This window comes from Urocitellus parryii (genome assembly GCF_045843805.1).
Source record: "Urocitellus parryii isolate mUroPar1 chromosome 12 unlocalized genomic scaffold, mUroPar1.hap1 SUPER_12_unloc_3, whole genome shotgun sequence".
Lineage (NCBI taxonomy): Eukaryota > Metazoa > Chordata > Mammalia > Rodentia > Sciuridae > Urocitellus > Urocitellus parryii.
In genome coordinates this window covers 414,303-661,769 of record NW_027551760.1, presented here as the reverse complement: position 1 = coordinate 661,769, position 247,467 = coordinate 414,303, and the positions used below count along the sequence as shown (strand labels likewise).

At 51.7% G+C, this 247,467-nt stretch overlaps 8 protein-coding genes and 1 non-coding gene across 16 annotated transcripts; 3 read left to right on the top strand and 6 right to left on the bottom strand.

Annotated features, from left to right (window-relative positions):
* Nucleotides 1-22,141: 22,141 nt before the first annotated feature.
* Cnnm4 (cyclin and CBS domain divalent metal cation transport mediator 4) lies at nucleotides 22,142-61,289 on the top strand. Of its 2 annotated transcripts, XM_026414054.2 has the most exons (8): nucleotides 22,251-23,543; nucleotides 51,808-51,951; nucleotides 52,206-52,340; nucleotides 53,294-53,463; nucleotides 53,624-53,720; nucleotides 55,015-55,077; nucleotides 58,517-58,701; nucleotides 58,889-61,289. In XM_026414054.2, the coding sequence occupies exons 1-8, from the start codon at nucleotides 22,274-22,276 to the stop codon at nucleotides 59,084-59,086; spliced, it is 2,262 nt and encodes a 753-aa protein (XP_026269839.2). In that variant the 5' UTR covers nucleotides 22,251-22,273; the 3' UTR covers nucleotides 59,087-61,289. The 2 variants fall into 2 exon arrangements, with proteins under 2 accessions (XP_026269840.1, XP_026269839.2); XM_026414055.2 differs by lacking the exon at nucleotides 55,015-55,077 and having other exon boundaries at nucleotides 22,142-23,543.
* Nucleotides 61,290-64,726: 3,437 nt separating this feature from the next.
* Cnnm3 (cyclin and CBS domain divalent metal cation transport mediator 3) lies at nucleotides 64,727-81,834 on the top strand. 3 transcript variants are annotated; one of them, XM_026414056.2, is made up of 9 exons: nucleotides 64,727-66,039; nucleotides 72,570-72,713; nucleotides 75,351-75,500; nucleotides 75,898-76,067; nucleotides 76,198-76,294; nucleotides 76,532-76,665; nucleotides 77,052-77,190; nucleotides 78,977-79,074; nucleotides 79,514-81,834. In XM_026414056.2, the coding sequence occupies exons 1-8, from the start codon at nucleotides 64,806-64,808 to the stop codon at nucleotides 79,024-79,026; spliced, it is 2,118 nt and encodes a 705-aa protein (XP_026269841.2). In that variant the 5' UTR covers nucleotides 64,727-64,805; the 3' UTR covers nucleotides 79,027-79,074; nucleotides 79,514-81,834. The 3 variants fall into 3 exon arrangements, with proteins under 3 accessions (XP_026269841.2, XP_077650438.1, XP_026269842.2); XM_077794312.1 differs by lacking the exon at nucleotides 78,977-79,074; XM_026414057.2 differs by lacking the exons at nucleotides 76,198-76,294; nucleotides 78,977-79,074; nucleotides 79,514-81,834 and having other exon boundaries at nucleotides 77,052-77,139.
* Nucleotides 81,835-83,950: 2,116 nt separating this feature from the next.
* Nucleotides 83,951-89,695, bottom strand: Ankrd23 (ankyrin repeat domain 23). Of its 2 annotated transcripts, XM_077794287.1 has the most exons (10): nucleotides 89,599-89,694; nucleotides 88,072-88,218; nucleotides 87,752-87,886; nucleotides 86,675-86,800; nucleotides 86,344-86,442; nucleotides 86,159-86,257; nucleotides 85,970-86,068; nucleotides 85,749-85,847; nucleotides 85,111-85,672; nucleotides 83,951-85,045 (listed from the first exon to the last, which is right to left on the bottom strand). In XM_077794287.1, exons 1-9 carry the CDS (start codon nucleotides 89,623-89,625, stop codon nucleotides 85,577-85,579), a joined length of 927 nt encoding a protein of 308 aa, XP_077650413.1. In that variant the 5' UTR covers nucleotides 89,626-89,694; the 3' UTR covers nucleotides 83,951-85,045; nucleotides 85,111-85,576. The 2 variants fall into 2 exon arrangements, with proteins under 2 accessions (XP_077650413.1, XP_026269851.1); XM_026414066.2 differs by lacking the exons at nucleotides 83,951-85,045; nucleotides 86,344-86,442 and having other exon boundaries at nucleotides 85,350-85,672; nucleotides 89,599-89,695.
* Nucleotides 89,696-91,289: 1,594 nt separating this feature from the next.
* Nucleotides 91,290-100,797, bottom strand: Ankrd39 (ankyrin repeat domain 39). Its single transcript, XM_026414082.2, has 4 exons — nucleotides 100,694-100,797; nucleotides 96,453-96,556; nucleotides 95,282-95,485; nucleotides 91,290-92,840 (listed from the first exon to the last, which is right to left on the bottom strand). Exons 1-4 carry the CDS (start codon nucleotides 100,791-100,793, stop codon nucleotides 92,697-92,699), a joined length of 552 nt encoding a protein of 183 aa, XP_026269867.2. The 5' UTR covers nucleotides 100,794-100,797; the 3' UTR covers nucleotides 91,290-92,696.
* A 1,953-nt stretch (nucleotides 100,798-102,750) lies between these two features.
* Sema4c (semaphorin 4C) lies at nucleotides 102,751-112,577 on the bottom strand. 2 transcript variants are annotated; one of them, XM_026414068.2, is made up of 15 exons: nucleotides 112,462-112,577; nucleotides 109,930-110,075; nucleotides 108,401-108,549; nucleotides 107,855-107,917; nucleotides 107,612-107,710; nucleotides 107,417-107,513; nucleotides 107,199-107,315; nucleotides 106,958-107,109; nucleotides 106,696-106,871; nucleotides 106,032-106,176; nucleotides 105,714-105,936; nucleotides 105,512-105,624; nucleotides 104,386-104,543; nucleotides 104,227-104,297; nucleotides 102,751-104,105 (listed from the first exon to the last, which is right to left on the bottom strand). In XM_026414068.2, exons 2-15 carry the CDS (start codon nucleotides 110,036-110,038, stop codon nucleotides 103,282-103,284), a joined length of 2,496 nt encoding a protein of 831 aa, XP_026269853.2. In that variant the 5' UTR covers nucleotides 110,039-110,075; nucleotides 112,462-112,577; the 3' UTR covers nucleotides 102,751-103,281. The 2 variants fall into 2 exon arrangements, with proteins under 2 accessions (XP_026269853.2, XP_026269852.2); XM_026414067.2 differs by lacking the exon at nucleotides 112,462-112,577 and adding an exon at nucleotides 112,023-112,072.
* A 4,782-nt stretch (nucleotides 112,578-117,359) lies between these two features.
* Nucleotides 117,360-203,472, bottom strand: Fam178b (family with sequence similarity 178 member B). Of its 3 annotated transcripts, XM_077794311.1 has the most exons (16): nucleotides 203,354-203,457; nucleotides 203,194-203,320; nucleotides 201,979-202,040; nucleotides 198,647-198,751; nucleotides 190,342-190,494; nucleotides 182,641-182,746; nucleotides 179,369-179,453; nucleotides 160,790-160,904; nucleotides 154,213-154,306; nucleotides 153,703-153,879; nucleotides 153,406-153,503; nucleotides 142,041-142,125; nucleotides 134,786-134,911; nucleotides 119,423-119,500; nucleotides 119,012-119,164; nucleotides 117,360-117,484 (listed from the first exon to the last, which is right to left on the bottom strand). In XM_077794311.1, the coding sequence occupies exons 1-16, from the start codon at nucleotides 203,455-203,457 to the stop codon at nucleotides 117,452-117,454; spliced, it is 1,701 nt and encodes a 566-aa protein (XP_077650437.1). In that variant the 3' UTR covers nucleotides 117,360-117,451. The 3 variants fall into 3 exon arrangements, with proteins under 3 accessions (XP_077650437.1, XP_026269871.2, XP_026269870.2); XM_026414086.2 differs by having other exon boundaries at nucleotides 203,194-203,472; XM_026414085.2 differs by lacking the exon at nucleotides 198,647-198,751 and having other exon boundaries at nucleotides 203,194-203,457.
* LOC113200610 (small nucleolar RNA SNORA33) lies at nucleotides 165,345-165,484 on the bottom strand. Its single transcript, XR_003303071.1, has one exon. It is a non-coding gene; the product is annotated as a small nucleolar RNA SNORA33 (small nucleolar RNA).
* A 28,077-nt stretch (nucleotides 203,473-231,549) lies between the features above and the next one.
* On the top strand, nucleotides 231,550-233,306 carry Cox5b (cytochrome c oxidase subunit 5B). The gene is made up of 4 exons (XM_026414094.2): nucleotides 231,550-231,699; nucleotides 232,240-232,313; nucleotides 232,462-232,561; nucleotides 233,111-233,306. Exons 1-4 carry the CDS (start codon nucleotides 231,597-231,599, stop codon nucleotides 233,221-233,223), a joined length of 390 nt encoding a protein of 129 aa, XP_026269879.2. The 5' UTR covers nucleotides 231,550-231,596; the 3' UTR covers nucleotides 233,224-233,306.
* A 4,806-nt stretch (nucleotides 233,307-238,112) lies between these two features.
* On the bottom strand, nucleotides 238,113-245,961 carry Actr1b (actin related protein 1B). The gene is made up of 11 exons (XM_026414081.2): nucleotides 245,767-245,961; nucleotides 243,872-243,936; nucleotides 242,394-242,469; nucleotides 241,303-241,428; nucleotides 240,827-240,951; nucleotides 240,378-240,594; nucleotides 240,167-240,259; nucleotides 239,888-240,062; nucleotides 239,528-239,589; nucleotides 239,273-239,313; nucleotides 238,113-239,119 (listed from the first exon to the last, which is right to left on the bottom strand). Exons 1-11 carry the CDS (start codon nucleotides 245,812-245,814, stop codon nucleotides 239,017-239,019), a joined length of 1,131 nt encoding a protein of 376 aa, XP_026269866.1. The 5' UTR covers nucleotides 245,815-245,961; the 3' UTR covers nucleotides 238,113-239,016.
* Between the last annotated feature and the right edge of the window lie 1,506 nt (nucleotides 245,962-247,467).

Sequence of the window (247,467 nt, the reverse complement as noted above, 5' to 3'; positions counted from 1 at the left end):
AAGGAAAAGGGGAATAAAGGAGAAGAGAGTGAAAAAGATAAAAATAACAAAAAACGAAGGGAGTGGAAGGTGAACATCCGGACAATAAACCAGATGATTTCCCACCTGTTGCAAAAGGGAGAATAGAACATCATCAATGAGGAAGGAATAGGGTCAGGGGCTTTAGACAGGCAGGTAGCCACGGGTGTCATCAGGAGGAAGGATGGAGGGAGAAGGTCTTGTCTGAATTCCTGAGGAAGGGTAGAAGTGGGCATCATCCTGGAATATCCTAGAACAGGTTAGTCCTTTAAGAGTAGCTATTTCTTGGAATATAAACTTAGGAGGGAGCACAGAAGGATGGCGGAACGGCTTCACTGCAGCTACTTTTCAGAGCACAGGATTCAGACAAGTTCAACACTGTCAAGGGGTTGAGGGGCTATAGATGGAGAGAGAAAAAGGAATCATAGCCCCTCATACACAGGGAGGCTGGGTCGGGTCTCCACCTACCATCCCTTCTGCTGCCTCATAGGTTCACCTTTTCTCCGTGGTGGCATCACCACCCATGATCTAGGGCTGCACAGCTCGGGGCAAGGAGCGTTCCTGCATGATGCCAGCTGTGCATTCCAGCGGTTCTGGGTGACTCCTCCATGTGTCATCTTCAAGCAGAACAGGCACCTCCACTTGGATGCTCCTTGAAACCTGATGCCCCCCCCCACCCAGCACAGAGACTCCGAGGCAGCCTCCTGGTCCATCCTTTCTTTCCCTCCCACCCTTCACTTCTAAACCTTGCCATGTATTCAGATCTATCCCCACCCCAACCCCAGCACCCAAAGCAGATCCTCTCAAACCAGGTGCAACCATTCTTCCTCCTCAAGGGGCTGGTGGGGCCTTAGGGTCTGGTCCATTTTCAGCCCCATAGTAATGATGGATCAGAACCCAGCCCTTGTACTTCCAGAATGCCAAGCAGACCCTGAGACCTAGGAGAGAATACCTCTAACTCTACCTAGCCAGCCACTTCCCAGCAGTGACATTTCAATATTGGCCTCTGGACAAACCACCATCAAATATGCTGGAGTCATTTTGAAATACAAGAATGCCTGTCCCACCCGCTGACATTTGAGTCAATAGGTCTGGAATAGGCATCAGGAATTTGGTTTTGAAAATCTAATTTAATACAGAGCTCAATTTTACAGGCCATTCACATCCAGTATCTTATTTCAACCCTACCCCAAATTGCTTGGTGTATGGGCTTTGAATGCCATCTGTAGCTGGGTGTGGTGGTGCTTGCCTATAATCCCAAGCATTTAGGGGGCTGAGACAAGAGGATTGTAAGTTCAAAGCCAGCTTCAGCACCTTAGCCAGGCCTTTTCTCAAAATAAATAATAAAAAAAAAAAAACTAAAAGGGCTAAGGGTATAGCTCAGTGGTAAAGTGCCCCTGGGTTCAATTCCCAAGTTCAAATAATAATAATAATAATAATGACATTTGTACTCAATTCATAGAGTACATTCCAAAGAGGGAATGACACTTGAATTTAGATTTAGAGATAATATCAGAAACTTCACTTAAAATTCTCTGGGGGAAAACTGGGGGTGGGGTTAGGGGGAAGTAATGATAGATGGAAAAAAAAAAACCCAGCAGGATGTTGATAACTGCAGAAGCTGGGTTATGAGCACAGGGGGATTTCCTTCTAGCTTTATGTATGTATAGAAATCATCATTCGAAAGAGGTTTTATTTTGTTTTGGTACTGGAGATTAAGCTCAGTGGTGCTTAAATCCTCCATCTTTTTATTTTTTTTTATTTTGAGACTGTGTCTCACTAAGTCCTTAGAGTCTCACTAAGTCCTTAGGTTCTCACTAAGTTTCTGAGGCTGGCCTCAAACTTTCTATCCTCCTGCCTCAGCCTCCTGAGTTGCTATACCACCATGCCCAATTATAAAGAGCTTTTTAAGCTTCTCTTTGGTGATGATTAGAAAGTGTGCTAGGTATGCCTTTGTGATGTTTTCTAAATTTCATCCAGGGAATGAAAACGGTAATTTACTATGATCTAGGAAAATTCATTGTGATCCATCCAATGCAATGTTGTTGTAACTAAAGAGAGAGGAGTCTGCCATTTAGAAAAAGAACAGTTGAGCACGGAGAATATGTCAGAGTTGCATCTGTCCAGGGTAGAGAGCATTTCTAAGTATGTTGTGTTGGGCTCCGTAAAACTTGATCCGAATCCAGCCTATCCTTCCAACATATTCATAAAGACTTCTAATGCACTAGTTATCTGAGCAGTTTAATTTCCCATTATAACTTAAGAAATTAGTATTTCGGGGCTGGGGATGTGGCTCAAGCGGTAGCGAGCTCGCCTGGCATGCGTGCGGCCTGGGTTCAATCCTCAGCACCACATACAAACAAAGATGTTATGTCCACTGAAAACTAAAAAATAAATATTAAAATTCTCTTAAAAATTTATATAAAAAATATTCTTAAAGAAATTAGTATTTGACTTTATCACTTAGCTATGTGGTGGCTTAGTCAGGGTGACTCATCCTCTCCAATCTATTTATCTATTGGTGAGGATAAAGATCTATATCCTAAGGACCAGATCTCAGATCTTCAGTGGTTCCACAAAGAGGCAGAGCTCCCTTGACTGAGGATCGGTCTCCAGTAAACCCAGATGCCTGCTTGCCCGAGTTAGGGCATAAGATTCACCAAGAATTGCAGAATGGGACAGGGAGAGAGGGGAGAACTCTGGTATCTTCAATTTGAAATAAGATGTCTGCTTTGGGGCAGAAGTCCTCAGCACCACATAAAAATAAAATAAAAAGATATTGTGTCCAACTACAACTAAAAAAAAAAATGCTAAAAAAAGACTTCTGCCTTTTTGATACTCAGCTGTACTGTCTAACCCCGGGGGCAAATCACTTAATCTCTCTGAATGTCAAATTCTCTACCTGTAAAACAAGGGTGATAGAACCTATCACAAGGGATTTGCTAAAAATATGAAACAAAAGGATGAAGGACTGCCTATATACACACACGGTGACCCTGGAGTTCCAGAAGAACACATGTTGCTGGTGTTTCTATAAGCCACTGCTATGGCTTATCTACTCGTGTACTGAAATTGTTCTGGGAAAGTAGCTTTGGCCCTTTTATTTATTTTTAATTTTTCATAGTTGCAGATGGACAGAATGCCTTTATTTTATATGTTTATTTATTTATTTTTAATGTGGTGCTGAAGATCGAACCCAGTGCCTCATGCATTCTAGGCAAGCGCTCTGCCACTGAGCTACAGCCCCAGCCACTCGACCACTGAGCCACATCCCCAGCCCTATTTTGTATTTTATTTAGAGACAGGGTCTCCCTGAGTTGCTTAGCGCCTTGCTTTTGCTGAGGCTGGCTTTGAACTTGTGATCCTCCTGTCTCAGCCTCCCAAGCTGCTGGGATTACAGGTGGGCGCCACTGTGCCAGGCATGGCCCTTTTAAAAGAACGAACATGTGTCAGAAGTAGGCTTACAAATGGAGGAGAAGTCACTGGTCCATTTGAGGATATTGCTCAGAGCGCTGGGTGCCTGGTGGAAGTGAGTAATGTACATTTCCTATCACTTAGAAATATCATGAGCTGTAGCTTTGAACGTCAAACAGCTAAGAAACGGCTTTGGTGGATAGAATTTTTCTCGTTTGCCTTCTTCCTGTGGAAGGCTAACAAATGGGGTAATACTAAATTCCCCAGGACCTGGCTGATGGGGAAGTATGTGCATGAAGCTAAGTCACAGCTTATGACGAAAGTCCAGGGAGGGTACAGTAAGCCGGGGACACCCATTCTGAACCTCCACAGAGCACCTGGCTGCAAGGGGTGGCAGGCTTTTGAGGATATGGCTCTAGGGGGTAGTCATAAAGTCAAAGTTAAATTGAAAATTGATGGTTAAAAAACTAAAGATTAGGCTGGGCTGTGGCTCAGTGGTAGAGCACTTGCCTTGCATGTGTGAGGCACTGGGTTCAATCCTCAGCACCAGATATAAATAAATGAATAAAATAAAGGTCCATCAACAATTAAAAACAACAACAACAACTAAAGACTAAGGTAAAAGGAACCCAATTTCAAAAGCATGGTTGAATTTCCTTAAATTTACTTTTTTTTTTTTTTTGGCGAGGGGGTGGGGGACTGGGGATTGAACCCAGAGGCACTCAACCACTGAGCCACATCCCCAGTCCTTCTTATATTTTATTTAGAGACAGGGTCTTGCTGAGTTGCTTAGGGCCTTGCTGAATTGCTGAGACTGGGCTTAACTCACCATCCTCCTGCTTTAGCCTCCTGAGCTGCTGGGATTATAGATGTGAGCCACTGGTAACCGGCTAAATCATATTTTACTTGGTATTTTTTCCATTCTTTTTACTGGTGCACATTTTTTCCATTCTTTTTACTGGTTGTACATAATGGAAGGATCCATTGTTAAATATTCGTTCATAAACAATAAAGCAATAAAATTTGACCAAAATCATTCCTCAGCATTTCCCTTTTCCCTTTGTACTTTTGTTTTTCTTTAAACTAGGAACTGAACCCAGGGGGACTAATATGCCCCAGTCCTTTTTATTTTGAGACAGGATCTTGCTAAGTTACCTAGGGCCTCGATAAATTGCTGTGGCTGGCCTTGAACTTCCGATCCTCCTGCCTTACTGGGATTACAGGCCTGCACCACTGCACCTGGCTGTACTTGGTATTTTTAAACAACTAGACTCACATGCGGGTGGGTGGGCTTGGCTTGTTTTTGTTTTTGTTTTGGTGGTTGTTGTTGCTTGTGCTGAGGACCCAAGCCAGGGCCTTGCACATGCTATGCACACACTGTACCACTGAGCCATGCCCCAGCCCAAGGCTTTTTTAAAAAGAAAAGATTTTTATCTTTGGCCAGGTGTGGTGGCACACACCTGTAATCCCAGCGGCTTGGGAGGATTGATTTATTTGTTTGTTTATTTATGTATGTATGTGTGTGTGTGTGTGTGTTGCTGAGAATTGAATCCAGTGCCTCACACACCTGTAATCCCAGTGCCTCCCACAAGTTCAAAGCCAGCCTCAGCAATTTATCGAGGCCCTAAGCAACTTAATGAGGCCCTGTCTCTAAATTAAAAAATAAGAGCTGGGGATACAGCTCAGTTAGTAGAGTGCTTGCCTTGCATGCACAAGGCCCTGGGTTCAATGCCCATCACTACAAATAATAATAATAATAATAATAATAAGCTGGGTGGTGGCACAGTCTTGTAATTCCAGCAGCTCAGGAGGCTAAGGCAGGAGAATTGCAAGTGCAAAGCCAGCCTCAGCAACAGCGAGGTGTTAAGCAACTCAGTGAGGTCCTGTCTCTAAAGAAAATACAAAATAGGGCTGGGGATGTGGCTCAGTCGTTAAGTGTTCCTGGGTTCAATCCCTGGTAACAACAACAACAACAACTATGAAGACTTTTACAATATCCCTTAGCTTCAACATTTCTCAATGGAAAGAATTGGAAGTAGATGAGTTTGGCTTCAGTACCTCGCTCTGTTGGTCTTGCCAAACCGCATGATCTTGAGCAAGTTATTTAATCTGTTTGGGACCAGTTTTTCTCTCTGTAAAATGGGAATAATACTAATACCTACCTCACAGAATTGCTATAAAGATGGAAGTAAGGTAAGGAATGGGAAGAGCACAGCCTGACATGGGTAGTTAGCACTCCATAAGTGGGAGCTTCATATCCTTGTTGTTAACTGTTCTCAGTCCCCTGAATTACAATGGTGGCTCCTTAGCTGGATTTCTCCCTTCCCCATTCATCTGGTGGATGACCCACAAGAACCTTCCACACCTTTAGCTTCCACCCCCTCACTCAAAGAGGGTTCTGTCCCGCCCTAATTGGATTAAAGGCAGACCTGTTTGTAGGTCAATGTCAGGACTCTGGCTCTGACTTTTTAAAATTATTTATTTATTTATATGCGGTGCTGAGAATTGAACCCAGCGCCTCGCACCTGCTAGGCAAGTGCTCTACCCCTGAGCTATAGCCTCAGACCCCTGGCTATTACTTCAAAAGAAATGAAAAGTCTCTGGAAGCTTTTGATCTGAAGAAGCATGAAATCAAACTTGGGTTTTTAAAAGCTCACTTGGTCTGCTGACTTGAAAATAGACTGTAGGGGAACAGCATACCAGCAAGGCCTCCAGGTAGGAAGCAAGGTGGGCCGTCCAAACACGCAAGGACGGTGGCTGGGGCCTGAGTGGTGGCAGCAGAAGTGGGGAGAGCTACCTGGGTTTGTCTTGATTGATTGATTGATTGATTGATTGTGGTAATGGGATTGAACCCAGGGCCCAGTGCACGTTAGACAAGGTTCCACCACTGAGCTACACCCCAGCCCCAACTGGCTGGATGTTAGATATATAGTCAGCCCTTTGTATACACAAAGTTTCACATCTGTGGATTGAACCAACTGTATATCAAAAATATTTATTCAAACTGGTGGTGCATGCCTGTAATCCCAGGGATTTGGGAGGTTGAGGCAGGAGGATAGCAAGTTTGAGGCCAGCCTCAGCAACTCAGGGAGGCCCCGAGCAACTTAACAATCTGTGTCAAAATAAAAAATAAAAAGGACGGGGCATGGAACTGTGCCGCAGTCTGGCTGGGCACAAAATAACAGAGCCGCCACAAGGCACTTGTAGGTTCAAACAGGAACTCCTTTATTGCCCGAACTCCAGGAGCACTCCCCGGAACTCACCCAGCCCTCATCGGGGCTCCGCGAGAACTCCATGGGAACTCTTGAGAACTCAACGGCAGGCAACTCCGCAAGAACTCAAAAGTAGTGGGCACGGAGGCAGCAGGAGCCGCCCTATTGACGGACAGCAGGGGTCTATATACAACTGGATAAACAGCCTGTTTCAATCCAGCATCATCCAGTCACAGCAATTATACATAGCTTAACTTCATATCATCATCTTAATGGCTCGCTGGTGTCACCTCTCAACCATTCCTTCTGGCAAAATGCCAGGCGCCATCCCAACTCGGCTGTGGCTCTCAACAGGACTGGGGTTGTGGCTCAGTGTAGAGCACTTGCCTAGCATGTGTGAGGCACTGGGTTCAATTCTCAGCACCACATATAAATAAATAAAATAAAGATTCATTGACATGGGGGGGGTGCAAAAATAAGGAAAGGAAAGAAAAAGGGGCTGGGCATGTGGCTCCGTGATTAAGTGCTCCTGGTTCAATCCCCAGTACCCCCCCCAAAAAAAAATTATTAGAACATTTCGTCTGCACTTATAACAGAGATTTTTATCTTGTCACTATCCCTAAGCAACACATTATGACAATTATTTCCGTAGGATCTACATTGCATGTACCGCATGTAATCTAGAGATGATTTGAAGTCTATGGAATGGGGGTTGGGAATTTGGCTCAGTGGTAGAGTGCTTCCCTAGCACACATGAGGAGGCCCTGCCTTGATCCTGGCATTGCAAAAATAAAAAGGGAAAAAAAAATCTCTGGGCAGATGTGTATGTGTTATATGCAAATATGGTGCCATTTTACATGAGGGACTTGAGCATCAGATTTGGGCATTCTTGGGTGGTCCTTGAACCTATCCCCTTAGCATACTTAGGGAGGACTGTGTTTCCAGTGAGTGTATAGCCAACAGGATTTTTGAAGGGACACGTAGAGGTCGAGTCAAAGGGAGGAACACAGGATGACTCCAAGGGTTTTGGCCACAGCAACTGGAAAGATTGATAAATACGGATGGAAGGGAAATAATGGGAGGTACATGTTTTGGAGAAAAGACAAGCAGTTTCTTTTTGGCGACTCTTGGTTAATATGGGGACATCTAAGCGGAGAACAGAGTCCTTGGGTCCCAACTATTACTCTACTAAGATCAATTTCCAGTCTTTGAAAGATGTTAGGGGCCATAGTGGGGGAAAATCCTTCGGTTTAGCTGGGTGGTTCTGGCTGAGCCTGTGTTGGGTTGCAGTCACTGTCATCTGGGGCTACAACCATTGGAAGGCCTGACTGGGGCTGGAAGATCCACTTCCCAGTGCACACCCATGGCTGCAGGAAGCTTCAGTTTTGCTGTCAGTGTTCAGCAAAGAGGATGTTCCCTCTGGCTTCCCGATTCAGGCCCCCTGCTCTTCATGTCCTTGTGCGGTTCTTCTCCTTACGTCTGGCTCGGTCCACAGGACCAAGAGAATATGGAAGAAGTGGTATGTCCGCAGGCACGGTGGCGCACGCCTGTAATCCCAGCATCTCAGGAGGCCGAGACAGGAGAATCGCAGGTTCAAAGCCAGCCTCAGCAATGGCGAGGTTCAAAGCCAGCCTCAGCAATGGCGAGGTGCTAATCAACTCCGTGAGACCCTGTCTCTAAATGAAATACAAAATAGGGCTGGGGGTGTGGCTCAGTGGTGAGTGCCCCTGAGTTCAATCCCTGGTACCACAAAAAAAAAAAAAAAAAAAAAAAACCGGGGGCAGGTGCTGGGGATGTGGCTCAGTGGTGAAATGGTACCTCCCTTACTGGGCTCAATCACTGGTCACCCCTACTCCCAGGAAAAAAAGTGGTAAGTTATTTCAGAGGCTAGGTCACAAAAGATACTTGGATTCCACCTTAGGTTTTTGTTTTTTATTTTTTTTCCTTTCTTGGATCACATGCTCCAGGAAGTCAGCTGTCATGCTGTGAGCAGCCCAATATACAGATCCTCATGGTGAAAAACTGAGGCTTCCTGCCAACAGCCATGGGTGTGCACTGGGAAGTGGTTCTTCCAATCCCAATCAAGCCTTCCGATGGTTGTAGCCCCAGATGACAGTGACTGCAACTCAAGACACACTCAGCCAGAACCACCCAGCTAAACTGCTTCCTAATTCCTGGCCCACAGAAACTATGACATATCACAGGCTGACTGTCTTGAGCTACCAAGTTTGGGGATTAAACTTGTTATGTAGCAATAAATATGTAACATATCTCTCAAAAGTCAAGTGAAGGGGGTGACCCAGGAAAATTTAGAGGCTTCTGCAAGAAGAGAGGCTGGCACCTCAAGCCACCATAGATCTCTGCTTAGGTAATAGACTCGCTTCTTAGAGCAGAAATAGAACTGGAGAGACCTGAGTCAGGGGAGTGGTCTATATTATAATTCCTGGGTGCATCCATTCAAGACGGGTGTCTTCCAGGCCAGGGGACCCCAAAAGCAAGAAGTCAGGGCAAATCCCAGCAGCTGGGGAGGCTGAGACAGAGGATTGCAAGTTTAAAGCCAACCTCAGCAGCTTAGCAAGGCCCTAAGCAACTTAGTGAGTCCCTGACTCTAAATAAAATATATATATTAAAAAAAGGACTGGGGATGTAGTTCAGTGGTTAAGCACCTTGATTCAATCCCCAGTACCCCCTCCAAAAAAAAAAAAAAATCTAGGGCAAGTCTCCCAACAGAGACTGAGCCAAACCTACCACACCGAAGCAGTATCTGGACACAAGTCACAAGTCACACTCAGTTAGGCAGCAACAACTACTAAGGGGAGAGGGTTTAACAAGCAGGAGATGAAGAGAAACTTCTTTTCCCCTCTCACCCCTACCAGGACCTCCAAGCTGGAGAAATTATTTAGATCCTGAAAAGAAATAGGGAGTATCACAGAACCAACCCATGAGCCCTGTAACACGAGATGCATGCTCACATGCACACAGTCACCAACTAACTGCAGGGAGGAAGGAGAGGCCAAGCCGTTCCCATCTGCAGGTCCCTGCAGCAAAAACTGGTCCCCAGAGGTGGGGGTGTCTCTCAATAGTGGAGCATGCACTACGCTCTGGGTTCAACCCCCACCTCTGAGAGAAGGAGAAAGGAAGGGAGGGGTGGAGGAAAGGTATTGGTCCCTAGACACAGGTGACAGGGAGGGGACACAGGTTATATAATTCAGAAATGAGATGGTAGTTTCTTATTTTCTTTTTTCTTAAGTTATTATTTATTTATTTATCTTTTTAGAGAGGGCAGCTTTTAATGGACCAGACTGGACTTTCAATACTAAAATCCATCTTAAAGCTATGGGATCCTTCCAAGACCTCAAGAAGGGAATAGAGAGGGGGAAATTTGATAGAAACTGCTGAAAAGTCTTATATGGAAAAGAAACAGAACCAGGACATGTCAAGGCCCTGCTGAGTTGAGATTCTTCAGAAAAGTGGTAACCATTCTCTCCCTTTCACCTGAGTGCTGTGTAGGGGCTTTGAAGGGTTGGAGTCAAGACAAGACTGAACTTCATTTCTGGGTGATCCTGAGCAGATTTTTTTAAAGCTTTCCAAACCTCCATTTGAAAATGAAACTAATAATGGTACCTATTTTAGTCAGTTTCCCATTGCTATAACAACACACCTGAAGTTGGGTGATGTATAAAAAAAAAAGTTTGTTTTTTTTTTTTTAGCTCACTGTTTTGGAGGCTCAGAGTCCAAGATCAGACTGGCCCCATTCATTGACCTCTGGTGAGGCCCTTATGGTGAGGCTCTTATGGTGAGGCTCCTATTCAAGACAGGAAACCAGAGAGAAGGGAGAGTCCAGTAAAGACCTCTTACTAGGCTCCACTTCTTAAAGGTGCCAGCACCTCTCAATATTGCTACGCTGAAGACCAAGTTCCCCACACACGAACCCTTGGAGGACAAACCCAAACCCTTGCCCAAACCACAGCAGTATCCTTCCCACAACCCTTACAGGGCTGAAGCGAACGCAAACAGATGTATTGCATTCAGGTGGGAGAGGAGACCCAGCAGCAGACAGCTTGAGGCTCCTATAATCCCCGTTTAGGGATCTTCCTCCATATATAAAAGCCCAGATGGACCTTTCTTGGTCCCCTGCTCATCTTAGGTCAATTGCTATACACTGGGTCAGGTCTTACTAGAGTTCATGGAAAATGGAGGATCCCAGAAGAAGCAGAGGTACCATCTCAGGAAGGAAGGGGGCAGGAAGCTGGGTAGAGCAAAACAAGGCAAACCCACTCCATCTGATCTTGCCTGCACCTCATAGGAGCCAGGTGCAATTCTTTCTTTGGTTGACCAATATCTTCGTCTGTTTTTGTGACTATAACAAGATGCCCCCAAACCAGGAAATGTATAAATAATAAAAGTTCACTTGGTTTATGGTCCTGCAGGCTGGGAAGTCATGAGTACCAGCATCTGTTCTGCATCTGGTGAGGGCCTCTGTGCTATATCACAACATGGCGGAGGGCATCACCTGGTGAGATGGAGTGAGTGAGCCAGCTTGGGTCTCTCTCTCTCTCTCTCTCTCTCTCTCTTTAGTATTGGGGATTGAAACCAGGAGCACTTAACCACTGAGCCATATCCCCTTTCTTTTTTATTTTTTATTTTGAGATAGGGTCCTACCAAGTTGTTTAGGGCCTTGCTGAGGCAGACCTCAGACTTGTGATCCTCTTGCCTCAGCCTCCCAAATTGCTGGGATTACAGGCGTGCACACCATGCCAGCAGGTCTCCCTCTTCTTCTTCTTCTTCTCCTTCTCCTCCCTCTCCTCCTCTCCTCCTCCTCCTCCTCCTCCTCCTTCTTCTTTTTTTCTTCTTCTTATAAAATTACTAATGTCATCATTCTGATGACCAGATTTATCTCATTCCAATTACCTCCCCCAAGCCCCACTTTTAAACACTGTCAATATAGGACTTGAGGGATTAAAATTCCAGGGGACACTACCAAACTATAGCTTCCAGGGAGAATCAAACATCTGAAAATTAAGCTAGGAAGGAACCTGTGTATCTGATGGGGTCCTCTTGTGTTAAAGATAAAGGCACCAGTCTGATCTTGGACTCTGAGCCTCCAAAACAGTAAGCTAAATAAACTTTTTTTTCTTTTATATATCACCCAACTTCAGGCGAGTTGTTGTAGCAATGGGAAACTGACTAAAACAGGTACCATTATTAGTTTCATTTTCAAATGGAGATTTGGAAAGCTTTAAAAAATCTGCTCAGGATCACCCAGAAATGAAGTTCAGTCCTGTTCAAACCTGTCTTGACTCCAACCTTGAAACCCTTGGCCGGGCAAATTGAGCTAGCTGCTAAAGGTACTCCAAGGCTTTAGTGTGTTGATAACCATCTGGGACAATCCAGAGGAGATCTGGAATGAAGGTGTCAAAGGCTGTTCTCAATTTCTGGGTGGGGAAGGCCATAATCAGAGTGGGGAATCAGAAATTTGTCTCATTGATATGTTTGGGATGATTTATTACCACACGTGGATTGTGCCAGGAACTGTGGGTGTGTGTGGGTGCCCTTGGCATAGAGAGCATTCTAACTTCCATCTGTCCCTGCAGGGTTCCTCCAAGGGAAATTCCAAAAGGAGGCCCCAGTGCTTTGAGCTGTGGGTCAGTCAAGAAATCAATTTGATCAGGTCAAGACCAGATTGTGGGTTTTTTGTTTGTTTGTTTGTTTTTAATAATTTTTAGTTGTAGATGAGCATCATACCTTTATTTTACTTATTTTTAGATGGTGCTGAGGATAGAACCCAGTGCTTCACATGTGTTAGGCAAGTGTTCTATCACTGAGCCCCAGCCCCAGCCCTATGTTTCTTTGTTTTAATGGTCACACCTTCAATTTTCATATGAAAGCATAGAAAAATAAACATGTCAATGAAATGCAGTGTATTTGATGACAAAGTACTTAACTGAAATCTATAGCCCCTCTGAGGCTAGGCCAAGTGAAAGTTGAAAATTTAAGAACCTGGAAATTGGGGCTGGGGTTATGGCTCAGTGATAGAGCGCTCACCCTGCAGGTGCAAGGCCCTGGGTTCGATCCCCAGCACCACATAAAAATAAATAAATAAAATGAAGTTATATAAGAAATATGTCAGTCTGCTGGACTTCAAGGAATAGTATTAAAATTTAAAAAAAAAAGAACATGGAAATTGCTTTGATATCTTCCATAAAGATGCAGAGAAAGTTGTAGAACTGACTTTGACAATTAAAGCCAGATAATTTTAGAGGCATTTCCCAAAGGATTAGCTAGAGTAATGGTAAATGGAATCTATGGAGAATGTCAAAGTAACCAATGACAGGGAGTGACTAGTACATTGATATTAGATAAATAATCAGGTTTAAATACTGGAGATTGCTTTTTAAATTAAAAAAAAATTTTTGTTCTTTATAGTTATACGTGACAGTAGACTGTATTTTATATATATATATATATATATATATATATATATATATATATATATATATATATATGTAGTTGGACATAATACCTTCATTTTATTCGTTTATTTTGTGTGCTGCTGAGGATTGAACCCAGCGCTGCACATGCTAGGTGAGCGCTCTACCACTGAGCCACAACCCCAGCCCCAGTAGACTGTATTTTGACATATTATACTATATGGAGTATAACTTATTCTAATTAAGATCCCATTCTTGTGGTCGTTGTGATATGGAGTCACACTGGCCGTATCCATATGTAAACACAGGAAAGTCATATCTGACTTATTCTACTATCTTGCCTACTCTCATCCCTTCTCCCTTCCCCTTACCCCCTTTATCTGATCCAAGGAGCTTCTATTCTGCACCCATTATGTGTTGGCATCTGCATATCAGAGAGAACATTTGGCCTTTGTTTTTTGGGGGACTGGCTTGTTTTACTAGGCATGATAGTCTCCAGTTCCATCCATTTACAGGCAAATGCCATAATTTCGTTTTTCTTTATGGCTGAGTAACATTCCATTGTGTATATATATATCACATTTTCTTTATCCATTCATCTGTTGAGTAGCATCCAGGTTGGTTCCACAGCTAAGCTATTATGAATTGAGCTGCTATAAACACTAATGTGGTTGAGTCACTGTAGTATGCTGATTTTAAGTCCTTTGGGTTTATGCTGAGGAGTGGGATAACTGGATCAAATGGTGGTTCCATTCCAAGTTTTCTGAGGAATCTCCATACTACTTTCCAGAGTGGCTGCACCAATTTGCAAACCCACCAGCAATATATGAGCGTACCTTTTCCCCTGCATCCTCACCAACATTTATTGTTACTTATTTTGTTGATAGTTGCCATTCTGACTGGAGTGAGATGAAAGCTCAGTGTTGTTTTAATTTGCATTTCTCTAATTGCTAGAGACGTTCAGATTATATTTTCCTTTTAAGAAATTGAGGGCTGGTGCCAGGCCCAGCAATGCACACCTGTAATCCCAGTGACTCAGGAAACTGAGAAAGGAGGATCGCAAGTTCAAAGCCAGCCTCAGCAATTTACTAAGAACCTGTCTCAAAATAAAAAAATAAACAGGGCTGGAGATGCAGTTCAGTGGTTAAGCGCCCCTGGATTCAGTCCCTGGTACATTAAAAAAAAAAAATGAGGACTTGGGAATGTATGAATATGTAACAATGAATCCCACTATTATGTATAATTATAATGCATCAATAAAAATATGGGGAAAAGGTAGAAAATAGTAGTGCTGGGGATCTAGCTCAGTTGGTAGAGTGCTTGCCTCAAATGCTCAAGATCCTGGGTTTAATCCCCAGCACCACACAAAAAGAGAAAAGGTAGAAAATAGTAAAGAACAGAAATAATACCAAGGGGTAAATGTAGTCTCAGGAAACAGAGTTGTAATTTTATATCTAAAGCCACTTTCCAAGTGCTTCCTCCTATCTTCCTATCTCTGACCCTCAGCAGTATTATTCCTATCCTGTTTAAGAAAAGTCCGATTTGTCTTACAAATGCACATGGTTACTGTCCTGTATAACTAAAAAGAACAAATAAAAAAATTTTAAAATGCATATGGATCAGTGAACATTCTGGATACGGAGATGACTACTAGGATACATTTTTACACTTGAGGGACTCTCAACCCAGAGTGCAGAGAGAGGGTAATGAAGAAGACAGATGGGGACTACTTAGCAGAAAACTCGTCCCTGTGATGGTATCGGAGTGAGGGGACTTAGGTATTCTGCTTTATACACTCTGTGCAATGCGAACTTGTGTTGGAAAAGTGTAACTTGAAGCTCAATAAAAATACAAAAAAACACATGAATGAATAGATTAATAAAACATAATGTGAAAGTCATGATCTGGGGAAAGAGAAGAAAACAAACCTCACATTTATGAAGCAGTGATTTCAAACTCGGGCTCACTTAGTCTTTTTGATACATTCAGAAGGGTCTTGCAAATGGTGAAACCAAGGCCCTGGCGGGTGAGGCGCTCTGCCCCAGGGTGCCCACTGGCAAACAGTAGAAGGCTTGATGCTTCCCCTATGGCTTTTTTTTTCATTGCCAACTTGTAACCATGGAGGATCCAGTTCCACTGTCTGCCTGACCAAGCCACTAACTCAAGAGACAGGATGATCCAGGCGCAGTGGCGCGGGACTGTAATCCCAGCAATTTGGGAGGCTGAGGCAGGAGGATGGCGAGTTCAAAGACAGCCTCAGCAAAAAGCAAGGTGCTAAGCCACTCAGTGGGACCCTGTCTCTAAAGAAAATACAAAATAGGGCTAGGGATGGGGCTCAGTGGTGGAGTGTTCCTGAGTTCAATTCCTGGTACCCCCCCCCCACCGCAAAGAAAGAGAGAGAGAGAGAGAGAGAGAGAGAGAGAGAGAGAAGCAGGGGAAGGAAAAGCTTTACTGGCAACAAGTTGGAATTGGAGGGTTTTCATCCAATTCCATCTTGCCAGGGTCACAGGGTCAAACACTTAGATGGCTGGTTCTGGGAAATCTAATTTTAGGCATTGCCAGATGCGCACCAAAATGGTCACTAGGTCACTAATTCTTATGGTAATCAATTTTCCTCCTTCTCCTCCTCCTTCTTTCTTTATTTTTTTTTCCCCCCCAGGGCTGGGGGAAAAGGAACCCAGGGCCTTGCTTACACTAGGCAAGGGCTTTACCACTGAACTCCATCCCCAGCCCTCCTGAATGATTTAAAAAAATATATGTATTTTGTTGTAGACGGAGACATACCTTTATTTTATCAATTTATTTTTATGCGGTGCCGAGGATTAAACCCAGTGCCTCACCTGTGCTGGCCTGGGCTCCACCACTGAGCCCCAGACCAGCCCCTCTGGACATGATCTGGATGTCGCCCATAGGTCACCTAAAGAAAGATAACTGATTAGAAGGGCGCAGCCTGGGGCTGTTCTTGGATGTATTCCCTTATTCTTCTTTTCAGGCAAGCTTGACTGCGTTGGTTCATTATTTGGGGAGTGAGGAATAGAGGAGGAAGAGCCACTCAGGCTCAGGAAACCACCCATCACACAGTAAGGCAAAGACCACAAGCCCTTTGTTGTAAGCCTTCCTAAAAGCTCAGTGTTTATTATCTTGCTCTTCCTCGGCTTTCTCTAGTGTTTAATAGTTGATCTTTTAAAATAAAAAGGGTCTAGAAGGGGGGGGGGGAGAGAACGTGCTGGGGATTGAAAAGGAGCCAACTCTGTTAAGTGCATTTGTGAATAGGTCAAAAGGAACCCCACTGTTATGCATCATGCGCTAATTAAAAAATCAAAACTATTTTACCACAGATATAATAATGAAAGTTCTTTTAGGATCTTCAAAAAAAAAAAAAAAGAATAAAAGATCTAGGGCTAGGGATGTAGCTCAGTGGTACAGTGTGTGCTTAGTGTGCAAGAGGCACTGGGCTGGTTCCCCAGCATCGCCAAATAACAAAAACAGTGAAAAGATAATCCATAGAGTGGGAGAAATTATGTGCAAATCATTAGTCCCTTACCTGTGTCTGGAACATATGAAGAACTATCGGCTGGTAATGTAGCTCAGTGGTAGAGGACATGCTCAGCTTATGCAAAGCCCTAAGTTCAATACCTGGCATGCGAGCGCACGCGCACACACACACACACACACACACACACACGCACACGCACACATACAAAAGGCAGGAGGTCTGTTTTTTCAGAGGTGGAAGGAAAATCTTCCTGGGGTAGCCAGTCTGGGGAATAGTGGGTGCTCTGGTGTGCAGGAGGAGAGGGCTCTGGTATAGGCCCGGGCTTCTTTGGCAAGGGAAGTTCTTGCCTTGAGGATACTGAATGAGAGTTTTCCTTCTTCTGATGTTGCCCAGCCTTGTATAGCCCCTTTGTGCTGCCAAACCCCTCCTGAGTTCATCTCTGCCCAGCTCCACCTCCACCTGGCCTCCATTTTTAACTTCCCACGGAGGTCCAGGGATGGTGGCTAGAGAGACATGCTGAAGCTAAAAATATATGTGTGAGTCCTCCCTAAAAATCCTGGCCACATCATTTCCATCATCATCATGGTTACTGAGCCCATTTACCAAGCTCTTGCCACAGGCCAGGTATCTGGGGTATACTTATTGTCACATGATGCAGAACTCTAGAGCGGGTGACACATGTCTGTAATCCCAGTAACTGAGGAGGATGAGGCAGGAGGATGGCAAGTTCAAGGCCAGCCTCAGCAACTTAGTGAGGCCCTAAGCAATTTAGTGAGAACCTTTCTTTTTTTTTTTTTTTTTAAAGAGAGAGAGAGAGAGAGAGAGAGAGAGAGAATTTCAATATTTATTTTTCAGTTTTTGGTAGACACAACATCTTTGTTGGTATGTGGTGCTGAGGATCGAACCCAGGCCGCACGCATGCCAGGCGAGCGTGCTACCGCTTGAGCCACATCTCCAGCCCGAGAACTTTTCTTGAAATCAAAAAATAAAATAAAATTAAAAAATGAAGATGTGGCTTGGTGGTTAAGTGCCCCTGAGTTCACTTCCCAGTACAAAAAAAAAAAAAAAAAAAAAAAAATTCAAATCCCAGGTCTTAGAAGGAATCAGCCGCCAAGCAAGCCTCCAGCATACCTCCAGAACTGGGCTCTGACCTCCTGCCTGCGGTGGTACTGCCCCCAAAGGAGACATTTTGTCTCATGGCCAGGGGACCTCTGAAGCCCTCTTATGCAGTACATGCAACCTCTCCCTCAACTTGGAGCCTCTGGCTTGTGACTTCCTGCCAGAGGTAGATTCTTTCCTTGGCCTGGACCCGCTGACCTGATGTTTCCATTCCCTCCTCTGGCTCGATGAGGCCTGTGTCAGGTAGAAATCCTGACGCTCTCCCACCCAGGTCCTCAAGTCCCCACTTGCTGGGATGACCTGGGCTGGGATTTGGGCCAAGTCAGTACTCCTGCTAATTCCATGCTCTCTCTATGCCTCTGCAGAGGGACAACCTCCCTTCCCCCGCTGAGACAATTTAATGGGATGCTCATAACCTGCAAGTGCTCTGGGTTTGCAGAGAGAGCTGGTGTACAGGACAGTTTGTACTAATAATGGCCTGCGCCAAACCAGCCTCTCCACCCAGGGCCCCTGGCACCCTCTAAGGGACTTCCAGTGTGGAACCAGGGCACACCTCAGGCTCTGGGTACCACCAGAAGATGAGCAGCTTCTTTGCCCACAGTTCCCTCATCTTGGGGATCCAGAGGGTCAAGAGGGGCTAAGAATCCAGCCTGGAAGGATTAGATCCTAGGAGGCTGATTGCGAATCTCTTGTCATCATCCAATCCCCAGCATTAGCATGACGCCAGGTACAGACAAAGGGGCAGTAAACCTTTGAGCCTGATCCTCTGCCCAGGGCCAGGAGGGGGTGGTTTCCACTGAGGGAGGCACAGACCCATTGCCACAGGGTTTATGCCTAAAAGAATCAAAGACCTCACGAATGGAGTGCTTTGTCGTGCTCAGGGCCTGGGGAAGACCTTCCCCAAACTCCTTACTTGCTAAGGGAGGCATCTCAGGTGAGTAGGATTGAGAGAAACAAGTCTGACTATGTCCCCCCAAGCCTTCCTCTGTCCCCCAAGGGAGAAGGGCTTCTGCCATTCTCACAGCCTGATTCATGGGAGCCACCCATGGTTCAAACTTCCTGACTCTGCATTTTATTATCTCCTTTTCTCCATGTGGTCCCCTAACTCTGGGGGAGACGTATTTCAACAAGGCAGATGCAAAAGGTTAGATGCCCTTGTCATCAGTTAGGGTGTTGAAATGGCCCCCTGGAAGGGTGAAGGGGATCTCAGGTCAGCCCTGGTAGACTCTTTTTTGTTGTTGTTCTTTTTAGATATACATGAGAGCAGAGTGCCTGGCAGCTTCTTGACTTACGCCACATTAAGGAATTTCAGGATGCATCAAAAGAGGCATAGAGATTTATTTAGGAAAGTAAGTGATACAGCAGGATACACAGAGAGAAGGGCTGAGGGAGCCTAGAGCCAGGTGTGCGTTTGGGGTCCTGGGTTCTTCGTTTATAGGAAACTTTGAAAATAATGAACATGAGCAGTACGTGCAGGTGCCATAAGCCTGGTGAGCTCAAATCTCTTGATCATGGAGCACCTGCGGGTTATGGTGGGCTGGTTCTCTCAGGATCTCCAGGTTGATATCATCCAGTCAACAGATAATGTCTGGAACATGCCCACGTCATAAGCCTGTAACTTTGGTTTTGTATACAGTCTAAAGAAAATGCACAGGGGGGGGCTGGGGATGTGGCTCAAGCGGTAGCACGCTCGCCTGGCATGCGTGCGGCCCGGGTTCGATCCTCAGCACCACATACCAACAAAGATGTTGTGTCCGCCGAGAACTAAAAAATAAATATTAAAAATTCTCTCTCTCTCTCTCTCTCCCCTCTCTCACTCTCTCTTTAAAAAAAAAAGAAAATGCACAGTGGGTACAGGGGCACACACCTGTAATGCCAGTGACTTGGGAGGTTGACACAGGAGGATTGCAAGTTCAAAGCCAGCCTGGAGGAAACAGGTTTAAGGTTACAGTTTCTTTTCCCTTCCCTGTCAGTCTCCTTTCTACCTATCCTTTCTTCTATCCTTCCTCACCAGGGGTGCAAGCTGCTTAGTAACAGCAACTGAATCTCAAGTCCAACCTGGGCACCAACTGCCTCCTCTGTCATTTCTTCCATTACTTTGTTTTTTACAGAGCAACTCCTGGGCCAGATCATTGCAGGCGCTAAGAGGGGGAAGAGGAATTTCTTTACCTTGTTGAATCTGCCCTTGTTCTAATCACAGATACAACTGGGTGAATGTAACTGATTTTTTTTTTTCCTAGCAGACCCTCATCATTGTTCCCACTTTTTCCCCCCTTCTATTTATTTGTTTCCACTTTTAACCAAAGGGACTCAAAAAGTTATTTTCCCTCCTTTGTTGGCTTCTGTCATTAGACTCAGTGCATATCTTCTGAGTCAGACAGCATGGAAAGGGCAAAATAAAAATACCAATTGGTCGATAACAGAACAGGAGAGCTTCTAAGTGCAGAGGGAAGGACACTGGAAAGGCCAGCTGGAGATGAGGAGGGCTGGGTTTTGAGACAATGCAGGTGGCTGGCTTCTCCTGGTTGGTGGAGACCAGGAAGGAGCAGCAGGTCCAAGATTCTGCTTTTGTCCTGTCTTGGCCAGTGCCCATCCTGAGCCTTCTGTTCTTTAAGAAGCTGGCTTGCTGGACACACTGTGGATATAAGAGAGGCACTTGCAAGGAACTCCTCAGGCTGGCCATTTGCTGGTCCCTCAACCTCTGTGAACAAAGCTTGCTGAAAACAGGTCTTGGCAACCATATCTTATCCATGACACTGTACTGATTGATCCTCTCTCTTTAGGCTTTTTGTGGCTGGTATTGATTGTTGCTTTTATTGGCAAACAGTATATTAAAATAAAAATAAACACAAGTGTTGGTGCAAAGAAAAAAAAAAAAGTTAAGTGCTTTCTGTGTCTCCTCAGTGGAGAAAAGTCTTGCTCAGAGACCCTGTGGGTCATCTTGGTCTCCGATGCTCAGTGTACCTCTGCAATTAGGATGTTTGTCTGTCTGTCTCCCTCTTCTCACAGGGCGGGTGGCTGTGGTCTTCCCCACACACCCTGGGTGCTTGGCTCTCGATTCACCGCTGCAGGCGGACATTGAGGTAGACAATGTCCAGGAAGCAGTCATTTCAGGGCTAAGCCAGCAGCCACACCTCTCTGCACATTTCCACATGCAACTGCCCCAGCTGGCCAGTCACCACCATTTGGGGTTAGGGGTTTGGTTCCAGAAAGGCAGGCAGCAGCATCAACAACTATTACTACATAGCCAAAGAATATTTGCAGAGAGTTGTCCTGTCATGTTCAATGTCTAGGCCAACTGTTCCCACAAGCTTAGCCAAGTGGTGCTGTATTTATGTGTGTGTGTGTGTGTGTGTGTGTGTGTGTGTGTGTGGTGCTGGGGAGCTGGGGATGGAACCAAGGTCCTGAAGCAGGCTAGGCGAGCTGTCTACCACTGAGCTACATTCCCAGCCCCTGTATTATCATTCTTACTGCCATTAGCAGAAGGAGAAATTAGGGCTATCGATGGCAATCTGGAAGGACTAGGATTTGTGCCTGGGTTCAATTTCTGCATCTGCAAAATGGAAATAATACCTACCACTAAGCTTGTTGGGAGAATCAAATAAACATTACCTATGTATTTACTTGCTTATTGGGGGCAGGGACTTTGGCTCGTTCATCACTCAGAGTCTGAAACAGTGCCCTGTGCATAGTCCGGTTGTTCAATAAACATTTGTGAGCAAATGGAAGTGACAGAAGTCTAGGCCAGAGTCTTTCTATAACCTCGGTTTCCCAGATCTGTCTTCCACGCCAGGGAGACCCGGCTTATAGAAGCGTCAAGCTGGAAGTCGGGCGGGGGGGGGGACACTTACTTCTGGCCTTGGCACAAAGTCAGCAAAAACCCCATAAGTGAGGAGGCCAGAAAAGTCTCCAAGAGGCGGCTGAAATGCCAGCCTAAGCCCTCAGGTTCCCTTTTTCTAAACCAGGAAATGCACGTTTCTTGCCATGCCTGCAGAGAAGGGCCAACCGCCCAGAGCTCAGCTGCAGAGAGCTGGGGCCTGGGAAGAAGACGAGCATGCCCAACCCGGTGAGCGGCGCGGCCGGGAGAGCAGAGCTGGCTGGGGGACGGGTGACCTCCGCCAGCGCGAAGCGCAGGGACTGGCAGGGAGCGCCCGCAGGGAGCGGAGGCGGAGGGCGGGGCGGACGCCCGCCCGCGGCTCCCGCGCTCCCGCGAGGCTCCACCTTAAGCGCTCTGACCCCCCTAGAGGCGGGAGCTCGCGCGGCGTGCCCGGGGGCGGGGCCTCGAATGCAAACGAGGGGCGTGGTCGCGGGCGGGGCGGGCGGGGCGCTGACCTGACGTCAGGCCCGCGGCCCGGGCAGTTGGCTCGGCGGCGGCGGAGCGGCAGGAGCGGCGGCGCCGAGCGGGCCGCGCGGCGGGGCCCGGGGAGCGGCGTCGTCGGAGCCGGAGCAACATGGCGCCGGTGGGCGGGGGCGGGCGCCCGGGCGGCGGGCCGGCCCGAGGGCGCCTCCTCCTGGCGGCGCTGGTGCTGCCGGCGCTGCTCTGGGCGCGGGGGGCCCGGGGTCAGGGCAGCCCCCAGCCGGGCATGATCCTGGGCATGAGGCTGGCGAGCTGCAACAAGTCGTGTGGGATGAACCCGGATGGCATCATCTTCGTGTCCGAGGGCAGCACGGTGAACCTGAGGCTGTACGGCCAGAGGCTGGGCGAAATCTCCAGCAACCTGATCTCCTTCACCGAGGTGGACGACGCCAACACCGCCCACAACTCCACCAACTGCCTCGAGCTCACCAAGGACCTGGTCGTCCAGCAACTGGTCAACGTGAGCCGCGGGAACACGTCCGGGATGCTGGTGGTGTTCACCAAGTTCCTCCGGAGGAGCGAGAACATGAAGCTTTATGCGCTGTGCACCAGGACCCGGGATGACGGGCCCTGGCTCAAGTGGACGGACAAGGACTCGCTGCTCTTCATGATGGAGGAGCCCGGGAGGTTCCTGCCGCTCTGGCTGCACATCGTCCTCATTTTGGTGCTGCTGGTGCTGTCGGGCATATTTTCTGGCCTCAACCTGGGGCTTATGGCCCTGGACCCCATGGAGCTGCGCATCGTGCAGAACTGTGGCACTGAGAAGGAGAAGAGGTATGCCCGCAAGATAGAGCCCATTCGGCGCAAGGGCAACTACTTGCTCTGCTCCCTGCTCCTGGGTAACGTGCTGGTCAACACTTCCCTCACCATCCTCCTGGACAACCTCATTGGGTCTGGCATCATGGCTGTGGCCTCCTCCACCATTGGCATTGTCATTTTTGGGGAGATCTTACCTCAGGCCTTGTGCTCCCGACATGGGCTGGCAGTGGGTGCCAATACCATCGTTCTTACCAAATTCTTTATGCTGCTCACCTTCCCCCTCAGTTTCCCCATCAGCAAACTCCTGGACTTTTTCCTAGGCCAGGAGATTCGCACTGTTTACAATCGGGAGAAACTGATGGAGATGTTGAAGGTGACAGAGCCCTATAATGACCTCGTGAAAGAGGAGCTAAATATGATCCAGGGTGCCCTGGAACTACGGACCAAAACTGTGGAGGATATCATGACCCAGCTCCAAGACTGCTTCATGATCCGCAACGATGCCATCCTGGACTTCAACACGATGTCGGAGATTATGGAAAGCGGCTACACTCGCATTCCTGTGTATGAAGATGAGCAGTCCAACATCGTAGATATCCTGTATGTCAAAGACTTGGCCTTTGTGGACCCTGATGACTGCACCCCCCTCAAGACCATCACCCGCTTCTACAACCACCCGGTGCATTTTGTCTTCCATGACACCAAGTTGGATGCCATGCTGGAGGAGTTCAAGAAGGGTGAGGACTGGTGCAGCACCCAGCCCTGCTGCCTCTTCTCCTGTGTGTTTCGTGTCTGCTGATTTTAGTGTCCCCTTGGTGTGGCCCTGTGTCCCTTTGCCCATCACTTCCTATGTCTTTGAGGCAAGTGGTATTAGGCACAGTGGAAACAGTTCTCAAGGGTCTCGCGTCTGACAGGTACTGTGCTTTGGTGCTTTGGATGAATCAAAGTCAAAAAAGGCTTGCTCAGTTGTAAGGATAGAGCAAGGACAGAGTAAGACCGGGGCCCAAAAAGAGGCCAGCATCAGGCTGATGGAGGTTTAGATGGCGATGGAAGGGGCTGGGGAACTGCACAAACCTTCACAGGGGAAGGAGCATTTGAGGGGATCCTTAAAAGGTGGAGTGGCTTGGAGAGGGAATCCCACTAGCAGAGCTCTAGGATGTGCTTATAGCTGGGAAGGTGGGGGCATATTGGTCAGTGGGAGGAGAACTGGAGGAGTTGGGGTCTGAGGAAGATGGTAAGTTTGGAGCTTGGAGCTTGGAAGGTTTTTGAGCAGGGCAGGATGTCACCAGAGCTCTGCACCCTAGACTCAGCAATGGGAGGTCTCCAGTTGGCTCCCTGCTCAGAACAATGCCAAATAACGCTTTCCACTATTCAGCAGAAGCAGTCAGATTAAGTTTGGGTCATTGTCCCGTCTTTCCCAGGCGCCAAGCATAAGCTTGCCTCCTGCGGTCTGCTGGGAATCCCCAGCTGGCCTTGCTGCCTTGGGCTCTCACCCTCTCCCTGGCGTTCTTGGCCAGTGCTCAGGTAATTAGAGAGGCGCTGGGAGGGCTTCCTCCCCTGCCTCAGAACTCAGGGCGCACACCCCTTTCCTTACTTCCCACAGAACTTTCCTCCCACCTCTGTCTCCCAGAAACCCTCAGAGTGGCAGTAAACAAACCAATTATGGAATAAAACCCTAGGCCAGAGGGGGTGGGGAGGCAGAAAGCACTGGGCAAGGGGGCGGGTGTCATCCTAAACCGTGGGGTTTTGCTTCTTAAACTCAGTTCCAACTTTCTTCTCTAGGTAGAGCTGCTCCTGGCTGAGGCTCAGGCAGAACCACTTCTGAACTAGCTGCAGGCACGCCTGGGGTCATTTCTGGACCAGAGAGTAGACAGCCTTGGAGTGGATAAGGGAGGGAGGAGTTGGCCTTGCCAAGTTCTGAAAAGATGCTGGGTCAGGGTCATGGTCCAGGCCATGGGGCAGATTGGTACCCTCTCTTTTTAAGTTTGCCAGAGTGAATCTCAGTGTCAGAGCTGAGGAAAACTTGAGTAATATGAGCCAGTCTGGGAGACGGCTTGGGAGGAGGCTTCTCTGCAGAGAGACTGGAGGGACACAGATGCCTGGTGATGCAGGCAGAGCCAGGGAGGAGCTTTGCGGGTACAGACCCAGGAACCAGTTTCTTCCAGGAAAGAGCAGTGAGGAGTGTGTCCCTCCCTCACTGTGGGCCCACTACTTGGGGTCCTGAGGAGGACTCTCCTGTTACTTGGTCAGAAACCTGATGAGGACTGTCTAGCCCTCCGCTTCCTCCTCACTCACCTATAGTTTTTGAGGCTGTTGCTGGTGACATACCCACCAGCACCTCCCCATCAGGTCATCCAGATCTGGATCCAACCAGTATGGATTGGCCTCGCCAGGCTTCCAGCCCCTGATCTGCAGGGCCAGCCTCTTGAGTGGGAGCTTCCCCAGGTCTTGGGGAAAGAATGCCCTTTCATGAAGCTGGGGAAATTGAGCTGGCACCTCTGAGGCCATAGTTCTCCTGAGCTGCACTTTCCAGATTCATGGTTTTGGGCCACTGGACTCTTCTTAACACAGGCCTGGGACTTGAGCTGAGCCTTGGAGGGATGCCAGCACTGCCCAGGAAAAGCAGGCTCAGTCTGTATGCGCAGCAGGCCACCTGGAGCTATGTGTGAGTCCTGGTCCTGGGCCTCAAGATATCCCTTCGTGGTTCCCAGAGGCTTTGGAAGAAGGTTTCTCCCAGAGTGGCCTCTCCCAGATCTTTGCATCTGGCTTTTACCTCTTTATCCTGAGGCCACCTGGGAAGCGCAACTGAAAAGATATTTGTTATGCGCTTAGCGTTAGGGAGACTTCTTTTTTGGCTAAGAAAAATAAGTGAGCCAGATCTGCACCGCCTACTTGTCAGCAGCACTAAAATAAGCTGGGCTGGAGGGATTGCGGGTCTTTCCTGGACCCTATACCTCCATCATCTCTTTTAGGATCCTTTTTCCTCCAGCCCAACTTGATCAGCTCCTTGAGGGTAGGGGCTCTCTTGTATTAGCGTTTCCACCACTCAGTGCTTGGTGGAGAGGTGGTCTTCAGTAAATGTCTGTTGAAGAAATGAATGAACGAATGAGCTGGTTGACTGTCTGGCAAGCCCTCCTGCCCAGGGCCTTGCCCTAGCTGTTCTCTCAGATGGGACTGCTCTGCCCCAGAGGAGGGTGGCTTCTCTCCCCTCCCTCAGGCTGGCCTCATCTGCGCCTGTGTGAGGCCTCCTGCCTCCCTCCCTTAAGCTGCCTCTCTCCCTTAAGCCATATCCCCCAGGCCACTGGACCTGCCCAACCCCCCCTACCCTGTGCTGCTTTTCCTATTTCTCCTGGCACACCTCACACTCTAAGATCTATAGTTTATTGACTTTCTATTTGTCCATCTCCTCCACTAGATGGAAGTTCCACAGGGCAGGGCTCTTTTTTTTTTTTTTTTAATTTGCTTGCTCCACATATGGAGCAAACTCAACTTTTTTTTTTTTTTTTTTTTTTGGAGAGAGAGAGAGAATTTTCAATATTTATTTTTTAGTTCTCGGCGGACACAACATCTTTGTTGGTATGTGGTCCTGAGGATCGAACCTGGGCCGCACGCATGCTAGGCGAGCGCGCTACCGCTTGAGCCACATCCCCAGCCCCAGGGCAGGGCTCTTGATTCTCTTCATTTGTAGATCCATTGTCCCCAGGATGGCTCTTGGCACACAGTCTTAGTAAGGCCTCAGTACAACGTTGCTGAGTGACTAAAGATTGAAGAAGTGACCTGTCTAGTTTTGGGGAGACTTATTCCCATTTCAGAAGTGTTAGAATTATAAGGAGCTGATGAGGGGGGCTGGGGATGTGGCTCAAGCGGTAGCGTGCTCGCCTGGCATGCGTGCGGCCCGGGTTCGATCCTCAGCACCACATACCAACAAAGATGTTGTGTCCCGCCGAAAAAACTAAAAAATAAATAAATAAAATTCTCTCTCTCTCTCTCTCTCTCTCTCTCTCTCTCTCTCTCTCTCTATCTCTATCTCTCTCTCTCTCTTAAAAAAAAAAAAAAAAGGAGCTGAGGAGGGCTAAAGGAGATGACGCTGTGCATTACCAGGGGCTCGACTCCGGGCACCAGCAGAGATGGGAGGAGTCCCCTCAGTGATGCCTGTTAATGAATCAGGGCGAGGGCCAAGAGTGGGATGCCCGGGTCCCCTCCCCTGTGCTTCAGTTTCTCTGCCTGTTAGTGGTCTTTGGCCACTCAGTATTATACAGCCAACCTCAGGGTCTGCAGGGGAGCTGAGCTTCCCCTAGAACTTAGAACTAAGGCCAGAATGATTGTCTCCAGTTGCTTCTGACCCTAACTCCAGGCAGTTAGCATTTGAAGCTTTTGAACCCCATACCCGGGCCAGGCATGGTGCCAGGTGCTGCAGGACCTTCTAGTGGCAGGGAGACAGCCAGTCAGGCTGCCAAGGCTCCTGCATATGAACCTTGGCCTCCACTGAACCTCGCCTAGAACTGTTTGCAGTACTGGGTGTTAGGAGGTGGCTTGTCCCCTGCATGGAGTACTGAAATCGTGGTGCCTGGTTTCTCCTGGCCCAGTTTGCATTTTGCCTCCCACCTCAGATGCTTTTGCAGACCGTGAAACAAACTCACGAGGAACTTCCCATGTTGGGGGCTCGAGCCCCACATTGAAACCACCTTCCACCTTTTCCTGTACCCACCCTCTGGGACATTCCTGCCCCTCCCAGGGACTTGGCTCTTCTTTCTCCACCTTATCTTTCCACACCCACCTCATAACCCTCCAGACCACTGTACTGAGTTGGATGTGAACTCCACCCAGCCAGAGCTGGGTTTAAATTCCACTCTGCTGGGTCACTGACCTATGAAGTGACCTTGGACCTATTACTGCTTCTCTCAGCAAGTTAGTGGGGTGTAATTTGGAGGAGAAAGAAAGCTAGAAATATTTTCATTGAAAACCCCTCCCATATATTTCCATACTTCACGTCAATTTCCTACCTATCTAACTTTATTTCTGGAATATTTTAAGAAAAACACACTGCATGATTTTTGTGCTCACTCTGGGCTCCTATCTTCTGTCACATCCTCACTACCATACCCCCCCCACCTCCCACCCATCTGCTTGTTCATTAATTTGTTCAATAAGAGTGTAACTTTTTGCAGCCTATGTGGCAGACACTGTGCGGGCTGTTGGGAGTCAGGTGAATAGAAGTCCTATTCACGGAACTCACAGCCTCCCCAGAGACAGATGTAGCTAAGGTTTGGCTCTGCAGAATGCACAGATGGGGTGCAGGGAGTTGAGACAGGTGAGGCCTGTGAGATGCTCCTGAATCAGGACAACGGGACCCAGCACAGAGATACGGGAGTCTGGCCCAGGAAGTAGCTGTGACTGTGGAGGTTTCTAGCTTGAGATTTGGGTCAGTGGTGTCGTCATTTAACTGCAGTAGGGAGGAGGGAAAAGGCAGTTAGGTGAGGGTGGAAGGGGGAGGATGCTGCCTTCCCTGGGGCTCCTTCTCTGTGTCCAGCAGCGTCTTCACTAGAGCCTCTCTCACTTGACCCTACTCCAGGACCACCTGCAGACTTGAGATCCATGGATCTGGGGTGTGGCCTGGGAGTCGGCATTTCTGACAAGCTCTCAGGTGGCACTGCCTGGACCACACAGGGGTGCAGATCATTTGGGCAAGTGTGCAGGTGAAGATGCCTGTATGGGGCTTGGGAGGGAGGCCAGGACCAGGCTGGCAGGTGTCAGAGTCAGCTGAGAGTGTGCAGAACGTGAGAAGGTGTCAAGGATGGTGCTGGGGTTGCCAGCATGGCAAAGCCTGGCAGGCACAGATGATGGGATGGGACAGTTAAGCCCCAAGGTCTCAGTGACGAGTGGAGAGAGAAGGCAGTGTACATCTGGTGTCTCTCAGCTTCTCTTGGAACCAACCTCCAGTTGGTGATTTGATCTTGAGAAGCCGCCCAGGACAGGTGTATCTGAGAGAGTGACAGTTGCTGCCTGCTCCTGGATGACCCTCTGGCCCAGGGCAGAGGTCCCAGCGGGGCAGCTGATGAAGCGCCGGCCAGGCTGCTGCTCGCTTTCTCTTAGGTGTGTGCTGTGGGCAGAAGCGGGCCGGTGGAGTGGCCAGTGTTGTCTTTTGCGGCCTGTGTGCCGGTTCCCACCGAAGATCCCGGGTAGGTGCAGAGCCATCTCGTCAGGTGTTGACAGGCCTGTCCTAGAGCCCTTTCTTAATGGTGTGCTGCAAGGAGCCTGGGCCCTGATACCAGTGCTTACATCTCAAAAAGCCTTATATTTGTACTTAGGAAACTCAGCCTGTGTCTCCTGACTCCTCAGCTCAGGATACGATACTAACCAGATGTTCAGCCTTGAGAAGAGATGAGCGCTTGGGAGCATGGAATCACAGAACTGGGATCTACAGGAGCGGTGGTTAAGGGCTGGGGACCTGGAGAAGGAGGCCTGCCCTGTCAGCAGAGGTCTGGGAAGGCAATGAAAGGAGGGGACATCTGCTAGACCTTCGAGGGTGGCTAGACATGGCAGTTTCTACTTTGGACAAGAATTGTCAGAGGAAGAATGAGCTCATCAGTCCTTTGTGCCAGCTTTTGCCTGTTTTGGCTGGTTCTCAGCCCTTTCTGGGGGGCTTTGAGATACAGATCACAGTGCCTTCTCTCTGCACCCCTAACCCACCCTGATGCTGTCATTCAGACAAGCCTGGCACACGGAACAGCATGGGCATCTTTATTTGTTTTTTATTTGGGGGAGTATCAGGGGTTGAACCCAGGGGCACTTAACCATTGAACCACATCCCAGCTCTTTTGATTTTTTATTTTGAGATGGGGTCTCACTGAGTTGGTTAGGGCCTCGCTAAGTTGCTGAGTCTGGCTTTGAACTTGAGATCCTCCTGCCTCAGCTATTGGGATTACAGGCGTGTGCCACCATGCCAGATAGCAAGTGCATCTTAAAGTGGAAGGAAGCCCTTAGTACCACCTGCCAGCCTTGGTCTCCTGAGGACGGCTAGCAGCCTGTTTGTTGCTCATTGAGTGCTGGTTCCTGAAGGGCCACAAAGCCTGAGGATACACAGAAGGGAAGATGGGCCAGGCCCTGCTGTCCCTGTCCTGTGACTGCTTTTAAGATGGCATCCTGACTCCTTCACCCCAGCCAACTGGGAGGGGTGGGCTCCCTTGCTGTCCTTGCCAGGCTCTCCCTTACCTTCCTGTGGCCTTAGGGATTCTTTGAACTTCTCTCAGAACTTATCCTCTGGGTGTTAGGGTTATTCAATCTCCTGGTGCCCATGAAGTCCCGGGCTAAGAGATTGTCTGGGGCTGCTGCTTCAACCAGCTCTGTTCCTGTCATCTGCCATGGGACACAGCTGCCCCCAGGTGCTGCCCATTTGAGCCAGTCCATCCCACCTGTCCTGTGACTCGGTTGTATCTGTCCTTGCACTTGACTGGCCTAGACCTCCTGTTGTGAGAGGCTTTGAGAGAGTCTGCATTCCTTGCTTCTATTCCTGTTTTATTACTAGATGATTTTATTTTTTATCAGTTTTTATTACTGATAGCCAGAACTTTAGAAAGGACACAAACGTCTCAACTAAACCAAACCACGAGCCTGACACCAACAAGGAACTACTTCAAATATTTTGATGTATCGTGATAACTGCATTAGAAATTCACTTTCATTGTTTTAGTTGAACAGATCCTACGGTAGGGCTGGAGACGCAGCTCAGTGGTGGAGCATTGCCTAGCCGGCTGGGCCCTGGGTTCCACCCCAGCACAAACTAAAACCAAAAACCTTGCAACCTACAGCAGGATCAAAACCATTTTCAGCTAGATGTGGTGATACAGGCCTGTGATCCCAGTGATTTGGTAGGCTGAGGCAGGAAGATTGCAGGTTCAAGGTCAGCTTCAGCTATTTAATGAGACCCTGTCTCAGAAAAACAGGGTTGGGGATGTAGCTTAGAAGTAGAGTGTCCCTGGATTAAGTCCTTAGTACCACCAAAAAAATTTTTATATATTCACTTTCTAGCCACACTTGCAGGTGGCTGCCACTCATGAGTTGTTCCCCATGATATCATTACGCACAATTTTGTGTCCTGTTTTTTGGAATGTAGTCTACAATGGTTGTTCAGATTGCTCCTTGGATAAGAAATGAAATATTTTCTTGTGCCCCGACCCCTATCGTCCTCAGCAGAGCCTCTTGTTGGGGACTGCGGGGCTCAGCAGGAAGGTGAGCCCAGAGGCCAGGTGTGCAGCACCAGCCTGTTTGGCTGGGGGTTAAGCTGGCAGCCCTGGAGCATTCCCCCGGGGTTACAGTCAGAGTGGCTTCCATGCTGCAGGGCTGATTTACTGTGACCTGGCCAGGGTTCCCGAAAGACTGGTTCCCCAGGCTCTTTGGAACGCCTGGTCTCCAGCCAGCAGGCAGCCTGCAACCTCCTCAGGAGGAGGATCCCTCCCCCAGTCCAAACAGGCTCACTCCCACACTTGTCCACACCCGCACATGTACACACACATACACACACACACACACACACACACACCACCCATGTGCACAGGAGGCAAGACACATGAACCTACACATTTCCTCCCCAACATGGGCACAGGCAGGCAGACACACACACACAAACACATATACACTCTTGAACACCCTTCCCCGTGTGCACAGGCAGGGGTGCTGCACACTCAGCCCTTCGTACACATAGGCTCACACTCACCTGCATGCACACCTGCACTGTAACAGGCAGCACTACTTTAAGCTCAAGTCTACCTCTCATCAAACTCTGCTAAGAGTTAAAAGTGAGTAAGGGGGGGGCGCTGGGGATGTGGCTCAAGTGGTAGCACGCTCACCTGGCATGTGTGGGGTTCGTTTCTCAGCACCACATAAAAAATTAAATAAAGATATTGTGTCCACCTAAAACTAAAAAATAAATATTAAAAAAAAAAGTGAGTGGTGGTAGGGCTGGGGCTGTGGCTCAGTGGTAGAGCACTTGCCCAGTGCAGGTGGGGCACTGGGTATGATCCTCAGCACCACATAAATGTAAAATAAAGATATTGTGTCCACCGAAAACTAAAAAATAAATTTAAACAAATGAGTAAGTGGGGCGCCTTTAATCCTAGTTACTCAGAGGCTGAGGCAGAAGGATTGCAAATGAAAGGCCAGCTCAGGCAACTTAGGAGGACCAATCTCAAAAATAAAATAAAAAATGGCTGGAGTGTAGCTCAATGATAGAGTACTTGTCTCGTACCCTGGGTTCCATCCCCTACTTGGGTGGGGACTGGTTCTTAAACCCACAGACAGCTCTACGATTGACACGATTGTATAAAAGAGAACCTTATAAAGTGTGGAGGCTGGACAAGCCTTATCACACAGTAAGAAATACCAACCCTTGAGACAGCTGGATTGTGGCTCAGTGGCAGAGCACTTACCTCACATGTATGAGGCACTGGGTTTGATCCTCAGCACCACATAAAAATAAATAAATTAAATAAAGGTGCTGCATCCATCAAAACTAAAAAAATTTAAAAAATTAAAAAAAAAGAAATACCAACCCAATGACTTGGGAGGCTGAGGCAGGAGGATCTCAAATGAAGGCTAGCCTCAGCAATTTAGCAAGACTCTGTCCCAAAATAAAAAATAAAAAGGGCTGGGGATGTGGCTCAGTGGTTAAAATGCCCCTGTGTTCAATCCCTGCATCAAAAAAGAAAAAAAAAAAAGAGATTCCAGCTGCGGGCAGGGCTGGGGATATAGTGTAATGACAGGGCACTTTGCCAGAATGCCCAGGCCCTGGGTTTGATCCCCAACACAAATAAGAAAAAAAAGAGAAGAAATGCTTCTACAGTCACTTTATTTCATAAAATGCTCAAAATAATGACTGACTCTTGGGATCAGAAAAAATTTTCCACAGTAGCTAGTGATTTGGTCATTGACACTGATGACTGTCTGCTCCGAGGGTTGCAGGACTGAAGGAGGTCAGGCATGCCCGGTACCGTATAATCATGCACTAAATATTAACTATTTTAACAATGATCCCAAAGCTGCTCCAGTGGTGCTGACACCAGCTCGTGGCCGCAGTGGCTCTTACGCACTGGCTCAGGTGGCAGGATGCCCCAGTGTCCAGGGTGGTGCCTCACTGAGAATCATGAACGCATGGAGCTCCAGAGAGCCCGCTGTGTAATTATACGCTCAAAGTCTCTCTGGCTTGGACCACAGTGGCTGCTTGTAAGGGAAACAATGCAGACTTCAAGGGAAAAAGTGTAGGCAAGAGAAACATTAGACCCAGGAAATGCTCCTCATTTAGTATGTTTTTCCTGCAAAATGGAAAATGTTGCCTGCCATCCTGATTCCCAGCACAGTCCTGTCCCAGCCGCAGGAGTTTCATTTGATGGTGGCTGCTGGGGAGACCAGGGAAAGGAGCTCATGGGGCTTCAGGTGCCAGTCCCATCTTTACTTGTTTGTTTGTTTTTCCTTTCAGGATTCACCAGCTCCATTTCCCTCCCCCTATCCCACCAGGGGAGGCAAGAAGGAGACCTCAGGGCACAAACACTCCCCTGGGGGCCCAGTCTCACCCTCACACACAAGACCCAGAAATGTTTTTTGTTTTTGTTTTGTAGTACTGGGGATTGAACCCAGGGTGCTTTACCACTGAGCCACATTGTATGAAAGAGGCACATTGTATAAAAACCCCTTTTTGTTTTTAGTTTGAGACAGGGTCTCACTAAGTTGCTGAGATTGGCCTCCAACTTGAAGTCCTCCTGCCTTAGCCTTCCAAGTCACTGGGATCAAAGGCTTGTGCCACTGTACCTGGCCAGAAATGCTTTTTGAGCCCAAGGCCTCCTGGGTGCTAGGCAAGTGCTCTACCACTCAGCCCTCAAGAATGCCTTTCATAGGTGTCCAAGGCAAGAAGGATGAGGAGGAGCACAGGTCCTGCTGCTTGGGGAAGATACTGGATGAGAAGATAACACAGAGCTCGCTCCTTTGAGGGAAAGAGACTGAGTTCTAGAAGGGGTGGAAAGCAGAGAGCTTAAAGAAGGCGGTGTCTGCAGTCATGACATTTATGGCATACTTACAATCCTGAGCACTGCAGATGGGGACTGAGGCTCACAGAGGCTGAAAAGTTGTCCCAGTGGCGTAACAACCAGGTGACAACCCCAGGCTCTTTGGCTTCAAAAGCCACGCTCTTAACCACTGTGTGTGTCACCTCTAAGCAAGACTATAGCTATTAAGAGACCAACTCGGGGGGCTGGGACTGTAGTTCATTGCCGCTTGCCTAGCATGTGTGAGGCACTGAGTTTGATCCTTAGCACCACATAAAAAATAAACAAAGGCCTGCTGTCCATCAACAACTACAAAAAAAAAAGAAAAAAGAAAAAGGAAAGAAAAGAGACCAACTGGGTGCCATGGCATGTGCCTGTAATCCTAGATACTCAGGAGGCTGAAGCATGAGGATCACAAGTTCAATTCCAGCTGTGGGCATTTGTTTTTGTTTTTGTTTTTGTTTTTTACCACTGAGCTGCATCCTCAGCCCTTTTGCTTTTTTGAGACAGGGTCTCAATAAGTTGCTTAGGGCCTTGTTAAGTTGCTGAGGCTTGCCTTGAACTTGGGATCTTCCAGTCTCAGCCTCCCAGGACTTTGGGATTAGAGGCATGCACCACTGCATCCAAGCCTGGGCATTTTAACAAGATCCTGTCTCAAAAAGGGGTGGGGTGGGGGCTGGGGATGTGGCTCAAGCGGTAGCGCGCTCGCCTGACATACGTGCGGCCCGGGTTCGATCCTCAGCACCACATACCAACAAAGATGTTGTGTCCGCCGAGAACTAAAAAATAAATATTAAAAATTCTCTCTCTCTCTCTCTCTCTCTCTCTCTCCTCTCTCACTCTCTCTTTAAAAAAAAAAAAAAGAGGCAATCTGCTCATTTAAAAAAAAAAAGGGGTGGGGTGTAGCTTAGTGTTAGAGCACCTGTGGGTTCAGTCTCCAGTTGTAAAAGAGAGAGAGACAGTGACAGAGACACACACACACACACACACACAGAGATTGGGAAATTTCAATAACTCTAGCCTGGAAAATTTACTGTCAGTTCTAGATTCTTTTAGAAAAGATTATTATTGTTGTTGAAGCACAATGTAGAGAAAAGCACATAAATCATGGAAAGCACAGAACAAGCTGTCCTGTATACGTACCACGAAACCCAAGCAGTACCACATCAGTCACACCCTAGAGCCATCCACACACTGTCCCAGTCACTGCCCTGTTCCCCAAATCATCACACGTTAATTTTTTCTATGTATATAAATTAAGTTAAATCCCAGCATCTCAGGAGGCTGCGGCAGGAGGATTGCAAGTTCAAAGACAGCCTCAGCAACTTTGTGAGACCCTCTCTAAAAAAAAAAAAAAGATCTTGGGGAAGAAAAAGTAAATCGTACAGTGGGTCTGGTGTCCTCTTCTGTGCCTGAGAGGCAGGCCCTGTACCACTGAGCTGCATCCTCAGCACCCCCTGGTGGTGGTGGGTCTTCTTCTTGTTCTTTTAAAATTGTCTGTAGTTGTCAAGGGACCTTTATTTAATTTTTATTTGTTTATATGTGGTGCTGAGAATCGAACACAGTGCCTCCAACATGCTAGACAAGTGCTCTATCACTGAGCCACAACTCCAGTCCCCTCCTGGTTCTTGTTAAGGTTAAGGTTATGGGCGTTCTCCATGTTGAGCATCACTCCAGTTTATTCTTTTTGAGGATCACAGGTTCGAGGCTAGCTTCAGCAATTTAGCGTCTCAGAATAAAAAAATAAAAAGAGCTGGGGTTTTGTGGCTCACAGGCCCGTAGGTTCAATCCCCAGTACCAAAAAAAGAATATGGACAACTCACATGATAGGCACCTCGCAAAAGAACATAGCCAAATGGACAATAAGCACATGAGATATGCTAGAGTATTCTGTGACGTATGTTCACCATGGTGGCACTGCAGCGTTTGGATTATTTCCAATATGGGACTGTTACAGATGCTGCTGCTGCAAACAACCTTGGCATGTCCCTTGAGGAATCTGTGATGCATTTCTCTTGGGAATATGCCTCGGAGTGGAAGTGCTAGGGCTAGGATACGGTACAGGAGATAATTTTCCCTAGTGCTATATCAGTTTATACTCAAATTGCCACCAGTGCTGGTATTACCAGCTATTTATTTTATTTTTGCTTTTCGAGTCAGTGTGTGGTAGTGTCTCATGTTTTTAATTTGGATTGTCTTAGTGACTAAGAAGGCTGAGCACTGTTTTTGTTTGTCCGTTTTGTGGTGCTTGGGATGGGACCCAGGGCCTCATGCACATAAGGTTAAAAGACAGAAGCTCTGGTTCTGCCCCTGAGGACATCCCTGCTCTAGCATATCTCATGTGCTTATTGTCTGTCTGGCTGTTTTCTTTTGTAAGGTGCCTATCATGTGTGTGGTCCATGTTCTTTTTTTGGTACTGGGGATTGAACCCATGGGCCTGTGAGCCACAAAACCCCAGCCCTTTTTATTTTTTACTCTGAGACAGGGTCTCACTAAGTTGCTGAAGCTAGCCTTGAACCTGTGATCCTCTGTCTCCGAAGTCGCTGGGATAACAGGAGTGGGCTACCATGCTCGGCCACATTTAGTATTTTTTTGTAGAGAACAGTCTATTCTGAACAATTTTTGTATATATGATACATTGTTACTAAATATAGTCACCATGTTGTACAGTAGAATTTATTCTTATTTGAAATTTTGTATCCTTTGAACATCTCCCCAATCCCCTCTCCCCGTTGACCCTTCCTGACTCTTGACTTAAGGTTTTTGTTTTTTCACTGGGGATTAAACCTGGACCTACCATATACTAGACTAGTGCTGCCCTCTTGGCCACACCCCCAGCCCTTCTCATGACTCTTGATGGCTTGAAGCTTTAAATTTTGGTATAGTTCAATTTATCAGCTTTTTCTTTTATGGATGCTTAATGTTTGGATATCCTGTTCAAAATTCTTTGCTAATACATGAGTCCTATGTTATCTTCTAGAAACTTTTGTTTATCTTTCTCATTTAGAGAAGTTTATCTTTGTGGGGTTTTTGTTATTGTTGTTGTTGTTTTGGTACCATTTCTTTTCTAGTGGGTACCAGGGGTTGAACTCAGGGGCACTTGACTAATGAGCCACATCCCAGCCCTATTTTGTATTTTATTTAGACACAGGGTCTCACTGAGTTGCTTAGCACCTTGCTTTTGCTGAGGCTGGCTTTGAACTTTCAATCTTCCTGTCTCAGCCTCCCGGCCACTGGGATTATAGGTGTGTGCCACCATGCCCAGCTCAGTTTTATTTTTTTCTAGGGATCAAACCCAAGGGCCTTATGAAGCTAGGCAAGCGCTCTTCAACTGAGTCGCCATCCTCAGACCCTCTCGTTTGTGATGTGCGCTCAAGGTTAAGACCTCTTTTCTTCTTCTCTTCTCTTCTCTTCTCTTCTCTTCTCTTCTCTTCTCTTCTCTTCTCTTCTCTTCTCTTCTCTTTTCTTTCTGTAATCCTCATGGATATCCAGCTACTCAGGGACTGGATAATGAGAAGACTCCCTTCTCACTGAGCTGTGGTGTATGGGGGCAGCTGTCTCTGGACTCTCTATTCCCCTGGTCTATTTATCTTTCTGTGCTCCACATTGACATAATTGTAGTAGCTTTAAAATAAGTTGATCTCTGGAAATATTAAGCCCTTTGTTCTGCTTCCAAATTGTCTTGGCTGTTCTTAGGTTTTCACCTGGAAATTTTATGGAATTGTACTGAATCTAGAAATCAACTGGAGATTCGACTTTTTTCCTTGTTCCTTTTTAGTGCTGGGGATTGAACCCAGGACCCTGTGCATGCAAAGCACATAACCTACCATTGAGCTATACTCCCAGCCCCATGACTTGACATTTTATAATAATCTTCCAGCTGGCAAACATGTTATCTCTTTATTATGTCTTCTTAATTTCTTTCTTTCTTTTTTTTTTTTTTTTTTTTTTTGATACTGGGAATTGAACCCAGGGGTGCTTAATCACTGAGCCACATCCCCAGCTCTTTCTTTCTTTCTTTCTTTCTTTTTTTTTTTTTTTTTTTTGAGATAGGGTCTCACTAAGTTGATGAGACTGAGGCTGGCTTTGAACTTGTGATCCTCTTGCCTCATCCTCCTGAGCCAGGTGTGTGCTGCCAAGCTCAGTCCGTTTTTGTTTTTTATTTTGAGACGGGCTCTCATTAAGTTGCTAAGGGTCTGCCTAAGTTGCCCAGACTGGCCTTGACCTTTCAATCCTCCTGCCCCAGCTTCCCAACCTGAGTCTCTAGAATTATAGGTGTGCACCCCCACACCCAGCTCAATACTGTTTTATTGTTTTCTGGGTAGAATTCTTTACATATCTTATCTTAGATTTATTCCTTGGTATTGATTATTTATTTTAAATGGGGTATTTATTTCCCAGCCCCACCTCCCCAAAAAAGTTTTAAAATGGGGTGTTTAACATTTATTTTTCCAGATATTTGTTGCAGGTTGTTCCATTGGCACCTTACCTGAGATATACTGAGGTTAGTTCTGATACAAGCCATTTGGTTAGCGTGAGACTGCAGTTTTAAGGGCTTTGTCTTCTACAAGAGTGCCCTTATTTCAGAGACCAGCTGCAAGTGGGGTCCCCTTCACTTTGCACTTTTGCTCAACCAGTTATTAATACAGGGGTCCTGTGGCCCCCTCAGATTCAATTTGTGTGTGTGTGTGTGTGTGTGTGTGTGTGTGTGTGTGTGTGCATGTGCACGTGGTGCTGGGGATCAAGCGCAGGTCCTAGGCATGTGCTCAAACGTGGAGCTACAGCCCAGCCCCTGTAATTCACTGGAACAACTCCCAGAATTTAGGAAGTCTCTGCACTTGGGTTTATGGTGTTGCTTGGAGGGATGCACACGAGGAGGGTCCTGTACTCAGCTTGTGGGGTTGTGGTGCTGCACCTTCCTCCTATTTCAGGGTGCTCACTGAGCTCTGGGGTCCAGAGTTTCTCATCAGGACATCATTACATAGGCACGATTGATTGAGTCACTGGCTCAGGCTTGACCTTAATCTTTAGTTCTCCCTCTAGGGAGGCAGGGGAGCTTGAAGCCCTAACCCTGTGATCTAGTGCTTGTTTTTTGGTGACCAGCCCTCATACTGAAGTCCACCTGAGTCATGTCACTAGAATGATAGAGACACTCCTATCACCCAGGAAATACCAAGGGTTTTTGAAGCTCTTTGCCAGGAACCAGGGTCAAAGATGAGGACCCCCCCCCCCGCCAGCCCCCGTTAGAACCCAGGGATTCACATATGCTAGGCTTGCACTCTACCACTCAGCTACATCCCTAGCCCTTTGGTGTTTTATTTTGAGATAGGGCCTCTTACTAAGTTGCCCAGTCTGGCCTCAAACTTGCGATCTCCTGCCCCAGCTTCCCCACTAGCTGGGATTGTAGGTGTGTGCTACCACGCCTGGCTCAGTATATTCTTTATACCACACAAATATAGAGAAGTAGAATTGGTTTTCATATATTGACCTTGCTCTAAATTCACCCAGGAGTTCTAATAATTCTTGCTTTAGATTGTTTTGGATTTTGTAGCCTATGAATGATGGCAGTTTTATTGACTTACTGCTAACCCTCCCACATCCTGTCTTGCTATTGTGGTTGTGTCACCTGTTAGGACACCTGAGATTGTGCCAAGCTGGTGCTCGTGGGCATCCTCCCCTCACCTCAGCCTTGGGGAGGCTCTCAGCATGGCTCCTTGAGGGCTGGCTGCAGCTTCGTGGCAGAGCGGTGGCCTGGCGAGCTGGCAAGCTGTGACCCCAGAACCACAGGAAAATAAAACAAAATTTTAAAACCCCTTGTCATTATGAATGATTCTGCATCAGTTAAGGCAATTCCCTTCTCTCTCAAGTTTGCTAAGGGCTTTTTTTTTTTTTGGACTAGTGATTAAACCTCGGGGTGCTTAACCACTCACTGAGCCACATGCCCAGATCTTTTTTAAAATTTGTTATATATGACAGCAGAACCCCAGATCATCTTATATTTTTTTTTTACTAGAGGCAGGGTCTTGCTAAATTGCTGAGGCTGGTCTTGAGCTCGCCATCCTTCTGCCTCAGCCTCCGAGCCCCTAGGGGACAGGCGCCCGCCCTGCTATGGGCTGTTAGGTACTGAATTTACCACGATTTTGGTTTTGTTTTTTGTTACTCTTGATTGAATGATTAATCTCCTTTGTTCTGTGAAATGCACTGATTTTGGGGGAAAGTTTTCCATTAGTAATTCTCTTGCCTCGGGTAAACCTCTGTGGTGCCAAGCTGGAAGTGCACTGACTTTTGAATGTTCATCTACAGATTTTTTTTGCGTGGCTGGAGTAAACCTGTCTTACTTATGATTTATTATCCTTTTTACACATCACTAGGTTTAATTTGCTAATATCTTTATTTAAAATGTTGGCACCTCATTCATGAGAGAGATAGGTCTGTAATTGTTTTTCCTGCTATTATGAGATGTCATCAGTTTTTTTTTTAATAGCAGGAAAAATAATTGTTTAATAATTAAGTCTTTTCCCTTCTTGTAATTAAATCTCTAGGTGAGCAGGTTTGAACATGGCGCATAGTATTCTGGTCTCTTCTCTCCCCTGCTCCTATGTCTGACGACCAGCACAGCCTCTCCATCCCCTCTGCTGCTGCTCTTGTTTTTCTTCATCTTTAGGTTTTGACATCAAGATCTGGAGTGATCTGAATAGTTTGTAAGCATCTAGAAACTGTGTATGATTACCAGGAAGGAACTAGGGTTCACTAAGGGGAAAAAAATGCTAGTTTTCATTTCGTCTGTGTGTGTTGGTGGGGGTTGAGTTCCCAGATTAGTTCGGTGTGCAGGCTAATCCCAGGCTAGATATATCTGGATTTCAGCAAAGTCGATAGCGCAATTTCCTATTAAATCTTCATGACCAGCACGGCACATGTAGGCTCCTTAATGATGGTCCAACTTTTAGGTTGATTTGCCTGTAGATTATTAGCAGGTGGCACAAGCAGGTCCAAAGAATGGGTGCTCCACAAGGCAGCCAGGGAGCCAGGAGCCTGTAAGCAGTCAAGCCAAGTCCTGAGGAGGGGGCTGCTGCTGGCAGGGAGGTTTGGGTGGGAGGCGAGAGGGTTGGGTGGGAAGGGCGGAGCAGTTTGCTGGAATCATCCAAGCACTAAAGAAGCTGGTGGTGCTGGTGGATGTCTGGGGCCCTCTCCTGGCCTCCTGAACTTGTTCTATGACCCCTGCCCAAGAACAGGGAGATAGAGTCAAATATATTTATACATAAAAATTTCCATATGGTAAAAAAGGGGGGCAGACACAATCAGATTGGGATTGTGTGTGTATGAGTATAATGAAATGTTTTGAGGCCATTCAATATTTTAAAATACTATTTGGGCTCAGTGGTAGAGTATTTGCCTAACATGGGTGAGGCCCTGGGTTCAATCCTAGCACCACAAAAGGAAAAGAAACAAAAACTTTTTAATGACATGGGAAAATAAAAAGAACATAAAATATTTAAAAAGCAGGGTATAGCCTAATGGCATGCATCTGTAATCCAGGGACTGACTGTCTTAAAATATAAAAAGATCTGGGGCTGGGGATATGGCTCAAGTGGTAGCGCACTCGCCTGGCATGCACAAGGCACTGGGTTCGATCCTCAGCATCACATAAAAATAAAAAAAAGATATTGTGTCCACCTAAAACTATAGTAAATATTAAAAATATATATATATAAAAAGATCTGGGGATATAGCTCAGTGATAAAGTGTCTATGGGTCCAATCTCCAGTACAAAAAAAAAAAAAAAAGAAAGAAATGAAGGAATACTATATATATATATATACACACACACACACACACACACATACATACATATATATACACACACATGTATGTATATATGTTCAACAGTACTTATTTGTAAGTCATATATATATACAGTACTTATTTGTAAGTCATATAAATAGTACTTATTTGTAAGTCATATATATATATATATATATATATATATATATATATAGAGAGAGAGAGAGAGAGAGAGAGAGAGAGAGAGAGAGAAACAATATTACAATATTATGTATGTATGTATTTTTTGGTGCTTGGGGTTGAACCAGGGTCCCACCACTGAGTCACACCTGCAGTGTGGCAGAATTATAAATGATCTTAGTTTCCTTTTTTCCACTTTTGTTACCAATATCAGAAAAAGTAAAAATTAGTGAGGTGTGAAAATAAAATTGTAAGAAAATTGGAAATTAGCACACTGGATAGTTGAGGATTTAAATGTTTTTAAAAAGATTTGATAATACTATTGTTTTGCTTTTTAAAAAGAATCCTTTGAAATACCTACTGAAAAGTGAAATATTTGCAGGTATAATTTGCAGATTCTTAGATAAAATTAGGGCTTTGCTTCAAAATAAGCCAGTGGAGTGAGTGAGTGGGGGTAAATGGGAAACAAGACCAGTTGTTAATTATTTAAAATAGGTGAGGATGTAATTATGTTATTACTTCTACTTTTACATATGCTAGAATTGTCCATAATAAGAGGTTAAAAAACTAGAGACTGTTGACTAGATGAAAAGGCGTGAGGACCTGTCCCCACTGTGAGGGAGCAGTCTTAGGGTGTGTAATCTGTTTTCTTCAGCTTCGTGATCCCTGGGGTGCTAGAGTGGGCAGACTGTTTGGACTAGAAGTCCCAGTTCTGTACCCAGCCTGATCACCTGCCTGGCCCTGGACATGGCTTCTCTAGGCCTGTGAGGAGAGAGGTCCATATAGGGGCATCTCCTTGGCCCCTCCCGGGAGCATGTTCACCAGGACAGATTGGTAGGCAGGGAGAGGTGGGCAGGACTGGGCACCTACGAGGGTGTTACTAAGCACAGGAGCAGCTGAGACAGGACCATCTTTATGAGGCTGTTTGTTTTTTTTAAACAGGTCTCTCTACATTGGCCAGGCTGGCCCCAGACTCCTGAGCTCAAGAGACCCTCCTGCCTTAGTCTCTCAAGCAGGTGGAACCATGGGGCTCTTCTAAAGGGTGTTTTCCAAAGTTTTAATCATGTACCCCATTAGGAAAAAAATTTTAGTTTTTTTTATGTTATACCTGTACTATTAGACTACTGCATATTACAAAACAAGCCCACATTTTTTACACATTTTTTAAATATATATATTTTTAGTTGTAGTTGGACACAATATCTTCTTAATTTTTATGTGGTGCTGAGGATCGAACCCAGCGCCCCACACGTGTGAGGTGGTGCTCTACCACTGAGCCATGGCCCCAGCCCCACACACACACTCTTTAAAGTTAATGATGAAATACCCATGTTTAGGGGCTGGGGATGTGGCTCAAGCGGTAGCGCGCTCGCCTGGCATGCGTGTGGCCCGGGTTCGATCCTCAGCACCACATACCAACAAAGATGTTGTGTCCGCCGAAAACTGAAAAATAAATATTAAAAAAAAATTCTCTCTCTCTCTCTCTCTCTCTCTCTCTCTCTCTCTCTCTCTCTCTCTCTCTCCTCTCTCCCCCCACTCTCTTTAAAAAAAAAAAAAAAAGAAAGAAACACCCATGTTTAAATGTCTTGCTAATAGTTATCACTTCATGTCTGCAGCCTAAAGTCTGAACTCTCTCAGAGCACAAAACGCACTTACAATGGATTCATTATTCATGACAGTGGCTGTGAGCCTGTTTCAGACGGTTTCCTTAACAATTGTGGATTTGGGGCCTGCCAGCCACAGCCAGCCCCAACAGGATGGTTAATTGTGTTTCCCAGCTGGGGCTGACAAAGGCCTCCTCTCAACCTGACAAAGGCTTGGGGTTGCTTGATGGTGCCCCTCAGCCTGTTTCTGTGCAGGGGTCACATTAACCGCTGTCTGTCTGGCCAGGGTTCATTTGGCCAGCAGTGGAAGGCTTAGGGAGGGAGAGTGCAGGCCCCTTCTCCTGGGCCCTCTAGACCGGACAGGGCCCATTGTGCAAACAAAAGTAAAACTTGTTTATTTTGGATTAGGAAACAAGTGTAAACAGAGCCTGGGACAAGTGCCCCCTGGGAATCTGCTTTGACAGGTTCCAGGTGGTCCTCACATGTCACATGTGGTGTGGTGTCCTGTCCTGGTGTTTTGTCTTGCTCAGAGTGGCTGGGCAAATTCTTTAGGAGTCCTTATCATTCTGTGTTGATCTTATTTTTTTATTTTTATTTTTTAGGTACTGGGGTTTAACTTGGGTGTGATTACCTCAGAGCTACATCCCGAGTACATTTTATTTTTTTATTTTTAGACAGGGTTTTGCTCAGCTGCCAAGGTTGGATTTGAACATGTGATCCTTCTGCCTCAGTTTCCTGAATTGCTAGAATTACAGGTTTGCGCCTCTGCATACAACTGCCAGACAGGTGCCGCTCTGTGTTCCCGGGACATGGTAGGGGAAAAGACAAGGGCGGAAGATGCATATTACATTTCTTAATTAAAAAGTAAAAATAAAAGTTATATATACATATGTAGAGTACATAGATAAATTATTATTACTGTAATATTATTATTAGTAGTAGTCATAATAGTAGCAGAACCAGAGATTTAACCCAGGTGTGCTTAATCACTAAGCTACATCCCTAGCCCTTGATTAATTTTTATTTTGAGACAGGCTCTTGCTAAGTTGCTTGGGGCCTCCCTAAGTTGCTGAGGCTGGCCTTGAACTTGAGATCTTCCTGCCTCAGCCTCCTGAGCTGCTGGAATTATAAGCATGTGCCACCATGTCTGGCTTATTATTATTATTTGAAGTTGGGGGTCTTGCTGTGTTGCCCAAGCTGGTTCAAGTTTTCCTCCTGTGAAGCTGGGACTACAGGTTTGAGCCACCAGATCTAGCCAACAGTAATATATTTATCGTAAAAATGTAGAAATGTTTAGAAAAGTAGAAATGTGGCTCAGTAGTAGAGCACTTGCCTAGCAAGCATGAGGTGCTGGGTTTGATCCTCAGCGCCACATAAAAATAAACAATAAAGATATTGTGTCCACATAAAACTAAAAATTAAATATAAAAAAAGAAATGATTAAAAAATGAAAGTCACTGTTACCTCACTTCCCCAAACATGAATATTTTGTATTTTCTTTTAGTAAGTCAGCAGTAAATTATACTGTTTCCCACCCCATGAAAGTGGTATTTGTAATCCTCCCCACCCTCTGTAGGGGCATTGAACTCAGGTGCTCTGCCACTGAACTACATCCCCAACCCTTTTTATTTGGAGACAGGATCTTGCTAAGTTGTCCAGCCTGGCCTTGAACTTGGGATCCTCTGGCCTTAGACTTCCAGTAGCAGGATAACAGGTGTGTGCCATCATACCTGGCAGAAAGTAACATTTTTATCATCTCTTGATTATAAAAGTAAAAATAAAAAAAGAGTACATGTTGAGTGCATTAAACAAAAGTGAACAAGATTAGTGATCACTCCATCTGAACTGTTTTGTAACTTGCTTCATATATACCGTGAATCACTGTCTCTCAATAAATTCAGGTCTGAGTCAGCCTTTTTAGTGGCTGTAATATTGTGTTGTAAACTGCATTGGATGGACCCTCCTGGGCACTCCTTGCAAGCTGTTTTAGTGTTAAGGTCACTTCTTAGGAGTAGAAGAAAGAGCTGGGTCCAAGGTCATGTACATTCTACATTCTGACGCACATGGCATATGTATGCCTCAAGAAAAAAGTTAAGCTCCTAGCAGTAGAGACTAGTTCTTCCACCAACACAGTTTACCAATCTATTAAATTTTGGCTAGGGGCTGGGGATGTGGCTCAAGTGGTAGCGCGCTCGTCTGGCATGTGTGCGGCCCGGGTTCGATCCTCAGCACCACATACAAACAAAGATGTTGTGTCTGCCAAAAAATAAAACTAAAAAATAAATATTAAAAAAAAAAAAATTTGGCTAATGATAGGTTAAAAAACAACATTTTAGCGGGGCACGGTGGCGCACACCTGTAGTCCCAGCAGCTCAGGAGGCTGAGGTAGGAGGATTGTGAGTTCAAAGCCAGGCATTAAGCAACCCAATAAAATACAAAATAGGGCTGGGGATGCAGCTCAGTGGGTAAGTTCCCCTGAGTTTAATCCCTGGTACCCCGCAAAACAACAACAACAACAACAAAACAACAGTTCATTCGAAAAAAATTTATTTCCTTGTTTTTTAAAAATATTTATTTATTTTTTTAGTTGTAGTTGGACACAATAACTTCATTTTATTTATTTATTTTTATGTGGTGTTGGGAATCGAACCCAGGTCCTTGCACATGCTAGGTGAGCGCTCTACCCCTGAGCCACAACCTAGCCCTTCCTTGGTTTTAATTTATAATTATTTGTAATTAAGCTGGTAGCTTTCCTACTTCATTTATAGAGGCTTGTTTAAAACAGTGCTGCTACGCCACTTAGTCCATTGCCTTTCATTGAATAATCTCTTTATTTCCTCTAGACTCAAAATGCCAGATTTATTCCATACAGTATTCCCAGTATGATGGAGTTCATTTCTGAACGCTTTCATTGTTCTCTCCAGTATGCGCTGTTTAGTCACTGTGGTCTTATAATACATTTTACTTTGTATTAAAATCAAGGGGCCAGTGTGGTGGCATTCACCTGAGGTGCCAGCTATTCAGGAGGCTGAGGCAGGAAGAACACTTGAGCCCAGGGGTTGGAGGCCCACCTGGGCAACATAGACTCCACCTCAAAAGTAAATTAAGTGAAATAAAGTGAAAGTCCTCCTCAGTACTCTTTTAAGTTGCATCTTGACTCAATGGTCCCCGTCCTGGTCCTCCCAGGCACCCCTCCGGGGTAAGTGTCCCACCCCTGGGTGGCGGAGTGCTGCAGCCACAGGGAGGTCTGCAGCCCTGCTGTGCCCTTCCAGGCTTTGGGAACCTGTGACAGTCTGGGCCGCCTGCCGTGCCTTTGCGCCTCCTCTTCTCTGGAGCTCGGGTGTTGCTTGCCAGGCTGCTGCAGCCTCCCGGGCTCCAGGCCTTGGCCTAGTCTGACTGTCCTGACCAGCAGCTGCCTCCCGGGAGAGAGGGAGCCAGGGGGATGAGCTCTGCCAGGCGTTTGGGTGAACCTGCCCAAGGCCGGAAGCCAGGGGGCTGGTCTCACTTTCCTACCCTGGTTCTTGCTGGGATGGGCTGCTGCCCCCCTGCAGGTTGAGGTCAGCACTAATAATAGCCAGCTTAATCCTGCCCAGGTCTGGGTGAAGGCCAGGAAACCAGAGTGCCCCGCCATCTGTGGATGCCGACCATGGGGGGACCTGGGAGCCCAGGGCCTGTCCTGGGAACCTGGGACTGGAACTTGCTGGGAGACCCAGCGAGGAAGCCACCCAGGACACCCTCTCAGGTGCTAGGACCCTTGTCCTATCTGGACCCTGTTGTACCCCATGGGAAAGGCAGCTGGAGCTGGTGAGTGGAAACCCCTGTAGGGCCCTTGTGGACTTTGGAACCCAGCACATGGTGATGTGTTTCCTTATGGTCTTTGAGGAACTCTGAAAAACATTTTATGGGAGGGAGGAGGACATGGAGTTTGCTAAAATAAGCATCGCACAGGGTGGGGGCTGGGCTTTCTGGGCCTGGAGCCTTCCTTTCTGTCTCCAGCGAGGGTGGGGAGCCCCTGGACCCCCGTGAGCCTGAGGCACAAGTGCTGTGTGAGGAAGCCATGGGGTCAGGGTGGGCAGTGAGGGCTGGCAGGGGCACCCAGGGCAATGTGTGCGCCCAGGCAGGAGGATGAAGAGGTGACGTGGGAAGGCAGGAGCAGGAGGGGCTGCTGGGGACTCAGGGCAGCCGGTCACTCCTTGCCCTCATTCGTGACCTGACCCTGTGGGAAGAGGCTGCTGGCCGGCAGGTTTCTGGAGGCTTCACCTGTAGCTCTTGGACTAGGGAGGGAACAGTCCTATTTGGCTACTTCTGGACAAAGGACAGCAGAGGGTGGAGTGGGCGAGCATGCCAGGCGAGGCCTGGAGGAGACGCTGGGCAGCCAGGGCCGTGCCTCCTCTCTGGGGTCCCGCTGGCCCAGGCTCCCCTCTGGAGCAGTGCTTGCATGTAGGAAGGGCAGGAAGCCGAAGGCCCAGGGAAGCAGCATTAGAGTGGTTTTGAAATTGCTTGTAATGTATGGTTTCTTTCTGATTACAAAATCGTGTACTTGATTATGGAAAGTTTGGAATTTCTATATAGGAAAATATAAAAAAGGAAAAAGAATCAAAATGTCAACAATTGCCCAGTGTGGTGGTGCACACCTGTAATCCCAGTGGCTCAGGAGGCTGAGGCAGGAGGATCATGAGTTCAAGGCCAGCCTTAGCAAAAGTGAGGTACTAAGCAACTCAGTGAGACCCTGCCTCTAAATAAAATACAAGATTGGGCTGGGGATGTGGCTCAGTGGTTGAGGACCCCTGAGGTCAATCCCCAGAACCCCCCCATGCCCCCCAAAAGTCAACAATATCATATGGTTCAGCCAGATAACTATAAGTTTTGCTATGTTTCCTTAGTTTCTACTTTGGAAAAAAAAAAGTAGAATTTTGGCTCCAGAAGTGTTATTTAAATTTCCATGCTCCATTGGTCACCCCAGCCACCCCCAAAATCCGGTAATCCAGTGGAATGGACAGCACTAGTAAAATGAGGGAGCTCAATGAAATAAAATTTTGTGTAGGAATCTATAAATGACAATCATAAATCCAAGGTCTAAGTTGATTTACTTAAAAAAACCAACCAACCATGGGGAGGGGGCAGTGCCAGGGCTGGACATGCCCGTGAGCGCTCTACACCACGCTCCCTCGCCACCTCTCGCCGCCCCCTTGCTCCCCCGTAGTTTACATGCTAAGTCAGCAGTGGTTCCGAAGCAGAGACACTTCTAAATTGCTGAAATCCAGAGTATTTCTGTCTCCAGTCTGCACCCTTTGTCTTCCTTCACTGGCTGAAGAACATAGAGGGTGGCGGGCGGTGGTGGTGGGGCTGGGTGTCCCTGAGCTTTCTCCTGGTGGTGTTAGGTTCAAGGCTCAGTCCCCAGTTGCAATGAGGAGTCTGGGGACACAGGAGGAGCAGGCCTGTGCAGACTTATGGGGTGTCTTGACATAAGCTTGTATTTAAATCATGAGGCAAGAACGAGGTGCGAGGTCTGAGCCCCAGGACCCTTCGGCAGTAAGGGATCAGGGAGAAGGAGCCGCTCAGGAACCATGTGTCCTGGTTGCCAAGTGGGTGGGGAGGTTTACAGGAGGCGGGAGGTCACCTGAGAAGGAGACAGAGCCATTGGAGGTCATCGGTGACCTTGACAGGAGGTTCTCTGGCCAAGGAAGAGGAAGGTTCTTCCAGGACAAAAAAGATGTCCCTCTGGGTAGACAAATTAGAAAAGACAACCAGCTGAGGGCCTCCGGCTGGCCCAGGAGAAACTGACAGACTGGCCCCTTGCCCAGGAACTCTTGTGAGGGGCCCAGCTGACCAGCTACCAGTAGCACCAGTGCTGGAAGCACTGAGCACAGAGCAGGGCCAAACTGTGCCTGGTGCCCAGGGTGCACACTTAGGAGGTTCCTGTTACACGTGTGGCAGCCACCAGCAGGGGCCTGCTCATAGCGGCAGATCCAAAACCCAGGAAGGGCCCAGAGAAGGCAGGAGGGCTGGTGCGGCTGGCTGTGCCTGGAGTTAGCTCCTTCCACCCCAGTGGGCATTTATGTCCTTTAGGGAAACTGCCCGCCTTCCCCTGGGGCTCGGTGCAAGTGACTGTGTGTTGGTGAGACTTGGTGCCTGGAGGGCAGCTCTGTGTTTCAGGGAGGAAGGGCCTGCTCCTGCTATTCCTGACAGCAAAGTGTTGTCCCCTGACCATTGTCAGAAGCCGTACCCCATTCCCAGGGGCTGACACTGTGGCAGCCGGAGGCCCAGAGGGTCCTCATCCACCCTAAAGATGGCAGCACTTTCTCTTTGTCCCTTAAGTTTTTTTTTTTTTTGTCTTTGTGTGTGTGTGTGTGTGTGTGTGTGTGTGTGTGTGTGTGTGTGTGGTGCTGGGGATGAGCCCAGGGCCACTAGATTGCTAGGCACGTGCTCTCCATTGAGCTTTACCCGGCTCTGGTCTTTTTTCTTATTTTTTTAAAATATTTTTTATTTATTTATCGGTGGACATAACATCGTTGTTTGTATGTGGTGCTGGGGATCGAACCCGGGCCGCACACATGCCAGGCGAGCGCGCTACCGCTTGAGCCACATCCCCAGCCTGGCTCTGGTCTTTTTTCAATGATAAAAGTGAAGCTTGTTGCTGGGCGTGGTGGCGCACCCCTGTAATCCCAGCAGCTGTGGAGTCTGAGGCAGGAGGATTGCGAGTTCAAAGCCTGCCTGGCCAACTTAGTGAAGCCCTAAACAATTTAGGGAGACCCTGACTCAAAATTGAAAAAATTAAAGGGACTGGGGATGTGGCCCAGTGGTAAAGTCCCTCTGGGTTAAAGTCCTTGATACCACCAAAAAAAAAAAAAAAAAAAGTGAGGCATGGGCCTGTCAGATAGAATGGTACAGAAAGGGGTAATAGGGCTCTACCCACAGAGGTCCTCCAGAGGGCACCCTGTCACTGCCTCCAGGTGTCTCTGGTCCCGCTTAAGCCCCCTAGCTCCTTTGCTCCTGTGCAGCTGGGTGGTGCTGTGTCCCGAGACTTGTCCTCTGGGGGCACATCTGGGGTTTCTTCCATCCAGCTCCCGCACATTCGCCCTAAAGCAGGGCCCCTGCCAGGATGGGCCTCGTGGCTTTCGATTTAGGAGGTTTTGGTTTTGGAGAGGGGTTGCCGTGAGCCCCCTTTGGTGTCCTCGTGCTTTTGTGATAGTCATATCTCTGTGGGACAAATTCCTAAAAGGGGAATTCCAAAATCCAAGGGAGAGACCCTTAATTTTGAGGCGTGCTGCCCTGTTAGCCTCCTGTGCACTCCTGCCCCCTAGCTGGAGTGGGTGAGGGCCTGTTGTAGCCCACCCCCAACACTGGCATGACCAATAAGCTTTTGGGGGACTGCCATCCTAGAAGGTGCTAAAGCTATCTTCTTTAATTCGTTTCCATCTGGTGACATAGTTATCTGGCTGCCCAGGCGCCCTCCCTAGGGGACACTCCAGTGTCCTGCCTCCAGCAGGTGCAAAGACCCAGATGACGGATGCCGGAGTGTGGCCCTGCACTCTTGTGCTTGTTGGCTTATCTCTGGGAAGACACCAGGGACTTCATGATGCGTCCAGTCCTGATGGTTCTGTCCAGCACGGTACTGAAACCTCCGTGCATATCTTAGTGACGGTCATGTGTGGGTACAACTTCCAGAAGCAGCTTTCCCCTGTGGCATGCAGGGACCCGAGTTCACAGGTCCCTAGGGCTTTCCCTGGAGGCTATCAAAACACTTCCATGTCTAGAGTTGGGCCAAGCCCTTCTTGGTGTTCCCCTATAGTCACTTGCTGGGTCTGGGGACACAGAGCAGGACAGATGCTCCAGAAGAGCCCAGGAAGCCCTGACACCTCCAGAGCCTCCCCAGAGCTACCCCACCTGCTTCCCAGCTCCCTTGCTCCTGGTGGAAGGGAAGGCCTCGGGCTCCTGCTGGCTCACCTGCTAAGGAGCCAGAGGAGCGTCTTGGCGTGGGACAGTTTAACACCCTGTGTCCACGCAGGGCGAACAGCAGTGGGCCTCCAAGGCCCTGGGGCATGGGCAGCATCAGACCATCTGTCCAGCTGGCACACATGCCTCCACTGTCTCCCTGTGCCCTCCCAGTGTGGGTCTGTCCCCTCTGGAGACCCAGGAGCTCTGGGAAACGGCCCCAAGCAGCTTTGTCACTTTCAGCCCCTGTCAACACATGATCCTTAGTGCGAGGCCTGTAGGACACTTTGGGGCTTCCTTTTCATGAAAGCAGTATGCCTGCCACAGGAACGTCAGGAAATACAGAAAAGGAGGGGGCCACCAGTGACGCCTCCCAGCTACTCACGGCCCTGAGTGTTGACATTTTTGTTGGGGAAGTCTCATGCCTGGTCCCTGTGCTGGTCTGACTCAGTGCACTGTCCCCACAGGGAAGTCCCACCTGGCCATTGTGCAGAAGGTGAACAACGAGGGCGAGGGCGACCCCTTCTATGAGGTGCTGGGCCTGGTCACCCTGGAGGACGTCATCGAGGAGATCATCAAGTCCGAGATCCTGGACGAGTCGGACACGTACAGTGAGTCCAGCACTCTCCACAGGCCCTTTGCTTGAGTCTGGAATCATGCCCCAGGGGAAGGCGGAGTGCGGGTACAGGGTGGCCCTGGTCACCAGGCTCCCTGCTGGTGGGCTGAGCTGGGCGCGCCTGCCGAGCACATGGAGGAGGCCACCTTGGCTCCTTCTGGCCAGAGGGCGCGGGAGCTGGGGTCAGGCTCCAGTCTTTTCCAGGTCCTCAAGGGATAGCAACCTCAGTTCTAGATCTTTCCCTTGCAGCTGACAACCGAAGCCGGAAACGGGTGTCTGCAAAGAACAAGCGTGATTTCTCCGCCTTCAAGGATACTGACAATGAACTCAAAGTCAAGATCTCTCCTCAGCTGCTTCTGGCTGCCCATCGCTTCCTGGCCACAGGTAGGAGCAGGAGGCCCTTCCTTTGTCGGTGGAGTTAGTTACTGGAAGGGGGCTGTGGTGGGTGCAGGGTCAACACAGCTGCTTTGGGAGGGCCATCCCTGGGACTCTCCTGCAGTCTGCTTGCTGTCCCTGGGCTGCTACTGCAAACTTCTACAGAAGGCCTGGGGGAGTTTTGAAAATAAGTGGTGAGAAAGGAACTCCTTAGGCGCTCACCTGGGTGCCCCCAGCCCACTGAGGCTTGTGGAGAGGTAAGGAAAAGGGACCCTTGCACTGGCAGTGGGTCCTCTGGGTGCAGCCCACACCCCTGGCGCTGCTACTCTGCACTGAGAAGCCTGCTCTAGCTCTCTTCCCCTCTTCCCTGCCCTCACCTCTGTGTGTACTGGTTCCCACAGGAATTATCTCTAGATCAGTGACATTTCTCTCTTCTGACCCCTGATTCAAAGCTCCCATGGGGACCCAGGTGACAGTTTAGAAAAAACCTGCCTACTGCATCCCCTCTCCCCCAGTCCACCTTCCTTCCTAGCCCTCACTTGCTAAGAGTGCCATGAGTCCTTCTGCTTTGTTTTCATAGGAGCTCTTCCTAAGCACTGGCCACAGGCCAGGATTGTGTGAGAGTGGTCTATGCGTGTTAGCCCACTAACCTGCAGCACCCTGTGAAGTTTTTATCCCCATTTTACAGATGAGGAACCTGAGACTCGGGTTAAGTCATTTGCCCAAGGTCACAGGCTCTTAGTACAGAAACCTCACTTGGAGGCCCAGAAGCCTCACTTGGAGGCCCTGCAGGCTGACAGTCTTGGGGTCTCAGCAGGGAAGTCAGGTGCACACCCTTCCTGGGAGGTGTGGCCTGAAGGAAGAGCTCAGCAGGGCGGAGCCATCCCAGGCCAAGTAGCGGCTGCAGTGCAGCAGTGGCCCAGCCCCAAGCCTCCAGTGAAGTCTCTTCTCTTCTCCCACAGAGGTGCCCCAGTTCAGTCCCTCTCTGATATCAGAGAAGATTCTGCTGCGGTTGCTCAAGTACCCAGATGTCATCCAGGAGCTCAAGTTTGATGAGCACAACAAGTACTACGCCCGCCACTACTTGTATACCCGGAACAAGCCGGCCGACTACTTCATCCTCATCCTGCAGGTGAGCACTGCCGTCCTGGACCCAGGCTGCCTGCCCACACCACTCTGCCAAGATGCTGGGGATGCGCAGCCCTCCCTTGACTTCCACATGCCCCGCATTGTCCTCTGCCCCACCCAGTCCTCATTCCCCTCTGTTGTAACACTGACCCGTGTTCTTGCAGGGGAAGGTGGAGGTGGAGGCAGGCAAGGAGAACATGAAGTTTGAGACAGGCGCCTTCTCCTACTATGGGACCATGGCCCTGTCCTGGGTCCCCTCTGGTGAGTCACTGGGCTGGGGCTGGGTTGTCCTCCTGCTCACGGAAACCGAGTGCAGATGACTTGGGAGGGGAGGCTTCTGGGGCCTAGACAAGGTGGTCTGGGGAATAGAGTGGTGTGCGCCCTTGGAGGCCCGGGGAAGAGATGAGGGTTTGGAGCAAAGGCCTGGGGCAGCGGAGGGAGCCGTGCCGAGGTGTAAGACCAGCCTGCCTTGGGAGAGGGCCATGAGGATGCATCGGGAGCCCCTAGAGCTGCAGGTATTTGGCTCTGACAGGAAGTGGGAAGCAGTCAGTGGCCTTCGATGTGGGGAGCACGATGAAATTAGAGTGGACTGGCCCGGGCCCCCACTGACCATCACAGCAGGCACAGGGTGGGAGGCAAGTTGAAGTGAGGACGGGGATGGGGAGTGGGTGTCCAGAGTTCCTGTCAGTCACCAGATCAGCCTATTGTGAGGTGGGTGCTGGTGAACTTGGCTTTTCAGGGGCTCAGCCTCTGCCTTTTGGTCAGGGTTGGTTCTGATGGAATAAAGGGATTTAGGGACTGAGAAAAGGGGATGCACCCCCTCAAAGACAGTTACGATCTGAAGAAGAGCCTCTTCAGTGTCCTTAGCTTCTCTGATTCTGGGTGACTCAGACTTTTCTGCCTGAAGGCTGAGTGGCTCTGGTGGGTGCCTGGCGCTGTAGGTGAAGCCCGCATCTCACCCTGCTCCTCCACCCTCCTGCCATGGAGGCTCTTGCAGGCCGAGAGCAGTCCCTGTTGGTGCTGGAACAGGCAGGCTCCTGGAGAACTTCTGTGCTGGCCTGTCACTGTCCTTAGACATTCAGAACCCTGTGCGGGGGCCAGAGCACCCATGACTGCCAACATGCAGCTCAGCCCGTTTCCTCTGCCCCCCGCCGGGATGAGCCAGGGCACTGCAGGGTCCTGGGGGTGAGAGACAGGGGGCTCCTGAGCTGGGCTCTGGAGCAGGTGGGCTGCTCTCTGCAGCTCAGCTTGGCCGAGCAGCCGGGGCAGTGAGCAGGGCAGCAGGCCTGTGAGCCCTTCCCAATGCTGCTGGAGGCCACACAGCTCCCATTTGGAGTGACCAGGAGGAAGGGGAAATGGCCTCAGCACACTGGGCCAGCTCTGCCTCTGCACAGGGCTCCTTGGTCTGCCTAGAGCACCCCTCCTGTCAGAGCCCTCCCACCCTGCCCAGAGCAGACTGGCTCCTGTCGGGTCTGCCTCTCCGTCCTATTCCTGTGGCTCTGTGTCCTGCCTCCTGACCCTGCAAGGTCACTGACCTCCTCTTCTCTTGCTCCAGTTCCTTCCACCCAGGCCGGGTGTCCGCTTGGCAAGCGGAACTCGCTGCTGTCCTGGCTCTCAGGTAACACAGCATGCGAGGAGTTCACACTGCCACCTGTCGTCCAAGCTGCGCACTGCACCTACATTAACCCTGCCCCCAGGCACCTGGGCATTCCACCGGGACACACTTGGTGGCCAGCTGGGTCCTTCCTCTGGTTGGTCTAGTGTCCAGTTTCTAGATGGCTTTGTCTCAGTCCTGAAAGGGTCCCTTAGTCTTTGAGAAGGCACCCCCAAAAAACCCTTGGCCAAGCCAAGGTATACCTTCTGGAGGGGATGAGCCCAGCCGCTTGGCACCCTGCTCCAGGCTGCTCACAAGCCCCACAGGATGACGTTATCTTTTCACCTGAGACACTTCCGGCCCACCCTCACACCTGCCACTTGGTGCTCAGGTCTGTCACCTGCTGGCCATGCCCTCAGGCCAGGCAGCAGCAGGCATGCGGAGGAGGTCGGCAGGAGCCCCATTGTGCTAGTCCTTGACACTCAGGAGGTGGGAGCAACACTGCCCACTGTGAGGAGCTGCAGTTAGAGCTTGGTGGCTTCTGTTTTTTCTCTACTATAAACTGGGATATTTGAGTCAGAAGTACTTAGGGAAAGGCCTGGTGCTGTGTTGTGCCTGGCCTCAGCTCTGTCCCACCCAACACGTCCCCCAGGAACAGCGGGGCCTGACATGGTGAGGCCGAGGCTGCTGGGCCCCAGGTGCACCGGGGGCTGGGGGCACCTGAGGGTTCTATCGGGGCTGGAACCCATGGTCAGGGGCATGTTTGAGCTCCTTGGGCCCTGACATACTGAACCCCATTACCTGTAAGCTGTCCCCATCTGACAGGAGTACAGATGCGTTTTTCTCTTCAGTGCTTCAGCATGCGCTGCGCTGCTTTGACCCTTTGTTTGTCTAAAAATACAAAGGTGACCTGGAAGAAGCCACTTGCTAGCCCCCGTGTGACTCCAGCCCTCTCCCTCCTCACTTGCTGCTCCCCGAGTGTGCGGGTGCATGCAGGGTGTGACCCCGCATTGCTTCTGCCTCTGGGAGCAGGGGTGCCTTTCTGGAAGGTGCTTTGTCATGGAGCAGGGCTAGCATCACCCGTTCCTTCTCTGCTTTACGTGTATTTGCTGAAGGAGTCTTTGGGGGTGGGTTTTGGGGACTGAACTCAATGGCACCCAACCACTGACTCATATCCCCAGCACTATTTTGTATTTAGAGGCAGGGTCTCACTGAGTTGCTTAGTATCTTTGTACTCGTGATTCTCCTGCCTCAGCCTCCTGAGCTGCTGGGATTACAGGTGTGCGCCACCACACCTAGCTGGAGAAGTCATTATAGATAATACCATGATTTTTAAAAATTATGCAAAAACTTTTCAGAGTTTAAGATTATATTCTTAGGATATTCTTTCTTTTTTTTTTAATTTATTTTTAAGCTTTAGGTGGACACAATCTTTACTTTATTTGTATGTGGTGCTGAGAATCGAACCCAGTGCCTCATGCTTGCTAGGCGAGCACGCTACCACTTGAGCCACATCCCCAGTCCCTTAGGATATTCTTTCAGAAACAGGATTACCAGATCAAAGAACCCTAATATTTGCCATTTTTATTGGGTTTTTTTTGATCCCCAAATTAACAGTTTATTGGGAAAACAGAAAAAAAAGTTTTTGAGAAAATTAAAAAGTACCATAATTTCATTTCTCAGAGACAATACTCTGATATGTCCTTATAGGACCTCTATTTGTAAAAGATCATTTGCGCAGGTTTTAAATTCAATGGTTGAGCCTGCACTTTGCATGCACTAGGCCTTGGGTTCCATCCCCAGCCTAAATAAATAAATTCTGTTCCTGTTTCAAAAGGCATTCCATCATTCAGATGATTAATGTAAGATATTAAGTAATACTCCTGGTATTTCTAACTTTTTCCTGGAGGTGAATCAGAGGTACTGCTTAGCTACTTGCATGTGACCCTTTAGTGAGCCTGTTTCCTGTTCCTCGGTGGGCGTACCCAGTCACAGAATGGCCAGACTGTATTTTCCTAGATTTATTAGAGAAAATCTGGCTTTACTTAGGCAGAAAAATAGAGGAGCACTCTATTTGATCTCACTTGGTAAAAGCTGTGTGGGTCCTTGAATTGCTGGGTTCAGTGTTTGTTCTCTCTGCTGGCTATTTCTTGGCATAGCTAACTTAGTAGTTAGTAACTTCGTAGTTAACTAAAGCAAAGCCCCTTGATCCACTTCCTGTTTGTGTAAAACAAGTTGCAAGCACCAGGTGCCTGCCTGTAATCCTAGTGACTCTGGAGGCTGAGGCAAAAGGATTGCAAGTTTTGAGGCCAGCCTCAGCAATTTTGCAAGGCCCTCAGCAACTTAATGAGACTCTGTCTCAAAATAAGATAATTTTAAAACAGGGCTGGAGATGTGGGGATGTGGCTCAGTGATTAAACGCCCCTGGATTTGATTCCTGGTACCAAAAAAATAAAATAAAACAGACAAAAATAAAACAAGTTGCATTCACTAGTGACTTCTCTGAGTCTTTCCTTGTTCAATGGTGAGCTGTGCCATGTAGGGGCAGCTCCTTTCCCCCTTCCTCGGCTGGGTTGGGCTGGGCTGGAGTTGCCACCCCTTCCCGGGCGGAGAGGCCTGTGCTGCCTGGTGGCTGGGCTGTGCCACCCGCCATCCTAGTTAACCAGGACCCGGGGGTTCCTGTGAGGAACCTGCCACCCTCCTCCTCCTGACAGCTGGCTCTGACAGCTGACTAGGGTGGGGGCAGACCGTGGACTGACCCCGTCCTGAGCCGAGCACACCTCCGACTGTGTAGCAGTGACAGGCATCATGGGGTGGGGTTCCTCCTGAGAGAGTGAGGACTGTATGCTCTTCTTCTTAAGAAATGTTCTTTATTTTTATTTATTTTTTTAATGTGGTGCTGAGGATCAAACTCAGTGCCTCACAGGTGCTGGGCGAGCGCTCTACCACTGAGCCACCACCCCAGCCCTAAATGTTCTTTGTTTAAAAGTATGTAGTTTAAGTCACTTGACATAAGCTGGTATTGAGACAAAGGTAGTTGCTTGTCTGTCACGGGAGGGTGATCACTGTGTGTTGACTGGGACTGATGAATTTGGGGGGTTCACCAAGGGGTTCTGCAGCCGCACATTTCCTGATGACCAGTTTGCTTGGATGGACTGTTTAACACTTACTGCCTGACGCTCAGCTGGAGCTTCTGTGTGCTTTTATTTGTCCCTAAGAACTGTCCTGCTGGGCTGGGGCTGGGGCTCAGGGGCAGAGCGCTTGCCTAGCATGTGTGAGGCACTGGGTTCTATCCTCAGCACTGCAACTGTATATAAATACACAAATGAAAAAAAAAAAATAACATCAACAACTAGGGAAGAAAAAAAGAACTGTCTTGTTTTTGGAGAGGGACCATGTCCCTGTCTCCCCTGGGCTGAGCTCAGGGCATAGCCTGACCTGCCAGCCTCTGCTGTCCCCACAGACCGCTCCCCATCGCACCCCATGCCCCTCAGCCGCTCAGCCTCCCTCAGTTACCCGGACCGCAGCACAGATGCATCCACCACGTCCACCCTGGCGGCTGGCAGCAACCAGTTTGGCAGCTCCATCCTGGGCCAGTACATCTCGGACTTCAGTGTCCGGGCACTCATGGACCTGCAGTACATTAAGGTGAGTGCCCCTGCTGCAGCCCTCGTCCCTGCTCAGGACCAGCGGCCTCTTTCCCCACCCGCCAAACCCAGCATCCTTCTCCTCACCTTGCCCTGTGCCTGCTGGGAGCCCCGCGGCCGGCCTGGCCACGCCCTCTCTTCTGCCTGGGCCCCAGCTCTTGCCCACCGCACTCGCCTCCTGCCCACAGATCACGCGGCAGCAGTACCAGAACGGGCTGATGGCCTCCCGCATGGAGAACGGCCCACAGTTTCCGCTGGACGGGTGCACCACCTGCACGGAGAACTTCACCGAGAAGCCCGAGCTGCCCGTGGTGGACGAGACCACGACGCTGCTCAACGAGCGCAACTCCTTGCTGCACAGAGCCTCCCCGGACAGCGCCATCTGACAGCAGGGCCCGGGGCCCTGCCCGCCCCGCGGGGCCTCCCCAGTGGGCCACACCGAGAGAGGGGGCCTGTTAGGCCACAGGGGTGCGGATTGCCTGTGTGACTAAGCAGCCAGGGTGCTGCTGACAGGGACCTCTGAACAGGCTGCGGTGGCGCTGCCAGCCCTGGACTGGTGGGCGGTGGGTCAGCCACCTGAGCAAAGGCTGTTTCTTACTGAGGACTTCTAAACTAGGCTCGTTGCTCCTCTTTTTAAATATCATTTTGGGAAGGGAAGACAGGGTTAAAGAACTTTATGTTAAAAAAAAAGAATGTTTTTTCAAAAAAAAAAAAAAAAACCAAAACTTTAAAAGGGGGAGGGATCCCCACCCTGGAAGCAATAGCCATAATCTGCTCCCAGCCATGACCTTCCAGCCTCTGTCCCTGCCTGGGGAGCCCACCCTTTCCTGCAGAGTGGGGGCCAGTGCCTGCAGGAGTTGGCTTCTTCCAGAAGCAAGGAACCCAGGCCTGAGGTCAGCTGCTTGAACATGGGCTCACCCAGGGCCTGACTGAAGTTGCTACGGCCGACTGTGTCTGGGTGACCAGGGGCACGATGGCCCTGGCCACGGAGAAGAGCACGTCTTGTGTCATCGCTGGACCCAGGAACCTATCAGAACTCCTTGGATGGGCTCTCCCGGTGAGTTGGGGCTCGCTGAGGATTCTCCTCCTGCCCCCCAACTCCCACCTGGTACGGAGTGAGCAGTGTCAGGCGGGCCACAGGCGTCACGCTGCTCCCTGCTCCCCAGGCTTGTCTCCGCCTTGCCAAAGGCCCCCCTTGGTGGGCAGGGCATCTATGCCAGAGATTACTTGTCAGGTACCCCTTTTGGATCCAGGGGTGATTCTGGCCATAGGCTTCTGTGCCGTAGCAGCCATGACCACCCACCCATCCCCACCCTACAAGGGGAGCCAGGGCCCACCTGGCCCAGGAAGCCACCCTTCTAGATTCCTCCTCCTTTCCAAGCCCTAGTCCCTCTGGGGGGCTGGGGACAAGAGGGCATGTTGAAGCCACCAGGACGGTTCTTCATGCCCTTTCCCGTGGCTGGCCGAGGTCACCTGACCTTCTTCACCCCCTTATGGGATCCCATCAGTGGGGTTCACTAGGGAGAGGTCTGTGGGAGAGCAGAGGAGTAGCCCCGTTTCCTCACATCCTCATGACCCTGGCCCGTGCTGACGCTGGTACTGCGTGAGAGTCTCTCACACCTGCAGGAAGTCCTACCCCAGGGCCTGCTCCAGAGCTCCCGGCTCCCACCATGGGGGAGGCTGTGGGACCCAGGGCTGCCTTCTGTCAGGAAGCACAGGAGCTGGGGCACCAGATCCAGGTGAGGGAAGCTGCCCACCTTCCGCCTGCGTGGCAGGTGTTCCTGCCTTTCCTCAGCCAGGGCAGCCCTGTCACCAGTGCTCTGCTCTCCAGGTGCCTAGAGAATCCTAACTCCTGGCACTAGGGAGTGTCCTGCCCTGGCCAGTCTAAGGCCTCCCCAGGCACAGAATTTACTCCTAGAAGCCTGGGGAGCTGTCGATGCCTGTGGGCTCTCGACCATAAGGGAAAAGACAGCAGCTCTTTGAGCCCTTAGGAGACCCTTAGTTTTCTACAAGAGCAGCTTGCTTCTGAGTCCCCACAGGAGCTGGCAGAGTTGTGTTCCTGAGAGGCCAGGGTGCCGGCAGAGCAAAGCACGGTGGCCCAAACCTCGTGGGTGTGTGTAGAGCAGAAGGAGCAGGTGCACTCACTTCCACAGCTACCTCTTGCACACACAGTCACTACCAACGGGTGGTCCCCCTCCTCCTCTCCCTTCCCCATTGATAATCACTTCCTGAAGAGGGTCATAATTATTCCCAGATATCACCAGTCCAATGACTTCCTCCTCCCAGTGCAATTTCTCACTTCCTATTCCAACCTCTGGTTCCTGGGCTGAGCCATACCCTGGACCTGGCCTGTTCCGCTTGTCTTCCTGGGCCAGGGAGACCTTGGCAAATGGCATCCAAATGGGTAGGCAAGTCACAGCCACCGTAGCAGATGACTCCTATTTATTTTGCGTAAGATTTTAATTTGTATATTTTTGTGATTTATTTTGGCATTGTTATATGAGTTTGACTCTCGGGGAGTTTTGTTGTTATGACTCTTGTGTCTTTTGTCACAAAACAATGATAATATTTGCTAAACAATATACGGAATTTATTTTTGATTGGTAATAAAAAATGAAATATATGTAAGTCTTGGTGAGTCTGTGGCTTGCATTTGAGTTCTATGTTCAGCGTCTGTGACAGAGAGGGAAGTGACTGTGGCTGACTGCCACTGTGACAAGGCATGGAACATAAAGTGCCCTGGGGCTGTGGAGCAGTGAAATGCAAGCAGAATTGTAACTTACACACAGAATCAGGGCTGTTGTCACAAGTGCTGGAGAGTGGCAGCTGCTGGCAGACATTCAGAGCAAATGTGCTCAGCTGCCACCAGCATAGTCCTGCAAGCTGGAAGCCCCGTGGCTCCTGCCTGCAGGTCCTGGAGGGCGTGTTGGAGTGAGGGTGCTGTCCTTCCCGTTCTGGGGGCTGAGAGATTACCAAGCCTGATCCAAGAATGTGATTGTATGATTTCATAACACAGTTGCTGTCTGTCCACCCTGGTGGGCTCACATGGTTTCAGAGTTGGAGCGCTGGGGTCCCCTGAAGGGCCACTCCCAGAAAGGCAGCTGTGGAATCTTTTTTTTTTGGTACCAGGGATTAGGATTGAACCCAAGGGTGCTTAACCACTGAGCCACGTTCCCAGCCTTTTTTTATATTTTACTTAGAGACAGGGTCTCCCCGAGTCACTGAGGCTGGTTTTGAACTTGCTATCCTCTTGCCTCAGCCTCCTGAGCTGCTAGAATTAGTGGCATGTGCCACCATGCCTGCCATCAACTGTGGAATCTTGTGGCACACAAGAGTCCAAGGCCAGGGGCTGGAGCAGGCATGGCTTGACAGCAGACCAATTCCGGAGGTATCTGAAGGCAGGCAGGCACTTGGGTAGCAGCAAAGGGAAGTGGATACTTTAGATAAAAGGAGTAACACACACAGTGAGTGTGTGGTTGGGCAAGAGGGAATGACGTTGGTAGTCCCCCCACCTTGCCCGCCCCGTTCTCATGTGCTAGCTTCTGCTGCATGCCAGCTGCTACCAACCAACCCCTCAGGGAGTTGAGTGAGGAAGACCCCCAAGGGAGAGGCACACAGGGCCTATCTCCTCCTAGGACATGTCTCCCGAGAACTTTTTTTTTGGTGCTGGGTGTAGGACCCAAGGCCTTCCACATGCTGAGCATGTGCACTAGCACTGAGCTACTCCTCCAGCCCCTCTCCTAAGTCTTTGTGAGGCTCACTCATATTATTTACACCTGGTTCAAATATTACCTTCTTAGAGAAGCCTTCCCTGATTGTTCCATTTCAATCAGCATCACCCTCGACCCCTCTGTCTCCTTGTCTTGTCTTTTCTCCATAGCACTTATTAATAATAAAATACAGGTATTTCTTTTCTGTTGTCCCAGGACTCTCAGCCCAGGAAGGCAGGGACTTGATCTTATTCCCACAACACTCCAGCACTGGAACCATCCCCAGTACACTGCACACATCAGTGCTGGAAACACTTGTCAGGTGAATGAATGAGAATTAAGCCAAGTACTGGATTCTGTAAGGGGAGCACATAGCTCCCATGACCTTGATCTGACTTATCAAGGTGGAGCTCTTGGAGGAAGGGGCATTGGAGCCAAGACTTGAGAGATGAGCAGGAGTTAGCCAGTGGTCACACCCAATAGCTACAAATTTATTAAACAAAGTGGAAATGTCTTGATCCAAATGACCAGGAAGAAAAATGGCCCCGGGAAGGCCAAGGAGGTCCAGTGTCTCCAATAGAGCTGTGACTGACTAGAGTTTGGGCAAATGGCATTGAAAAAGGAAGAAGCCCCTCTAAGCTGCTTTTTTGCCCCATCCTGGGTTCTTTGAATCTTTGGATATTGAGAGTTTAAATGACCATTTGTGTTTTCCAAGTTTGAGCAAATTGTTCTTCCACCCAAAAGCACCCCCCTTCCCCAAGAATTAGTTATAGGTTGTTTTTTCAAGAGAGCCTGAGGCCAGGGAAGAAAGTTACTTGTGGAAAGTGAAAGTCCTGTCTCCTGTCTCAATCCATAACAAGTTATTTCCTCCTGTCCTTTGAACTCATTTTTTGCTAGTTAATGACTTCTCAGCCATTTCGAGCACATCATCTGTTCTAGCTCATTGTCAGCATTTTATCTTGACTTGAAGACAGAAGTGAGGGGGATGAATCCAGCATAAAGCTTGTACTTTTTCTTCTTCAAAAGAGACACGAAAATCCAGTGGAAAGGTGCACTAATGTCATTATTGCTTCTGCTAGTGGCTTGCTCCGTAATCTTCAAGAACGAAGCAGCCAGTGGAAGGACACAGCACCATCTGGATAATAAAAATGGAGAACAGAGAAGCATTTGGCCCAGTTGCTCTTCTGAGTTTACAATGTAGAAGAGACAAAGAGTTTTTCACAGATATTTTCCGGTTTGTCATTCACTGTGGGCTTACCTGGTTTTGCACACAATATGGTTCACTTATGGCCATAATACATATACTTTTTAGAATGATATTCTCAGGAGACAGCAAATTGTTTCTATAGACTCCTTTAAAGACCATTTAAAATGACGTTTGAGCTTTATCAACTGTCTACTTGTGCTAGAAAGCCTGAAGAACAAAAAAATTAGACAAAAATACAAAAAACCACTTAATCTGGGTGCTTATAGAGAAGACTTTTTAGCAGTTGGTCTGTTTCCTTCTGGTCACATACAGATCATTTAAAACGAGCCACACTGTCCACCGACCATACTGTCTTCTAATATACCAGCAGCAGGCACCCTCTTGAGTAGCTCTTGTTGGCCCTGGGGAATCTCCCAAGGATGAATTGTGGGAGTGGAGTCAGCAGATCCTTAAATTGCCGGCAGCTTCCGCCTCCTGTGGCTGGGATGGTGACCAGGGTGTTGGGCAGGTCGCCTTGGAACCCGGCATGCACGCTGTCCTCGCTTCACTTTTCTCTTGTAAGACATTAATTACATGCAGCGGATGTGTCAGGCTCCAATGAGGTTGTGACTTTGTGTTTCCCTGGTGGGACCGAGTTCCCTGAAGGAAGTGGCTGTGCCTTGATGTTCCCAGACCTGAAGCCACAGCCCCGCGCGACCATAAACATTTTCAAGAAACCTTAGCTTCCTGAATCCAGGCTCTGGTTCTTATTCAGCTCCCTTGGCCCTGAAGGGTTTCTGGGCCTTTTCTTAAGAAAACATCCCACTTTCCATGCACTTGAATCTCCGTGTGCAACTTCAGGAGCGTCTGGGCCCGTGGTTCGAGTGAGGCCCTGGGAGCTTCCCAGAGCGCTGTCGGGCCTTCGGGCGCTGGAGTCCGGAGCTCTGCCCAATACCCCGCGTCCTCCGGCGCTGGCGGCCGCTAGCCCTCGGTGCAGCGGCTAGCGGCAGGGCCGAGCACCCCACGCCCCCGGCCCGCCCCGCGCGGCTTGTTTACTCCCCGGCGCAGCCTAGTCCGACCCCGGGGCCCGCCCTCGCTCCGCCGCCCATTGGCTGAGGCGGCGCGAAGGCCGGCGATGATTGGCCGGGGAGGCGGGGGCGCGGGGCGAGCGGGGTAGGCTGCGCGAGAGGCCAAGAGGGGCTGCAGGCGATGGCGGCGGCTGCGGGTCGGCTAGGTTGGGTACTCGCCGCGCTCTGCCTGGGCAACGCCGCTGGGGAGACGGCGCCGGGCCCGCGAGTGCTGGGCTTCTGCCTGGAGGAGGACGGAGAGGCGGGCCCAGGGTGGGTGCACGGAGGGGCTGTGCGGGCCGCGCCGGAGGCCACCTTCCGCCTGCGCCTCCTGGGTTCGGGCTTCGCCAACAGCTCCTGGACCTGGGTGGCCCCCGAGGGGGCAGGCTGCCCCGAGGGTGGACCAGCCACGGCGCCCGAGGAGACGGCGGCTCCCGCGGGCCAGTGGCGCGCGCTGTTATGCCTGCGCGCCCAGGCCGTGCCCCCAAACTCGGCGCTGCTTGCAGTGCGCGTGGAGCCGGGCGGCGGGGCAGCTGAGGAGGCGGCGCCGCCCTGGGCGCTGGGCCTGGGGGCGGCCGGGCTGCTGGCGCTGGCGGCGCTGGCGCGGGGCCTGCAGCTGAGTGCGCTGGCGCTAGCGCCCGCCGAGGTGCAGGTGCTGCGCGAGAGCGGCTCGGAGGCGGAGCGTGCGGCGGCGCGGCGCCTGGAACCCGCGCGGCGCTGGGCGGGCTGCGCCCTGGGCGCGCTGCTGCTGCTGGCTAGCCTGGCGCAGGCGGCGCTGGCGGTGTTGCTGTACCGAGCGGCCGGCCAGCGAGCGGTGCCCGCGGTGCTGGGCTGCGCAGGGCTGGTTTTTCTGGTAGGAGAAGTGGTTCCGGCCGCTGTGAGCGGGCGCTGGGCGCTGGCGTTGGCACCGCGCGCTCTGAGCCTCAGCCGCCTGGCAGTGCTGCTCACCCTGCCCGTGGCGCTGCCAGTGGGGCAGCTGCTGGAGCTGGCGGCGCGGCCCGGGCGGCTGCGCGAGCGCGTGCTGGAGCTAGCGCGCGGAGGCGGCGACCCCTACAGCGACCTCAGCAAGGGAGTGCTGCGCTACCGGACAGTGGAGGACGTGCTCACGCCGCTCGAAGACTGCTTCATGCTGGATGCCAGTGCAGTTCTGGACTTCAGCGTCTTGGCCAGCATCATGCAGAGCGGCCACACGCGCATTCCGGTGTACGAGGAAGAGCGCTCCAACATCGTGGACATGCTCTACCTCAAGGACTTGGCCTTCGTGGACCCCGAGGACTGCACGCCGCTCAGTACCATTACCCGCTTCTACAACCACCCACTCCACTTCGTTTTCAATGACACCAAGCTAGACGCAGTCCTGGAGGAGTTCAAGCGAGGTAAAGGCCCGGGAATCCAGGAGGAGATGCACATGAGTGTCCTGTCCTAGAAAAGGGGTGGGGGATATGAGACCTCCCCTTTTCCAGAAGGTGATGGCCTTGAATCTGGCAGTGACTTTTTGAAAAATTTAGAGGTGGATGAAGTGTCCTAGAAATCCAACACCTTGGCACCTCCTTTGGTGAAACTTTCCATTTACTTCTAACACCCTGAGGCCACTTCTGTACACTTTGGGCTTTGTATGACCCAAACTCTTGGATAGAAACTAAAAGGACATGCAAAAGTAGATATCTGGGTGCTAGTATCTGCACAGGTTTAATATCAAATTAGATAGACCATGATATTCCTTGGGCCTTGCCGAGGTCCCTGTTGCTGCCTTCCTGGTTGCAGACAGGGAGTGACTCATAAATACTTTCTTGAAGGTGTGGAGAAAACTTTCACTTTGATTTCACCAAAACAACTTTATGGGTGCTGATTTAATCTCCCTTTCCCTTGTCTTTCCTTTGTTTTGTTTTCCCTTTTAATCCCCCTCCCCTTTTCTAACCCTAAGTGTGTTTCTCAAGTTCTCCCTTAACCCCACATCTTCACCCCCTCCTTTCATCTGATTTGCTGCTCACAAGGTTGGAGGTGGAGATTGTGGGGCCCTCCAGGTGAGAAGGCAAGGGCTCCCTTATAGTCCCCTCCACCATCCTCAGAGTGCTGCCCAGGGTCTGACAGGCTCCCTGGCCACCAGCCATGCTTCCCACACCTGAACTCCTGCAGGATAAGGGGAGGGGCAGCCCAGGGCTCTAGATGGACTTGACCCTAAAGGCTGCCTGATGGGAGGTGAAGTGAGTAACCCCCCTGCTATTTCTGGCAGCTGGGAAGTCTCCTGGCCCCAGGTCTGTGTGGGAGCTGCCTGGTGAGCTCCTGGACAGTCAGGGCAGGAAGATGCCTTTCTCATAATGACTCCCTTGTGGAGCCAGGCTCCCATATGGCCTCTCCATGCCTTATCTCCCTTCTTTTTGCTTTTTCTTTGGTACCAGGGGCACTTAACCACTGAGCCACATCCCCAGCCCTTTTTTATATTTCACCTAGAGACAGAGTCTCACTAAATTGTTTAGGCCCTTGGTTAATTGCTGAGGCTGCTGACTTTGAACTTGTGATCCTCCTGCCTCAGCCTCCCAAGCCGCTGGGATCATAGGTGTGCACCACTATGCCTGGCCCTCATGTCCTTTGATCCTTGCACCAGTCCTGCATGTAGCTCAGGGTTGGGTGAGAGGTTTGGATGGTCTGTTAAAGAGCATGGCAGTATTCCTGGCCATTTCCTGAGAAAGCCGCGCTGCCCACCTGTCTCTGGGAGGAACCCCGGGCAGACCCAGCTGGATCCTCCTGGTGGTGAGCATACTGTCTGGGCCTGCAAAGCCCTGAATCATGGTAGTGCCCAGCGAGGCAGCTCTAGAGGGGAGTGACAGTGGGTGGCCCTGAAGTGGGCCGGGTGGGTTCTATCCTGCCCCCGCCTGCTTTGAGCTCCTGCACCCAGCCTCTCTTGTTCAAGGTCCTCAGCTGTCAGTGACGAGCATAAAGGGACTGGGGATGACATATCCTGCATGCTGCTCGTGAGCTTGGTAGCAGAGCAGTGGTAGGTCCTGGGTGGGCTACGGGTAGATAGTGTTTGCTACTCAGGGAGAGGATTTAGCAGAGGGGGTGAACCCGGAAGTGCAGGTTCCACTTCCAGAAAGGCCCAGGGTAGAGACCATAGTTGTCCCTTTGATATTGTAAGCTCTGGTGTCTGGCTACAGCCGGATTTGTGATTTCTCTGCTTGTGAGATGGTGGGGGAAGGCGTGCCCCTCTCTGGAGCTAAAGGGAAGAGCTTCAGGAGCAAGACATAGTGTTTAGGGTAAGGCTGGTGAAGACCTTCGTTTCCCAAAGCCTTGGGGTCACGATTTGCATTGCCGTGGTCTTGCCTTTCAAATTTGGCAGATAAGCTTAGCCCAGAGCCATGAGGCACCCTAGATGGGAAGAATTAAAATGTTCATGGAGGCAAGACGGGTTGGGAGAGGTGTGTGTGGGACCAGGGCTTGATCCCTAGGGCCGTAAGCAGAGAGGAGTTTGGAATGTCCTGGAAGTAAGGGAAGGGACACTTTCCAAGGGAAGGAGAGTGGTCAGGAGAGGCACCTGGGATGGATGAAGTACCTTGGCAGGTGGCAATTGGGAGAACAAGTAGGATGTGACTCGTATTGTACACAGGCCTCCACCAGCATGGACCAAGGGGAGCCAGGGTCGTGACTGGCTGGGAGGGAGCTTCTGCTCTTAGTTTTTTTTTTTTGCAACTTTAGGATTATGCTTTTTATTACTGAATTACCATGGCTATCAAGAGACTATATATTATATGAGCTTTTGAAATTACAAATGAGATTTTTTTAAAAAATTTGCCCATTAAAGTTATAACTTTCTCAAGTTTCTTTTTTTTATTTATATATAACAGTGGAATGCATTACGACTCTTATTACACATATAGAGCCCAATTTTTTGCATCTCTGGTTGTATACATAGTATATTCACATCAATTTGTGTCTTTATACATGTACTTTGGATAATAATGATCATCACATTCAACCATCATTAATTACCCCATGCCCCCTCCCTCTCCTCCCACCCTCTGCCCTATCTAGAGTTCCTCTATACCTCCCATGCTCCCCCTCTCTCTCCCACTTCAGACTCCTTATATCAAAGAAAACATTCAGCATTTGGTTTTTTGGGATTGGCTAACTTCACTTAGCATTATCTTCTCTAACTCCATCCATTTACCTGCAAATGCCATGATTTTATCCTCTTTTATTGCTGAGTAATATTCCATTGTGTATATAAGCCACATTTTTTTTTTTATCCAGTCATTTATTGAAGGGCATCTAGGTTGGTTCCCTGCTCTTAGTTTTTAAGGTGGGGCAAGTGGAGCAGGTTCCGACGGACCTGCTGCCACAGTACAGGTGCTCCTGTCCAGGACGGGCGGTCGGAGCAGGTTGTCAAACTGCCTGGTCCCGGAGGGCTGGGGATTGATCCCTTCCTGGTTCAATCAGACTGTTCCAGAGCCATCTGACAACATGCTGGAAAGCCTCCTTCTAGAAGCCAGTGGTGGGGAGGAAGGACAGGGTGGGACCTGCAGTGGGGTCACTTTGGTCCTCCTTGGCTTCCTGGTTCCTGGTGGGTGAGGGCCATTCTTGGGGCAGAATGGCCCTGTCTTTCTGGTGCCGCCCTGGAGCTGCCTTGCCTTCTCTTTCTGTGGCCTTTTGGTGTCCTGTGTTTCTCCTTGTTAAAGTCCTCTCTGTCTTCGTCCTTCTATGATCCTCTGCTTATGAGCAAAGGGCACATTGCAGTCTTCCTGGTATTGGAGGTCTTACAGTCGATCCTTTCCCCGTCTCTCTGCCCCCTGATCTTCCTCTTGGCCAGTACGTTCTGCTCCTGTCACTCCTTCAGAGCACCATCTGCTTGGGAACTTTGTAAGCTGGGGGGAAGCACCCCTCTGTGCGGACTTGAGGTGACAGCAATGATCCCCAGGCAGAGTGAGTGCTTTGGGGCTGAAGTAGGTGACTTGCGTCTTCTCTATGGCCATTAACCCCTGCTGCCTTTGCTCAGCCCGTGATGAGAGTCGTGAAGTAAGTGAGGAGAAGATTAGGGCAATGAACTTTTCAGAGATGCTGCCGTCAGACAGCCAGTTTTGATTTACTGTCATGTTTTGCCACAATGCTGAGAAGAGTCAGACCTGCTCAGACATCTGGGAGGAGTGTTAGCCTGTGACTTTTCTCATAGCTTTGGTACACTTAGTTTTTCTACAGAACAACAAAGGGAGCCAGGATGCCTATAATTACAAGGTCTAGGGAGGCCAAGGCAGGAGGATTGCATGTTGGAGGCCAGCCTGGGTAGGTGAGTGAGACCCTGTCTCAAAATGAAATCAAAAGGGCTAGGAGCATAGCTCCATGATAAAGCAAGCACTTGCCTAGCATGTGCAAACCCCACCCCGTATCCCCAGCTCTGCAAAATAAAAGGGAGTTGGGGACAGAGGAAAGATGGAGAGATGAAACTCTTAACTGCATTTTTAAAGGTGACCTAGAAGTTGGGCATCATGCAGAGGTCTTCCAGCATCCAAATAACTGGAGTACTCCGGAGCCTTGGAACTCAAATTAAAACTAGAGTTTTCCCGTGGCCGTAGGTCATGCCATTCACACCCTTATGGACTCCGCAGAACTGGCCCCAAGAGCCTGCAGGTATCCCTGTGAGTGCTTGGGTCCTGTCAGCTGGCCATGAACGTTAATCGGCCAGCTGCCTTTTCTCAGTCCCCTGCTGCATTCTCAGGGCTGCCTGTTGGCCCTCGAGCATCCTCTGTTGAGAGCAAGTCACATGGGGGTCTTCCAGGAGCCCTGCTTTCCTCCCTTCCTTCTGGGGTCATCCCAGTGTGGCGGTCGTGGGGAGGCATGTTCCTACTCGGCACGTCTTTGACAGCCTGGGAGAAGTGAGTCGCTTCCTGTAGGCGCCCTGCAGAGGGTTCAGCTTCCTGAAAGGAGGAGTGGGCTCAGGCCTCTCTGCTCCAAGGTGGCCTTCCGACCCTGGGCTTTGGTTTCAGGAATTCAAAGGTGTTGATCAAAACTGCCTGTCACGTGCCCAGTGCCCCCTGCGGGCCTGTGGCTTTGCCTTCTGTGGCGCAGCAGCCGTGGCCCTTGCAGAAATGGTGCCTGTGCGCCAGCCTGAGCCCTTCCCGGCACAGTCACAGAGTGTGGGAAGAATGTAGAAATACCTGTCCCCTGACTCAGTGCCTCAGGCCTGGCAGGACGGGGCAGAGATCTCCAGGGACCCTGAGCCTTTTCCTCCTAGAAAGGGGAAGGTGGCCTCATGTGGTCATTTCCGTCTTGGCTCTTTGGTCAGGGGTACTAGAGCACCCTGAAGGAGGACGCTTTATTTCATTAAGCCCTGGGTGTGTGGAGTGTGAGTCAAAGATTTTTCTGCTTGCCTGAAGGATTCTTGGAGCAGACTCCCCCAGGAGTGCAGGTCTGTGCCCACACCAGCCTCCGCCCTCTCACCTGTAACAGAAGAGGGCGCACCCCAGGCTGTGGTCCTGCGGGTCCAGCTGCCACTCCCCTCCCACCTGTGGCTGCGCAGTGCTGGGAAGGGCACTAGACTGACTTGGGGTGTGCTGTAGGCATCAGGGACTCTGTGCAATCAGGGGAGGCTATCTATTGCTATTATTTTTGTGTGTGTGTGTGTGTGGGTTATATATTGAAATATCTTGGCTATACTGAATTACTTAAAACGTTATTAAACTTAATTCTGCCTATTTTTTTTCTTTTTCTTTGCAGCATTGGGGTTTGCACCTGAGGATGCTGCCCGCTGAGCTACATCTCCAGCCCTTTTTATGTTTTGAGTTTAGATTTTTTTAATGTGCCCACTCAAAAGATCTTAAATTACCCACATGACTTGCCTTTCTGTTTCTCTCGGATAGGTATCAAGTTTTATGGCTGAAAAGCACTTACCTACTGCAGAGTCAATTCCAGAAGTTCCCCAGTGTTCCCCGACATCCTGAGACATGGGTTGTTTTCAATCTGCCCCTTCTCACTAAGCAAACCAAGTAGGAAAATGACATGGGAAAGACCCAGGAGCCAGGTGGACCAGTCCTGGCCACCTGCTGTCCTCTGTGCACAGGTTGGGTTCTGAATGGCCACCTCCCACTATTGACCCCAGAGGACAGCCTTAAGAATTAGGAGGCCTTCCCAGAGTCAGGCAGGATGGGCTCGTGGGCTCTCCTGCTGAGACCGTCCAGGGCAGCCAGCATGTCTTGGTGTCCTGTTTGTAGACACCTGCAGTTGCTGTGTAAGACCCCTGTGTTCTAGTCAGGAGGTGCTTGGCTAGACCTCCGCATGGCTCGGAGTCACAGACCTGGGGCCAGTCCCAGCTCTGCTGTTGTCTGTGTGGGGACCTCCCGCCAATGAACACGCCTCTGAGATGTTGCCCAGCTTGTTGAGAACTTGGGAAGCCTCCATGCGTGCCTGTTCTCAGCTATTTGGGAGGGTGAGGCAGGAGGATCACAAGTTCAAGACCAGTCTGGGCAACTTAGTGAGGCCTGCCACAAAGTAAAAAGTATAAAGGGCTCGGGGAGTTGAGCGTGATGGATGGCGCACGCCTGTAATCCCCATGGCTCCAGAGGCTGAGGTAGAAAGATTGCAAGTTCAAAGCCAGCCTCAGCAAAAGTGAGGTGCTAAGCAACTCCGTGAGCCCCTGTCTCTAAATAAAATACAAAATAGGGCTGGGGATGTGGTTGAGTGCCTCTGAGTTCAATCCCCAGTACCAAAAAAGGGGGGGGGGGGCTGGGGATGTAGCTCAGTGGGAAAGGACCTCTGGGTTCAATCCTTAATATCAAAAACAAAACACAGAACTTAAGGTGTGTGGCCCAGTGTCCAGTACAGACATGGGCTTCTGTCCTTGCAGTGGGCTCATACCAGGAGAAACTGAGAAAAATGGGGTGCCCCCTGCTAGCTGTAAACGAGTGTCCCCTCCCCACAGGGAAGTCCCACCTGGCCATCGTGCAGAAGGTGAACAACGAGGGCGAGGGCGACCCCTTCTATGAGGTGCTGGGCCTGGTCACCGTGGAGGACGTCATCGAGGAGGTCATCAGGTCTGAGATCCTGGACGAGTCTGCAGACTACCGTGAGTGTGACTTCCACTGTCCTCCCTGCCCTGAGGCACACCGTGTGCACACACTGTGAGCCTCTGCTCCAGAGCCCGCTGCAACCCGCCAGGCCCCTCCCTGCCCCCGTGGCTCAGTAAGGCCCATGGCAGGGCTCCCTCCTGCCCGGGCCGTCGGTGCTCTCACAGCTCCTGTGCATGCCGGGCTCTGTCCCTCCTGGGCTCTGTCCCTCCTGGGCTCTGTCCCTCCTGGGCTCTGTCCCTCCTGGGCTCTGTCCCTCCTGGGCTCTGTCCTTCCTGGGCTCTGTCCCTCCTGGGCTCTGTCCCTCCTGGGCTCTGTCCTTCCTGGGCTCTGTCCTTCCTGGGCTCTGTCCTTCCTGGGCCCTGTCCTTCCTGGGCCCTGTCCTTCCTGGGCTCTCTGTCCCTCCTGGCTCTGTCCTTCCTGGGCTCTGTCCTTCCTGGGCTCTGTGTCCTTCCTGGGCTCTGTGTCCTTCCTGGGTTCTGTCCTTCCTGGGCTCTGTGTCCTTCCTGGGCTCTGTCCTTCCTGGGCTCTGTCCTTCCTGGGCTCTGTCCCTCCTGGGCTCTGTCCCTCCTGGCTCTGTCCCTCCTGGGCTCTGTCCCTCCTGGCTCTGTCCCTCCTGGGCTCTGTCCCTCCTGGGCTCTGTCCCTTCTGGGCTCTGTCCCTCCTGGGCTCTGTCCCTCCTGGGCTCTGTCCCTCCTGGCTCTGTCCCTCCTGGGCTCTGTCCTTCCTGGGCTCTGTCCTTCCTGGGCTCTGTCCTTCCTGGGCCCTGTCCTTCCTGGGCCCTGTCCTTCCTGGGCTCTCTGTCCCTCCTGGCTCTGTCCTTCCTGGGCTCTGTCCTTCCTGGCTCTATGTCCTTCCTGGGTTCTGTCCCTCCTGGGCTCTGTCCCTCCTGGGCTCTGTCCTTCCTGGGCTCTGTCCTTCCTGGGCTCTGTGTCCTTCCTGGGCTCTGTGTCCTTCCTGGGTTCTGTCCTTCCTGGGCTCTGTGTCCTTCCTGGGCTCTGTGTCCTTCCTGGGCTCTGTGTCCTTCCTGGGCTCTGTCCTTCCTGGGCTCTGTCCTTCCTGGGCTCTGTCCCTCCTGGGCTCTGTCCCTCCTGGCTCTGTCCCTTCTGGGCTCTGTCTCTCCTGGGCTCTGTCCCTCCTGGGCTCTGTCCCTCCTGGGCTCTGTCCCTTCTGGGCTCTGTCCCTCCTGGGCTCTGTCCCTCCTGGGCTCTGTCCCTCCTGGCTCTGTCCCTTCTGGGCTCTGTCCTTCCTGGGCTCTCTGTCCTTCCTGGGCTCTGTCCTTCCTGGGCTCTGTCCTTCCTGGGCTCTGTCCCTCCTGGCTCTGTCCCTTCTGGGCTCTGTCTCTCCTGGGCTCTGTCCCTCCTGGGCTCTGTCCCTTCTGGGCTCTGTCTCTCCTGGGCTCTGTCCCTCCTGGGCTCTGTCCCTCCTGGGCTCTGTCCCTCCTGGGCTCTGTCCTTCCTGGGCCCTGTCCTTCCTGGGCTCTCTGTCCCTCCTGGCTCTGTCCTTCCTGGGCTCTCTGTCCTTCCTGGGCTCTCTGTCCTTCCTGGGCTCTGTCCCTCCTGGGCTCTGTCCCTCCTGGCTCTGTCCTTCCTGGGCTCTGTCCCTCCTGGGCTCTGTCCCTCCTGGGCTCTGTCCTTCCTGGGCTCTGTCCTTCCTGGGCTCTGTCCTTCCTGGGCTCTGTCCTTCCTGGACTGTGTCCTTCCTGGGCTCTGTCCTTCCTGGGCTCTGTCCTTCCTGGGCTCTGTCCTTCCTGGACTGTGTCCTTCCTGGGCTCTGTCCTTCCTGGGCTCTGTCCTTCCTGGGCTCTGTCCTTCCTGGGCTCTGTCCTTCCTGGACTGTGTCCTTCCTGGGCTCTGTCCTTTCTGGGCTCTGTCCTTCCTGGGCCCTGTCCTTCCTGGGCTCTGTCCTTCCTGGGCTCTTCCAGTTTTCGTGTCTTCCGCTGCAGGTCGTTTTGTGCCGTTCTTTGGGCCGGGGATGAGGCCTCGTTGAAAGTGCTTGCCTGCTGGCATGCATGAGGCCCTGGGTTCCAGGCCCAGCACCACAGAAAGGGACAGGAACCCATTCTTGACCACCAAGAGCATCTTCCCGCAACAGCCCTGGGCCTTGGAGTGTGTCTTCCTCCTCAGGATGCTGGCTAGGGCCTGTGCTCCAGGGCTGTGGGCCTCATACGGGCACCTGGGACCCTGAGCTGCCCACTGCTCTGTGCTGCCAAGCACATGGCTTACCCCCACGTCTGTTCCCAAGCACAGCATTTTCAGTCCAGTTCCTGAGACTGACGGGGCATGAGGTCCCGAGGTCAGTGTCCACTGCCACTGCTGCTGCCGCCTGCCACCAGCAGTCCTCAGCAGGGCCCCGGGAGGCCTGTGTTGACGGACAGCTCTTCTCATCAGCATTCTCTCGACCCAACTCCAAGCAAGAGGGCGGTCCCCTCCTCACTTCCTTGGGAAGTGAGGGTCATTGCCCCCATCCTGGGCACCAGGCTCACTGGGGAGGAATGGCCGCCAGGCTCCATGGGGGAGCAGGACAGGGTTGCATCCCTGGGGAAGAAGGAGCGGGCAGCAGAGCCCCAGTGGGCCCAGGGTCTGCGTTCATGAGACTCTTGCTTGTGCCTGAGCTGCCATCTTCTTGCCCCTCAGGAGATGCTGCCGTGCGGAGGACAGCCACCTCCCTGAGTGCCCCGCTCAAGCGCAAGGAGGACTTCTCCTTGTTCAAGGTGTCTGACGAGGAATACAAAGTGAAAATCTCGCCTCAGCTGCTCCTGGCCACCCAGCGCTTCCTTTCCCGAGGTGAGAGAGCAGAGGTCCATGTCCCTGTTCCACTCACTGTCCATGGGTCAGGAGACCTCCCACGGTGGACACCAGCTGCTTCCTGATCCTAGTGAACAGGAGAGTCACGCGGAACAACATCTGTGCTTTCTCTGCAGCTCTGTCAGCCTCTTAGGTGACCCCAGGGCTGACCCAAGTGACCAAGAGCAGAACTGGGCTTTGCCCCTGGCCGGGGTGGCCAGGGAACCTCAGCTGGGCCCACATGTGCCCTGCCCTGCTCTCTGTGGAAGGTGGCAGCTCAGGCGCAGGGGAGCCTGGGGTGCGGGCACAGGGAGAGCCCTGGGTGCGGGCGCAGGAGCCAGGTGCGCGCAGGCTGCTCAGCCCCGTAGGCACTCTTCCTTTTCCGGTTTTGGGGCAGAGGTGGACGTGTTCAGCCCGCTGCGCGTCTCTGAGAAGGTCCTCCTGCACCTGCTGAGGCACCCGAGCGTCAACCAGGAGGTGAAGTTTGATGAGAGCGACCGCCTGGCTGCCCACCACTACCTGTACCAGCGCAGCCGGCCGGTGGACTACTTCATCCTCATCCTGCAGGTGACTGGAGCCGGCCGCAGGGGAGGACGGCCACAGGCCTGCCACCCAGGTCGCTGGGATTTCACCTGGTGCTCCTCCTGGGGACGCTAACCCGTGCCCGTGTCTGTCTGCCTGCCCTCCCTCCTCCCAGGGCAGGGTTGAGGTGGAGATCGGGAAGGAGGGCCTGAAGTTTGAGAACGGGGCCTTCACCTACTATGGAGTGTCTGCCCTGACCACGCCGTCCTCGGGTGAGCCGCAGCCCCTACCTCTGAGGGCTGGGTCCTGGCTTGCGGAACGGCCCCGGTCCCCGCAGGGCGTCTCTTGGCTCTGGAGCGAGGACAGGCTTCCTTCTTGCTCACCTGGTGCACCCCATCCCTGCAGAACCTCCCCCAAGTCCCCACCCTGTCCCCTCTCGGGGCGACTGGGGCAGGCCGCAGAGCCAGCAGTTGCCCAGCGGTGCCCTCACCGCCTGTTCCTCCTGACAGCTCACCAGTCCCCGGTGCCCTCACACCAGGCCACCCGCCACGACCTGCAGCCCGAGCCAGCTGAGGGCACCCGCGCCTCCACCTACTGTCCCGACTACACCGTGAGGGCCCTCTCTGACCTTCAGCTCATCAAGGTGACCGCCTGGGCTGCGTGTGGTGTTGGCACTAACTGGCTTTGTGACCCCAAGGGGCTAGGCCAGCTGGTCACCAGTGTGTGTGGAGGAGAGAGAGGTCTGAGCGGCCCTGAGGCCCAAGACCAGGCCCTGCGCTGCCCAAATGTGGGGCCTTGATTCCCTGGACACCTCACCACCCTGGCCTGGCTGTCCTGAGGCCTTGACTCCCTGGACACCCGGACCACGTGGCTTAGCGGTCTCAGGCCTGGTCTCTGGCCCCTCTGCCCGCTTGCCCTCTGCCCTTCCCTGTTCCTCTCCCTGCCTCCTCGCCCTGCCATCCAGTTCCGCCAGAGGTGCGAGCCCACACCACGCTGTGTCCCCCGCTGGGTGACACCTCTGTCCTCCAGGTCACGCGGCTGCAGTACCTCAATGCACTCCTGGCCACCCGAGCCCAGAGCCTGCCACCGTCCCCCGAAAACTCTGACCTCCAGGTCGTCCCAGGCAGTCAGACCAGGCTCCTCAGTAACAAGACCACGGCAGCCGCGGGTAAGCCTCGCGGCAGGTCCGGCCGCTTCCCTCAGACCTGCTGGCTGCGCCCCCCCCCGCCCTGGCCTCCTGGCTCTGCTCTCTCCCTGTCCTTGTCCCTTCTTGCTGTTTTGAGTGACTTGGGTGACAGCTGTAGCTCGGCTGGCGCTGGGTCTTTGAGGGCCTCTCAGAATGGTCAGCTTTATAGAGAGGAGCTGGCGGCCAGGTCCGTCCAGTCCAGAAACTTCTGGCCACTTAGACTTGGGGTGCCGCGGGCCTGGCTGGGAAGGGGTGTGGCAGAGGAGTGGGGTGGCGGGCAGTGAGAGCCTCCTTGGGGCTCCATGTCGAGCAGGAGCAGCTGGGGAACAGAGGTGGCCCTGTGAAGCGGCAGTGGAGAGGGCGGGGGCATGGGGCCCTGAGGCCCGTGGAGTCCTGGGGTAGAGTCCTGGCTGGGCTTCAGAGGCTGCAGAGGGGTGGGGTGCAGGTCCCACTTCCTCGCCCACCTGCCCTGGGGAGCCAGCTCTTGCTGAGACTCACCCTGGGCGCAGGCCTGAGCCTGTGGGGTCCTGAGAGCCACTCTGCCCGTCTTACAGAAGCAAAGTGGGGCCAAGGACCCTGGCCTGCGGGGCCTCAGGGGACCGCCGCTCTGGTCCTGAGACCTGTGCTCCAGAGTGCAGAGATGTTTTTACAAAAGGTGTTTCTGAATCGCGAGGTGGCGTGTGTGTGTGTAATGGGGACCACGGTGGTGGCCCAGCCTTTGTGGGCTCCAGGTCCGGGCGCTGGTGAGCCCAGGCTTTGGACTGAAGCAGGAGTGCCACTTGGCCACCCTCCCCGCTGGGCTCTGTGCCCCTTCACGTGGGGTGCCGGGTCCAGCTTCCCGCTCAAACCCAAGACTGATCTTTAACAAGCGAGCCATTTGTCTTGGGTTTCCCGCCAGCCCTCTCTGGCTCCACCTGCAGCCCTGGCGGGGTGCAGACCTCGTGTGCCACTGCCTTCAGAGCCCCTGCGCAGACGCAGCTTGTTTGGCTTTTTAAAGGCGCTGGGGGTGGAACCCAGGGCCCTGCACATGCTCAGCAAGCATCGCCCACTGAGCTTCACCCCATCCTCAAGAGGCTTGGTGAAAACCCTTCCAGCTGAGCACTGAGCCATCCCATGAGAGAGTCCTGGCGGTGGCTTTGGGTCATCCCCTCCCTGTGACAGATCACCCCGTGCTCTGTGACACGGTGTTGGTGGCTCTCACTTGCGTGCAGCCTGAATTGCCTCCCTGAGACTTGCTTGCTGTCTCTGCTCCTTGCCTGAACTCTCGGGGTTTCCCTGGGGCGTCCTGTTACCGTGGCCTTCACTTCCTAAAGAGCGCAGGGTGGTCTCGGTGGGGTGCTGCTGATTAAGTAGTGCAGGGTGAACTGTGCCCTGGAGCCTGGCACTAGATCCCTGCCAGAGATGGCCTTTATTGAAATGTTTGGAAAATGGTCGTTGCAGATTGCCTCCCGCAGGGGTCAGCAGACCACGGTGCAGGGACCAGGTCGGGCCAGCTGCCCGGGTGTAGACCCCATTTGTTTGTGGCTTGTATGTGGCTGCTTCTGAAAGATGACAGTGAAACTGAGTAGCTGTGACAGAGCCCAAATGGCCTGCAGAACTAGGAGATTGGCGCTTCACTGCTCTGCACGTGGCTCACAGGACTGCCCCGGGGGCCACTCTCACTGCCGCCCCCCCCCCCCCCCCCCCCCCCCCCGTGCCGCTGGAGCCCCGGCTCCGCCTCCACCGCCGCCCGACAGCCTGCCGTCTCTTCTCTCTCTGCTCTCTTTAGCCTTCCCAGTAGACCTTTCCCTCTTTGGCACATTTGGAAACTGCAGTTGATAGATGACTGGGACTAGTGAGCCCTTTTTGTTTTCAGAGAACACTGAGGTAAATATCTCCCTTCTTCCTCTTGGCTTGGCTTCCTGCGCGCTAGCAGAGAGCTCCCGGTGGGAGGGTCTCTCCCTGGCGGGGGCCAGGGGCGTACAGTCATCCTCTGGAACACAGGAGGGCTGAGAAATCCGCTTCTCCTTCCCGCACCGGGTGTGTGGTCCCTAGCAGGTTCTCCTGCCCAGTGTAGTGGCCTGGGCCTCTCTGGGCCAGAGATCGTGGCCCAGGTTCCTTGTCTTTCTCAATGGCCTCTGTCCTCCAAGTGGCTTTTCCCTTGTGATGTCAAAACAGGCTGACTGCATTCCCAACCGGCTACTCCACCTCTGCTCCAACGCCCTCTGCCTTTCCAGCTGCTCCCTGTCGTAGAGACTGGGCCTTGGTTTGGTAGGACGCTCCCCGCACCGGCGTGGGTATCCACTCTCCTTCCCTCTCTCCCCAGGGTCCAGCCACAGCAGGCCCTGCGTCCCAGTGGAGGAGAACCCTGGGCGGAATCCAGGAGTCTAACTGCTTGCCAGGCGCCGAGCTGGGGAATGGACACGCCTGTGGGGAGCTGGAGGGAGCCGCGGCAGCTTCGCAAGCCAGCCTGTCCCCACCACTCAGGCCACGTTTTAGATGGCCCTTAGAGACGCGGGTCCCAGGCTTCAGTGCCAGGAGCCTTCGGCAGGCCCCGCTGTCCTTCAGGAGGTGGGGTCAGCTGGCGCGGCCCCCCAGGCCTGCCTCTGGAAGAAACAAAGGAACAGAATCATCTCTGGTCCCCAGGGCCCAGCTTCCCCTTCCCCTCTGACGCTGTGACAGTGCAGCGTGTCTGTACCTCTTCAAGCCAGGCACTGCGGCCAGTGACCGCCTGGCGGAGGCCTGTGTCCGCTCTGCTTTCCATCGGCTGACCTCTGCTGCTGGCAGCACTTTCTGAGCAAATGGAGTTTTAGTTGGGGTTCATATCCGTGGCCTGGTCCACGATGTCCTTGGTCCTCGGTGGCTCCCCTCACCATGCCACATGCCAGTTCACGTGCCCAGGCCTTCTCCACGTGCCAGACCAGGAAGCGGGGCTCCCTGCAGGTGTGTTCCTCGCCCTGCTCCTTCCTATGGAGATGGCCTTTCGGAACCCTCCTGGAGTCCCGAGCAGCAGGTAGGGCCAGTGTGGCCCGGGGCCATCCCTCCACCCCGTGCTTGTTGCCCCCGACAGTATTGTCAGTTTCTGTGTGGAGAAGGGGTCAGGCATGGAGGAGGGGGCCGTCCTGCTGTGGCTGAGCCCCATCTCCACCCCCTCCACCTGGCTCGGCCTTTGGCGGAGGTGTCCAGGGAGGTGCCTGAGGCTGTGAGGTGCGGAGTGCAGCCGGGGACAGGAGGGCTGCTGTGACCAGCTGCACCGGCACCGCCCTTCTTTCTACAAAAACATCAGTTTCTCTCACATCCTTAGGACGTTTCAGGTTCTCCCCCCACCCCGTTTTCCCCTCGGGTCGCGGTTTCAGGGAGGAGTTTCTTCTTCCAGTTTACCTGAATCTTCCTCCCAGGGTGGGGCTGTGTGGAACGGGGCGCCACAGAGGTGCGGGGGCACAGACTGGGGAGGGGAGGAGGGGAGTCTCTGGAGCCCCTCTCAAGGAGATCTGGGTCCTTGTAAACGGGACTAAAGGACAAAAGAACAGGGGTGTGCGCACCTAGAAGTTGATCCTGAGGACCAGACCCAGGCAGGAAACAGACTCTAAGTCATCTCCCTCCACAGCAGGCTTCTGAGCCCTGGCTGCACGTCAGCATCACTTGACAGATTAAAAATCTGAGCTGGGCCCAGTGGTGCCCACCTGTCATCCCAGCTGCTCAGGAGGCTGAGGCAGGAGGATTGGGCTCAAGGCAGCCTCAGCAACTTAGTGAGACTCTTGTCTCAAAAAAGGGCTAGGGGCGTGCCTCCGTGGTGAAGCGCCCCTGGCTTCCATCCGTAGAGTTGAAAAAAAAAGACAATTTTTTTTTTTCCTACCTGAGCCACTCCTGAGACTTGCAGTTTAGTCATTCTGGGCTCGAGGGTGTATTTTTGAAATGGTTTCATATCCACAGGCAAGTTCCATACGCCCTTCACCCACCTGGCCTCCCCTGTTGACGTCCTAGGAAGCCTGGGTACATTGACGCACTGAACGTGGACATGGGTGCAGTCAGTGCTTGGAACTGAACCACAGGTTTTCTTTGGGTTTTCCTGGGGTGTTTTTTTTTCTTTTTTTTGGGCAATAACGCTCTTGCTGCATTCCAGGACCCAATCTAGGATACCAGGTTCCACACGGAGCTTTCTTTTCCCAATTTTTATTCTTACATAATTACTCATAGGAAGTTACAAAACTCGAGGTTCCCATGCACCCCTTACCTGGGTTCCCCCTACGGTTATTTGTTAGCTAATTACAACACAGTATCCGAATCAGGGCTTTGACACAGGTGCGGTGTGTCCTGGGCAGATTTGTGGAGCTGCGCCCGTGTCACCACAGAGATCTCCCTGGGCTGCCCCCGGAAAGCCCCCCCGTGCCATCCCCAGCCCCTGGCAGCCACTGACGTGTTCCTCTTGGCTCTCATGTTGCCTTTTCAAGACTGTTATATCAGTGGAGTCACAGTGACCACGTGGCACTCGGCACAATCCTCTGGAGACGCATCCAGGTTGTCGCTTGCCGGTGGTTGGGTCCTTTCTCTTGCCAAGGGGTGTTCCATAGTGTACTTACCACCCCGTCGAATGATATCCGGGTGGTTCCAGTTTTCAGCTATTCCAAATAAAGCTGCTATGGACATCATGTTCATGTGCACATGGGTCTGTGCGAAGATCAGCGTCCTGCTCTCAGATAAATGCCAGGGGTGCCATTGCTAGGTCATGGTGGTTGCGTGTTTAGTTCTTTTTTAGTGGGGGAAGGTACCAGGGATTGAATTCATGGGCACTCGACCACTGAGCCCCATTTTGTATTTTTTATTTAGAGACAGGGTCTCACTGAGTTGCTTAGCGCCTCACTTTTGCTGAGGCTGGTTTTGGACTTGTGATCCTCCTGTCTCAGCCTCCCAAGTCTCTGGGATGACCGGCAAGCGCCACTGCGCCCTGCTGTGTTTAGTTAGCAACCAACTTCAGGCACTCCAGAACAGAAACCCTCTCCGCCACTGGGTGATGCCGCTGTTCCCTCTGGCTCTTCTGGGTGTGAGCAGAACCGGTGACTTTCATCCCCTTTCCCGGATGGCTAGTGGCATTTTTTCATGCATTTTCGGTCACATCTCTGTCCGTGTCCTTGGCCCACTTTCTAATTGGGCTGTTTTTTGCTGTTCTGAGAGTTTCTCATCTATTCTAAATGCTCAAGTCTTTTGTGGGGTTTTTGGTTTGCAAGTACTTTATCCTAGTCTCTGCTGCTGCTGTTTGGATCTGGAATGTCAGGGCCACATGTTAGGGGCTCAGTCCTCAGCTCGCAGTGGCTCCTGGGAGGTGTGGACCCTGCAGGAGTATGAACTGGTGGGAAGAAGGTAGGTCACTGGGGAGTGCGTCCTTGACAGGGACACTGGGACCAAGGCTCTACGTCACTCTGCTGAATACTCTGTCATGATGCACAGGCCCCTCGAGAGGAAACTAGGCGGCAGGGCCAGGTGACCATGGGCTGAGCCCTCTGAAACCATGAGCTCAAGTCCGCCTTTCTTCCTGAAGTGGATTATTTCAGGTTGTTATGGAAACAAAAAGCTGACACACGTAGCTTAGATTTCATCCTCTCTGCAGAGACTTATTCAGAACAAATGGTTTTAATTTTGAGGAAGTCACTTATTTCTTTTTATGCATTGTGCTTTTAGTGTCAAAAATTCTTCACCTAGTCTGAGGCCCCAGAAATTGTCTTTTTTTTTCCATAAATGTGATGCATTTTGAATTAATCTTCATATAAGATTGAGGTCAAGGCTCTTTTTTTTTAAGCCTATAGATGATCAATTGTTCTGGTACCCTTTGTTAAAAAGGCATCTACCTAGCCCCTACATACCTGTCCCTCTGCCAATACCACGTCTGTCCCTTGGTTTTTTAAAATATTTTTTTAGTTGTATCTTTAATTAGCTGATTGATTGATTGATTGATATGTGGTGCTGAGAATTGAGCCTAGTGCCTCACACATGCTAGGCGAGTGCTCTGCCACTGAGCCCCAGCCCCTATGTAGTGAGTCTTAAAATCAATAGATTAGTTGTTCCTCCCACTTTGTTCTTTTTCTTAAGAATTTGAGAATAACCTTGTTTACATCTAAAAATATTGCCAAGATAAACCTGTACGTCAACTTGGGGAGAACTGACGTCTTGACTGTGTTGTATCTTTTGGTCCATGAACATGGTATATTTTTCCATTTATTTAACTTCTGTTTTGGAGATTTCAGCATCTTTCCCTGCATGTTTTATTAGCTTTAAACCCAAGTATTTAATTTTTCTAAACAGTGGTACTGTTTTTAATTTGTTTTCACAAGTTCATGGCTGTTATGCAGAAATAGGGGTTTGTAAGTTTGTGATGTTTCCTCAGATTTTGATGTACTCCCTCATCTTCTAGGTGGGTGTATCTGGTTAGGTAGACTCCTGGGGATTTCCAGTGTGTGCAGACAGGCTAGTCGTCTACTGATATGCAAGGTTTCTGACCTAATGATCTTTTAAAGCCTCCCCTGGTGATTTCTAATAAGCAGCCGAGGCTGAGAAACACTGCTCTTTGATCCGGTCCATCAATGAGCTGAGGTGCTCTGATAGCAAGACCCATGTGCATGGACCCCACACAAAGTCCACTCTGCACCTGGTGGCCTGTCTCAATGTCAGGCCTGCATTGTTACCAGGCTTGAGTTTGCTGCTAAGGTTGACAAGGCCTTGGGGCCCTGCCAGGCAGTCCCTGGTGCCCAAAAAAGACAAGTAGGCTACGGTAGGTCATCAACCAATTTAATGAACAAAAAAATACTGATGTGTATAAAAAGCCATTTTTGTCTGTCACTTAGTGTCCTCATTTTCTAGATGAGGAGTTGTCACTGCCATGGTCTACAGCGCCTGTCTGCCCATAGCCCCAGCATCTGGGCGTGCGCTGGCTGTCACCACGGGGCAGGAGCTGCCCGTGGAACGGGTGTGGCCCCGGGGGGCTCTAGTCAGCCTTTCACAAGTATCATAGTCTTGTTCTTGGCCTGAGAAGGCCACCAAAGTGAAAGTCAACATAACCGCTGCAGAATGAATGTCTGCCCTGTGAGGTCAGCCAGGACCGCGAGGAGGCCAGGCGTTGTCCCAGCCCTGCCCTCAGCCTGTGGTTCCCAGTTGAGGGCAGGGCTCTTTAGGACCCGCTTTCTGGCATTAAGGAGCCGGCCCTGCCAGCGCTCAGGCCCACCCTGGGGAACTTGGGAACAGAGCCCCGGGAGCCTGGGGGAAGGGGCCCTCGTGGCCACCAGCTGGCAGGTGGGAATGCAGTGGATGCTGGCTTCAGCATGCACCCCTGTGGGGATGAGTGGGGGGAGGGGGTGGGGGGGTGGATGCGGCTGCAGCTGCAGGCCTGGTCTGGCCTCTCTAGGACCAGGGGCGGGAGAGCCTCAGGCACGAGGGTTGCGGGCCACTGCCCCAAGAGTTGGGTGGGCCACCGCCCCAAGAGTTGAGTGGGCCACCGCCCCAAGAGTTGGGTGGGCCACAAACAAGCCCCAGCGCCCAGGCTCTCCAGCCCACATGGAGGGCCACCGGCCAGCCGCCAACGCTGCGCAGTCAGGCCCCAGGGGGCCCTGAGGTGGAGGGCACGGGTTCCCTGGACTGTGGCTCCAGCACCTCAGCCTTGGGCTTCTGAGCAACCCGGTGGGTGCTGGCGTCTGCTCTTCGGGGCGTCGCCCTGCAAGGGGCCCTGCAAACCACCAGAACCCGCCTCCAGAGTCCGGAAGACCCGAGGTGCCTAGAGCCACTTCGGACCCTACCAGGGTTGCGGCTGATAGGACCCAGGCCCCGGGAGACCCCGCCAGGGGCAGCTGGCAGCTGCACCAATGCCGGACGCCTGCAGGACCCAGGCCCCGGGAGACCCCGCCAGGGGCAGCTGGCAGCTGCACCAATGCCGGACGCCTGCCGGGCTGGCTCGGTGGCCTCTCCCGTGTCCTGGGTGCAGCTGCTGGCCACATCTGAATCACCACCTGCAGGAGACCGGCCCTGGAGGAAGGCGAGGGCCAGGCTCCTGCTCTGGGGACAGTGGACACTGAGGAGGCCTGAGGCCCAGTCCTGGTAGCTGGGCCAGGGCCCGTCAGCTTCTGCCCCACCCTGGGCTCCGCTGCCCTCCTGCCCTCGCCTGGACGGCAGCTAGCAGCTGTCTGTGGTCCTCTGCCTCAGTCCTTCCCAGCCCCAGCCCTAGTGGCCGACGCGGCTACCCTGCCACAAGCCGGGGTCTCTCCACTGCAGGGCTCTGACTGCCCCTCAGCTCTGACAGGAAGCAGAGCCCCGAGGGGGATTGCCACTGAAGGCGAGGCCCGCAGAGCACTGATGCAGGGAGAGGGGGACGGAATGGTGGCTGTGAGGGACCCACAGGTCGGGGGCCTCAGCAGCGGGTGCGGGGATGCCCCACGTGGGCCTGCAGCGCTTCCCGGATGCCCTGCTGCCAGTCTCGTGCCAGCTGCACCGGCGTCAGGGAGGCCTAGGGACAAGGACACCAGGTCAGTCCTCCCTTTCCCCCAGCCCCGGGCGCAGGCCGCCACCCCGAGGGGACTCACCGCGTTCTGCACGGCCAGCTTGGCCCCGTAGAGCAGCAGCAGTTTCATGGCCTTGTAGTGGCCGTGCCGCACGGCCTCATGGAGCGCGGTGTCCCCTTCCTGTGGGGAGACGGGAGGTCCCACTCGTGCCCTCACCCGAGGGCCCTCAGCAGGGTGGCAGGGGCTGTGACCGAGGGGACAGCGCCCTGGTCTGCCGCAGGCTGCCCAGCCGCTGTGCCTACCTTGTCCTGGGCGTCAACGAGGGCTCCACACTCGATGAGGTGCTCCAGGCAGTTGGAGTGGCCCGTGCGCACGGCGACGTGGAGGGGGGTGCTCCAGATCTAGGAGGAGAGGGGCTCAGTGCCACGGCTAACCTGGTGGCCTCCTAGCTTCTCTAACAGGCCACCCAGAGCAGGCCCCTGCTCTCTCACCTTGTCCCGCGCGTTGACCCGGGCGCCCTGGTTAAGCAGCAGTTTGAGGATGTCCAGGTGTCCTCCTCGGCAGGCCCAGAACACAGGAGTCCTGTCCAGCTGTAACACAGAGGCCCCGAAGCCCTCAGACCCGCGGGGACGCTGCGCAGAGCGTTGGCAGTGAGGAGCAGCCTCCCGGGACTCACCAGGTCCCGAGCATCCACGGTGGCACCGGCCGCCAGCAGCTTGCTCACCAGCTGGAGGTGACCCTTCAGACAGGCCCAGTGCAAGGCTGTGCGGTGCAGCTGGGGCAGAGATGGGGTTAGGAGGGTGCAGCCACCCGGAGCACCCACCTGTTGTCAGAGGAGGTCCCCAAACACTCGCCCATCCTGCCATCAGCAAGGGCTTCTCCCTCCCAGCTCAGGACGCCACTGGTTCACGCCCCGAGGACAAGCTCTGTGGTCCCAGGCCAGGGCTGGGACCACAGTGGGACCCTCCTGCTCGGACAGGTGCCACAAGCCCTCGCCCACTGCACACCTTGTCGTGGGCATTGGGGTCCCCTCCATCGGTCAGGAACTTGTCAATCAGGGCCTCCTGGTTCTCAGCAGCTGCCTTCAGGAACATCTCCAGGTCCACAGGCTCCAGCTGGGCCTGGGGCTGCGACTGGGTGAGGGGAAGGACGAGACCAAGTCACTCCCCAGACCTGTAGGCACCCGTGACCACAGTGTCACCAATGATTCCTGGACAGCTGAGGACCAGTCCACCAATGCCCTGTGCGAGTAGTTCTCTTCAGTCTCCCCCTGAAATTCACACGTTGCTGGCACGGTGGCACAGGCCACGATCCCAGCTGCTCCGGCTGGGGCGGGAGGGTCACAGGCCTGAGGCCAATAGAGACGGGATCTTCCAAAAATCCAGATTGCATTTAGCAAGATCCTGTCTCTAAGGATAGAGAGCGCTGGCCCAGCACACGTGAGGCCCTGGCTGCCAGCCCCAGCACTGGGCGGGGACAGGGGGACTGAAGTCCTAACCCTTGTACCTTGAAATGAGACTTTATTGGAAATAGGATCCTTGCAGATCTAACTAGCTAAGATGAGGCCCCTTCCAGTGTGACCCGTGGGAAGGGTAGCCCTGTTCCAGTATGGCTGGTGTCCCTCTTTATTTATGGGTCCCAGGGGTGCCACGTCCTCACTGAGCCACGTCCTCCGCTGTTTTCTTATTTTGAGACAAGGTGTCCCTGAGTCACTCAGGCTGGCTTTGAACTCACAATTCTGCCTCAACCTCCTGAGTCACTGGGATTATAAGGGTATGCCGCTGTGCCCAGCTCTTGGTGTCCCTTTAACAAGGGACGTTTGGACCCTGGGAGGAAGCCACCTGAGGGAGTGCCGGAGAGCCGGAGCAGGAGCTGGGGCAGAGCCTGCAGAGGAAGCGGCTTGAGTTCTGTGGCTTGAGTCCCCAGTCGCCCTAGAAAGCCATCACGGCTCCAGTGTGGAGTCCATGTGGCTCCTGGTGGCCCCAGTACTACTCTTCCCCAAGCACCCTCCACCCCGGGACAGGGCCCTTCGCTTCTGGACCTGAGCCCCGGGCCCTTGCGGCCTCCCAGCCTTGACTTCTCACCTTAGCCACGGGCTCAGGTTCCCTGGGGGGGACTCTGCGTCTCAGTCTCAGTCGCTTTTCTTTCCGTCTTTGAACTAAGTTTTCCAAGTCAGCCACGGTCTCCAGGTTCAGTCTGGAGCTGTTGAATCTTTCCAGCTGGGGTGGGAAGTGGCAGAAGGCCAGGCCAGGCCAGCCATCAGCCTGTGGCTGGGGCCCTGGGGCAGCCTCTTGGTTGGTGTGCTCCTGGGCTGCTCTGCCCAGAGACACAGCACCAGCCTGGCCCCCAGGCCCTCGCTGCCCTGCTGCCCAACCTGGACTGGCCACCCCCCAACAGCACTCACTTTCCTCTTCTTCTCTTCTTCCAATTTTCGCTTCTCCCGGGCCACAGCCTCTTGGAGTCCCAGCCTCCAGTCAGTAGGCCAGCCTCCAGGATCAGGAACTTCAGGCCCAAATCCCAACGTTTTCCCTTCAACCCTCTCTCCGCTCACCTGCAGGACAGGATGTGGGTGAGCAGCCCGGGAAACCCGAGGGAGGAACCCACAGGAAGCCTGGTGCAGGACCAGGGAGACCCTGACCAGCCGAGCAGGGAGTCAGCCTGACCCTCCCTTCCTGAAGCTCCCTGGAGCTCTGGAGCATGGCAGACTCTGAGCCCCGTGGTGGTCCACACCCACTGTGGCAACCACAGGCAGCGGAGGCCAGGGCCGCTGCCTCCCCTGCCCTGCTCAGCAGCCTGCAGGGTTCGGGGCATGTGGCCACCTCTATTTATAGTCCTGGGCCGTGTCCAGGAGCCTGGGGCAGATGACACCTTAGCTTCCCTCTTGGGCTATTGTCCCTAGATTCCTACCAGCTTGTGCTACACTGTCACCTGACTCCAAAATTCTAAACCCCTGGGCTCAGCTCTCTGCCTTTGGTGAAGCTATTTCTACCTCAGTGAAAGGGGCTCAGACCAGCACTTCCCAAGGGCACGGAGATGACCCGAGCTGCTGGGAGCTGGGCCGCGCTGAGGATCGCGTGGGGTGGGGAGAAGGGCAGGGTGACAGGCCAGCACCAACACATGCCCTTCTGCGGCACCTGCCAATGTCACCTTCCCTGGGCCCTCCAGGCCCCTCCTGGCAGGGGCTATGGCAGGCGGGGGCCCCTGGCCGACCACGGGCCTGCCGGACAGCATACCTCACACCCTCTAAAACTGACACCTGAAATGTCACTTCTCTCTGTCTAGAGCTCACACAGCACCCCTCCCCCATACCCTCTGGACATTCCCAGAGCCAAGGCCATCATGGTGCTTGTACTAAAGGATCGCCTCGCTACCCCTGTGTCCTCTGCAGCCACCTGGCACTTCCTGTTCTGCCACCCAGTTCAGGGCAAACTCACTAAACTCATGCTGAGGGTGCAATTCTGTCTAGGTGCTTGTGAGGCGTCACAAAACACCAAAAAGACTCAGGAGGATGAGGCAGGAGGGTCACAAAGTTTGAGGCCAGTTTGGGCAACTTAGCAAGACCCTGTCTCTAAGAAGAAAAGGGCTGAGGATGTAGCTCAATGGTAAATTGCTCAGGTTCAATCCCAGGACCAAACCCTCAAACCAACCAACCAACCGACTCACAAAAAGCCCCGACAAACAAAAAGCAAGAGAACAAACGTCAGCAAGCTCAAGGGTTTTCATGTCCACCATCGCCCAACTCCTGCCCGCTGTCTCCCTGCCCTGCCCTGAAGCCCCTCAGCACCTCGCATGAGAATCAGGCAGAGACCAGGAGAGAACCCGGGCCTCCTTGTCCTCCCCGCACCTCAGACTGTGACAAGAGCTGCCACCCTCCAGCCAGCAGGTGCCATTCTGCTGGGACAGTCTGCCCCCCACCCCACCTCGTCCTCACCAACTGCTGAATGCTGACAAAGTCCATGGTCCCCCCTGCTCTCCACACCCCCAGTGAGGGGAGTGCGCGGCTCAGCCCTTTTATAGGAGAGCCGAGGCCTGGGGGCGGGGAGGACAGGCTTGTGCCAGGACCAGATGACTCTGGAGGGCTGTCACACTCCCCAAAATACCAGCCTGGGACTGTGGCCCACGGAGGGCAAGAAAAGGTGCGGCCAGGAGCTGAGTCGGCCACCTCCTAGACAGCCACTGCCCTGCACCTGCCACACCCACGTCCCAGGGAGCCCAGGCCCCAGCTGGGGACGTTCCCCACTCTTCTGGTCCAGTGCCCACGTGTGAGGAGCCCAGCCCCAGCCTCCTGTTGTGTCTGGCTGCCTGGCACCAGCCCAGCTGCCCCCGCACAAGGCCAGAGTCCTCCCGAAACCTCAGGAGGGACAGGAGCAGAGGCTGACCTACTGCCTCAGGAATCCCCGTGGCCTCTCCAAGAGGGACCCAGGTCCCACGCGATGGCCCAGTCTCAAGGCCACCCTTCCTCCTCCGTCCCTCCCTCACCTCAGCTGACAGCCCCATCACCTGGAGGCGGTCATGGGTCCTCTGCCCTGTAGAAGTCCTCCGTGCCCCCAGGCAGGACCCACCAGATACTCTCGGGACATGGCGGGCCCCTCCAAAGGCACAAGGGACTGAGGCTGCAGGTTCCAGTTAGCGGGTGACCCCGAGACCCCTCTGCCTCGTCAAATGTCCTAAATCTCCTTCAGAAGCCACGTGTGCCCTCCGCCCAGCTGTGCTGAACTCTGCCTTGACCTTTGAAAGGAAACCAGATAGCTGGTAAATAAGGCTCCAGAATCGGAGCCACAGCATCAGAGGTGACCAAAACAGGAAGGGGGAGCTGTGGCCGAGGAGGCCCGTGGTCCCAAGGCTGCAGAGGCCTTGGGGAACTGGGGAAACCCAGAGCTTCTGAAGGACCCGATTCTGAGGCCTGGGGGTGTCTTCTTTCGACAAACTCTCCAGGGTCTGAGGAGGGAAGGGCTTCCCAGGGCAGAGCCAGGGCAGGCAGGAAGTCAGATGCCAGCTGTGCCCTCTGCTGTCCACTCGGCCTCCACCTCCTGCGACAGCAGGGGACAGGGCGTCCGAGCCAACAGGATTCATCTGAAGTCCTCAGCAGAAAGCCAGTCCACCCCCTGAAACTAACGGCTCTGTCATCAAGATCCCCAGCACTAACTTTAAACAAATTCTTCCTTACAGAAAATCCAAACATAAAGCCCAAGTCCCCCGGATGAGCCCCTCCTGCCTCGGTGGCCCAGGGAAGCCACAGTGCTGGCTCAGTGCACGCCTCTGCCTTCCTTTGTGTCTCGTGCCCTGTTGTTCCTAGAGACTCTGTGCCGTGGACACACCAGCACACGCCGCACTCCAGGAACATGCCCCTGCCCCACGGGCACCCTGGGTAGCACCCCTTCTCCTGAACACCCAGGTTCTCATGCCCCACTGCTGTTTGCTGCTGCTGTTGTGTTTTCTCTACAGTCTGGGACCGACCCCAGGGCCTTGTACGTGCAGGCCAGCGCCATGGCTCTCTGAAAAGGCCTCTGTAGACAGACATTTTTTTTTTTTAACTTTTATTTATTTTATGTGGTGCTCAGGATCAAACCCAGGGCCTTGCACATGCGAGGCAAGCGCTCTATCACTGAGCCACAACCCCAGACCGAAAGACATCTTTTATCCATGGAGGAATCTCTCTAGGTAGGCACAGAGAAATCAGATTACTGGCCCTGCTCATTTTATTTAAATAGATTTTGCAAAATTGCCATCCACAGTGACTGTACCAGTTCCTATGAACAGATACCAACAAAGACAAGTGATAATATGAAAGAAAATTAAAAAATTAATGTAAGCTGGGTGCAGTGGCGCACACCTGTAATCCTTGTGGTTCTGGAGGCTGAGGCAGGAAGACTGCGAGTTCAAAGCCAGCCTCAGCAACGGTGAGCCACTAAGCGAGACCCTGTCTAAATAAAATACAAAATAGGCTGGCTCAGTTAGTTGAGTGCCCTTGAGTTCAATTCCAGGACCCCCCTCCAAAAAAAAGGCATATCTGCAAAACAGTGTCGATACCAGAATATAAACAACTCCTACGAATATAAAGAAAAAAAAATTGAAGATGCTTGCCTATAATCTCAAAGACCCAGGAGGCTGAGGCAGGAGGGTCACAAGTTCAAGGCCAGCTTCAGCAAATTAGTGAGGCCCCAAGCAACTTAGTGAGACCCTATCTCAAAGTAAAAAAGGGCTGGGGGTGTAGCTCAGGGTAAAGCACCCCTGAGTTCAATCCGCCCCCCCCCCACCAAAAAAAAATTTTTAATGGGCACAGGCAGGCAGTTCAGAGACAGGTGTGCAAGTCTCGCCAGTAATTAGCAACGCAAAACAAAACAGAACCAAGGAGACTTCCTACTCCCTGGATTACCAGGGTCAGTGAAATTGTTTTATAAAAGCCAGTGTGGACAAAGCTTTGGAACTGGGCACTCTTGTAAGTTGTGGGCAGTGTGCCAGATCCTCAGATGCGTCCCCCAGATTCACCTGCTCAGTCCCCAGAGCCACCCTGAGTACGCTCTCCTCTGATCCTCACCTCACAGCCCTGGAAACTGGAGCCACACAGGTAACGTGGCTGGGCCAAGATCCTCAGTGGCTCCATCACCTCGTCAGGTTTTCCTCTAGTATTCACCTGGTTTGGGGGGTTTCATTTTTGAGACAGGGTCTTACCAAGTTGCTGAGGCTGGCCTCCAAGTTGTCCTGTCCCAGCGCCCACGTTGCTGAGGTCACAGGTGAGCAAGCCCCAGCTAGTTCTGTTTTTATATCAAGGTCTTTCATTCTTGGAATTCAGCTTGAATGAGGTAAGGACACGAGTTTATTTGTTTCCAGATGAGTGGCCGTTCATGTGACAGCAACGTAGAATATGCTCCTCTGTCCAGGCGTCCACACTTCTAGCCACACTTCCCCCTGCCACGCGGGCTCTCGGGGTCTCAGCCACAGCTTCCTGCCTGCAGCTGGGTGCTGGGCAAGGCAGGGGCCTGGACAGCTGTCAGTGTCCCTCCAAGGGCGGCCTGATGCAGGGGGGCCTCAGCTGGCCAGCAGGCCACGCAGGTCGCTGTTGCAGGGCAGCAGGTCGCAGGCCAGCCGTGCCTTCCCGTCGCGCACAGCCTTCAGAGCGGGGCTGTGCTGCAGCAGCAGGCAGCAAATGTCCACGTGCCCCTTCTCGGCTGCCTGTGGAGACAGGGGTTTCAGAAGGGCTCCTTGGGCCTGTGCCTGGCTCCACTTCCAGGAGTGTTCCTCACTCCTACAAGGCCTGGAAATGGAGGTGCTGCTGGCTGCAGAGGTCCCTAACTCCCACTACCCAAGGACCTGTATGCGCCCGGTGGGGTGCCCAGCCTGTTATTCTTGCTTCCTTTGCCAAGGCCACTCTTGTTTGGACAGACTTGCTCATTAAGAACAAGAACAGAACCTTGAACCTGCAGGCATCTCCAGCCAGGCGCTGGGAGCCTGGGCAGAGAACATGGACACAGCCCTGCCCAGGAACGGAAATGAGCAGAGAAACGGGGGCCCAGGCCCCACTTTGTCGCGTTCCTCACAACTAAAGCACACAGAGTCACTCCAGGGGAACTGGGCTGCACGAAATAACCACACAAGAGAGGAGATACCTTTTTCTTTGGGGTCCTGTAATGGCTCCTCTGACCTTATGGGTGGGGGGGAGAGAGAGAGAGAGAGAGAGAGGGAGAGGGAGGGGGAGGGAGAGGGAGGGGGAGGGAGAGGGAGGGCGCTGACCACTTTTATTGAGGAGAAGCCATTCAAATGAGGCCAGGGGTCGGTTTCAGGGGATTGAGTCCAGCTTCCTGATGTCTGCTGTCGGCAGGTTGACTGACATCTAGGAAGGCCCCACCCAAAGGCAGAGCAAGAGAAGGGACACACAGAGGGTGTTTCCCAAACAGGGCAAAGGGGTGATATCACAAAGGAGCAGCTGAGGGGAGCTTAATCCATGGGGTGACACACCACGTCTGAAGGTCACTGTGAGATGTCTAGGTCACTGTGAGATGTCATGACGGTCAAAGCCTCTGGCTCCAGGATGGAAGGTCAGAGTGGCTGTCCCCATTTCTCCTTCTTTTCTGAGACAGAAAACCCTGTTCTAAATATCGCTATCTAACCTACCTCCTCCAAAAGACAACAGAGGTCAGTGGTTCACATTAAAGATCTCATTTAGCCTTCACTGACCCTCAGGAACCATGTTCATCCCACTTCACAGAGGAAGAAACATAAGCTGATATAAACTAAGTAACTTGCCCAAGGTCACAGAGCAGCCTGGGACCCCAAGCGGTGGGTCTGGCTTTGGAGTCTGAGCTCTCCCCACTCTACCCCAGGCTGGGGGTGGAACCTGGGGCCTGGGGCCTGTCAGGCAAGTGCTCTGCCACTGAGCTAAATCCCCAACCCCAGTCCTTTTGGTATTTTATTTATAGACAGGGTCACAGTGAGTTGCTTAGGACATCATGAAGTAGCTGAGGCTGGGTGTGAACTTGTGATCCTCCCGTCTCAGCCTCCTGAGTGGTGGGGACTACAGGTGAGCGCCACTGCACCGGTGGGTGACGACAGGGGCTTTTGAGAGGTATCAGAATTAATACTAGCAGCGACCACCATTCCAAATTTGAATCCAAACCTCTGTCTGCAGATGCCCCTGGAGAGCACAGATTGAGGGCTCTGGGCTCTGCTGCCTCAATTTGGGTGGCGCTGTGCCGGGAGCAGCTGTGAGGGGTCCCACCTAACTTTTTTTTTTACGGAAAATGAAGTGCTAATGTTTGCAAAGTCCATTTAAAAAACCACACACCGAACAAAACCAAAAACGTATGTCCATCACCGTCTCTACATACCTACCCCCAGGTTCTCACTGTGGGCGAGGGAAGGGGCAGCGCCGCAGCTGAAGGCGGCCAGCCGTGGGCCACACAGCCAAGCACACCCCAGCAGCGTCCTGCCGAGATGCTCCCTGTGCGTGTGGCAGCAGAACACCTGGGCCACGGCAGCCAGCGCCCATGAGAGGGGCCGAGGCAGGCAGAGCTCAGGACAAGCGGCAGGGGTAGGCGACCCTGGCCAGCCTGGCGGTTTGGCTCTGGACTTGGGAAGAGAGCTTCTGGAGACTGCAAAGAGGGCAGGGCTTGATGAGACTCTTTGGAAACCATTGCTCTGGTGGGAAAACCAGGGTGGAGACAGGAGGTGAATGGGTTCACATCCACGGGCCTCTTGCTGAGACCCCTCTGCAAGACGCACGAGAACTGCCTGGAGGGGCACCCGGAGACCAGGGGCAGACCCTTGGCTTCAGGCTCTTCCCCACAAGAACAGGCGTTTCTGGTCAAAGGAGTTTAATGGCACCACCGTGGCTGTGAGCTGGAAGTGGGCTGCCAAGCAGGGAGGGGGGAGTGTCAGAAAAGCACCCCTCAGGGCTCCACAGGACAGAGAGCTGAGCACCTGGCTCACGTCCGTGGTGTGCACAGGAAAAAGGCTGGGAAATGGTGCTGATCCTTGGGAGTTGGCACACACTGAGGCTTCAGGTGCTCTTCACTTCCTCCTCTACACGTTCCCGTTCCCCATGTTTTCTACCATGAAGATGTCGTTAACCTTTATAATAAGAAAAAGCGAGTTCTACAAGTGGCAGAGGGACGCACCTTGTGAAGACTGGTCATGCCATCGTCGTCCACCAGCTGGGGGTTGGACCCGTGTGCGAGCAGCAGCCGGGCAACCTCAGTGTGCCCACAGTAGCTGGCCCGGTGCAGTGCAGTGGCGCCCCCGTGCGTCTGGGCATCGCACTTGGCCCCGCTCTCCAGCAGGAACTGACAGACAGCATAGTGCCCATTGCGGCTGGCGTAGTGCTGCAAGGACAGAGGCCGTGGCTAGACAGCAGGACCCAGGCAGGTGACAGGGTGGTGGGGGAGACATGGGCTCTGTAGCAACGGGGGCCCAGCTTAGGGACCACCTGCTACTGTGCATCCTAGCATCAGTTTCTCCTACTGGGATAAACATTCCCACCTCATAAGACGGTCATGAAAATAAAATGAAATACCTGATGTAAAGCTCTTATACTAATTAAAACATCCAGGTTCACATGATGCTTAAAAAAGAAACTTTGCAGCTAGATGTGGTGGTGTACACCTGTAATCCTAGTGACTCGGGAGGAGGAGGCAGGAGGATTGTACATTTGAGGCCAGCCTCAGCAATTTAGTGAGGCCCTAAGTGACTTAAGACCCTGGGTCTCAAAATAAAAAAAATTTAAAAAGAAAACTGGAGATATGCTCAGTAGTTAAGCATCCCCAAGTTCAATTCCCAGTACCAAAAAAAAAAAAACAAACAGGAAGCTTTGCTGAAATATAGGGAACATAAAATGTCAGTCACCTTTCCATCACCGTGACAAAGATAATCAGCTTAATAAGGGAAGTCTGGCCTGGGGCAGAGCTCAAGAGTAGAGCATAGGCCTAGCTTGTGTGAGGCCCTGGGTGTGACCCCTGGCCACACAAAAACAGTAACAATAATAATGACAATGACAATGAAACGATTCAGACCGTGGTTGGCTGGCCTGCTGCTTTTGGGCTGGTGGCAGTCAGCACACCATGGGGATGGGTGCAGGCAGGCGAAGACACTTACCTTGTGACCTCTGGAGAAGACAGACAGGAAGGGCACCCCCCATGACCTCACCTCCTTCCCTTGGGCGGCTTCCTACAGGGTCCCCCCCCCAGGAGCACTGAAGGCTGGCCTCTAGGGACACTTAACCACACTGGGGCTGTGAGGATACAAGGTGAACACTGCCCTCCTCTCCTCTGACCGTGCGCTCCTCAGGCTCACCAGGGCAGTGTAGCCAGCAGAGTCGGGCTGGCTGGGGTCTGTGGACTTCTGGATGAAGTGCTTCACTCGGTTCAGGTCTCCATTCAGGGCTGCCGACCAGATTCCTGCAGAAAGACAGCCACGGTCCTAAGCAGGGCAGATGACAGGATTTCTTAGCATTTCCGCTATTTTTTTTTTTTGTACTGGGGATTGAACCCAGAGACACTTAACCACTCAGCCACATCCCCAGCTCTTTTATTTTTATTTTGCTAAGTTTCTTAGGGCCTTGCTAAGTTGCTGAGGCTGGCCTCAAACTTGTGGTCTTCTTGCCTCAGGCTCTTGAGTCTCTGAGGTTACAGGTGTACATCATGATGCCTGGTTGAAACCTGAGACTTTTGAGTGCCGACAGGACATCACAAGTGGAAAATTCTACACATGATTTCACATAATGGTTTGCAGTGAAAACAGGCCTAATGAGAATATTGTATGAAATTACCTTCAGGCTAAAAAGAATACAATTTTTTAAAAAAATTACCTTCAGGGCTATGTGAATAAAGTTTATGTGAAAGAAACATAAGTGGATGTTGTGTTTAGACTTGGATCCCATTCCCCAAATATCTTAAATATTTGCAAATATTCCAAAATCAGAAAAAAAAATCTCAAATCTGCAACACTTCTGGTCCCAAGTATTTGGGATAAGGGATGCTCAACTTGTACTTAATATGTACCTAGTACTGTTGTAGGCACTAGGGGTCAGCTGACAAAATAACCCTAATCCCCCCGACACACAATGGCTTTATGGAACTTTTCTTTCTTCTTTTTTCTTTGGTGGTGGTACTGGAGATTGAACTCAGGGGTGCTCTACTACTGAGCCATACCCCCAGCCCTTTTTAAAATTTTGAAACAGGGCTTCACTATATTGCCCAGGCTAGCCTGGAACATGCAATCCTCCTGCCTCAGCCTCTGGAGTCAATGAGATTACAGGCATGCATGATACTACAGAGTAATTACACTCTAATTAAAGGAGAAAGATGAAAATAATATATGTATATGTATGTTTATATACCTTATATATAGGTATGCATAATCTGCTATACACCTATGTTCAAAAACTATCCATATAATCATGTATATACCTGTTTACCTAGTATTCTGTATACTTGGTAAGTCAGGTTGTGCTAAGTGCTCTGAAGAAGACAGGGAAGGGCTGTATGCAGTGGGTAGGGATGGCCTCTCTGACGAGGTAACACACGAACAAAACAAAGGAAATGAGAAAAGGCATCACTTGAATAGATGCATGAAGAAATAAAAGCAGAAGAAACTCCCTCCCAAAACCAGATACCCTGACCTGTGCAACTTGGAGGTACAGGACCTAAATCTTCATTATTCCCCAAGTTAATTATATTATATATGGGGCTGGGGCTGGGGCTCAGGGGTAGAGCACTTGCCTAGCATGTGTGAGGCACTAGGTTTGATTCTCAGCACTATGTATAAATAAATGAACAAAATAAAGGTACAGCAACAACTAAAGAAACTTTTTAAAAAAGAATATTATATACAGAGGTTTATCAAATTAGTGCACATACAAACGTGGCATATGAACCCCACTATTATGTATATTTATAACGCACCAATTTTAAAAAGTTATAATCTAAGTTGAGTGTGGTGGCACATACCTGTAATCCCAATAACTCAGGAGGCTGAGGCAGGAAGACCAGGAGTTCAAAGCCAGCCTCAGCAACTTCGTAAGGCCCTAAGCAACTTAGTAAGCCCCTGTCTCCACATAAAAATAAAAAGGGCCTGGGAATATAGCTCAGTTGGTAGAGGGCTTGCCTCGCATGCTCAAGGTCCTGGGTCCAAACCCAGCACCACAAAGTAAATAAATAAACAAAAAGGTCTGGAAATGTAGCTCAGTGGTAGAGTGCTCCTGGGTTCAATCTCCAGTATCAAAAAATAAAAATTAAAATAATTAAAATAGAAACAAAAAAATACAGAGAACATTTAAAAGTTATCAAAAAGAAAAGATCATGATGCATCAAAGACCAACAAACAGATTTACAGCAGTCTTAACAACTGTTGCAGATACAAACAGATAAATAATAATATTTCAAAGGACTAAGGGAAAAAACCTAACCTGTCAACCTCGAATTTTATGCATAGCTAAGCTATCACAAGTGCAGGGGAAGGAACAGACAGCATCTTCCCTGAAAAAACTATCAAGCAGCTATTAACTATGTACTTTTGGCGATGCATGGTGGCACACACCTGTAACCCCAGCAGCTCAGGAGGCTGAGACAGGAGGATTGCAAATTCAAAGCCAGCCTCAGCAACTGGGCCAGGCCCTAAGCAACTGAGCAAGACCCCGTCTCTAAATAAACTATAAAAAAGGGCTGGGGTGCTGGGGTTGTGGCTCTGCGATAGAGCGCTTGCCTAGCACGTGTGAGGCCCTGGGTTAGATCTTCAGTACCACATAAAAATAAATAAAATAAAGGTATTATGTCCAACTACAACTAAAAAAGTTTATTTATTTTTAAAAAAAGGGCTGTGGACGTGGCTTAGTAGTTAAGCACCCCTGGGTTCAATCCCCAGTACAAAAAAAAAAAAAAAAAAAAAAGTACTTTTGAAAGAAGAAAAATGAACCCAGGGCTGGGGATGTGGCTCAAGAGGTAGCGCGCTCGCCTAGCGTGGGTGCGGCCCGGGTTCGATCCTCAGCACCACATACCAACAAAGATGTTGTGTGCGCCGAGAACTAAGAAAAAATAAATAAATGTTAAAATTCTCTCTCTCTCTCTGTCCCCCTCTCTCTCACTCTCTCTTTAAAAAAAAAAAAAAAGAAAGAAAAAGAAAGAAAAATGAACCCAAAGAAAAGATACGATTTGAAGGGGGGAAAATTCACACAACAAAATTGATAAAGATTTTATCATTGTGGGAAATAGAAAACAAATGAATAAGCAAAATGATGTCAGGTATCAATAATGCTCTGAGGAGAGCAAGGTGACAGGTGTTTGTTTCAGAGCTACCTAGAGGGGAAGGGCCCTGCCTTGGACAGTACAAGTTTTCTTTCTCAATAGCAGCACTGACCTTCTGGTGGGGAACATTCCTTGTGGTGGGGAGTTGATGTGGGCATCAGGGGATGTATACAGCACCCTTCCATGTAACAACCAAAAAATGTATCAGGAGGTAGAACTGTCCTCTCTTGAGAACCCTAGAATAGAGTGTTCTGGGAGGGCCTCTATGAGGAGGTGACACGGAGCTGCCATAGGAAAACAAAGTACTAGATAGCCTAAATGTTGGAGAAGGTCACTCTAAGGAGATGGGACCGCAAGTGCAATGACCTTCATGGGAAAAGGTCTTGTATCTTTGAGAAACCAAAACAAGAATGGAGGAAAGCAAGGATGGGAACTGAGATGAGTGTGAGAAGTGGAGAAGGTGACATCAGCTCCAGACCTCTGTGGGCCACTATACGGAATCTGGATTTATTCTAAAAGCAACGGGAACTGCAATGATCTGGTTGAGTATTTTCAAAAAGTTTCTCCGCTGCTGGGTGGAGAGGAGAAAACGCTGAAGGAGCACGGGTGGCGGCAGGAGAGGTAGAGGATGCAGCAGGCGCAGGAGCCACTGCCTGGCCATGGGGAAGTATGAATGCATGAGCGGCGGCAGCACCCAGCCACCACCTGGCGACAACGTTATTATGACTGCAGAACCTGCCTCTTCCAGGTGACACAGCACGCAGCACAGTGGTTCTGAACAGAAGAGGGACCTCGGCTCCCAGCCTTCCTTACTAGCAGCATGATCTCTGGACCATCTGGGACCGGTAGGTGGGGACGTGGCCACCCGCCTCGCGCTCTTTGCCACGGCAGGAGCTTCTACACCGGCCGGCACGGCACGCTCGCCGGCTCAACAGGGCCAAATCCCCTCGCCGCGCGGCCCAGGCCTGATGCCCCATGCCCTCCAGGTGGGCACGATACCCCAGCAGAAGACTCTGGTCCTCTAACCCCTGAGCGACTGTCTCTCTCAGGTGAGGAGCCAGGCCTTGCCATGCCACTTGGGAAAGTTATGGAAACCAATGCCTCGGACTCCCCGGCTCCACGCGAGACCAGGTGTCCAGGGACGCGCCCGCGCCGGGGTCTGCAGTTCCCAGCAGCGCGGGGGCTGTGCGCCTGTCGCCCTGCAGCCCTTTGGCACCAGGCCCAGGAGCGCGGGGCTCGGTCCTTTGCCCCGTATCCGTGCCGGCGGACTCTGGGGCCGCGCGGCCGCCTCACCCCTCTCGAAGTCCATCTCCTCCAGCGTCTGCTGCACGCCGGGCACCGCCACCGGACGTGAGCAGCAGTGTGAGTCCGCGAAGGGCCGCGGTGCCGCCATCCCAGCCTCGCTGGTCGCCAGCCAGGCCTCAGTGAGCCAGGAGGGCGGACGCAGTGCCCACCCCGCCACCCCAATCTGACCAATCGGCGCCAGCGACTGTCTCCAGAGTCCCGTCCCTCTCCAGAGCTGACCAATGCAGTGTCTAGGCCTTTGCTCAAGAACCAATGCGGAGGCGGGGCGGGACTTGCTGCGCCGGGCCGCGCTCCGACGCCGCCGCGCGAGGGCGCGCGAGGCTAAGCGGTGGGCGGCGGAGTGGCGGTCTCGGGTCCGGGGCTGGACGCCAAGGGAGTGCCGGACGCCGCGGGGAGGGCGGGCAGTGCTGCCGCGCCTTGTAGGGTATGGGGACCAGGCAGCTGGCCCCCGCCAGCAGCTTTTGTCACGTTCTCCAGAACCCAGCCCTTTAGAGGCCTCGCCAGCTCTTTCCGTTACTGCCCTCCACCCACCCAGATCCCCACGGTAGCGGTCATCGGGAGCGCTCCGCGGTCCTTCACGCCTCCTTCCCCGCACCACCCAATGCAAGCCGACCATGGGCGGCGCAGTGGCCGCCCGAAAGGCCCCGGATTCCGCCCCCCTTCCTTAAAAGTCTATTAGGGAGCGGGTGACAACATGTTCTGCGCCTGGGTGCAGCCACGAGGGCAGGGCAGGGCAGGCCAGGGCCTCAGTTTCTTTCAGTCACCCCCACCTGAAGTGGAACCCGGCAGTGCTGTACCACCTAGCTGCACCTCCAGTCCTAAATATTTTTAAACAGGGTCTCCCGGGCTGGCCTACAACCTGCGAGAATGCCACCTGTCTTTTGAGTAGCTGGGATTGTGACCCTGAAATCAATCCTCGTGTGTCCCTCAAGAGATCCTCTGGGCTGTCATCGGCAGACCATGTGCTGAGTGTAGCACGCTTCTGATCTGGCCTTCTCAACCCACGCTCGAGGAGACCCAGGGCGCCAGCCTGATCAAGCAGTCAGGTGTGTAGGGAGACCTCGTTTGCACTGCCTTTCCACTGCCTCTGCTCCTGGGCGTGAGCTCGTGGTGTCTAAACCCGTCAGGAGCACTCAGAAATGAATCCAAGCTAGGGCCTGTTGTTTGTCTCATGGAACATCTGGACCCTGTACCACCCTCTCACCAAGAGAAGGGCTTGGAACACACTGGGTGGCAGGAGGGGAAGTTCCTTCCCTACATGGTTGGGGCACTGAAGACTTGGCATTCTTGCATCTCTCCTCCCTGATCCATCCTCTTGCAAGCAACCACTGTCCACACACCCTTAGGCTGCTTCTAGGACTCCTCCTTCAGCCCCCTGACTCCCACTCACCCTCCCCAGAGTTCTGGGAAGGCAGGCCCCTCCCCACCCCTGCCCTGACTTCTCCCTTTGGCCAGGAGCCAAGCCTGGCTCCCGAGGGGCTGTGGCCCTGGTCTCTTTCCCAGCCCTGTAGGCACCACTGTGGGAAAACACTGGAGTCTGGGCTGTCCCCTCTGGCAAAGGACACAGGCAAAAGGGCCCACGGAAAGGGCAGATGCCCTGGGACTGTGGTGGGAAGCCCCATCCAGCCTGGATCTTTCCCTCTTGGTACCCTGATAGATGGGCTTTGGCCCAAATGTCTTATCCCTGTCACAGCTTTATTTTCTCCATTTTATTTGTCAATATAAAAATATTCAAATATTTACAACAAATAAATACGTGGGGACACAATAAGTTACACTGTTAGGAGAGCCCTCTTCCCAGGGCTGGGAGAGGATATGCCAGTATCCACAGCATGCCCACCCTCTCCATTCCCTCCCTCATACCTTTCCCAGCCCTGTTTGGTAAGAAGACAAGTATAAAATACCACGGAACCCGCGGCCAAGTGGGAGGCCCCGCCCACCCTTCCCCCCAAACACACAGGAGGCTCCATCTCCCTCCCCCCACCCTGAAAACATTCACAGCCCTAGAAGCAGGACTAGGCCCACCCCTGAGCCCTGCACTCCCCCCAAAGGGGTACAGCACCCTGCCCACCCCACCCCAATATGTACATCACTGCCCACACTCGGGGCAGGTGGGGGTAGGAGAGGCAAAGTGATTCGACCCCTTCCCCTTCATAGCTCCAAAGACTCACCAGGAGGAACCCAGGCCAAGGGAAGACTGACAGAAACAGGAAGGCTACGCCACACACACACACACACACACACACACACACACACGCACACGCACACGCACACCACACAAATGCACACAAACGCACACACATCTTGAAACTTCTGCCTTGAAACATTTTGGCTGCTGGGGTCCCACGTGTCCAAGATTCACAGAAGAGGAGGAGCCTCCTGTGCGGCTGGTGCCCTGGTGAGCCACGCAAGTGGCAGTGCCCATGCTGAGCAGGTCCTCATGGCCGGGCGAGTGCTGGGCAGCGCCTGTCCCAGGCAGAGCAGGTGCCCGTGCCATGTCCCTGAGGTAGCTGGTGCCTGTGCAAATGTAGGCGTTTCGCCTCCCCCGCCCCCGCCGATGCGGTGGGCAGCTCCCCTCATACCGAGGACTCCTCGGGGTTGGAGTCGGGCAGCGGCTGGCGCTGCTGCAGTTTGCGCCGCAGTTCGTCAGCCAGCTCAGGCAGGGGATGCCCTCCCCGGTCCTCCCCTCCTAACTGCAAGCGCACATAACCGTTGGCATTTGAGTTCCGCCCGCCCCCCAGGTGAAGCCTGGTTGGAGAAGGCAGGGGCTGGCCTGGGATGCCAGGAGGTGGAGATGGGGGCCCCCCTCCGGGCTGGCACCGGGCGTGTCCAGGCACAATCTTGAGGGAGCCATCTGAGTAGTAGTAGCCAACGGGATCCCAAAGTTTCTCATCTGTTTCAGGGCCGGGCCGAAAAGGGGGACTGGTGGGTTCTTTGGGCAGCTCCAGGGGGTATACCAGGGTCCTCTCAGCTGCCTTGGCGCCTTTTTCCAGCTCTTCCCGCAGCCGCCGGCGCAGGGACAAAACCAGAAGCAGCAGCACCAGGCACACGGCCCCCAGGGCCACCACAGCCAGCCACACTAGCCCCAGGTTTTCCAAGGGAGCCCGGGCCTCCAGGGTCACTGCGGGGCCCGCCACCACAGCCACAAGGTAGCCTTCAGCAGCCAGCCGTGCCCCCTGCTCCTCTGAAAAGCAGTGGTAGGTCCCAGCATGGCGGGGCTGGGCGGCCATCACCACCAGGGCCTGGAGTCGGGCATCGTAGAGGAAGGAGCCGGGCTGTTCTGCAGGCAGGTCCCGGCCCGCAAAGGTCCAGCGGGCGTGGGCCAGGTTGGAGGAGAGGCGACAGGGCAGCACCAGGTCCGTGCCTGCTACCACTGTGATGTTCTTGGGTGTGAGCCTGGCTGCAGCAGCAGAGAGAGAAGGGAGCAGGGTCAGTGCAAGAGACCCAGGGCAGGGGGACGCAGAAACCCCAGCTGAGGTCCAGGGCCCATCCCAAGGGGACAGGGCCAGGAAAGAGCTCACCTTTCTTACTGCCACGAAGGTCACAAAAGGCCGAGGTGTCCGAGATGGTCATGTGCTGAACCAGCAGAGATCTGGCAGAAGCAGGGGGTGTCAGTAGCCTGGCTCCAACACTGTGCCCACCCACCTTCCTGATCCCAGCCCTCACAGAGCCCAACTCACCCAGAGTGGCTGGCTACAGACACACAGCGGCTGGTGTTGACGCTCCAGGCACAATAGGGGTCCCGGGCGAGGACACAGTCTGCACAGAAGCGGTACTTCACACAGTCTGCCAGGGGCAGCTGGACCAGCTGAGAGCGGGAGCCCGCAAAGAGCAGCTTCTGTAGGAGAAGAAGCATGAGAGGGTCCCCAGGGCCAGACACAGCATAGGGTGGCTCAGACCCCAAGAAGCATAAGCAGGAGAGGTGATCAGATGAGGATAAGGCAGAACGACAGCCCTCCAGAGAGGACCCAAGGCATAAAGAACACAGAGGTTTCCTGCCAGCCAGCACAATCCTAAGCACCTTATGGTGGACATGACCTTATTAGGGCCAACAGACACGTGAGCCTGAGAGGTGTGATATCTCCCTCTCTCTCTCTCTTGATTCTCTCTCTCTCTCTCTCTCACACACATACACACACACACACACACACACACTGCAAGAAACATGTTCCTCCAGCTCCATCAGCTCTTACAATAGCACCAGTGCAGCATAAGGTGTTTTCCTCTGTTTGAATGGTAACTGCCAATCTGAGTGTTTACACAACCCCACACTCTCTTTCTGCCATTATTCCATGTGCTGGGCACAATTTTAAGTCACAATAGCTGGCAAAAGGCAAACAAATCAGCATCGAGAGGGTGCTGCAAATGTGCCAGAAAGTTTTGCATGAGGGTTAAAGAAAAGGCCAACACTTTGGGGTACAGGGAGGGGAAGCAGAGGGTCAGGCCCACAGCATCACTGGAGACTGGGCGGAAAGCAACCCTGGGAGGCCGCTGTAAACATGTCAAAGCTGGGAGGCCTAGCCAGTCGGGAAGGATCAGAGGGGAGGTTGTAGGCAAAGCCACAGCCCAACATGGAGGCACCTGAAGAAAATTCGAGCACAGGTGTCAGGCCTGGTCCCGGGAATTCAGCCCTGCAGGGACCCTGCATACATAATGCCCCTGCAGAGCACCAGAACCATTCACACGTGCCCTGACTTCCTGGGCTTGCCGGGGTTGACTGGGCTGTGCTGCGCTGGCCAACCATGCCAACCTGACTAGGGATGGTGGAGTGGTGCGATGACAGTGGCGTGAGGCCTGACTTGCTACCTTGCTTGGTGACAGCACCAGACTTTCCACTGGCTCCTGGTCAAACACTTGCAGCTCCTCAATTAGGTGGACCCAGGTCCCCAGGTTCACAGCCTTGAGCAGCCAGCCATCTCCTGCGGAAGTTTGGAGGACAAGAGGTCAATGACAGGGAATGAGGCTCTTGGGCGTCTCCCTGCCCCAGGCACGCCCGGCATCTGCCTACCTGTGCCAATGAACAGCACTGTATAGGTGGCTCCGTCAAGTCCTGTAATGCGGTCAGCCACCAAGTGGGTGAAGTTGGTGTTCTTCTTCACGAGCAGGGGCCGGCCCCACCGAGGTGCCACCTGGTCCTCCATCAGTGGGTGCTTCTTGATGAAGTTGAGGGTGTTGTCAGGCAGCTCCAGAGAACTAGTGTAGCCATGGCGACGGTGCCAGTTGTTGATGCACTGGTGGAGGCAGGGGTGTGGGCAGGGGAGCGATCAGCTGGGTGGGAGGCCATTGGAACTGACAGAGGGAGTGCATCTCCACCCTGGGGACTCACCGAGCCAGGCCGGGGGCTGGGTATTGGGTCAGTGTAGCGACCCCACTTCTGTGCTTGCTCACGGTACTCCTTGTAGGGACCCTCAAACACCCGTTGGATCTCTTCCAACTGGTACTCACAGACTGCAGACACGTCCATATCACCCCTATTGCAGTGAGAGAGGGACCGCAAGGGTCAGGTCCAGTGCCTGCCTTACTATCTCCCCCCAGCTATGAGGATAGCAGGAAAGCAGGCGTTAGCACAAAGTGCTCTTGGGAACAAGAATATACCAGCAGTCCACTCTAAAGTGCCACCAGGCCAGGGCCTTGCTCACCTCACCCAGAGGACTCTAAAAAGGGGCAAGTATGAGCCAGGCTCAGTGGCGCACGCCTGCATCAAAGCCAGCTTCAGCAAAAGCGAGGCCCTAAGCAACTCAGTGAGACCCTGTCTCTAAATAAAATACAAAATAGGGCTGGGGATGTGGCTCAGTGGTCGAATGCCCCTGAGTCCAATCCCCAGTACAAAAAAAAGCGGGGGAGGGGGGACCAGGCAAGTACTCAGTGTTCCAGACACTGACCACCTGGATGTTCCCCAGAGGACAGCCTGGTGTAGGCCCTCCCACCCACACAGTCCCTAACCTGAACACCTAGTACTCCCAACTCCACAGGATTCCCAGCCAACTCACCATCGTGCTCGAAAAACACCGAAGAAGGTAGTATTGTGCCAGGAGGCGCCCTGCAGGGTGTGCACAGCCCACAGCTGGTTGAAATAGAGCTGCCAGTCGGGCGCCAAGCACCCCAGCCGCGCCTTCAGGAACGTGGTCCACTTCTTCTGCAGTGTGCGCGCGCCCCCCATGTCGCCCTGGCAGATGGCAAGGGGACGCAGTGGGTCAGCCCCTGCAGCGCCAGCAGGGCTCCCGGGGCCCATGCCGAGGGGCTACTGAGTACCTTGCAAACGCGGGCAACTCGGGCCACCACCTGCTCGGCATAGCAGTCGTACTCCACAGCCCGCTCGCTGAAGAAGAAGTACACCTTGTCGTCATCCCCGGTGAAGCTCCCCACGCTCTCAGGGACGTAGGCAGAGGCGACAAAGTGGGGCTCTGTGGCAAGGCAAGGAGGGTCAGCCGTGGGGTGCTGGGGCCCTCACAGGCCTCCGGCCCTGGGCTTCCCCAGCCCACACCCTGCTCACCGTTGAGCCAAAAGGCCAGGTATTCTGTCTTCATGGGATGGTGGGGCCCCATGTTCCGTAGGATGACAGGCTCGGTGCCCAGGAAGTTGTTGAGGGTGGCTGAGTACAGCTCGCCATCTGCAGAAGATGGAGGATCAGCCACACCAGAAACAAGCCGGAGACACTCCAGAGTGTGCCAAGTCCCAGGGGACTCACCCAGTATGGGGGCAGCCACTCACCCACAAGGAGGCCAGTGTGGCCCTTAGCTGGGTCATAGGGACACTTCCCCTTCCCATCATCAAACTCTCCACGCTCCAAAGTGAAGGTGAGAATGTCCTAGGGATAGAGGGATCCAGTCAGGAGGACAGGCAACAAGGGCAGGGCCTTCTACTGGAGGCCAGGGCAGAGGGCAGCCAGGGAGGGGCAGCACTCACAATGTAGGCGCACTTGGGCTGAAAGGCGTAGGTACCACAGACGTACAGGTGGGAGGCGTTGTAGGGCTGCAGGAAGCGGATGAAGTTGAAGCACTCCGTCTGCGGGGGAGAGGGGTCAGTCAGTGACAGTTGGGGGTGTGGGGCCACTAGTGCCAGGGTGGAGAGACGTCACCCTGGTGCAACAGAAGCGCAAGAAACAGTGCCCTGTGAGGTCCAGCAGGTGGGCTGTGCCTGAGCACCCACCTGGTTGCTCTTGCCTTTCTGGGTACACTCGATCTTCTTCTCAGCTGGTGCCTCCCAAGAGATCTAGGGAACAGGGGGGGCAATGTCACAGGCACAGGCTGAGCATGAGGATACGCTGTGTGAAAACTTGGTTCCCATTCTCTGGGGGCTTCTTTCAGTAGAGGAGAAGCTCCTACCCACCAGCCAGGGGCCCTGGCACTTATCATCCCAGTCACTCAGGAGGCTAAGGCAGGAGTATTGCAAGTTCAAGGCCAGCCCCAGAAACTTAGTAAGACCCTGTCTCTAAATAAACTTTAAAAAGGGACCGGGGATATAGCTCAGAGTTGTGCCTCTGGGTTTAATCTCAAGTACGTGTGTGTTGAGAGGGGAGTCCCAAACCACCCCACTATGGCAGAACCCAATAAGTGCCACAGAAAGGAGCAGAGAACTTGCTGATTCTAAAGGAGGATGGGCAGGCCTGGGGGCTGAGGGGCAGCCTGCAATGCAAGCTCCTCCGCATCCTGTCCTGTCACCCCACCCGCGTGCCTCCCCTGCCCCACCTCTCACCACGCCTTGCAGCTCCAGAGCCTCCATGCTGAAGGCAAACAGGGCCTCTCGGGCCCCCACATACAGGAGTCCGGAATGCTCAGTCAGAGTCAGCGTCAGAAAGTCCTGGATGCCCGTTTGGGAGAACCGCCTTACCACTGTGGCCAGATCTGCAGGGACAAGGACAAGGCCAGAGTGAGCAGGATGCTCACTGGGGTTCCAGTCTTGCCTTGTCCAATGGTCTTTTGGGCCCAACCACCCTGGTTCCCCACATGAGAGACACATGCAGATGGCAGCCACGCCCCTGGCTAGCAATAAAGGACATTTTCTGAATAGCCTTTGGCTTTGACGGCTCCACCCAGGCCTCCCCGGCCTTCCTCAGCCCGGGAAGAGGCAAATCTGGGCTGGTAAGGAGGAAGGAAGGACACTTCAGCCACAGCTTCCGGCCAGAGGAAGCCATCAGACTGATGGTTCTCCCTGTCAGGGTCAGCGGCACCTCCAGCTGCAGAGCTGGGCACCCCCCTCCGTTTCCTTGTCTTCTGCTTCCTCCTTTGTTCTGATGCCTGCACCAGGGTCCAGCCAGGCCCTGCAGCCAGTCTAGCAGGGCAAGAGATATAGAAGAGTCGTGGGCTGTATCAGGAAACCCTTCACTCCAGGCTGCCAGAGATGCAAGCATAGCTGGCCTGGGACAGGCAGGGCTGGCAGGAGGGGAAGGGGAAGGAGTTGGCACTGGGAGGTCAGAGATGACACTGAGGCTTGAGCCTGGGAACCTCTGCTGCCATTCAGCATGCACAGGGTATGTCACCATTTATCCAGTATACGACCCCTACAGCAGTCCCCTAAATAGCTGGCCCCCTGCCCTGAAGGTCCCCCCAAACCAGCCCGAGTCTTTGGCTGACACAGGTTGGCAAAGGAGGGCTTCTTTAGTAGTGGAGTGCAGCCTGTGGGAGGTGAGCTCATCCCAGGTCCCCAGAGTGCAGGGATGATACAAACACCTGACATCACCTCTTCACACAGGTGTGTGTGCACAAGGAGACTGCCAGGTCTGCCCTGTCCTCCCTGAATGTGAGCACATGCACTTATGCATACCCATCAAGGTGCCACCAGACAGTATGCGTGTGGGCAGCAGGAGGGTCTATAGGGGTGGATAAGGGGCTTCTGGGTACAGAGAACTAGAAAGGCTGGGGGGACAGCCTCTGGCTAACTCCTGTCCTGGTTCTGATTCCTCCCTAGGCTTCCAGCAGCAGTGATTCACGAGGCAAGCATAGAGAGCAGACATTGCTCTCACTTGCACACCAGGCCAGCAAAATCTGGGTTGGGGGGCTGGTAAAAATTCTCCCAGCGCCATCCTAAGTGTCAGAAAGGGGCACCTAGGATGCATCCCAGGTCCAGACCAATACTTAGTTCTGGGTCGCTGGGTCCAGTTACATTTCTGAGAAACTGGCACCAAACACATCAGAATAAACCAACCACAGGCTTAGAGGCAATTCCTAGGCAGCCTGTCCCCTGCCTCCCTCCCCCAGTCTTTCTGTCCGACTTGAAGCACTCACCCCCAGAAGGCACTGTCTTCCTGGGCACGAGATTCCACCACACCTCAGCCCCAATGCCCAGGCCCCACAGCCCTGCTGCCAGCAGCCAGACAGCCCAGTGTGGGGCCATGGTGCACGCCCCAGCTCTAAGCTCCAGACCAGCAGCCCTGCCGAGGGAAAAGAAATGGTCAGCATGGCCAGAGAAAACAACTTGGAAGGGGGCCACACCAAGAACACACAGGACACCTGACAGGAACTCCCGGCCCCTCTCTTATGAGGGGAACCTAGCTCCCCACAGCTGGCCTCTAACCCCTCAGTGACCCAGCAGTCTCCCTGGGGGAGACAGGGGGGAGGTGAATCAGCTGGAGGCATGGACAAATATCAAAAAGCCCCCTAAGGCTTCCAGGCCCTCCCTAGCCCTCTCAAAAGGAAGTTAGTTTAGAAAAATAAAAAAAGAGGGACACCCACCACACACATACAGACCTAAGAGGTTTGAGAGTTTCTTAAAATAGCCTCAAGGAGCAGGACCTGCATCCACTGAGCTCCAGCCAGCCCCAACCCAATTCTGGGAGGCAAACCCCTTGGCGGAGTGAGGGGACAAGTGGTGGGGCAGGGGGTTGGCAAACCTTCCCACCCAGGGGACTAGGTGCAGCAGGCTGCGTGCCTAGGTCCTGGACATGGCCTGTCCCCTCCCCCAGCGCAGACAATAGCCGGGCAGAGCCCAAAACCCCGTTCCACATCGACAGGGACAGAGTGGGAGTGGGGCCGGGAGCCGCAGGGGCCCAGCTTCCCGAGGCCCCTTTGTTGCCCAAGAGGGAGGCAGGAAGTGGGTGGGATGGGCGTGGAAATGACCAGGGCCTCATCCTGTTCCTTGCTTGGCCTCCTAGGAGACACTAGCCCTCGGGCTGAGGGACGACAGGGGTACAGTGCCAGTTCTGGTCAAAGCCTGGATCTCCCCGCAGCGCTGGCAGGCGGGGGCGGGGAAGCATAAAGGAGCTGGGGAGCCCAAGAGGGTTCCTCCAGGACCAAGGGGGATGCACGCCTCCGGCCGGCGCCCCGGCGCCCCGGCGCTCCCTGGGGTGTGACGAACCTCTCCAACTCGGGGATTGCGCCCAGGGGTCCCTGCTCTAAGCAGACCATCGGTACTTATTTCCACTGCTTCTGTTCCCCCTACCCCGTACCGGGTACAGAGACAGAAGCTGGGGACTCGCTCACCCCAAAACAAAGGGTCCCCGCCAAGACCCCGTCCCGGGTCCCCCGGTTCTCCCCTCCCCCAGCTCGGGGGATTTGAATGCAAACAAAGCGGCAGCGCTGGGAGCATGGTGGAGCCTGGCCTACGGACGCCCTCTGTCGGCCCAGATCCCCAGCGCGGGAAGGGCGGGGGGGGGGAATAGGGCTGCGTTCGCCCCCGACAGTTCCTCCAACACACCCCCAGCCTCTGTGCCCCTTACCCAGGCTCGGGCAGGACCCAGTGACGTGCCCCGAAAATCTACGCGCGCAGCGGAGCCCCCACCCCAGGCTCCTCCCAGGGCAAGACACCCACCGCCCAGGGGTGGAGGGGCGTGGGGTCCGGGCTGTGCGCTCGACACCCTTGCCCACCCCGAGCGGCCGGCCGGGACGGCGGCGCCCCAGCCGGGAACAGAGCGGCCGCGCTGGAGACGGGGGCCTGGCTTTCCAGGGCAACCCGCCTCCTCGGCGGGGCGGGCGGGCAGGCAGGGGGCCGCGGCAGGGAAATCCGATCCCACAACATCGGCCACGGTCCAAGCCCGCCCCAAACTTTCCGTCGGGGGTGGAGGAGCCGGGAGCAGCTGGGGAGCCTGGCGGGGATCCCGGCCCCGCGCGGACAGCCCGAGGGTCTCCCACTCCCCTGCCCGGCCCGCCCCTCCTGCCCCTGAGGCAGCGGGCACTGCTCGCCCCGCTCCTCAGCGCCGGCGAAGCAGCCTGCGGGAGCCGAGGGAAGGACCCCGGGCGGACAGCTGTCTCGGCCGCCGCCCCTCCCTGCGCCCCCAGACGCTGTCCCTCGCGCGCGCGGCAGCCCAAGTCCGAGAAGGGGGACAAAGCGACGGCTCCGGGGCCCCACGGCTCCGGCTCCGCGCAAGCCCGGCCTCACTCACCTCTCGCACGCAGCTCGAATCCCTGGGCGCCGCCCTCGCGTTCGGCTCCGACCGCGGCCCGCCCCTAACCCCGCGCGCTCCCGCCGCCCGCCTCCGCGGCCCCTCTGCCACCGCCCCGAGTCCGGGCTCCGCTCCGCGCCCCTGGGCTCGGGCTCGGGCTCGGCGCTCCGCCGCCGGGGCCGGCTCTTTCTCCGCCGCGGCCGCCGCTCTCCGCCCCCTCCCCTGACGTCAGGCGGGGGGGTCGGGCGGGGGCGGGACGCCGAGGCCGGCGCGGGAGGGGGCTGCGACCCGCCGGCCCAGCTGCCCTGGGCTCCAGGGCTCGGACCCCTGCGCGTCAGGGTGCTCAGCCGCCCCAGGCCTGGGAGTCGTGATCTGCGCCACGGCGCCTGGAGGTGGCGGGGAGGGACTCCGGGCATTGCCACTGGAGAATCGGACTCACCTGGCCTTTCCCAAGTGTCCCCCGAAGACCTGCGGCGGGTTGGGCTCGGGAATGGGGCTGAGGTGCGCCTCACTCTCCAGTTACCAACTCAGGAGAGCCACTTCAGGGCGCGAATTCCAGGAACGCGCGCCGGAGGAAACCCAGGGCTTCTCTTGGGGGAGGACCAGAGCGGTCTGGTTTTTGGCCCCCAATTCTTCCTGGTTTCTGGTCCCAACGCCCACTGGCCCCTGCCCTCGGACTGGAATGATCCTCACAGACCCAGTCCGTCCCTTGTTTCTTAGCCTCCCGGCAGAGCCTACCCCCAGGAAATGACTCCTTCTGGTGCCACTGGAAGGCAGATTAACAAGTGGCACGAGCCCTGATGTTCAGATGAAAGGGGCTGAGGAGCCACGCTGAGCAGCACCACCACCTTCAGAACCGCCAACCCCCGCCCACAGCCGCTCACTCCTCCAAGTAACTTGTAGCTCCGGCCTCCTGGGCGGTGCTGCCTGGCAAGTCCTCCTTCCTGCCAGCTGGTCCTCGGAGTTGGGCAGGTGGACAGAGGAACTTCTGGGAGGCCACCCCCTGACTAGAACCAAAGGGCAAGAGTGGAGGGACTTCAAGCCCTGAGGTTTCCACCGTAACTCTGAGCCAGGGGGAGTCCTGGAGGGAAGAAACACTGTTAGGCTGTCTGATCTAGAGTGTAAATGGGTGGGACAGAAGCTTTTGTTCTGGGTTAAAACTTCGCATTTGAAAAGTGGAGACCAGAAAAGCAGTGGAGATAATTCAGAAAAGCCGCCCAGTTTGGTTTCAGTAACAATTGGGTCTTTGCTGGTATACAAAAAGGCCCCATTCTCTCTCTCTCTGGCCAAACCACATTTCCCAGCTCCTTTCCACTAGGAAAATAGCTGTGGCCTTGGAGATGCTGGAGATTGGTGGCAAGCCAGATTACAGTTACCTTGGGGTGGGCAGGGCAGGTGCCCTGCTGCAGCTGCCAGGGAGGGAAAAGATGCACTACCTCCTCTGATTATGGATTTTATTTTATTTTTTTAGTACTAGAAATCAAACCCAGGCCCTCAAGCACACTAGCCAAGTCAAATGCTCTACCATGATCTACATCCCCAGCCCTCTAGTCTTGATTAGACCCTGGTTCCATTTAAGTGGGGATTAACTGATATGCAGATGCTCTCTCCCATTCTTTTTATGCTTTAGATGGTCCAATTTGCCTTCATATACATTTCCCCACTCTACCCTCATGACCACCCTGTAAAAACTGGTAATGACTGAGCATGACAGTGTACACTTGTAATCCCAGCAACTCAGGAGGCTGAGGCAGGAGGATCCCAAGTTCAAGACCAGCCTCAGCAACTTAAGGAGGTCCTAAGCAACTTAACAAGACCCTGTCTCAAAAAACAAATAAACCAAAAATACCTGCAGATGCAGTGCTCAGTACTAGAGCGCCTGGGTTCAATTGCCGGGGCCGGTGGGGGTGTTAAATTAAATCAGATCTTGGTATTCTCATTTCTGTCTTCCAACAAGTCAACATGTACCCTGACAATGTCCACTTTCTGCTTTTCCTTGCATTCAAGCCTCACCACCAGCCTCTAGGTGCAAGGGTTACCAGTCAGAGACCTGAGCTCCCTGGCTCTACCTCCAAGGTGGCCCCAGTGGAAAGTTTCAAAAGGTGGTTTGGTTTCACTGGCAGGGACAGTCTCCTTCTGTACCTCAGTGGCAGGCATCAGGGTCCCCTATGCCAGGGATGTGGGCAGAAAGAAGCCTCCAGTAACAGACCCATGAGCCCCTCCTTCACAAAGACTCCTCAATAACAAGGCTCCAGAAGGGCCAGGGGCACAGGCCTATAATCCTGATGAGAGGAGAGGATGGAAAGTTCAAGGCCAGCCTGGGCAATTTGGAGAGACCCTGTATCAAAATAAAATACAAAGGGCTGGGGATGTAGTTCAGTGGTAGAGCATTTGCCTAGCATATGCAATGCCCTGAGTTTGATCTCCAGGAGGTATAAATAAGTAAAATATAAATACCAGGCTCCAGTTCCCCCTTCCACCTCCCTGCATTTCCTGCTGTATTCTGTTCATTCCCAGCACTGACCTTTTCTGTAGGTGGGTGGGCAGAGGATAAAGTTTCTTCGTATGACTATTTGTTCATGATTCATGCCTTTGAATAAAAGAACAACTGGTAGAAAACTAAGGATACTTGGGTCTTTCATTAAGAAAAAGTACTGCCAGGAGTGGTGGTTACATGCCTGCAATTCCAGCTACTTGGGAGGCTGAGGCAGGAGGATTGCAAGTTCCAGGCTAGCCTGGACATTTCAGCAAGACCTGGACTCACAGTAAATAAAAATTAAAGGCAGCTGGGTATGTAGTTCACTGGTGAACACTCCCTGAAAATAAAAATTACTAAAATGGGGGTGGGGTCAGTCATCTGTCACATACCTGTCTAGTCTCTCGGACTGGCCTGGTGTCTGCTATGGAAGGCATACACCCTTCAGGTCCTAAGCCCTGACAGACCCTCCTCCTACTTGCCCCCATTTGTTCTTGTGGCCAAGTAAGGGAAATACAAAGATGTGCTAAATGTCCGCTGAGGCTCTCCAAAGATCTCTGGCAGCTCTGGCCAGTCTCTAGAGATGGCCCAGGAGTCTCACCTGAAAAGCAAATTCCCTTCCCCCACCCCCCACCACTGGTTGTGAACCCTGGTGCCCTTGACTTGTGCTCCTCACTTGCTACTCCCCTGAGGCATCTCTCCAGGAGGAAGGACGAGGGTCAACCCACAGATGGGAAGTGAAAAAGCTTGGGTCAGCCACCCTTCAGGGACCCTGGGAGTGGAGACATGGAAAAGAGACTTCCTCCCTCTACTTCCTCTAAAAGGAGGGTTATCAAAGCCATCCACCTGGGAAGCCTTTCCCTTTCCAGCCCCTCCCTGCCACCATCACCAAAAGGAAGCAGGAAAACATCCGTCATCACTGCTTTTCCAGTGGCTTCTACCAGGATATCCCCCGCCTTTTCCCAGGGGCTTCAAAGACCTGAAGGGCAAGTGGTAAAATTGCCAGCATCATTATGGAATTCGTGGCCTTTAGGAGGCTAGGATCTCTAACTGATCCCAGCACATTTGGGGACATCTATCTACTCAGCTTCCAGCCAGTCCCAGCAAGGGCCCATTATAGGGCCCAGGGGATAGCATCCGCCCTTGGGTGACCTCCAGTGCACACCTCTCCTCAGGTTTCAGCCAGGTATCTGGAGGGACTGAGTTGTCACCAACACCTCCTCTCCCCTTGATATCTATTTCCCTCTTGGTGATGAGTAGGTTTAGGGAGCAGGGAGCCAGGGCTGGGGAGAAGGGTTCCATCTATCTATGCTGATGGACAGACCCTCCCTTTCCCCAAGCCAGGTAGGGGTAGCTTCAAGAACTGGAAACTCCCAGTTCAGCCACTCGGGACTCCCTACCTGTCTCTGCTATTGGCAGTAAGAACAAAGAAGGGAAATTTCAAAGGTGATTTCCAGGTTTCCAGAGCACGCCAAGTAACTGAGGATCCACTGTCAGGATGTGCAGTGTCAGCAGCAGAGGCAGTCTGGAGGGAGGCCCTGTCCTCTTACCCAAAGACCTGGGCGGGCTGCTGCTGGGCAGCCCCCGGGCTGCCAGGGCCCATGCAGCATCTGTTGCAGCCAGAGAGAAACCAGAACTCATGCGGCCCAGGCATCCAAGTCACCCTGGCTCTGGAAGGGTTTCTTCCACCTCACTTGGCAAATACTTTGAAGCAGAAAAGATGTCCTGTGTGGCACCTGGCACTGTGCTATGTCTGTGCCCTCTGAATAATAGATCCCCCGGCTCCAGGCACTCTGGGGACCCCAAGAGGGAAGCAGCTATGTCTGAAACAGGCCCAGGAAGGGATGTGCCCCACTTTGGGTCTGCACACGGAGCCACTGAAGTTCCTCTATTTATTTACTTTGGTGGTGGTGGGGGGGTCCTGTTCTTTGAGTTGAGTGGCCACAGAGGTAATTCTCTGCTACCTCCTGACTACCTCTTATATCTCCTGCAAAATCTCATCCCAACCCAGGAATCAGGAGGGGCCAGCCATGGATTGCCAGTATTAGGGAGTGGACAGACAAGAGAAAATGGATACTCAGGGACCTGTGGGGGAAGAGAGGGCCCACTCAACTCTCAAAGGGTGCAGGTCAAAGATATCCAGTACCCCACTAAGGATCAGAACCCATGAAACTTACCTGGGGCAAGGCAAGGGAAAGCAAGAGCAAGATCCGGAACTGTCTTTTGGACCCGCCCCCACTCCTAAGTCTGGGAAGTTGATTTCAGAGCTAAACAATAAATTGAATTAAGCGTAATTACAGCCCTGATACACCATCTCCCTCTGTGTAGCCTCCCTGGCGTGGGCGGGAAGTGGTCCCAGACTGGATCCAAACAAATGTTCCTCATCCCAGCTCCCAGTTTCCATGGCTCTTGGGCTGTAGGGGTAACTGCTCCCCCCTGCACGTCTGCAGAGAGCCCTCAGGTGCAGGAGTAAGGCCTGCACCCGCCCCCCTTCCTGTCACATGACTGCTGGAGGTGAGAATTTTGTAGCAGGGAAGCCACAGGCATCCGGAGGCTGGACATTGGGCATGTGCCCTTGGGATCAGATGGAAAGGAGCCTCCTAAGCCACTGATGCTGAAATAAACTTTAATGTCACAAAGGAACCTCACATTAGAGGCAAGGAGAGAGGGGAAGACTCCTAGGAGGGCCCAGGAGGCCCCAGGAAATCAGAGCCATGAGGCGAAGGCCTTGGGGAGGAATTGCTGCTGGGAAGGGCTGGGAGCAGAAGGGTGGGCTGGACAGGGAGTGGCCGAGCCTTGCGGGCAGCTGACCGTGGTGGAGAGGGCTCCTGCTTCATCAGGCCGCTCAGTCTGGGACCTCCTTTGGCCTCCATTCTTTGCCTCCTGCAGTTCCTGGAGTTCTGTTCACTTCCTGCTGGAGTCAAGAGCCCTGGGCTGCCCTGCCCTTGCTCCTTTAGATGTCTTTCCAGGGGCTAAAGTACTGGGCCTGTGGCAAGGAGAAAAACAGGCTGCAGTAACCTGGCCCAGGTGCTGCCCTCTCCTGAGACTCTCTGGATAAACAGCAAACACTCAACGTCTGCTCCAGGCCTCCTCTGAGCCATGCAATGCCCTCAAGGCTCACCGTCCAGACAAGGACACAGCAGTCAACAGGCTACCTGACCACAATGTCACAAGGAAAGCACTGCTCGGGTCTTCTCTCCCTCCGAACGGCTACAGGCCCAGGAGTGTGAACAGAGGTGGTCCTGCACCCTGGCTCTGCCAGGCCGCCGCTCGCTCTTCCTTCCTTTCTGGACAAACACACTGCTTCCCACCAGACTAGTGTGGTCCAGTTCCAGGGTGAAGTCTGCTCTCTAGCTTTCTCAGGGACTTGTGAAATCTGAGACACAAGCTACAGCCTGTGGTCAGCGTGTCAGTCCCAAGTCAGAGGTTATGGGGAAAGCACAAGAGACAGAGGCGAGCTGGGTGTCAGGGAGCCCTGAGAGGAAGGTGTGGACAGGGATCTCTTTGGCCCAGCAGTCTCCAGCAAGGCCTGGGGACTCCTGGACAGCAGAGCCTCAAGCCAGCCTAGCAGGGTGCTGCTTGTTGGAGAAATGGAGGTCAGAGGGGAGGGTGCCAAGCAGAGGTTGCACAGGCTCCTGTATCAGGCTAAGCTGCCTCTGATATTCGCAGAACTGCCTACGTGACTGGATGAGCTCTCTCACCTGTCAGCACCTCTGGTCAGTTTGCTCATCTGTAAAATGGGCTTCCAACAACACCTGCCTCATGAGGGTTAGGTACATGCATGCAAAAACAGGTCCTCAGGGGCTGGGGATATAGCTCAGTTGGTAGAGTGTGTGCCTCATATGCACAAGGCCCTGGATTCAGTCCCCAGCACCACACAACCACAACAAACAGGTCTTCAGGAAGTTTTAACTATGAACATTATTATCTAGAGGGTCTGTGACAATCTGGGTATTAAAGTTTGCTGCTATTGAAAACAGAAGGGATCAGGTTAGCCCAGGATCACTCTTGTTTATAGAGTGGGAGGCCAGCCCCAGGTCTTCAGGGAAAGTGGACAGGGCGATGAGAGCTGGTACCACTGGTACCCCTTCAGGCACTACTCATGACAAACTGGTACTGTCTCCCCAGGGCTGAGTTACTCTTCACTTTTATTTATTTATTTATTTTTGGGTATTTTTAGACAGGGTCTCACTGAATTGCTGAGGCTGGCCTCTACCCGCCATCCTTCTGGGGGTTGAATTCAGGGCCTTGAGCACACTAGAGGAATGTTTCAGCAAAAACACACACACACACACACACACACACACACACATCCAGGCACTGGATTCTTGATAAGAATGATGAGGGTCCCTCAGGGCATCTCCGCCCTCCCCCACCAACTGCCCTCTCCACCCTTGTCCTAGCCAGGAACTCAGCAGCTGCTGTGGAGTGGACATGTGGCTAGTTAGCTCTGGCCAGCCCAGTCTGACCACTTCCCTCCCATCCCAGGTCTGGGGGCTGGAGCGGGCACCACCTGGGGCTGGCAGTGGGCCAGCAGCTCCTGCCAACGGATATAGGTCTGGGTGGCCAGGTCCTTGAGCTTGGTCCGGTGCATGGCCTGGGGGCTCTCCCGGATATGGGTGCTGATGTGGCGGTCCAACTGCATGCAGAGCAGCTGCAGCTCACCCTGTGGAGACGGATACATGGGGGAGGGGCAGGAGGGAGGGCCAGCCAGAGGGAGGGAGGAAAGCCTCTGAGAGCCTGCAGGCAAGTGGGGCAGGAAAGGCACAGGGCAAGGGTCAGGACCACTTGAGAATGGGTCGTGGGACCTGATGGGAGGAAGAGGCCCTGGCACCCTACCCTGGCTGGGCCTCTCTCTGCAGCTCCTGGCAGAGGACTGGACTGCACCCCAGCTAACCCTGTCCCATCCTCTTAGGACACTTACCCACTGGTCTGAAGTAATATCCTGGCTGCTGACCACCACTCCAGCCAGTGTCAGGAGGCTGTGGCACATGTAGCAGACCTGGAGAGAGCGCAGAGAGGGGATGCTCTAATGTGGCCCCTGCCTCTGCGGGTTCCTGGCCCTCAAGACCAGCGGGCCAAGGGTGGAGTCTCCCCACTACAGGGGTCCAGCAACAATCTCCAAGAGGATGGATGGCCTGTGTGAGCTGGCTTGGAGCCACACCCACTCAGACCTCTGACCACCAGCAGGCTCTACCAGCATCCCCCCCTAGATGAACTGTCCCCTCTTCCTTCAGACAAAGAAGGAGTCCAGGACGGGGATGTACCTCAATAGGGAGTTTGAGACCCCAGGCTCATCCCCAGCACTGCAAAAACAAAACAAAGAGAACAAATAAAAAAGGAATCCCTTCCATCCAGAAACCACCCAAGCCTGTGCTGGGGCCTCCAGCAGAGAGGCCAGAGGCACCTCTTCACTTTGATGTCTGCCCGTCAGCTGAAGCACACACACCTGTGGACAGGGTGACCCAAAGTGCCACTAACCCTAAGCAGCTTTGTGCACACAGTGAAGGGGCGCCCTTTGCAGGATGATGCACCTGCACACAGTTTCTGACCAGCACAAACCCGGATGAGGAGCGGGAGCAGGCAGAGGCAGTTTGAGTGGAGCATGTGCACACTTTCCCCACCAGCTCCACCCTCGTTCCTGCTGCTGAACCCTTCAAACTGACCAGAGGACAGTTCGACCCCAAGGCAGTCTGACCCCATGGCACCTTGGACTCTCTTGGCACCATCCTCTACAAAATGTCTTCCAGGGAGCATCCCAAAACCAAGTCAGGCCCCAGGTGAGAGGCAACCTGCTCCTGGCATTCTGAGCTCTTGTCTGTGGGTATGTGCCACCCCCACCCAGAGCTTCCTGCTGCCTTGTCCCCTTCTGCTTCTTACCTCTAAGATAAGCAGGGTGGTTAGAAACCTGTCACCATGCCTATGGCAGATAAACAGCCCCATGACAAGCTGGGATGGGAGAGGAGGGTGGGGGGTGGCCGGCAGGGCTCCATCCTGGTGACAGTCTGGCCCTGGCTCCCCTGCCCTCATCAGCCTGCCCAGGTGGTGCCCGAGAAACGGCAGCAGCCTCCTCACACTGACCTAGGAACGTCCCCATAACAGAAGCCAGGAACATTACTGAAGGCACCAACTTGGCACTATGAACAGACTTCCTGAAACTGAATACATGGTACAAAATCCTGAGGATAGAGGCCACTGCAGGGCTCCCACAGCAATACCCGCCCAAGACCCAGCCTGGTCAGCTCCGTGGCTAAGGCTCCCGGGAACCTGACTCAAGCTGACTAGCCCTGGGGGCCCTGCACCTGGCTGGCCCAGAGACACAGTGGGAAGCCACTGCCCCAGTGGGTAGTACCAAAGCTCCTCAACTCTGCTCCCACCTGCCAACCCCTGACCTTCCTGTGTGCTAGGTGCCCTAGTGCCCAGGCCAGCTGATCACCGGCGAGGTGCCCTTTTGGTGCGCTGGGCCCCGAGGCTCCCTGGGTCCCCTGTGTTCCAGCCTGGACTTGAGAGAGAGGGTTCACTCCATCTAGCCTTTGCAATCCTGGCAAACAGCTCAGGGCTCAGACCTGTGCATCTGAATTGTCCCTTGACTAAGGCACAGCCTCATCCACTTGGGGAGGAGGAAACTGCTCCAGAAAGGTAATCCTTTGGTCAACCACCACCAAACCTCAGCTTTCCCGTGGACCAGGACAAAGTCCTTCCAGGGTTGTTTTTTTTTTTTTTTTTTTTTTTTGTGTGTGTGTGTGTGTATGTGTGTGGTGGTGGGGGGGATACCCTGGGGATGCAGCTCAGGGGCTTCAGGGAGGAAGTGACTAAGCTCAGGTGGGCCTCCATGTAACAGTAGGATTTGAGGCAAAGATGGCCCTGTGGGGGTGGAGGTGGGCAGATGACAACACCAGACAGATCCTGGGGCTGATGCAAGACACAGAGGGGCACTGGGGACACGTGGCCAGGGCTGAGGGAGGGCCTGGGGTCGTGGCCTTGGAAGGTGGCTGTGCAGGTGGGATGGAAGGGGGACCCAGGGCCCTCTCTGGAGCAGGGATCGCAGGACGAGGGCTTTCATCTGCCTTTTTCCTTTGTCCTTTCTTTTCTCTTCAGGGTGTTGTGTGGGCGAGCACTCCACCCCCAGTTCGCGTCTTCCCTTAAGAGTATTTCTCTACCACGTGTGTGCTTTACTCATGGAGTCAAAATATAACACAAACTGGTTGTTTTTCTAAAAATTACAAGACACTGCCCATGATAATGTGACTGAAACTCACTGGTCTTGGGGTGGGTGTGGGTAAGGGAGAGACACATGACCTTGAAAAGAAGCTGAGGCCTTTCCCTTTTTTGTTGTTGAAACCCAGGATTGAATCCACAGATGTTTAACCACTAAGGCACATCCCCAGCTCCTTTTCATTTTTTATTTAGAGGCAAGGTCTCACTGAGTTGCTGAGGACATTGCTAAATTGCAGAGGCTGGCCTTGAAATTTTGATCCTCCTATCTCAGTCTCCCAAGTCACTGGGATTACAGGTGTGTACCACTATGCCTGGCTGAGGCCTTTCAAGAAAGCAAAACACTTGGCATTGAGCAAGCTGCTGGTGAGGTGGCAGGGAATGACAAAACATCATTGCCCATGGAGCCTTTGGCTAGGGGGATGGCTGTGGGGAAGGGTGTGAAGGCCAAGGACAGATACTGAGTGAGGGGGGGAAAAGGGGTCTGGAGATCCCAAGTCCTTCAGACCTTTCACTTGTAAACACCTTTCACTATCCACAGTGCTGGAAGGCCTGCCCCTGAGTCAGGGGAGGCGGGTGGTTTTGCATTAAAAGAGGCGGGGCTGCGGGTTTGGCGAGGGAGGGCGGGCCTCAGGATCTGAGGAACCCCCTGGAGGAACTCGGGAGGGAAATCTGTCAGCCTGTTAACCCTGTGCAGAGGGAATTTACTGGGAGGAAAAAAGCCAGCGCACGCTGCTCCGGGTTTCACAACTTTGTTTTTATACTGATTCCCATAATCGAATCTGCAGGGAAAGTCCCAGAAAAATGATTCTGTTTTTTTTTTTTTTTTTTTGGGGGGGGGATGGGGATTGGGGAGCAAGTCCCAGAGAAAAGCCATATCAAACCACATTTTATAAGGTTTCTTCCCCAAGGTGGGGTACCCTGCCTCAGCTTGGAGGCTGGGGCGTGCCCTCCAGGTGCGCCTGGAGTTGGGCCTAAGCCAGGGGAGGCTGCAGTCAGACTCAGTCCCTATTTAATAAAGGGGAAAGTTCCACTGAGGCCAGAAATCATGGCCAAAGCTGAGATCCTCAGGAGTGTTTTGGAAAAAAGGCCTTGGGCTTAAGATAGAGCACTTGCCTAGCACGGATGAGGCCCTAGGTCCATCCCCAGCACTGCAACAAAAAACACAACAGTGGGCATGGTGGTTCTGAACATCTGTAATCTCAGCTACTCTGGAGGCTGAGACAGGAAATCTCAAGTTCAAGAACAGCCTGGACAATTTAGGGAGACCCTGTCACAAAACTGAAAGAGGGGCTGGGGCTCAGCAGTTTACGCACTTGCCTGGAATGTGTGAGGCAGGCACTAGGTTCGATTCTCAGCACCACATATAAATAAATAAATGTCTATCAACAACTAAAAAAAAAAAAATTAAAAGAGGGTGGGTGCTAGGGAGGTGGCTCAGTGGCAGAGTGCTTACCTAGCATGCCCAAGGGCCTGGGTTCCACCCCTAGCATTGTCCCTCTCTCAACCTTGAAAGGGGTCTGAGTCCATCCAGATAACCTCCCACTCCTGTGTGAAGGTCAGGGAGGCAAACTTTAGCAGGAACTCGGGGCACAGAGCAGGCAGAATCTGAGTCTCCTTCTCAAATGCCATTGCTTGGGTGACTGAGGCAGGCCAGGAGCACAGGGCAGCCATGGTGGCCCTCCTGCCAGGGCAGGACAGAATAAGCAGCCAGATGCGAGCGCAGAGCCAGGCTTCCTGCTTTGTCACAGTGTGACCAATTCCTGAACTTAGCAAGCCCGCACCTGTCTTGACTGGCACCACAGAGACACCAGGCTTTGTTTTTCTCTTCAAGAACAAGAAGGGGTGGCCAAGGCAGCCCGCCCCCTGCTTTGCCACGATCTCTAGCACTGGGAACACAGGGGTCCCTTCCATGGCTCTGTGAGAGAAGTCAGTGTGGCTTGGGGCAGCCCCCCAGAGGGAGGCTAGGCCTGTCCCTGCTCCAGGGCTTGTCTGGAGCTGGCCCTGACTGGCTCAGGAACCCAGCTCCTCCCACAGGGGCAGGAGTACAGGCTGGGAAGCCCCAACGGGAAAATGGGACCCAGGAAACCTCAGCCAACTCCGTGGGGAGAGACAGAGTCTGGAGAAGCCAGGAACAGGACTAATGGACGTGCCTAGACCCAGTGCTGACTGGACGAGGCGGACTGTCCTGCCCATGAGGCCAGGCTTCCTTCCTGGGCTTCTCCCTGGAGCCTGGGCGGGTTCCTCTCAGAGGTTTAGTGCACAGGCCTCTCCTGCCCCCAAGCAGGCCCTGCCCTCCCCCTGGGGAAGGAGGCCCAGTGAGTGATGGCCCACAGCCACCAGCCTCGTCACCCAGCAGGGGAAGGGTGACGTCTCTGTTCTGCTCCAGCTGGTCTGAGAGTCTCCCAGGTCAAGCGAGGTTCTTCTCTTGCACTTTTGTCTTAATACATGAGGGAAACAGGGTGGACATTTCCCAGGAACTTCATCTTGCAGGAAAGTCCCCTCTAGCTGATGCCAAGGGAGCAGGCTGTGGCCCGTTACTTGCACAGAGCAGGGTGGGTGGGTGGTGCTCTCAGGAGGATGCCTGCTCTAGCCCCGGCAGCATGGTTTCTCCCACCTCAGTTCAAGACCGAGTCTTACCCTGGGCAGGTCTTACCCAGCCTGATCCCTAGAGGTGCCAGGACAGGAGGCCTCTGGGAGCAGGTTCCGCCAGGCGCTGGGGTAGCTGCCGAGGACAGGGGAGCCCTAAAGCTGACCCAGGAACACCTGCAGGGAAGATGTGGTAATGCACAGGCTGTGACTCTCCCTGCTATGCTGCGGGGACCTGGGGTCCACCCTGCAGGTATCCCTGTTCTGACTAATGAGAGTTGGCCCTGGCTCCACCACAGGCTCTGGGTGGTGGCCATCCCAGGGGGATGTGCATCCAGCCGAAGGCCTGGAGATCCAGCCAAGCCTGACCTGCCACCAGCAGATTTCTGCCCTGGGAGCCACTGCGACCATGGCTGGGTATGGGGGGCTCTGAGGGATCGAATGTGACCCTGTGTGCTGAAGATCAGCTCTAGAATCAACTACTCCTCTGTGAGCCATTTAGACCTAAGGAGAGACCAGGCCATGATTCCATCTCCTTTTTTATTAAATCGAAGCCTACAGCATCGATTCACACCCTGACTCAAGGGAACATGCAAAGAGAGCCTGGTGACCCCTACTTCTCAGCAGATGTGGAAGCTGAGGCTTGGAGAGGTCCCCAACATGAACCACCCTAACTCTGTCTAGTAAGACACAGCTGAGCAGACTCCCCCAGCTGCTGGATGGAGCTGTGTGTGTGTGTGTGTGTGTGTGTGTGTGTGTGTGTGTGAGACAGAGAGAGACAGAGACAGAGAGAGAGAGAGAGAGAGAGACAGAGAGAGAGAGAGATAGATATCTAAAGGGTACGGACTCTGTGGACATTACCCTCAAGAGACAGCAAGGCTCTGCACTCTGCAGCAAAGGTCCAAGGGCCTCACAGAGGCAGGACAGACAGGCCAAGGCTGCTGCTGGGCAGATGGGGCTGTCCTTTCCAGCCTGAGCCCCAAGGGCATGGTCTAGGTACTCTACCTTGGCTTAGGCCAACAACAACAATCATTATTAGTGGTGAGCAATCCTGAGGCAGGGCTACTTGCAGGCCCCAGGCCAAGAGCCTCAGCCAGAGGAGCGAGCTAGGTCTTATCTGGCTGGCCTGGACATAAGATCAAAGGACACACATTTTTCTGGGCATACACCTGAACTGGTCCTAGCATGTGGCACCTGCCACATTGATTGCTAGGACACCATTTCTTCCCTGTCCCTGCAAGCAAACAGTATGACCCTTGTCTAGGTAGCTCCCTCTAAGATTATACTCTCCGATTGTGGCCTCTGTAGGCACTGAAAGGAGTATAGGGCTGCACCCAAAGTTCTGTTCCCAAAGGAAAGCTGACTTTGGAAGTGACTCTGCCCAGGACCCGGTCATCAGTCATAAATCCTAGCAAGAAGGAAATGACAAGGACACATGACCAACTAATAGGAAATGAGACATGTGACATAATACTTCTTCCTACCCAGGATCCCTGAAGACAGGGTCGAGAGGCCAAAGAACAGGCGTCACAGGCAGGGGCTGCCCCCATTCACCACAGGGCTTGCCAGGCAGGACACCCAGTTCTGCACATCAAAGTGACCTGGTGCGGGGGGGTGGGGGGGGGGGTGGAGCCCTGGGCACAGACTAGGGACAAGGCCACTTTAGGGTGATGGGAGACAGGCGGGGAGCATCTGCACAGGAACAAGACTTCCGGCTCAGCTGCTGGGAGGAGAGTCGCTCTAGGACTCCAGCTGGGAGGAGTGGCAGAGGTCTCTTCCCAGGCTTTGGAGGACTTAGGAGACCAGCACACACCCACACCCTCCATTTCCTTAGAACAGGGCTGAGCGCCTCACCTGCTTTCCCTGCTTCCCAGAGAGGAAGTGCAAAGGCCTACACTCCTCACAGTGGTACTCTCTTTCTCTCCTTCTCTTTGGTACCAGAGATTAAACCCAGGGGCACTTAACCACTGAGCCACCTCCCCAGCCCTGTTTAGTATTTTATTTAGAACAGGGTCTTGCTAAGTTGTTTAGGGCCCTGATAAATTAGGGAGGCTGGTCTTGAACTTGTGATCCTTCTGCCTCAGCCTCTGGAGTCCCTGGGATTACAGACATGTGCCACCACGCCAGGCTTTCTTTTTTAGTACTGGAAATTGAATTTAGATATTCATGAATGCTAGGCAAAAACACTCTACTACAGAGCTACATTCTCAGCCATTTTTATGTTTTCGTTTGAGACAAGGTTCTCCTTAAATTGCCCAGGCTGGTCTTGAACTTGCAATCCTCTTGCCTCAGCCTCCGGAACAGCAGGGATTATGAGGACGTGCCACCACTATGGCCTAGGCAATCCTTTTTATTGATTGATTTATTTTTTGGAACTAGGGATTGAACCCACGGGTGCTCAATAACTGAGCCACATCCCCACCCCTTTTTATTTTGAGACAGTGTCTCGCTGAGTTGCTTAGGACAGTTCTCTTTTAAGCTCTATCCTGACATGGAGATTGGACCCTGAGCAGCCCTGGCTCCTGCTCTTGGTACTGAGGGCAGGGTGGGAACCAGGAGGCCTTGGCACCGCAGGCTGGGTGGAGGGTGGGTGTAGACAGGGGCTGGGACAAAAGCAAGAAGGTAGAGGGCCTTTTACTCCTGTCTGTGCTTCAGGGAGGTCATCTAGACAGTGTGGCCCAGTCCACCTCTGGGGGTGGAGAACCTAGGGGCTGTAGGCAAATGCTCGCTGGAGAGGGCTCCTACATAGCCCACCCTTCCTCCCCGGCTTCCTGCTGGCAGTGGGGTGAGGGAGACCACAGGCAGGGCCTGGCAAGGGGCTCTTCCTGCTCCTCCAGCTGGGACTACAGACCCTGACCTCAGGCAGATCTGGACAGGAAAGCCCAGCTCTGCCAGTGGCCTAGAGAGCAGCAGGAATCTCAGTGCGCATGTGAGTCTAACTGTATGCACAAGCACATCAGCATGTGGGGGTGAGTGTGAGAATGAGCGTGTGGAGCCATGTGAGGGGGCAATGGAAACTGGGCCAGGCATCCACATAGCCGCCTTCATAGAGCAGTGGCTTCCGCCAAAGCCAATATCTGCTGGGCACACTGGTGCACGCTGCCTGTAATCCCAGTGGCTCAGGAGGCTGAGGCAATAGGGCTGTGAGTTCAAATCCAGCCTCAGCAACTTAGTGAGGCCCTAAGCAATTTAATGAGACCCTGTCTCAAAATAAAAAATAAAAAGGGTTAGGGATATGATTTAGTGGCTAAGTGTCCTTGGGTTCAATCCCTGGTACAACAAAAGGAAAACAACAACAACAAAAAACAGTAATCCAAGCAGTTTGGGAGGCTAAGGCAGGAGGATCACAAGTTCAAAGACAGCCTCAGGAAAAGTGAGATGCTAAGCAACTCAGTGAGACCCTGTCTCTAAATGAAATACAAAACAGGGCTGGGATGTGGCTCAGTGGCTGAGTGCCCCTGTGTTCAAACCCAGGTTCCAAAAAAAAGGAAACAAACCTAATCCCAGCTCCCAGTGGGTCCTCCTTCTCACTGAATTGGCTCCTGGAGTGTTGGCATGGCAAGAACCTGGGAAGCAGGGCCCTCCTTGAGCTTCCTGGGAAGATCAGAGTATAGGGCTCTTACCCATGACGGAAGAACAGGGGGTGCTGTGGAATCCAAGGTTTATGGGCATCCAGGATCCACCCCCTTCCTCTGTAAGAGCATCCAGCACTTGGGCCAGATTGTTCTCTGGTGGTGTCTTCAGTGCTGACACCAGGGGAGTTCATGTGACCTGGACCAGCCAATCATATGCCAGCCTGGCCAAGCCAATGAGACTCGACTCTGGGACTGTGGTTGGGCCTCCAGGATAGGGGCTCTTTCTTTCCCCCTGGCTCATGTGGCTAAGGAAAGGAGGTCAGCCTGGAGTCTCACACCACCAGGAGGAGAGAGCCTGTCTGGGAATGTGCCAAGGGGTAGAGCCGAGAGGTGGAGAGAGCAAGGCCAAGGCTTCATGGCAGTGTGTCCAGCTAAGCCTGATGAGCTGATCTGCAGCTATGGGACTGATGCTCCTATCACTAAAGATGGTTGGCAGAGTAGAAGACACAGAAGAGCTGAAAAGGCAGGGGGCACCTGAGAAGGCTCTTGCCTATCTGGTATGGGCCGGGCCTTCCCCGCCCATTCCCAGTCTTCTGCAAGGCCTGAGCTGCCTGGTCACCCCACTTAGAAAGTCCTGCTCCTCCACCTGCTCTGAGCTGGTGCCAGCCTGGAAGGAAGAAGAGGCAGCTGGCAGGGCTGGGGGCATGGGGGCAGGCAGGGTCTCTCACGTCACAGCACCTGCTCAGGCCAGGCTTTCAATGGGAGCCTGGGAAGGAGGTGGAGGTGGAATCTGACCTGGCCTCACACATACCTCAGTTCAGGTGTGTGAAGCAACAAGTGCACAAGCCACAGCCTGAGTGGACAGGCTGGGATGGGCCACAGGGATCCAAGGACAGGAGAGGAGGCTGTGCACTGCAGGGAGGAGGACCAGAAGGAGCAAAGTCATAGGCACTGGAATGGAGGGTTTCTGGGAAAGAGTCCACTGCTTTGGTCAAAGCGGGGTGATATGATTGGCAGGGCTAAATCTACGTGGATGAGGTAGGACTAGCTGGTGGAGACTTGGATGGCAGGGTTTGGGGTATAATGTGACAGGTCGGAATGGGAGGAAGACCATCCATAGAGCCACCCAGGGGGGCTGAAAGGGCCAACAAACCTGGGTAGAGAGACTCTAAGGGGTTGCCTGGAGGACTGGCCCAGCTGGGGTGAGGCAGAGAGGACCTAGATGCTGCACAGCCTCCAGCTGCCCGGGCTTGAAGAAAAGAAGAAGCCCAGCCTGCCCTTCCAGCGTGGCCCTGTCACTTCAAGACCTCATGTGCTTGCAAAGAAGTCAGAACTCCTAGGAGCCAAAGCTGGCCTGGGCCACCAGTCCCCAGACCTGCAGCCATCTCCTCTGCCCCAGGAGGGCCGGCTTTTCAGAGGCTGCCTCTTTGAGGTCTGATGCTCCTCATTCTGGAGGAATTAACCAACCACCAGCGGGGGAGGAACTCAGGAGTCCTGAGTGTGTACTTTCTGTTCCTCAGCTCCTGCTTCCTCCCAGACCTCCTAGCCCTGCCTAACCTAGGTTCCCAACCCTGTGGGTGAGGGGCAGGAGGGAAGGACAGGTGTTTGCATGTGACAAGGCAGAGAGCACAGATGGGGGTTGAGGGTTGGGGGTTGGGGGTTGGCGGTGGCAGAGGCTCCGGGCCCCACTTGTGTGTTTGAGGGTGACACAGGACCAGAAGTCTGTGCTCAAGGCAAGCCTGAGGGAACACACATTCCCTTGCTGGGGTTGAGAGTGCAGAGAGAGGGCAGAGGCTAGCTGAGAGCTGCCACAGGGCAGCACACCACCCTGCCCTACCTCTGCAGGGAGCTGAGCCTCTCCCCACCACCACCTCCCACTAAGACGGCTCCTGGCACAGGGACAGACAGCTGCAGTCTGCAGTCGCAGCAGCCTGAGCAAAAGCAGCAAAACTTGTTTGCCAGCTCCCTTGACACACGCTGCACACCACAGGATTCACAAAGATGCACAGGATGCACTCACACAAATGCACAGCGGCCCACGCCCTGCGTAGAGGCTGGGCAGAGCCACGGATGTGCAAGTGAGTCTGTGCGGGTAGGAGGGCTTACCCCAGCCAGCATCACCCACCTCAGAAGCTGCCTGATGCTGTTACCCCCAATATCACCTCTTGACTATCTCCACAAACAAGCCCTCTCCAGGCCCCAGGAGACAGAGCCGGGGACCCTCCAGGCACGCACCTGGAGGAAGCTGCCAGGCAGATGCTGAGGGAGGCCCAGGCTGTCATCCTCTGAGGACTTCATCAGGCAGGGAAGAGACACTTATGGAGACTGGAGCCAGGTTGAGATCCCGCCTTTTATTTTCCTTTACTTTTCAGGTACCAGGGCTTCCCACGCACTAGGCAAGCACTTGACCACTGAGCTGCACCCTCAGCCCTTTAAAAAGTCTGTCTCACTAAGTTGCCCAAGCTGGGCTTGAACTTGAGATCTTCCCACTTCAGCCTCTGAGGAGCTGGGATTTCGGATGCCCAGCACTAGCTTGGGGCCTCACGCCTGCCAGGCTCCCCACCCCCTACTTCCCTCCTCCCTTAGTTTTCTTCCCATACAACAGGAGACAGTGGGGGCTGGAGTTGTGGCTTGGTGGTAGAGCACTTGCCTAGCATGTGTGAGGCCCTGGGTTCGATTCTCAGCACCACATATAAATAAATGAATAAAATAAAGGTCCATCAACACCTAAAAAAAAAATTAAAAAAAAAAAAACAGGAGACAGTGACTTCCTTCCAGGCCTCAAATTTAACCAACTGGGGAAAAACTTCCATCCCACCATCAAGATCCTGGTTCCTTTTACCTCCCAAATCTCTATGGGGGAAAAAAAAACCAAAAAAACAGAACCAAAAACTCCCATCAAATATAGCATCTGGCTGGAGTGTGGCTCAGTAATAAAGAACGTGCTTACCACGCACAAGGCCCTGGGTTTGATTCCTAGCACCACCAAAAAATAAATAAAAAAGTATGTATACACAAAACATATAAAATGTGTGCATGTTTATATATGCATGTGTGTATACACATATATGCGTGTATACACACACACATGCATGCAAATATGTGTGCGCACGTGTATACACACACACACACACACACGCACACGCACTAGACATGGTGAAAAGCAAAAAACAAAAGGGAAGTTGGTAAACTGGAGCATGGTGTGTGATGGCAGACTTAACAAGAGCAGAGAGCAACAATTTCAATAAACACACACCTATGACCCGGGGACTGGACAGAACACAAACAGACCAACTCTGGCCACATTCAGCTCACACCGTCAGTTAAAAGCAAGCCAACCAGGAAACCCTGGTTCTGGGTTGGAAGGCTGAGCTGGGTGCCCCGAGGAGACGGTGGTGATGGAGTTGGGTTAGGCAATGTTTGTCTGCCTGGGGCTAACAGGCTAGTCTCTCAGAGGGCCCAGGAGGACACCTGTCTCTTGCAGAATTGAATTGTGGGCCAAAGGGAAACAGTGGGGGACCAGCCCCAGAGCACAACAGTCTCCACTCTGCAAAGGTCCTTTCTCTCCTGTTCTGCCAGTCAGGGCACTTAACTCTTGCCAGGCTGTGCCCGACTGCAAGCATCTTCTGCCCAGATGTTTATTCTCCTTTGAGTGAGCCCAGCTCCAACCAAGAAAGCACAGGGCCACTGACAACTGTCAGAGGGCTCGGGACTTCATTTTATTTACTTTTTGGATTGGTCTCACTAAGTTGCCCAGGCTGGCCTTCAACTCAAGTGATCCCCCTGCCTCAGGCTCCCAAGCAGCTGGGATACAGGTGGGCAGGTGTCAGGGCAGGCGGGCACACTTAAAAATGCCAGAAGAAAGCATTCTAGTTAGCCCTTTCTTCTGTCCTCGTCCTCTTTTTTTGGTTTTGGGAACTGAACCCAGGGGTGCTCTACCACTGAACTACGTCCCCAGCACACCCTGCCTTTAAAAAAATTTTTTTTACTTTTATTTTTATTTTTTGGTACCAGGGATTGAACCCAGGGGCACTTAACTACCAAGCCACATTCCCAGCCCTTTTTATTTTTTGCTTAGGGCCTTGCTAATTGATGAAGCTGGTTTTGAACTTGTGATCCTCCTGCCTCAGCCTCCTGAGCTGCTGGGATTACAGGCCTGTGCCACCACACCCTGCTAATCAATTCCTTAAGCAGGATATTCCATGGAAGCATTTTCTTCTCCTTTACAAGCTCTGTTGTGATTTGCTAAGTTACTTTGACCTAGCTAGGACAAAGAATTCAGGAACCCAGGCCGCCCACCTCCCCTTGAGCTCCCTCTCCTCCTGGCCCCCATGCAGAGGAGCAACTGTAAGAGCCATTTTGTTCAAGTACTTGGTGTCTAGCTTTCCCTGGCACGAGCTTCCTAATTACCAACAATTCCCTGCAGCTGGTTCTCTCATTACAAAGGTGTCACTTCTGAAGCCCAGAGCTCCATCAGGCCTTAGGGACCCAAAGACATTAAGAGACCCGGAGCCTGCCACTGGTTGGAAGGTGTGCAGAGGGCGCTTTCCAGAATACAGGCAGGAGAGCAGATGACTAGAACAGAGTGGAAGAAAGTCCAGGAAGGGAGAGATGGATGATAACACAATCCATTTGTTTGTCCATCCTTCCGTCTGTCCATCTAGTGGCAAAGTGGAATGCGCTGTACAGAGATGTGGCTGTGCCCTGGTCCAGCCAGACAGCTCATGCACACAGGGACAATGCTAGGTGAAGCCACATCATGCCCTGGGCCTCCTCCCAGAAGGAGGGAAGAGGCCGGGCCAGTGCCTGAGAGAGAGGAGGTGGGAAGAGCTGGGCAGAAGTGTTTATTTGTAGGGCTGGGGGAGGGCTATGACCCGCAGAGCAGGGCAGGAAATCTCCCAGACAGAGTAGGAGCTGGGCTGGGGGGATGGGCGGGCAGCCCAGCATGGTAGCCCCAAGGGCCTGGAAAAGCAGCCACTTCCTGCACCACAGGTCACCTCAGGATGACCTGACTCTGGCCTCAGTTTCCCCAGTGCACTCAAGGGGCCAGAAGACAAAGACTTTGAGCTCTGGGGATAAAAGGCTGAGCCCCCACCCAGACCACCACTCCTGTAAAACAGGGCGGATGACGCCAGCGGCTCTCTTTGGCTGGTAAGTAGCCCCATCTTTGCTTTGAAGATGAAACACGCTGGGGCCTAATGAGGAGTCAGCCAGCTGGGGTGGGAGCCTGCCCAGTCATCGCCCCACCTCGCCCCTCCCAGTCAGAACAGCGCTTAGGCAGGGGACACAGCTCAGCCCACTTCACACTCTTCTTCACCTGGAGCCCCACCTGTGTCGCCCTTGCCCTCCTCTCCCTCACCCTGAGAGCCTGCAGTGGTCCTGGGTTGCATCCAGGGTCCTAAGTGCTGTAGTGACCTTGCCTGCCCCTTCTGCTGCCCCCTCTCCAGCACACTCTGCTTCTGGGCTCCTCTGCCAAGATGTGCAGCCCCTCTGAGCTTCTAGGCCAAACCAGCCATCCCCAATATGGCAGTCAACCAGGGGACGCGGGGACGCTTCTCACAAGTCCTCTACCTGTGTGGCAGCATCCCTTAACACAGAGGATGCCTCAGCCGGCTCATTCCCTCCCCCCCTCCCAAGGCTATGGGACAGCTGTGCCACCAGGCAGACTCAGAAACAAGGGGAACCAAATGGAAAGCTGGGCCTGGCAGGGCCCTGCCTCTGTGGCATGAGGTTGTGGGGCTGACCCCCAAGAGCCAGGCCAGACCAGCCTCTTCTTTTCTCTCTCATCACTCCCCCCAGCCTAGGCCTCCCAGGTCCTGGGGTCCTGCTCAGGCCACCCCAGAGACTGGTCCTGCCCCCTTTCTATAGGCCCCATAACCAGCCTCTGCAACCAGCTCCTGTGTCCTGGCAGTGCTTGGCAGAGGAGAAGGGGCATGCGGGCGGCTCACACTCTCCAGGGAGGCTGCAGTCTCGTAAACGCACTCATATTAGGCACAACGGAAAGATCACCTTGCCTGCGTGTCCTGGAAGGGGAGTGCACTGGGACTGTCTTGATGGTTCATTTGTGTTCATTAAGTAATTAATTTGTTTATCTGATTTGCAGAGCAGTGCCCAAAGGCTGGACTTGTGGATCCTCAACATCCACCTCTGAGCAGGGTTTTGGAATTACTGCCTTGCTGAATTAGAAGATCCCTATCTCCATTCATCACCCCAGTACCCAGGGACAGGGAGCTGGGCCTGCAGCGCCTCCTCAGAAGCCTACCCACCACTGTCTCTGCTCTGACATTCACCTTAGTCTCCTCGCCCCGCAACCTCCAGGCCCTGGGGTACCTTGTTGCCCTTGGCTTCCAAACCTAAAAGCCAAACTGTGGCTTTTAGGAAAGCTGGGTGATGTCTGGAAAGTTAATTGGGAAGAACTGTGGGGAGGTCAAGGACGCAGCCTCGGTAAAATCACTGAAAATGAGCAGGGAGGCTGGCCCCAGCCCTGCCCTGCAAAAAGGAAAAGGAGGATGCCCTTCCCATAACGACACCTCCTCCTCCTCCTAAGGTGCTCCCATCGCCCACCCCACCCACCCCAGCATCTCCCCATCCCCCATCCTGGTCCTCTAAAGCTAACCCAGAGCCCCAGGGCTAAGGAAGCCAGGCTACAGCGGGTGCAGCAGACACACAGCGGCCCTCTGGCCTGCAAGCCTGTGCCCACACCCTATACCTACGTGTGCCGTGTGGGCAAGGGCTCTAATTACAGGCTCTTGAGCTGAGGAGCGCCTCCCCTCAACACAGGAGGAAGCCTGCTGGTCTCTGCTCTGGCGTAGCCCAGGGCTCTAGGAGGATGGGCAGCTGTAGACCCCACAGGTGGTGCAAAGCAGACAAGACAGCCCTGGCAGAAGCAGACAGAGCAGGGTGCTCACCTTGTGGTCCAGTGCAGCACTGGCCTTTGGCTGTTGCTCCTGGCAGGGTGGCAAGGGCTCAGAGCCCAGGTATTGCCCCAGGGATGATGGCCTCATGAGGCTCAGGAGTTGACTGAGCAAGGACAGCTGGGGAAGACAAGGAGGCTGTCACATACTGAGGGTAGCAGCAGCCAAGCAACTGTGTGGGGACACACTCAGCTGGCAGCAATGGGTTAGAGGACCCGAGACCACAGATAAGCTGTGTGGCCTCTCAGACCCTGAGTGACTCTACCCCCCCCCCCCCACACACACACAAACGTGTCTTGCACAGGGCAAGCCCTTCCTTAACCAGATGAACTAGGAAGGCCCCCTGAGAAGGGCTTCACTCACTGCCCTGGAGAACCGAGAGCCGGAGCTCGGTCCTCTACCACTGGGCAGAACCCTGCCCAGCTGAGCTGCTCCTTTTGTGCCAGCCCACTAGGCAGAGAGGGTGCTGTCCCTTTCTTTTCATTGAATTTGTCACTGTGGCATTTCCCACACACATGGAGAGAACATGAGCCCTGCCTGTCCCGTCACTGTGAGTGTTGACCACCATCATCGTCATCTTCTCTACCTGGTTCATCATCTCCACCCCAGCACAGCCTCTTCCTTTTGGACACATGTTACACATGTTACACATGTTATGTACATATTTTGTGTGTGTGTGTGTGTGTGTTTGTCTTTTTTGGTGGTATTGGGGATTGAACCCAGGGGTGCTTAACCACTGAGCCACATGCTCAATTCTTTGTATTTCATTTACAGACAGGGTCTCACTAAGTTGCTGAGGCTGGCTTTGAATTTATGATCCTCCTGTGTCAGCCTCCCAAGTTGCTGGGATCACAGATGTGGGCCACCACAACTGGCCCCAGTCCTTTTTTGTGCGTGTGTGGTACTGGGGAGCATTCTACCTCTGAGCTACATTCCCAGCCCTTTTTATTTTTATTTTCAGACAGGGTCTTGCTAAGTTGTCCAGGCTGGTCTTGAACTTGTGATCTTCCTGCTTTCGCCTCTGGAGTAGCTGGGATTACAGGCATGCACCATCAAGCCCAGCTCCTCCCATTGTGTTTTTGAAGAAACTGTCCATCTCCTCTGAACAAACAGGCTCTGAACGCCTCAGGCAGAATGTGACCTGTCTAAATCCTCAGTCTGCAGCCAGCCCCTCATTGGCCACGCCCACCCCAGGGTTCAGGGCCTCAGTGGGGCCCAACAAGGCCCGTCCAGATGCCCTGGAGCTCATCTGTGGTGTGGCGGGGCAAAGGCCGGCAAGCCCAGTGCCTGGCCTCTCTGCGGTGGGTCAGGGTGCCAGGTGCAGAATCAGAGCCGTGGTGGTCTGCAGAGGCGCCTCTCCTCAGATCTAGCAGGTGCAGTGTGGCCATGGGCTAGAACTGAGCCCTGGCCCAGCTCCTTGCTTGGGCCTGGCCAGCGGGCACACCTGGCTCCCTCCTCTGACTCACTCCCTGACACCTGCTCAGCACCTGGCAGGCTGCGGTGCTGAGGGCTCACAGGAACAGCTGGGCTGGGGTCTAGGACTAGGGAGGGCCTTGGCTCCTGGAAGAGGGCCAGGGCTTCTCTGCCCTGTCTGAACCCCTTTGGAGGGGTGAGGAGGCGGCAGGAAAGAGGAGGAAGGTTCTGGTGAAGACAGGCTCCCCCGGGGCTGCACCAACACCAGAGCTGCACTGCCTGGCTCACCTGCCTACTTTGGGGACAGCTTCCAGGGAGAGCTCAGAGCTGTGCAGGCGCAGGGGGCGGGGCCCTGTGGCCCACGCTCCCAGCTCAGCCTTCTGGCTGGCTAGCCTCCCACTTGGGAGCCTGGGCGGGGCGGGGCAGGGCAAGGATACCACGGTTGCGCGATCACTGGCTCACTGCTGGGTTTTCCTTGCACTCCATAAAAACAGCTCTGGGTGCTGGCACAGCGAGCTGCCCCCTGCAGATCTGACCGCTCATTTCCTTCCGTTTCCCCTCAGGCCGCTCCAGCCAGCCTCTCCTGCTAACACACGTATCTGCAGGGTCCGAGCTGGTTGGGACCCCATGAGTCCTACTGGGGCTGGGGTGGACCAGTGCCCTCCCCACCCCCACCCACCCCCCTGCTGGGAGCCATCTCAGCAAACACTTAGCCCATTAGGGCAGACACCTGGGGCAAGAAGCAAGGGCTCACCCAAGACGGGCCTCAACTGGCCTTGTCAATTGCCTGGCAAGAGGAGGAGGACACTTATCCCAGCCAGTGGCTCTTAGCTTAAACACTGGCAGAGGACCTAGTTTGTACATGAAGGCTGCCCAAGTCTTAGGTGTCTGAAAGACCCCAGGTGGTCCCATGTGACCTGCTGCTGCTCCCAGCAGCCTGGGCCCCCTTCAGGGGCTTCTGACCAGACCCAGCACAGCTGCCCCTCCTTCCAGCCTTGGCTCCAGCCCCCTTCACAGGGAGGCCTGCCCACCTGAGCTCCCACCTGGCCTGCAGCCTCATGCTGCCCACACCTGCCTGAAGTCCCTTACCCTGTACCTCTTCTTTCCATAGCATTATCACCACTTACTAGCCCATGTAAATTAGCTGCTTATTACCCATATTATTATCTGTTCCCCTGTTCCAGAACGTCATCTCCCCATGGGTGTGTTTGGTACTGGGACTGAACCCAGGGGTGCTTAACCACTCAACAATATCCCCAGCCCCTTTTAGTTTTTATTTATTTAGAGACAGGTCTCACTGAGTTGCCTAGTACCTTGCCATTGCTGAGGCTGGCTTTGAACTTGTGATCCTCCTGCCTCAGCCTCCTGAACCGCTGGAATCACAGGCATGGGCCACCACACCTGGCCCTCGGGCAGTTTTGTTCACTACAGCAGCCCAGAGCCCAGCACTGAGTCTGGCACACAGCTTGCTTAGGAGTACTTCTTAGGGAAATGAGTGAATAGATAGAGGTCGGGACCGCAGCTAACTTTTCCCTGCGAAATGCAGACTTTTATGCCCTTGGATCTCAGCTACTAGAAGCCCATTTTCCAAACTGGAAGACATGACTTGACAAAAGAGGCTGGCTGTGTTGGGAGACGTAGCCGGGGGTAAGTAACAAACTCCTGCTTTCCTCCCAAGCCTGCTCAGCTGAGTCTGGCCTGGCTCGGTGAAAGGTGTCTCCCTCCTGCCGCCAGAGCCCTCTGGTGCCTTCCCTCCTCTCACACTCCGCAGCCTGCCCTTGGAAAGCGCACCTCGCATCTGGCAACCCACTGCCCATGCTGCCATGCCCCAGGCCACGGCCACACAGGACAACTGCGGGAATAGACCCCCTGCCCCAAACAGAGTCCAGGTCTACAGGCAGCCAGAGGAAGTTTTAAAGAGTTTACACATCACATGTTCTCTCCTCTGTTCAAAGCCCCCAGTGGCTCTCCACTGTGGCACAGAAGTCAAAACCCCCAAGGTGGATGGTCTCTGGCTGGGGGAGCCTTCGCTTACCTGACTGACCTAGCTCCTGCTGGCCCACCCTGAGCCCTCTGCTTCAGCAGCACTGGCCTCCTTGTTTTTCCTCCAACCCAAGAGGCCCTGGCGGGCTCCAGGGCCTTTGCACTTGCAGCCCTGCTGCCTAGAGTGCTCTTCCCAGAGGCCACCTGCCTCCTTCAGTCCACGTGCAAAGGTCCCTTCCCTGGTTCACCCTGAACATGAGCATGCTCCCAGCACCTCCTCTCCCTACCTCTCTGCCTTTTCCTCCCCAGTGCTCCTCACCATCTGGTACTCCCCATGACCTGCCTTCTTGGTGCCTGTGTCTGCCAGGCCCCAGACTGTGAGTGTCATAAGGGAGGGACTAAACTCTGTTCTGCTCTATCTTCCATACCCAGACCATTGCCTGGAGCACATGGGGGCATGAGGCTGAAACACTGCTATTTCTGGAACATTCCCAGTATTCAACAGAGGAACAGAGTTACTGTATAGACCCTGGGACTCTGCTGGCAAATGCAAACCTTAGGCTTGTGGCATCCCAAGCACCTACAGAAGTCCTGTCCCTAAAGGTCAGTTCCAAGCACCCATCTTGCTCCTGGGGCCTGACAGTCCAGTTTGAGGAACCAAGCGGCTTGGACACGGTGGACTCCTGCTGCCCAGTGGTGCTCTGGGAACGGCTTGGCCTACCCCTAAGCACAGGCCTCTGCTACAAGGAGCCAGAGTCTGTTCTCAACCCACAGCCCCTTCACAAACAGCAGTGCGTTCTGAGGGGCAGGGGAGACAGGCCCTTGAGTCCCCTCTGTGACCCAGGAAGAAAGCTCCAGACCAGCTGGACATCTTCAGCATGAAGTCCCAGGCACAGTCCAGGCTTCTGAGATCTGGGGCGGGGGCTGGAACTCAAACTCCAGCCCCACTGCTGCCTTCTATGACCTTCGGGAGGCTCCCTGCCGCCTTGCTCCATCTGAGAGTAACAGTCCTTGTGGTCCAGGCTGCTCCACACAGCAGGCACTGAGCACGCACTCAGCATAGATTGAGGGCTGCCACTCTGGTGGTGGCCGTTATTTGGGGTGGGGTGTGATAGCTGGTTATGGTGAAGGGGTCAGTGCCTAACCAAGTCCGTGTGCAGGAGACAGCTGGGCTGGCCTGGCCTGTGGAGAGGGCTGAGAACAGGCACCACTGGGCAGGCTGTGGAGTAGGTGTGCAAGGGCCACGTGGGGTTGATATGGGCAGTCGTGGGGACGAGGTGGCCGCGTGAAGGCATGTTTCAGGAAGATCTGACAGGCCAGACGGGAAAGTGGGGCACTTGGCAGCCCAGAGACCTGGAAGAAGGCTACGGAGTGCCAGGGCTTGCAGTGGAGAGACAGGAAGTGCATCAGGCAGGTCACAGGCAGGCCCCTGCTGGCCTTCCCTCTTCCCTGGAGCTGCCCTGGATCCCCGCTCCCTCTCCTCTGTGGTACACGCACAGACTCATCCTTCAAGACCTGGCTCAGGCACCTCCTCAGAAGCCGCCTCACTGTCCTCAGGCAGAGTTAGTCACCATAGCCGCAGCCGGCTTGCTCACCCTGTCTTCTGAGGTCGTCTGGGTGCTGTCTCCCCAGAGCCTGTTGGCACCTGGTGCCTGGGGCAGAGCCGGGGACAGGGGCTGCTCAGCGTGTGTCTACAGAGCAGAGGAGCACATGGCCCGGTACAGGCAGGTGGGCACCAGGAGAGGCCCTGGAGCTGGAAGCACAGTCAGGCTGCACCTGGGTCTGTCTCCGACAGGCCTGGAGACCTGGGCCCTTAGCAAATGCAGAGCTCTCCAGGGCCAGCTTTCTCTGGGGGAGGCAGGGCTCCAGGTTAGGTACTTATCACTTGCCTCCCTTCCCTGTAGCTCCCCTTATCTCCCCATAAATCTCTGCCCAATACAAGCTGGGTATGGTTGCACACCCTCTAATCCCAGTGGCTCAGGAGGCTGGGGCAGGAGGATTGAGTTTGAAGCCAGCCTCAGCAAGGCCCTAAGCAATTTAGTGAGACCCTGTCTCCAAATAAAGGGCTGGGGATGTGGCTAAAGCAGTAGCGCGCTCGCCTGGCATGCGTGCGTCCCGGGTTCAATCCTCAGCACCACATACAAAAAACAAAGATGTTGCGTCTGCCGAAAACTAAAAAATATTAAAAATTTCTCTCTCTATAAATAAATAAATAAATAAATAAATAAATAAATAGGGCTGGGGATGTGGCTCAGTGGTTAAGTGCCCCTGGGTTCAAAAAAAGTTAAGCTGGGTGCAGTGGCACAGGCCTGCAATCTCAACTACTTGAGAGGCTGCGGCAGGAGGATAGCTTGGACAATTTACCAAGACCCTTAGTAATTTAGCAAGATCTTGACTGAAAATAAAAAAATAGAAAGGGCTTGGAATGTAGCTCAATGGTAAAGTACTCCTGGGTTCAATTCCTACCACACACAAAGAAGAGAGTTAAAAGTGTGGTGTGGGGATGTGTGTCTGCAATCTCAGAACTCGGAAAGCTGAGGGAGGAGGGTCCCAAGTTCAAGGCCAGCCTGAGCAACTTAATGAGTCCTTGTCTCAAAATAAAATAAAAAGGGCTGGGGATGTAGCTCAGTGGTAGAGCACTTGCCTAGCATGCATGAGGCCCTGGCTCATTCCCTAGCCTGGCAAAAAAAGCAAAAAACAAACCAGAGTAAAGATGATAAAAACAAGTTGAGGTGATAAATTTTACATTATGTGTTTCACATTTCTAAAAAATGTGATACAGGGCTGGGGATGTGGCTCATGCCTGTAATCCCAGCAGCTTGGGAGGCTGAGACAGGAGGATCACAAGTTCAAAGCCAGCTTCAGCAAAATCGAGGAGCTAAGCAACTCAGTGAAACCCTGTCTCTAAAGAAAATACAAAATAGGGCTGGGGGTTTGGCTCAGTGTTCAAGTGCCCGAGTTCAATCTCTGGTACCAAAGATAAATTAAAAAAAAAAAAAATACACTCCACCCAGCTTAATCCTTGCACCCAGCATATGGTAGGCAGGCAAACAATTTTTTTTTTTCCCTAAGAGGTGACAGAATCTTGCCACGTTGCCCAGGCTGGCCTCAAACTCCTGAGCTCGGCCCGAGTAGCTGGGACTTAGGTCTGTGGGGCAGCATCCTTGCAGAGCAGGGTGAGCCCAAGGCCTTGCTCAGGCTGAGCAAGTACTCTACGCTCAGCTGCACACCCAGCCCCCAGCAATCGCTGACTGAAACAACTTGGGTAAGACATTCTAACCCAGCTCAGCTCTTAGGGCAGAGGCTGGGGCACCAGCCAGGACTCAGGAGTGGGCAGGCCTTGGGGAGGGTCGGCCACCCCAGGCCTTCCTGTCCTGGCTAGGCAGACTTGAGTTATAGCCGGGGCCTGGAATGTTCCCCCAGGTCTTTTGTGCTGAAGGCTTGGTCCCCAGTGCAGCATGTTCTGAGGCGGGGCTTTTTTGGGGGAAGTGATTAAATAATAAGGGTTCTGATCTCAACAGTGGGTTCATCCCTGGAAAGATTCGTGTCTGGTGGTATTACTGGTGGGGGTAACTGGAGGAAGTAGGTCACTGGGGATGTGCCCTGGAAAGGGGTATCTTGACCCTGGTCCCTTTCCCTTTCTCTTTGTTCTCAGCACCATGAGTTGACAGCTTTCCTCCACCTGCCCTCCCACCATGATGTTCTGTCTCACCTCAGGGCCAAAGTAATGGAACTGGCTGAACATGAACTGAACCCTCTGAAACCATGGGCCAAAATAAACGCCTCCTCCTCTAAGTTGTTCGCACAGTGCATTTTGGTCACTGCAGCGGAACGCTGACTAACACAGACTCACCTGCATCTTCTCTTGCCAGAGAGGGAGTTCCTCTTGGCCGAGCATCCTGGCGATGACCACAAGGCTGAGCTGGCTTCGAAGCTGCCTGAGAGAAGAGAATCGGAGAACCTGAGGAGGATGGCAATCTAAACGGGGGTGGCCTGGAAGTTGGGGCGCCTGTGTAAAGGGCAGGACAGCCATGGAGAGGGGACTGTTTTTCTTCTGAGTCGCTAAATTGCTGAGGCTGTCTTTGAACTTGCGATCCTCCTGCCTCAGCCTCCGGAGCTGCTGGGATGACAGGCATGCGCCATGGTGTCTGGCAAGTCTGTGGGTTTTTTTTCAGTGTCCAGGGACTCTTCCTTTGGAACCCCTGATCTGTTCTGGTTCCCACCCTGGTTCCCAGGGTGGCCTTGAGAGTGCCCCATCCCTGGAGTGTCAGCGGAGCCTGTGCTTCCCAGAGAGCAACTAAGGTGGCAAGAGGTGACCTGCAACTGCCAGTGCCATCGTGTGTCCTGGTGGACAGCCTAAATAAGCAGCCAGAGGGAGGCCAGCAGAGACAGGGGCATGAGGCAGAGCCCTGAAGGCCCAGAGCTAATGGTGCCTGGGGCCACCAGCCTTGGAGCATTTGGTCTTCGAGCCCACTGTGAGCAGAACAGTCCCTGGGCTGCAGTCAGCCACAGCAGTGAGGAGCCTTCCACCAGGACGGAGCCAACAGCGGCCCCTCCTGAGGAGTGGACACCCCATCCCCGCCCCATCAGGCCTTCACACACTGACATTTGGACCTCTGATTTCCATGGGTCCGAGCTCCAGAGAAGAAGAGTGGAGGGACGTGGAGAGCAGAGGATGGGCCAGAGTGGCGATGGGTTGAAAAGGGATGAGGTGACGCCGCAGGTCTGAGGGCCCCCAGACAGGGGTTTGGGGTGAGCCCTTCTCCCACACGAACTCCTAAGGCCATGATGCTTTGTGCCTTGTCACCAGTCCATCCTACCACGAGGCTATGACCTTCAAGGTCCCTCCATGTGTCCCTAGGGGCTGCAGCTGTTAGCTATTGAAATGGATTTTTTTGATGCTGAAGATCAAACCCAAGGCCTCATGCATGCTGGGCGACGGTCCTACCATAGTCCCCAGTTCCTGAGGAAAGCCACCACCGTCAAATGAAAGGTCTGAAAGATGAAACGTGACAGAAAAGTGCGCCAACTAGTACTGATTTCTTAGGGGACAAATACCCTCAGGTATTAGGGTCACTGTTGGAGGGACCCCACCCACCGGCGTCCTCAGCCACACTGCAGAATGACATCATGAAGAAACCAAGGACAAACGTGGGCTACAGCGAGGCTCGAGGCGTGGGAGGTACCTGGAGGCGGTGGTTCCCTAAGGAAGGACTTTGCGAGCCAGGAATAAACCTGGCCACTCTCTGACCAGCACTGAAGACTCCAGAGCGACTCCCCAGAGCCACTGCTGTCCCTGGTGGTGGGGACAGAGGCAGAATCAGTGTCCTCAAAGCTCCCTTGAGGCTGGGCAGCTTGGGACCAGTGACCCTAACGTGGGGTCTGAAAGTCAAGGGGACGGTGTTGACTTTTTAGGAAACAGTCAGGAAAGCCAGAGAGATCAACAAAGCAGAGGCTCTGGGTTAGGAGAGAGAGAACGCAGCCTGCAGTTCCGCTCCAAGGCAGGGGGCCGTGTGGAGACAGGAGGCCCTGCTGGTGGGGTGCTGGTGGGGTGCAGGCGCCACTAGGAAAGCCATCTGGAGATTCACCAGAGACACTCGCCCGCTCCCCCAGTGATCCTGCTCCTAGGTATGTAGTACCAAAACTGAGGTACTGGAGTGTTCCCAGCTGCAGAAGCACCCTGGGTAAATCTCTAGGAGTCACGGTTATGAAGGAACTGTGACGACCTCCAGCAACACGGGCCACCTTCACAGCCCAGCACCTAAGAACAGAAGTGTACCAATTGGTTCAGGTCAAGACCTAGATGGGCAGATTCCAGCAGCTGGGCAGGTTTGGGTCCTGGGCCTTTCTTGAGCAGGGTGCTGGTGTCACGCGTGTGACGTGTGAACACCCACAGTCACGACGCCTCCTGGTCTGTGCTCTGTGCTTCAATAAAACCCTGAAGTAGAAAAGACATGCACCTGGGAGGGGAGCCAGGCTCCCAGAGTCAGCAAATCAAAATACAGGCTGCCTGTGAAACCTGGACCTCAGACAAGTGAAGGGGGACAGTTTGTAGCATGCCTGTCCCCAGTGACACCTGCACTGCATCTGACAACCGTGACGACCTGACAGTGATCACTTTGGGGCCTGACCCGCCTGGGCAGAGCCGTGGTGTGCCCCAAAGAGCCCCCAGCTCCACTCCCTGCAGACCCCCCCCCCCACCCTTGGCCTCCTCCATCAGCCAGAACCTGCCTTCTAGCTGTTCCCGAGAGCCGGCAGCAGCTGGGCTGGGAGCACGGTGGGAGGTAAATGGCCCCTCCGTGCTGCTGCTGCCGCTCTGCCAGGAGTCCTGCATCTGGGCTTCATTAATCCCCAGCCCAGGCCTGAGCAGAGCTCCGTCACCCGCTACGGGCAGGGAGGGGCCTTTGGGGGGAGGCGAGCTGGCAGGCAGCACAGCAGTGCTGGGGGTGGTGCCAGAAGGGAAGAGGCGGCCGGGTGGGTCAGGCCAGGACTGCGATCCAGAAACTGCACCAAGGGGGGTGAGTGGGTGCCAAGGAGCTGCACCAGAGCGCACCAGCTGCCCCCGCCAGCACCTGCCCACCGCCTGTCCTCCTGACCACCCGCCCAGCTTCTCCACACCGTCCCACACCCTCAGTTCTCACCCAGAGCCGTGGGGAGAAGGCAGGGAGCCACTTAAGCTTACTCAGAGGAGGGAAAGAAGGGCTCACCACCAGCCCACCGGAGCAGGGGCAAGCCGAGGGCTGGCTGAGGGACCTTCCTCCCCCCAGAAACTGCCCCACCCCACCTGGCAAGGCTCCCCAGAACTCACACCAGGAGGGCAAAGGCGGCATCAGCCGCTGGCACCCTCCTAGCACTGTCTTACAAGGCAAAGAGCTCCCGCCTGCAGGCTCAGGCCAGGCCTCCACCCTCTGTCCTCAGGGCTTCCCAAAGACCAGGACACTGGACTAGAATTCAGAGGAGCCTAAGGTTCGAGGAAACTTGGAAACAGCTTTTCTAAGCTCAGAGCAGAGATGATGCAGGCACTCTGTCCAGTCTAGTGCTGTCCCTGCACTTCCCACAGGGACACTGGGCTGGGCTCCCTGCAGGAGCACGCAGGAAGGCAAAGGCATTGACCCGTGTGACACTGACTGGAATGTCAGGTAAAGAAGGATGGGTACAGCCCCTGGTGTCCCTGCCCCAAAGTCACCTCTCCCAGGGGAGCCAGGCCCTGCCAAGACTGAACTGCCCTAAGAGACCAGAGGGGTGCAGCCAAAAGCAAGGGTGCCTTTTCTATGCATCTCTAGGGCAGTTCAGGAAGCAGCAGCAGACATGCTGCCCAAGGCCTGGCCTCAGGGTGACTACTAGATTTGCATTTCTACGCTGTCCTTGCTGCTTCTCGTCCCTGGTAGACACTGCCATGCCACCATTCCTTGTCCCTCATTTGGAATCTTCTATCTTGCATGTTAGCTTGTGCTGCCCTGGCAGGAAGGACCAGGGCTCGGACACACAGGTTGGTGTCACCTTGACCTCCCCAGTGGTCTCTGCTCCCATCCGCTGCATACCTACAAGTCCAGGGCCACCACAGAGTTCAGTCACCCACTTGAGTGGGCACTGTCATAGTACAGACAGCAGGACACGAGGGATAGAGTCGGCCACCAACCCAGGCAGGGGATCGATCCATCATCTATCTATAGAACCACTCACAGGAACCCAGGGCTGTCCCAAATGCCACCTGAGCTGAGGTCACCAGACACAAGACCTGGCGATGCCTAGCTCCACAGGGAGGAGAGTTTAGGAACAGGCCCCACGAGTCTGCCTAGTGCAAGAGCACAGGAAAGTGGCTTCCTGTGCAAGGGTGCCCAGAGGGCCAAGGGGGCTTCTGGAGAGGAGGGATATTTTGTCCTGTGGCTGAGTGGCAGCACACAGGTGGCCTTTGCCAGTACACTGATTATCTACCTGTGGGAACTTTCCTTCGTGCATATTATAAGTAAACAAAGGATACCTGTGGTCAAGGGCACCCAACCCCCTCCTCGGTATTGTGGTAAAGACACAGAAACTCAGGCTCGGTCACCCCCAAGGCCCCCAGTCCTGCCTGCAGAGCTGTCCACTTCACCCTCTTTGCCGCACCCCCACCAAATGCTCGTCTCAGCAAAAGACCTCTCCCATCTGCTGAGAGCCCCGTCCATTTTTGGACTCCACGAAGAAAACTGTTCTCACGTTTTATTTACAAAGATGGTCCTTGTGGGCTTCTCCCCTGAGCTTCTGGGTTCGGAGCCCTGGGACTGCCAGGCTGGGCTTCCACATCTACAACAGCCCTTGTTGTGCTCTGAGGCCACCCCCTTCCAGGCGCAAGAGCCTGTCTTTCCCTCTTCTGGCCTTTTTCCTCTGTATCCTCCGATGGCCCTGAGGTTGGTGTCCCACTTAGCTGAGCCACTCTGCCGGAGGCCGGAGGCCGGAGGCCGGAGCTCGTTTTTCTTGGCAGCCCTTCGAGGAGAAGCAGTGGATAGCTTGAGACCGTCTTTTTTCACCCCTCTTGCTGTCCAACCCCATTCCCCAGATCCTGTTCCTAACTGTGTAGGGCTCTCCTCCTGACTCGGCCCATCATCATGGTCGGCTGGGACCTCCCCCTCGCTGTCGTTATAGTCCTGCTGTCTGTGAACCTGACCAGTGTTCCACTAATGGCCTAATCCAAGACCCTGGTTCTGTCCTGGGTCTGACCCATCAGTGAAGGTGGGCCTCAGGGTGGCCACAGGGCCTGCCCAGCAGGTGGACTGTGATAATTCACCTACTTCTACCAACTTCCAGCCCACATTTCCGATAATGTTCCCCGGGATTGGATTATAGCCTCATTAAACACCGAGGACACCCAGACACGCGCACTCCACTGTCCCTCCAGACTGTGGTTCTGGCTAACCTGCAAAAAACAAAAGAGGCTGTCTAGCAAGATTTATTCCTAGGACCCCTAGAAACCAGAGTCCTCCTCTAAGTAAGTGTACCCACAGCATCCCTGGGTTGTGAGGGACACATCAAGCATTCTGCCCCCGACTCCCAGAAGCCCTCCCGCCTGCAGAGGTCCTCTGGGGCCTGGAGGCCCCGTCTGCACATCTCCCAGCACAATGGTGGGGTGTCCTCCTACGGGGGTAGGGGGGGTGTCTGAGCCTCATTCTCCACAGCCGGAGGCCTTCAGATAGCAACTCCAAGATCTGAGTATTCAGTGCCCTTGGACCACTATTTGATTCTAGAAGAAATATCGCTCTCCTTACTAGAGCCTTGGTGAACCCTGTAATCATCCCAGAGATTTGGGAGGCTGAGACAGGACTGCAGCTTAGTGAGACCCAGTTTTGTGACTTGTTTTAGGAAGCTTCCATCTACCCTTCCGCCTGACTAGGCAGTCTGTGGAAGCTGGTTCTCTCTTGCCCTCTTTTTGAAGGCCATGGCAAAGCAGCAGGCCAACCAGCAGTCACAGATGGTGAGGGAGGCGGGTCCTGTCCCTGAAGTCCAGGAACATCAGCTTTCAGCCGGGCTTCCCCTTCCTCCTGAGGGCTCTTGCGTGCGGCTGCAGGGGTCTGCTCTGGGCATGGGAACACGCTGGAGCCGGGATGGAAGCTCGAGTGGCACTCTGCTCTTTCTCGCAGCTCCTCAGAGCCGCCCGGGGGGCCACCTTCTTGGAGCAGAGTTCCCTCCAGGAGCCTCCTCTTCCTTGGCCCCATTTCAGATGGCTGGCTCTCCTGTTTACTTTCATTTTTCACGGTTAAGTTCAACGCTTCCCTAAATCTGCATGAAGTCTTGATCAACAGGACGGGGGCTGGGGGTGTCGCACAAACACACTAATGTCAGTGGGAGTTCCTGCTTTGTGCTCAACGAATGGAGCGGACTGAGTGTGACAGCCCCTCATACAACAAGCCGCCCTTCTTCCTGGGGTCAGTCTGGGCACGGAGCCCAGTGGGGCAGCCACCAACCGGGGCAGGACAAGGAAGCCAACAAGCTCCGCCCACACTGGCCACAGGCAGAGTGGGGGCTGAGCTCCCTGGACGGCTGGCAAGACAGCCAGGCCCAGTCGGCAAGGACGAAGACGGCCAAGACACCTTGGAGAGGAAAGAATTCACAGGAAGGAGCCGCACGCGCAGGGCACAGGCACAGCAACACGGTGGCCCAGTGCGGGGCTCGTTTTCAGCATCTAGCTACTCCTTGGCACCTGCACTTGAATGCTTTATCTATTGGAAAAGAAACAACATTTCTACATAAGCCACTTCATCCAGATGAGGAACCCTCTTTTCTAGTGAAGACCGTGGCCCAGGGCATTACCCTGCTGACCTGTCTGTCTGAAGGTGAAGGTCACCCCTTCCTGCCTTCACTCCCTGGCCTTTAAGGGACCAGGAGCTACAAAGAGACCCTTCAAGACATTGGTTCTCCAGGTCACAGAGTAATGTGGCTAGAAACTCATGAATCTGGGATACGACAAAGGAAACTTTGAATATCTTGGGAAACTACAGATTATTAACACACACACACACACACACACACACACACTTGTGTCTACTTCGGGAGTGGAAGAAAAAACTCAAATTAGGTCCTTGTCTCACAATGAGGAAAAACTGACTCCACCTGGGAGTAAGATAGGAACAAACTCCTGTCAGTAGGTAACGAAAGAAAAAAATAAGACTTTTTTGTGGTCTCAGGGAGGGAAAGGCCTTCCTATTCATGGCAAGCGTTCAATTGCACAAAACGCCCAGTCACCTCTGTAATTCATTCATGCCATTTTCCTGAAAAGACAGATCTGTCCTAGAAGGTGTGCTTTAGCATGCACCAAGCCTGGGTTCAATTCCCAGCACTGAAAGAAAAGAAAAAACATTTTGAGGAAAAAAAAAAAATCCTGGTTCATTGAAAAATGCCACCAATAAACAAGAAGAGAGAATCCATTTCACTGCCATCAGCACCACCAGAACCACAGACCGTGTTCTGTGGCCACCGTGGGTGACTAACACTGAGGATGCTCAGCGTGAGGGAGAACGGGGCCACGGGCACTGGGTGGTCAACCTGGCGGGTAGTACCAGCCGGCCCAGCTCTCCCTGGAGGCCAGGCGTTAAATGTGCACAGGACAGGACTGCAGTGTCCGGTCAAGGAGGTATCTTGGGAAGATGTCTGCCCCAAACTCCTGCACAAGGACAGTCGTGGGAGAAGACAAGGGGGATCTGAGACAAGACCCGTGGTGTCTGGCTGACAAGTGAAGAGCGTTGGGCGCAGGCTGGAGGCCAGACAGAGGGTCACCCAGAAAGTAGACACACTCTGAAAGGAGGATGCGGCCATCTCGAGAGCTGCCTCTGGGGGCAGCACAAGGAGTATCCACATGTCCAGGGGAAGGGGAACAAGGAGTATCCACATGTCCAGGGGAAGGGGAACAAGGAGTATCCGCATGTCCAGGGGAAGGGGAACGCGGCCACCTTGAGCGAGACGTCTTTGGGGAGAAAAGGAGGACTGCAGATTCAAGGGCAATGTGACAACCCTCTGTCTGATCTTTGGTGCCGGGGATCGTGCTAGGCAAGTCCTCCACCCCTGAGCTATCGCCCCGCCCCGCCCTATGCAGGCCGTCTGGAGATGCCTGTGGGCTCCCAGTTCTGCCCAAGGTCCGTTTATTGCAGGCCTTGACGGGGCAGACCTGGCGGATGCGGCCCTGAGTCTACGGAAGGGGGCGAGTTCTGGCCAAGAACACCAGACAGGAGGAACAGAAACCAGGGGGTAAGGAGAAGCAGGGGGAGCCGTGCTGGGAGGGGGCTTGGAAGTTTCTCCTCAGCTAGGATGCCCTGCGAGCAGGACCAAGATCGGGAAGGAATGCCCCGAGTCCACGTTACACCCAAGAGCCCTCCCCGAGGGAGGCAGAGTGGGTCCTGAGCCCCCTTCACATAGGGACGCTGTATTCTGAAGCTCAGGTGGCATCACGCCGCCACCTCTCCTTAAAGGAGACGTGGAGAGGGGAGGTCTGGAAGGTGGGCAGGCTGATGTCAGTCTGGTGACGTCAAGACAGTTTATGGTGGTGTGATCAGTCTCCAGGTCCTGAGGCCTCATGGCCTTCATTACCTGATTGGTAGATAGGGCTGGAAAGCCCCTAAATTACAGGTTTCTTAAAATACCATATTTCTCTTTATTCACTACTTACAGGGGCATTGATCAGTAGTACACAGGTAGACTCACAGCCTTTCCAGGATTCTGGGAGTGACAGGCCTAGAAAGTAGGCACAACTTTTTTTCCCCCCTTGGTACCAGGAATTGAACCCAGGGGCACTTAATCCACTTAAGCACACACCTGTAATCTCAGCTACTCTGAAGGCAGAGGCAAGAGAATCACAAGTTTGAGGCTAGTCTCAGCCACTTAGTAAGATTGTGTCTCAAAATAAAAAGGATGGGATGTGGCTCAGTAGTAGAGCACCCCTGCATTCAATCCCTAGTACTGCAGAATTTTTTTCCCTTGTATTTCCTTCATGTCTCCTTTCTACCAACTTATTATCTCTTCTATTTTACCTTAGTTTCACATACATTGGGGAATACTATGCAGCTCTGAAAAAGAAGGGAGTTCAAAACACACACACATACACACACACACACACACACACGCATACACACACAAGAAAACCAACCATTAACAATGTGGTCCTGTCAAAGCAAATGGGAAATTGGGTGGGACCACATGGGCCTTGGAGACCAGTCTCAGGAACCTGGACTTGGTCATGCGGCCAGAGGGAGTGAGGCGAGGCAGAGAGTTGATAATCACAAGTACCAACAGGTCTCTGCAGATAGATTGTGGGAGGAGGAAGGGCCAGGAAGCCTCTGCTCCCTTCCAGATGAAGACAGGGAAGTGAAAGCAGGAAAGGGCAGGAAGGAAGTAGCTGATTTAGAGTGACCCAGACAAGGTACCAGCCATCACAGAGTCGACGTGGAGAGGCCACCATAAATAAGGACGTAGGATTTATGATTCAAAAGGCAGAAAGCACAGGATTTGGGGGTAAAGGGGGTGATGGGGGTGGGAGAACCTCTAGGACTACAGGTTCCAACCCGGGCAACAGCACAGTGAGCTGTGGGGAGGGGAGGAGGCGGGGAGGCTGGAAGCAGGCAGGTTGGTCTCAGCTCCTCAGATCAAACAGAAATCCAGGATCTGGGCTGAGCAGAGACCATGCCCACGGAGCCCCTAGAGGGCCTTGGCAGTTTTCAGAAGCCCCAGTGTTCCAAATACAGAACAAAACTCCCCTCTCAAGACTGTGGAGAGCCTCCTCTCCTTCAACCAGCTTCGGAGGAGGAGTCTGAAGTGGAGCCCAGCAGGACCCCGATGGGGGGTCTGTGAACACAGCATATGCCTGGCTGGGCCCTGAGGTACCAAGTCGAGCCCAGCAGGACCCCGATGGGGGGGTCTGTGAACACAGCATATGCCTGGCTGGGCCCTGAGGTACGAGGAGGCAGCAGACTCCAAGCCTGCTCGCAGGAGCCACCCTCGGGAGGGCTGCAGGAGAGCTGCCCGGTGGCAGGCGACCCTGGAGGTGCCTGCAGAAGGCTGGAGTGGACAGGGGCATCTCTGAGCATGAGTAGGCCTGGAGAGGCGATGGGGAGTGGTCTGGTTAGGGCAGGGCAGGACACTCCCTGTCACTGTGGCCCAAAGCAGAGAAGGAAGGTGGAGAGACAGGCCAGACAAGGCCAAGTCCAGCCAATGGGTCTTTTCCTTCTCTCTCTCTCTCTCTCTCTTTTTTGCAGTTCTGGGGACTGAACCCAGGGCCTGTCCATGTGAGGCCAGCTCTCTATCAACTAAGCCACATCCCCAGCCCCAGCTAGTGGGCCGTATCTCCTGGGCTTAGTTCCTCTGTTCACTTCGTTTATCATCTGAAAACAGTTTATAAAATAGGGTGCCAGCAGCAAGCCTGGAAGATGGGAAAAGCAAAGGCCGGAGCTGTAGCTGGCTCGGTGGCAGAGTTCCAGGGTCCCGTCCAGTACCTCCAGAGGAGGAAAAAAAGGATTTGCGAAGTACCTTTCCTCGATTCTATTAAGATAACTGATGGCCAAGATAAATGCTGAACAGAAAATAAAACAGAAAGATGAACTAAGAGTTAGGGAGGCAGCAGGATGGGGTGACCAGCTGAGGTCTGAATGAAGAGAAGGAAACTGTCACCAAAGTTTGGGGAGGAAGTGCCAGTGAAAAGAGGGCAGAAGCTAAGTATACAAGGCCGCATTGAGCTGGGTGCAGTGACACACGCCTGTGATCCCAGAGACTTGGGAGCCTGAGGCAGGAGGAGTGAGAGTTCAAAGCCAGCTGTTACTGCTGTTGACCTGACGAGTCCTTGCTTCCTTTTAGAGTGGAAAATAGAAGTTCATTAAAGGACAGCAGAAAAGACTTCTCCCAGAGGAAGAAGGGGACCCAAGAGGTGGAATCCGTGGAAGTGCGGTTGTTTCCCCTTTTTATATTTTGGGTGATGGAATGTAGGTGGGAAGGCCCGAGGGGAGGGACACAGGTGGGCCAAAGAAGTAATCTGGGCCCTTCAAGTTTGCTGTTCATTAACACTTCAGCATCTTCAAGTTTGCTGTTCATTAACACTTCTTTGGGATGGGCTGTCTTCAAATCTGTTGGGGGCTGTTTCCTGGACTTCATTAACATTTCAAGAGTTGCTCAACTTTCCGGGAATTCATTCTCATGGCCTCCATTTTAGACTTCATTCGATATTAGACCCCATTTACCTAACTGCACTGACTACCTAATTTTAAATCTGGCTCCACAGCCTCAGCAACTTAGAGAGGACCTGAGCAACTTAGCGAGATCCTGTCTAAAAAAAAAGAAAAGAAAAGAAACAGGCTAGGATGTGGCTCAGAGGTTACGCAATCCTGGGTTTGATTCAGGGTTTGGTATCAAATAAAATAAAGAAAAACATGTTAAGAAAATCAGGGGGCTGGGGTTGTGGCTCAGCGGTAGAGCGCTCACCTAGCAGTGTGAGGCCCTGGGTTTGATCCTCAGCAGCACATAAAAATAAATAAATAAAATAAAGGTATCGTGTCCAACTACAACTAAGAAATAGTTTTAAAAAGGAAAAAGGAAAAAGGCTCTTTCTTCCTTCAGGTTGTAAAGAACTCATTAGTGAGTTGCACTTTTCGTTCTCTTCCTGGGGCAGGGGCTGGGTTCAGGAATTGGACAGGAGGCTTCCTGGAGCTGCGGGAAGATGGGGTGCCCACAGGACTCCAGGAGTGAGCACTGGGGGGAGAAGCACCTACCTGCCCCGGGAGGTCACGTCCAGGAAGAACTGCACGAGAGCCAGCAGGTTGTGGTGGTGGTCGGACACCCAGCTGAGGGCACAGCACAGCGGCTGGAGCTGTGGGGACAGGGGACACCTGGTGGGCTTCTTTCCATTCTGACCTGCCACCCAGCCTGCCTGGGGACGAGGGCAAGCTGGAGGCCAGGACGTCCTCATCCAGGGTGCTCTGGGGACACATCCCCATCCAGGGTGCTCTGGGGACACCCTTGGTTCCCAGGGACACAGCCCTAGGGGTCAGAGGCAGCGCTGGGGGTACCTTCCCCGGCCATTCGCGGATGTTCTCCAGGAGCAGGAGCAGGAGCTGCTGGAGGTCGGTCTTGGGCATCAGGCGGAGCCCTACGTCCAGGCTGGCCCGACAGAGCAGCTCTATCAGGCCCAGGAGGTGTGCGTCTGTGTAGGCCCCCGGCTGGGCTAGGGCACACAGCGTCAGGAACTGGAAGGAAAGGGCCGGAGGGGCCATGTGATGTGGGAAGAAGGGCCTGTGGCGTCTGGTTCCCTGACAGATGGTCAGGTGGGACTCACGCCATGAGCCCCTCTGGCCGTGCTGAGAGAGCGGGAGAGAATGAGCATGAGGCCTGGATGAGGTCGGGGGCCCTGGGGCAGCGCAGGCCCAGGGAGGGCAGTCTCCGCACGGTGCCAGCAGCTGCAGGGCACCCCGCCGCAGTGCTGAGCCAGCACACGAGGTGCAAGGACGCTCCAGAGCCAGACTGCTGAGTAGGTCTCAGGGTGCCTGAGCTCGGGCCAGGCAGGGTGAAGCCTGACTCACCTTGTAGATGTAGCTCAGGCTCAGGTCCAAGGCCACCTCCTGGGGAGGGTCCTGCTGCTCCAGCCAGCTCAGGCTGGCCTCGCTTTCCAGTAGTCTAAGGTAGAACAAAAGGACAACAACGTAGGTGACAAGGTGTGAGAGGATAGAGGGCAGAGGGGGAGTGAAGGTAGAAGACCAGGGAACGCAGAGGACCCCGTGTCCAAGGCCACCACCCCTTGGAATTGGCTATCCAGAGGTGGTAAGCATTTGGCCTCTCAGGAGCCAGCAAGGTCTGCCTGCCTTCAAGATGGTGGGCGGGGCTGCAGCCATCTTGGGCGTGACTGTGCTGGGACAGTGGCCTCCAAGCCGCTCACCTGGTCATCTAATGGCAGGATCTAGCTCCTGGCTACACAGGTTCCTCAACATGAGAGCTGGCGCCCCCAAAGCCAGTGGTATGTGCAGGTGCGCGCGTGCGCACACACACACACACACACACACACACACATGAGAGAGAGAGAGAGAGAGAGAGAGAGAGAGAGAGAGAGAGAGAGGAGGGGAGGGGGAGGGGAGGGGGGAGGGGAGGGGAGGGGAGGGGAGGGAGGGGGAGGGGGGAGGAGGGAGGGATGGAGAGAGGGAGAAGGAGGGGGGAGAGGAAGGGAGAGGGAGGAACAGAGGGGGGAAGGAGGGGAGGGGATGGGGGAGGGATAGGGGAGGGAGATGGGGAGGGAGAAGAAGAGAGGGAGGAAGGTGGGTGGGGAGGGAGGGAGGGAGGGAGATGGAACATATGAGCCCCCTCAGAGCAGAGCCACAGCCTGTCACAGCCTGATCTGGGAAGTGACAGCCGCTGCTTCTGCTGATTTCTACTAGTCACACAGGGCAGTCTGTCTTGGTGGGGAGGATCTTGGTGGGGAGTGTGGACACTGGGGGGTGGGGACCACCGAGGGGCCAGCTCTCACATGTGTTCTTTCTGGGACCTGGGAACAGGACGTCATGCCCAATCCCTCCCCTCAAGGGCCTTCCTCAGGAGTTTTCTTTCTGAAATTCAATGCTGCACTGAAAAGCCCACCGTCTGGGGCTGAGGTGCTGGGTCTGTCCCTAAGCAATAGAATAAAAACCACCCTGGAGAACCCCTTCCAGGTGCAGCCTCCATCTGACAGCTGCCTGGGGCCCTAGTGGTGGGAGGGATCTGCTGAGCTGCAGCTGGGTCCAGGGGTCAGGGCCAGGTGATGAAAGCCCTTCTTTAAAGATGAGGGTCACACTGAGAGTGGTGAGATTCTTATGGCAAAAGTGACGCCAGTGAACAGCACATTCATGTCATCCTTCCCATGAGCTTCCGGATGCACGCTCACTGGATAAGACAGCACACTCACCCTCACTGAATTACTCCGTTTCTGACAAACGTACATTGGAAATACACACACACACACATTTTAATATTTTAATGTCTTTTTTTTTTTTTTTGTATTGGGGATTAAACCAGGGGCACTTAATACGGAGTCACATCCCCAGCCCTTTCTGAGTCAGGGCCTTGCTAAGTTGCCGAGTCTGGCCTCAAATTTAGAACCTCCTGCCTCGGCCTCCCAGGTCATTGGGATTACAGGCATGGACCACCACACCTGCCTGGTCATGTTGATTTTATTTTATTTTTTTTAATGTTTATTTGTTATTTCTTTTTTTTTTTTAGTTTTCGGTGGACACAACATCTTTGTTTATATGTGGTGCTGGGGATCAAACCCGGGCCGCACGCCTGCCAGGCGATCACGCTACTGCTTGAGCCACATCCCCAGCCCTCATGTTGATTTTAAATAAGTGAGTTTCCTTATAAGAAGGCTCCCTAAAAAAAAAAGCTAGCTCATGGTTCCTGATGACAGCAGGTTCTCTGTGACTGAGATGCTGGTGATAATAATGCTGTTGAAGGCAGCGGCTCTGGTGTAGCCAGCCTGGCCACGGGAACTGGAGGAGCGCTGTCCCTGAAGCTCTGGGAAATGCCTCTGCTCCTCTTCACCTCTTGGTGCTGGTGCTTCTGCTTGGAGGAGGAGAGATCTCTCTCCTAGGCATCTGGAAAGTTGGTGCCAATGGACCAAAGTTGGTGGTGGGGAGGTTGGCTGGGTTCAGCCCTTCTTCCAGACTTTAGCATTTATTAGGGCCAGGGAATGGGTGAGGCTGGCGTTTGCACATCTGGGCACAGGCTGGGCCTGTGTCAGTGTGTGAGGGGGCACCCTACTCCGTACCAGCTTGAGCAGGCACCCGGTACATAAAAATAGGGGGCACGTCTTCAGGTTTCCCAGCCGGAGTCTTCTGTAGACAAACAGGCTGCAGACAGTCTGCTGCTGCCAAGGGAGGAGGAAGGCAGAAATGTGAGCTGGTGACAGGTCTTCTCTGAGCGGTGGAGGGAGTGCGGCTGTGACAGTGCTCTCTCCTGCCTGGGAAGGCATGCCAGTCTTGCCAAGTGCAGCGGTCTCCCGCTGTAAGCACCGTAATCTCCCCAGTCCTGTCCTTGGGAATAGCAGGGGAACAGGGAACAGAATGGGGGTCCTTGGCTCCCACCTTTCTGAGCAGTTGCTGGAGTGCCCTGGTAGTATCTGTGACCACCATTCTGAGATGCAGCTTCGTGGGGTCCCCAGCGAGAGGCCAAGGAGCCCGGGGGAATTGCTGGCCCACCAATTCCTGCTCCCTCCTGGACTCAGCAGGTTAAGAGTGAACTTATGGTCCCTTGTTGGGACTTGGGAACCAGGACATCATACCCCAGCCTGCTGGCCCTGCCTCAGCTGTGGCTTAGGGCTCACAGTCTGCAGCCAGGAGCTGAAGCTTAGGTCTGGGTGACACTGATCTCTAACCTCTACCTGTTTCTATATTCATCTTCCCCACATGTTGAAAAATATCTGTAACTGGGCATCTTCACCTCCTCCTCCCCAGGAGGACGAGGGAAGGGTCTCCAGGCAGAAAACCTCCCGTTCCCAGAGGGTAGATGGTAGTATCCGGGCCCTGCTGCCACCACCATCAAGAGCTACCTGGCAGCAAACAGGGTGCCCTCCGCAGGGCTGCACCCAACTGCAGCTGTCCCTCTTGCGATGGTGAGGAATAGCCACCAAGCTAAGGGAGGGGGCAGGAAGGCTAATTTTACCTGGATTGAATTACACCATTAAAAGAGGCCATTATCAACTGCCCCGTGCTGGACAGGATGTCCTTTCACTGTGCTAACTGTCATTTATCTATCTGTCTGGCCTCCGCACAGGGCTGTCCTGACAGCCAGGCCCATGGATCTGAGCAGGACTCATCATCTGGTTTTGTGCTCAGGAAGCAGCCTTGGGAGACTAGCCATAGCTGGACAGTCCCTGTGTTCCCCCGTGAGACTGGAGCACTGATGAGCCCATTTTGGGCGGCAGTGTGGGCGTGAGCCCCTTCCCAAGGGTGCTAATGCTCTGGCTCCTCCCCTCTGCCCCTTCAACCCCATACATTCCCTTGTTTTCCATCCCCAGCCTTGTGACTGGGCAGGGACTGCTTATTTTCAACAAGAGGACACCTGGATGATCCGCAGGGTACAGCTGTGGAAGGACTGTGTCCTTCTAAAAGAAAATCCTGAAGCACGTTCAGATAAAATTTGGTGATGGATTTGAAAGAAATCTGAGATTAAAAACCAATAGTGAGGGCTGGGGTTGTGGCTCAGTGGTCGAGCGCTTGCCTAGCATGTATGAGGTACTGGGTTCGATTCTCAGCACCACATATGAATAAAATAAAGCTCCATCAATGTCTTAAGCCAAAAACCAATGGAGAGGCTATAATCCCAGCAGGTTGGGATGCTGAGGCAGGAGGGCTGAGGCAGGAGGACCATGAGTTCAAAACCACCCTCAGCAACTTAGTAAGGCCCTGAGCAACTTGGTAAGACCTTTTTCTAAATAAAATAGAACAAAGGACAGGAGATGTGGCTCAGTGGTTAAGTGCCCCTGGGTTCAATCCCTGGTGCCAAAAGAACAAAAACAAAAACACAATAGGAAGGCTGGGCATGGTGGCACACACCTGTAATCCTAGTGACTTGGAGGACTAAGGTAGAAGGGTCACAAGTTTGAGGCCAGCCTCTAAAACTTAGCATGACCCTATCTCAAAATAAAAAATAAAAAGGGCTAGGGATGTGGCTCAGTGATTAAGCACCCTGGCTTCAACCCTCAGTACCCACCCCCCTCCCCAAAGCAGTGAAAGGCACATCTTCCTCATAGCAAGCAGAGGGACAGCTGGGTCACGGGGCCTGTGCACTAACAGCCCTTTATTTCTAGCCTTCACCATTATAAGGCTCTGTAGTGTGCCCCTCCCCCAAAGATACCCAGAGGCATCTCTTCTGTGGGGAAGTCCTACATGAGGACAACCCTAGAAGGCATCAGAGAAGAAATGCCTGGCGTGGAGTCATGGGCACAGGGCAGGCCTCTAGTGTGGTCAGGAGCAAGAACGGGCAGGCCACAGGGAGAGAGTGCTTCTTGGCGATTGCTCCTGCGGCCCACCTCCCTGAGGGTTGTTGAACCCTGCTAAGGAGGTGCTGAGCCTTGCTGGTGTCTCCTGAATGTTCTGGAGGAGCTGTCCCCCAACCCCATGGCACCATCCAGGGCCTTCCTAAGCGCTGTGGCAGCCAGCCACCCCAGGAGTAACTGAGCCTCTTCACCTCCCCCTCCCCAGGAGGACGAGGGAAGCGTCTCCAGGCAGAAAACCTCCCGCTCCCAGCGGCTTGGCAGGTGGACATCAGCCTGCTCTTACAAGGCTCAAGCTGGGAACTTTCTCATGGCCATCAGCCAATCCTCCAGGACAGCTTGGAATCCTCCTGGGGGAAATGGTGTCAACGGCCGGGTTAAGGTCTGGGGTCCGTGGAAAGGAGGCAGGGGGTCAAAACAGCATGTGTGGGCATGAGACCACACAGCTCTGAGCTCTGCCCTAGGACAGCATGGCTCCCTGCGCCTGAAGAAGCTGGAGGCCTGCGTGCTGGGGTTTGTGGAGCAGTGCCAAGATGATGTGCTTAAATGGCAAGAGTTCAGAGCCAGGTAGGTATGGTGGCACATGTCTGTAATTCCAGCAGCTCATGAGGCTGAGGCAGGAGGATCAGGAGTTCAAAGCCAGCCTCAGTAATTTAGTGAAGCCCTAAGTAAGAGAGCCTATCTCTAAATAAAATATAAAAAAGGGCTGGGGATGTGGCTCAGTGGTTAAGTGCCCCTGAGTTCAATCCCTGGTACCAAAAAAAGGGCCACAATTCTAACGCCCACCTGCCCCCTGCGGCCTCTGGAGACAGCCGAGTTGCTCCGCAGTGTGAAGGGCAGGAAGCAGTCACACCTTGGCAGAACCAGTAAGAGAGGGGAAGGGGAAAGCGGCTTTGGAGCGTGGAGTCTAACCTGGTGGTAGATGGTTTCCAGGGCTACCTCCCACTTCCCAGGGAGAGCTTGGGGTTCATCCAGCAGTCAGAAGTAGCTCTTCTGATCCCCTCCACTGGTCTCCCACTCCATGTGCATTTGCTTTTTGGAGTGAAGTTCAAATTTCCCCCATTCATCTGAGACAGGGGTGTGACTGAAGCTCTGCATTAGGAAGTAGCAAGTGGCTTCTTACACCAGATACGGACACCGAGCTCCGGGGAGAGGGGCAGGAGCGCAGGCTGGCACACGCGTGGGGTGTTTCCAGCAGAGCTGAGTGCAGCTAGCTTGGCAGACAGTTACTAAATAGTCGTAGAGCAGGTTCTTAAGGAAGCGCCTGCTTTTCCTGAGGAGGAACATCTCCAGTCAGCCACCAGTAGCCAGGGTGAGGCACCTCCCGGGCCAGAGGGACTGTTAGCTGGATGCTTGGCGGGAGCTCCTCAAAGAATCCTCCAGGAAGCCAGATGTGCCAGGATTTGTAGAACAAGATCATAACACTTTTACAGCCTGGATGTGGCCACTATCTGCTGATGACAGTTATGTGCGTATTGTGTGGCGCTGTCCCTGGAAGGGACGGTGCACATACAAATTAGCATCACCGTCCACCAACTACCACACTCAGCCCAGGCGCAAAGTGGGCACACGAGAAACAAGAGAGCACTGTCGGGGCTGGGGATGTGGCTCAAGCGGTAGCGCGCTCGCCTGGCATGCGTGCGGCCTGGGTTCGATCCTCAGCACCACATACAAACAAAGATGTTGTGTCCGCCGAAAACTAAAAAATAAATATTAAAAAAAAAAACCGAGAGCACTGTGGAAATGACAGGGAAAACTGCCTTGCTGTGTTCCAGCTGCCATCAGCAGTGGACCCACCAAGAGCCCTGGAGCAAGGCTTGCGAGATGGGGACACGTCTGGGGAGCTCCCAATCATCCGAGAAGTCTGGGCTCCACCAGAAGGTGGGGAAGCGAGGTCTCACTCAGCAAGTGGCTGAAACAAACACTTGATGCATCAAGAGGCGAGGCTCACCTACCCCATTCTCCCCAGGCCTGAGGCCGGGCGCATGGGAGCACACACGCCAGCCCTGGACAGATCCGAATTTCCAGGTGGCACATGCCACTGCTCTGAAGCTCCCCACCCTGAGGGCTAGAGCCAAGCCCAGTAACTGGTGATCAGAGGAAAGACAGCAGAGGGGAAGGGAGGAAGGGGAGGCACCCACCTGCTGCCATGCTGAAAGGGCCCCAGCGGGTACAGGGCAGGGTTGTGGGCTCCCAGGCTGTGGAACGCCTCCATGACCTCCTGCAACGAGGGGTACCACAAGCGCATGTCTTCATCTGTCAGGACAAAGGAGGGCAGAGAGTCGGCTCAGAGAGAGGAGGGAAAGGCCCACTCCTCTCTCCAGAAGGCTGCCACGGAGATGTCTGGCGCAAGGCAGCCCCTTCCTGCTTCCTCTGGCATTGCAGGTGTTATCATCAGACAGGAAGCCATGAATGGTTTCTGGACACTTGCTGGAGCTCTGCGAGCCTGTGCATGCTTTATCAGTCTTCAAGGTATGGCCTCAGACAGGTGCGAGGGCCGAAGTGACAGTGCCCTGAGCATCCATGCTAGGCAGCCATTGGGTGCTTAGCTGCTCACAGCTAAGTGACACAAGGAGTCCTGAACCAAAGGCTCCGAACCTTAAGCTTTAGAGGACACTAGCCTCTAGTCAGGTATGGCGGCATCTGCCTGTGATCCTAGCCACCCGGGAGCCTGAGGCAGGAGAATTGTTGAGTTTAAAAAACAAAAAGAAAGAAAAGGCAATGCTAGCTGCAGTAAGCCCTGGCCCTCTGCCACCAGGGATACAGCCTGCTGTGGCCTGTCACTGCCCTCACTGTCACATCTGGGTGCTCCCTGGGCCTCTGCCTGCCAGCGGCATGCCTTGCTGCCCTGTCTTCTGGGCAACAGTGGCCCATGGGTACAGTCTCTCTGCACCAATTTAACAAGACACGCAGGACCATCTGCCCAAATCAACACAGACGGAAAGTTGTGTGTACACAGCGCCTTTTCTCCTGTCGGACCATTTAAGGGCACTGTCACGGCCAAGGGAGTAGAAAAATAACAAACAATGTGGTCAAGCATATCTTCCAAAGATGGCCACGTCGAGGTGGCCCATCTCGCACCACGGCTCCCCCCCCGCCCCCCTCACCAGGAGGCAGCGTCCACAGCTCCACCCTGCCGGCCACTCCTTCATGTCGTCTTACTCATCAATTCCCTGGCTTCTTGCCGGCCTCTCACCACTTGAATGCAAATTCTAGGAAGGCAGAGGCCACATCTGTGTTGGTCATCTCCATGTGCCCAGGGCCCAGAGCAGTGGCCAGGGCACAGGGGAAGCTGAATAAATGAATGAGTGAACGGATGACAGGGATCCCAAACAAAGCACAACCTAGTTCTTCACAACTAAGAGGGGAGCTGTAGGCAGTCACAGGATGAGCCAGCAGTGTCGAGGACACAGATGTTGTCAAATGTTACACTTGACAATGGACAAGGCCATTGTCAAGACCCTGGCAGGCTGGGCTCAGAGCCATGAGTAGTGCTCTGTCAAACCACAGCCGTTTCTGGAAGGTGAGAGTTTGGGAGAGTTCTGCCTTCAGGGCCCACTGTGTGCAGAAACTAGCCAGGTGTGAAGGGTCAACAGGGGTCCAGGGGACCCTGACTTCGGACCGCTCACAGCGCAGGAGGGAGAGGAGCCAGCTAGGTGAGTGAGCACGAGTGAGAGTATCTGCGACAACCAAGGCAGAAGAAGGTTACAGAATGTGCTCAGAGGAGGGGGACCTGATTTTTGGTGGGCAGCAGGAACAAACAAGGCACCTGTCACAAGAGAGGGGAAGGACATTCCAGCAGTGGGACAGACTTGATGAAGGCAGAGTAGCATAAAAGAGTGGCCGGGCAGAGACCAGAGACAAGCACCGGGCACAGAGCAGGGCAGGCTAGGCAGGGCCAGGGCTTCTGCAAGGACGACCGCCAAAAGAAAGCTTCCTCCACTCAGGGGTACAGCGAGCCCTGCCTGCTGTAGTCTGGCAGACAGCAGAATGCAGGCCCAGGGGCTCTGAGAACAGTCTAAGGACATTTCTTTTTTTTTTTTTTAATTTTAATATTTATTTATTTATTTATTTTTCAGCAGACACAACATCTTTGTTGGTATGTGGTGCTGAGGATTGAACCCGGGCCGCACGCATGCTAGGAGAGCGTGCTACCGCTTGAGCCACATCCCCAGCCCTAAGGACATTTCTTCAACAGACATCGAGTGTCTCTTTGGAAATGTATATGGGTCAGGACTCACCAACAAGCAATCAGACTCTCAGCAGAGAAAGAACTTTCTCATTTGTTTTTTCCCTTTCATGACAATACCTCTGGCCTGCTGCACAAATGAGCCGGGAAGAAGGAGGTGTGCAGGGCACAGGGAGACCATTACCAGAGCCTCTGGGACTCACGCAGGTGTGTGCACACACTTGGGTGGAAGACGGACACACATCACTCCCAGGGGAGGCCTCTCTGGGCACACCTCCTCCCACACAGGTACATGGCTGCTGCAAAGCCCCCTGAAGGGAGGTAGCACCCACCTACCAGAGCCAAACTCGGAGCCTGGCGCTGTCCCCCTCCCCTCTCCCCCTCCCAGTGATCACTCTGCACTGCAGAGGACCCTGGCCGACATGGGGGCAGTTTCAGAGGAGGTTGCCCAGATGCCCTGGGATAAATCAGTCCCCGTCAACAGCCCTGGAAGTTGGTAACATGATGACAGGAAAATCCCACCCCAGAGCCCATAATTAACGCTGTCTGTAAGTAGGCCATGCACTCAGCTTTTCCTCAGCACTGTTTGTCCCAAATGAGAAATTTCTGGAGAGCTGACACAGAAGGAAACCCAGAAGTGAAGTGACCAGGCCCCGCCCCCTCACTCAGTTTCTCCCACACAGCTCTTCTGGAGGAGCGCTGGGGCAGTGCCTGGGCACAGGGCCTTTTAAAATGCCAGCGTAGGCAGCCCCTGGCAGCTGGGCTCTGTCCAGAGGCCAAGACTGAAAGCAGCCTTTAGGTGCCTCTCCTGGGATGGAAGTGATGTTCTGCAGGGTAAAGAAAGCACCAGGCGGGCTGGGGACGTGGCTCAAGCGGTAGCGCGCTCGCCTGGCATGGGTGCAGCCTGGGTTCAATCCTCAGCACCACATACCAACAAAGATGTTGAGTCCGCCGAAAACTAAGAAATAAATATTAAAATTCTCTCTCTCTCTCTTAAAAAATATTTTTAAAAAAGAAAGCACCAGGCCTAAAATGAAAGCCACCTTTTCATCTGGGTTGTACAGGAAGCTACCTGACCACTGCTCCAGGCACGGTGGTACGGAAGGGCAAATCCACACTCATCCCAAGAACCTGCACTGGCCCCAGGCTCCAGGCCTGGCTCCCTGCTCCCCTCCCTGTGCTCAGCTGGGGCTCCCGCAGGTGTGTGGCTAGTAGGCAGGTCCGAGGCTGCAGGCCTCTGGTCTTATCCTTCTTGAGCCACCCCCAGGGGACACAGCTAGAAGTGTAGGGCTGGCTGCATTAGAGGGCCACGAGGTGCTACCTGCCGGGTCCTGAGTCTCTGTGGCCACCCCTGACAGGAGGAGGGAAGGTTTCCATCACTTTTTCATTTTTTTTTTTTTGCAGTGCTGGGGACTGAACCCAGGGTTTGCCATGTGAGGCAAGTGCTCTACCACTGAGCTGCGTCCCTGGTCCCCCATTGGCCTTATGCGGGGAAGGGGCTGGTTCCTGGAGGAAAGGGGGCTGGCCTCCAGACTGAGTCCTGATCCTCCCGGGGTGGGGGGCTCATAGCAGTTACTGGAGGCCTGAACTGTATTTCGTATGGCAACTCTGATTCCTGAACTTCCCGCAGCACCTTTGTACTTAAAATTGACACTTGGTCTGTGAGCTTTAGTTTCATTTAAAATGTTTATTGGGGGGCTGGGGCTGTAGCTCAGTGGTACAGCGCTTGCCTAGCACGTGTGAGGCACTGGTTTTGATTCTCAGCACCACATATAAATAAATAAAGGGCCATTGACAACTAAAAGAAATATTTAAAAAAAATAAAATAAAATGTTTATTCACTCCCACATGGGAACTGAACTCGGGAGCTGTTCTAGTCCTTCTGGGACCCAGCAGAGAGCAGAGGTGACAGGGTCAGTGAGGGACACACCACACACGTACATCTCAGGCACATTCTGGCCAAGATGGCCTGGGGGCCGGGGGACACTGGAGCAGGCCTCCCGAGGGATGCGGGTGACAAGGCTGTAGATAGGAGAAAGAGCCTCACAGACCAGACGGCGGATGAGGGAGGTGGAGGCGGGGTGAGGGGGACAGGCAAAGGTGAAGGGCAAAGGGAAGCAGAAGGTCTGAGGATCTATGTCCTCAGTGAGAAGGCGGACCTGCACCAAGCCCTTTGTAATTTAGTCGTGTGTGTGCCATGCTAGGGATGGAACCAGGGCCTCACCCGAGCTGTGGGTGCTCTGTCGACGAGCTTCACCCCAGCCCTTGAGTCTGTTTGTTTTTTGATTTGGTTCCACGGATTGACTCAGGGGTGCTTGACCGCTGAGCCATATCCCCATCCTTTAAAATTTTATTTAGAAACAAGATCTTGCTTAGGGCCTCACTAAATTGCAGAGGCTGGCTTTGAACTCTCAAACCTCCTGCCTCAGCCTCCTGAACTGCTGAACTACAGGTGCATGCCACCACACCTGGTTTCAACCCTGGGTTCTCCCCGCCTCCCCACTATTTGTTGCAGCCATTTTCAGGTACCTTAATGACCTTAATGACTTCAGTGTCCTTACGACTCGTTACATGGCCTCACTACTGCCAGCTTTTTCTAAAATTTCTGCAGAAACACTTGCAGGTAAGCAGATTCACCAGCTGGCTATCGAGTCTGGGTTTTAAAGCCACATACATTCCACCACCTGACCTTCAGTGTCAGGGCAGCACAGGGTGCCGCGTCCTTCCCGACACCAAGCCGGTTCTTCCAGGGGGATGCTTATGAATCCTGAACTGGTCCCCGTTCTTGGTCTCTCCCCTCCTTTTCAAGCCCCAAACCTACATTCTTTCAGAATGTTCTGTTTCCTCTCTGTCCTACCACTAGCTCCGCAGGGTCTTGATTTCCCCTAGTCTTCCCACTCACCCTGAGCCTCAGGCCCTCCCTTTGTGCCCTGCTCTGCTGTTACCCACCCTACACTCCACCCCCAACCTGGAGGCCCTGGCCTGTCTGTTCCTGAGACAGTGTACCAGGGGAGGCCACCTCTCCTCTCTCCTGGCCTCTGTAACTCACACCACTGCCTGTGTCATCTGACACCGTAAGTCTTGGAGGCCCCAGTGTGCAGGATAGAGATGCACTGCACAGACCGGCACAACTCATACCTGCTGGAATTAGGTTAGGCTACACAGAGCCAAAGAACAAAATAAAAAGCAAAACCCACTGGGGTTTAAAGAGACTAGGATTTTATGTCTTTGTGATTAAAAAAGAGGCCTGCAGTGGGGTAGACCACACTTGGTGCAGGAACAGGACTGCGCCTGCAGGATCTTGGTGCCCATCTCTCTGCTCTGCCATCTTGGCATGTGCCTCCTGTGCTCCAGGTCATCCCATGGTCCAGGATGGCTGCTGGAGGCCCAGCTATCACATCTCAACTCCAGGCAACACTTTTCCACTTTGCCACCTAAAGTATGCATTCCTGGATTATTTATATGGATGCAAGGCCCCTCTGTGTGATCTGGGACTTAGTACCAAACCACCTTCCCAAGTTCAGAAAGCAAGAATTTGAGACAGATTTAGACACAACCAAACAGTTTGCCAGCAGTTTCCTGAATGAACAGTTGACTTCAGTTCTCTCACTGTGCATTTGTGAGCCTCAGATTTTTGGACTATAACTCATCTCTGGAATAAAATGAAACAGAAAACACCAAATGCAGCAGGCAAGGATGGAAAGCGATGAAAATTTTCTTTCATCGCTGGTGGAAATGTCCACTGGTCCATCCACTTTGCAGACAGCCTGGCAGCTTCTCAGAAAGCTAAACACGCTCTTACCATAAACCCTGGCAACTGCCCCTGAAATCTGCACGAGATTTTTTTTTTCAGGGGTTGGGGAGTGCTGGGGATTGAACCCAGGGGTGCTTAACCACTGAGCCACATCTCCAGTCCTTTGTTATTTTGAGACAGGGTCTCACTCAGTTGCTTAGGGCCTCACTAAATTGCTGAGGCTGGCTTTGAACTTGCAATCCTCCTGGCTTTAGACTCCTGAGTTGCTGGGAATGACAGGTGTATGCCACCTTGCCCAACTGCACATGAATGTTTATAGCAATTTTATTTGTAATGATCAAAAATTGGAAGTAACCAGGATGACTTCCAATAGTGAACAAACTATGGCATCAGATATTATTCAGCAATAATAAAGAAATGAGAGCCGGGTACAGTGGTGCACACCTGTAATCCCAGCTACTCAGGAGGCTGAGGCAAGGACACTTTTAGGGTAATAAAACTTCTGTATGATACAGGAATGAGGGACACGTGTCAGGACATCTGTTAAAACCCACAAAACTGCACAACCTAATTTAAGCCACAGATTTTAGTTAATAGTGACATTAATATTGTTTCATCAATGATAACAAATAGTCACACTAACATAAGATGCTGACAACAGGGGACACTGTGGGTGGGGGCAGAGGGGGTCATGAGAACTCTATATACTATCTTATCCATTCGTCTGTAAGCTGAAAACTATTCTCAAAAAATAAAGGCTGCTGCCAGGTGCGGTGGTGCCTGCCTGTAATCCCAGTGGCTAGGGAGGCTGAGGCAGGAGGATCATGAGTTCAAGGCCAGATTCAACAACTTAGGGAGGTCCTAAGCAACTCAGTGAGATCCTGTTTTAAAATATAAAAAGGGCTGGGGATGAAGCTCAGTGGTGGGGCACCTGCCTGGCATGCAGAGGCCTGCAAAGCGACAAAAGAGGCCGCTCCACACAGTGCCTTGGGGAAGGAGCAGATGCTGGCAGGGCAAGGAACAGTGGCCTTCATGCTCTTGTGCTCAGGAATCAAGGATCCAGCTGAGAACCAGCATGTTCTGGGATCACCTGGGGAGCAGACATGACCGCTATCTGTGCGCCACTCCCAGCCTGGCTTGATTATGTGTGGCCTAGGTTTTGGAATTAAAAAAAAAATCCCAAGTGATTCAAATACCACAGCCAAGCTCAGGTCCCGCTGAGCGCAGGAAAGCTGTGGTCCTCCCTCTGGAACAACATGCAGGACATGCTCAAGTGCTCTGGCAGGTGATGAGTCTGGTGGGGTGGGCGTCAATTCATGGAGCTGACCTCAGCACCCTCCCACGCCCAGAGCTCCAGGCTTTGCACCTGAGACCAACTGTCCATGGCCCAGGAGCCCAGGGGTTCCAAGTCCCAGCTGCTCATCAGTGTCACCTGGGGAGGTTTTAAAACCCAGCCAGGCTGCGCCTTGGAACCATCTCAGAGGACAGGACCTGGCATCTGTACTTTGTAAAGCTCAGCCACAGTTAAAAATTGCCATGGCTGGAAGCTGAGTCCTGGAGGAGCTACCAGCACCCTCTCTTTGGGGTCTAAAGGTCATATCAGAAGCGCTCTCTAGCTGGGTGCAGTGGCGCACGCCTGTAACTCCAGTGGCTCTAGAGGCTGAGGCAGGAGGATGGCAAGTTCAAAGCCAGCCTCAGCAACAGCAAGGTGCTAAGCAACTCGGTGAGACCCTGTCTCTAAATAAAATACAACATAGGGATGTGGCTTTGTAGCCGAGTGCCCCTAGGTTCAATTTCTGGTATATTCTCCCCCGCAAAAAAATGAAGTGCTCTCCAGATGGGCACGGTGACGCACACCTGTGATCCAGGGACTAGGGAGGCTGAGGCAGAGGGACTGCAAGTTGGAGGCGAGCCTCAGCAACTTAGTGGGGGCCATAAGCAAATTAGGGAGACCCTGTCTCAAAACAAAACATGAAAAGGGTCTGAGGATGTAGCTCAGGGTGAAGTCCCTGAGTTCAACTCCCAGTACCAAAATAAAATGAAAAGTTCAAGTCACATGAATTTGCTGAGGCTGGCTTTGAACTTGTGCTCCTCCTGAGTCACTGGGATTACAGGCCTGTGCCACCAGGGCTCTCCCTCTCATTTCAAAAGGTGTGTTGACAGTCTTGAGCGAAAGAGATGAAATAAGCGCCTGTTATTGCCTGTCACTCTCGCACCCCCGTGAGAGGTCTGTGCCCTGGGCCAGACTCATACCCTGCGGCTCTTCTCAGCCCTAGGTGGGCATCAGGAGCACTTACAAGTTTTCTAGAACTCCTGGTGCTGGGAGTTGAATGCTCCACAGGCACTGAGCTGGGGTAAAGCAGGAGTGACTGCCCCCTAGCCCAGCAGGCTCACACCCTGCCCTGGGAAGACCAGACTGCACATGCAAGCTTGGCCAGCACCACAGTTCCTCTCCGACGATCCACACAGGACAGGAGCAGCTGATGTCTGCTGCAGGCAAACACATGCTCTGTCCCTCACTCCTTCAAACAATGACTGCCGAGTCCTGAAGTGCACCTGCCTCACATCACTGCCAGGAACCCAACAGAAGGTCAGAACTCCAAACCCCACGGAGACATGCTCCCTGCCCTGGAGCCCACAGTCCCAGGGAGAGGGAACTTCAATCATAGGATGCACATGTCAACTGCAACTTGGGCCACGGAGGGCAGAGGTGGAATCTGAGAGTAGAAGAAAGGGGCCTGGGCCGGCCCTGAGGAGAAGCCCAGTGATCTAGAGGAAGGGAGGAAGGGACAAGTTGCTGCTGTGGGGAGGGAGGAGAGCTTCATAGGTAGAGGAGTCCTTTAGTATGAACATGCCAGGCCCTGAGGCAGGAGGAATGAGCACAGAGGCAGTGAGGCTGAGCACAGTCAGTGAGAGAAAGCGTGGCATCTGATGAGCTGGGTGGACCACGCAGGAAACGGTGTGCATCACGCAAATGGCGTGGAGCTCGCGGGCATTTCTTCTGCTTTCCAGGCCCTGATTATCTGTAAAATGGGGTCACAATTGTATCTACTTGTTGGAAAAAGATCAAATTAAACTCTCTTGAATGTTAGCTATTACTTTGCATTAAGTCATTTTTAATAGCATATCTGACAATAATGTTTTAAAAACAAAGATCAATGATGAAGCGAGTTACTGTGATCACTGAATTCTAATTTCACACTTTGAAAGGGCCAGGCCATGTGAATGACAGTGCCCAGGGAGCCCAGCCAAGGGGTCTCCTGGGTGGTCCTCCAAGTGTTTTCCTACCCATTTGGGTCTACACGACGTTCTCACGGTAGCAACAGGGGATTAGGAGTGCAGACCTGGATCCCAGTCAGCCTCTCTGGGCCTGGACCATGGAACTGGCCCTGGCCTGTGTGTGAACGGAGCGTTCACATAAGTGCTCCATGTGTGGGTCGCCCTCACTCCACCACCAGGGAGGTGCCATCTGCTAACCAGGGTGTCAAGCAGCCCCAGGGGCGGCTGTCCACATGTGGGGCCTCCACCCAGGAGCCTCTCTGAATGGCACACTTCCTGCCACCCCTTCGGGAGGCTTCCCTGACCACGTGAGCCAGGCAGACGCAGTGAGGTGAGGATGCCTCCTATAAGATAGTGGCGAGCACAGAGTGTCCACCAGATGTGCAGACGGACGGACTTGGGCTATCTGAAACCTTCTCCAGCTGACATGGTGGTGCACACCTGTGATCCCAGAGGCTTGGGAGGCTGAGGCAGGAGGATGGTTCAAGGCCAGCCTCAGCAACTTAGTAAGGACCCGAGCAACTTAGTGAGACCCTGTCTCAAAATAAAAAATAAAAAGAGCTGGGGATGTGGCTCAGTGGTTAAACACCCCTGGGTTCAATCCCCAGTATAAAAAATAAATAAAAATAAAATTTAAAAAAAAGCCTTCTCCAAAACCAAAAGAAACAAAAAACCAACTGTGTGAAAATAGGCTGTTATAGAATAGCCAAAGCTATTTATTTTTTAGTTATAGTTGGACACAATGCCTTTATTTTATTTATTTATTTTTATTTGGTGTTGAGGATCCAACCCAGGGCCTTGCAAGTGCTAGGCGAGCATCCTACTGCTGAGCCACAACCCCAGCCCCAAGAATGACAGAAATTAAGACGTATAGAGAGTATGGGGAAGGTTTGTGCTAGCTCCTGTGGCTGATGTAATGATTTCTGATTCAGAGAGAATAGACTTCTGATCTGATAACATCTGTTATCATCTGCACACAGATCAGGCACATCAACCCGTCATTTCCTCCAACCCTTAACACTATTGAGGGTAAGCACTGGCTCTGAGTCTCCCTGTGGCTCCATGCTGCTGGGGTTCCCAGGCGGTGACTGCCATGAGTCCTGTCTCTTCCCCATCTTCCCCAGCCTATGTCGTCACCAATGACACATCCTCTCATTCCCATGGGATGTCTCTGCTCAAAAATTCATGAGTCACCCTAGAGCTCCAATCCCAGAATGCTTGGCTGGCCTTGAAATGTTTTTGATTGAAAATAAAACTATATAAACATGCTAAGAGTTGAATGTGCTAGATGTATATTATATGAATTATACTTAAAAAGAACTAAAAAGCCAGGCATGGTGGCCCTTGCCTGTAATCCCAGTGACACAGGAGGATGAGGCAGAAGGATTGCAAATTCAAGGCCAGCCTCAGCAACTCAGGCCCTAAGCAACTCAGTGAGGCTCTGTCTCAAAATAAAAAAATACAGAGGGCTGGGGATGTGACTCAGTGGTAAAGTGCCCCTGGGCTCAATTCCTGGTACCAAAGGAAATTCCCCTCAAAGAAAACTCAAATCCCTAACTAAAATCAAATCATTGACTAATTTGAATCAATCAGTTAAGGAAGAAATAATACTAGTTCTATACAAATGCTATCAGAAAATTGAAAAGGAAGTATCTGTTCTCATCCCAGTCTATTAAGTCAGCATTACCCTGATACCAAAACCAGAAAGAGGAAATTACAGATTAATATCCTTCATGAGCTTAAATGCAGAAATTTCTACAAAATTAAGCAAACTGAATACACAAAAAAATTAGCATGACATGACCAAGTGGGATTTGTTCCAGAATGCAAAAATAAGTGAATAAACAGTCAAAAATCAATTGATCTAACTCAGTATATTAAGAAACTAAAGAAGAAAAATGATTTGATCATCTCAATATCACAATCTCCATTTCTGATAAAAATTCCCAGCCAAGTAGGAGATGATGGAGGCTGCAGCCGCGGTCAGCGAGCAGCACCGACCACACTGTGGGGTACTGGCAAAGACCCGACGACAAGAGCAGGCCAGCGCTACGCGAAGAGCACCAAGAAGGAGAGGAGACGGGGAGAAATCTAGCAACAGAACTGCAAGACTGGCAAGTGAGCCCAGAGCCCCAGATGAGGGTCCTGGAACTCCAGGGGCCAAGGGAAAAGCGTGGGGACCAAGGGACGAAGAACAAAGCATCCCAAGACCTTGCTAAGGAGAATGAAACAAATTCATTCTCAGAGCTGAACTTCTCGCCCACTTTCAGAGTATCCAAAGAATGTTCTGGCAGAGTCAGTCTGTGACCTGTATCCCTCTCCTCCTCCACAATACCAAAGGTCCAGGATGGAGTGGGGGAGAGGCCAGGCGGTGGCTCCGAGGCCAACAGGAGCATCTCCCTGTGTTGGGTCCTTGCCACAGGCTCCCAGGGCACTGCTCCAACTCAGGGTCAGCAGCTCTATGTTTGTTAAAAAAACATGAGGCGATTTCTCTCAAGCAGTTAACTGCCCAAGAATATGTTTGGTTTCAAAATCAAATGCTACCCTCCACGCAAATAAAACTATTGGAGTCAATCAATAAATGAGTCCGGCAAGGTTTCAGGATGCAAGGTCAGTATGTAAAAACCTGTTGTGCTTTCACACACTGGCAATGAACACCCTGGAAAGAAATTAAGAAAATAATCCCATCTTATAATAGCATTAAAGCAGTCAACTCTCCAGGAATAAATCTAAGAACTGTAACACAAGCATACTGAAAACTACAAAGAACTGTTGAAAGAAATTAAAGACAACCTATATAAATGGAAAGACATCCCATGTTTGTGGACTACAAGGCTAAATGTCATTAAGATGGTTCTAGGGTTCCAATATGTACCCCTAAAGTCCATGTGTCGGAAACCTACCCTCAAGGCCCATGCTGAGAGGCGGAGCCTTAAGAGGCAAGACTCCTCATGAAGGCAGCGCTGCTGCTGTGGGCAGGGTCAGTCATCTCAGGAGTGGGTTCCTGAGCAAAGCACAAATCTGGTCTCTTTCCCTCTTGGACAAACTCTCGCCGCATGATGCCTCCACCAAGTTAGGCTGCAGCCAGAGGTGGTCCCTCGATCTGGGACTTCCCAGCCTCCAGAACTGTGAACCGAATAAGCTTCTTCTGTTAATAACTCCCTAATCTGTGAAATTCTGTCACAACAGCACAAAACAAACTGAGACAGATGGCAATATCACCAGAGTTATCTACAGATACAGGACAACCAAGATCAAAACTCCAGCTACAGAAACGAACAAGCTGATCCTGCAATTCATACAGAAATGCACAATATCCAGCACAGCCAAGCAGCTTTTAAAAGAATAGCTGGAAGACTCAGACTTCCCAATTTCAAAACTGACAATAAGCCACAGCAATCAGGAATGTTTGGTACTGGCATAAGGACAGGCATACAAATGGAAAGGAACTGAGGGTCTAGAAATAAACCCTCACATTTATGGTCAATTGTTTTTTTTATTTATTTTTTTATTTTTTTATTTTTTAGTTCTCGGCGGACACATCATCTTTGTTGGTATGTGGTGCTGAGGATCGAACCCGGGCCGCACGCATGCCAGGCGAGCGCGCTACCGCTGAGCCACATCCCCAGCCCGGTCAATTGTTTTTCAACAGGGGCTCCGAGATCTTTCTTCGAGGGAGAAAGAAGACTTTCTTGAATAAGTGGTGGTAGGACGACTAAATATCCAAATGCAAAATAATGAATCTGGACTCCCAGCTCACATTGTGAGGAAAAATGAACTCAAAACGCTCACAGACCCAAACTGATAAGCTAGGAAACTTGAAAGAAAACAGATAAAAATCTTGATGAGCTAGGATTGGGCAATGGTGTCTTTAAGTTTGACACCAGAAACACAGGCCACAGAAGAAAGAAACTAGATAAACTGACTTCATCAAAATTAAAAGATTTTTGTGCATCAAAAGACATTATCAAGGCAGTAAAAAGACAACCCACAGAATGAGGGAAACTATTTGGAAGTCAGGTATTTGGTATGGGTCAGTATCCAGAATACACACAGAACTCCTGCAAGTCAATGAAAAACCCAGGAAACAGGGATGGTGGCTCATGCCTGGAATCAATCCCAGCTATTTGGGAGTCTGAGGCAAGAGGATCCCAAGTTCAAGGCCAGCCTCAGCCACTTAGCCACTCCCTGTCTAAAAGTAAAATAAAATAGCTAACGAGCACATGAAAAGATGCTCAACTCGTCAGTGTGGAAATGAAACTCCAAACCACTGAGACGGCACTTTACACCCTCTAGGGTGAGAACTTTCAAAAAGATGGATGACAGCAAATATCTGTGAGGAAAAACTGGAATCCCCAAGTGTGCTGTGGGAATGTTAAATGATACAGCCACTTTGGAAATCAGCCTGGGGATCCTCAAAAGTTAAACAATGAGCTACTATGTGATCCCACAATTCTTCTCCTGAGACCAGACTGGACCAAATTGAAACCATATGCCCAAACACCTGCATGCAGGTGCTCATAAACTCACAATCACCAGAAGGGGAAACACCCCACGTGTCTGTCATCTGTTGAGCAGATCCGCACAATGTGGTCACCTGTGCAATGGAACCATAGTCAGCCCTGAGAGGAATGGAGTGCTGGGACCTGCATGGACCTTGAACACACCTGGTTGAGAAAGGGGCAGGATACCAAAAGTGCACGCTCCATGACTCCCTCTATGGGAAGTGTCCAGAAGAGGCAAATCCACAGAGACAGAAGGTGGACCAAGGCTGCCAGGAGCTGGGGAAGAAGGGAATCATGGGCAGGGGCTGCTGATGGGAACGAGTTACTTTGGGGGGGTCATGAGAATGTTCTGAGAATGTGACAGTTGAACTCTGTGGATGTACTAAGAACCACAAAATTACACACTATAAAAGGATTAACTGTGTAGTATGTGGGGGGGGGAAACCCCCACAATTCCACTCTGGTCTCGTCAAATATTATTAAAGCTTCCCTGTGCCTCAGTGGCCCCTGCGTTCTCCGCCGTCCGCTTTCTAGTTTGTTTGGTGTTTGGTAGGACCTTGCTCTTCTGGAGCACAGGCTCCCTCTGCTCCACCCCGCCCCACTCTGCCCTTGTGAGGAAGCCCCCTCCTCCTGCTTCTCTTCTCTTTAAGTCAACTAGTTCTAAGAGGAGACTTCACGTCAACATCTGTATTTAGCTGTGGCATATTCTGCGGGCTGCTGGTCCAAGAGCCATATGCACTTCTTCCCTGCATGGGAACCCCAGTTTTGTGCCGGCGTCGGCTCAGGGTGAGGAGAGTGAGTCCACCCCAGTTGAAGAGCCATGTTATTCCATCTGCTTCCACAGAGATTGGGATAAGAGTGACTACTGCAGAAGTCCAAGCTCTGAGCCACATGCAACAGAAACAGGCCCTGACCATTTCAGCAGAAATCAGGTTTATTACATACCAGTGGCCAGTTTACCATAAAGCTAATTAGCCAAGGCTTAGGCCCCTCACTTGCATGGGCCCCAGTGAGTACTCTAGGGTAGGTAGGGAAGACAAGTTGCAATCAGGAAGCATCTGTACATGAGCATTTCTGGAAAGTACCTGAAGAGATCTAGGAGAAAGATCCCAGAGTCCAGGATTTGGGATGATTTTTTTTAGTCACTCTAAAGAAAGGTTTACTTTTATTCTGAGTTTTCCACCTGATAATTTAAATTACCTAAATGTTGCCAGGTGTGGTGGTACACTCCTGTAATTCCAGCTATTTGGGAGGCTGAGGCAGAAGGATTACAAGTTAGAGGCTAGCATCAGCAACACAGGAAGTGCCTGCCTCAAAATAAATAAAAAGAGACTAGGGACTGGGAATGTAGCTCATTGGTAGAGCACCTCTGGGTTCAATCCCCAGTACCAAAAACAACCACCACCACCAGACATTACAATGACGGACAAAGGATGTGAAGGAGCTATTATAACTATGTTTGAGATGCTCAAGAAAATATAACTACCCCTTTCTGTCTAGGGGAACTGATTCTAGGACTTTCTGCAGGTCTAAGAATGCTCAAATCTTTATGTAAGGTGGCATAGTATTTGTATATAAACTAAGTACATTCTCCAGTATTCCTTAAATCATCTGCAAATTACTTATAACACCTAACACAATGTCATGCCATGTATGTAACTGCTACATTGTACTGTTTGGGGATTAATTCAAAAGCTAAACCTTCATATATTGGAAAGGAGGCTGGAAAATCGAGTTCCTTGGGTTCTGCCCTGGAGGAGCAGGATTCCTGAGGATGAAAATTCTTCAGATAGAGCCAGGATATTCAAATGCACCAACAGTTGGAAAATATGGGAAGTATCTTTTAAAGCTTGTGACCCAGTTCTGTCACAAGCTAATGAAACAAAATGGAAAGAATGTCCTGATAAAAAGAAAAAGGTATGCAAAATGATAACCTCATTTCTACCTTGAATACTGTTGTCTCAGGAACAAAATGATGCTTGGGGCCATGGCAGCTATTTTGCAGCCCTGAGGGGAAGTGGTGGAAGGGGTGGACACATAGGCCCGAGCCTGATGCTGCGGATCTGTTGAACACATCATGGACCCCACCCCCACCTACTATCATGTGTGATAAGCTTCATCAGGAGTTTGTTACTGAGAGGCAAAGCAGATCCTCACTAAAGCATAACTTCTCTTGAAAACGGAAAGATCTGGTGATGCCAGATCCACACTCGTGTGTACCAATACCGGAGCAGACAGCCTCTTTTGACAGGGAAGAGCTCTCTTGCCTTTGCACTCCCGCAGGCAAGCGGGTTTACCATCCTTGCCTCCTGTGTCTCTCCAGCCACAGCTCTGGCACCCCTCTTCTACAAGACATGTCCTGATTCCTGCCACTCCACGCACCAACCCCGCCAGCTGGAAGTCACGTGCCCACCCTCCTGAGTAGCTTGTTTCATGCCATCCTGCTGGACCGTGCTGTCCCAGGACAGCAGTCATGTCTCCTTCATTCCTTGATCTCCCTCTGCATCCAGCACGGTGCCTGCACACAGGAGACCCTCTGCGCACCTCTGCCAAATAAATGGCTGCATAGTCCCTGCCCTGAGGAACGGCACCTGGAACACTCGTTCTCTGACTCACCCTGACCTCAGCACCAGTGAAGCAGGCCACTTCTCAACCAGGAACCTGGTCCCCACCCCACCCCTTGCACTACTGCACCTCGGGACACCCAGGCCCTCAGCCTGGCACTGCAGCAGGTCCCCGACAGTCACTGCTCTGAAGGTGGGTCCCAGGTCTATCCTGCGCCCATCAGCTCTCCCTGACTCAGGAAATAGGTTGAGACATAAGCGCTTGCATAAGAGCCTCCCATGACAGCCACGACAAACCACAGACAAGGAGAGAGTTTTACACGAGAAAAGTCAGGCTGACTTGAAGACACACACGCACACACACACACACACACACGCGCGCGCGCGCGCGCGCGCGCGCTCCCACACACAGTACAGTAGAGGGAGAGGCAGCCCCGCAGACACCCCGCTGTGGGCAAGTCCTGAGGAGCAGGACATCCCCCTGCACCCATCCTGGACCTAACCACCCCTTAGAGATGCTCCCTGGGCTGGAGCTGCCTCTCAAGAGAGGGCCATGTGCTTAGCATGGGCAAGATCCTGGGTTCGAGCCCTACCGCTGACCTGTACCTCCACCATTTCTAAGCATGTGGTATGACAGGGTTTGGAACACTGACTCTGGCAGGAAGCCATCGCAATCATCTTCCCAACTGGAGCTCTGCATCTACCTAACAATTCCCATCTCCTTCTTTTGGCCCCAGGCAGCCTCCGTTTCACATCCTGTCTCTGCGAATTTGACTGCTCCAGGGACCTCATGTGAGTGGAGTAAGAGGTAAAGAGGCACTTGGCCTTTTAAGAATGGCTTATTTCAGTTAGCACAAGGTTTTCAAGGCTCATCCACAATGTAGCATTGTGACAGAATATTCTTCCTTTTAAAGGTTGAATAATATTCTAGTACACACATATACTGTATTTGCTTTATCCGTTCCCCCATTGATGGACATGTGGGTTGTTTCCACCTTTCAGTTCTCGTGAACAATGCTGCAGTGAATATCCATCAGACTGCAGATCTCTACTTGGGTCCCTACCTGAGTTATTCCATGGACCCTGCCTCTACTTGCCCTGAATTGTTGATGATCCTAATCTCAGGCATGGAATTCTCTAGGCCAATCTTTATCCTCTTGGGAGAGGGAAGAGAATCCAGATCCGGCTCTTAGGTGATATCCACAGGAAATGCTCTGGAGTTGGAGGAGCAGGGGTGAGCTGACCAGGGGCTCAAGAGCTGCTTTCTGGCCACTCCTGACAGAGGGTGAATCAGGAGAAATGGGACAAGAGGCAACCGAGAGTGGGATGTCCCCGCCTCTGTGGAAGAGACGCTTGCCTCTGCAGGGAGAGGGCCAGGACAGGGAGGCCTCTGTTCCTGAAAGGGCAGGCATGCCGCAGAGGCGGCCCCAGGGCCCCAAAGGGCAGCCCCAGGGCCCCAAAGGGCAGCCCAGGCTGCAGGGGCAGAGGTTAGGAAAAGGGAAAGGGTGAAGACTGCTGCTCTTCAGAAGACCTCAGTCAGGCTTCCCTGGGGGAGGGGTGGAGGCGGCTGAAATGCTCCAACGGACAGATGGCCCCCAGCTCAGCCACCTCCTAACGCAGAGAAGCACAATACAGACCTCTCACAGGGCTGGGGCTGACGGTGTGCCAGGCTGCAATCTTGGCCTGAGACGCCGTGCGTGGTCGTGCTTTGGCAGGCAGGTGGGCGACTATGGCTGGGCAAAGGCAGGGTCTGGGCACTCGCAAATCCCTCTCACCATCTGCTTTAAGCAACTTTCAACTGGTTACTTGATATTTTTTGGTGCCAAAGTGTCTAAGTTCAGGTACCAACAGCAGACAAGCTGGGAGGGGAGCAAAGACACTGTTTCTGTGGACTCTGAACTAAATACGCCCCCAAATGCCACCACCGAGGCACAAACTGAGGCTCTCACTGCAGCCTGGAGAAATCCAGGGCTCTGGGAACGCCCTATCAGTGGAAGAGGGCTGTGGAGGGGCACTTTGGGGCACTCGCCTTGGTCGCCCCCGCCCCAGGGGTCACCCTGATTTGAGGCAATGCTCCTGGAACCCTCCAAGGCAAACTTGGACCCTTGCAAGACCTTGGAGGTAAGCTGTCCCCTTAGACCTGGGGCCTGCCTGGTCTGAGCCCAGCTTCCTGGACTGCTGTAGGACCCCCAGGGCCTGTGAGGTCAGCCTGAATTTCCACAGTGACCTGGATCTGAAACCAGATCAAGGTGCCAAAAGCCTGTCAACTCAGCTTTTTACTAGAGCTGGAGCCAGAGCCAAAGAGCCTGATGTCTCCACCTTGGGTGACGCAACGTCCCTACCACTAGGCTTCAGGGACACCCAAAGTCTTGTGTTACACAAGCCTGAGAGCTCAGCTACTCTGCTCCGCCCTGCATCCCAGTACTGACCAGACTGACAGAAGAGCCCATCCACACTGAGATCCCACAGGAGGGCGAAGGCTCTTGAAGAAGTTTCTGGAGGCCATGTTAACAGCTAGGGAAGGAAAAAAGGTTATTTCTGTGAAGTAACTGCAGCAAAAAGTCTGTTCTTCATATTAAATAATGCCACTTAGTCCTCACAAGTTTAAGTGGTAGAGGATACTGTCGTCATTGCCACTTTATAGACAAGGAAATCACACTCAGAGACATCAACAGCTCCTCTAGGGTATGCGGCTAGTAAGCAGGAATGTGAGGACTGAGGCCCAGGGGTACATGCATGTGACCTGAAATCTCCTTCCACATGACCTGTGTGGGGTCTTGGTCTTTTTGCCCTCATTCCCTGCAGTCACAGCCATGTCCCCTCTAAGGCAGGAGCCAGTGGAAGGGAAGAGAAAGGGCTTGCAAGCACTGGCCACAGTCAGCTGTCTAATGACGGCGTTGGCCCTGCTGTGACTTCAAATCATGTCCAGGTCAGCACTTTAACTTATCTGGCTTGGTTCTGGCTTGTTCCTGGGCACTGAGTACAGATCTTCGAACAACTAAGGGTAGTTGCCCGCCTAACTCAAACTCACTGGGGTCCTTATTTGAATGCCCCTTGAGCCCAAGAGCCATGTGCTAGGAATTTAGGCCATGGAGAGAGTGTGACATGGAGATGAGCAATGGAGTGCCATCCAGTCTGGGGACACAGGGACAAGGCCAGGCCTTGGCTGGTGGGGCTCCTGCATAGGGCTGCTCAGTGCTGTGGCAGGCACTGTGGATGCTCCCCTCTGGGAACTGAGACTCTTGTTCCCACAAGGACCAGAGGACCCTGAGCTGAGGTCCTCTGGCAGTGACTCTGGAGGACGTGCCTGACCCAAGATCACGCCCCTCTCCAAGGGCAGCCTGCATCTGCTAACTGGCTAGTGCTGGGCCCCTGGCCTCCACTGGGACAACTCTAAATGGCCATTAGTCTCAGGCAGCCTTGGACTGTGACTGTCAGGCATCTCTCCTGCAGTTCACTGCCTGCTGCTCAGCACTCTGCCAGCCTGCCACTGTACCCCCTCACAGTAGGGTTCCCAGGAGAGCTGCCCAAAAAGCCTGCAGAAACTCGGCTGCAGAGCCTCGGCCTCGGCCGTCCTCCTTTCCTTCCTTCTTTTCACTATTTCAGAACTGAACGTTTTAACATCTCCCAGTAAGAATATAAACTTGCCAAGGGTGAATGCTACCTACTTCTGTCCACTCCCTGGAAGGCCTGCTGGCAGATGCACATGAGGCCCAGGGATGAGCCCATGGAGGTCAAGAGCACTGGGGCCAAAGCCTGGTGACCAGGGTCCACAGGACACCAACGGAAGGCCCTGGGAAGGGGAAGAGGTAGGCACTTGACTGAGTCCTCGTGAGAACTCAGGATGTCCTCAGGAAGCAGTTGAATGCACAGAGGAAGTAGCTGACCATCCCAGCCCCTAGTTCTCAGAATGGAGCTCACATACACACGAGTCCAGCCTTGCTGCCACTGTACTCATCCAACTGCTTGTAAAGGGACAGGCCACTTGGCTTCTCCTAGGCCAAGCACACTCTCCTTCCTGGGGATTCCAATTTGGGAACAGGACCTGGCCTTACTTGGCCATGGAAACTGGAGGAGAAGAAAGTGACCTAGGATCCTGCCCTTCCCTGACCCTGGCTCTAGCTCCTCCTGAGGTCCAGCCCATCCCTGCCCTGGGATCCCACTACCCCTGTATCTCTGTAAGGAACCCCCAGGGTTCTCTGCCACTCCCAGCTGAAACCTTTCCTAGAGTACACGAGTGTGGAGGTACCCAGTGCCCCCAGAAGGCTCCCAGGTCCTGTGTGCCCCTCACTGATGGGCTTCAGTCCAGAGGAGACACGAGGCTTTGGTTTCTTTTTGTGGATGACGCCCAGGCCCTAAGCAGAGCGTGGGGGTCCCACAGGGCAGGGTGGTCTGTAGGACTTACTCATTTAACCTCCACACGGGACTATAGGCTCAGTATACGCACAGAGCTGATGCCAGGTGATTCACCCAAGGTGACACCCGCAAGGCAGTGCCAGAGCCTGCACTTCAGCTGTCGGCCACAAGGCTGAGTCCTCGACACGCCCCCACCCCGGCCTAGCAGAGGTGGGAAAAGAGGCGGGGAGGGTTCTTCCATCCAGCTGGCCGGCCGAGGCTGGGGGCTCAGAGCCTTGTGAGGACTGAGCCTTGTGGGAGGGTGCTCCACAGGGTGTCGGGGCCACACAGGGACCCTCTGTGGGTGCTGCCTTAGAGGGTCTCTTTGTGTCTCCCAATGCCCAATTGTCACTCTGTCACATACTGTGCAAGGAGCAGAGAGAAGCTGCGCAGACCGGGTCAGAGAATAATGACCACACTGTTCCCTGCTCTTCATCTGCCATCCCCCCAGGCCTGGGTTAGGGATGAGGGCAACTGCCACACACAAGGGCCCCAGGAGCTGGCACCCTTCTCCTCTGAGGCAGGGAGGAGCACCATGCAGGACCCCAGAGCAGCAGCGAGAGCTCTTTCTGGAAGGCGGCCAGGCTGACCGGGCTGAGGCGTTCCTTGAATAATCCACCCTCATGGTGGCTCTGATTTACAGCTGGGCTCCAGGCTCCAACTGGCAGCACTGGGACCAGCTGGAACTTGTGACCTGCCCATCCCCAGACAGGGACAGCTATGGGTGGGGCCTAAGGCCAGGCAGCATCCTCATGCCCTGCATTCAGATCTGGGTTGGCTCCAGGGTGCTCTAGTGCTTCTCCCTGACCCTCAGGGAGAAGGTCCCAAGCCCCTGGCAGAATGCATGCTCCCCTGAGGCCACACCTCCCAGCAGCCAGCAGGAAGGAGGAACTGGAGCAGGGGCAGCAGCTGCTCCTGGCTTTCCCAGCCACCCACTACTGCACTGCGGGACACGCAGACACTCAACACTCCCTCCCTCAAGGACCCTCGGCTCAGAATTCAAAGGGTGCTGCAGGGTTGGTGGCAAAGACAACACCCTGAGAGGCACACACTCTGACAGTATGGAGCCCAGGAAGTTGCCAGCTCTGCATGACAGCTGGGTCCCTGCATGGCCCAAACCTGGCATTGTCACGTTAGGTGAGGTGAGGACTCGCGCCCATCACCTTCTTCCCTCTTCTTGGACAGGACCAGCCTCATAGCACTCGTGGCAAGGCGAATTGAAGTGGCTGGTCCTTCCTGCCTGCTGGCCTATGGGCCACGAGGCTGCCGCGCTCCTGCCACCTGGTGGCACGTCTGTGTTCCTCACCTGGAACAGCCACTGGAGCAGAGGCACCGGGCAGTCAGAGGTGTGCAGGTACAGGTTGCTCAGGAGGCCATTGTGCAGGAAGGAGAGCTGTTGTGCCACTGGGGAGCTGTGGAGACAGAAGGGCGAGGTCAGGGGAGGCTCCATGCAGGCCCAGCAGATTCCTGCAGCAGAAGCCTGAGGGGCACCTGTCTTGGAGACTCTGGTCCCAGCTTTGCTGGGACGCCATGAGGCATGCTGGAGCACTAGGGACACAGGCTTTAGAGTCCATGACACTAGGTGCTGTCTGGAAAACCACCTCACCACCCCCACAATTGCCATCATCAGAACTACTTGCCTTTCTCCAGTGTTTTCCAAGGATACATCTCACTGTTTTATTTTATTTATTTTATTTTCTTAAAGATAGAGTGAGAGAGAGAGAGAGAATTTTAATATTTATTTTTTAGTTTTTTTTTGGTGGACACAACATCTTTGTTTATATGTGGTGCTGAGGATCGAACCTGGGCCGCCTGCATGCCAGGCAAGCACGCTACCGCTTGAGCCACATCCCCAGCCCCCACCTCACTGTTTTAAACACAGGAGTGGGCAGTACAGTCCACCCTTTCCATTTGATGGAGGGGAAAACTGAGGCATTTACCAGGGGTGGGGAAAGGATCTTGGTGAGGTGAGGCAAGAATGGAGGAGTCAGGCTTCTCCACCTGCGGCTCAGGGCTGCAGGGGGCAGGCAGGATTACCCACAGGCCTCCGGGTCCGGTTACACAGAGCATTTCCTCCCCATCTTGTATTTTTTTTTCCGACACAAAGGGGACACCTGAGGGGATGGGAAAATAACAGAGAGGGGCCCAGAATGGGGAAATTCTGGGAAGGAAATACCAAGTGAGGGTTCCCCAGAGAATTCTTTAGAAACTCCCTGTCCCTGGATCAGGGCATGACCTGCCAGTGCGTTCAGTGCCTTCCCACCAGGCCCCTCCCTTTAACTGGAGTCCTCAGAGCCAGACTGCTGATGTGGAGAGGAGCCCTGGAAAATCACCTTGACCTACAGGATTCTGGTCTCCACTGAATGGGCAGATGGACCTGATGTGGCCAGAGGTTCTCTGGTGGCAGATGCTTTGGAGGTCAATTTAGAGGGGCTGGCCACACTCTGGCACATTCCCCAAACTCCTGGTCACCCCCAGGCAGGCCAGGTCGGGGCAGGAGCTCCCACTCGCTGTATACTTGCTCCATTACTTTGTCTTTCTAGATAATGCCCCCAACGACTATGTGGATTCCAGGAAAACAAGAAAGTGATTTCATGTTTGTTCTTTTTGGTGGCCAGATCCACGCAGAGCACACTCAGATAGCATTTAATGTCATGACCCGAGATAGAATCATCCTCACTCAGCCCCCACCCCTTTGGAAAAGGACGTCATGCTTTCATCTGCCAGGAACAGAACACTCCAAAGCCAAGATTCCCCTCAGAGCCAAGATGCTGTCTCCCTGAGGATGTCCAGGCAATTTACAAATTGTATTTTTTTTTTTTTCAAAGTCATTTAAGTTCAGAGGAGAAAGAGGCTTTGTTCCTGTGGCCGTGAAGTTCAGGGCTCCCAAACACGTGCACACCCAGGGCTGCTGGGGCATGCTCTATGCTACCCCACGTGCCCAGTCACAGGGGTGCTTTGGCCAGCTGACCCCAAAGTGTACGGCATAAGCACAGGCCCTACAGCCTGAGTGCAGATGATACTAAGGGGTATCTGTAGGGATCTGCATGTTGGCAGAACCCTGCCGGAGGCCACACATTGAGGCACTTTGAGGAGAACTTTGAGGAGACTCTGGCTCTGCTCTCCTGCTGTGGGCTGGGGGTACCCTGCCAGTTTCTTGGAGAGGGAGCCAACAGTACAAGTCCCTGCTGGTTCGGGCCACACATTTCCAACTGCTGCACCGAGGGAGTGATCTCTTGGGTCGCAAAGTCTTCCTTCTGCTACACAGGCCTTGCAGAGCAGTTTCTGCCAGAGAAATGACAGATCTTTTGAGTTCACTGCTGTTGAGTTTGGTTTCATCTGTGAGATAAGAAACTAGACAGCCATGAAGGGCATATTCTGGCTCTGCCTTGGAACAAATGGCTTTCAAGGAATTCTGGTCCAGAAGTACACGAGATCACGAGGCGCGAGGTGAGAAACAGGCTGGACCCCAGAGTCAAGTGGGGCACCTGTTCAGCACAAGGGGAGTGCTGCCCACCCAGACAGCCCTGGGAGGGAGTCCTTCACAGCACAGGTAACTTTGGGCTTGACCCTGTGTGCACACTGCCCTGCCTCTGGGGCAGGAAGAAGGGGCCCCCCAGGCCAGCATCCAAGCAGAGAGATGAGGAAAAGGGAAGAGGTGTGGGGGGGTCTGCAGCAGAATCTCAAGAATCTTGGGTGACAGAATCAGGAGTTGTCAGATTTGAAAAAGCCAGTGTCATATCTCCACAACAAAAATGCTGATGCTGGGGGCCTGTAGGTGCCTCTGCCAACACTGAGGTCAAAAGTTATCCTGAGAATGCCAAAGGACCCTGGCGGAGAAGGGGAGGGACAGCAGATGGCATGCAGGCCCAGCTGAGTGTGAAGCCCCAGCTGTCACCCCAGAGGGTCCCAGTGAAGGGAGGTTCCCACGAGGGCCTCAGCTGTGTGTCCAGCCATAGCCAGGGCACTGCTAATCCCTAGTCATGATGGCAATGACAGAAGGCAGATGTCTCTCCCCATCACCGCCTGCTGGAACAGAAGGAAAAAAGGGGAGAAAATTGGCCCAAAGGGGAGGCCCTCAGGATGAGCATGGACCAAGTGGGGGACCAGCCCGGTTCTGCACACCAAGCTGCTGGAACAGAGCCTGAGCCTCCTTGGAATTTATGATCCTGATAATGTCCAAGGGAAGATTCTTCCAGCTTCTACCTCCTTGCCTATTTTATGGGCAGCAGTCCCAGTGGGCAGTCTCCAAATGCCTCACGAATCCCAAGTGATGGCAGGAGGATAAACACCAAGGGCAGTTATTTATATAGTATTGGTTTCTGGGCGCTCGCCAGGTTTTCAAAAGAAAGTTTAAGTAAATGCCTAAGCAGAATACAAACAACAACATAGCTGGCCTTCTCCTACACCCCTCTTCTGTTTCTTTCTTTCCTCTGTTTAAAGCTAAGACAGCCACCTGGTCAGAAGCCCAGGGCTCCCAGCACCAGCCCAGCTTGCTTTATTCATAACTAGGGGCATTTCCAGCCAGCAGGACTGAGCTGGTGGATCGCTACTCACAGCTCCAACCCTGGTGGCCCCTCCAGGAGGAGGAGGTGCTCGAATCAGAACAGGAGCCAGGGCTTCTGGGCCTCGGGAAGGTGCAGGTACACTCGGTGCCACCGAGGGTTAGGTGAGGAGACTGGACTCACCCCCCTGCTGCTTCTTCCTGTCTGCTGAAGTCCTCCCACAGGAATGCCCTGCCCCACGCCCACCCTCATGCCAGTAGTGGCAGATGTGCCCAGAGGACATGTGTGGACTCTAAGGAAAGCCTGTGAGCAAGCCGGCCAGGCAGGCCACCTCTCCCTTCCCGTGGAGCTGGAGCTCATTTCTGCTCTGATGCTCTGCACTAGGGAGAATCTGATTTGCTTTTGAATTGCTGTCAAGGAAGGAGGAAAAACTTCAGCTCCTGGAACTGGCTGACACCAACTGCTGTCATTAGGATATGTTACTTTGGTTCCAGGGAGTGACCCAAGGTCACACATTCAGCCACACAAACCTGTGCAGGCCACAGTCAGGGAGGCCTCTTGCACTCTGCTGCCCAGCCCACCTGCACCTGCTCTGTGACCCAAGGTGAACAGCTTGCTTGATCTGTGCTGGCATTTCCCACTTTGTTCAGAGAAAAGAAAGATATTTCTCCCTTCACAGAAGGGTAAGGAGAAGTGAATCTATTCCAAGAGGTGATTTAAAAAAAAATAACACTTTCTCTCCTTCCAATGATAAAAATTATACCTTCATTGTAGAAAGTTTGGAAAAGGCAGAGGCGTATAACTAGGAACATAAAATCTCCTGCCAGCTCACAAAGTGTGAACTCTCTGCACTGCAAGACCTGGTACCCTCTGGCTGAATATGGCAGGGTCCTGTTGGTCACTAGGACCTTTCCCATTCTGTGTCTGAATGAAGTTTTTGGTATAAACAGGAAATGAAAGATGACCCTAGGCTAAATGGTGACCTCCAGGAAGTGGCCCTTGCCCAGTGCCCTGCGAGAGCCACCGACAATGTCACATCCCAGTGTCACACAGCGGGCAGGGCATTCCTCCAGAAAGCCCTGTGCAGATTCCCAAAGCCACAGGATTGGAGGCTCATTAGCATATCTGAGGGAGGAGGGAAGCTGGGAGGCCACCTGGCCCTGTTTGGCAGCACTGGCTGATCCTGGGTCACCACTCCACATGGGGCTCATCTGTCAACACTTCCATCCACCAGCCAGTCCAGGACAGGAGACCTGCTGTGGGCACAGCCCGGGGGCTGAGGCAGGGAGGGAGCCTCCCTCTCTCCGCTGCCCTAGAGTCTGTATCTCTTCTTTCTCCAACTCCACTACCCTTCCTTCTTCTTTTTCCTTCAGTTTTTCTTTATCAGCTCTGTTAGGTCCTTTTTCCAGATCGTAATATGAACCCTGACCAATGCTCTTGCACACCCAATAATCTCACATAGCTGCCAGCAACACTCTAGACCTTCAGGCAAGTGCTTCTGTGAAAGAATATGCCCATCATGTGGCTTATAATGTGTGTGTCCAAAAGCCAGGAAAATGGTTAAGGTGTCCAGGTACCAGGGCAAAGCGGCATTACATTGTTTGCTGCAGTGCCTGGGCCAGCTCAGATGCTGATGGCAACAACCTATAAAATCATTGATAAGACAACTGAAGGCGCTGGGGTTAAAGCTCAGTGGTAGAGTGTTTGCCCCTCACATGTGAGGCATTGGGTTCAGTCTTCAGCACCACATAAAAATAAAGTAAATATATTTAAAAAAAAGACAACTGAAAAACAATTTTTTTTTTTGGTACCAGGAATTGAACTTGGGGCACTTAACTACTGAGCTACATCTCCAGCCCTTTTTTATTTTGAGATAGGGTCTCACTAAGTTGTTAGGGCCTCACAGATTTGCTGAGGCTGGCTTAGAACTTGTTATCCTCCTGCCTCAGCCTCCCGAGCAGCTGGGATTACACACTTGCATCACTTCACCTGGCAAGACACCTGACATCTTAATACTGACTGATACAAATGATAAGAAATTACTATTTTTAGGTGCAATAGTAGTATTAAAATTACATCTAAAAGTAGAGTGCTATATTCTAGAGACATAATCTGAAATATTTACAGATTAAATTATGTGTGTCTGAGATTTTCCTGGAAAGTAATCCTGGGGGAATGGTGTTGTTGGGTGGAGCAGAAAGGAAAAAGACTGGCTTTGAGCTAATCCGTGCTGAATTGACAGATGGATACATGGAGATAGGTTATGTTCTTCACTACTTTTACTCTTATTTACCTTTTAAAATTTTATTTTATAGAACCCAGGGCCTCACACATATTAGGCAAGGGCTCTACCACTGAGCTATATCCCCAGTTCTTTAAAAAGTTTTTTTAAATTTTGAGACAGGGTCTAAGTTGCCTAGGCTGACTTCAAACTTGCAATGCTCCTGCCTTAGTTTCCCAAGTAGCTAGGATTACAGGTGAATGCCACTGTTCATTCTACTTTTATATGTTTGCAATTTTCTACGATAAAAACTTTTAAAGGAGGGGCTGCAGTTGTGGCTCAGTGGTAAAGTGTTTGCCTGGCACGTATGAAGCACTGGGTTCAATTCTCAGCACCATGTAAAAATAAATAAATAAAATAAAGGTATAAAAATACAATAACATTAAGAAAAATTAAAAAAACTTTTAAAGGAAACATCAAAATATTAAGAATAATCTTTATGTTACAAAATATGATGAACTCAGAATTAATGAAATAAACCTAATGCCGTGGTTAGCACAGTGAGTGTGTATGCTAGAGGGTCGAGTTTTGGAAGCTTGGTCCCCAACATGGAGATGATAGGAGGTGTAGGGATGTTTCAGAGGTGGAGCCTCAAGTGGTCATTAGTGGATCCTTCCCTGAACTTTTCTTTGGCTTCCAGTCTGGCCCTGAGATCCTTCCCTCTCACAAACTCCTACCATGCAGTGCCACCTGCCATGAGATGATGCAACTATGGGCTCTCACCACTACTAGTGCTATGCTGTTTGGACTTTCAGCCTCCACCATGAGCTTTTTTCTTTATAAGTACCCAGCCTCAGGTATTTAGTTATTGTAATGGAAAATGAACTAACACTCATAAGAAAGCCCTGCATGGCTGGAAAAGAGAGTAAGATTCCTATGTTTAAGTCTTAATGTGGCCTAAGAGACCACAGAAGCAGTCCAACTTCTGTGCTCCTTACAGGTGGCCAATGGTGGCCCTTTTTACATTCCCTTGTCGTCCAACACAGCAGGGTACCCGGAAAACTACAATTGCACTGAATCCTGTGGACTTTTTCTTTCTCACAACTCTAAGTGTTGAACATTATTGTAGTAAATCATTTAAAAATCCTCTTAAAAAGCAATCTAGTAGGTGGTTATGTGTAATGGGGATACATTTACTCCCCAAAAGGAGAGGAACAAGACAGCTTCCTCCTGTTATCAGGTGTGCCCGTGGCTGGGGAAAAATTTCTGTGTTGGCATCCCACAGACCAAGGAGGTGCCACGTCTCTAGCAAATACAGTGCTCCCTCATTCCCATGGGGGGCATGTTCTAAGACCCCCAATGGGAGCCCAAAATGGTAGATAGTACCAAGCCCTACAATTTAGTACCTTTTCCAACTTCACTATACACTTAGCACACACTATGGCCCAAATTTTTGCAAGAAGAGGTGTGATGGCAAAGCTAGCAGAGTTCTGCTTCCTGGCTCCCTGGACTGGAGGTCTGGTTTACCTCTGCTCGCAGCACCCACAGCATATCACTTTTTTCTTCCCTTAACTCAAGAACTCTCACCTTTTCACTTAAAGGAAGTGCTTCACTGTTCCTGGGGCTCGTTTGAACTCCCAGCATCGCTGCTCTTGTGAAGCAGAGGTCACCTGAACATACCGGGACCCTGCAACAGCAGCTCTGAAGACAGTGACAGTTACAAGGACACTCATGGGCAACTGGAACACAGTGTGGATTCACCGGACAAGAGGGGATCCACACTGCAGTTGGAGCAGAGCAGGATGGCCTGAGACTCCATCATGCTGTTCACAATGGGACACAATTTAAATCAATGAACTTTTTATTTCTGGAATTTTCCATATAATATTTTCAGACCACAGTTGACCACAAGTAATTGAAACTGCAGAATGTGACGCTAAGGATAAGGGGGCCCTGCTGTGGATGGAAGCAACCATTACAGGCCCCCTATGGCCCAGAAACTGGTCCCAGGGCTGACTGAACCGTAAACCCCAGGCCCTGTATGCTGCGCCCCACTCACAGACTGTTTGTGCAATAGTGGAAGATTTTTTACAGTTTGTGCTAAATTAATAAATTTTTTAAGTAGACAGGCATGACTATGTCACTGATATCCCTAAAAGAGCACACAGCCATTGATCAAAACATGGCTCTGGATGACCTCTTTTGGGGTGTCCCTTACCCTTACCCCTGGGCTCTAGAGGGAGGGGGCCTGGCGAGGCTTTGCCCCCACCAACACACTTACCTGAGAAACAGTTCTTCAAGGTGGTTGTGTGGCTTTAGATGTGAGGAGTCCAGAATGCAGGGCAGGGGGTGACGCCTAGGCAGAAACACAGTCTCACCTGGATGCACAGGTGGGATGACTTGCAGGGACACGGAGAACCTCTCCACCAGCATCCTGGAGAGGCAAGGGGAGGGGAGCAGGGGTCAGAGGCACATCTGGGCTTGGAGCATGGAGGGAAGGATGGATGGCCCAGGGGTGCCCCCTGTAGACCAGAGGGACAGCACTACCTGCTGATGAAGGAAGGGCCATGTACCTGTAGACATGGAGCCCTCACTAGCCTGCTCTATCAGAACACCAATTCAGGGCCAGGGGATGGGAAGCTAGCACCGGTTCCACCCAGGAGCTCTGCTCAGGTCAACTTTCACTGCATGTTTTCAAGGCCAGGTTTGAAGGGTGCATCAGCATTGGCCAACCAAGAGAAGTGTAAACTCACTGCAGTATTCACTGGCTAGGGGAGGGACCCACAACAGAGCAGCCCACACAGTGCGAACAGGGAGAGCGGGCAGAAGGGCTGGTGCAGCCAAGGCCAGGGAGAATGTCCTGGGAGGGCTGAGGAAGCAGTGGCCCAGGGGCCACAGCGGCTGGGTGGAAGCACAGGACAGCAGGAGGGCATCAAGGCCAGCTGCCAGGCCTGGATTCTCCCCTGACTCCAGCTAAACGCAGAGCCTGCCTACCCCTGCCAAGTGTCTGATTTAGTAGATCGGAGTTGTGCCCATGAACAGGGAAGGAAAAGGGAAGAGGGGACCCTCTGAAATAGGGATGGGAAAAGGAAGGCTTTCAGATGGTTCCCAACAGTGAGCTAAATCTCTACATGACAGATTGGCATGGACACCTGACTACTGTACACTGGTGGGTAGAAACAGCAAGCTGCAGAACAGGGTGTGTGTGTGTGTGTGTGTGTGTGTGTGTGTATGTGTGCGCATGGTCATACCCCTTGCCCCTGTGGAATATGCTCCCAGACCCCCAGTGGATGCCTGGAACCTTACTTATATAGTATCGAACGCTATAGCTTGTTTTTTCCATAAATAAGCACTTATCACACACCGTGGCTGTAATCTATGCAGTTTGAGGTGTGAAAGCAAAACTATTAATTTCACAGATTCATTCTTCCATTCCAGATCTTGGCAACACAGAAAATAATTTTTCTTTCCTTATTGGGAATGCTCATTCTCTCACTTAAAGGAATCACTTTATACTATCTCCTTGGCATATCTGATTAGCTGGCATCACTACTCTGAAGTTTGGGGCTGCTGTTAAATAAAATTAGGGTTACTTGAACACAAGCACTACAATACTGTGACAGTCAATCAGATAATCCAGTTCTTAACTAATTGGTGAGTAGTGTATACAGTGTGGATACATTAGACAAGGGGATGATTCATGTCCTGAGCAAGATGGAGCAGGATGTCATGAGATTTCCTCACCCTGCTTAGAATGATGTGCAACTTAAAACTGAATTGTTTATTTTGGGAACTTTCTAGTTAATATTTTCAGAGAGAAGTTGACTATGGGCAAGTACTGACACTATGGAAGGTGAAACATGGGTAAGGGGGGAATATCTACATGTTTGTATACAAGAATACAAATCTACTCAGACATACAAGACATACCCCACTGTGGTCTAGAACAATCATCCCTAGGGGACAGGATCAGGGTGAGGAGAGAGAAGAGTAGACATGTTCTGTTTACTTCATATATGATAGTTCTGCTTAATGTTGTAGTAACATAATATACATTTAACAACAATAAAACGAAATAAGCTGTATACACTGCTTTCCCTCTTCTCTCCAGAAGACAGCCCTTGCCCAGCCAGGTTCCCAGCTAGGCCTGCTGTCTGAGACAGCAAACTTAGGAACAGCTCAGGGGCTCATCAGGATTTGGGACACCCACAGCTTCCACTGGAGGTGAGTGCGAAGCCTGCAGCCTGCTGGCCAGCCATGCACACCTGTCTCCCTCTCAGCCCAAGTGGCCCCAGGTAAGGCCCCACCTACATCCCAGGGCTCTGCTGAGAATGAAATGGGACAATGAATGGGACCACTGACGGGACAGGAAGATCTGATCTGAAGGTTTTTAGAAACCATCTCAACACATTACCATGCAAGGGCTGAGGTTGTGGTTTAGTGGTAGAGCGCTTGACTCGAACTTGTGAGGCACTGGGTTCAATTCTCAGCACTACATATAAATGAATAAAATAAAGCTCCAGCAACAACTTAAAAATAAAAAGCTGCCATGCAAGTGGTAAAATGAGTTCTTGCTTATGTCTTTGCCATCAGACTTTTATGAGTATCTACTGTAGCTTATATTGCTTTTATAGTCAGGAAAAATATGCAAATTATTAAAAGTTCTGTAAGAATTGGGCACATTTGTGAAGGGGGCCTAGCCCTGTCCCCAAAACCAAAGGGATTTTTGTGATGTTGACTATAATGTATGCACATTATTAGCCATTCTGAGACGACAATTACACATCTAATTGAGGATTTCCTGTGTAGCCTGGAGCTGGCAATAAAGGATGATGCTGTGTTTTAAATATCCACCCCCTAAGCCCCCACCACCCCCTGCTGCCCTGGCACACACTTAGGTCTTTTAACTTGAAGAAAGAATTTAGGATGTCATCCCTTCCAGACACAGGCCATTCCCAGGCCATGAGCAGACATGCTCAGGATCTTGGTGTCCTTTCTGGGACAGGCAATTGTGGCAATCCTAATCGCCTTGTCTGGCTGGGGCCTGGCCCCACCTCAGCTGCACCCCATCCAGACTCACAGCCTGTCCCCTGGCCCCACCACTTCCTGGGCCTCTTCAGAGACAGAATAGGCCGCTGGGCTTTGTAATGAGTTGCCTTTTTTCTTTTTTAGGCATCAGGTTGAACAGTCCCATCAGAATGATCCCACATCAAAACAACCACCTCAAAGTGACTGTTGTCAAAGAGGCATTCTCAAAGCACCACTGGAAAACGTCACGAGCCCAGAGAACCAGCAGTGATTTCAAAGCCAGGAGTATCTCCTGCTTTAAGCTGACTACACAGATAACTCCCTTTCTAAAGTGAGGAACTGTGAAACCTCCAAGCCCTGACCTACAGCATCCTAGATGTGGTCAGAGGGAACAATGGCAACAGTTATTCTTGCTACAGAGATTTTACAAAGGTTTTGAGAGGGTCCATTCAGAGCCTTTGTAAACTCTGAATGGAACCTCTCAAAACCTATCTATCCAGCAAGTGGGAAGCCAGAAGCCCAATCCATGCCTCAGCTCACAGAGAAGATGGCCCTGGTCACGTGGGGTACCACAAGGCCTTCTTGAGAGGGAAGCCCTGAATTTGCTGGGATATCAGGCAGCACCAGCTCCTGCCCTCCTGGAATTCAAGGGGGCACTTCTCGGCAGCCCTGCCCTGTATCTCCTGCACTGTGCAAGAAGCTCTGCCTGATTATCTGGGACAATGGTTCCAATCCCAATGAGTTCCCAGACTTCCCACCATCCAGACAAGCCCAGGGGCGCCCGGACACAACCTTTCGCTGTTCTTGCTTTTAGCCACTCCCTTCTATTTTCATTGGAAGGTCTTTAGCCAAGTGGTGTGACCTTGCAACAGATGATGTCTGACAGGGTCACAATGGTCACAGCTGCCCAAGTTGTTCAAAAATCTTCAGACAGCTTTTTGTCTCCCTTCCTCAACTCAGCTGAAACCACAGATCTGCACTTGCACCTGCACAGGTGACTGTCTGATGGGTGACCTTTGACATCAGAGGGCTGCAAACTCCACACTCAGAGCAGCTAATGCAGCCATTTTCTGAACATGGGTCCCATGAAGAAATGGGTAGCTGATGGTACCTGCACGGACTGTGGATGGTTCACTTTCCCTGCCTCCCATCACTGCCCTACTGCTCCAGTCTCTCAGATCACTCTTTTTCTATCCATAAATACCCCTAAACCCTACCCCTGGGGGAGGTGGACTTCAGCGGGGCTCCTCATGTGTGAACCTGGGACTGCCTTCTGAATAAACTCCTTCTCTTTTGCAAAACCCATTGCTTCGGTGGCTGGCATACTGGGTGGCAGGCAGAATGGGCCTTCCTGGGTAACAGCAGGTCCTCCTAAGCGAGGCCAGGCTGGCCACGCCAGCATGCACAGGCCCACGCGCCGATCTGTTGTCTGTGGCAGTTTTCACCCAACAACAGCAGAGTCCAGCCTCTGCTACAGAGAATCACAGGCTTAAAGTTACATTGACTCCACAAACTTCACAGTAAGAATCTGCTGATATTTGGTCTAGTGCAGAGGTGATTATCAGAAAATGTCGAAAAAAAGACAAATGGCCAGCCATGGTGTTGCTCATGATCTTTTTTTTTTTTTTTTTTTGTACCAGGGACTGAACTCAGGGGTGCTTAACCATGCAGCCACATCCCCAGCACTCCTTATATTTTATTTTGAGACAGGGTCTTGCTAAGTTGCTTAGGGCCTCACTAAGTTGCTGAAGTTGGCTTTGAACTTGTGATCCTCCTGCCTTAGCCTCCTAAGCTGCTGGGATTATAGGCATGTGCACAGCCTTACAATAACCTTTGAGCAATCAGAATGGTGTGAATTCTTTGGGGATCCTAAGAGAAAGGCTCTGAGGACATGTACATTTTATATCACTCAACAACCCCTTCGGAAATGGACACATAACAGCCTGGACCAGTGCTAAAGCATACTCAGGCTCAGGGGGAAAAAAAAAAGCCTGGATAGCACTCAGCCAGACCAATGGCAGGGGTTACTCTAGGGCACAGGGATCCTGAAGACCCCCTCCACCCCAACTTCAATGCCCCCTCTCCCACAGCATTCCCATTAGCACAGAAACATGCCGTTATTTTCCCCAAGAAAGAAAGAAGCCAACCAACTAATCAAACAACCCACCAACGTACCTTGACCCCACTTCCTCCAGCCACTGCCCATCTCACTTTCCTGTCCTCTCCCCTGTCCTCCATGAATCTATTCCAGTCAGGCCTGACCCCAGCAGCCCACCAGAGCTGCTCTTGTCAAGGTCACCATGACCACTATTTTGCTAAATGCAATGGTCATTTCTTAATCGCCCTGATTTGACCACTGGTTGCCAGTACTTGGCAGCTGGTTTCCCTCCAGACCACACAGCGTCCTCTTCTGCTCTTGCTGATGGCCTCTAGGTGCTCAGGGCCCTGATCTTCTCAGGTACTTGTTCCCTGGGGTACTAGTTCTCATCCAGCTTCGAGGCAGCAAATGCCACCTCCACACAGAACTCCCAGGCTCATGCTCCAAGCCACCTGCCTGATCTTGCCCCTAGGATTCCCCAAGTGAATTATTATTATTTTTTTTTTAAAGAGAGAGCGAGAGGGGCTGGAGATGTGGCTCAAGCGGTAGCGCGCTCGCCTGGCATGCGTGCGGCCCGGGTTCGATCCTCAGCACCACATACAAACAAAGATGTTGTGTCCGCCGAGAACTAAAAAAAATAAATATTAAAAATTCTCTCTCTCTCTCTCCTCTCTCACTCTCTCTTTAAAAAAAAAAAAAGAGAGAGAGAGCGAGAGATAGAGCAGTAGAGAGAGAGAATTTTTTTAATATTTATTTTTTAGTTTTTGGCAGACCCAACATCTTTGTTTGTATGTGGTGCTGAGGATCGAACCTGGGCCTCACGCATGCCAGGCGAGCGTGCTACCGCTTGAGCCACATCCCCAGCCCCTCCCCAAGTGAATTCTTGACCTCATGTCCAACCCCAACCTATCCTGTGGTCACTTAAGTCTTCCCATTTAAAGATACTCCTAACCTCTAGCTGTTGGGGCCAAACACTTGGGGTTCCCTTCTAGATTCCCTCCTTTTGCCATATCCTTAATCTAGCCTGTCAGCAAATTCTCTCAGTTCTATCTTGAAAACATATCCAGAACTTTCCTGCACCTCCCCACCCACAGTTCTCGTCCATGTTTACTAGTTCTAAACTCCCTCCCTGAGGAAGAGCACGGAAGCTAGAATTTTTCTTCCCTAAGGTATCCCCCAAGGACCAAAGAAACACCGATCTTCCCTGCCCCAGCTGGCCACAGAGATATTCTGTGACCTCCTTTGTCTGATCAGAGGTCATAAGACCCTCGTGGCTCCTGAGGGTCCTGCCCACACCCTGGAGAAAGGCAGCTGACCGCACAGCCCTCGCTGGGCTTCCCCACCTGGTCTGTCAGAAATCTTGTCTATGCCATGAAGCTTCCAGAAAACCCAGAAGACGAGGGTCCAGAGAGCTTCTGGAGGGCTGAACGTGTGGAGGGAGGTCCCTGGAGGGCAGCTGCCCAGGGAGGGCTGGATGCTGCGCCTGCCCCAACCTCACTCAGTACCTCTTCAACTGCATCCTTTTTAACATCTTCACAGTAAACTGGGCAACACACATTTCTCTGAGTTCCGTGAGCCACCAGCAAGTCAAGCCAAACCCAAGGAGGGCTTGCGGGAAGCCTGACTTATGCCCAGTCACTGGGGGACAGTGCAGCAGCCAGCGTTGCGATGGCACAGGTGCGCAAGCAGTCCTATGGCTGAGCCCTCCCCTTGTGGGACCCTTGTGGCCACTATCTCTGGGTAGGTGGAGTCAGAGCTGAGTTGGCCTGAGGGCACCCTGTGGGGTCTCTGCCTTTGGGGCGGGGAGGGCAGTCACATCTCCTGAGCTGATTGCAGTGACAACAGAAGGGAAGGATGCTTATGCTTTAGTTTTCCCAGCACACCCTCATTGCTCTCTCCCTGCTGCCCTTGCCTGTCCTCACAGCCCACCCAACAGAGTAGCCACAGGTGCCTCCTCTGGATGCACGTCACATCAGCTGTAGCAGCTCACGGGGGGGGGGGGAGAAGAGTTGTGAAGCGGGTGCCCACCACCGGCCTCCCCAACCTCCTGGCCCCCACCCACTGCTCCCAACATGCTAGGAGCACTCCCACCACAGGCCCGAGCTGCTCTCCCCTCTCAGAGGTCTCCTAAAAGCCACCTTCTCATGGGAAGACTTCTGCGCCTGCCTCCTCCAAACCCCCGTTTGGCCTCTGTGCGCCCCCTCTCCTGAGCACTTGTCACGGCTGCATTTACCTTGTTCACTGTTCCTCTCCCTACCCTGACTCCAGCGTCATCAGGGCAGACAACAGGCCGGTTTCACTCCTGCTACATCCTCAGGATCTAGCCGCCTGGCACAGTTGGCACTCTATAAACATCTGTTGGATGAATGTGTGAGTGGATGGACAAATGGGTGGATGAATGGTGTGACAGACTGAATGTGTCTCTCCAAAATTCAGATGTTGGAATCCCAACTCTCAAGGTAACTGGGAGATGGGGCCTGTGGGAGGTGATCAGATCATGAGTTTGGGGCCGCTGTGAACAGGACTAGTGAGAGCTCTCTAGCCCTCTTCTGCTAAGTGAGGACTCAGGACATCAGTGCTCTGCAGCTTGGAAGAGGGCCCCTGTGCAGCCTGAGCATCCGGGCACCCTGGTCTTGGACTCCCAGTCTCCAGAGCTTGAGAAACATTTCTGTTCTTCACAAGTCACCTAGTCCATGGTGCTCTGCCACGGCAGCTCAAAAAAATAAGGCAGATAGAAAACAGTAGACCCTAAAGACGGATTCAAGCCTGGCACAGTGGCACACGTCTATAATCCCAGCAGTTAGGGAGGCTGAGGCAGGAGGATCATGAGTTCAAAGCCAGCCTCAGCAACAATTTAGTCAGGCCCTAAGCAACTTAGCGAGATCCTGTCTCTAATAAAATATAAAAAGTGCTAGGGAAGTGTCTCAGTGGTTACGTGCCTGTGTGTTCAATCCCCAGTATGGAAAAAAAAAAAAGAAAGAAAGAAAAAGGATTCAACTGTGGTCTTCAGGCATCTCCAAGACCCAGACCCTGTTGTACAAATGAATTCAGATCTCCCTCCAGCCAACAGCACAATTAAACCAGGGCCAACACAGCCTTGACCCAGATGAAAGCACTGACAAAGTCACTTTCTTTCCCCAGACAGGAAGATTTAAAAAAAAAAAAAAAAGTCATGTGGCCATAATCCCCCTGAAAGGCAGTTTTCAGTTATGTGGTTTCGTGTAGCTATTTTCCAAAGAGATCTGGTTTCGTGAACTTGGACAGTTAACTGGGCTGTGTTTCATGATCTGTGTCCTCTAAGCCCAGACTGGACCCTGATGCCCACTAGCTGATCAGATATTTCTTGAATCAATGAATGAATGTGGCTATAAAAGTAGGATTCTGCTTTAGAGCTCATGAACGGCCTACAAATTGCTGGTTGAAATTCTGACCACACCTGCAGGAGGCCCCGGCCTGGCACCTGTGTTCGGGAGTGAGTGGCACTTCGTCTTCACGGAGATCCGAGGTGAAGTCTGGGTGGTGCTGCAGCAGCAGCTTCTCCCGCTCCTGCTCCCAGGCCTGCTCCCTGTGGGGAAAAAGCCAGAGCCTGTCACCAGGCTGTAAGCACCCCTATACACCTACAAGGCTAGGAAGCAGAGGCCGATTCACCCTGGTCTCCCTGCAGGAAGGCACCCGGGTCTGAGTTTGGAGGGTGTGGGAGTCACTGCATCCACGCACTGTGCTGCCTCCAGTGAGAAGAGATGAGTTGATAGGCCTGAAGGAAGATGGGTTCCGACACTCAATGTTATGTGTAGCTTCGTGGACATTGTTTTGGAGTTCACTCTTTTTTTTTTTTTAAACACACTAGGCCTGAACCTGGCTCTTCTGCTCCCACAGGTCCAGCTGCACAGCCGGGCAGGACCACGCCCTGGGCTCCTTGGTGTCCCTGACTCACTGTCTGGCTCTCCAGTCACAGATAGCAAGAGCCCTCCAGCCCCTGCTCACTCCCTGTGTCTCCCAACCCTTTGTCCCTTGTCCTGCAGTAGCCTGGAGCCCTGTTTACTTCCAACCAGTTGTGACCACAGGCCCCTTGTGTGCACCATTATCTTGCTGGGGCACTGACTCCATGCTGTGGTTTGATTATGACTTGGCTCCAACAAAACTCATGCTAAAATCTGAAGGCCAGAGCGATAGTACTGAGAGGTGGAGGCCCTGTGAGAGGTGCTAGTCAAGGGGGTATGGCCTCTGAAAGACTAAGCTCTTCTTGGCTCTCACGGGAGCTCTGCCCCTTTTCTCTTCTGTGTGGCCCCCACCTTCTCGCCACACATGCAGCAGCACGAGGCTCTCACCAGATGCTGGCAGGTGCTTGTGGACCTCCAGTGCTTCAAGCCAAAATACCCTGGTCTTTACAATCACCCCATCTCAGCTATTCTACTCCTACAACAGAAAATGGCCCAAGACATTCCCTAACCACCCTGCAAACCCTGAGTGTAAGGTTTGTCCTGCAGCTTCCACTGTCCATGCCTCCCCAGCCCCACTCTAGCCCCTCCAAGTACCTGCCAGGAGATCCCAGGTGAAGTCAGGGTGGTGCTGTAGCAGCAGCATGGGCTATCAGGTACCGTGGGCTATCAGTTCTGAAATATTCTCTCTCCAAACCAGGCCTGTCTCTTGCGCTCAGATCCTTCTATTACCACTAACTAGATGATTTCCAGCTGAGTGTGATATGGCCAGGTGTGCCTTCCTCTTTCCCACAAAGGCCCCCAACTTCCTGGCTACTCAGGCCACAGAGCCATCAGAGGTCCCTCACGCTCCTCCCAGGGTTTCCTGATGTGAGCCACCAGTTCTCCAAAGGCTACCAGAATGTTCTTTTTTAAACATATCTGTGCCTGCTTAAAATTCTCCCACGGTTCAACCTGTGCTTACAAGCCATCCAGCCCCCTTGCTACCTCATCCTGCCTCCTTCCTCCCACTCCTCAATGAGGAGACTCTTATCCTTGCTGGCCAGGAGCAGCCTGGCCTGTCCCACCTGCCTTTACACAGGGCTTATCCTTCCCAAACAAAACTTACTATCCTGCAAGGGTCAAGGACAAGAACATCTCCAGGAAGCCTTTCCTGACCTCCAGATTAAGTAAGCAGTGCTCTTTTGGGCCCCCCATAGTAGCTCCAGAGACTAGGAAATACCACATCCATTCTGTTCCATTTCCAGGTGAACAGGCGCTCCACATGCCCAGTGCCTGGCCCAGGCCCAGTGCTTGGTGTGCCATGCACTGAAAATATCCACGCCTCGGCCCACCCATTCATGAAGCTCTAAACCCCAGGGTTGCTGAATTTGGAGTAAGGAAATAATTAAAGCTAAATGAGGTCACAGGGTGGGACCCTGGTCCAATAGAATTAGTGTCCTTATAACAAGAGGAACCAGAGAGCTTGCTTTCTCTGCAACATGACGACATGGCAAGAAGGTGGCTGTCTGTAAAACAGGAACAACCTGAATCAGTAACCCAACTGGCCAGAGTCTTGATCTTGAACTTCCCACTTGAAATAACTGCCTGTTGTTGAAAGGCCCCCAAGTGTGCTACTGAACAGGCCGGAAAAGAGCAAGAATCTCCCACTGCTAGGCACACTGACAGCCAGGTATGGGTTCTCTACAAGCATTCACTTTCCTGTCGATATTTTCAAGTATCTATGAATTCAGGGCCCAGTGCTCGGCACCATGGAAATACATAGACACGGCTCCTTCCCTGACCTGCCATCTGGTTGGGTGGAAATACTCAGGTTCAGGAAGCTAAACAAAAGTCAGAGGAGCTGGGAGGAGGGAGGAAGGCCGACTCTGTGGGTGGGGGCCAGAAAAGGACAAAGGCAGAGAAAGCAGTAATCAGTCTCACATGTGTGTTTAACGCCCACCTGTAGGCAAGAAGGCAGAGCGAAGAACTTGGGAAAATCAAGTCTCCAGCCTGAGTGCCCAGTGGAGCCATGAGGCCAGAGCCCTAAGCATGAACTGCCCCGTCTACACTAAGCTTCTGCAGACGCAACCCAACCACACACACTGAGGAAACACGACCCAACAGCAGGAGAGGGGACAGAGAAGAATTAGGTCACACGAGCATCTGCTCACATGCCATCAAAGAGTAGCCTGGGAAGATGACCCCAGCACAGGAGCAGCTGCTGAGGCCGCTCCCAGCATGAGAGAGGGTCTACTCCGGCCAGCAGGTCCAGCCTTTCCACCCCACGGGCTCTCCAAGGCCAGCCGACCTCCCCAGCTGGCATTCAGCCAACAGCAACAGCGGCTGGTCCCAACGCCACTGAACCTCCCTGATGCATCTGCGATCCTCATCAGCCAGGGATCCTGCCTCTAGAAGCTGCTGAAGACAGAGGGTGGGAAAGCCAGCCACAAGTGATCCAGAACCACCTGCGACAAGGTGTGGCTCCACTGTGAGAGGGCAGGTGTGAGCAGCCAGCCTGCGAGGGGAAAGCGAGCTTCCATGCTGGGGCGGGACAGGGCAGGGGAAGTGCTGCCCAGCATGACTCCTGAGGCCACAGGCACAGTTGTCCATTTTCCACTCCCTACTAACTGAACACCTCCAGTCTTTGGGCATAAGGAAGCCAAGAAACACCTGGACAAGGGTGCTGTCCATGGTGGGGGGTGAGGCGCCCTGCTCAGAGATGCCACCCTTGGCACAGCTCCACTCCACTTGCTGGTTATGAATCTGTGCACATGGGCGCACTGTGTCTGTTCAGGGAAGCCTGCTTCATTCAGACGGATTTGCTCTGAGTGCTATAGTGCTGCCAACCCCACAGACATGCCCCTCCACTCACCTCTTCTCCTGCAGTAAGTAGTCCAAGCTGTTGACATAGCGCTCTGAGCCCCCAGAGGCAAACTGGAGAGAGAGAACGTGGGGACGGGAAGAAAGGAAGACAAAGACACAAGGGGACAAGTTAAGCTCTTATTTATTTTGCTTCCTTTTCTGAACAGATAATATACTCACATGGTGAAAAAAATAAAAAAGCACAATGGCATTCAACAACATGCCTCCCAGTCACCTATCCCAGCCTTCCAGGCCCCTCCCTACACAGGTGGGCATTTCTTGAATGCTTTTAGAGACATTTTACACAAAGACAAGAACAACAACAATTCATCATAGATATCTCCTCTTAACACAACACTATAACCCTATCTTGCACTTGGTTCTTTTCAATTAAAAATACATCTTGTTTGAGAGGCTGAGGCAGGAGGTTCACAAGTTCAAAGCTAGCCTCAGCAAAATCAAGGTGCTAAGCAACTCAGTAACCAGGCTCTGTCTGTAAATAAAATACAAAATAGGGCTGGGAATGTGGCTCAGAGTTGGGTGCCTGAGTTCAATCCCTGATACCTTCCCCACAAAAAATACACCTTGAGAGTCATTCCAAATCAATATCAAAGAGATTTGTGGTGCTTGTGTAACACTTTTGGGATATTATGATGTATTTTATTAGCTCCCTAGGGGTGGACATTCAGGTTACTGACAATCTTAGGCTATGGCAAACAAGTGCTGCCCTATTCTTAGAGAATGGTCTCTGGATCCATGTGATCTTAAAGGTCCCCACACACTGTTTACACAAGGACTTTATTCCCTTTCTGAAATTCATCACTGAGGTTTTCATTAGGAATCCCATTGCTGGACCAGGGTCAGCCGGACTCTCTGGGCTCAACCGAACCCAGACCCCAGCACTGAGATCCTTGCTTGCTCCAGGGCCATATCCTAACCTTAGCCATGAAGGTCTTGAGGAGCTTCTGTGCAGAAATGGCACTGTGTCAGCAGAAATTAGAAGCAGAACAAAGAGAAGAGGTGCAGCCTGGCCTTAGGGCCCCAGGGTGGGGTATGTGGCAGAGCAGGGACGTCAAGGGGAGGGGGCTAAAGGAGGCTATGGGTATAGTCGAGGAAGGGGTAGGCAGAGAGGAGGGGCATGGAGTAGGGAACTGAAATGGGTGGCTGAAGAAGGACAGCAAAGACAGGAGACCAAAAAGTGGCTGCCACCTACCGAAGCGTGAACATCTGTCTCTGGAGTCACGGCCTGCTGGTTTGGGCCTGCCATATTCCAGAACAGCTCCTCCAGTGAGCCCAGGCCCTCCTTGGGGTCAAAGCCCAGGGGGTCCTGCGCCAACTCCTTGGGCAGTCTTCTCAGGCCCTGAGGACCTGAAGCACCCACCCACCTTTGGCCCGGGGTATCCCGGTGGGTCTGCAGTAGCCTCGGGTTTAGGAACTCTACTGGTGGTGGACTCCAGTCAGTGGGGAACATGTCCCCGCTGGTCTGCATCTTGCGCTTCTTGGGTGACTTGGGAGTTGGAGCCAAGGTGGGGCTGCAGAGCCGTCGGGAGGGGCGGAGGAGCCCCTGGCCCAGGGGATGGTCCAAAAAGCTGTGATTCAGGTTAGGCAAGAAGATGGGCATGACAGTGGCTGCCTGGACCCCTGTGGATAAGACGAAGCCTGAGATGTCCAGTCTGCCTGCCATCATCCCAGACACAAAGCCAGGCTGAGGAGAGGGCAGCCTGGGATTTGCCACAGGTAGGATGCAAGGGAAATCCCCAGCCAGGGCTTTCCATCCCCCATGGGTGCCACCCTGAGTAGGGCTCTACCCTGCAAGACAGGGACACCTACCTTCTCTCCAAGGAAGGGCTAGCACAGTCTTCTGGGACCTGGCCATCTTCCAACTGTGGGACACTCTGTCCTGGAAGGAACCCTGTCAGGTGAGGCAAACCCCCAGGAGAAAGCTAAGGCTCTGCTCCCTGCATTACCCAGAGAGGCCGCCTGGCCAGAGGTGCCTGGGAAGGACTCTTTCTTCAAGTCCCCCTCACAACAGAGCACTGGGACACCACCAAGGCCAGGTGACTGTGGTGGTGGGGGTGTGACATGACTTCTCATTTCAAGGACATGATGGGCAAGTGTAAGAACATTAACCTGTTTAAAAACCTGCATAAAACTAAAGCCAGTACCACGCAACAGGAAAGCCATGTTCTGAGATGGTGTAACAGTGTCCCTTCATCTTCTGAATCAGACCTCTTTACTCTAAGGTTTATTTATTTATTTTTTTATGTTTTTTTTCCTTTCTTTTCCCCTCTCCCCCTCCCTAACAAGATTAGAAAGAAAATGTTATCTTTTCTTCCCCCTGGTTAATTACCCTTGAATATACACACTACAGGAAGAAGATTCCTGCTAAGGATCTGGGAAGTGAATATCTCCCAAATTAACAAGTGAATCCTAACATGCTATCAGAGTGCCCTGGGACCCCCCTACCAGAACACATCTGGAATGTAACTCTTGAAGTTCCTTTAAAACCTCCCTGTCCTTCCTGATCTGGAGAGTCACAGCCTTTGTTTTTCTCCTTTGCCAGCAAAGCAATAAGCCTTCTTTTTCTTCTTCTCAAAACCGTGTCCTCATTATTAAATCGTCAGTTGATTGGTATTGGGGACAGGGACTGAGCTTTCGGTTACAATGGCACCCTGCACATCTTGCTTGCTTGGCATCACTTCCCTGTAAGGATGTCTGTGGATAAGGTGGGAGGCACAGCTAGCTGGTCCCCACAGTTTCCCAAGCACCAATACACACCTGGCACATCTGTGCATTTTTGCTGAATGGATAGATGATTTAAAGGGACTCTGGGACTGACCCAGCAAGTCTCTTCCAGTGTAAGAAACTAGGCATGCCCAGCCATGATGGACCAAGCCACACACAAGACAGTTCCACCAGACCAGGCCCAGGCCCAGACAGCAGCAGAACAGATGAGAGCCTAGTCTCCTGATCAAAGAAAGCAAGAGTTTATAAAAGGGGCTGGGGATGTGGCTCAAGTGGTAGCGCGCTCGTCTGGCATGTGTGCAGCCCGGGTTGGATTCTCAGCACCACATACAAAGATGTTGTGTCCGCCGAAAACTAAAAAATAAATATTAAAAAAAAAAGTTTATAAAAAAACAATCACTAACGCAACAAGAGTCCAAATGCAACAATAGTGGAAGAATTTAAAATAAAATAAAATTTACTACAACAAATGGTTGTAGTAATGGTTGTAAGGAAATTAATTGCTGCTAGCACTTAAAATGGTTTATTCCTTTTATTTGTTTTTATTTTCTGTACTGGGATTGAACCCAGGGGTGCTCTACTACTCAGCTATGTTCCCAGTTCTTTTTATTTTTTGTGTTGAGGCCCAGACTTGCCTTAAACTTAAAATCCTCCTATCTCAGCCTCCTAAGACACTGGGATCATAAGCACACACACAATAATTTATTCCTTTTAGAGGACAACCCATCAACGTGAAAATAACTACAAAACGCCCACACCCAGAAGCACTGTCAACAAAATGGTGAGCAGAAATCCCCCAAATCTGCAAATGCAAGAATGAGTTTAGGGCAGAGTGCATGTCTAGCATGCTGAGGCACTGGGTTCAATCCTTAGCATCACATAAAAATTAAAATAAAGGCACTCTGTCCATCTACAACTACAAAAAAAAAAAAAAAGAATGAGTCTAATAAAAAAGCTAACAAGAGCTGGGGACAGTGGACGACGCTTGTGGTCCCAGCAACTTGGGAGGCTGAGGCAGAAGGGTTTGCTCAGCTCAGGTGTTGGGGCCAGGCAAGGCAACACAGCAAGACCCCAGTTCAAAAACAGAAACAAAAGCCACAAATATGAACAAAACAGCAACAAAACTACCAATAATCAGGTAAGGACTGAAGGAAGCACATGCTGCTGAGCGTCACAAGGTCCTGTTCTGTCTTTTTAACTTGGTGCTCGTCACCCCCCACTCCCTGCTCAGAGGCAGCCATGGGAGAGGCATGGAGCAATGCTGCAGGCAGAGATATGAATTTGTTCTCAAAGAACTGTGGTCATTTTTTGTTTGTTTCTGCAGTGCTGAGGACAGAACCCAGGACCTCATGTGATCTACCACTGAGTGACAGTCCCAGCCCCTGGTCATGCATCTGATCTGTTTGGTGGCTTCCACAGACAATTACTCAGGCCTTAACTTTGTTTCGCTCCTCTCAGAACTTTCTCAGGGCTAGAGTGACCTCAGAAAAGCACTTAAAGGCAAATATGCTGGTCACTGCCACCTAGGGCAAGGGGTGACAGATGGAACAAACAGCAGAGATACTGCAGAGCTTGGGAAGGAAGAGGCCAGGGAAGGAGAGGGATGGGGGATCAGAGGCAGGAAAAGCTCCCATGTGAACAGGAGAATAGAGAGGCCACACACACTCCCGGGCCAGTCACATGCTAGGGAAGACCTGGGAAATGCTAGGCTTCCACCTCTGGCTCATCTTTTGGCTCCCCATAATCAGCAAGCAGAGTTGGGGCAAGGCCTGTCAAAATGCTGCAGGAGCACCCTGCACGGCCTGTCCGCAGGCCCCGCGAGTTTTCCTTTCGGTTTTTCTTTTGGACTCCTGGTGCTAAAAGAAAGCCCTTATGAAACCATCAGTTGACTACAAAGGAAAAAAGACCCGATAACAACATACAATAAAATAATATAGTCTTGCTGGGCACAGTGGCACACACCTGTAATCCCAGAAGCTTGGGAGGCTGAGACAGGAGGACCCCAAATTCAAAGCCAGCCTCAGCAATTTAGCAAGGCCCTAAGCAACTTAGTAAGACCCTGTCTCAAAATAAAATATAGAAAGGGGCTGGGGATGTGGCTCAGTGGCTAAGCCCCCCTGAGTTCAATCCCCAGTACCAAAAATAATAAAATAGTAATAATACAGTCTTTGCAAAAACTCTTTAGAAAAGTAATTAAACAAACAAACTATAACCTGCAATGAGTAGCAACATGTCTAGGTAGGAAAAGAATCTGATTTTCAGTTACTGAATAATAATATTCAAAATGTCTGGTTTTGAAGATAAAATCACAAAGCATGCAAGAAACAAGAGGTGTGACTCATTCACAGGGAAAAAAAAAAAAAAAAAAGAAAGAAAGCAAAAAGGAGATGGGGTTGGTTGCCAGAAACTATTCTCAGAAAACCCAGACTTTGGACCTATTATACAGACTTTAAAATAAATTGTCTTAAATATGCTCAAAGAGTTCATGGAAACCATGACAAAGAAACCAGGAGAAAGAGGTCTCACCAAGTAGAGAATATCAAATTGTAAAAATGAGCCAAATTCTGGAGTTGGAAAGTATACCTGAAATTAAAAACTTGGCAGAAGGTTACAGTGCCAGATCTGAGCAGGCAGAGCAAAGACTCTGTGAACTTCTATTTTTAAATTTTTTTAGTCTATTGGGAATTGAACCCATGGACACTTGACTATTGAGCTATACCCCCAGCCCTCTTTTTAAAATTTTTCGTTTTGAGACTGGGTCTCACTACATTGCCCAGTCTGCCGTTGGACCTATGACCCCCTGCCTCAGCTTCCTAAGCAGTGAAGACTATGAGTATGTGTCACTTGTCCTGAATCTGTGAACTTTTAGATAGGTCAGTTGAGATTATCCTGTCAGGGCAATAGAATGAAAAAAGAATGAAGAAAATGAGCAGAGCTCAGATGCCGCGGTGCACAACGAAGCCCGAGGGTCTGAGGAGAGGAGAGATCGGGCTGGGGCTGGGGCTCAGTGGTACAGCGCTTGCCTAGCAAGTGTGAGGTTCTGGGTTCCATCCTCAGCACCACATAAGAATAAATAAATAAATAACAATTATAGCCGAGGTGTTTCCATATTTGATGAAAACATTAATTTACACTCCCAGGAAGTTTAATGAACTCTAAGTAGGACAAACTCAAGGACATCCACAACCAGATACATAATCATCAAATCGCCAAAGATGGACAAAGAATCTCAAAAGCAGGAAGAGAGAAATGACTCATCCCATACAAAGGATCTGTGACAAGATTAATTGTCTACTAATCTGTTAATCTCATTAGAAACCTGGGAGGGTAGAAGGCTCCCCCCAAACATTCAGAGTGCTAAAAGGAAAGAAATCTGTCAACCAAGACTATAGACCCAACAAAGGTGTCTTCTAAAAAGGAGGGGAAATTAAGATATTCTCATGCAAACAAAAGTGCTGCTAGCCAACCTGTCTTGCCAGACATAATAAAGTCAGTCCTTCAGACTGAAGTGAAAGGAGAGCAGAGTAACTTGAGTCCACACGAAGAAATGCAGAGTACCAATAAGAACTACAGGATGAACCTCAGGCCACACAAGTGCATTTTTCTCCTAAAAGGTAACTCCTTTTTCTATCTGATTTAAAAGATGATGACGCAATTCGATACTTAAAATCTATTTCAATGGACACAAAGCACATAAAGTTATAATTTAAATAACAGGGTGGGGATACAGCTCAGTGGCAGAGCACTTCACTCCCATGCACAAAGCCCTGGGTCCGACCCCTAGCAGCACCGCCCCCTTGGCCCAAAAAAATCCCAAATGAGAAAAACAGCACAAAGTAGGGAACAGGAAACAGAGCTCTATAGGAACAAAGTTTTTTTATATTATTGAAATGTTATTTTTTTTGAAAGACCATAAGGCAGATTTTACTCAGTGGGCGTGCATGGGCTGGGGATATAGCTAGTGGTAGAGCACTTGCGTAGCTTGTTTGAGGCCCCGGGTTCCACCCTCAGTACTGCAAAAAACAGTTGGGGGGGAACATGATGATAAGTATAGGCACCACCACGGCAACTGCACTGATAGTGGGGCAGAGAGAATGGGCTCAAGCCCCTAAACTGGCATTAATCTAACAAAATTGTAAGAACTCTGTGATAGTTCTACATAAATAAGTACACAAGTACCATTGCATTTTGGTTTGTGACTCCTCTTTTTTTTCCTCCCTGCATTTAAAAGACAAACACATGCCAGGTGCAGTGGTACAGACCCATAATCCTGGTTACTCAGGAAGCTGAGAAAGGAGGGTCACAAATTTGAGGCCAGCAACTCAGTGAGATTCTGGGAATATAGTCAATGCTAGAGTAACTCTAGATTCAATGCCCATAATGCAAATAAATAAATTAAATTAAAGACAAACACATTTATTATTTATTTATATTATTATTTATGCAACTCTGTTAACAGAATAAAGATATAATCTATGACAACAAAAATAAGAAGGTGTACAGTTGTGAAGGAATCAAGGTTCTGAATTTTTTTTTTTTTTTAAAGAGAGAGTGAGAGAGGAGAGAGGAGAGAGAGAGAATTTTTTCTTAATATTTATTTTTTAGTTCTCGGCGGACACAACATCTTTGTTGGTATGTGGTGCTGAGGATCGAACCCGGGCCGCACGCATGCCAGGCGAGCGTGCTACCGCTTGAGCCACATCCCCAGCCCAAGGTTCTGAATGTTAATAAAGTTAAACTGCTATTAATTCAAATTAACTTGTTATAAACTTGAGGTCTAAATTATAATCTCTGGGTAATGAATATGACAATAACTTAAGAATTCACAGCAAAGAAAATGAAGAAACAATTAAAATAAAAATCAATTAACACAGCTGGGCACGGTGGTGCACACCTGTAATCCCAGGGGCTCAGGAGGCTGAGGCAGGAGGATTGCAAGTTCAAAGCCAGCTTCAGCAACCATAAGGCATTAAGCAACTCAGTGAGACCCTGTCTCTAAATAAAATACAAAATAGGGCTGGGGATGTGGTTGACCGCCCCCGAGTTCAATTCCTGGTACTCACTCCCTTCCTCAAATCAATAAACACAAGAGAAGGCATGGAAAAACAGAAAGACCCAAGACACACGGAAAATAAAGAGCACAATGGTAGAGGCTTCTCATTACCAGTAATTAGCTTAAAAGTAAATTGAATAAATGCTTCAATAAAAAGAGGTAGAGACTGGCAGAAAGGTTGAAGAAATGCCTAGTATCAGTATAAGTACTATTCCTTTTTCAGTCTCTAGCAAATTGTGACTTTGGTTTTCCCGTCACAACTATCGATGTGAAAATAATTTGTCAAGTTGTGGGTTTATTTTTCTTTATTTGGCATTCAATTTTTTAATATGAGATTCTAATATTTTTCCAGTTGTGGACAATCCTGCTATTTATTATTCTCTCAGATAATACTTTCTAACTCTTAACTCTTATGTATTTATTATTTATATCATTTTAAAGTGAGTTCAAAACAAAAGGAAACCAAAGGAATATGATAGTTTCAAGCTTACAAAGACCAAGATTTGATACCACACTTAATCACTAAACAATCATTAACTTATAGAATTAATCATATAAAAAAGAGAGATTGGCAGAATGGATTAAAAAATCCAATCCAACTCTATGATGACTTTGTATGCAAAAGAAAAATAGGCTAAAGACATGAGAATAGAAAAAGATATTGAAAGCAGATAGTAACCAAGAGAAAGCTGGAGTAGTTCTACTCACATTGATGTCAGAAATTACTATCAGAGACAAAGAAAGACATTATATACTAATGTAACTAAGGGCCACCCATCAAGAAGGTAGAACAGGCTGGTAGCAGGCGCATGCTTACAATCCCAGCACCTCAGGAGGCTGAGGCAGAAGGATCACAATTTAGTGAGACCCTGTCTCAAGATTTAAAAATAAAATAAAAACTGAAAATTTAACTCAGTGGTAAAGTATAAAGCATCCCTTGGCTCAATCCCCAGTACCAAAAAAAAAAAAAAAAAAAAAAAAACCGTAACAGAGATGTTGATCAAAGGATAAAAAATTTCAGCCAGATGTCACCTGAGTAATTCCAGCAATTTGGGAGGCTGAGGCAGGAAAATCACAAGTTCAAGGCCAGCATCAGCAACTTAGTGAAACTGTCTCAAAATAAACTAAAATAAAAATCGATGGAGATGAATCAAGCTAAGTGGTAAAGTGTGCTTGCCTAGCTCAGGTAAGGCCCTGATTCAATACCCAATACCAGTGGTAGTGGGGGGAGGGATTTACAAATTTCAATTAGAAAGCAGGAATCAATACTAGAGAGATGTTGTACAACACAATGAGTACAATTAATGATGAAGTATAGTATTCTTGAAAATTGCTGAGTAGATTTTAAATATTCTCAACAGGGCAAAATTAAAAGTACAAGAAATAATGTCTATGTTAATTAGCTTGATTTAGCCATTCTATAAGGTGGACATGTTTCATATTGATACATACAATTTTTATTTTTCAATCAAAAGCAATAAATTATTATTGTTATTATTATTTTTGCAGTATTGGGGATTAGACCCAGGACCTGAACATGCTTGCCAAGCACTCTACCAATGAGCTACATCCCTAGTCCAAATTTAATTAATTAATTTAAAGAAGTTATAATTATTATAAATATGTACACACCTAAAAACAACCCCCAAATATATGAAGCTAGTTAACAGAACTAAAGGGAGAAATAGGCTGTTAAAAAATAACTGTTGAAGGCTTTAACAGCCTACTTTTTTTTTGGTACTGGGGATTGAATCCAGGTGCACTTAACCATTGAGTCACATTTTTTAGTTAGAGACAGGGTCTCACTAAGTTGCTTAAGGCCTCACTATTGCTGAGGCTGGCTTCCCACTTGTGATCCTCCTGCCTCAGCCTCCAGAGCCACTGGGATTATAGGTGTGCACCACTATGCACAGTTTAATAATGAAACAACTAGGGCTAGGGATGTGCCTCATAGTGGAGTGCTTGCCTAGTATGCATTCAATCTCAGCACCTCAAAAAAAAAAAAGAAAGAAAAGAAAGAATGAAAAAAACAACTAAAAAGAAACAAACAACTAGACAGTAGATAAAAATAAAACGGGGGGGGGGCTGGAGGGGCTCAGTGGTAGACTGCTTGCCTAGCACTCTACCACATAAAATATAAGATAAATAAAAATATAAATAAATAGGGCTGGGGAGGTGGCTCAAGCGGCAGCGCGCTCGCCTGGCATGCGTGCGACCTGGGTTCGATCCTCAGCACCACATACCAACAAGGATGTTGTGTCCGCCGAGAACTAAAAAATAAATATTAAAAATTCTCTCTCTCTCTCTCTCTCTCTCCTCTCTCTCAAAAAAAATATTAAAAAAATATAAATAAATAAAATAGTTATATAAAAAAGAGGACTTGAACAACAATATAAAACAACCATTCCTAACATACAGACTTCATCTGATGACAGCAGAACTCACATTCTTCTCAAGTACACATTGAATTGTTTCAGAAGAGATCACTTTAGGTTACAAAGGAGTCTGAATAAGTCTAAAAAGACTGAAATTATACAAAATTTCTTCAGACTGCAGTAGAAGCTCCTGGGTTTATATCTGAGAGACTTGAAATGCCCACATAAGATCTTGTAGGCAAATATCCATAATAGACCTAAAGTGGTAACAACCCAAATGCCCATCGGTTGTTGAATGGATAAACCAAATGTGGCATTATCCACAGAATGAAATGCTGTTCAGTCACAGAAAAGAATGAAGTGCGCTTTGGCTCTGATGGACTTGGGAAAGAACCGAGCCATGACCAACTACAGACTGCGTGCTTCCACCCACTGGGTATCAGAGAAGGCAATGCCAATGAGACAGAAGCAAACCAGCAGTTGTCTAGGCTTGGGAGAGAGGAGAGAAGTTGGATATGACAGCTGAGGGATGAGAGTGTCCCTATAGGGGGGTGATGGAAATGTCTTAAAACTGTGGTAAAAGTAGCACCATACTATGAACTGCATGCTTCAAATGAGTGAATTGTATGACATATGAATTATGTCTCAATAAAACTGCTTCAAAAAAGTAAACAACACAGCCAGGTGAAATGGCATGCCCTTGTAGTCCCAGTTTCTTGGGAGGCTGAGGAGGAAGATGGCTTGAGCCCAAGAGTTTGAGGCCAGCATGGGCAACATAGCAAGACCCCATCTCCCCACCCCACCCCCCAAAAAAGGTAAATACATGAAAAGTAAAATCAAAGGATCACTGCTGCTGCTGAAGCGGGAGCTTCCAAAAGGACAAAGGAAGCCAGCCACACAAAACCAGGAAAAGGTGCCCCCACTGTACCTGCTGATCAAGAGGCAAGAAAGAAAAACAAAGCAAAGAGAAAAAAGTAATGCTCGAGCCTTCTAGAAAAATTCCATGTGAGTGATAATGCATTCTGAGGATCTACAGGCGAGGAAAGAATTAGCAACTGCTCTTCAAAAACGCTTTCATCTGAGGATCTTAAAAGCACCAAACGAATTTGCAACATCTGCCAAAGACAAAAAAACTTCTACCAGCAAACCAAGCAAACGTATCAGTGCTCCCAAGTCCCTGGAGATGCTAAAACCAAATATAAAAAGAAACTGCTGATGCGCCCATGCAACCAGCTCCCGCAGCCAAAGCCACATGGGTGAGGGGGGCGAAGGGGGCGAGGGAGGCCAGGGGGCGAGGGGGCGAGGGGGAAGATGCTTTATTTCTCCTTTTCAGAGCAGCTTCTTTTCTGAGCACAAGTGCTCTCTGTCATCCCAACAATGCTGAGCCCCAAGTCCCCGTGACATAATGCCAGCCTTTGTTCCACTCTGGAGTGGACGGCTGTGCTGTTCCCATTTTGGCCACCCCTCAAGGTCCCCCAGCCGGCATGTCTGTGTTTACAAGTTGAGCAGTTCATGAGGGGCAGGGGAGTCCTCTTGGGGGAGCTCTTTAAAGCGGATCAGAGGAGGAAACGTGTCACCGCTGACTGCAGGAATGATACAATTTATCAGGTCCGCTTCATCCTTATGAGGAAGCTCTGTGTGTCTTTGCCACACCAGCTAGCTGGTTCTCTTCTTCAGTCCTTCAGTGTAGAAGGGAAGCCTTGTCTCTGCACCCAGAGTCCAGCCCGGGGCCTGGTTCGGAATAAATTCTCAGCCAATAAAGTGGCTGGGGTCACTGTGCATGAAGACGCAACATACCAAACACTGAGGCTGAGCCCAAGACACATGCAGAAAAGCCTACCAGACTAAGCATGCGGCTGAGTGAACCTGCACAAAGTAAACCCACCTAGACCACATTACCCAAGGAAAAATAATAGCACATTAGCTCCATCCAGAGCCCCCCTCATCTCCCTCCCAACCAGCACTCCCAGCTGCTGCCCCAAAGGTGAGACCCTAACACCACAGGCTCATTTTGCCTATTTTAAAATATGAAACCAGATAGTATAGATTCTTTGTTTCTGGCTTCTTTTGTGCAATGCTACTTGTGTCAATGTTCACTGTCAGTGTCATCACTGTATAGTACTCCATCATACAAATATCTATTTAGTTCTTCTGCTAATGATGGATGTCACTCTTTCTCATTTTTTTTTCAGTACCAGGGATTGAACTCAGGGGCACTTGACCACTGAGCCACATTTCCAGTCCTATTTTGTATTTTATTAGAGATAGGGTCTCACTGAGTTACTTAGCACCTCGCTAACTTGCTGAGTCTGGCTTTGAACTTGCCATCCTCCTGCCTCCACCTTGCAAGCCACTGAGATTACAGGCATGTGCCACCACGCTCAGCTTCATTTTTTTACTATTATGAATAATGAACACTGTTACATAGCTCCCTCCCCTCTCTCCCTCTTTTTGGGAATGTACCTGGCTGTCAAACTGATGACTCTCAGGAAATAGATATTTTTATTTATATAGATAAAGCCAGATAGTTTCAAAGAGATAGAATGAACTTATCTTCTGTATTAGGAAATAGATATTTTTATTTATATAGATAAAGCCAGATAGTTTCAAAGAGATAGAATGAACTTATCTTCTGTATTAGTCAGTTGTTCGTAACTACAATGAAACACCTGAGGCAGGCTAATTTGTAAAAACACCCAGCATCCAGCCTGGGGCCTGGTTTGGATAATGTTTTATCATTATTTTTCTCCAGTGTGTGTGCCTTTATGGTGTTAATACGTGATTTTGATGCTGTTGAGTACTGGCCAGTTATTTTGTAGTCCATCAGTTTGGGCTTTTGTGTTGCTTCCTTGTGATTGCAAGAATACATGGATGTGAAGCTGTATCCTTCTCAGTACGTCCTATTAGAAGGCACACGATGTCTATCCATCTGTTTGCTGGTATTGCTAATTTCCATCCCTTGGCTAAATTGGAATCTGCCAGGTCTCTGCTGTAGTACCATGGTCTTCCCCTTGGTAATTAACAAGGATATTTTAAGATGCTTTCAGACTAAACATTGTTTCTCATCATACTTTAAGTTCCTAGTTTTCCTATCCACTGAAGATTTTTTGTTTTGTTTTTCCCCCCAAAAAACCTATGGTGATCAACAGTACTTCCCACAAATCCAACTGTAATCTGGAAAACCGTGGGACATTTATTATGAAAACATCCCCAAAGTCATCCTCAAAGATTAACAACAACAACAACAACAACAACAAAACTAGCAGACTGGAGGTGGCTGTGGCAGCATCCTCAAGCACAGTGCTTGTGTCCAAAAGGAGAGAGTGGTAACTGCTCAAAGTCTCCTTTTCCATACAAACAACGAGCTCAGCAGCAGGCCGGGACAAGTCTTGCATGCTGCAAGTGTCTATTTCTAGAAGGACCACAAGTCAGCCAGGGAGTGGTAGTGGGGCGCAGGGGTCAAGTTCAGCCCCAGGTCTCTGGACAGAGGGTGAGCCCTGGCCTCATGTCTCCAGCAGATTCTCACTCAGCTGTCTAATTCCCCCCCCCTCCCCAGCTGGAGACCTGCTCACCTGTTAAATACCATACCTGGCACAGGTAACCTGCTGTGAAAGCTGGGACTTAAATACTCTGAAGCTTAATTAGTGAATCTCTCTGGGGGCAAAGTCACCAAATGAGGTAACATGCAGGTGGGCTCTGATTTATGAGTGGACTAAATCCCAAATTTCATTTGAGAAGCCAAGTGTTGGAAATGAGCATGGCTGGGGAGGAATGCGGTCTCCCATAAGCTCACAAGGCCAGGGAGCTCCAGGGCCCCCCGCAGCCCTCGCTCACAGAATGAGCCCCCAAGATGAATGGCTTCATCCCTCCCCTTCCTGGTACCAGGAAGGCAGCTCATGCCAGCTGGTTCAATACAGTTCCAGGACGCAAGCCCCAATTCAGCATCTTCCATGTGTCAGGCCTTGGGAAACCAAGGAGGAGAACGACAAGGTCTCTGTCCTGGAGGAACCAGCAGCAAAGAAAGGGTCTCTGCCACAGACAGACCAAGGGCCACTGCTCATGGCCTCAGCAGTATGTTCAGACTGGCCAGTCCCAAGGTTTGTGAACCAGGGCTACCTGATCAGTGGGCAGCTAAGTCTGGCTGCCTTCAGGCACATGTCACTCAAAGGTTCTGATCTGCCAGCGGTTACATGACGCTCCCACTTCACCTGGAAAGAAGACACACACTAGCTCTTTCTTCCCTTTCCAACTCACAAAGTAGCGCGCCCCTCTCTCTCCCCCCCCCACTCTCTCTCTCTCTATATATATATATATGAGCTTTTACTAATCTGTTCCTTCACCTTCCTTGAAAACATAAACATTTTCAAAGAGGAAGAAATAGTAGTAGAGTTGGAAAACAGGTTATCTTTTTGGCTTGAGTCTCTAACTCTGATATCTGCAACCAACTACATTATAGCTGACCATCCTCCTTTATCAGAGGTAAATGCCACTGATTTTAAGGGCTCTGTGACTTTCTGTGCCACTGAGACAGACAAACCATTGCCCAGTGAGCGACAACACAAGAAAGGATACCAACAATTAGGGGACCCAACCCAACTTCAGAGCTTTCACAATGTGAACATAGTGATCCTGAATCAGTGCAAAGCGATCCATCTGGTTAGTCCCACATGCTCAGGCCTGTATGCTAGGTGTCGTGACTGGAAGCCAGGAGTGGACAGAGGTGCTGCTACAGTCAATGGGGAGACAGCATTAACATTTATCTTTACTACTTCTCCTCAAGCCCCTAATATCAAACCAGACACCCAGGACCAGTTCCTCCTCATCTCACTTGAATTCTTTTCAAAGAACTGCAATTATTTGCATATGTGTATGTGTGTGATGTGTGTGTATCCACACACATCACACACTTACATACATATCTAATATTTATAAGTACATGTGTACATGCAAATGTGTGCATGTGTGATGTGTGTACATATGTTTGTGTATATATGCAAATGTGTGCACATATATATGCATGTGCATATATGTATCATCTGTGTATGTGTGTATGTGCAATGTGTGTACATAAGTACATTCATCAGCATATATGTATACGTGTGTATGTGTGATTTGTGTACATGTATGTGCATATATGTGTGTGCACATATGTAAATATGTGCAGTATGATGTGTGTGAAGGAATGCATGTGTGTATGAATGCGGGGATGGAACCCAGAGCTTCATGCATTCTGGGCAAACGCTCTACCATGGAGCTACACCCCCAGCAACTCTCTTCAATCTCAGTGCCCTTGGCTGGCTCAGCCTTGTAAGTCACTCTCCAATACAGCCCAGGGACTGTGGCTCCCTCTCCAAATCCTGCAAACCCCAACCCAAAGCCTGTGCTGGTCAACATCCCTTCCCAACCTCCCCCAGTCTCCATCATGGTCTCACAGTGTGATTTCAACATATCACCTCAGTTCTTTGTTCTTTTACCTTCCCAGCTATAAGTAAAATGAAATAATCTATCTCAAAGTATAGCCATGAGGCCAAACAATTACAAAATCCAAAATGCTGTGAGCTTTGATGTCAAAAGAGCCAAGATTAATTCAGAATATTACAGTTGCCCTATTTCTGTGACATTGCTTTCTCAAGGTGCCTTATTATAACACCATGTTTTATATCTGTCCTTTTAAACAAATATTTAGTAGCCCAGGGACGCTAGCAAGGGGAGAGGCTCTGGTCAGCAGGCACTCAGCTCATAATTTGAAAGATGAAAGGAGATGAGTTTTAGCCACAGAGAAAAGTAAAACAGTCTCCAGGGCCATAAACTCCACATCCATCAAACTGGGCAGGGACTGGGAACGGAATATCTTTATGGAAAAAGCAACAGTAACTATCCTCTGTGCCCTGGAGATTATTAAGAAAGAAAACACACTGGGCTAGTGATAGATGCCTGTAATCCCAGCAACTGAGGAGGCTGAGGCAGGAGGATCACAGTTTGAGGTCACTGACCTGGGCAACTTAACAAGACCCTGTCTCATTAAAAAGAGAGAGAGAGAGAGAGAGAGAGAGAGAGAGAGAGAGAGAGAGAGAGAGAAACAGGAGGATACAAGTCATTGGTAGAGTGCCCTTGGGTCCAGTACCAAAATAATAATTAAGTTTAAAATTTTGAAACAAAGAAAATACAACTCCCTGAGTCAACCAAATCATAAGCCATTTTTTTTTTTTCAAGCGAGTTTGAAAAAGGTCCATCTCAACAAGCCAGGCCTTGGCACAGGGGAGGAGGCCTATCCCTCTTGGGCACAGGGAGGGGACCAGGCCTGGCCATCTTGGTGTGGGCCTCCCTGGCACCCAGCACAGAGCCAGCGGGAAACACACAAGGGGACCCACACTGGTCCTGACTGGGCTCTGGACTGGTCGCGTGCCGGCCACCGGCCACCGGCCACGGGCCACCGGCGCCTGGTTCCTCAGCTTGGGTTTCCTCACCTGTCAAGTGGCGCTGCTGATCCTACCCCCTGAGCTGAGATGGAGGCCACGTGCGAAGCGCGTGGGCAGGAGGCCAGGGAGGCCGCCAGCGAGCGCGGGCAGACAGCAGGAACAGGCTGCCGAGGCCTGGGCGGCCGGGCCGTGGGGGGCAACGTTGCACCTGGCCTGGCAACAGGCGCCGCGTTCCCGCATGCGCAGCTGCGAAGCCTGCTCACAGCTCGAGCGCAACCGCGTGCACAGCCACGTGCGCAGATGCGTGCGCAGACCGATAGGCTTCTTGCCCCTGCAGGCCACGCACTGACGCGCTGACGTCATCCCAGCTAGCAATCTGTGCTGCCCTTAAGCTTGTTAAGTCACTCAGCCTGGAGACCCTGATGTGCATTTTGCTGGTGAGGACACTAGGGGTGGCCTCAAGACTTGAATTTGGAACAGACCATAGGCCACTAGACCTTCCAGATCTTTCCAAAGTTGAGACACCACAATGTGCAGTGTACTCGGCTCCTCACACCTTCCAGGGCTCACAGGTGCCACAGTTTGCTTTCCTGGGAGTGTATCTGCGTGTGCATGAGTGTGTATGTGAGTCTCAGGGTATGTGGGCCCTTAGAGTCCCGCTCTGCAAATACTGGTTGAGCCCTGGCACTGCATCTGGCATCGAGCTAGGCCATCTACACACACACACACACACACACACACACACACACATTTTTTTTCCCCTTAGTCTCAACCACTCCTGTTATCAGTGAAAATTCCCACCCTGTATCTGGGAAACTGATTTTTTGGGGTGGAGGGTGGGGAAGCTGATTTTTAAGTAAGCATCGTGGATGACTGATGAGTGATCCTCCAGGACCTTAGGGCTGAGTTGAGCAGAGCTTTGCCACACTGTAGCTAGAAATCTGGCAAGGTTTGTGCCCAGAGGGAGCCCCGCTTCGGAAGCCAGGATAGGATGCGCCAGAAGGCTGCGGCCCTGGTGTGTTTGCGTGTCTTCCCAATTACTACTTGACCTTTTGCTACTTTTGATGGATTCCTTCAGGAGCTTGGACCCATTAATTCATCTGACTTCCAGTTGTCACAAGGAATTTTGAAGAGGTTGACAGCAGTCGCTCTGAACTCATTCCTGCTCTTTGCAGAACCCCTGCCATTTTAAATGTTTAGGTGGATCCATTTAATGAGCACCATTTGACAGTTTAATATAAAGAGACAGCAAACCCCAGGCAAAATTGAGAATAATAACCTATACAAGAATAATCCTTTTTCATTGTACAAATTGCTTCCAGAAACGTCACCTCATTTGATCCTCATGGCAGGCTGGAGGGTGCTATTACTAGGAATATTTTTCAGATGAAGAAACTAAGGCTTGAGACCACCTGCCCTGCCTGGAGCCATACAATGGGTTATGAGAGCTGGGACTCAAGCCCAGGGGTCTTGTTGATGTTGGCCAGTGTTTCCCCGAGTCTCTCAGGGTTTTGGCCTCACTTTTTTTTTTTTTTTCAGTAGTGGGGATTGAATCCAGGGATGCTTAACCATGGAGCCACATTTACAGATCTTTTCATTTTTTATTTAGAGACAGAGCCTCATCAAGTTGTTGAGGGCCTCACTAAGTTGCTGAGGCTGGCTTTGAACTTGAGATCCTCTTGCCTCGGCCTCCCAAGCCACTGGGATTAGAGGTATGCACCAATACGCCTGGCTTGCCCTCACTTTAAGACCCCATCTCAAAGAAAAAAATCACTGCAGGCAAGGTGGCCTTCTCCTTCCAAATCCTCCTATGTGAGTGACTGCTTATTCTTCCAAAAATTGGCCTGGTGGAGTGATACTTTCAGTTATTATACTCACTTACAATCTTCCTCTTCATGTGAGTACCATTTATTGGTCACTTAGTATGTGCTTACATGTACCATATACATTGTAATTTAACCTTTATGACACTTCTACCCATAAGAGGCCGTTGTTTTCAACAGGTTCCTGGGCTAGGCTCCAGCAGAGCAGACTAAATCAGAATGGCATACTCATGCTGGGTGCCAGTAATCAAACTGAACTCTGAACTCTGAAACCAGTCGTTCAGACATCAACACTAGGAGCTTCATAGCAACTAACTATAAAGGGGCCACTTTACCTGGGCTGGCGATGCTAAGGATGTCCCCTTGGTTTTAAACGAATAAGGAAAGTAATTGAAACAACCAATCTACTTCTTGTTCGGTTTCTGCTTTCCTCAGCCCTTTTCTGTCTATAAAACCAAACTTCTCTGCTTAGCTTATTGGAACACTCATTCTTTTTATGGACTGAGATGTTGCCCTCATTCTGGAATCACAAATAAGAGCCAATTAAGATCTTTGAACTAGATTTGTTGTAATTTTGTCTTTTAACACTAAAAAAGGGAAATTGGAGATTCACGGGGGGTTAAGTAAGTTATACAGCCGCTAGGTCCAGGGCCATTTGAAGTTGTGTGTCTTTTATTCTGGAGGCCAGGCCTTGTCCTCCATATTCTACTGACTGATTTCAAAACAGTCATTAGAGAAAGATAGAAAATAGAAACTGCAAAAAGAGAATGAAGAGCCGATTTTGTTCAGGAAGTCTAATGTGATTGTTGTGAATGGACAGCAAGTCTGGCACTGAACGTTAATGAGGTCTCAGGGAAAAAAAAAAAAAGAAGAAGAAAAGGAGTGGGAACACAGAGGGGTTTTGGGAGAAAGAAACAGAAATTTTTCCCTTAATTGCATTCCCAAAGTTAATTCCTCATGTAGGATATTATGTCAAGTCTTGGCATTGGAGTTGGGATTTGCAAGTTATCTGTGTAAGTGGGAAAAGCATCAAAGAAAAAGGGAACAGAGTGTGCAAAAACATAAATGCAGATGGAGTGCTTAAGGACAGGGATGTCACTTACCAACAGGGAAGCTCGGGACTCCCAGAGGACCTCTCAGGGAGTGGCAGAACCCGGTTTAGGCTCAGGGTCAAGGAACAGAGGCCACTCCTAGTTGAGAAAGGTTTGAGACAAGGACCCCCAAAGGAGCCAGTTGCAAGAATTCACAGGGGAGTGCATGGCACTCTGGGGACGATTGCTGAGAAAGAAGCCATACACTGACAAGAGAGACAGGAGGGAACCCTGGGTCAGTGCAGGATTTTCTCCTCCCAAATCTACATAGGCAGAGGAAAATTTGAGCTCTGTCTCCTGATGTCATTTTGAGAGAACCTTCTAGAAGCTTCCTTCTGAACATCCTGCCCTGTCTGAGCTGGATTGCTGTTTGAGGTGAGTGCTCAGTTCAGATGAGCTGTCCCCACAGCCCACAGGTTCCTTAGTTTATTCCTTGAATGTAGACCTGTGGGGCATGCTTACTGCAGTTTCTTCTCCAGGCCTCACCAAACCAGCGTGGTTGTCTTTGGGGCAGTCGCCTGGAATTTAGTGAATACTTACTGTGTGCTGAGCTGTATGCCAGGTGTATGCATGTGTCCCAGGAGGCTCTGCCTGGGTGAGCTCATCCCTTAACAGGAGGGAAAAGTAGACACAGCCCTAGCAGCACCAGAGACAGCTGAGCCATCTCTCACCCTCTGCCTCGCTACATCTGGCCCCATTTGTCTCCTTCTGTCTTCTGTCCTTCTGCAGTAAGACCCTGACCATGTTCAGAAGCAAGAGTTGAAAAATGAACCTCTTTCCTTCATAAATTAACCAGTCTTAGGTGTTATGTGACAGTAACAGAAAATAGACTGAGATGGTTTGATTTTTAAAAATTGGGATGTAGGGGCTGGGGTTGTGGCTCAGCAGTAGAGCACTCACCTTGCACATGTAAGGCGCTGGGTTCTATCCTGGGCCTATAAAGATAGATGTATAAAACAAAGGTATTGTGTCAACTATAACTAAAAAATAAATATATAAAAAATAAAAAAATTTAAAAATTGAGATGTAATTTAAATACCATAAATTTCATCCTCTTCATTATTTTATTTTTTTGGTACTGGGGATTCAACTCAGGGACACTCAGGGACCACTGAGCCACATCCTCCACCCTATTTTGTATTTTATTTAGAGACAGGTTCTTACTGAGTTGCTTAGTGCCTCACGCTTGCCAAGGCTGGCTTTGAACTTGTGATCCTCCTGTCTCCAATGGGATTACAGTCATGGGGGCCACTGCCCCCATGTCCCTCCCCATTTTTTGGTCCTGGGGATTGAACCCAGGAGCACTTTACCCACTGAGATACATCCCCCACCCTTTTTGTTTTTTATTTTGAGACTGGTCTTGCTAAGTTGTTGAGGCTGGTCTCAAATTTATGACCCCCCTACCTCAGCCTCCCAAGTTGCTGGGATTACAGGTGTGTGCCACCACACCTGAAGAAAATTCACGGTTTTAAAGGATACAGTTCAGTGATTTTCAGAAGTGCACAAGGTTTTTCCATCATTAGCAGTATCTAATTTCAGAACATTCTCAAAAGAGAAACCAAGCTACCCATCAGCAAATACTGCCCATTTCTCCTTTCTCACAGGAAACCACCGATCTACTTTCTGTCTCTATGAATTCACCTATTTCAAAGTTTGTTTGTTTGTTTGTTTGTTTTTTTGGTACTGGGGAGTGAATCTATGGCCTTGGGCATTCTAGGCAAGCACTATCCCACTTTGTTACATCCCTGGTCTTTTTAATATTACCTAGTGACAAGGCCTTTGCACCCTGACTGCTCTCAAACTTGAGATTCTCCTGCCTCAGCCTCCTGAGTCACTACTGCTGTGGCTTACTCTGGATATTTCGTTTAAATGGAACCACAAAGCTGGGTACAGTGACACAGACCTGTAATCTTAGCGACTCAGGAGGCTGAGCAGGTGAATGGCAATTTCAAGGCGGCCCTCAGCAACTTAGCAAGACCCTGTCTCAAAATAAAAAAAAGATAAAGAGGGCTGGGGATGTGGCTCAGTGGTTAAGCACCTCTGGGTTCAATTCTGGTACCAAAAAAATAAAAAATAAATGTGGTCTTTCATGTCTGGCTTCTTCCATTTGGCATATGTATTCAAGGATCACCCACGTTGTAGCACATACCTGGACTTCATTTCTTTTTACCAGCTGAGTAATATTCCATTTGATGAATATTTTACATTCTATCTATCAGTTTACCCATGGGTGTGCATTTGGGTTGTTCCACTCTTTGGTTATTATGGCTAATGCTGTTGTGTGTATTTGTGTACAAGTTTTTCTGTGGACTCATGTTTTCAGTTCTTTTGGATATGTTCCTAGCAGCTGAATGAAATAATGGCAGCCGGAAACCAAACCCGCAGAGGAAGGAGGCTCAAGAAGAAAGGCAGAGAGGCTGAGGTAGAATAAGCTTAGTTCTGAGGAGGATGAGGAGGTGGGTCAAAGCAAGAAGGTGAGGAAGAGAAGCAGTTGTAGACAGGGTCTGGAGTTTGGCAGCTAGGAACCCAAGAGTGACCTTAGCATCAGAATTTCAAGGCACCAAAGGATCAGAAAGCAGCTGGGTGAGGTCACGACTCTCCTAAGCATCTGGAAGTACACGGGAGGAGATGGATGACTGAGAGACGCGTGTGGCCAGGAGAGACCTGGGTCTCAGTGCTGTGGTTAGGAGGTGGTCTGTCCCCTAAGGGTTTGTGGGTTGGCAGCCTGGTCCTCAGTGTGGCAATATTAAGAGGTGGTGGCATTTTTACAAGGTGGAAAGAGGTTGGATCATTGGGAGCATCACCCTCAGGAGGGCTTGTTGCTGGCCTCACAGAGTGAGTTTCTTGCATGACAGTGTGTTCTTATAAAAGAGCAAGACAGGCCCACTTTCTGGCTTCCTGTCTCACTAGGACCTTCTCTGCACCTGCTTCCACGATTCTTCAGCCCTTCACCGTGAGGCCCTCACCAAAGCTGAGCAGAAGCTGGTGCCGTACCCTTGGATCTCCATAACTGTGAGCCAAATAAACCTCTTTTCTTTACAAGTTACTTGGTCTCAGGTATTTTGCTGTAGCAACAGAAATGGACAAAGACATTCATCATCCTTGAAGGCTGGGGGAAGGCGCCTGATACAGGGAGGAGGTATATAGCTGGCAGGTAAAGGGCAGTCCTGGGGAGGAGAAGCCTGGAGAGGTTTTTTAGAAGACCAAAGGGGAGAGATGAAGGAAGGGGAAGAGGAGGAATGGAGGCTGGTGGAGCCAAATGCAAGGTAGGAAGGACTGGGATTAAGCACAGCGGGGGGTGGGGTGGGGGGCTGGGGGGGAGAAGCTCCAGGCTCTCAACCTCCCATCATCCCACCACAGGGGTGAGGACCATAGCCTGTGGCGGTACCCAGCACTGCCAAGTCCTTTGGAAGCAAAAACCAAGAGAACATTTAGTGTTGGGTGCCAGTGGGGCAAGGGGCAAGGCACTGGGCACGCCAGTGACAGTATGGCTGAGCCATGGGGACCAGGTCTGTCTCAGAGACAGCATAGCACTGATTGTCCCCAGCTTGTCCCTTCACAGCCATCCTCTGCCCTTCTCCCTGCCTCTGTGCCTGGGGGCTCTCCTCCACAGCTGTGACACAGGTCCCGCGCCCTCTGCTTGTCAGCTGGGCTGGCTGGAGCTCGCAGATGGCCAGGGAGGGGTGTGGGCATTGTCCGGCATCTGCACACTTCCTGTGCTGCCTTGGCCAGCCTCACCGGAGGCCGACGCCGCCATGCCCAGGGTGGTCAGCCTCACCAAGGCCCTTCCCCTGCAGCATCTTCAGAAGGAGGGGTCTTAAGGGGGGGAAGGAGAAGAAGGGAGGGAAGAGGCAGATGCATGGAAGAGAGGGATGCTGGGTTTCCCAGATGGGACACTTAGGGGAGTCAGTGGCACTCAAGGAATAGGACATGGGGGTGGGAAGAGAAGAGTCCTGGGCCTTGGGAGGTGCCCTGGGACGCTCTCCTGTTTCACTAGGCTCCTTTTGTTTCTTCTGCTTCTTTTTTTTTTTTTTTTTTTTTAGTTGTAAATGGATGTTTTATTTTATTTATTTATGTATTTATATGTGGTGCTGAGGATCGAACCCAGGGCTTCACACATGCCAGGCAAGTGCTCTACCACTGAGCCACAACTGCAGCCCCTCTTTTTGTTTCTTAAAATAAAATTTTAAAAAAACAGTGTTTTAAATAAAAAGCCTCCTCTGAGCCCTGTGAGCCCTGCTAGCCGGGCCCCAGGCTGAGAGCAATTCCAGGCGACCCATTTTGGATTTGTGTTGTCTGCATATAAAATGCTCCATTCTTCACTCTTTTTTTTTTCTTTTCTTTTTTTTTTTTTTATTGATTGTTCAAAACATTACAGAGCTCATGATATATCATCTTTCATACATTTGACTCAATTGAGTTTTGAACTCCCATTTTTACCCCAAATACAGATTGCAGAAGAGGTTGTGAGGGGCAAGGGGGAGGAAAAAAAAAAGGGGGAGAGAATTGAACATTCTTCACTCTTGACCTGCAGCTCCGCCGGGTCACTTTGTCCTATCTTCCTCGGCCTCCAGAGGGGGCCCTGGCTGCCAAGCTGTCCTGGGTTGATGGCGGAGCCCAGCAGGCCTGGGGGCAGCACCTCCCCACTGCCCGCCATAATGAAAAACTGGCTGAGTCCACATTCTCCAGAACTCAGGAGGGCTCAGAGCCCAGAACTCACCAGGGCTCAGAGCTGCTTCTCAGGCAACAGAAATGAAGACAAAGACCCTTTTTTGACCCCAATACTTCAAGCTTTGTGGAATTTGCCCAAACCAAGGACTCCCCTGCTCCCCACCTTTTTTGCTGTTGATTCAAGGCAGAAACTGGGTTTTACTTACTCTTGAAAAGTGACCAGCATTGGCCCATGAAAAGGATTCAATATACTTTCTCTAATGTCCAAGAAGAATCAATAAGATAAACAACTCCTCTAAAGAAGAGTATCAATAGCCAATTTTGAAAATGTTTGTGATATTTCTCAAATGATGTGAGAGTACACTGGGTGAGGTGGCACATGCCTGTAATCCCAGAGGCTCAGGAAGCCAAGGCAGGAGGATCGCAAGTTCAAAGCCAGCCTCAGCAACTTAGCAAAGTCCTGAACAACTCAGCGAGACCTTATTTCTAAATAAAAAACAAAATCAGCTGGGGATATGGCTCAGTGGTTAAGTGCCCCTGGGTTCAATCCCTGGTACAAAATAATGATGATGATAATAATAATAATGATGATAATGATGATGTAAGAGGTGAAAAGGAGTGAAAAGTCTCCTTTCTACCTAGTTTCCCCTACCTCCACTCCTCCATGCATGTAGAGATAGCAGCTTGATTTAGTTTCCTGTGAGTCCTTCCAGATTTCCTTTAGGTAAATACAAGCAACTACAAATATAATAAATCTATGTATTTATTTAGGTACCAGGGCTTGATATATATATATATATATATTTTGAGACAGGGTCTTGCTAAGTTGCTTAGGGCTTTCCCAAGGCTGGCTTTTTCTTCTTCTATCTTTTTATTAATTTTTTAGTTTGTTTTAATTAGTTACACATGACAGTAGAATGCATTTATGCACTTTGATATATCACACATACATGGGATATAAGTTCTCATTTTTCTGAGAGTACATATTGTAGAATCATATTGGTCATGTAGTCACATGTATACATACAGTAATAATGTCTGTTTCATTCTACTGTCTTTCCTACCCCCACATCCCCTCCCTTCCCCTCCTCTTTCCTCCCCTTCACTTCCCTCTACCTAAAGTAACTCTATTCTTCTCTAATACCCCCCACCTTGTTGTGAATTAGCATATCAGAGAAAACATCAGCCTTTAGTTTTTGAGGATTGGCTTCCAAGGCTGGCTTTGAACTTGAGATCCTCCTGACTCAGCCTCCCCAGCCACTGGGATTATAGGCATGCATCACCATGCCTGGCTGAGTGGATGATTTTAAAAAAAAATTTTTTTAGTTGCAGATGGACACGCTATCTTTATTTTTATGTGGTGCTGAGGCTCAAACCCAGTGCCTCAAACATGCAAGGCAAGCACTCTATCACTGAGCTACAACCCCAGCCCCTAAGTGAATGATTTTTAAGGTAACATTTACTGAGCACTTACAACTGATAGGCACTTGGGTGGAACTGAAGGACATTATTTTAAGTGAAATAAGCCAGACAAGAAAACAAGAACCACATGTTCCCTCTTCTGTGCGAATGCTAAACAAAGTTGACCTGCATGTTGAATAGTGAGTACTGGAGTTTGGGAAGGGTGTGTATGTTGTGGGGGAGGGAATAAAAGGAAGTTGGATTTGATCAGCGCATGCTGGATGCATGTGTGGAAATATCACACCAAACTCCATTAATATGTACAATTATTACATGTCAATAAGAATAATAACAAAAAGAAAATGAAATTAAGGCAAAAAGAGGTTAGATAGTTTACCTGAGTGGCTGAGCCCAACAGTTCACAGCCCCGAAGAAAGGCAAATAATCAATAAATATTTGAAAGGTGTTCAGCTGCCTTAGGAGTCAGGGAATTGAGCACCCACAGCCAAACAGCATCTCATTTTTTTAATTTATCCAGTTCTTGCAAACTTGGCGGAAGGCCCCGGTAACTCTCTCCTGGGAGGTGGGAACAGATACGCACTCTACTGGAGGGAGCATGAATTGCTCCAAACTTTAGGGAAAACAATCTGGCCTTGTATTAAAATGTTTAACACACACATCCTTTGACCCAGTTCCTCAGAAACAAAAGCTCCAGAATATAAGCCTGATGCGCCTAGATGGACGTGCACTGCAGCATTGTTTGCAAGACAAAACACTAAAAATCTGAATGTTCATTGAGGGGGACAAGTTGAATACATTACAGTATATTCATAGTAGGGAATACCATGCCTCGATTATATAAAATGTTAGCTTTATGTTTTGATCTGGAGGGATGTTCACAAAAAGTTCAGTTAAATGAAAAAAGCAATTTACTAATAATAGGTTGCATTTTTATTTACACACAAATACATTTTGACATCTGTTTATATGTGTATATGTATGTGTGCACATACATATGTACATATACATACACATATATACACATGTGTGATTTTACATATATGCATATTCATATATTTGTTTTTGTGTTGGTGCTGAGAATTGAACCCAAGGTGTTGAGCTATATCCCTCACCTTTATTTTTTAATTTTGAGACAGGGTTTCACTAAGTTTTTCAGGGTCTTGTTAAATTGCTGTGGCTGGCTTGAACTTGCACTCCTCCTGCCTCAGCCTCTAGAGTCACTGGGATTACAGGCACATGCCACCATGCCCAGCTTTGACATAGTTGTATATTTTAAAGAAACCTCCTATATGTGTATTTATTTTTTTAATGTATTTTTCTTTTTTTAGTTGTAAGTGGACACAATACTTTTATTTTTATATGGTGCTGAGGATCGAATCCAGTGCCTCACACATGTCAGGTGAGCACTCTACCCTGAGCCCCAGCCCCCATAAGTGTATTTCTTAAGAGCAGGGATCCTTAATTAGGAGTGATTTTGTCCTTCAGGGGACACATGACTATGACTGAAGACATTTCTAGTTGTTACAACTGGGGAGTGCTAATGGCACAGCTGCTAAATCCTACACAGGACAGCCCCTCCCCCTCCCCTGCAAAGAGTTTCCAGCCCCCAAATATTAATTGTGCCAAGGTTGAGAAACCCTGGCATGAAGAAAGGAAAAAAAGAACAAACATCAAACTGTTTTTTCCTTACACATCTGTGTTGACTTAATGCAATGTGCATTTATTTTGACAACTAAGAATTACTATAAAGTTAAAAAAATAATAATACTCAATAAAAGTTTATTGTTTTGGCAAAGACAATGACTGAACAGGAGTGGCAGATTGTTCCCCACGCTAAACTATTTCTCAAGAAGACCTTAGGGGGAGGGGTGTGAGAGGAGGGTGGTGGGAGCTGGAGGCAGCAGAGGTCCTGCAGACTGGTCCTGATATTCCTGTTCACCCATACAATCTGAATAATCTCAAACTGAGGCCAAGGTTTTCCTGAGCTGGACAAGGGCCTGCAAAAATTTCCTATTATTATGGAAACCTACTATGAAGGCAAGAAACAAGCCTAAACTTGATTTTCATTTTATAGCCTGGTCTTCTAGTGAAGCAGCAGGGAATCCTAACACATCAGGGCTGCCTAGTTTACTAGTCTGCTGAAGGGCAGGCTCATTGGGAAGACAGAAACACTCTGGCTTAAACCACAGCTAAAGTAAACAAGTAAACATGAATGTTTGCCACAGGTCTAATCAGAGCCTTAAAATAAATAAATATGTAGTTGAACATAATACCTTTATTTATTTTTATGTGGAGCTGAGGATCAAACCCAGCACTTCCCATGTGCCAGGCCAGCGCTTTTCTACTGCTCTGCAACAACCTGGGCCCCTAATCAGAGCCTTTAATATGCTAGCATACCTATCCAAGAGGGCGGTCATTAGGTGCAGGACTTTCCTATCTTGATCAAGTACTTTATGGGAATAGCATATCTTTAGACTTGCATTCCATGGAACCCACTTTGGGAAATACTTAGTCTAATCTTAGTTTTTACTGATGAGAAATGGTTGCCCAAAGAAGGAAAAAATGACTACTGGTTGAGCTATCTGGTGGAGCTAGGTGTTTTCTACATCAATGCTTTCTTCCTTCACCAAACACCTAACCACAGGTATAGGTCAATTATAGATCTATAGATTCTTGGGGAACATTCCTTGGAGCTAAGGATTTTTTTTTTTTTTTTTTTTTTTTGCGGGGGAGGATTTAATTTGGAGAGCCTGCAGTATGAGGTAAGGAAGTTAACAGTGGAACCACGCATAGTAAAACCCACTTTCAAAAAGCATCAAGCAATTTTGGACCTCAGAATAGAAACCATTTTTTCTTTTTCTTGATACAGTGAGCACCCTGGAAAATTACATGTATTCCTGCGACGAAATGTAACCTGCATGGGAGCTGAGGATATACCTCAGTTGATAGAGTGCTTTCCTCACATGCACATAGGCTCTGCTTTCAATCCTCAGTGCCATCCCCCCCACCCCCCAAAAAAAGTAATCTGCATGGAACAGATGGGAACACCTGGGACTTCAGTACTCTCCAATTTGCCTCAGTTGGCCTCATTGGGCCAGGAGAAGCCCTATAAATTGATTTTGTATATTATTTAAGTAGTAAATAGTAAGAATTAACAGATTATTTTATATGTCATGTCTCTGCAAGGCAATGAGACTTCAACCTTAGGGCATAATTGAAGGTTTTCAATCTGGTCAGGAGACAGACAAAGCAAGCAGCCAGACTGTTTCAGAGATGTCTGGACAATAGGCTAGAGGGGACAGCCTTTGCGAAGGTTCTCAAGTGTCCATCCTGCTAAGACACTTGTGCATTACCTGTGGGCGACGGGGAACCATGGAAGATGTTATCCATTTTAAATAAATAACTGGCCACAGCACGTTCTGACTCCACTTCCTGCTCCTCCTCCTAACCCCTCCCTTGGTTACCATCCGAGTAGCCACCCCCTCTGCACGTCATCAAGGCCTTTAGTCCGGGAGGAGTCCCACATCTGCCCAGTTCCGCTTGGTACCTCCCACAGTAGCCGGGGCCAGTGCAACAAGTTCGCGATGGCTCCCGAGCGGTCAGGCGAGCCGGCATGGCGACTAACGAGCATAACAAAGAACACAGTGGGCTTCAAGGGGCCACTCCCAAATTTATATCATGGGCAGTCCAGCGAGTCTTGACAGGCGCGGACCTAAGGCCTGCTGCGGGTCCAAGTTATAGGAGGACGGTTACTAGGCCAAACAGGAATTCCAATGTGGTGGACACACACACAACGACCCCAAACCAAGTTCCCAGATTCCAAGAGGCCCACTGTTGAGACGGTGGAATCCTCCACACCTCCGAGGCCGCGGCGGAGAGGAAGGAGCACGCACGCGCAGCCCCGCATCTCCCACGTGACTGTATGGGCCGGCAGAGGAAGCGGAAGGCTGACAGAAGGGTAGTCCCGCCCCGGAAGTCCCGCCCATCTCGCATCTGTTCCCGGAAGTGCAGCTACTTGACGCGAGTGTGATGGCTTCAAGGTTACTTCGCGGAGCCGGCGCTCTGGCCGCGCAGGGCCTGAGGGCCTGCGGTCCCAATGGGGTGGCCGCCGTGCGCTCCATGTCTTCTCGAGGTACTCTTCGGGGGGCGCGCCTGGGACCCCAGTCTTATTCTCCCACGATGGTTGGTGCTGGGACAGCAAAGTGGGGCTGGCGGCGTAGCTCCTCGCGACGCCACTGACCGCTTCAGGGCCCACAGCGCCCCAAGCTCCCCTGGCATCTCCCAGTAATTTCGGGCCATCGCCGCCACTGCCCACCAAACAGACCTGCTGCATAAGAGTCCTAACTAGAGAGTGTCGGGTGACCTTGTCGTGGGGACGGGGGCTGGGCCGCCCTTCAAACCTTTGCCTCCCCTAGCCGAATGGACTGATTGATATCCTATTAGATAAATGTCGAAATATTGGCCTCTGGTTGGAGAAGAAATGCTTCCGCTATGGGGAAGGTGACACTGTGGTCCTTTGGGAACCATGGATATGGTAGCCTTTAAGAGCTTGTGAACCCACAAAAACTTATGCATAAGTTTATGTGTGGCCTTTTCCTCTGATCATTCAGTGTGTATTTATTAAAATCTTGATTATGTCAGTGAACATCATAAATCACGTATCTTCCTTTAGGTGGTATTCCTACTGATGATGAGCAAGCCACTGGGCTGGAGAGGGAGGTGTTGATGGCTGCAAAGAAGGGACTGGTGAGAAACCCTTTTTTTCCCCTTCTGTCCTCTTTTGGGCTATGGTCTTGAATGGGATCAGACTCCTCTCCTGAGATTATTTGGTTCTAGAAAGGTGACTTGCAGGAAACACTTGACATAATGGGTCTGCTTTTGTTTTTTTTGTCAGGACCCATACAATATACTTGCCCCAAAGGCAGCTTCAGGCACCAAGGAAGACCCTAACTTAGTCCCATCCATCACCAACAAGCGAATTGTGGGTTGCATTTGTAAGTACTTCATCTCTATTTTCTTGTCCATTTAAAAAAATGCATCCTACTATACAGGATGTCTGTTAGCTGCGTCAGATCTTTTTGTGTGACTGTATGTGTGTAAAGAAGACAGATTTGCAAATAAGTTGTTTTGGAGTTCTGGCTCTCTCAAGCCTCATGCATGAATATATTGTACTTACTGGAAAGGTACAGAACAGCAACTAGACTTGCTCACTGGAAGTGTGTCATGGAGTGGTATTCACCCAGACGATACTTATCATTATATGATTTCTGGGCCAGGCACTGTTTTAGGCACTAGGGATATATACCAGTATAGATCCTGCTTTGGGATTCTATGTAGGCAAAGAAATTATTAGAACTTGGTGTCAATTTACTCACAGGTAAACTTGGGGCTTCCATTTCTTGATCTAAAAGATAGGAAAAAAGCTTGAACTGATTTCTTAAGATGTCAGCCACCGTTTTATTTCTGTCTCAGATGTGGTTGATGGATGTTAGAAGTCTCTTTTTTTAGGCTAGGTGAACTTCAACTACCCTTTTCCCTTTCAGGTGAAGAGGACAACAGTGCTGTCATCTGGTTCTGGCTGCACAAAGGCGAGACTCAGCGATGCCCAAATTGTGGAACCCACTACAAGCTGGTTCCTCACCAGTTTGCCCATTGAGCCTCTGTACTCACTCACTCAGAATATGCTGTAAAGTTTCTTCTTTCCAATAAATTCTAGCCATTGCAGTGGCTTCTCCTGTAGGTGACTAGTCTTATTTCTCTTCTGTATTTTTGGATAGGCATGGGTAGCTTTTATTTTGGGAATAGCCGTTTGTTGTACTACTTTGTCATCCACTTAAAGTGTACCATCAGTGCTCAGTTAATAATACAAATAGATCGGAGCTGGGCATGTAGCTCAGAGGTAGAGTGAATGCTTAGCATGCCATAGTTCAATCCCCATATTGTGATTGGAATCACCTCATGCAGGGGAAAAGGATGGCCTTTGGAGTCAGGCTGACCACAGGCTGATGACCTCAGCTCTGTCATTGGGCTGTGTCACCATGAACAAGTTCTCAGGATGGTTATGTTTGCAAAAAGGTACCTTGTGAGGTGTTAGAAGTAATATGTGTAAAGAGCCTGACAGGTAGTACTGGTGGAGTGACCTTTTGAGAAAAACTTTGGTGAGTTTGAATTCTTGAGGGATCTGTTTCAAAGCAAGTTTATAAGAATGACAGCAAAATTCAGAACATGGGACAGTTTCAAAAATCCAATTTCAATTTAGTCCGGCGTGATGGTGTATACCTGTAATCTCAGCAACTCGGGAGGCTGAGGCAGGAGGATTCAGAGTTCAAAACCAGTCTCAGCAGATTAGCAAGGTACTTAGCAACTCAGTGAGATGAGACCCTGTCTCTAAATAAAATTTAAAAAAGGGCTGGGGATGTGGCTCAGTGGTTAGGCACCCCTGGGTTCAATCCCTAGTACCAAAACAAAACAAGACTGTTTCTTCAAATAAGTTGTGAGGAATAGAGGGAGGGGGAAATTTGGGAGACCCTATAGAGTGAAACCCATCACAACAGTGTGTGGACCTTGCTTGGGTCTTGATTTTGGAAAAAACAGTTGTGGGGGTTGGGTCCAATCTGTTCCCCCTCTGCAAGACCCACTGTATTGGTCCCTGTACCTGTCTCCAATGTTTTCTTTGAATAAAGCCCACAGTACCATCTTTTTTTTTAATATTTATTTTTTAGTTTTAGGTGGATATTGTATTTATGTGGTGCTGAGGATCTAACCCAGTGCCTCAAGCATGCTAGGTGAGCACTCTACCACTGAGCCACAACGCCAGCCCCACAGTACCATCTTTAAAAAAGAAAAAAATTCAAGCTGGACATACTGGTACTATAGTCCAGCTACTTGGGCAACTCAGATTGGGGGACCACTTGTGCCCAGGAGTTAGGCCAGCCTGGCAACAGCAAGGCTCTGTCTCAACATTGTAAAGGAAAAGATCTGGAATAATTTGAACTCTGGATAATTGGTATTTAGGCATTTATTAAACTTTTTTTTTTTTTTTCTTTTGGTACCAGGGATTGAACTCAGCGGCACTTGACCACTGAGCCACATCCCCAGCCCTATTTTGTATTTTTTTTCCTTAAAGACAGGGTTTCACTAACTTGCTTAATGCCTCACCATTGCTGAGGCTGGTGTTGAACATGATGATTCTCTTGCTTTGGCCTCCCTCCTCCTGCTTCAGCCTCCTGAGCCGTCAGGATTACAGGCATGCGCTACTGCGCCCTGCTCCTATTCAAGTTTGGCTAAAAGTTCCAGTCTTTTTTAGCAAAAAGACTCAGTTCAGTGTCACATGTTGCCTTTGGTTGTCAGGTCTAGGACAGTTGTCTTGACTCTGCTGACCTTGTGGCACTGCTAAGAATGACAACTTGGGTTTGTGTTTCCTCATGGTTGGCATCTTGGGTGGGAGTGCCACTGAGGTTGGTGCCCTCTCAGAGGCACTCAGTGCTGAATTAATCCATTGCTGGAGGTTTGTTTCGGTCACCTAGCTAAGCTCTAATGTCTGCCAGCCTTCTCCACTGTGAAGTTGCTCTTTAATAAAAATCTCATAGGCCAGTACTTGGAGATGTCACCACTTCATTCCTATCACACTTTGAATTTATTTATATCAGTATGGCTTCATGTTTTATTTTACTGGGTGGATTAATATCTGTGACTCATTTATTTTTTGATTGTTCACTTGTTCCAAATTTGATTGGGGGAACCTCTTCAAACTGGCTTCTAGGGTCTTTTGATATGTCCCTCTCATTCTTCCAGGGCTTATTTTATTTTCTGGCACAAAATGTACTAGGTTCATGTTCTAGGCTGTTAATAAACCCATGAGGTAGGTGCCATTATTATCACTCCCAGATTAGAGATGGCAAGCCTGGGAAAGCTCAGGATTATGCAGCTAGCAATCTGGGAGACAAGATTGTGAACCCAGGCCATTTAGCTCCAGACCCCAACTCCTTTTGTCCCCTAAGTTTTTATTTTGAAATAATTTCAGACTTACAGAAAAATAGCAAAAGTAACTGCTGTTAGTTTCAGAGTTCCTATTCATCCTTCACCAAGTTTTCCCTGTTAGTATTAGCATCAGACAGTAGATAGAATACGGGACAGTTTCAAAAATCAAATTTCAGTATAGTCACTGAAGCTAGGAAACTAATATCGATAGAATACTGTTAACTCATCAAAAAGACCTTTTTCTTGGTACCAGGGATTAAACCCAGGGGTGCTTAACCACTGAGCCACATCTCCAGCCCTTTTTTGTATTTTGTTTAGAGACAGGGTTTCAATTACTTAGGCCCTTGCTAAGTTGCTGAGGCTGGCTTTGAGCTTGTGATCCTCCTGCCTCAGCCTCCCAAGACACTGGGAGTACAGGCGTGTGCAAGTGTGCCCAGTTCTTATTGGGATTTTGCTGGCTTTTTGGAAAATCCTTTTTCCAACCCAGGGTCTCACATTGCACTTGGTCCTTTGTTGTCTTCATGACATTCCTTTTGAACAAGGGGACTGGTCTCTTGGTTTCACTTTGGGGTTGTCTGCTGCTGGCTCCTGGTTCAACTGACATTTTACAAGAACACCACAGGTGAAACTAGGCCTCTTTTAGTGCTTCATCAAGAGATGGTGACTTGTTACTGGAGCTGTAAAGTTTGATCATTTGGTGAAGGTAGTGTCTACTAGGTTTCTCCACCATAAATGACACTCTTTCCTTCTGTATCTCATGAGTAGACACCAATACAATGCAAACACTTTATTTCTCCCCACTAATTTTTCTGTCCTTTCTTGCCTGCAACATTACTACTCTATAATATTTGCCCAATAGTGATTTTATTTCTCCATTATTCCTTCTACATTTCATGGGCATATTTATTTCAGCTTTTTTTTTTTTTTTCCCTATCCCAGGGAATTGTGGAATGGCATGTAGAGACCAAGCCCTGATACTTGATGTGCTCATTGCTACTGGGGTGTCGCTGCTTCCAGGCCCTCCCAGCAAACAGTTAAGAAAGGCATGCATGTGGGAAGCCATTTCTGACACGTGATTGGGTGGTTCCCATTAAGGGTCTGAGGCACTCTGGCTGTGTCGGAGCTTTCCCGGCCCTTTCCTGATGAGAGAGCCCATCCGTGTGGGGGTGTGCCTGACCACTGACCCCGGGGGCCCAATCACTGACCCTGACCTTGGAGTGCGGTCCCCCCCTCAACCTTCATTGGATGGAATTCTCCCCTGAATCTCTTGTTCCCCAATAAAAGGCTACTCCCAGGCGTGTTCGCTCTCTCTCTCTCCTGCTAGCCCTGAGTAATCCTCACTGCCCTGCTGGGCGGTTAGAGGTGGGAACCAGAGAGGTGAGCCGTCTCAGACCTGGCAATAGAAATAAGGTAACTGAGTCTGTGTTTTATTTCAATCTCATCTAGCTAACTTTATGCCTAGAACCTCATTAATGAAACCATTGCGCAAGCCGCATGGTGGACACGCACATATTCTAACTGTGGTGTGCTTACACTTGTGCATTTACCTTAATGTGTATTACATATGCAGATGTGTTCCACCCCCAGGTCCTGCAGGGACCAGGGCTGGCCTGCAGGACCCCTAATGAAGGGCTCCTGGTGTAAACTCTGACACTGATGTGAGTTGAAGGCCCCACAAAATGTGCTACACAGACACCCAGTCCTTCCCTCCTACCTGATCTCAGTTCGGTGGCCCTCTCAGCCACCAACCTCAAATGCTCTGGTCAACATCCTCCATGGCTAGCACCCAGGACAAGGCCAATGACCCTTTCCAGTACCTTCACATGCCAGTCCAACCTCCTTTCCAGTTCATGTCTTACTAGAGCCACAGCAGACCCCTTACCCCTTCCTGCTGAGTCATCTCCAGTCCCACAGCCCCAGGCATCTCAGCTCTTGGCTCTGCCTGGAACATTCCCATTGCCTGGCTCACCCCTGTGCCCTTGCAAATAAGTCTGACCCATCTGTTGGGCTGTCCTGTTGGCCCCCAAGGCCTGTACGTGTGTTGGGAGGATAAATCTTGTTTACTGTTGGCCTCAAACACTTGGCACCTTCAGACGTGCCGCAGGTGCTCATGGACTTATCAGAGAGCAGACCTCCATCTGATGGCCCCACTGCCTGCCTGCATGCCTCCAGGTTGCCTCCCAGTCTCCTCCTGTGCAGCCCAGCTCGGCACCCCTGCCAGTCCTCAACTGCCTGAGCTGAGGTCCGGTCCCTCTGAAAGGCACACACAGATGCTCAGAGCAGGAGAGGATGTGAGGCACAGGACCCTGTCAAGGGCCCGGAGCCCTGTTCTCTGCCTCCTCTGGTGGGTGAGGAGGCTGTGAGTCTGGGAATCCTGCTGGTGGTGAGAGCCCAGCCTCCTGGGGCCTCCCTGCACCATTGCCCTGCCAACCATGGGAACCCTTGGGCTTCTGGGCCACAGCAGTGCCTGTGTAGTCCCTCTGGTCTCTGCAAGTCCCCAGGGATGGTGAGCAAACAGCAGCACTCAGCCACAAGAACAAAGCCACACACTGGGCCTTAGCCATAATTATTACTATAATGATTTTATAAAAGTTTTTTTCCAGGCAACTGTGTTAAATTATTGTACAGATCTGGGGAGAGGGAGATGGGGCCCTGGCCACCATGAAGACCTTTCTTAAGGGAGATGAGAGAAGGAAATGTCCCCCACCCCCTTTGGGTCTGACTCCTGATTAAGTGGCTTTCCTGTGACAAGTGAGGCCATTAACTCTTTCCTGTTCAGGGCACTGGGGCCAAGGAGAGGGAGCAGCAATCAGTGAGGTGCTTACAAGGGGACAGTGTGGCAAACATGAGCCGTGACTGCCCGTAGCTCTGACGGCTCTGACCCTGGGCCACAGCTGCCTGCTGGGGATGGAAGACGGCCTGCTTCTCAGCCCTGCACCAGGCAGTGCCCAGGAGGACGAGGGCAGAGCGTGCGAGGGTTTGGACTGCTCCATTGGGTTGGGGAGAGGAGGTGGCAGGAGACACACTGTTGTGCCTCACTGCACCCAAGGGCTGCTGGCTGTCCCCCCTTCAGCCTGCTTCCCAGGCATCCTAGCACTCTGGCCCTGCATGGGAGCCTGTCAGAGGAAATGGGGCATCTGGGTGTCTGGCACTGGCACTAGGGGAAGCAGCGGCAAGAGTCAGAGCAAGGAACCTCAGGCCTAAATGGCCCCAGCAAGGGGGGCACCCAGAACCACCCAGTGCTGGCTCCTCAGCTGCTCTGTTGCAGCCCGAGACTCCCACCATGCAGCTAAATGTTATTGTGGGTGTAGGGAAGGCTGCAGGAGGCGACGCTGCCCCCCTGCCTCGGGGTTCAGGGCATGCAGGGGACCCTAAGCCTAGAACGTGAGCCCAGACCAAAAGAGTCCAGGGCTCTGGCTCCCCTCCCGTTCTCCTCCAGTTCTTCCACACGCCCCGCCCTCCTGGGGCATCAGAAGGTTTTTCGATGGATAGCACGGGAGCCGTCCTCTTCGTACTCCTTTTTGGACACCCACATCTTCTTAAAAGTGTCCAGTGAGGCCAGGATGGAGCCCCTGTGAGGACGCAGGGACGATGTTCTTGTGGATCTGTGGGCTGGGCCAGTCTCCCTCTCTGGGCACTCAGAGCTCCAATCCCCCCACCTCCACCTGGCCTGGGCCAGGGCAGAGCGGACCCTTCCCAAAACTTCCCGTGGGGCCCTGCCTCACCCAATCCACGTTGAGTATAGCCGTTCCTGAGGGGCCGAGATCTAGGGGAGCAAGAAGCTACGTAACTGCCAGGCCCCACCCGGCAGCCATCCTTCCTCCCACAGCCCAGGCCAATCGACAAGGGTGTGAGGTGGGGGACAGGGGAGGGGAAGTCAGGCAGGCCGGACATGATCGAGTGGGGAGGCGGCCTGCACTCTTCCTCCCCAGGTCAAGGCGGTCCCAAGCCTGTGCCCAAGGTAGTCTCCACAGCCTCACCTTGATTTTTACGTCCTTTGGGGCAAGCTTCTTCACTTCACTCAGTAATCGGTCACCAAAGCCTGTGAACACAGGACTGCTGAGCCTGGGGCCCAGGTCCACCCTCCTTGCCACTGGCTCCCTGTCCAGGCTTCGGGCCCCCAGCTGCCACCGCCCCTTTCTGTAGTCCTTTCCACAGGTACATTTTTGACCTCATAAATATGTCATCTAGTCACCAGGTAAATAGATTTAATTTGATTTGGTGGCAAGGGGGTGCCCAAAATGGCCACAGTGGTGCCTTGGGGCTCTGGGGCAAGAGGGTCCAGCCACCCCTGGGCTCTGGTCTTGCTCCCATCAGTACTGTGCCACCTACCACAGTACCTTTGAAGAGTGTTGAGCCTCCCGAGAGCACGATGTTGGCGAACAGTGTCCGGCGAAGGTCCATGTCCGACTTGTGGATGGCGAAGGCCAGCACCTCGTGGAGCCCCTCACTCTCATCCCCCACCAGGTCCGGCTGGAACAGCAGCTCGGGGGCCCGGAAGCGTGCGGGCCCCACCTTTGGAGCAGAAAGGGTTGGGCAGACAGGCCCCCAGAGAAGCCAGTCTTCCCTTCTTCCAGGCCAGCCTTGGCGGCCACCCAGTACCACCCTTAGCCACTTACATCCAGTGTGCTGCCATCCGGCAAGGTGTACTGCACCTTCTCTGTCTCCAGAGCCTCGTCCTTCTGGGGGTTGATGGACAGGTAGCAGGCACGCTGCAGGGGCAGGGACACAAGCCTCAGAAGGCTGTACCGGGACACCTGCAGCCCAGGGCTTGACCTTGTACTTAGGTCCCATGTCCCCTCCCTAGGCTGTCCCCCTACCCCTCATCACCTCTTTGATAGTCCGGACAACCTCAAACTCAGCTGAGGTATGAAAGTCGGCTCCTTCCTTGCGCAGAAGCAGCCGGAGATAGCGGGAAACGTCACGGCCAGCAATGTCCACCCGCATGATGGAGTGAGGCATGGCAAAGCCCTCATAGATGGGGACAGCATGGGTGACCCCGTCCCCAGAGTCCAAAACCACTCCTGTCGTGCGTCCTGTTGCGTACCTGTTACCAGGTCAGCATCCCCTCACCTCAGCCACTGAGGCATGGGGACCTCCTCACCCCTGGGAGAGACCTTGGGACATCTGTATTGTCTAGTCTGAAAGAGTGGCACAAAGGACTCGCTAAAGGAACAGTCATCAGAGGCGGCAAGGGGTTGTTCCTTCGAGGAAGTCAGACCCCTGCCCACTGCAAGCAGGAGGGTGGCCACGGGAGGAGGGGACCCAGGGGCACTCACAGGCTGAGCACGGCCTGCATGGAGATAAACAGGGCCGGCACATTGAAGGTCTCAAAGAACACCTCCGCCGCCTTCTCCCGGTTCTTACTGGGGTTGAGTGGGGCCTCCGTTAGAAGAACAGGGTGCTGCGAGAGACAGGAGAGTGGTGGCATGCAGAGGACCACAGGCCAGGCCCCAGGGGTCCCGTCCAGATGGTTAGATCCCTGCTTCAAGCGCAGGCGGCTGCAGCCTCCTATTCTTTTTGAGGGCTTCATCCTGTTATCTGCGGGCAGTTACTCTCCCAAGATCTGGTGCTCTCTGCAAAATTCTGCCTGGCTGCCCCTGGCCAAGCAGGCACACACAGACACAGTGACGCGCCAGCAACACCATCAACATGCAGGCAGGAAGGGGGAAGGCCTGACCAGAAAGGAAGCAGAGGGACAGGGCCCAGGAAGCAGGGAACACTGGGAGCCTGGGGCCAGAGCCAGCCACCACACCTCCTCAGAGAAGGTCTGCAGCTGGTCCTTGGAGTAGACGTACTGCCAGATGCGCTCCATGTCATTCCAGTCCCGCACCACGCCATGCTCCATGGGGTAGCGGATGGCCAGCAGCCCCCGGTGCTCCTGGGGGAAGTGGGCGGAAATCTGGAGGTGGCACCAGGCTCTTCCCCAGCAGCTGCTTCCGGCCTCCCTGGAAGCTGCCTCCTTCCTCTGCCTTCCATGGAACCACCCTGCCCACTGGATGTCCCCTGCTTTGTGGCAAGTTCTGGACTAGGAATATGCTCATCTGTCCAACAGCATCTTGGCTCAGAATTCAGTGAGCTTCAACTGGCTGAGGACCAGAGAAAATGACACCCCCCCCAACCCATGCCGCCCCTTCCCCCACACTCACTGCCCACACATTCCCCGGGTGCTCTGCCCTGTCTGCTGCCACCTGCCCCACTCCCATCCGCACAGCGCCCCCTTGTGGTCACTGGTGCCCACTGCTCCTCCAGGATCCTGGCCCACTTACAGGAGCCCTCAGCTCCCCGCCAGATAGGCTGCTTCCATCTACTCTGTGACATCCCCTCAGAGACACCTGTTCTCACTGAGCACCACTGAGCTTCTCTCACCCATAACTGTGGCTCCTACCAACATCAACTTCTCCAGAACCATGCCCGTACTCCCCAGAGCCTCACACGTGTCCCCAGCTGCCTACATGGCACCTGCCCGAGATGGGCTTGCTCTTCTTTCCACACCCCTGGCTGGTTCCTCCCGAGATCTGTCTGGGCTGTGATGTGGTGGCTGTGCGGTCCCTAGGTGGTCTTCCCAGGCTAGAGTGTAAAAGGTGGCTCCCGTGGCCCTGGTCAGGGAAATGCTAATTCTGAAGTCACTTTTTAATAATCAGTATTTCCTCTGTAGTTTCCAAAGAGCTTCTAAAAGTCAGGATATGAGGAGGTCTATACATATCCCCCAGAAGAGACGCCACCACCCCACATCTCACAGAAGGGAGGTACACACACAGCGCTTCACAGCTAGAGCCCAAAGGGTCCCAGCACTCCTGTGAGAGAGGACCCTAAACCCAGGGAAAGGCAGGCCCCACAGGTCACCTCTGCTTTTGGTCCGATGAAGAGGTCTCCCTCCAGGGCTCCAGCCATCACCCGCATGTGCTTTGGCCGCCCAACACTGCAAGTACACATGGAATGAGTGAGTGGGCAGGCCAACTGCTGTGTCCAGGAAAACTAAAGTCCAGCGCCAAAGCTCCAGAGTACCCGGATGTGGCCACAGGACACAAGACTGGAAACTGGGGCCTTGGGCTGTGGGACTGTGGAGCGTCTCCCTCCTGGAGATAGCTGAGTGCCCGAACGCCAGGATCCCTTTATGCACCAGCCATAGCAGAGGGTCCGCCTTCGGCAGGGACGTCTCTCAGCCCACGTTGCTGACTTCAGGGGGCAGGGCTGTCATCACTTTCTACAGACTGAGTGAAGATGGTCCCAGAAAGCTGGGTGGTGGTTCCCTTGGGCACCTCTCACTCATTTGATGGCCCCTTCCTACTGCCTGAGCTTCTGGAACTGAGGTTCAGCTCTTGGAAACTAAGAGCTACTGCTGGATGAGCTACCGCTCTAAAATGTGACCCAAGTTTCCTGGCACCAACAGGAACCTTTCATCACGCCCATAAGTGCCAGCAGGAAAGCTAAAGCCCGCAGGGTTCCTGGCGAGGGCCTGGGGTTCTTGGTGTAGCCTGTGACTTTGGGGGCTTTAGGATCCTGCTCTGTCCTGGCCTTTAGGTCACTAGTTCCGAAGCCTCCAGAATTCTGTGGAGGGAAACGTCCCTGATGGGCTAGAGGGGCCACGCACTCTAGGTGCCCTCTGGGATGGCATCCCTCCAGGGATGGTCTAGCACCACCTAGGGAAAGACCCCTGTGTCCTATGGATGTCCCCAGCACTGTACTGGGAAAGGCCTCTCTTGACTGAAACAAAACATTTCCTAGGCTAGGTGCCAAAGTTTAATCCCAGTGACTTGGGAGGCTGAGACAGGAGGATCACAAGTTCAAGGTCAGCCTCAGCAATTTAGCAAGTCCCTAAGCAACTCAGCAAGACCCTGGCTCAAAAACAAAATCAAAAGCAAAAATAAACATTTCCTAGGATCTGAAGATAAACAAGCCCTGAAGAACACATTGCCAGGGAAACACAGGTAAGGATCCTGGAAGGAGCTAAGCATTCTTGAGGCCCTGGGTTCGGGGAGGAAGGGCCTGCTGACTCTTTCTACTGCTTTAGTTTGGCTGTCCCCTAGGAGAGAGCTCTCTTTTATTCCTGCTGCCGCAGCCACACCCTGTCCCCAGGGCAATGCTGGCTGCCTCTCTTCCACAATGGCTCAGGGAGACAAAGATGAGAGCCCCCAGAGAGGAAGGGGAACTCAAGGCCCTGTCCCTTCAGAGCTCTCTGGATGTTGTTAACCTCCCAAATCTGGTGTTTTCCCTTGCAAACCAGCAAGAGTTGTCCTCAAAGAACAGAGCCATGACCCAGGGCTGGCGGTCTCCCAGGAAGCACACAGAAGAGGAACAGCTACTGCCCCAGCAACACTTACTAGTTTGGGAAACAGTATTTGGGAATCTGATCTCCAGCGAAGCCGGCCTTGATCACTCCTGAACCCTGCAAGGAAAACAATGTTTAGCTTCTGACATTCACCTTCAGGTGTGGAGAGCTGGCTGTCCCACCAACAGAGGCCAGGGAGGAGACCACCGTTCCTGCTGAGAAAACAGGAACATTTACAATACACCAGTGGTTCAAAACTGGGGGTGATTTTGTATCCCCATGTTGGAACATCTGGCAGTGTGTGGTTTCTGAAGGAGGTATACAAGGGAGGGGTTCCGGTGGCACCCAGCGGGAAAGCCAGGGATACTGCTAAACATCCTACAGTGCACAAGCCACAGTCATGAATGACAATGATCCAGACCAGAAGGTCAACTGAGCAAAGCATGGGAAACTAGGCAATGCGTCCTTCTCTGTAAGCTCTCCGGCTGGTTCCTCCCAAAAGACATCTAGAAGCAAACTCTTAGGGCAGTTTTTCCCAACAGCCCCCTTTTCCCTTCCCCAGCAGAAAAGGGGCAGACAGGGCCTGCCAGGGAAGATGACTGGGTGCACAAAAGGACTGGTGCTTTTCCTCAAGTGGCTTCCCATGAGATTCCTGGGAGAACTTGGTCCAGGCACTGCTCCAGCCTGGAAGTTGGACTTAGGATCTCAAAATGAACCTAGCATCTAGTAACCATGCTAGAATCTTTTCAACACCTCTTCCCACCCATCTCCACCACAGCCCTCTGGGTTGGCAGCGTAGAAATTGGCATCCCCCAGTTATAGAGGAGGGGCTGGACAACCAGAGGGGCCAAGTGGTTGCCCTTGGAACTCATAAGTTTGTTGATAAATTATGTGAATTATTTGCCCACCAAGAAGGGAAGCAGCTGGTCTGAAGCACGTCCCCAATTCCAATTCTAGTCTCAGTGTTCGCTGCCTGCTATGACTCAGGCAAGCCCACATGAGTACTCCAAAAAAGGCGGCCATTCAGGGACCCCACCTGGGTCATGTGGAACAGAGACAGAACCCCAGAAAGAGCAGAGGAGAGTCATTATTATAAACTACAAGGCCTGCACACCAGAAGCATCAGCTAGAGGCACTTGCACAGACCCCAGCCCTTCTCTTCTCCCCATGTCAGGCTCTAAGGCCAGAAATCTTCCTGAAAAGCAAGCCTGAGTGAGCCCCAATGTTGAAGGACAAGGCCGCAGGAAGCCAGACATCATCTTTCTCCTGAGGCTTCCAAACAATGACCCCAACCTGCATCTCAGTGCTGAGAAGAGTGGCCTTGAACTCTCTACTGTTCCACAGGCTGTGGAATTTCTGCCCTACCCAGGAGTACTTAAGGAGAGAGGGTCAAAGCCGCCAAGAGACCATCCAGATGATGGTGGATATGTGGCTGGTGGAGAGTAACTTGCATTTTTTGCTACGGGGTGCAGTCCTCTTGGTAAGTGTTTTAAACATCACCAGGTCAAACCCCTCCAAAAGATGAGGCCAGAAGTGTGCAAAAGGGCAAATGCCAGCCCACCTTCTCAGGTGGCCAGAGCCAGGGCGAAAGGATGAGCAAAAGGGGCCGGGGCCCAAACTTGACCAATGATTCTACTCTCAACGGACAGGGTCCGGGATGCGTCCACGGGCCTGATGCATAGGTGCACCCGATGGACGCCTGGCTGTCGCTCCAGCTGTCTCGGACTTCCTGGGTTCCCCAAGGGGGCTCTGCTTCGCGACCGGGATGCTGGTCCAAGGCCAGGGCAAAAGGGCCAGGTGGCCTTTTCACCCAGGCCTTGGAACCGAGCGGCCCTGCAGGGCAGCGAACCTGGGAACGGGCCGAGCCAGGCTGGGGTCCCTCCCCGCGCCGCCGCGTGCACCCCCGGGGGCGGGACACCCACCCTCCCCCCGGCTGCTGGGCCTCACGTTGTCGATGACCACGGGCTGGTTGGCGATGATGTCGTAGGACTCCATGGCCGGGCAGGGCTGGCCCTGCCCAGCAGGAGGGCTGCAGGAGGGACCAGCGGGCGGGCGGGCGGACTGGGACAGCTGCGACTCCCGACGCGATGCCGCGCCCCTCCCCCTAAACGCGCAGCCTACGCGAGCCCCGCGGGGCTTTCAGGAGGGCGGCCCGCGGCCAATCAGAACTCCCACCCGGCCCGATTGACGTCGGGCGCCAGGGCCCGCCGCGGGGGAGGAGGGCGTGGCCTCCGGAGACCGGTCGGCCAATCGAGGCCGTCGGGAAGAACGGCGGGGCGTAGCCAAGGTAGGCTGCGCGGCGTCGGGGGTGACGTCATGGCTCGGTTCTTAAAGGGCACCCGGGCCTGTCTGCGGGTCCCCGAGTCCGGCGGCGAGTTCGCCTGTCCAAGAAGACGCTTTCCCGGTGCCCCAGCACCTCGGCCACGCTCTTGGTGCGCGCACCTTCCCCAAGGAGGCCAGCTCTGGGTGTTTCATCCAAAGAATTTCCTTATTAAACACGGAGAGGGATCCCATTCCTTGTAAAAAAAATTTCACGTTCGTGGTAATTTGACGTTGGCGTTTATTGGGCGCTTGGTATGGGTCTGCAGAGCGCTTCTAAGAATGTATAGATTTTATATTAGATCCCCATAACAGTTCTACCACGTAGTTGTGTTGTTGGTGGTGGTTTCATTTTGCAGGTGAGGTAACCGAGGAGTGTCATAGTACTTGTCTAATTTGTCCAAAGTTACGGAGCTGTGCTGGAGTCAACTGCTGCAACCTTGCAAGATAATATGCGTCCTAAACTCATTTACCAGACTGATCTGTAATTATTTGTCTCAGCATATACCTTTTCCATTAGACATGAGCTTGAACTTTATAAAGTTTTTTATTTTGAGACAAGGTCTGGCCAAGTCACCCAGGTTGGCCTCAAAAACTCACAGTCCTCTTGTCTCAGCCTTCCAAGCCTCTGGTACTACAGGCTGTGCACAGTGCCCAACTGATTTTAGGCCATCTCGGGCTGCTGTGTTTTCTTTTTGCAGAGACCAGCAATCAGAAGTGAAAGAGTTGGAGCCCAGGTTAGCAGTTATTTTTCTATTTGAGGTTGGACATCTTCTGCTTCTGGTTATTTTAAGAGTGTGAGTTGTGTGTTGTTTTATGTGGGTTTTTATTTTTTTGGGGGGGGGTTGAACTCAGGGACACTCAACCACTGAGCTATGTCCCCAGCCCTATTTTGTATTTTATTTAGAGATAGGATCTCACAGAGTTGCTAAGGGCTTACTTTTGCTGAGGCTGGTTTTGATCCTCCTGCCTCAGCCTCCTGGGCCACTGGGATTACAATTGTACCTGGCTTCTGTGTTCTTTTTATACTTTTTTTGTTCTATATTTTGTTTTTCAAAGATATTTTAGAGAAATAAGACTTATACTACTGCCATGTCATAGATTAAGTTATGTTCCCCCAAATTTAGATGTTGAAGTCCTAATCCTCAGGACCTCAGAATTTGAGCATATTTGGAGATAGGGTCACTATAGAGGTAATTTTGTTATACCAAGGACATTAGGGTGGGCTCTGATTTAATATGCCTGGTATCCTCATAGGAGTAAATTAAAACACAGGTATATGTAAAGGGAAGGAGATATGAAAACTCAGAGAGGGGACAGTCATCTGCA

What these genes read in the sequence shown, in the direction of transcription:
- Cnnm4 (XM_026414055.2), top strand. Translation starts at nt 22,142, where the DNA reads ATGGCGCCGGTGGGCGGGGGCGGGCGCCCGGGCGGCGGGCCGGCCCGA. An exon ending in CCATCGCTTCCTGGCCACAG is followed by an intron (nt 52,341 to 53,293) that starts GTAGGAGCAGGA and finishes CTTCTCCCACAG; the next exon opens with AGGTGCCCCAGTTCAGTCCC. An exon ending in CCTGTCCTGGGTCCCCTCTG is followed by an intron (nt 53,721 to 58,516) that starts GTGAGTCACTGG and finishes CTGTCCCCACAG; the next exon opens with ACCGCTCCCCATCGCACCCC.
- Cnnm3 (XM_077794312.1), top strand. Translation starts at nt 64,806, where the DNA reads ATGGCGGCGGCTGCGGGTCGGCTAGGTTGGGTACTCGCCGCGCTCTGC. An exon ending in CCTGGAGGAGTTCAAGCGAG is followed by an intron (nt 66,040 to 72,569) that starts GTAAAGGCCCGG and finishes CCCTCCCCACAG; the next exon opens with GGAAGTCCCACCTGGCCATC. An exon ending in CCAGCGCTTCCTTTCCCGAG is followed by an intron (nt 75,501 to 75,897) that starts GTGAGAGAGCAG and finishes GTTTTGGGGCAG; the next exon opens with AGGTGGACGTGTTCAGCCCG.
- Ankrd23 (XM_077794287.1), bottom strand. Translation starts at nt 89,625, where the DNA reads ATGGACTTTGTCAGCATTCAGCAGTTG. An exon ending in ACCCCAATGCCCACGACAAG is followed by an intron (nt 86,443 to 86,674) that starts GTGTGCAGTGGG and finishes TCTCTGCCCCAG; the next exon opens with CTGCACCGCACAGCCTTGCA. An exon ending in AGCTGGCCGTGCAGAACGCG is followed by an intron (nt 85,673 to 85,748) that starts GTGAGTCCCCTC and finishes CCTTGTCCCTAG; the next exon opens with GCCTCCCTGACGCCGGTGCA.
- Ankrd39 (XM_026414082.2), bottom strand. Translation starts at nt 100,793, where the DNA reads ATGGCGGCACCGCGGCCCTTCGCGGACTCACACTGCTGCTCACGTCCG. An exon ending in CTGCTGGCTACACTGCCCTG is followed by an intron (nt 95,486 to 96,452) that starts GTGAGCCTGAGG and finishes CTGTCCTTGCAG; the next exon opens with CACTACGCCAGCCGCAATGG. An exon ending in GCATGACCAGTCTTCACAAG is followed by an intron (nt 92,841 to 95,281) that starts GTGCGTCCCTCT and finishes CTGTCTCCACAG; the next exon opens with GCAGCCGAGAAGGGGCACGT.
- Sema4c (XM_026414068.2), bottom strand. Translation starts at nt 110,038, where the DNA reads ATGGCCCCACACTGGGCTGTCTGGCTGCTGGCAGCAGGGCTGTGGGGC. An exon ending in CCACACTGGCCTCCTTGTGG is followed by an intron (nt 107,316 to 107,416) that starts GTGAGTGGCTGC and finishes CATCTTCTGCAG; the next exon opens with ATGGCGAGCTGTACTCAGCC. An exon ending in GGTGTTTTTCGAGCACGATG is followed by an intron (nt 106,177 to 106,695) that starts GTGAGTTGGCTG and finishes TCACTGCAATAG; the next exon opens with GGGTGATATGGACGTGTCTG.
- Fam178b (XM_026414086.2), bottom strand. Translation starts at nt 203,457, where the DNA reads ATGCAGACCAGCGGGGACATGTTCCCCACTGACTGGAGTCCACCACCA. An exon ending in CCGTGACTCCAGAGACAGAT is followed by an intron (nt 202,041 to 203,193) that starts GTTCACGCTTCG and finishes CTCTCTCTCCAG; the next exon opens with TTTGCCTCTGGGGGCTCAGA. An exon ending in GACGTGACCTCCCGGGGCAG is followed by an intron (nt 142,126 to 153,405) that starts GTAGGTGCTTCT and finishes CTCTTCTCTCAG; the next exon opens with GCAGCTTCGAAGCCAGCTCA.
- Cox5b (XM_026414094.2), top strand. Translation starts at nt 231,597, where the DNA reads ATGGCTTCAAGGTTACTTCGCGGAGCCGGCGCTCTGGCCGCGCAGGGC. An exon ending in GCGCTCCATGTCTTCTCGAG is followed by an intron (nt 231,700 to 232,239) that starts GTACTCTTCGGG and finishes ATCTTCCTTTAG; the next exon opens with GTGGTATTCCTACTGATGAT. An exon ending in TGGCTGCAAAGAAGGGACTG is followed by an intron (nt 232,314 to 232,461) that starts GTGAGAAACCCT and finishes TTTTTTTGTCAG; the next exon opens with GACCCATACAATATACTTGC.
- Actr1b (XM_026414081.2), bottom strand. Translation starts at nt 245,814, where the DNA reads ATGGAGTCCTACGACATCATCGCCAACCAGCCCGTGGTCATCGACAAC. An exon ending in TCATCGGACCAAAAGCAGAG is followed by an intron (nt 241,429 to 242,393) that starts GTGACCTGTGGG and finishes CACTTCCCCCAG; the next exon opens with GAGCACCGGGGGCTGCTGGC. An exon ending in AGGCTCAACACTCTTCAAAG is followed by an intron (nt 239,590 to 239,887) that starts GTACTGTGGTAG and finishes CTGTGTTCACAG; the next exon opens with GCTTTGGTGACCGATTACTG.